This window comes from Hippoglossus hippoglossus, chromosome 19 (genome assembly GCF_009819705.1).
Source record: "Hippoglossus hippoglossus isolate fHipHip1 chromosome 19, fHipHip1.pri, whole genome shotgun sequence".
Classification (NCBI taxonomy): Eukaryota; Metazoa; Chordata; class Actinopteri; order Pleuronectiformes; family Pleuronectidae; genus Hippoglossus; species Hippoglossus hippoglossus.
This window is the reverse complement of record NC_047169.1, coordinates 13,108,422-13,392,308: the sequence shown is the minus strand read 5'-3', so window position 1 is coordinate 13,392,308 and position 283,887 is coordinate 13,108,422. Positions and strand designations below refer to the sequence as shown.

The following is a 283,887-nucleotide window of genomic DNA, read 5'->3' as shown; positions in this document are numbered from 1 at the left end:
GGATGTTTTTCGAATCAGAATAGATAGATAGTTTGACACTCTACACAAATACACACACACACACACACACACACTTTTTTCTTAACTTCAACCTCGCAATAAAAATGTCTTTTCCTTTAAATTTCATCAATGATTTAAAGATAATGAGCAAAATGTCCAAGCTGACAAAAGCTGTCATTTATAATTTTCACTATAAAACAAATCTCACACTATATGTACTTCCCTCCCTGTTTCATTTCTTTTCATAAAGCATTAATGTTTCATAGAATTTGTTTTCATGTGTTTGTGTGTCTCTGTGTGTTTTGTGTATTGCTGTAGTCATTTCACCGACTCTTTGTCTTCAATAGAATAGTTCATCTTTATACCCCCTATAATTCATGTCATGATAAGAAGATATTGCTGATCTTTTCAGTCATTCTCAATTTTCTTTTCATCTGTTCATTTTGTCCTGACGTCCATAGACCTCCGCAGCTTTTCATCGCTCTGACAGAAGGGAGAAATATGATAACAAAGGAGGAACAGGGAGGAATCAGACTCTTGTTTCCTCTATGAGGTTTTGGCAGAAAAGGTAAGTAGGATGATCCATTTGGCTGTTGTACCTTGAATGACCCAAATTAGATCCTGTCCTTGTCTCCTTCTTCCTGCCATTAGACATAACCAGACGGCAGCATGATTTAATCAGCAAAATGGTGTCCGTGTCCAGTCAGCACATTTACCTGCAGGCAACAATGAACTTGAGGATTAACGCATATACAAAGGATATGGTTTGTGGCTTGTGCTTAATATTAATGGACAAACATTAATTTCCCACTAGAGTTTGAAGATAAGAATCTCGGAGAGGAGAGAAAAAAAGCAGATATACTAGTGAAGATTTTCTCCAGGCTTTCATGCAATGAATTATTAAGAAGGTGGTAAAAAAAACACAGTCTGTGGCTTCATGCACTGGATTCAGTGGCTACTGGCTAGTTAGCGTTTTTATCAGAGATCTTTCATCATCCTCGGGGAGAGTGGTAGATTAGTGTGAGGCAATTTTAATGTTAGCTCTTGAGCAAAGCTATGTTACAAACATGGTTAGCAATGCTGAGATGATTACTGTCACGTGGGCTGACCTTTCATATCAAAATATACAACACTGTGGCATCATGGGCCACACATTTCAGAGCCTTAAAAATATTACCATATATTTTCATTTCGCCTCCCTTGCCCGTTAAATTGAGTGTAGTAAAGAACTACTTTTTATGCCCCCTAACTAGTTCTACTGACTCCAGTATCACATCCATTACAGGTCCTGTGAGGTTATTACAGCAGTTAAATATAGTCTAATCATGGGGATCGGAGCCACTTTCCAGCTGCAGCCACCACCAGCCCGCTTCTGTGCTGTCATGTCACCGAGATGAGAGGCCGAACTCACAATGAGGCATTGTCAAGGCTACGAAATAAACCTTCCCCTCCGAGCAACCCTAGTCTTGCCCCTGTGTAAAACAGTGTAGTTGGCCAAAGGTAACGCTGAAGGAGGCTCGTTTGAGGTTTGAAGATCGTATCTGCGTTATCTGGGGTTTGGCACTGCTCCAGTTGCTCTGTCAAGTCTGCAAATCATGCCGTCCTGATACATTTTAATGAAGAGCACTTTGGCAAAAGGAAATGTATCCTGGGATGAGCGACAAATGCGCAGCCATTTTTTGAGGTCAATCAAGTTGAGTCAAAAATAGCTTTTTGCTTTTCTGCCTTCTATTTCCTAATGTATCTGTTCAGTGGGAGCAAGATGTGAGGAAACTCTGAAGTGCTGCTCTTGGCTAAAACGATTTCTCCTATCACGCTAATGTAGGCTACGGCCTTTTAGTTTATTGTGGTGTGCGATGCGCTTCCTGTATAAGATATTTGATATATATTTCCGAGTCATCATGTGACCATCATATCATAGTTAGAATGCCAGCATGCAGTCAAAATATTGGTAAAGCAGAAGCATGTGTCATGCTCTATTTGAATCATATTTACCATTGTTATTGTTGTTGAGAAGACCTGTATGCCAGTTTCTTTTTTGACTTTATAATGTTGTCAAAAACAGCAACAAAAGAGTTTGTCATCTTGCTTTAGAGGTCAATAGCATAGCATAGCATAGCATAGCATAGCATAGTACATTTGTTAAGATAACTGAGGTTGTCTCCTTATCAAAAATATTATGTTACTACCATTGCTTGTAGCAGAGATCTGTTGAAACGATACATTTCAAAAGACAGAAAAGGGCTGTGGAGGCTTTTTCTATGGAGGGAGACCTCAATCAGTCAACACTCACAGTCACATAAATGGAACAGATGGATAAAAAGGTGTCAGTGCTGTTGTTCTCCAAAGAGAGGTGCCACTACGACAATTATGTCAAAGCTCAAGCAGGTATTTCACAGGCACCGCTTGAGTCCATTTGTAAATGTGCTTTTCGTGTTTAGACAAGATTAATACCACCAAGGTGTTAAAATACAAGCAGAGCCAAGGAAATAAATCACTACATTTTAAGTTACACACAAATATTACAGAACCCACACGTTCTCTATGGTACTCATGGAACTGAGCTAAATTGATGTCGTACTTCTCATGTTCATCTCAGTTTTTGGGGTATTCTGGGATGTGTACCATGGTATATTGGAAAACCTCTTTTGGCTTTAATGACAGTGCACTCAAGCAGGCATGGACTCCACAACTTGATAGAATACCTGCTGACCCATGTTATGTCAGCATGATCTGACAATCTTCCACAGAGCGTATTCAAGAACACTTGGCTTCATCAGTCTTTAAGTGCCTTTAATGTTCAATGGGGTTGAGGTCAGGTTGAGTAAAGACCAAAGTGGCTGAGGCTGTGGCTGAGGGATAGAGTGGTCGTCCTCCAACCTGAAGGTCAGCGGTTCCCAGTCTTCCCCCATCTGCATGCCGAAGTGTGCTGCTCATAGATGCACTGTATAAATGTGTGTGTGAATGGGTGAATGGCAAACTGTTCTGTAAAATACTTTGACTGGAAAATCTCTATATAAATACAGATACAATACATTTACCATTTAGCATGACATTCCGGACACGTTTGGTCTTTGGTCTTTAACAAGTTCTTGCAAATCTCTGCAATGTGTTTGAAGTCATTGCTCTGCTGTATGAGTCGTCCACGAATATGCAAACCAGAGGCATGTCTCTGAACAATGGATTGGTACGTTTCCTTGATCAGCATGTACTCAATTTGGTTTAGGTGTTGAACTCCTGAATTGGAGTACTAACACCCCCAGAGTTAAATCCCTTACCACCATGCTTCCCTATTGTTTCCGTTCTCTCACTAAATAGGGCTTAGTCGTCCAGTGTGAAATGCTGGTATCTTTTAGCCCAACCCATTTGGCCTGGTTTTACCATCCTGAGAAGTGGTTGAGAAACCGATACTCCTCTGACAAGACTTTTGCTGATTGGAGTCTTGTGTTCTATATTTAGAAAATTCTGTATCTGTCCTGAAGTTGCTACTCTATCGCTCAGGAAACTAAGCTTGATGTATTGATCTTCTGATGGTGTTTTCACTCTTGGTCTGCCTGATCGTGCTTTGAATAAAACTGATCCAATTTCAATGTTGTAGAGTTCCATGTGCTACTCCCTTAGAAACCTGTAGTCCAGCTATGACGCTTAGAAAGCCTCACTTTAGTTAGAGTAACAATTGACTTCTGACACTTCCCTCCCTCATAGAGCTACTTGCTAGCAAATGATCTGCTGCAAAACTGAGGCTCAGACTTTTTAGAACACATGCTCCAGAAATCTGACCTTTCATACAGAGCAGTTTAGTTGGTGAATGGTCAAATGTTTGGTTAATATTTCCGGGTTTATGTGAATATGCGACATAAGTGATTTTTCAATGACTTTTGGATTATATTACATTCTATTACATGAAATCAAGCTAGCGTTTTTCTTTGAACATCCTAACAAGCTTTTGATAGAACAAATAAAAACTCGATCTACAGCCTTTAGAGATACTTAGTTTTTGCCTTGAACGTGTGCAGTATCTTTCGCATCCACCTTTGAGCAGGATATCATGCATGCTGCCATCAAGTGCATATTGCAGGGCTATCTTTTTTAAAGCTATTTAACAAGAGATAGTTGATGGATAGAAAGAAGAAGCCTGCTTTTATCTATTGCTACCTCCACTCTGGAATGCATTGTTTCAAAAAAATGTGCATGTGGTAAACCTGCCACTGCTCTCTCTATCTGCTGTGACAGGTTCTTTATAACTGATATTGAGATTAGTGAGCAGTTATTCCCACTTCCTAGGCGATTCCTCAAAGTTTCCTCGAACTGTCTCAGGTCTGAGAATAGATTCTGTCATTTTAACTTTGAGATTCAAGCGACATGGTGTTTGATGGCCGTTGAGGCAGAAGTAGGATTGCTCCCGGTGGACTTTGTGGCCTGTGTTACAGAAATGTCACTTGTCACGCCACTGCAAAGCCAAACTGTCTCCACGGTGGCTTTCTTCAATGCACTGTGTCCCAGAAATTTCCACACACTCCAGGCTGTTACCGTGCAGTCTGAGAAACCTCCATCGCAGCATATCGCCTTGACTTTCTAAAAGCAGCCGTATCAGCATATTGCTTCAAATGCTAAACCTGTTGTTTTTATTGCACAGCAGTGGCAGGGTAATAATCTCTTTCTCCATACCGAGGCTTATAATACACTAGGCTTTGTGCCTGTGGTCACATTAGCATACCGGCGTGACCCCTGACCTCTCGACCATGTGGATCTGCGGCTCAGACTCGCTGCGGTGGGAATATCCAGGTGTCAAGGAGACAGAGGTTCAGCAACAATTGGAGATGACAGCTCATTCATCACGGCCGAGGTATCCGTTCCACAGAATAAAGCACATTCTCCACCCTACACTGCATCTGGCTCGCTTAATTAAAAACGGGAACATAGTAAACAACTTCAATGATTTCTTCTCTTCGCAGCGCTACTTCATTAAAAAGCATATTTTGATGTTTGGCATCTTTTTTTCTGAATGAGAAATGGAAGTGGAAGTGAGGTGTTAATTTTGAGGACATGCTTTGATTATTCTCATTATTCTGCTGCTTTGTTTTGTAGATGCCACGCGGTTTGAAAGTGTGTTTGTGTGAAAGCGAGATAATGTCCCCTTGTCCACTACAGAGGAAAGCTAGAGAGCAAACACACACACACACACACACACACACACACACACACACACACACACACACACACACACACACACACACACATCTTATTTGTACAAAGCTGTCTGAAATTTGAATGTCTTAAGTAGAACAAGTTTATATGAGTTCTGGGTGTATTTTATTCCTACTGTGCAAGCTTGAAAGGTCACATAGGTCATTGAGTTAAGCATATGTTGACCCAAACTTTGTCTCAATCAAACACTGGGGTCAGATCTGGGACATATTTCCTCTTTCCTCCACAGATGTCTAATGCCAGAGCTCAGTAAGAGTGTTGTGACAGGAACCAGTAAAGTTTGGAGACCAAACTATTTAGCCACTTGAGTGGTGCAAGGTACGTGCACACTGGGTGTGGTATGAGACAGCCCCGAAGAATTGATATAGACTTATGTCTACATTCGTTGTAAAAAAAGTTATATTATTTTCCCAAGTTCTACATATTTGGTTGTATTTGTGTTTTTTTAATTTATTTGTAGTTATTTATAGTAGAGTTTATGGTTAAACTGTGAAACCATCAGCCCTCAATTACATGTTTTTGCCATGGTTTGATAGCAACATCATAGAATATTGTTGTGGCTGTACTAGAAATCTCTATATTCTCCCCATCCATTTGTTCCATGTCAAATTGCCTTGATAACCATGTGTTCATGCATTCCAGTATTTTTCCAAGAGTTACTTCCTCGTGTATGACATTAGTTTGTGTTTTAGAACGTTTGGACAGATTTCTTTTCTCCGGCCTTTTGTCTGTTTGTGTTACCTCATCTGAACGGAGTTTGTGTATCTGATCAGTTGAACTGTGAGTAAAGACTGAACCTCAGTCCCCCGGGTGATCTCTGCATTTGAGTTTGATTACAAGGTGCATTTTACTGCTGACAAGCTCAACTCTCCGTTTGTAAAATCAACATTGTGCTGATTCATCAAACAAAAGTTACGTAACCTCACTTTAAACTCCCTTCACTCCAGCCCGCTACAGCTCACACTTAAGAGGATGTTAGGTAAATGGAGATCAATGAGGCAATAGCGGGGAAAAAAATATTCATGTGATTGCTGCTTTCTCAAAAATCTCTATTTCTCACTTCTCACTGTTCCCAAACCACTGCTTAAGCTTTGTGTTTCTTTTAGACTGTGGTAAGGAGGTGACAATGTTTACTTGAATAGAAACAGCCTTCAGAGCAAACACTTGGTGGTGAATTGCAGGAGAAAAGATTTCTAAATGAAAGATTTAGTTGAAATCTGAAAGTCTACAGGGATCCACACCACATGTGCCGTTTTAACATGTATTTAATACCTGCTTGACCTTTTTTTTTTTTTACATAGTACCCTTATGCTGTATTTAATTGCAGACCAGTAGAAGGTTTGTCACAGCAGGTTAATAAAAGGCATTGATAATAAACTGAATCATGACCTGAATTCCTCTTTGCTACTTCAGTACCAGGGTCGTGGTGCTGTTCCTGCTGCCTCACTGCCACACTCATGGTTCACTGGGCCACTTGAATGGAGTTAAAATATCTGATGAGAAAAAAAAGATAATTAATTGCATGAATGCATCTTTTGACACAACTTGATTTCACTGAAATATCAGCGCTTAAGGCCACTCCACTTGAATTTGACATGTGAATACTTCTTCTAGTTTATTAAATTAATAAAAACGTTACATCCATTAATAACAGCAGAGTTGCCAGGAGGTGGTTTGGGTGAATTAGAGAACACAGCCATCACACCAGAGACCAGGGTCTGCATCCACAGTTTCCTCTGTGGTTTGTTTGAGGCAACAGAAGCTCTTTGGTTAAGGTTAGAGAAAGACACCTTGTGTCTGAAAGTCACTGTGAACTTTCTCTGTGTCAAACCACAACATGAAAAAGAGTTAGAATGCTGCAGTCACTACAAATAACATTTACAACCATTAATATCAATGTATTTGTGACTTTCCAATTAACTGCTCATTTGTAATATTAGATTATTAACAAGTCCGTATTTTGTTCTAATTTCTTTTATATTATTGTAATGTTATGTTGTAATATAGATTCTATTTATCTATATCAAACTGTTTTTACACATTTTAACTCTTTAAATAGTTTAATAGTTTTTCCTGGAGTTGCTTCCCCATGTATGACCTTAGATTGGATTATTGGATTATCAACATATCTTCATTGTAAAATTAAAGGTCATTTTACTTTGCTGTTTCTAATTTGTTTTATATAAATGAAATGTTCAAATAGACAAGGTTGTAATTTATATAATACAGATACAGTTTATATAAAATTGTAATGGAATGTTCAGGTGTGAAAGCATGTGGGGCCTATGTCATTCAAATTGTATTTATATAAGTTTTTTGTCACAATTCTGTCCCTCAATAAGAACCCTTGTGGACTAAGTTTTGTGTTTGGACTCTTTGGACTTTTCATTTACGTTGTAGACTCAAATTCTCCTCGTGTTTGGTCTTAGTTTTGTGCATTTGGATTTTGGGAAATATCTTTATTTTCCTGTTTTACTTTGAGACTTCTTTACTAGTGTGTCTTTCTTTACTTCCTGTCTTTGTCTGGTTTCCCTCCTTTATTGATGGCATGCCCCGCCCCAATTAGTCTCACATGTGTCTTGTTATCCTGTCCAATGTGAATGTCAGGGCTTACGCACGCGTTGATTACACGACACGAGCCGTAAGGAGTCATGTTGTCTTTTTTCTGTTGTTTTATTGCGTCTGAAGATAGGTCACTAATTACTTCAGTTGTATTGGATTCGGCTGCTACACTGTTTACCCCTGAAACTCCTGAAGTGTTTTGTGGACTCAAACACTTCACCCACCCCTCCATCGTAGTGGTGAGTAGATAATGAGTGGATTTTCATTTCTGGGTGAACTATTCCTTTAAGACTATCTCCTCACCTTGCTCTGCACATGACAAATTATGAACAACTCCACCAATGGTCCATAAACCGCAGGAGCATCTCCCCCCTGCGGTAAGCAACTCTTGACTGACATTATCAAGATCGAGTTAAAGCTTGTTAACTTTACCCTTGAGAGAGAGATTCCCCTACATATCGATTGTTGTCAATGGCTAAGTTAGAGACGCTACATAACCTCTACATAAGTATAAGGGCTTGAAGGCTACAGAACCCTGATATGCTCGAGTGTTGTGGCGCTCTATGGAAGTGATGACCCTCTCCATCATGAGGTCATACACAGAATAAGCAATTATCGAATTAAGAGATTTGGAGTATTCTGACCCTTGGTCGCATTATGTAGACGCGTATATAATCGTGTTGGAGTTTTCACAGCATTTCATGAACTCAGCATACGGCAGTTACCATCTGCTTGACAACGGATGCACAGGGTGTAAACAAGATGTTATTCAATTAGAAAGAAAACACCCAAAATGGTACATGCAGTGTACATTCGGCAGCCCGACATATTCTTCTTTGTCCCGCCACATTTTCATAATTGACCAAAACATTTCATACACTTCTCCTAATAACTTAAGAGATCTCTAACTTGATGTGTGCAGCGCTATATGCTGCGTGCTCGCACTGTGACCGCATGCTGGAATTATGGTCCAAAAAGTTTTTACCTTCCACGCAGTCAGACTTTATAGTTTCAGCTGCAGTTGTGGAATCAATGCAGTTCCCTCTCTCTCACACAAGAACTGTCCACTTGCACCCCTGTTACCACCATTGATTGAATTCATTCTGTGGGAAACGCTGGTAAACAGTAGCATCGTGTATTAAACTATTTGAAATTGGGGTTTTAAAACTGGTGGAATTACATTGGACATAATGCGGAAGTGGATGCAACGAGGATGTGAGTCATAGTAATACTACGCTCTGTAACATGTGAACAGGAATATTAATGGAATGTTCTATGGTAACTCATGTAAACACCACAATCGAAATTTGTTCTGAATAAGGTCCATAGTTGTAATATTGGTGTCCATGTAAACGTAGTCACTGTTTCCACAAGTACGCCCAAAACAGTTTTATCTTCTCTTCAAAAGTGGAAGTTTCTGCTCAACAGCTGTAGTTTGTCAAATTTTAGCAGACGTCATTTCCAACAACAACGCTGCATATCCTTCTCTTTGACCTATTAAAAGTCAAGACGCAGACCACAGAGCGGTGACGGAGAACAAACAATAAATGTTCCCTTTAAAACCCCAGCTGGAGGGGAGATGTTTTTGATTCATTGGTTTGGGTGGCTTAATTTATTGTCAGGCTGACGTCTTTCTTTCTTCTTTTTTTTTTGACTCCCTCAGAGACCCTGCACTTTTATGCTGCCTGTCTGTTCGGCGGCCCATCTGTATTGTGTCTGTCCTTGGACCTGAAATGAAGCCGAGAGAACCATCCCCGGCATCCTAATCTCAGGTAATGGAAGAAAATTGGTCTCATCCTCCTGTCCTCCTCCATCCTGAGCCTCCTGACCTCCAGGGACGCCTATCAACCATTTTAATGAAGGCAGAGTTTAAAATAAATGGCAGCATTACATGCTGTAATCCGGAGCATGAGCAGTCTGCTTGCCTGTCCATTTTTAACATCATAAAGTCCTGAGATGTATGTTTTTCCCTCATCAGATGGAAGGACTTTACTTAGTTAGACTAAAACAACTGTACATGCCATTATTTACTAAGCAGAATAATCAAATTGTATGGTTTCCTCAATTCGCCTGATTCCTGAGCAGATTCATGAAGAGGAGCAAGAAACTAAAGGAGTATGTGTCAGGGTTTTGTATTTGTCAATGTGTAGTTTCCACCGTTTCCAAAGTGTTTTCAGTTTATTAGTACCTCGTGTTTCATGTATATTCTTGTGCTTATGTTTGTATGTGTTTCTGTGTCTCTGGTTTTCCCACTCCATGTTCGGTTTCCTGTTTTATTTTGTAGTCTCTGTTCATAGTGTGTTTTTTCTCTTCACTTCCTGTTTTATTTTGTTGTCTGGGTTCTTGTGTCTAGTTTTACTTCCTGTCTGTGATTGTCTGCACCAGTCTTCATGTGTTACACCTGTGTCCAATTGCCCCTGCCTTCCCTGTGTGTGGATATAGGTCTCTGTGCTCCCCTTTGTGCTTGTCGGATCGTTGTCGTCTGTTAGTTGCGATCTCCTGTCCTGGTATCCTGTCCTGATCTCCGGTGTTTTTCGTATCCTGTGTCTCCTGGGCCTCTGCACCTCTGCACCTCCTGTGTGTTCTCCCGTGTGCTTTTGTTGTTTTGTCTGTTAAAGTCTCGTTTTTTGCATTAAACTACACTTTTTGTTAATACTCTGCGTCTGGGTCCTACTGCCTCACACACCCTGACAGTATGACTCACTTAGAAGAATAATTACAGCACAATGACCTTGAACCAAAGTTTCTCTCTTTTTAAATGCCAGTCATTCATGAAGCAGCAACAGACATATTTCTGATTCTTTTCATCTAAAATATTGGCTTTATTCAGGATGACTAAAACAGTGTTTGTATCAAACAATAACTATGTTTAATATTTAACATTTTTATATATTCTATTTTGAAATGCCGTAAAACAAAAAGTAGACAGTAGATCATCTGTTGTGTCTTTTCTAAACTTTGTGAGATTCTATAGCTGATATCTGTTGTTTTAGGCAACAGGAGTCAAAAGAATAAAATGGCCCCTAACCCTATGTCAGGTTGTGATTGGATGAAAGAGTGATGCGGTGGCGCCTATAGAGAGGGCAGGAGCTGATCATGTGACTCAGGATGCATTTGCAAAAAAGACCGTCTTCCTGACTGAACCATGGGTTATCTTCATTTGTATCCTGCATATATTAACTATCAACTAACGTTAACATAATTTAAACTAAAAATACCATCTGCTGTGTCAATGTTCCTTCATCTCACAAAACTACTCAGAGTTGTAGTGGTAAATCCTGAGGATAATCAAGTGAGATATACCCAACATCCCTTGATTCACTCCTTCACTATGCCTATGTTTACATGGACAATATTCTGATATGAATAAGACTCTGCCATATAAAGAGCATTTTTTGATTACTTTACTTAGAATAAGCAATAATCAAATTAAGACAGGTGGAGTATTCTGACCTTAGTCGCACTATGTAGACATGTATACGTCTTAATCACGTAATAATGTCCTATTGGGAGTTTTCACAGCAGTTTGTGACATCGACGTATGGAAGTTACAAACTGCTTCATGTCATAATCAGGCTGTGCTCTGCAACACGTAAAAATGGATATGAATGGTACATTCTATTAGCAAATCGTGTAAATATTATAACTGAAATGTCCCTTTCAGAATAAGGTCAATAGTTAATATTTTGCTGTCCATGTAAACATAGTCTATGCACCATAATAACCCAATTTTTAAAGTTAACACACGAACCTGGCTGCTCTGTTGAAGCCTCAGTGTTTATCCCTTATATTTGCCATTCCCCATTTCTTTGCATATCGTGATTTGAGATGATTAAAATCGTTGGTAGAACCTTGACATTGGTTTACCCAAATCTACGCCCACGACATAATCTTCAATCAGACTCAGGCAGCTGCCCCGACCAGTGAAAAGTGATACATAATTTTTTCATTAACTGGAGACAGTCTTCGAGATCTACCTGATGAAGTTTTCATGCAAAACGTTGTGGTGGTGACTTTCAGTTGCTAAATTAAACCACTGACGTCAGTTTGTGTCTGCAAGCGCTGTCAGGGCTGAAAATCCGTGTCGGTGCAAACACCCACACATACAGACAAATCGTGTGTGTGTGCAGGGTGTGGTGTGGCATTGCAGAAGAGGCAGAGCTGCTCTGTAATTGGCCGAGCCAGCTAGTTAAAGCAGGGTTCTAATCCAGCCCCTCTGGGTGTTGATGAGGCCCCTGGGTGACCTGCACACTACCACCCCCCCCGGTCTTCAGACACCAAACCCACGACTCTGCAGCAATTAGCACCCATCAGCCTGTAAACAAACTGACTCCATGGTAGACTGGGCTTAGTGTGTTTAAAACTGTGTAAGTAAGAAAAGAATATTGCGGTTTACGGTGGCCCGCCGTTGTGTCTCCTCAGTATTTCTAATTCAAATATAGCTCTATTACAGTGAACGAAACCATAATGAGTCCAACTGAGTCATTACGAAATAAATGAGTGGAACCGCAGCAGAAAATGGAGCCGCAAATGACTGAGAATCAATTTACCCTGTGTGTGTGTTACTGATAGAAGCGTGCTACGCCATGTTATCGAGTGGCGGTGTTTGAGACTGTGAGAGCGTGATGACAAAGCTTGACAATCGGCTGAGATTAAGTGGAGGAGTGTGACTACTTGTGTATCACAGCAGGGGGCCCCGCTGAGGGTTTACCGCCGCTGTCGGGTTTAACGGGGGAATCGGAGATCGATTGTTTGCTCTCAGGTCATTTGTCCAAATCCCTGGTCATTCACTCATCAAGCACCAAAGCAGATGCTAATCCGGAGGAATAAAGATACATGTCTGATTTGCTGCATTTTAGCAAGTTAGGATGTTTTGGATGTTGATAAACTACATTGACAGTATAAGGCCTACTTCAGACCTGTACTATGAAGTTCCTCATATATATAGATTTCTCATGTTGTCACGTTTTTGTTCACAACACATCTACACCGGCCCTTTAAACTCTTAAAATCTCGTTTTCTTTCTATGTCAGCATCCTCGTGATGTATTCTCACATGGACTCACTCTGAGATTATCTGGAGTTTGAATTTTTTATATCCTCAGCCGTGGACATTTGCGTTCTCACAGGCAGCCCCTCTGGATAATTTCAGGAGATTATCTGGAGTTTGAATTTTTTATATCCTCAGCCGTGGACATTTGCGTTCTCACATGCAGCCCCTCTGCATAATTTCAGGAGATTATCTGGAGTTCGGTGCAGGTCTGAAAGCAGCTTTAGTGTGGAGACCTCAGTCTTCTCATAAAACTCTGTACACAAAAGCAAATCAGCATTTTCCCCAAAATGTCGACTTTAAAACCCGACCACCAGACTTTATTTAAAATGAAATACTTGTATGCCTTTGTACACAAAGAAGACAGTACTCAATCTGCCATACAGTGACTATTGCTGTTGCCATTTTTAAGGCGTTACTTAAACATTTTTCAAGTGGATTTTAATGCTGAATATAATTCCTGTGCAACACCAGGGCAACTAGCATTTTCTGGCCTGACATGCTGTGGTCTGAAACGTGACTGCCTGTATAATGTGTATGGAAACACACATGAGAACAGCAGGCTGTAGGCTCTGATAGCAGCTTGAGGGGAGATGGGGACTGGCTCCGAGACTTAGAGAAAGTTTGAATTGTTTTTGTGTCAGACTGCTTCGTCAGCAGAGGATGTTTTTCAGGCAGAGGTTTCTCTTCCAGAACCCGCATCCCAGTACTCAGCACAAGAGCAAGAAAACTGTGAGAACAGCTCAGCAGATATACTACACTATACAATTAGGCCCTATCGGCTGAAAGTAACAGTAAGTAAAAGCAGTTCTTTTTTATGACATGGATGAAAGGGCCTCTTTTCATGTACCTGTGTGACATTCCAGACCAGTTGTCATTTGCACTTTGTGAATTCAAACATTGTCTAGTTATGATGAAAGTGTTTTCATAGTGGAGATTTATACATCAACTAGAAGCACATACCTCTGCTTACGCCCTATCTCGCGATGTGAAAGAAAATGGAAAAAATCTTTATAATATTACAAGAATAAAGTCATTATATTACGAGAATAAAGATTTTAGTTTTTTAGGACAGCAAGGGAAGCCCATGCTCGCCGAAGTTCCACTTCTTCTGGATCCAAAATCTTGATTAACAATCTTATGTTTTCTTGAAAGTTCCATAATAAAGATAACATTAACATCCAGCTCACCAAACATTTCCTGCTCCTCCAAAGAGTCAACTTCAGGGATTCACTCTTTGGAATAGCTGCAGTTTCTTGCTCAATCTTTTCTAAGTCCTGATATTGATACTGATAGATGATGATGTATTTTATTTGTGAAACTTATAATAATGAATAACATTTAGATCTTCCAATATTCCTGCTCTCACATGATGCGTTGCCTAAAATTATGACTTTACTCTCGTAAATATAAGACTTTATCTTTGTAGTATTACAACTTTATTCTCAAAATCATATTTTTCCTAATATTCCATTGTAGGTCTAACTCTCTGACATAATTACAAAATGGTGGTTGGTGAACTATTGGCTTGTTCCAGTCTGACCTACATTTAATTTTCAATAAATGAAATTTAGGTTGTGTGACTTTAGGCCCATGAGAGAACTTCTTTTTTTTTTGTATTTTTGAATGCTTTGTACTTTTTGGACTGGATTTTATATTTGGACTTTGAATATTTGTTGACAGCCCTATCCAGCACTCTTTTCTTCACCCCTTGGTCTGAGTGACACTTCTCCTCTCTTCCTTAGTCGGCACCTGACACACAGTGAAAGGGAGTTGCTGGGACAGTATTGAAGCATGATATGAATAATTGATCGGAGCATCTGGAGGCGTGTCCCTCATTCATCTCACCCTTATCTCTCTTTCACCCTTCACCCTTGCTGTCAAGAGGAGCTTTTCTTTTTTTGAACTGAACTATAACTGGGCAAAATTGTCTCTTTCATCCCTTAATATAACTCCTTTGATTTTGCTTTAATATTGTATGAGTTCTAAAAATAGCAAACTGGGGCACTTGATCACCCACCTGAGGAAGGCAGGGAATCCGCCAGAAATAAACAAGTTCGGTGATACAGCAGCGTGTAACACAGATGCTCTGCAATGCTCTAGTTTCTCAACGTGTTCAATTATTTGCATTACATTATTTATTTACAGTATGTATGAAAGAAAAACGAGTGCAACCAATTTATTCTGATCATCAAAGTAACATGATGCTTTTGCATTCAATTCCGACTGGCACAGTTTCGTACTGCGAGGCAAATGTATGTGTAAGGCATATTTTAACAGCTCGCCAATTCTTTCAAGTGCTTTACATGAATTTTAAAGGCATCATGACAAATTGTAAGAGCAACATAAGACGAGACAAAAAAGAAAAATGTAGTAAGAATTTCAAGAGTGACATAGCACATAAAAATAAATCAAATAAGATATAAAAGGGGAAAAGTAACAGTGTAAGAGTTGAGTCATTATTTGAATCAGTAAAAGGCAGTGGCAAACAGGAAAGTCTTCAGCATTGATTTAAAAAGAAGAATTACAGAGGATATTGAAAAACTTTCAATTGATGAAGGACACTTTCAAACACTAAGTCCTGATGGCATCAGAGCCATAACACCTAAAGCTTCACTCATCGATTATTCAATATGAACCATGGGTGTAAAGCCTCCACCGATCGGTCAAAGCATTTGGTTTAGATTACCGGGCTTTACGTTGTTTATCGCAGAGACACACCGTTGTATACATGTTATTATCGCAATACGTTTAATGTAGTCAAACCCCCTGTTGAATTCCACTATGATAAAATGTTGAGTTTTCAATAGAAACTCAGTGATGATGTAATATGGCTCAGCATTTCAATACGAATTGGTTCAACTCCATCTCTGTGTGATACCAAACGGCCGAGTTATGAAATGTAATTACAGCATTGTCACCTAGTGGCTATGGGTAGTTAGGTCAATGTGACTTTATTTTATTATATTGTTAGGAACCTAACCATTCGAAACCGTGTGGTTTAATCATGCATATTCTTTTGTTGAGAACCAGTATTGATTGACCTCAGTGAAATAAATCATCCTGGAACATGGACAGTTTCTAATTTATTTGTCCTTTCTTTCCTTGAAAAAACAAAGTGGATTCTCTTAGGTGGTGAGTTGCAGTATGGACACAATGGTCTGTTCTATGCCTATAATAAACATCTGGACCTGCCAGTTGATATACAGACCCGACTGCCCTGCAAACCTCAGCACTTTTGGCCCTTAAACTCTCTCTTTGCCTTTTTTTTCCCCAGTTCTTTTTTACTTTACTTTTCTCTCCTCTTTAGTTTTTTTCTTTTTACTTTGTGTCCGACAACATTTTCTTGTAACTACAAGTCCAGTGGAGACAATTTACTTCTGTCTGTGACAAGAGCTGATGTTGGATTTAAGTCTCTGGTCAATCTGGACCACATGCTTCTTGTCACTATCACCAAACTAAGGGATCATTCAAAGGTCAACTGCCTGTTTGATGATGAATTTTGTGTTGTTTCGTATTGAAGCATAATTTATTCAGCTGCTTATAGAAAGATATAAATAAATCCTCATTTATCACCAAGTCCATGTATTCCTTCAAAGCAGAGACATATCCCTGCATGAAGTTTACTTGATTACTTTGTGGTCTCCCAAATGTGATTGTTTTATGTAGCTTTTTATGTAAGGATAATGAAACTTATTCTTTTCCTGGCATATGATGTTGCTTTGCTCTGCACTCCTGTAGCTTGAAAACACATTTCCTATAATACAATTATTGATGTCTGCAGGGGAAAGTAACAAAGCAAAGTGAAACTCAAGCTGTGGAACTGCACTGCAGCCGGATAAGCTTCATTTAAAAAAATCGAATTTATCAAATTTTAACATTTGCTGGCTATTGTCAACCATTTTTATATTTTCATCTCTCTTGCCACGTGATTTTTCTCCAGTCATGAAAACAAAACATTACAAAAATGATCTTAATGAGTTTGATGGGCCGCAACATTTACGTGTGGGCATATGGCTATTGCTATATTGCTATATGACAATGGCTATTGTTTCCATATTGCAACTAAAGACGGTATTGTTCCTTTTATGTGCTGAGAAAGTCATCGGATGAAAGTCGAGTGATGAAAGTGCAAGTGGCGTATTTGACTTGAGTGCAGAAGATAAAAGTTTACATCCCTTTACAGACCTGCAATTAACTTTCATCTTTTGATTAACCTCTCCTCCATTTCACCCTCACTTCACCCTAACTAGTGCAGTGGCCATTCTAAAGTTGCCTGTTCTCTTGTCCTGTGTTAAAGCTCCAGAGCTAATTCAGAATTATTCCTTGTCATTAGTGAGTCCTCCTCAAAAAGTTCTACAAAAATAATGTCGCTTTTTATTGTTTGTGTGCTGGACGTTGTGTGAAGAGCTTTTTATAAACGGTCTATGGTGTTAAGCTAGAAAACTTTGTGTTCATCCTACCTGGTTTATCGCTTTAAGATTTTGAAGTCACCGTTTTTCATGAAGTGAATCTGAATGTGGTTTCTATATAAGTTTGCATGTTGTCCTTTAACATTTCCTATAATACAATTATTGTTGTCTACAGGGGGGAAAATAAAAACTGAAACTCCCGGCACTCATGGCATTGTTGTGCAATCCTGCAGGGAAAATAACTAAATATGGATACGATTGTTACTTGGAGAAACAAGGTCAACAAAAAACTATAAACTCTGCACAGAGAGCTTGGAGCAAAGTGAACCTCAAGCTGTGGAACTTCACTGAAGCCTGATAAGCTTCATTGAAAAACATTTTAACATTTACTCGCTGTTGTCAATCATTTTGATATTTTCACGCCGCATGATTTTTCTCCAGTCATGAAAACAAAACATTACATAAATAATCTTAGAGAGTGTGACGGGGCCACATCCTTATTAGAACGCAAATAAAATAAAAAACACACACGAAAATATTTCTCCCACGCTGCGTTTTCTCAGTCCGTGAAGAAAATTTACTCAACTGCGCTCCCGTAGCATCTCCCTGTCAGCCGGAGGGGTTAAAGAGCTCTGCGACCTTTCTGTCTGTGTGACACACTCTCTCGCTCCCTGTCCGCCCGTCTCTCTCAGAGTGAAGCATTCCATTAAGATCCCAGCGTGTTGCAGAATGGCAAAGAGCCGATGAGCTCGAGGCTGCCACATATCCTCCATGACGACCAGTGATCGATGACGAATGACGGCACGCAAGAAGAGGGATTAAAAACAACCCTCCATAACTTGCCAGGCTGTTAATACCTTCCCCAGTCGCCTTCCTCTCCACTCCTCTCCACTGCCTCACCCTTCAATTTCTGTTGTTTTATTTACTCAAGCTCCTGAAACTTTTTTATGAATACAGAATTTCACTATTTTTTTCCGGAGATGGCGAAACATCTACAGTTGCTAAATTAGCTCTCTACAAAGAAAACGTGAAATAAATCCATTATAGAAAAATGGAAAACATTTATTAGGTGTGAATGAAGCTCAGGAAGCGCAATTCTTAGATGTATCTGACAGAGTAGGTGAGCACAACTTAACACAAAGGCTAAGAGGGGATGCAAAAAGCACGCTAGGAATCAGAAGACCTCCCAGAAGTCAGGAAAAACCACCACTTTGCTCTTGCTGGATCAAACCAATGGCAGGCTGCATCCACACTCCTTTAACAAAACGTAATCTCGTCCAGTGCCAAAGTGACTAATCTCAAAACACTATTTTGATATGTTGAGTTATTAAGATTTACATATGTTCAGCGTTACATGTTCAGTACACAAATGCAGTTCAAAATAAAAAAGGTAATTGCAGAACCATTTTGTTGTGAATTAATTGAACAGTCCATAGTGTAAAGTTAGAAAGCTTTGTGTTCATCCTACCTGGTTTATATCGTCAAGATTTTAGAGTCAAGGTTTCTCATGAAATGAATCTGAATGTGGCACAACCTTAAGACCCAAGTTACCAACTTTTGAAAATAAAAGCTCTGTAATTCAAAGCATTGCATCAACCAAACGAAATGTGTGCTTTTACTTTTCAGCCGACCGTTTCAGCAAAGACTCCCATGAATGTCTGTGAGTCTGATATGGTGAAAATTAAAATCATCTTTCTTCAGGGGAGGGATGAGGAGCTTGTGATTTACATGCTGTGCACATAATTTGCATTCCATGGTACGTAATGAAGAAAAAACTGATTATTGACATAAAAAAAACAAGATATGATTACGATTTTTTTGAATGTTGGGTGATGCTTTTTAGTACCAATACTTAAGCAAAAAATCCAGCACCAGTATTTTAATGTTTTATTTGTTGGTTCAGGTTTTGTTTTCAATGCCAACTTTCATTTTCAATGTTCTAGTCCTGCAGGAAGATGGATACCACGCTAAAAATTGCCCAATCAATATGAAGTTACTGTAAAACTATACAATAAAACTCGAGAAAAAAAACATAACCTTCGATAAGTTTCATTTTCAATTCCAATATTTATTATCGCTGTTCCACCCCCAAATCTCCTCTAACTCTCAGCCAATGGGTCACACAGACCCTCAAACCATTTATCACTAAAGCAATCTTTCTCTAACTTTAATTGTACATTAAATGCCAATTATAAAAAGTGTTCCTGTGCTTGAATTTTAAAAGCATCGGAAATGGATGTAATGTCCTTAATTGGGGACGCCAGAATCTTCCTGGAAAGAACAGGTTTTTGCCCTGTCATCCAGTGGGTTGTCTTGTGTATCTACTCAGTCATTCAGTATGTGCCTCTTTCAGACAGTCAAGACTAATTATGTCTGTGTGTCGGTGTAAATAATTGGTATGTGTGGCATTCGTAATCTTTGGACATTTGAGGATTGTGCGTCCATTTCCCAGCTTCAGTCTGTCCTGATCAGTCTATTGACGTGACAGTGAAAGTCGTCCGATTCTCCCGGCTGCCTCCTCGCCTCGCTAATGATTGTCATTTGGACTGGACTGTCCAGCAGTGTGTGTTGATGTTCTCTCCAGGGAGACTTGGGCTGCCACTTAATATGAGCTCCGTGATGGCAGGCTGCTGTTTATATGCCTGACAGCCAGCCACAGCCTCTGATACTGAGATAATGGTGCGGCACTACTGTTCAGGAGCAACGGGATCGATGATCGCTCTTTCCTGACGCCCATAAAGAGAGCGGAGGGGCGCAATGAGAAAAAAGGCAGGAGGGTACGGGGGGGAAATGAAAACAAATGTAATAGGATCAAGAGAAATTATGATAGGAGGGTTTCAAACTTGCCTCCTACTCTCATCATACATCATTACTTAATATCAGACTGGCAGTGGAGATAAATAGCTTTGGTGTGTCAGCCAACGGGGGTTGACAAAGTAGAATCTCACCCGTCAACAACATGACAGAGATACATAACGCAGCATATCTAGCAAGAACCTCTTATTAATGTAAAGATATTTAGAGCTGTCACATCCTCAGTCCTACACCCACACTACTATGTTTTCTTTTGAAAACTTAGTAGTTTGCTTGATGCATGACGTCCACACAACTCAGCTAAAACAGAAGTATGGAGAAGCAGCTGGCCCCGTTTTAGTTTGAAAACTCCGAAGCTGCGTTTCTAGTCTGGATAGGAATAAACCAAGATGTTTGGAAAAAATGACGTAGACACTCACAACTGTTATTGACTGATGATAACAAGCTAACATATGCAAACTTGACTATGTTTGTATGGCAGCACCTTGTATTCAATCTTTTATGAAAAACTAACTTGAGAGTTTTTAATTTGGCACAGGAACTACATGATTATGTCATGATTCTTGCCCAGCTGACATTTGGCTACATTTGACAAGAAGTGGCATACTAAAACATGACTAACACCATTGGAGACTCCAGTTAACTTTACCTGCATGTCACTGGACTGTGGGAGCGAGCCACAGCACCCACAGGAAACCTGTAATGGCACAAGGACACGATCTCCTGAGTTTCTTTTTTCAGTTTGGAATAGCATATAAATCCAAATACAGGTATACCCATCCATCACTATATGGAGAATACGCTAGTAATTTAGGAATAAACATCATACATTACACTTTCCAACAATGATAATACAATTGCATCTGGTAGGACAACATAAATTGCTTAAAGGTAGCAGAATGTATTCCTCTACTTCTACTTATATATAAGTAAGTGTGAGTATTCAACTGGAATTACCAAATGAAAAATAGGACTTACCAGTTCCTGTCCCTCATATTCCTTATGAAAGCATTCAGTCAACAAGCACAGCATAGTATTAATAGCAAGTTTGCTCCAATAGCTTTCAAAACTATTGCTGTTCGTATTTGTTCTGAGCTCCTCTGTTGTGTGTCAGCTCTGCTAAGGAATCCACTCCGCTCTAAGGGGACAGTGAACAGAGAAAATGGTAGACTTCCCCACAAAGCGTACAACAGGGATACTATAAGAATGATTTTTTTATATATATTTATATACAAAAGGTAAAGGTAAAAGGTAAAAATACACAAAATAGAAAATAAAATACACAAGGTGCAGTGGAAGTCTGATACACACTTAAAATACGACAGAATGAGAATTGCACCATTAAAGGAAAGTCTGGTGTGTAAATAATGGGGGTGATAACATACTGATAAAATTATGATTATATTAATGTAATTATAATAATGTTATTATTATTAATAACAACAACAGCAATAATAAGAATAATAGGATGCCCAATTGTTAACTTTGACGAAATAAAAAAGTATCATTCCGCTTTGCTCCCTTGAACACATATCTAGAAAACATCCACACACAGAGATTGGACATAATTGTATAAAGAAATGCTTTGTTTGGACAATGTTTTAAGCTGACTGGTCCAATATGTGCAACTCTTACATTCAAAGTAAACTTGAACTTTATCTTTGAGAACATTTTAACTAAATTAGTGTCGCTACTTTGTGTGAGTCAGAGATATGAAGAAAAACCAACAAATCCAATCCATCTGAATTCAGCATAGTCATACATTAGTCGACTGGGTCCCGTGTAGAAAACTCCCAGAATTCAATTGTTAGCTGTAACACATCATAGGTATCATCCCAGCTCCCTGCGAACTGTATTTACCAGAACACTGCATCAGTGCAGCTGAGATTAACCACAGCTTCACAGCTGCTGAATTTACCCAGAATCAAAAAATAAATTGATTATCCACTGCTGAATGTTTTATCAGGTTTCAACAAAGTGTTGGTTGATAGAAAAACTGAAGTTGATGCCTACTGCTGAATGCTAAAGACCCGGAACAACCCAAAAAGAAATCTGTTACTTATTCCGTGTGTCATTTTGTTCCCATTTCTTCAAACCATACAGCTTAACAGATTTCTTTTTTTGAAAGCTGTGGCTATACCCTGAATTTCACATAAAGTTGTAGAGTAAAGAAAGAAGAATGCTCGTGCGCACAGCATGAATTCATCATGACAGACCCACTGGGGGCTCTGGTACAGCCCGAGAGGTTTAGATCAGAGTCCTGCACCAGGATGGGTTCCCTGAAAAAAGTTGTGTAACAGGTAAAAAATATATTCATAGATAAAGTCACTGGTTTCGAACACGGGTAAAAAGTGAGCAGCTACGTTTTTTTTTCTGGGGTAATCACAAATTCATATTGTAGAGTCCTGGCATTCAGTTGAGTTTATCGGCCTTTTATTACAAGGAAATACAGCAGTCATACCAACAGCCTCACCGAGCAGACAACAGACACCTGTGAGTTACAGGGTCAGGTTGCTGGTCAAATGTTAACATTTCTGGATTTGACTTGAGGGTAGCGGATTTGCAAAATGGAGCTGTGACGGTTTAGATCACAATAAACTCCATTATTTCCTCCCACAAAGAGGATGCTGCTCCTGCAAGCGCCACACAGTTTCACTCTCTAACTTTTGATCTGATAATCAAGAGAATGTGAAGAGAGGAGAGCAGGGATCAAGTGCAGCCGTGAATTAGTTGCCAAGTATAACAGGTTGGTATCTGTGCCAAGATTCATTTTCCTTGTGTCATAAAATAATTTGCCGTTTTAATGAAATGTGACCTTGAGGCACACAAATAACAGCGCTGCGGAGATGCTGGTAATTGGTACAATAAAACATGTAGCCCCTTTTTAATAAGCACTGTACCTCACTGTAAGCTATTGATGGAATCTATTCTTTAGGGGAAATACACAGGAGAAAACACAAGAGTTGGACAGAGAATGATTCAAGGCTGTGGATGAGATGATGCTCGGAGCCACGGTGCAGGGAAATTCAATCCCTCACAGTGAGACAAATTGTTCCATTAGCGACTCGCTGTCCTTTCAATTTCTCAGCCTGTTGATTAATGGCTAAAGAGCACTGTCTGTCACAACGGGAGTCTAACTTGGCATGTCTTCCCGGCTACTCCTCAGCCGAGGCGATGAGCCTGTGCTCTCGGCACCGGGCAGCAGATTGCTTTGATGCTCCTATTTACTCGCCTTCTTTTGGCTCACCATTCAAAAATGCCCAAATCCGCCCACTCACCTGCCCCTCTGCCTGAAAATTAGAACACAGCACGCTCATGGTAATGGAAAAAAAAATGAGATGGTACCATCGATACAAATGAAAATCAGCGCGGTATTGTCACTCACTTTAATGTAATGTGGTAAGACGTGCATTTCCAATTTCCATCACCTCTTGGTAAGAGTTCTGTTCCTTTGGCTTGACTGGGCTCATCAGTGGCGTATGCTTTGGAGACGGGCGAATACATAGTGCTGCATATTTTACCTGTAAGGGTGAAATAAGAGAATGGCAGCAAAAATCAATTGGCTTATTCAGTTATGCTTCAGTATCAGCATGGAATGCTAATGTTGTTCTAGCTCTTGATCAGTGCCCTATAGAGAGGGAGAGCCAGTTTTTCCCATTCTCTCCCCACCCCCAGCTTTTACTTCATTGTCTTTAAGGATGAGTTTGCTTTAATTTATTTCTTCCTGTGAGTAGATTGGAGATGTAAATCCAATTTTTGCATCCTGTACTCCGTGTGTGAGTATAGGTTTGGCTTCATAACACTGTGGTCATGAGGAAACTAGTTGTCCTCTCTTCTGAACGGCATCACCAAAATGACATGTTTACATTCAAGTGACAAATGCCTGGAGTGAATGAAGACATTTTGACTCTTGTCCATTGGGAGCGAATGAGGAAGTGGTGTGATGTTGTTATTGATTCACTAAATCCAGACAGTGAGGAGGCTGGACGGGTCAATAAGACAAGGGTACATGGCTGTTTGCTTCCCTTTTCTGACTGACGGCCATGGCTGCTGTAATCCATTACTCTGACCCTTAAAGGGATAGTTCACAGAAAAATACTGACCCCCGAAGGGTATGGAAATCTTTTGGGGGAGGATTACTTTTGCATTCACTCACATGCGTTTTACATGCGTCTTGCCTTAGATCACAATATTTTGCATTTCCTCACAATAACTTTTGTTGACTTTCAACACTTTTGCATAATTCCTGACGCGACTTGTAATTCAGGGCACAGTCAAACGATGCCTGTATGTTATTCTGGAGGGAGGTTAAACTGACCTTGTTTTGCTGGAGGACTTTTTGGCTTCCAGTCAAAGCAGATCTTACACAATATGAAACTAAGATGGATGGTGTTACACATTAATAGTTAGGAATGAGCATATTACATTGTTACTAAGTCATCTAATCATAACCATAAATATGCTAATCACCATAAATATGCTAATCATGTTTGAGGTACCACAATATTGTAAGTAAACAAAAATATTAAAAGTGAATACCTTGTAGATGCATTAAGTATTAAAATGTAGTGTTTTTAGCAATACAACTGTTTAAAATGAGGTAAATGTAGGAATTGAAAGGATAGATTCCTCATAATGTAACCAATAACTTTTTCCTTCCACAGGAAATGTCCACGTTTTTTAATATTCACCACTTTCCGTTCGTCACACAGGCTTTTTGTTTGTAGTCTCCGAGTCCAGCCTACATAGCCGCTGATGACATCATGTGGTTATTTTATCAGACATGATGAAGCTCCTCCAGAGCCACAGAGGACATCATGATGTATTGTGTTTTCCACGGCTCAGTAGTTCTCCTAATGACTAACCAAGCTGACCTTTATTTATAAAGCTAGCAAAGTGGCCCTTTAACACATCTATATATCACTAACATGAATTAGGTACCGTGATAATCAGAAGTGTCATTAGTGACGGAGACATGCAGATGAGTGCGTATAAGAATAGCTTTCAATTTCCTGTGTCCAGTCCTGTGATGAAGTGTAATGTGGGAAGACCCTGGGTCTAATTCACTGACGTTACTGCAGCGCCGTAGTGACCCACAGTGACGTCGTAATCCATCAGGAAGTTGAGATGTAATAAATGGGATGTGTATCTGAATTCTGCCTCACTCTGGAGTCTACCTGGTGATTGATACATTTGACGTTTGGAGGCAATATTCCACCGCGTGACGTGTTTCACGTTTCAGAGGAACGGCCGCCGCCTTTCGCATTGTGCTGACTCTGCTCGCCCTCGACAGAGTGATGGGATAGTGGCGGATTTTTTTTTAAACGATTGTTTTCCTGATTTCCCCCATGACAACTAAATGGGGATAAAAAGCCTCATTGATTGATTGCAGAGAAATCCAAGCACTTACAGGCCAGCACGAACTGTCACCCACAGATAAAACTGCTCCTACTCGCCTGAAATGAAAATCTACCTGACAGACATCGGCCACGTGTGAGGACATATCTGTGGGAAACAGCGTGCTGTGCAAAAGTCCTCTTTAAAAATAGGCAAAAAAAGAGGAAAACACAACAGTTAGGTTTAAGTGAAGTGCAGGTATGATCAGAGGAGATAAACTAATCTTCTTAGTAGGAGTCCTGAGCTGTTTTGCGGGAAAATGAATAATAAAAAAGCTCTGATAAAATATGGATAGAAAGTGAGGAGAGAGCTGGAAATGAAACGCATAACAAGACTCTTGGTGGATAAAACTGCTTTGGAGGAGGAGGCGGCTTGTGGGACTGACAGCTCGGGCCTGTGCTTCTGACGACATCAGCACTGGCGGGCGGCTCGCCTCTGGTGGGTGATGTTTGGGGAGAATTACTGTCACAACGTGATCCGCTTAGCAGCGTAATCCACTGAGCTGATCAAATACGCTCAAGTAATCCAATTTCTGTCAGTTAACTATGGAATAACTTCCTCCTATCTGTACAATCTCTTTAGCTTATTCACCTACATCGTAATCAACAATGACTTTAAAGCTGCAATAATTCATATTTCTCTATACACTTTGCTACAGAGGGTTTGTAGTAAGAGTAAAAAAATCACTCACCATCTCTGAAAACAATCACATGTCCACTGCATTTAAACAAGTAAGTGGCAAGTGAATCACTTTTTGCATTGAAGAAACACAATTACCAAACCATAACAAGTACATTTTACATAAGTTACACTTTGTCTTTATTGTAGGGACATTACAACTGTATAACAATGTCAATATGATCAAATTAATAATTCAACTGTTTAAATTAATATCATCATAAATATATATTTATAATTTGATTAAGAACGTGTATAAATAAGAGTGTGTGTGTGTTTGTGTGTGTGTGTGTGTGTGTACATGACTAGCCCTTTCAGAGAAGAACCTTGCTGACGTGAAAATACCCTTGAACTTCATTAAAGTTCATTTATCAAGTTGTGACATCTATGTCTGTGCTGGCTCCACCTGCTGAGCAAAACAAAAAAAAGGGAAGTTCTGAGATTTGTTGTTTGACTGTATTGACTCTTCGCAGATGGGGACAAGGTTTTTACTCAAACAACAGACTACAACTAAGTAGAATAGCAATGTGTCATAAATTCACCAGTGGTAAATTAGTTTTTCGCACAGACAGTTGTTTTTTGTTGTTGTGCTATATACATGTTGCACTGCACATATCTGCAATGTGAAAGCAATTTCATGTGACCAGTAATACAAAGCTGCGATAACCAATACATTTTGAGGAAGTAATGATGAAGCTTGTTAGCTTGGGAGGCTTTTTCTCCAAACATTGAATGTAAAATATATCAGTTAATGCCGGTTTAAGACATATACATTCAGTCAGCAATAATTTACAGTCATCATTCTGAATATAGACTGCAGTTTGTTCATCATCTCACTCTCTGCTGTGTCAGTTTGTGTGCTCAGGTTTAATTTGGCTGTTCTGAGGGTCCAAGGCGACGTCATTAATCCACCAGCAGACGGAGAGGTCATGTTTACCAGCTACAGCGAGATGTCTGTGTCACTCCCAGTGACGCATCAACCTCCGTGTTGCTCTGGAGTCACATACCAGGCAAACAGATTTAATGAGGAATGGCTTGCTATATACCATTTGTGACCAGGCGTCTGGTAATTCAGCGGACGGAGGAGGAGATGGGCCCTGCTGTTGGGAAGAGTAAGTTATTTAGCAGGATTAAGTGAGGGATCATGTTTCTGACCTGAATTTAATCATGCACACAGGAGATTATCTGTTTGTTTCTCAACAGGGAATCCTGTATTTAACTGTAGGTAGTGTTTGCTGTGCCAACAGTACCGGCTTTGTGTTTTAGTATTCTGCCATTGTTGACTGTTCCCATAAACCCTTCATCTTTTTTGAAACAATTGAATAGAAAGATACAGTTTGCGGGAGGTTGTTTTTGAATTGGGGCTCTGGATTAAGCTTATTTCTCGACATGTGGGCAATTTGCTACGGAGCACCCAGGAAGAAATTGACTGGATCAGAAGGATCTGAGAGGCCACACTGCCATATTAATTGCATGTGTAAACTCACCCTTAAAGCCACTGTGAACCAGAGCTTTATGGATTAGTTTACTGTCACTTTCTCTTTGGAAAGCCTTCCATCGTGTTTAAGGGGATTAGGGCTCGACTGGCCTTAAGAACACTTGTATATTAATAAGCAATTGTGCCAGCTGGGCTGCAGTCGGGGCCCAGCATACATACTGAATTATAACTACGTACATAAATCAAAGGAACTAGGTTACAGGCGAGACAGGGTGCTTTGTTTGGTCTTAATCCAACCTAGTACACCTTAGGAGTGTACTGTCTCGATGGTCACCATCCAGGCATCCTAATGAGCATCAGAATGTCCAAGACAGCAGAGCAGAGGATGGGAAAACACAAAAAGCCGCTGGTATGTTCACATTTGGTATGCATCAGAAGTTTCTCCATTTGTCTGGGGAGCCTTTGCCTTTTGGGAAAAGGTTAAGGGAAATGGACAACTTTTGGGGAATGACTGGAAGTTACTGGAGCAGTTTGGTTGGGCGAATGAAGCTGTGGTGCTGAGTTGATGAATGTTTGTTAATGCTCAGGGGCAATAAATTAGAATGCATCTCAAAGTAATGGTTGATGGGTCATTTTTTAGTCGTTGCTAATATGGGGCCTTTTCCTTCATTGCACTGTATAGGGTTAACATAACACTTGCAACAAGGAATTAACATAGTGACTGGCTTCAAGAGTCCAGAGTTTCCAACAGTTTACGGAGCCCATCAGGTCCACTTTAGATAAAGGGCTGACAGAGACAGACAGGGCAGGCGTCCAAACATTATCCACAAAGACTGACTGACTGTGGCAGGTGTAAGGCAGGTTGGTGATTCTAAGTTCAGGAAACAACAGAGGTCAATATTCAGGTGTACCAGCTCAGAAAATAGGAAAATGCTGAGGAGTTTGGTAAATTAAATATACTACAAAGGTGAATTAGATACTACAAAGGTGAACGGCATCCTGGCAGAGTCCTTGGCAGGAGACTGTGTGGATGGATTGGCGGGAGAATAGGAATCCAGGCCGCAGCGAACACGAGCTGTGTCCCAAGTCAGGGGTAGCCTCCTTCGGAAGCTGCACCTGAAGACGTTGCAGCTCCCCGACTAGTCCGTCCCATTTCGAAGGCTCATTCAAATGTGGCTGACAAATGCATCCCCCCATTCCCAAGTAAGGATCAGAGGGGTCCTTCTCTGGCCAACCTATCCCAGGATTCATTGCCTGCCAGTGACGAAGCTAATGAGCTAACTATGCGGGTGGCTGAGCTGGAGTAAGTGCTGCTGCTAGATAACGTTGCAACAGTAATGGGTGAGACAACCTGGTGACACAAATGGGAAATCCCCCGTAGACCAGGCCATGCAATATCGGTTTGACCTTCACAGACTTCGCTGTAAACAAAGCCTTTGCGGACTGGATCAGGGACCAAACAAGGTCAGGCCTCAATGCTAAGAAAATGCTGACAATGAGTCGTTAATGCTAACAGAAATTACATGCACTGACTGAAACCAAATCATGGATATGCAACACTTGTTATAATTAACAAAAACAGTGAAAACAAAAGTGATAAAATAAAGAATATATTTAAGTAAGAGGGATCAAATGTAACGCCTCTAAAGTTGTGTAAATTGCCTGTGCAAGCAGTTGCAAATAGAAGCATATTGCTGATAAAATGTCAACTCAACAGAACATTAATCGTGATTAAGCAACAAAACTACAGGAATATATCACTGCAGGAAAACATCATTAGACTTGTTAAGTATTGATTTGGTACAAGTTACTTCACCATTGTGCAATCTAACTCTAATCTCTTCATTGGAAAACAAAATAGCCATCAAGACGAACATTAGAGGAAGGGAAATGAGTCAATGCCAAAATTACAGCAACAAACTAAATTACAGCAACCAACAAAATACTTTGTAGAAACAAATTTAATTGGACGTTACAGTCAGTATCAATAAGACCTGACAAACTCACAGCTGGGTGAATGCCTTCGATTGAAGTTGGAGTATTTCTTGAGGTGGACTCGTCACTTTAGCACTGACCATATAGTAATTATCCCCCTGCCATAAGAAGGACATAGTACTGACTGCAGCTAATTACGTTTTTTTTTATTGTTAGCCATTAAAAACCTAAATAAATAATAAATTAGAAAAAATCTTACAAACTAGTGCATGAAATGTCTGCAGAATTGGACGGGTGGTTTTTCAAACGACGCACAACATCTAGAATGAGAAACACTGAAACAATCAGATTCACAACAACCACAAACAATCAGAAATCCGAATGAGAGCACATTCAAGTGGATGGGCATGTGAGTGGCTTTACACTGAAAGCTAAACGAAGCGACTAATTTTAAACATGATTGGTCCAAATATGGAATGCAATGCTCTGTGTGACTTGCAGAGCATTGTGATGAATCAGGGTGCGAATCAGTCCTGACGCGCTGCTTCAGCTCGCAGAGGACCACCATCCCGTTGTCAGAGTCTTCAGATGAGCAGCAGCAGAACACATCTGAGAAGTCGATAACGCGCGATATTTCTTCATGCTGCTCAATAGACCTTGAGTTCGCTGCTATTTGTGGAGCTTCTTCTGCTGTGATGCATCTTCGCTGGGAGCGGGGAGACATTGTGTGGCATCTCATCTGGAATCCGACAGGGGAGACAAAAGGCTCCTTCGCTCCACTCCATCCTGCCAATGCGACACGGCAGCAGATCCACAACACTCCGTCATGTTTGGAGACGTGCACTTCATGTCAGACCTTTAAACCTGGGCTGTAATTCACAACATGACAGAGTTATTGTGGTTCGTCACTGCCTCGGCTGTCACTACTGCTGGAGAAGTGTAAATTCTGAGGCTACCGAGTTCATGATTCCTTTTTATTCATGCCTTTGGACTAACTAGCAAACTAACAGAATACTTCATATCAATGATACTTTGAGTATCATTTTTGGGGTTAACACACTGCTAAATAATATTTTTGCTTGAATGTACCACGCAGAATGTGCGAAGGAAGAACAAATGTTTTCTATGGTGACTTTTGATACCATGTGATCAGCCCAGGGTGAATTCACACACTTTCAAGTGTTTTCTCTCCACTTTTCAAATGTATTAATTGCCCTCCGCTGGCTTAATATCTCGCAAATGTACTCTGCTAACACAAAAAAAAAAAAGTCCCCAATGAAACTAGCAAATGCTTTTCTGTTTTCTGGTTTGGACCATTAAAAGGCTTAGTGGTGGTTCTCTCTAGGCAACATGAAAGCCCTGTTTTCTAATTGTATTTTATGTGAATGTAAGGAAAGCCCTACGTGCCTCTTCAACACCCTGACCTTCACGCTCTTGCACTTTGGTACAAACATCAATGAACATTCAGTTTATTATTAATGCATACAGGCTCAGCTGGAATGTGTTTTATTTGTTATTCATTCAGGGCAGCACTCTGAGCATGATGGTCAGATGTTTTCTTCGGACCGTAACATAGATTTTCAATAGTTTGTGAAGGACTGAACAGACCTACTGGGCACTTTACCTCATACAAGGTTATTATATTATATTGTATTATCTGTACTGCTTATCCTTTGAGGATCGCAGGGGGGGGGGAGCTGTAGCCAACACAACATGGACAGGTCACCAGCGTATCACCACTTATAGTTTATTGTATTTTTAAAGGGTATTTTTGTGGAGCAAAAAAACAAGTACATGTTGGCTCCTCTGTGTCAGGCTGGCTCACAGAGTTAACAGTTAGCTTGCCATCTATTGCAGTTCACCAGCGCGGAGACTACATCACCAAGTGTCCACGTCTATTTTGTGTGTGCAGTAGGAATTAAAAAGTATGCAGCATCCCGACTCAAACAGTTCTTACCCAGAAACTTGGATCCCTCTCATCTCTGAGATTGATTTCTGTGGGACACAGATCTGCATCATAAGAGCATACTGTGCTTGATTTGGAGGAATCCCACACTGTAACACACAGGAGAAGTGTCCCACTCTGCATTTGACAGAAAAGTAAAATTTTTATATTGTTTGACGCCGAGGGCTAGAAGGCACTGCGCAGTGTGTTTAATTGGAATGGGAGCTTGTTATGTCCTCTCAAGCTGAACATGATGAAATGTCATTTGGCCTGCTTGTGCAACATCAATGAAAACACAATCTACTTCATGTCACACTCTCCTCAATCAAGGTTTAACAATAATTTATCTTTCCGATAATGTCTTTTATCAGAATTGTAAATAAGGTCAGGCAAATGCATTTATTTAAATTGACTCTGTTGGAGGATTTCTGAATTTTGGCTCCAGACAAAATCCACTGTGATTTTTCTCCTTTCACAAGTGTGTGAACTCCACTGTAGAGATGATGCTTTAAAGCCACTGAGGCCCTGTGGGTGTGTGGAGAATGACTTGTGCTGGTTCAAACAGCGTCACAGAAAGCCTCCACATTCCCAGCACAAAAGATCTTGTGTCCTTGTGCTTCTACTGTAATGAACACCATCCCTGCACAAAACTCTGAGCCGCTGCCGATTCTTCCATTGCAAATTCTCTTTCAACTTTACTTTCCTATTGAAAGGTGGATAGTTATGCTCATTTGGATCTATTAGTTACATGTTACCCACTCTGAGTCATATTTAACCTTAACCTTGATGAATGGTGGAGGTTTGGCAAAAGCACCAGGAGCAGCGATCTACAGCTGCAGAGATCTGTGTAGTGCAGTGTTTCACTGATTTAATTAAATGAATCTTAAATACTGAAGAGGGAACAAGGGACATATCAACGGGCTGTGACAAAGAGACCAGCCGACAGAGGGGAGAAGATGCTTAAGTGTACAGCACTGCATCACGGTCGACCTGACTCACAGCTTCTCCTTTTCAAGAAGTAGTTCAGCTCTTTGAAAACTCTGTTTATTCCCTTTTCTTCTGACGTGTTTGAAACCAACAGCCAGAGGGCAATTAGCTTAGCATAAAGAATGTTGACAGGGAAGAGAACGAATCTGGCTTTCTCCAAAGTTCAAAAATTCAGTTGTCATAACTTTGCAAGAAATGTGTTGCGTCTTGTTTTTTGTAAGTGCACGCAAACAAAATGTGACAAATGACATTTCCTGACAAACTGTAAGCCCAGCAATTTGGGCAACGTCTGTGCTGATTAACTTGCATGTTCAGTCAAGAGAGACTTTGATTCAACGGTTTAACAAACATTTATTCAACTCGCGATTCCAGATTTAAGAACCATTTATTTTTTACTGTGATGGATAACTGACCCAGACCTGACTGGCACGTGATAAGCTCCACCTGAAGCTATGTATGTTTCTATGTGCATGGAAAGGGGAATTTAAATTGTCATAATTGACATGTTGCCTTAAACGTAAGACTTAAGTGGCTTATTGGTGTTTGAACTTGAATTGATAAATTGATTCAGCGTCCATTTGGAAGTTCAACGTTGGCAGCCATGGATCCTAATTAGGACCCGTGAGAGGAGAAGAGGCCAAGCAGCCCCACTGACACCAGAACAACAAAGGTGTATAAATGCCTGTGTGTTGGGATATAGGGGGATTTATCATCTGAGGCCAACAGGGACTGAGCGCCTGAGCTGTTTAAGCTCTCCCCGAAGACCCCTTGTTCCGTGCCACTTCAGAGAATTGTAATCACTTGGATGTGGAGCCATGAAAATATTCATTCATTAGGCTACTGCACAAATTGATTTATATATTAACAACATAGAGAGTTTTACAAAAGCTCTGTGCGACAGACAGCTGAGGCTTCACCAGTGTGTCCGAACATGCCAAAATTGATTTTTGCACACATTGGTATCAGGTATTCAACAGTAGGCATGAAGAGCCGCAGATGTTGTCAACATCAAATCAAAATGACAAATCTCGGTGTCATTCAGTTTAGTTCTGCTTTCACTCTCTTGGTTTGAGATAAATAGTCTGGTTAATAATGGGTAGCAGGGTATCTTACTGTGAAACAAGATTAAGGCCTGGAACATTTTTCACATTATAATGTTGTAAAGTGAAAGAGTAAAAGGGAGCACGCACACACACACACACACACACACACACACACACACACACACACACACACACACACACACACACACACACACACACACACACACACACACACACACACACACACAACAGAAGCACAGAACAAATGTCGAGACGCAAGCCTCTGTCCATAAAACATCCAGACCAACCTTAATGCCTTTCATGCATCCAAACTCATTTTGCTTGTCTCGCATATAACAGTCTATCATTAATAAAGCTGAGAGGGACCTTCTTGTGCATCATTTTGAATTTTTTTAATGCAACAATTGCTTTAAGTTGCCAGTCATGACGTACAGCTAGCATTTAGCCACAGAAGTGAATTTATATAAAAGCTCCTTCAGTTTAACAGATGAGTTTATGGAGATCTTGCAAGGAGGAAGCATGACGTAATCTCTGTGTGGGCTGATGGGCTCTCTTCAGCTTCCCGTGGTACACTGGGCAGCTGGAGCAGGTTGTGGATCTGGTAAATGGCCTGATTTTGGAAGATGTTACTTTAAAGCCTATATATTTAAACAAATTTGAGTTTCTAATTATTTAAAAAAAACTATTGCTCAAGTTACATTGACTGAATGGCCATCCAGCCAATCACGGTCAAGAATTGCAGTTGAAGTACAGCAGAGACAGATCAGATAGAAGACAGCGCACCAAGACTTATTTCATTTATCTGTGTCACGTGGGTTTCACCACTGTCCAGCCCTTTTGGGAGACTAGTGGCTGTTCACTCAAATGGGAGAAGGGAGGTTGAGCACAGATTATTTTCCTCCATGGTGCAGAAGTAAATATTCACAGATTGTAAGAAGCTACATATCTCTTGATCATCCTGACACTAAAATGGCCTTTTTCAGACAAATCATGAGAAAATGTATTTTGTTCTCTATTGATTATCTGGGGTTACAAATGCTTAGTCGTCTCTCTAACCCTAAGGCTATATTGAGAACTCCCAGTGGAATACAGACCCCCAAAGATTGATTATGTGGATTTAGTGTTTCTGTAAGCTTTAACCGGGACACATCAGAGCGTAGCCGACAGTGGCACCTGTGAGAGGACCTCAAACTCAAAAGGCAAGTGATTCATTTAAGCTGCTTTCAGGCGTTTGCTGAACTCTGCTGCTTAGTTCATGTGTGACAGGCAAACTCAAGATAAAGTCTGGACCCGATTGTGCGGATATTCTCTGGGGCTCATGTCTGCAAACGGCTTTGGTTACAATTACTGTAGTTTATTTAGTGCAGTTATGGAATGCTCAGTAAGTTCAATGAGTTCTGAATGTCATTAACACTAAAAACTGACAGATTATATGTAAAAGGGCAAATCACCGACAACGTAAAAACTGCACAGAGCATAGCCTTTCTGCATTTTATTCAGGGGAGGATATTGACACACACACACACTTCATCTTGCACACAGGGAGACATACTGCATGCCTCCACACAATTCCCCACAGGACTACATACTCAAACCTCAAATGGGCTATACTCAGTGCATTCTTGCACACATTTGAACACACTCACCCATAAAATGAAAGAACTGGGAAGAAAAGCCCTCATGCATAATTTAAACACACCAAACAACAGACCCAAGGGAGCCAAACAAAGGGAAAGCTGTTCTCTAGCTAATCACAGTTCAGGGCTTGAGGTTATCAAAAGGGAGTGAAACGGAGGATGTAAAGGGAAAAGATGTCTGTGATTGTTGATTTGCAATTTCTAAGTTCCTGACTGGAGACGTTGGGGCTTATTAAGCCTTGGTTTGTTCTTAAGGTCTTTTGGTCAAAACAGATGAAAGAAAAAACTGACAAAACAGGGATAAAGTTTCTGTGGGAGAGAACTAATGCTCTGTGGGGGAGCATGGGTGCAAATCAATGATAACTCAATTTGCTCCTGCAGTCCTCCCTCTCTATCCAGCTCTTACCCACTCACTGGTTGAATTTGAGAAAGTTCTTGACTTTCTAACTTTTTCCATAAACAGAGACTTAATGTTTGGGTCGGGTCTGTGTGAACTTTCGTGATTTCATTCAAATGAACATTAGACGATAAAGCCAGATGGTCATATGTCCCTGAACAGCTTATTGTAGAAGCTTCTGTATGTCTGCAGTGCTGCCTCCATGTTATAATGCATGTGCCATATATATACATTTTAACTTAAAGAGTCAGTAAACCAAAAACTTTTGCGGTACCAAGTAAAGAACAACTTGCTCTTTCATAAGAAAGAAAACAACAGAGTTACAAAGCCTGGTGACATGAATCATGGGAAAAGGTGACATAAAAACCAGCAGCTACTCCAAAGTAAAAGATATTTTAATTAGAGCCTGACCGATTTTTGGGGCTAATGCCAATACAGATATTAGGGAGTAAAAATGTAATTGATATTTAAATGGTTATGGTTTAACCATAAACTTCATCATCAATGTAAATAAATAGAAAACTCAAATACAATCAAATATATAGAACCTGAATTAAGAAAATTTAAAAAAATGACATAAAATGTAAACATAAATTTGCATGTTTAATTTATTCTGTGAAATAAAAGTTTTCGCATGACATCAGCAAACATAAACACTGATACCAAAATTTCACATTACATTACATGTCATTTAGCTGATGCTTTTATCAAAGGCAACTTATAATTAGTGCGTTCAACATCTATGAGGGGTTGCTTTTTGGTGGGGGGGTTCAGCATCTTGCCCAAGGACACTTTGGCATGGGCTGAGATTCAAGCTCCTGACCTTCTGGTTGGAGGACAACTGCTCTACCCCCTCAGCCACAGCACAGATATGTCGGCTAGGCAGATATTTTTTGAGGCAACTGATATATTGGACGGACTGTCACAGAGTAACAGGTTTTAGTGGAACATTCAGAGTTACAGAAACATTCACATTGTAGAAAACCAGCAGAGTTATCCTTCAAAGCTAATGTGAGCTTACTATTCTATGGTTCGAGTTGTAGAATTGTCTAACAGACTATGTCTATGTGTTTAGATGACTCACCTTGGGCCTGGGTCTTGTTCTGCGTGTACCAGTCGCAGATATCTTCCCCAAGCAGACAGGATGACTTGACTTAGTGGAGTGATTAATTTACCCCCGGAGAGCAGCGTGAAAGGGAGGAAACAGTCCACTGCAGCTTCCCCTGGGGATGGAAATGTCTCCAGAAGTAGCTGCAAACTGTCTGACCAATGCTTGAATGTTTTAAACTGATGCTTCAAATCTACGACTTTCAGGGGGCAGCCACAGATACAACAGGGCTATAAGGTGCATGAATTCATTGTGGCCAGAAACCCTAGTTCCGGTGAATGCCTCTGTGTCTCTAATGACAGAGACTGCGAATCGGCTAGTCCTGATAACACATTTCTTGATTCTTATTCACAGCAGTGTCTCATTTTAATCTTATGATTTAGAGTCAATGAAGAGTTTAAGGTTAAAGACTAAGACAATTAAAACATGTGCCTACAATATAAATGAATATATGCTTAAATTACCCGGAGGATCCTGCATGTCTAGGCTGCGAGACAATGACATCATTAAAATGTAATTTTCTAAATGAACAGCTTCCTTCAACAACCCATGGGTTCCCTCTTACTTTATTAAGGAATTATAGTTATATGAGCGTCTGAATATTGGAAACTCAGTTTCTGTATCCAGCATACATAATTTAACAAAGCCTTTAATTTAAACCACTGGGATTCAAATACTTAATCTGTGACTAGGTAGCCATTATCGTTTTGAATAGAAGTTTCCCTTTTGAAGGAGACAAATCCCAGAACAAGGCACATTTGCTGTTATCAAGCAGCACCATGTTTCCCTCCACACAGTCAGACCTGGGAGATGCCTTGGACTAAATGTACCACATTGTGCTCAGTGCCTTCTTCACTGGCAACTCAATACCCTTGAGTTGCCTTCTTAACTGGCAACTTTATTCTTGCATATTTATGCAGCCTATCCAGCTAAACTAGCATTCCTCTTCTCAAATGCGCAATTTTCGACCTATTTGTTTTCTGCCACTCAACAAACTTTTGCAGTTACAGTATAATTTCCCCAAGACAATGTTAATATATTCCGAATCTAAGTAACTGATGTTTTTGGAATAGCAAACTATCCAGAGCTCTTACAAGAGAATAACAGAATAAAAAAAGGTCCATTAATCTTCCTGCAACAGGTAGAAGCAGAATACAGGCCTGCAGCCACATGTATCTGTATTCATCAAGGTCCACATGAGTGGATGGTTCCTGTCACAGTTGCCTTGAGTTCAGAGTCTCAGAGTAGGTTCCAGCTCGCACGGTTTATTCCGTGTCCTCGATGTGGGAGGATAATCAAACAGTCATCTCATCTGAAGAGTATAAATCTGGTGGCATCTGTCAGAGAGTAGAGTTCTGTGTGCTGCAGCTGGAGGGAAATATGTGTGGTGTGAGGGTGTAGCTGACATGTAGCACGGTGTCCTTTCATTACCTCCTGTGCAGCTACCATATGTTCTGTAGATCTTGTCATAAGTTTTAATGTCGTCGACGTAGAAGCGTAACATGTTCCGCCAAAATGTAATATCTTTTTTTATCTCATGCAAGAAGTTGGTTTTCGAAACCTAACGTCAAACTTCTCTAGAAATAATGAGACGAGCTTTATAGTGTTCAAGTATAAAACATTATGAGGCAGCATCTTAAAGTTCACACCTCAGGATCAGAGAGATGTCTGACATTATTCATTTCTAAAACACCAAAATTGCTGGTATACAATGGTGCGAATAAGATTCATAATGTGCGTGGGCTCACTGCAGGAATCAGGGGACACAATGAGGTTAAAGAACTGTTGGCCTGTGTTGTATCTTCGATGTTTCTCTGTTGGCTTCAGCCGGCGAGTAACCCACCTCCTCTGAGTCTCCTTGACACTGTGTGGGTGCACAGCTCAACCTCTTTCCCTCTGCCCCCCCCGAAAACAGACTCCCATCTTTATGCTAATCCTTCAGCCAGACACTCACAAGATCCCAGGAGAGGCTAATACACACCCAGCAGCAATGCACTGGAGAATAGCAACACACACACACGCACACACAACTCACACCATCTGTATTGGCTGCAGTTGTTCGTGTGACTATCTCAGAGGAAATTAAAATATAATTCAGAGGGTTTTAAACAACAATGTGAACCGACTGGTTGAAGATCAAAATGAAATGTTTCTTTCATGCATATCTTTAAGTTTAATTTCCCTTTTTCTTGGAAGCCCAAAAAAAAAAAAAAGAAACCTAGTATCTTTCTTTGATCTGAGACTGATTCAACTGAAAGTCATGTGACTCCTAAATAAAGCATGAGATAGGTGTAGGAGCATTTCCATCAGTTCCTGTGAAGCAGTGCTTCTTATCACCGAGGCTGCAGTTAGGTTTATCTCAAGCCCAAGATACACAGGCCTCAGTAAGTACAGCTGCTTACACTGCAAGAGGCTATCTGCTGAATGATGGGTGATGCTGGTGAAGAGGTTTTTATATAAAGCTTTTCACATGATCCACACTGTTGACTGCTACCAGTTCTCTTTAGTTTTTCTACTTTGCGTATCTTTCCTCGTCGCTTGTCTCATTTGCCTTCTCTAATTTTCTCCGAAATCATGATGAAATGAACGGTAAGATGTAAAATGCATATATTTATAGATTTTGCTAATTATCGTCATCTCATTTTTATACACTCTCTGACATTTCCAGTTAGGTTTTAACCCTAAAGATCACATCATAAACTGGTACAGAAATGTCCACTCAAACATCCCCATGGAACAAATGACTCTAGAAACTTGGGGACATAATAACTACTCAAAGGGCCAATTGGAAGTCAGCTAAATGTTACTAAATGAGCTGGCATTAACTATAGTAAACTACTGTTAGCTCCCTCACTACAGGGCAATCATAACATGGTTTACTCATGATTTAATCTAGTTGTATCATGAAAATCTGTCTCATAACTACATTTTCTTTCTCCTTTGTGTAATAAAGTTTTCTGCCTTGATCTCATTCCAAGGTCTAGAGGCCCAGTCTGCAAAGGTTCTGTCACCTTTGTTTAAAATCTTCTCGACCTTGGAAGAACCAGGATCGATGCTTCTGATCGCAGGAAGTCGGATGGCGCCTAGCGCAATAAAGCAGCTATAGGGGCAAGGTGTTTTAGGACTTTGTCGGTAATCAATAAAATCTTAAAATCAACAGAAACAACAGGTGGCCAATGAAGAGAGGTGAGGAACAGTCGAAAGTTTGCTCATCCAAGGTAAAATCCTGTTTTTGTCAATCTGAGTGAGCAGAGAGATTTATCTCCTGTTTCCAGAGCGCAAGGAATTACTGGAGCTCAATCCATTGGTTGAAGATGCTTCAATACAGTTTCTAGATTTTTTTGGCGGAGGGAAATGGTTTAATGATCCTGAGATGATAAAAACAGGATTTAACCATTGAGATTACTTTTTTTTTATATCTAGAGTGAAATTAGGATTAGGTTAGGTTTGGACCAAGATTTTTGTAATGGTGAGTCAAGGAAATGAGATATTTGACCGAGACTATTTTAAATTTGGTAGTCAGCATTATCTTGAGCTGTAAATAAATCTATGTTCTATCACAGCTGAGCAAGAATTGTGTGACATTCACTTATGGATAGTATGTTGACAAGTTGTCAGTGTTCTTGATCAAAAATAAGATAAATTTGAGTATGAGCATAAAAACGTAAACTGATATCCTGATATGAGTTGGCACTGAAGGAGCATGAAGCCTAAATGGAAAAGGGGTTGGAGCTAGCAATGAGAACCCTGTGGTGAAAGTCTGGTTTAGAAGATACAGTCAGAAGTTGCTCTTTCAGGTAGACCCTGAACCGCAGAGCTGTGCCACTGATAACAATCCATGTACTTACGTCTGCGCAAGAAGAAGTCATGATCCATTAACCTGGTACAAGATACGAGAGGCTACACAATGCTGTACTGTATCCCATTTGCTCAACTACATCTGAAGCTAAATGTTTCCTGTGGGTTAATCTGAGTGGTAGGCCACACAGTCAACTCAACGAAGAGAAGATAAACAAGGATGTCTGTTCTAAAGGCTTCGTATTGCCTCAGAATTAACTATAGTAATACATAATAACTTTATCTGTATAGCACTTGTCTAAACAAAGTTACAAAGTGCTTCACAAAATCCATGGTTAAAAGTGAATGAACTAAAATAAAAGGTGTTCAGTTCAATTTTAAGCACCAAATCATAACATAACAAGGTTAAGAACTTAAAATGTATAGAGAAAGATGGAGACAATGTTTAAAGAAAAATCCATAGAAATTTTATAGGGAGGAAAGGACAGGTTTAGGGGTTTAATTTTCTTTTTATTAAATACAATTTTGGATTAACTAATGACTAAGCCACATCCACACTACCACACTTTCATTTGTTGACTTTCATTTAAAACTCATTGATTTAGTTTTATTCTGAACAGGCAGAAACTGAGATGTTTGGAAACGCAACTACTTCCTGATTGGGTCTTTTTGGTCACAACGAAACATTCGCTGATTGGTCGGGGGTCCTTCCAGAAGGAAACAAAAACATATATTTTTTAAGTTGACTCTTTAACTTGTGTTATATAAGTTACCTTTTATTAAAGTGATTTTTTCCAACTCATTTATTATATTATTGTAAGTGTCCTTTAAGAGACATGAAACAGTTAAATAGAATAGAAGAAATAAGGTGGTATTTGCTTGGTTATTGGTCACAGTTGGTGCTTGTGTGATAATTACTTTAATGTGTTATACAGTTAAACTGCCTCCACACAGAGAAAATTAATATTTGATGATGCAATCTCGAGTTATACTCCTCATTGTTATGAAGAATTCTTCTTCTCTTATGAAGTTGCTTCATTACTGCCATCCTGGTGGTACGCCTACATCCAGCGCCACTGAACCTACAAAGTTACCACAATGCAAATGTAATAATATCAAATACAGAGGCAGGAATGTGGAACTCATTAAAACTGACAAATGTTGAAGTAGAGCCGCTGCTTCGTGATTCACTTTCTCTCTGTTAAATCTCATGAAGCAAACGCATCCACAAATGATGCAACATTAAGGGGAGTTTCACGAGAGGCATTAGCTCAGAGAATGTCATTTTCCATCTGCATAACATTCTATAATCTCTTATTCAAAGACCGCAGACGTCAAAGTATCTCGGAACATGTTGCGATTTTTCTGTTTCGAGTTTCAAAAGCAGACACGTTCACGAAGACACGGTTCAGTCTCATCTTGTCCTATTCGTAAACCTTCAGATGCCAGTGAGAAAGCTGGGGGAGGCAGTGCAGAAAGATTGCAAAGATAGTTATGGTTTTGTTTATGGAAAAGCTGTATGACGAATGAATGAATGACCCATTTTTTCAGTCCAACCTCAGTTCCCTGATTGTCTCTCTACCTCCAGCACAATGTGGTCTGATTTCATTTCCACCCTGTCTCACTGCGCACGATGATTGAAAGGATAATCGAGAGTGAGACACCTGTAATCAGGAATGATTTCAGAGACAGGAAATGAATTTGTGACAGGATTTATTCCTCTCATCTGCGTTTTGTATCTTTGACTCTCAGCTCAGGGAAACTATTGTTAAATGCTGATTTCACACTGACTTGTATTTAGTTTTTACATTCAGCTTTTCTGCATGCCAAACTATTACAAAAGGGTTTTAACTATTCACGTTAGCACAGATGTTTATCCTTGTCTGAGAAAAGGAAATACAAATATGTGGACTTTGGAATCCTAAAATCTTTCATTAAAAGAGTATTTCCACCTTCATTAGTGACACGGCATCAATGTTTTGCTGATGACACATGAACCAGCTCTATTCATTGATATACATCATGATGACGTTCTGTGGAGGATCTTCTCACAGCTCCTCCCGAGGTAAAGGTCAAATGACCTTTCATTTTTGTCCATGTATTTGGCAGATCTAGTACATTTCTAAGTCAGTGGCCATAAAGGGGTCACAATTTAAACTGAGGGGCCATCTGAGGAGCCAATGGTGCGAAGCTACCATCTGTTGGATTGTGACTGAACACCTCTAAGTCAGAATCCTGCCTAGACGTAACGTTGCCATAGCTCATCCATGCACAACTCCAAGCCTAGAATTTGAACCTTCAGGTAAACACACAACATAGATTTCCGCCCTGTGATGAAGCAGCCACCAGTGTTTCCATCACAGCAGTAACATGATTCGAGCGGATAAGAGTGGAGTCGAAATCAAACACAATTAGCTCAGCACCGTGTCATGCTGATACACTGGAAGAGCACCTTGGTTACACTCTCACAGCAAAGAACAACACCCACACGTATCCTCTTCACATCCTGCCCTGCTTTCTCTCAATCCGTCATCCTTTCATCCCTCGTTCATTATCCGTGCAGCCACCTAGAGATCACGTAATGGCACCGCCGGAGCAGCACGCGCACACCCCACTCCTCTACACCATATTTATTCCAGTGTCAACCTTTAACCTGTGGTCAGGTGCACGACTCTATCAAAGCCAGTGTGCTCACATGGGAGACATAATCGATAACTTGACACAAACAGACACACACACACACAAGCATGTTTCCTGTCATCCACTCTGTTTAATCAGCAGCCCTGTGTATCACTTATAGACCTACTGTGTTTACGGAGTCATCCTGTTTGTTAGAAGGAGTAGTTAAGATTGTAACGATCCAAATTAAAGTAAGGGGGCGTGAACTCACAGTCTGTGTGTGTGACTGATGAGATTGGCTTTGATAGATTTCTGAATCGATGGATAATTACTCTTGACGGTGGTTAATGGGGACATAATCAAATGTCTGTGATTTAAACATCAAAAATGAATGGGGAGCTGTGTATTTTTTCTGACAGTGACACTGAGCTGAAACCAAACTTCCTGTATGTTATAGTTACACACTCTGAAAACATGAGGTGCAACACTGCCCCCCTCAGATCATATCTCTGCTGTGGATTGTTCCCATCACTTTTATCTTTTCCTCTGCTTTCTGTAACGTTGAGTTGTTTGCCTTGCTTTTTAAATGGGGGGGGGGAAAACAGAGACACAGAGCGCACATTTCCATTTCCTCAAGAGATTTGGGGATACACACACACACACACACACACACACACACACACACACACACACACACACACACACACACACACATTTACATCCCTGAGAGTCTTTCTCATGACATACACACACTCTAAAGTTGTGAGGACACTCATTGTCATTATGCATTTCCTGACCCTTACCTTAACCCTAACCACACTAACTTACACAAGCAGTCTTGACTGCATGACTTTAAAGGACCTTAGATTGATTACATTCATTTCCTAGAGTCTTACTTTGACCCTAACCATTAATACTTGCCTACTATGTTCCCGCAAGTATAACCCTAACCCTAACCCCTCATTTTAACCCCAGCCTAACCTTAACCTAACCATATCCCTAACCTTACAACATGTCTTCACCTTAAAATATAATTGTTTACGTTATAGGGACTTGTTTTTTGTCCCCAAGGGGAAGACATGCCCCCGCACACACAATAAGGATTGCAGTAGCCATTTGTTCGTTTTGCCATACTTGTTATTCAAGGTCATTCTGATATGAGTAAGATTCCATTGAGATGTTCTTCAGTTATGTAGCTGTAACAATAACAGACTTCAAGGAAATTATATAATTGAAAAGAGAAAAGAAAAGAAAAAAATATCCTCAGACAAAAAACACATCATATATTTGAACTTTCTAAGATTTTTAATGATAGATGGACATAAGAGACGGTGTTACAGTACTGGAACAAAGCTTCCACACAGAAGACAAACCAGTGGAGTAAGGGTTGGGCGGGGGTTTACAGATATTACCTCAACAAATACATAAACCCCACCCCTTTTTTCTAAAGAAAGTAATTCCTTAACCTTACATGGTTATAAGGGACCAGGAGTGAAATGCTGAATCCAGCAAAAGCCTAATCATATTAGAGGAGAGAATGTCATGAGTCAAGGACTGACCGTATTGTTACCTATGTGCCATCACCACCAATGCACAAGCATGCACATAAAAAATGAATATAAATATTTTTAATATGTTTCAAATAGCCCTCATTTAATAAGAGGTTACAATAAATTATGTTTCATGTGAACCTTGAATAAGAAGTGGTGACAAGGCACACAGATTCATTACTGACACAGATATATTTTTATCAATAAACCATTATTATTCCAAAATAATAACAAAAACAATAAAAAAGCAGGGTCTGGAGCTACTGGGAATTTTCAGACACAAAATACTGCGAATAGCGTATAGCTTAAAAAAAAGATATTTTCAAAATGTATATACTGGATTTTACAAAGAGAGAAAAATATAAAAATATAAAATGGCATAAGGGTTGCATATGTAAAAGAGAACCCCAAGGAAAATGAAAAAAACCTCCACCATTTTGACTTCAATAACAACTTCATTGTACGCATGTTGGAACACAAATAAGTGGGGACACACAAAATAGTGGAACTGGCGTATTTTTGCAAAACATCAGAGCATGATTTAATGATAAAGGAATTTGTCCATCATGACACATTCTTTAGTCACAGTTAATCAGAAACTGTAGATGGCGCTGTGTCCCCTGATAACGCTTAGATGGACGTCATCACAGAGCGTTAGAGTAAACACGAGCCGTCTGCCTGACCTTTAACTTGTGCCATGGGAGAGTCCTCTGAAGCATTCACAGCCTCCTGCTCAGTTTTCTTGAACTTTTTCACCCGAGCGATGACAAGGAAAACAAGAAGACAGGGAACAAACAGGGCGACCTACCACACTGCGCTCAAATTGATAGGGTGGTGATGACAGCTGATGGAGTGCAGCACAGAGGGAAGGGTGACATTTGACACCAACACAGGTCTGCACATCGTCTCCGTTTGTGTGGGATCGTATCTTCTTAAGGAAAAATAAATACACCAGCCATTATGTAATGGGAAAAAGGTCCTTCACTTTATCCTCAGGCTGTAATCCTTCTACGACGAGGAATGTGGGCTCAGCTGGAGCTCGGCCCCACCTTCCAGCCTAAATGGAGGGATTCCTGCGAGTAGACACGTCCTTAGTCATGTCTGTTGTCAGGGTCGTGTTCTGGGACAAACCGAGGTTAGAGCGAGGGATGGAGAGGGAGGAAAAAAGAAAAAAGTCCGTCCTGTTTCTAAGTAGGAGACACTTGTGGCCAAATCTGGGCAGGATGGGAGAAAAGACACAAACAGATCTCGACTGCAGGGTTTGGACCCCGGCCCTAGAACAGAGAGAAAATTGATAGTGTTTATGTTGGGGAACTTGTTGCAGGGGAATTCTGAAGGGATGCAGGATGTGTGTTGATTTGTATCAACATTTTTCCAGCAGCGATTTTCACCGGACTATCTCCAGAGACAGAGCTGGAGAGCCAATCAAAGGAAAACGCTGGCAGTTAATATGACACAGAGGCCAAAAGTGCATCTTGATCACTACTAAATCTTAAATTAGAGCATGTATATGATGTTTTTATCGGAGAGTTTGGTTTTTGCCGTCACCCCAATGCAATGGATTGTGAATGCAATTCAGTTTTACAGCATTGAAAAATTACTTTTACAGAACTCATCTTCCTTTTGGCCACAAACCTCACTGTTAATCATTTTCATCGCAACTGCGTTCCCCTGAAATAGTCCCTATCAAACTGTTGACAGCAGAGTAACAAGATGACTGTCTGGAGAGAAACTGCTGTTGAGTTTGTCAGACGGCAAATCCTCCGGGAGCTTACGTTTTCATCATGTTTGTCTGTCTGTTTGGTGATTCGCAGCATTACACAAAAACTACTGGATGGATTATCATGACACTTTAGGCTGGATGCAGTGTGGGTAAGGGAGGAACCCAGGAAATGTTGGTGCGGATTCAGATCAGGGGGTGGATTCAGGATTTTTTTCCATTTTCTTTAACTGCGAGTTTTCATCATTTTCCCAGGGAAGAATTCATGGATCTTGAAAAAAACATGCATATTTAGGGGACTGATATTTATGAGTGTGCGCAATTTGTTGCGGCTTGACTGAATTCATGGTGGACTCTTGGGCCTAAAGCCCAATTCATGCTTCTTGTCAAAGCTACGCCGTACTCAAAAGTAGTTTTAAAAAATGGAACTACGCGTTGAGGCGACGCAGACTTCGAGAGCTATGATTGGTCCGCTTCGTAGCATCGTATCTCCGGCAGACTCGCCGCCATATTTGTATTGATTTAATGGAACAAACAGCGTCTTTCTTTTCTTTGTTGCAATTCTTTAAGATAAAGTAATTGCTCCATTGTTCTGAAGAAAACCGAGACGTTGTAAATAAACGGACCAGAAACCGGAAGATACTCAACACCAGCATAGAGACTCTACCGCCACTATTCTTTCGCAGGTGTTATTGCAGTGTGACTCACACACACCTACGCACAACTATGAATGCTCGGCCCTGTGCGTAGGCTACGTGCGCACCTATGGAGTAGCTTCAACGCAGAAGCATGAATCAGCCTTAAGTGGTGGTACCATTCTAGCTTTTAAAACATTTCATTATGCCGAGGTAAGAGCAGACGTGGATACTTACATTTTTTTAATTTATCAATTTGACCAGATGGATAGCACAGGATAAGTGAGAAAATACATATTTTTGGGCTAAACCCAGTAACAAGAGAGATGTGTCACAGATGTTGAATTTAATAGATGATGGTTTTATGCCTGTAGGGATTGAAATTGACCAGTGACTCAGATTGTGTGTCAGTGCCTTCCATTCACATTTTTTTAATACTTGTTCATGTGCAGGAACAACCTAAAGATGACGTGGAAATATTGCAAAAGCTTTTTTTATGCTTGGCTCAGGTGAAAAAGTTGGTGACTCAGCAAAAACAAAATGCGACGAAAAGCAGTGGAAACAGATTGAGCTAATAAATCATGTGACTTAAAAGTACATGGCAAAAAAAAAAACATAAACTTCATATTTACATCATGTTGTACATGATGATGGTCACTGTTTGAGGTTTAATAGATGTGCTTTTAACTTTGCACCATCCACTGTTTATCTCAATGCACCATCCCCTAAAAGTCATTTAAGTAGTGGAGGGAAATTCAGAGATTTAGTAAACCTGTCAGTTGTGTAATGTGTGACTCATAAAGAACTGAGCCGTGTGTTAATGTTTAGTGCACCAGCACCTAATAAAAGAGTCCATCTGATTAACTGACATGACAACTGTCATATATATATATATATATATATATATATATATATATATATATATATATATATATATATATATATATATATAGCTAAAATTAAATCTGCCATCATGGATTAATTCCCCATCAACATCTAGTATAAATTAATACTGTAAATCATAGTGTTGTAGTTCAGCAATGGGTGAAAGCACAGACTGTACATGAAGGTGGACGACATAACTGCTCCTCAAAAGTGAAGCCAAAGGGTCTTGATCGCCCTCTGGTGGCTGGGTGCTGTATAGGTCATAAATCCAGTCTCCTCCATGTTAGTGGATAGGATATGGACCAAATTATAAAGTAAATATTTTTTCCTCAAAGAATTACAAATTTTCAAGTAAGTTTGTTTTAAATTAGTCATTTGATGCTATAATAACAGGGTGAAACATTCGCTGAGACTGACTCATGATTGGTCGAACACGTGCATCGACGGAACCTGGACACAGCAGCTCCATCCCCTCATCGTTACTGTGCAGACTCTGGCTCCAAATGTGCAAGGTGTTGGCGTTCGTATCACTTCGTGTTGAATTTCTCCTTCATTTTTGGACAGTGGACAGATAAATTCCTGGTTGAAGCTTGTGGTCTTCGATGCAGAAGCAGGACACTGAGAACGTGCAGCCGGTTACTGCTTCAGTCATCGTAGAAACAGCTGTTAATCACTCTGGTTCTGTTTGAGCCGCCCAACTTAACTCTCAATGAGTCATACATGGACTCATGCTGGTCTTTGCATGAGTTGAGAATTGCTCAGTGTGTATTAGTGCGCCACTATTTAAAAAATCTGGATAAAAACTACAGAATACCTTCTCCAGTGTTACTTATCATAGCAGCATAATGCATCCATGTGTTTTGGTCTTAGTTAAAGCTGCTCTATTATTAATATTAATATTATTATTAGTAGTAGTAATAGTAATTACATTTTTTAATGATTATGATTGAGTTATTGTTTTAAAATAACAGATGATCAAATGAATGTGTAATATAAAAGGAGTTTTGCATCGTGACAAACTCACAGAGAATTATTATCCAACTCTGAATATCACCTTCACTCTGTGGAGCATCTTTGAATCTCTCACTTTATTATTTCTCTTCAACCTACAACCTGTATTTCACATTCTATTCTCATTGACAAGTTAAAAAAATATGTATGAATTGGAAGCTATACTGGTCTTGTTGATATGTTAGGTGGCCTCAAACACCAAATGAGTGATGATGTTTAGCCATAACAAACTTCCTTATATACTGAGTTATGATATATGAGACAAGAACATTTAAAAATGTCAGTGAGCAAAGTACAAAACTCTACATTCAGATATATTTGGATGAGCAACTGATGCTCAAAACACTTCCAATCTCAACAGCCAGTTTCAAAGACGATGTGTGGTTTATTGGTGTCCTGATCACTGGGCAGCGATTATCTTACTCTGCTGCCATTTGGCACCGTCAGTGTGAAACATCAGCTTTAATGTCTGAGCCTCTGTGAACCGAAAAGGTTAAAAGATAAAACCAGACTCCATAAACAAAACTGAACACACGCAACACCTTGTCTGTACAACAGCATCCAAACCTTCAATTCACCGTTCAGTAGATGTTGTGGTTAGTTCCTCTCTGGTCCCTGTGTGTGACAGAGCTTCTGGTCTCTCTCTCAGTGTGAAAAGCGACTCCAGGCAGAGCCTCCGCCATCGCTCTCTGCTCTTAACCTACCGCGGTTGATACCTTCCCTTGTCACTTGAGTTCATTGGCCGTGGAGATGGAGGGGCCTGGAAAGGTTTGAATCATTAGCATTGAAGCAGCCGCTGGGGCCCTGTGTGCATGCCACTGCCATGTGCAGAAACACTAGCGTGATTAATTTATGTTATAGGAGCACAAGAGTTTTATCTTCCTCTGGTTCTTCTTCTGTAGGCCAGAGAGTATTAAGTCTCTGATTCCTCAAGCAGTCATATTGTGACTCTGTAAGTCCACTTCCATCAGATACAATATTTTAACCGATCAAGGGAGACTTATCACAAGCTGCGATATTGTTAAACGTTATTTGCTCCTGTAGAAGCCACAAGTCTGTATGATGTATAAACTGCGTTTTAATTTATTCATGTTGTCAAAGACAGGCACTTCACTACCCACAATTCTCAGGTGTAATAACAACGTCTGTGATTGGTGGAGCTCGCTGTTACGATAGAAACAACCACGACAGTCATATTCAGCTATGATCAGCTATGAGCTACACAAGGTTACTACACAAAACACTACATGAAACTCTATAACCAATCGGACAAGACACAAACTACAATATATTGCATCGCTATATTAACGACAAAGTTAAATTCAAGACTAACCGTGCTGGTAGCTGTTGGAAATGGATCATTTAAAATGGTTTATGGGATGCGTAGTTCCTTCACTCTTAATTATGTTCACAGTCTTTTTTCCCTTTTCCAATATTTTCTTGCTCCGAATGCTTGTCATCTGATATTGTCTGAAACGTCAATGGAGAAAATGAATGGTAAATTAACTTTCAGAACGAGAGCTTCTCCGAAATGACCTGTCACTCTTACGCTCTATTACCAAACACATACACACATCAGTAGGATAAGAAATGTTCTGAACCTATTTCACATAGACTGTTTGTCTGTTTGTTTGTTTTTAACCTTAATAATTCCATGTTTATTGATCATTTTATTGCTTCATAATATAAAGGCTAATAATCGTTATTTTTAATTATATATTGCTAATATGTCCCTATTGCCCTTGCACCGGCATAATCAATTATGACTTAATGTCTTGTTTGCTCCGTGTGTGTTTGACTGTCTTGTCCTGCAGCAGTGCCATGTTGTGTAATCTCGCTCTCGCATGAGTGTTGTTATCTCTCAATTTAAATAACAAACAAAACGGAGCAACTTTCTGTGCTGAAACCGCGGCCAAAAACTGTCCAGCACTGTTGCCTGTGAGTATATACAGAGCTGTCAGGGGAGATAACTGTTTCAGATAACTGTTTGAAATATTGTGATCGTTATCTGTCGGCCAGAGCAAAACAATCTCAGGCTAAAAGTGCAAAAAAGGCACGCGAATGGATGGGAGACATATTTCAGCAGAACTGGAGACATATTTCAGCAGAGGTGGAAATACACAAAGCAACGGCTCAGAAAATGTAGCACAAAAATGATTAAAGATGGCGTTTGATTTGCAATTTTCAGTATCAAAGTATGTCGAATATTTGAATTGCTTAATATTTCAACAAACCTCATTGGAATATGTTTTTGTAAAAATCCAAACTAAACCTTTCACCATGTCCTAGTTATCTTTTGTCTACATTACGATGTCAGCAACCTTCCGTGACCCCTCTCCTAACTATAAACCACCCAGATGAATAAACATGTTTGGTTACAGTTGTTGTCAATGCTAATAAATTATCATTAATGTTTTTTTCTAAATCTCTTTAACTTGCCCTTAAAAAAAAAACTAAATATAAGTCCCCACTTTATGCTCAGATGTCGTCATACGTGTCTATGTGCTGATCAAAAGTTATAGTGGAAAAGTTCTGCTGTGAATGTGACCATGTGAAGTCATCTTTGCCCTGTGTTTAGACTGCGGTGCTGAGTGTGTGTTTGGGAGAATATAAATGGATGATAAATCTTTGGAGGGCTGGGCTGACATACCTCCCCTCCTCCCACCCCCCCACACCCCCCCCCCCCCCCCTTTTTTGTTTTCCTGCAAGCTTAATCCTCTCTCTAAACCACGTAGACCTCCCATCAAAACATATGTTACTAACATGAATTTGTATCACTTATGCAGTGCTTGTCCTAAACGTGCATTTTTGGAATGGGCTGCTTGATGTTAGTCTTGTGTTATTGCTCTGGAGCGACTTCAGAATTACTCCCCGTCATTAGTGAGTCCTCCTCAAACACGTCTACAATGTACTGTCATTTGTTATCGTTTGTGTGCTGGACGTTGTGTGCAGGTCTTTTTATAAACAGTCTATGGTGCAGTGTGAAGGTAAAAAAAAAACGTTGTGACCATCCCGCCTGGTTTATCTGCAGTGAAGATTTTAGAGTCATTTTTTCACAAATTATTATTATTACTTTTGGTTACTTAAGTTTGAATGATTTACTTAACTGCTGTTATTTTTTTCCATGCATGTCGGCTTTTTTTTTTACCCTCGGTTTGACCCAGACTGACCACTGTAGTGTATTCAAGGACGTAGAAGAAGACATGTTCACAGAATGACTGATAGCACACTGCCCCACCCCCACTGACTGCTACAGAGCGCTGGTCGCCTGTGTATTAAATTTGATTAATATTGAAGGTATCACGTGTCTAAACCAAACTCTGCACTGCACTTCCCTGGGACACATACACATGCCAAGTGCTTTCAAAATATTACTTCCACAGACATTTGGGGACTCAGTAAAAAAATATGAAGAGCATTTTATTTGAAAAGTAACATAGTTTAAAAAAAATGATAATGTCTAATAAAATATCTGACAGAGAAAGAGAGAGCAGAAGAAAAGATGGTTGATGAACGGGATTGGAAACATCTTTCATTTTGCTTCATCCATTGCCCGAGGACGTGTGTAGCTGTTGAAAGGGAATTAGAGAGTTGAGTCCTGTGTCACAGCCCTGTTAACCTCCTCAATGGCCGATGTAATCTCTCACCACAGGAGCCCGGCTACGATTCAAATGCGCCTTCAGCTACTTTGGTTTGTCTATAAGTTAGAAAAAAAGGGCCAGACAAATTGGTTAAACCAGACATTTCGACGACTGTATGAGACTGAAACGTGACACAAGTGTGGGAAAAGTACAGACCAGCGTGTGGTGTATATTTAGATCTTCTTTGTTCCTCCTTCAGTATCCTCAGCTTTATATTTACTCATCCTGTTGTTGGTAATGAGCCAGACCAGTAAATGTGGTGTCATGACTACCGCAGCCAAGGATTTCTCTGTTTGCTTAGCCTCTCATCTCCATCAGCTCCGTCCAATGAAAACCCACAGTCTGTGTGCGTGCTGTTGCCATCATGTTTATATATTAGGTTTTATACATAACCATGCAAAGGTCATAAATGAGGGGATTCTCATGCTCCTGTTGTATTCCTGCCACAGCATCGCTAAAAGTCGCGATGGTTCGCCATGACCTCAGTATTTTCCTGTCCACTCCTTTGTTTTTGCCCTCACTTGCCATCCGAAATCACCCACTTACTCACTAACCGAGTAGTGTCCGAGAGCATTTTTTTTTTTTTTTTCCCCGATGAGCTCACTAAATAGTGCTCTAAGTGGAACTCACTCCATAGTGCATTTTTCTCCGCGTCGGTAATAATGTCATTGTTGCAGGATTATGATGTACAACAATGTCGGCCAGTGGAAAATCTTAAATGTTTGTTTTACACTTTGCATTAATACTTTAATGTAAAAAACATGTTGAATGACCATCTTTAAATGTAGAAATACACTTGTTTCCCACACTTTGTGCTGTGACGGGCTGCTCTGCTCATATTTACATTTGTACAACAGGTCGGGCTGCTCCTGCTGCCCTCGCACCTTTTGTCTCTCCACCATGAGTGCAATGCATGATGGTAAATATTGCTCGATTAGTGACCATCGGTTGTACACTATTTTTTAATGGTGGGAAACAATGAGTGCACTATATAGGGTATAAAAACCTTTACTAAACATTCGGACACCACTACAAAAAGGTGACCTCACTATATTGTAACCTGTGTCTTTTCTCGTCTGCTCTCCACCTGCCCACTCCACAGTCTTCACTCCTTCAGGAACACGGACCAAGCTTCACCAAATGCTCTTTTGTTAAAAAATAAACTGTTGTTGTTTTTTTTCACTAAAAACAACTTTTGTATCATATATCAATATCAAACATGATGCTTTAAATTGCATCAAAACAAAACTAACTTTTAAAGAAGAAAAAAATATTTGTTTTACAATAATATAAAACAGTTATATTAATATAATTATTAATAATAATAATCAGCAACTATAATGTCACTCAGTAGAGTGCATACTTTCGCAAAGGCGAAACAGTGGGGCCTGGGTACTTTGTAGGCTATCAACAGTTTCTGCTTGGGGCTGAGATTAGTCCAACAGGTAATGTATAAAGTTGATAGGTCAGAGCACAGTGCTATTGTGTTAGCATGATATATTTTTAGAGCAGGATGAAAGAGTCATAGCAATATTTCCACAAGTTTATGCAAAATCCTGCTAACAAACAAACAAACAATGAAATTGACAGGGTTGAAAACCACCAGATTTGTCACTGCAGGTGATAAGTGGTGCGCTCAAGATAATAACATGCTCCCACATGATAAATATACGTATAAGAAATTAACTTGTTCACCCAAGACAATAACCTTGTGGGAACAAGTTATCGATGTGCATGACAAATGATTCAGCAAGAATTTCATGATATATGACATTTCAAGGTGAGAATAAAACTTGATTAGCTGAGTGCTCTCCATCACGGTGGTTATGTTCATCTGCAGCCGTCAGACCACATTTATCTTAAGTAAATTTATCTTGATAATCGGGACTTTAGGCTCTCCTTACATTTTAGAAAAAAAAACTCAGTTCATGTTCAGACCAGAGAGTGGCTCAGCAAAATGAATTCACAGGTAATGCTGGAAGCTTGGTGACATTATGTTTACTTGTAGGGTCTGTTACACAGCAGACTTCTGACAGCTGCTGCTACTAACATTAACTATAGCTCCACTCTATTCATGAGCAGGCTACATCATTTTTATGTTGCCAGAATGACCACGCCCCCATTGGGGTGAAAGCAAACGCTGAGAAAGTGCCAGCGTCCAATTGAAAAGCCTTCTGCGAGACAAAGAGCTGCTGCGTCACATTTTGTGAATCACATAATAAAAGCACAGTTTGCAATTTCCCTTTCGTCCACAAAGACAATGGGACAACAAAAGAAGAGATCTGTGGGACCTGGCCAGTCTTTACCTGTTCATCTGTGGAAAACACTTCATCACAGGTTAGTTGAAAGAGAATTTAGTGATGAGAAAAAGTAGCAGATGCCAGATTACCAGCAGATTCAAGAAGTACATTTTCAGGATAGGACACCTCCGGCAACTGAGTGGGGGTCGGTTGTGATAGAGGCATCGACTAAAAAGACACTCAGTGACTCCTTTTTTTGAAAAATGTTGCCAATTATACCTGAAAATAAAAACTGTTTTCTTATTTTATGCTGTTGAATTAGCAAAGACCTCAGAATTTGAGTTTGCCGCCTGTCAAATCAGTATTCAAAAATGGGCGGGGATATGAAGCAAATGCAAAGTACCCTCGTCTATTGAAGGGAGCCATGACAGTGTGACACTGAACCGCCATGTACAACACCTGGACCTGAAGCAGCTAAATGGAATTCAGTCGTGATTCATGTAACTGTTCTTTGTGAAAAAAGCCCATTCATTCCACTTCTAGAATGTGTCACATTTGAAGTTGTCCATACATGTCCTGTTTAAGCTTGTAAAACCAAAACCCTACGGAGAAAAAAAGGCGTCTTACCCTCCAAAATTGTATTTAATCTATTCACTTTTTGACGTTAAGAAAGAATGAATTGTTTTGTACTTCATTTGTTATTGGCAAAGTCTTAACATTTGGACCTGACAAAGTGTGGAACAAGATTTAAAGAAATAAATACAAAGCCTTGATTAACTATTTCCTGTGTTCCTTCTTTCCTTGGAACCAGTAAGAACACAGTGATTTCCTCCTTGCACAACCTTGGCCCCCGGGGTCGTTCACCACCTCTACGTGGGTTCTGATGCTGTTATTTGGCTACGAGATGATGCAGTGCCTGGAGCTGCATCTGGTGTTGACCCAGGCACACCGGTGGACAGGATGTTCCTGAGCGTCCCTGGGCTCCGGGGCTCTCTCCACGGCCCTCAGCCTGTTTGTTTTTCCGGCTGAGAGCTGCCATTCGCCATCCCACCCCCCCCCTACCATCACTGTGCCTCAGCAAGAATGTAAACACACGTGGAGGATATGTGCACATGTTCTGTACGTGTGCTGTACGGAATTGATCATGTTAAAGCAAACGCACGGGGAAAAGTTTGCACAACACATGAGTGCAAATGTTTAAAAAAAGGATGTCTTGGGATCCTTCTGCACCTGGATGAACATATGGTCCATAAAAGCTGCAATATTCTTCTATTATTGATTATTACAATAACTATGTGAATGTAATATTATAGTGATTCTATGAACCTGTAACTTAATACAACCCAAATCTAGTTTTGCGCTTATATATAGGCTCTAATATCTGCCCCTTCTTGGCCCCTGGCTATAAAATAACGAGGCTGTCTAATGCCTTTACAGCATCTTCACACCAGGCGGCCTCTTTACCAAGAAATGTTTGTACTCTTCACGTGAGAAATGGTCAAAGCTCCGACTCCGACTCCCAAACACAGCGAGGCAGGCCCCGCAGGCCTCAGAGACCCAAACAGTTTACGCACCGGCACCGCAACCTGTTTAACCTTCCACATAGCACCTGTCCTGTCCGCTAAACACTTCCGAACCCAATTTGTAGGAGGTCGTAAACATTCGCAGCGCTGTGTTTACGTAATGCGTCTAAGAACACTGCCCCCCCCCTACGTTAGCTGAGGACGGACCGGCACCGAGGCAGGGTGCAGCGAGCAGACCCAGGCAGGCATGTTAAGTGTGGCTGATCACTTTCATCTGTCACTTCACTCCTTGAATTTATGGCTATTTGTGTTGGGGGGAATTTATATAACGTGTTGATAACACACGGTCAAATTGATTGGTGGGAAAACAGAAGTGATTACATAATCACGTTTCAGCTTTAAAACCTATCCCCTAACATTTTCACCTGTGCCCCCAATAGACCAGAGCAGAAGATAAACAGCATTTCATATGAATTCAGAGACTTGCTCAATAACTAGCTTTATTTATGAGCCTATATGTCAGACTGTCCTATTTCTAACTGTCCTCTAGGGGTTGGCAAAACACGTTCTAGGAATTGCCATGAATCATTGTAGATGAGGTAACACTTCATGTAACAGTGATCCCTGGAATGCGGTGAATGTCTTAAACCAAGATGATATATAATCAGGTGAAAGTATCTGAAAGTGGAATTCAAGTGCATCCTCCATAGGGCCCATCATTTATCGTGTGGCATATGGAGGGATCACGGCAAGTTTAGCGTCTTGTAGCTGACTTTTTTCAGCTATAAAAACTAAAAAAGTTTAAAAACTCACTCTTCACAACCACTCAACACAACATAGACTCTATAGAAAGATGGACGACATGGCTGCTCCCACAAAAGTGAAGGCAAAGTGTCTCCATTGCCACCAGTGTTAGTGGATGGGACACGGACCTATACAGTCAAAGTGTAGATCAAATGTTTCTCTGCTGGTGGACTTTTAGGCTTAAAACACGGTGTAAATGACCTCGTTTCGAGTCTAATATGAATTATAGTTAATTCAATTATATCGGATTTGTTTTTCCAGAAGTGTTCTGTGGCCTCAAACACACCCCCCCCCCCCCCATCGGCATATTGGTGAGTAAATAATGAGTGACTCTTCATTTTTCAGTGAACTGTCCCTTTAATGAAAGGAGCACCATTTAATATAATAATAATAATAATTATGAGCCGTAAACGCTTGACAGTTTTTTTGCTATTCACCCATTAACGCACACATTTATACAGTGCATCTATGGGCAGCACTTTATTTTTCTATGAGAAAATGGTCCAATTTGGGGTTCAGGACCCTGGATGCCCAAGGACACAATATCATATCAAATATATTATTTTTAACATGAATGAAGTAACATGAAAATCATCCAGGACTAGGGTCCTCTCCTCACATGAAGGACACACAAGGAAATGGGATTACCGGGGGGGCTTTTTCAAATGTGTTCTGTTGTCTGATTTATGTGTTAATCTCTTGCGACGATCATGAACCTCTTAATCCAAGAGGTGAATGAAATTTGTCTCTGTTAGTATGAAACAAATGCAGTGGGATTAGATTCCCCGCTTGTGCCTGTCCAGTAGCCCACATTTATACTGTATAAGGTAAATACCAGGATCACTATCTCTATGGATTTATGTAGCACAAGTTGTATGAGACTTCACATTTCAAGCTTCATATAACTCACATATATTCTACTCTGAATTTTGACAGTTTGTTTTGACTATGACAAAAGGGAGGTACTTTTTCCACAGGGTGAGTGAATGGGACTTTACACAGTAACTTGTATTGAAACTCTTCAGCTGGTTAAACATTTTGCCGCCTCTCTTCATTCTTTAATCCAAAACAGATGTTCTTTTCACTGCATGATCACTAATGAGGTCTATTAATATGAGATGATTTTTCGCCTGAGTGGGACATTAGCACTGAGGGCCTCTACATACTGAATAAAGTAGAGGCTCAGGTTGCTGCTGATAAGTGTACTTAAAAACATAGTCAATTAAAAAAAAAGTGTAACAGAGCAGCTTAAAGTCCCTCTTATGATAAACGTAATTTAATAATCGTGCGAGAAACAACCCTCAAAATGCTCCTTTGTGTGATTCTCTCGCAGAAATAACTTGTTTTAACCAGTTTTAATATTTAAATTGCATTAAACTTTGCAAGTTGGGAAATACAGTGAAGGCACATGTAAGATTGAAATGGACTTTAATTCAGTTATAGACGTAAAAATACGATCTGCTCATCATGTCTTACATTATCATTGTACAGTGGCATTATTGTCACAAAGCCAATGCATTGTACTGCATGCATCCCTTTAATAATATTAATTGTATAATTTTGTCTATCAATAAACTTCACCTGTGCTTAAAAGTTAAAGGTCCAGTGTGTAAGATTTAAACATAAAATAATCCTAGTGATGTTTTCAATAGTGTGTCATCATCTAAATTGTAGGAAGTGTTGTCTTCTTTACCCTAGAATGGGCCATTTATATTTAAATACTTTATATTTACATCGGGAGGGGGTCCTCTCTACGGAGGCCGCCATGTTTTTTTGAGTTTTTATGACGACTGAAGGCTACCACAGGTTCTCTTTCATGTTTGGAAGTGGAGAGTGAGGTGAGGGGTATTAAGCTGCAACATGCAACTTCACCACTAGATGTCACTAAATTCTACACACTGAACCTTTAAAACTTGTGATATTTTAACAATGTAGCACATATTGATTGATAATAAATACTTGCAGATTTTGGTCTACAGAATTGATAGCTATACCTCAAAATATATACAAAATGCTCATATGGTTTTACAATCTCTTTACAGCGGTATTAATATGGTATTATTATTTTTCTGACATACATCCCTCTTATAATTGTTGTTATAAGTTTATAATTTTTTCTATCAGTAAAATTCACCTGTGCTTAAACATTAAAACATTTGATACTTTTAATGGTGTAGCACAAATTGACTGATAATGAATATTTACAAAAATTCTTAATCGACACCCTTGATATTAATAGCTACACCACAAATAAGTACCTTCTGCTAGCATCCCTCTTATTATTGTCAACTTACAATAATATCATGATTGTGTCAATCAATAAAATTCACCTGTGCTTAAAAGATAAAAAAGTTTCATATTTGAACATGTAGCACATATTGAATATTTAATCCTGCATGCAGTGCGGGTGGAGCATCTCTCTGATTGTATTTCTAGTTTTCTGTGGTAGCGAACCCTTTCACTTTACTTATTTGTAAATATGAAAAAAATAATCCCTGAAGCTTCAACAATGATGGTTGAAATACTTGGTCTTCTTATCCACAACAACTGAGCTATAGACTGTTGTGTTTGGATCTAATCGAATTAAGCTCTGTTGGTTTCAAAATATGAACACTTGAACTTAGCTTTACCTCATCGACAGCCTCTTCACTTTTCTCCAGCTTTAAATGAGAACCCCACAGTGCCAGCGCCCTGCGGCCGTGTCTGCCTCAAACTGCCTTAGTGCCGTAAAAATCTTTTTTGAATTACAGTGATATATGTATTTTCCCTCTGCTCTAAATACAGTATCATCCCGACTGTCAGTTTGTTAGACACAAAATGTGGATGTATGGCCCTGACACAGCTGTATACAATCGTGCTCATGGAGCCGGGAAAATTAGATTTCACTGCCTCTTTCGTACATCACACTCACAAATAACGGCATGGCTCGTGAACTATGAGGTCCTGAAACGTAATAATGTTTCATATATTGTCTCCGTGATGGATTCTGTCACATCCACACCACAGAGATATTTTAAAGCTACATCACCATGTAACACAATTAGAACTCGACACAATGCATCTCTGGGGATTGTTTCTTCCCTTGATAGGATAAGTGTGTCTTTTCACCTTTCTCTTTGTGTTGGCAAACCTAAAGAGTAATGTGGGGTTGAAGTTTATTGTTCATTTGTGCTTATGTTTGTTTTTTACCTCCGACAAGGAAGTTAAGTTTTCATCTGTTTGTTTGTTTGAAGGATTGAACAAAAACTAGTGGATGTGTGTCCCTGAAACTTGGTGGAAGGACGCAGTGGGGGTCAGACAAGAATCCATGAACTTTTGGTGGATCTGGACCTTTTCACTCTTTGAGACAAAATGCCTTTTAAAAATATGTTTGCACTTCAATGTACAGATATTTATGAAAATATTACTAATAAATAACACAAACGACAAAAATTGAAGGGTATATTGTAAAGCTGTTTGAGGAGGACTCACTTATGACAAGGAATAATTCTGAATCACAAGTGGTGATCCTGAAAAGACAGTGCAGCTCTATTTACCTTTTAAAGGCAATTACACCCTGTTCATTTTTCTGGACAGCTAATTCCTCTAGTTTCCTGCAAGTTTTAGTGACAGCTAACTCAACCCTGATCTGTATGGTTTAACACAAAGTGTAGTTTGGTCATAAGCATCTTAACAGGTGGAATGAACATTTAACAGCTGATCAGAGACATAGCTCCAATGGTATTGACATCGTGGATAATAAATGTGTAAAAGGGTTGGCTAACGCACTTACAACAACAAGGAAAAAAAACACTTCCCAAGATCATTTTAAATTGAATTATTTAACTTATTTTGTAATGATATGGAATCCACGCAGGGCGCGGGGCTTGTGCAGGTAACGTCTGCTCTCCGCTCTCCCATTTGCTTGCCTGTGTTTGGCTTCAGTGCTTTTAGTTTACACTAGATTCCCATTAGTGTCAGAGATGCTGGGTGATGTCCAGTTACTGTGTGAGAGAGATAAACAGGGAGAGGGGGGAGGTCAGCGTCTTCCCTCTCTGTGGACAGTACAGGTGGTATTTGCTGGTGTGTGTATGTGTTATGATTATTTAAATATTTGTGATTTTGTTTAAGTGTGTGTATGTGCTCACAAGGGCTGTTTGTACATTTGTGTAATTTTCCTGCACAACAAAGTTAGTCCAGTTATGTAGCCAGCTCTCCCCGGGCCTTATCTTGATTGGTTAGGGGAGGACGGGGTGGGAGAGGCGATCTGTCGTTGACGATCCACATGCGCTCTCAGTTGCACTGTGTCTATAGGGAGCGCACACACCTCCTTCACAGCCTCAAAGGTCCTACTGGACAGGAGGACTGGTGCTGCAGATGACTGGTGGACTTCTTCAACTAGGATAACCCCTTGAAATCCAACCTGTCATCAGGAAGTAACTTTTTTGTCAAATCTCCGTTAATTGACAGAGAACCCTTAAGTAGCTCGGAATCCTGGGAGATTGTTGGGACCGATCCAAGAGGATTTTCAGGACCCGCAAAGGAAAGTTGGGGAAACTGAAGTGTCCCAGCTACATCAAGCATCACAAGCGGGAGAAGAACTTCTTATGGTCTCGAGAATCATCCATTAAGTTCTGACGAAGCCTTTCTGGAGCTGACTGAGAAGAGGTCAGGTTCAAGTCATCTAATCCTGGCGTGGCGAGTGGATGAGAGGAGCTAAAGAGAGGATGAGGCCTGGTGAGCCCATGCTGGGGTGAGGAATGAGGGAGGAAACCAGCTGAGAATTGCTTTCAATGTAAACACGTAGCACCATGCCAACCCTGCTGCCAAGCTGGCACAAGAGGACCTGGACCACACTGCTGCTGTCACTCCTCCTTGTTATCTTCAGCCACCAGGTAAATTAATACTTAACACAAATGTAAGACCTTTTAGTTTGCCAGCATTTAGTCTTTGCATTACATAACATTGCATGTTAAAGCTGGGTCAATGTAAAAATCCCTTTAATCTTTGGATTTTTATTGTGAATATTGTGAAGAAAATATTCTTTATTTGATTTGTTGTATGAGGCACGACTTAATGCGGAATATCTCATGAAACACAGCAAAACCCCCTGCTCTAATTGACTGTGGAGAAATATAAATACATGTTGAAGATGTTTTAATATCTGAGGTCTTTTTTATAGATCTTCCTATAGAGTTTGGTGTACAGCAGGTCCCACTGCTCATATCCCTTTTCCTACTCTACTTCTGATATCTCTGCCTTAAAATACCAGTTTAGTGACATATTGAAAAACAACTTGGTATCTGTTTAGGAAATCAGGTGAGGAGGCATGTTATTTCTTCTCACGGGATAGGCAAAAAAAGCAGAGAAAAACTTAAATTATGAAATAAATATGTTCAGAGAGCCCTTAGTAGTTTTTTGTGCAAATTCACTTTCATCTTCAACATTATAATCCATGCAAATATTCAGGGAGTTAAGATCCTGCTGCTGGATTTAAGGCAGGTATATTCCCTCGGCACACAACAAAGAGAGAGAAGGTTGACAGCGACTCTTGTCTTCCCTTCACCGGTGATACCCCTCTGGACGGGGTCGGGCCTCGCTGAATTGAAACGTCGTCTGTCAGACAGCTCACATGAGATATCTGTGCGGCTCAGGTGGCAGGCGAACCATCAGGCGGACGAAACAACAAATACTGTAGAGGTTGCAGAATTCAGCTGCTTTTCCCGCTGTGGCGTGAAGATGGGAAATCTACTGTCCTCGCCCCTGACACGGAAAGATAAATGGGCAAAGTGGCAGCTGTGGTCTGCAGCTTCCTTCTCAAATTAAGGAAATGCAAATGTGTCTCACTAATGACGGCAAATTAGAGTAAAATCATAATTTATAACCGAGCACTAATAGGATGGCTGTCAAATACAATAACCTCGAGTTCAGGGCACAAACACGCATAATGTTTATGTGAATAAACAGAGAGTGGTGTGTTTGCATTGCTGCAGGCAGGACACTAATGCAGAAAGCCCGGCTGATAAACGACCTGCATCAATTACAGATTACACACAGGTGATCATGTTTCCACAGTAACACAACATGGTCCTTATTAAATACTCCCACCAAGTGGGTAAATACAAACACTGCAGCAGCCACCGCACAATTCTTCACAGGCTGCACATACAGGGAAATGTGCTGCTGAGCAAACACACTGTTCTCTACAAGCAGCGTGATTAAATATATATTTTTTTTATATCATTGACTTAATTTTATATAGATGAGATGGTCCTTCTTGAGTCATACGTTGTGATATCACAGTGATCGCTTATCTGAATGCACCACATGCAATTAAGTTTGTTTAATTTTTGTTTAAATTAACTCATTCAATTCAATTCAGTTTTATTTGTAAAGCACCAACATATACTTTACACAGAAATGTCGATACCTTGTAATATTATAGAGAAACTCAGTGGTTCCCATGATGAGAAGAATTGGCGGTGGAGAGAAAAAAACAGCTTCCTATTAACAGGAAGAGATTTCCAACAGAAGACTCGTGGGGTTGTGGGCTGGGGGGCATGTTAATATAAAGATGGACGATGCCTCTCCACTTCCTCTACAAAAGTAAAATGAAGCCAAAATATTCTGGATACGAGTGATGCCATCTTGAGCCAGCGACGTCATTTGGAGCTAAAACTGTGTCCTAATTCAGGTGCTGTCTCATTTGTAAAAATATATATATATATAAACTGTTGATACGGCCCATGTACACTGACCACAAAGGATGAACCGAAAGGAGACGATCTAGTCTAAAGAGGATCCTTCATTATCCTTTATTTGTGACTCGAGGTTGCCCCGCCCTTCCTGCTGTCGCTTAGCAACAGAGCTTCTTTTTTAATGCCCGTTGTTTTTATCGTAGCTGCTCGGTTGAGTTGTAGGATGATAATCAATGTTTGGAAGTCTTGTCGCTTGGTGGCATCTTTTCCTTTTTGAAAATGGTTTGTCACTGAAGTGCAAGGAATCCTGGGATAGGTTGGCCCAAGAAGGATCAATCCATATGAGCCTTTGCTTCTCTGGGATGGAAGGACACATTTGTTTGCCGCATTTGGAGGAGCCTTCAAAATGGGCTAAATGATCCCCTAAATGGAGAAACAGCAAATGTCTGAGCAGTATTAATCACCACAAAAGATAAATCAATCATGATCAGCTGTCGATTATGTTTGTTTTTATTTATTTTTCTTGCTTTGCTGTCAAAGCACTTTGTTTTTAAAAAGTGCTACAAAATTAAGTTAATTATTATTTCAACCCGTTTTTATGTATTCAAATTACTAAGTAAAACCAAATTCATCAGAACCCCTTGCAGGGGCGGCATCCTCTGGAGGACCCGGCATAAACAGCCGATGTCGGCTGTGTCCATCATCATCCGTGTAGACCTCAGCAAATCAGCCAAATGAAATTAGACGGTCTGGTCTGCTTATTGCATCACCAGCCTGTCCCGCCCTTACAGCCGTCTCCAATGGAATGGACAAACAATGTCTTTGGTTGATTAAAAACATTGAAAAGATGTTTTGATTAAGCTGTTCGGTTAAATACTTACATTTGAAAATAAATTCTGCGGATGTTTTCGTCTTGTTATTTGAAAAACAGTTCATCACAGAAGCACAATGAATCATGGGATATGTTGGGCTGGGAAGGATCCACCTTGCCTCTGAGGCTTGGGGGGTGAAAGAACATATTTGTCTTGGGATTGGGACAGTCAGTCGAGCTGCTGTGATGCAATCGGTCTGTACACCGTACACAGTGCCCACTCTAATAAGCCACCACATTGCCATTTAAGTGTAGGCGAAACAAAACTAAGGCTGACCCTTCCTGACAGGTGCACTGAGGGGTACAATCAGTAAACATCCCATCATGCTCTTGGCATGTCGGGAGTGGTCTCCTAAGATGCCCCCACACCCCAGACAATGTGATGATATTTTTGACCAATGTGAAAAGGCTGTGGGAGTCACACCTGTGTTCATCTTCTATTTCATGTCAAATGGCTGCTGTGTCCATTGAACACTCATGGGAGACAAGAATGTCCAGCACTGTCATCAAAACAGTGCGTGTGTGTGTGTACTCGTTTTTGTTGCCTCTTTAGGACCTCATAGGGGCCTCATAGGGACCAAAACCTGGTCCTAATCAGGCAAAACAAAATTTTTGAGGTCCTGCACAAACCTATGTGTGTGTATGTGTGTGTGTGCACCAATGGAAAGGTTGAGAAAACTCAAAATCTCCAAAAAATGTACTGCACTTAATTTTTGAATTCACCTATAGCTGTGTCAATAATTATAATATTACTGTATTATTATTTTGAGCTCTAAATACTGAGAACTGTATTGTCATTGCTCACCACGGTCCAGGGGATTCAACCAGTATATTCTCATGAAATTTGTCACTGACCAATAACTTAAATTTCTTACTTACTACTCTACTTGATATTTAATGTGTGTGTGCATGTGTGTACATGTTTTCAATATGAAAATAGCTTAATATGTTTTACAGCACCAAAGTGCTAACCATGAATTTTAGAAAGGGAACTAAATGTATGAATCAAACGACGACTTGATAGATGGATGGATAGATTAATTTATTTAGTATTTACTAATAATTCCTCATCATATCTCCTTCTTTTGGAATCCACATGGAAGGTGACAGGCTCGGTGCTTGAAAGTCTCATAGCTAAACGGACTGAGTACTGGGAGAACTGCAACAGAACTCTGGTGCACTCACCCCCGAAAACAGGTGAGTTATTATTATCTCTTATTTACGTCTGCCTAGCTCTACCTGTACAGACCTTCATGAGATCCTCTGACTTTTCTCTTTATTACAGGAAACTACTGTAAAGGAACGTTTGACACGTTTGTGTGTTGGCCTCATTCATCTCCGGGGAATGTGTCGGTCCCCTGTCCATCTTACCTGCCATGGATCAGTGAGGGTAATGTTAGCAGCTAATGAATTAAGTCACAAATTCAAGATTTCACCGTAGCTTTGACCTTATTACATGAATGGCCCCTTTGTGCTCCTCAACCTTCCTTTGTCACTGCATTCATTTATATACATCACAAGACAGACTGCTGTAGTGGCTTTCGTCACAGGATGATGCAAATTTAGTTTGCACGCTCATGGTCCCCTGAGGATAGAGTCTATTGACGATTGATTCCCTCACTTTTTGTCTTGTGACACCACAAGCTTGACATTAAATTAACTTATGACATTTTTGACTTTCATATTCTCCTCTTACGAACTGTGGTGAAACTGCAAATCATGAGATATCAACATTTTGATTTGTGCAACACTTTATGGTCAAATATCCGCCTCAGCTGTGGCTTGTGTTTAAGTTGCAAAATTAGGAAGGAAACAGAAAAAAATGGTACAGTAGCATCGTACCTAATTTCAGGTTGGGGTCTCAAAACTGGTGGAATTAGAGTTAACGGAAATAATGACGTATAAACACCATAATCAGTATATTGTTTGATTCTAAATAATGTCAATACATATATATATTAATAACATTATCTGTATAGCACTTATCTAATCAAGGCTTCACAAAATCATGCATTAAAATAAAAGGTATTCAATTGAGTTCAATTCATATATTCAACTGGTATCCTGTGGTGGTTTTATTTAGTATTTGATTCATTAATCTGCACTGCAACAGTTCTTTGCGACCAGCTGATACTACGGAACAATTCTACTTTATCCTCTTGAAGCGGTTTCACAAATTCTTGTTCTGAATCAGGTTTCAGCTTCTTAAGAAGCATTTCACTCATCACAAAATCTACCATGTAACATTGTCTCTGTCAGAATGTCGTCTTGTGAAATCAGCTTTTCCTGCACTGAACCCTCTCAGAAGTAATGGTACGGACAGCGCTACGATATGCTACGCTTTTCCTGTCAAACACCATTCACACAAAGTCATCAAGGGCAATTTGGGGTTCAGTATCTTACCCAAGGACACTTCAGATTGCAGACTGGAGTAGCCGGGGATCGAACCACCGATCTCAGTGGACGACCCTGTCTATCTCCTGAGCTACAGCCAATTTTAGTTTTAACAGTGTAATATAAAAATAAAAACCTATCACAGGTGAAAATGATTTCCTCCCCAGCCACAGTCAGTCAGCTTATCCTCTGCATATGCATATAAATGTGTCTTTCAATTACCTGCAGATGTCTCCAGGAGGGCACACAGAGAGTGTTTAGAAAATGGAAAATGGCGACAGAGGGAGAATTCCTCTGAGCCCTGGAGAGATGACGCAGAGTGTCAGGAGGACCAGTTCTTTAAGGACAAGGTGAGGAGGAAGGTGTGGAATTCAGTTCTCTCTAAATCCACTAACATCTTTTTTTGTCTACAATGGGATTGGATACAAAGGATTTTTCTAGTCATCTGTCCCATAACGTGTGTGTGTGTGTGTGTGTGTGTGTGTGTGTGTGTGTGTGTGTGTGTGTCCAGGAGGATGAAATGCTTCGCCAGACAGCCCTCAGGCTCATCTCTGTTATTGGCTATTCCCTGTCCCTGACCTCCCTCACACTGGCCACTCTCCTGATGGGCATGCTGAGGTCAGTAGTCAAATGGCGGTGAAAGAGTTTCCTTATTACAAATTTGGTCTCATTTTCATTGCTTTGAATTGTAACGGTTAGGATCTGGGACGACTGAAGGCGTCAGTCCAGACAAGTCGGGGCAAGAAACTCAAGCAGTAAAATGATTATACATTTATGAAGGAAAGTTTGTGTCACTTGTGAAGTTGCAGCTTCAATCTTATAGTCAATCACTGAAGTATGAGACAATATACTAGCTTTCAAAACACAGTGCCTGAGGAGCAAAAGGCCGCACAGAGGGATAGTTACAAATCAATGGAGAAGATCAATGATAATAAATGACTTTTTAAAACCTAAGAGACATTTCCATGTAGATGCATATAGAGTTTCCCGATCATTCGTCAATCCGCTTCATGTCATGACACATGGCCTCAGTAATGCTTTTAAAGTTGACCAGGATCAATTTTTTTCCTCCATCTGTTCCCGTATCTTCGTTAACAGGAAGCTCCACTGCACCAGGAACTACATCCACATGAATCTGTTTGTGTCGTTCATCCTGAGAGCCGTGGCTGTCATTTCTAAGGAAATCGTATTATACATCATGTATTCCAACCTGCCCAAGGACGACCCCGGATGGAGGTCCTACTCAAGCTCTGCAGTAAAAACAAACTAAAACACTACTTATTATTATTAGTAGACACTTAAAACAGTGCTTTCGTAAGAGTCGTAGTATTATATCAAATACTGCCTATGAATTTCAAGCAGTTTGAATCAGCCGAATGATTTGCAGGACTGATTAATCCCTGTGTGTTCCCCAACAGACAGCGTTTATGTGCAAATTCTCCAAAGTGTGCATGGAATACTTTGTGGCCTGTAACTACTTCTGGCTCCTGGTGGAGGCTGTCTTCCTCCACACGCTCCTCTTCACCGCCGTGCTGACGAAGAGACGACTGCTGAAGAAGTACATGCTGCTGGGATGGGGTACGCTGTGAATGGATATTGATATGTATGTGTATGTGCTTGTGTTTGTGCATTCGTGTCTAAATGTACATTTTAATTGTTTTCTCATCTTTCTAATATATATTTTCTTTGCAGTCTAGAAATTGAAAATCTGATTAAAATAGTATTTACAAGTAAGAGGCAGAATTTCTATGTACATTCAACTGAAATTGAAGAATATGCATATAGATTAAATTACATATGTAGAATGTATGTAGAGACTTAGAAAACATGACTATCCAGCACATTTTGAAGACTATGAAGACCCCTAGTGGTAGTAAGCAAAAAGCTGCAGAGGCAATGCACACCATCCACCAGGCCAACCCTGGAATAGCAAAGTGATATGACATAAATTACAGCTAATTTCAATATAATTAACTCAGTTTTCTAGGAACATGAATCAGTCAAATTGTTAAAATCCTACAAAAAGTCTACACACATATTGTGGCTTTAAGAAGAACCAGCTCAACATGTTACATTTATGCTTTTATTACATTTCAGGAACTCCAGTCTTATTCGTGACACCATGGACAGTCGTCAAGATTATATATGAAAACACAGAGTGAGTGGATCATTACATGTTTCACAATAAATTCATGAATTAATTTGAATGTTCTGATCAGTGCTTGACTGTGGAAACTTCTTTTATTCTCAAGATGCTGGTCAATCGTGAACCGATGGTTCTGGTGGATAATAAGGGGCCCGATTACTTTGTCAGTGCTCGTAAGTGAAGTCTCTGAGTCAATCCTTGAAAGCCTTTCCAAGAAGTTGCAGCTCATTTGTTACAGATACATTATGTTGCTCCCAGGAGTTTGTTCTCCTCATGGTACCAGACCTCACGTGAATGTTACTTCGGTTTCACACTCTGTTAACGGCTCCGGTCTTGTGAGGGCATGTGATGGTGAATGGTGAAGCAGTCACAAGCATAACTGACTGCTAATTTCTCGGTAAACAAAAACACTGATCCTTCTCGGATGCAGGTTTTTATCATCATTTAAACTCATTGGCCTTTAAAGGGATAGTTCACAGAAAAATGAAAATTCACTCATTATCTGCTCCCCACTGTGCCGATGGATTGGTGGGTAAAGTGTTTGAGTCCACAAAACACCCCTGGAGTCTCACGGGTAAACAGTGTTGCAGCCATATCCAAAAATCCAAGTGAATCCGTAAGACTTTCGGACACCCCATCGTGTTGCTACGTCCACTAGCTTAGCCACTTCCAGCGGACATTTAGTCTTAAAACCTGGTTAAAACGACCTCGTTTCGAATGTCGGGACTTACGGACACTTGGATGACAACACACGAGCAGTATGGAGGCATGTTATATTTTTTCTGTTGTTTTATTACGTCTGAAGAAGGAGTCGCCATTGACTTCAATTGTATCGGATTTGGCTGCAACAAAGTTTTCCTGTTAAACTCCAGAAGTGTTTTGTGGACTCAAACACTTCACCCACCCCTCCATCGGCATAGTGGTGAGTAGATGATGAGTTCAGTTTCATTTTTCAGTGAACTACCCTTTAAGTCGTTTTTGGATACATTTCCTTTAATATTCCCTCGATGTTTGTTGCAGGTGATCTTCTTCATATTCATCAAGATCCTGATGCTGCTGCTGTCCAAGCTGAAGGCAGATCAGGTGAAATTTACAGACTACAGATACAGGTACTTCCCCTGTGTTCCCTTGACTCACTCATGTAACTTTGTCCAAGTCCAAATGTCAGGAAACAAGTGCCGAGAGCTATTCCCTAAGTGGTGTATTTTAACGGTACTGTAAGTTTCAGTTTTAACATTTAAATGTTAATAACTCCAACGTACAGCAGAATTTAAAATGTCAGCGCTATAAGCTCGGGCCTCTTCACCATAAATGTCACCACGGGAGGGAAGGTCATGCATGCATTTACAAAACCCTGCGCTCCCTCATTTGTCCTTTTCTCTGCAAATACTGTGCAAGATTTACAGCCTCTGCTGGCTTCTTGGCTTCTCCATTAAGAAAAGCAACTGCAATCATGGCAAATTTTTGTTTATGCCCCTCAGCTTGGCAAGAGCAACACTGGTCCTGATCCCTCTGCTGGGAGTCCATGAAGTGGTCTTTACAGTGCTGATAGATGAATGTGTGGAGGGCAACAGTCGCTACGCCAGGAACTTCCTCAACCTCACCCTCAGCTCTTTCCAGGTTACAGCTGTAAAGTCAATAACATACCTGAAAAGAGTTTGTTTGTGGTCTAGATTCACATCAAACTCTCATTTGTAATGTTTGTTTTTAGGGTTTCTTGGTTGCTGTGCTGTACTGTTTTGCTAACGGAGAGGTAAGTGTCTTCTTTTGTATGATCCGGGATTTTTAATGGATGAACCTTGTTGTGTCAGAATTGTGTATATGAAGTTTAGAAACAAGCTGAAGAAGTCTTGTGTTTTCACAAGACTTCGAAGCTGCACTAATCAATATGTGTGACCATGGGTAAAAGCTTCACAGTGACAAACCCATAGAGAATTACCAACCATTACTGACAATAGCCTTAGTTCTAAACAGGCCCTGCTACCTCATTGTTTTGGTTTCAGCTCACAAACTCCACTCACATTAACTTGTTACCAGCAGCAGCAGCAAGATGTTGTTTTATGTTCACATAATCTTCTTACACAGCTCATTCTGCACTAAATCGCAGACAGAGATAGCCACATCCTAGTGAACCCATTGGAGCTTTTAGCCACTAAAGAACAGTCGGTGAAAATCCAAAAAAGAGCAAAAGGAGAGTGAATGTTGGACTTATATTCATCAGATTGCTTGAAACACTTAAAATTCACTGTGATGATGCTTAATTTCCGTGTGAAGAGATATTTGTTTGCTGATGTGTTCAGCATTATAACTTTTTAAGGTATGCCAGAAGAGGCTTCTTCCTTTGCCAAAAGAAAATAAATAAAAATCTGAAATTCATGAATCTGTGTAGTACACCAAAAAACTGCAGAAAAACACATGTAAAGTTAAGGAACATGTTGTCCAGGAGACCATAGTGTGATTCCTGACTTGTGAATAGCAGCACACATCTCCAGTTTGTACAGCAACTTAAAGGTTCAGGGTGTATGATTTAGTGACATCTAGTGGAGAAGTTACATGTTGCAGCTGAACACCCCTCATCTCACCCTCCCCTTCCAACCATGAAAGAGAACCTGTGGTAGTCTTCAGTTGTCATACAAGCTCAAAAGCTGTTTAGTTTGTCCAGTTTGGACGACTGTAAAAAACATGGCTGCCTCCGTGGAGAGGACCCACTCCTAATGTAAATATAACCTATTTAAATATAAAGAAGCCCATTCTAGAGTACAGAAAAACAACAAATAGTACAATGTAGATGATTACACATGAGTGAATACATCACTATGATTATTTTTTATAAAATTTCTCCCAATAGATCCCTTTCACCTAAATCTTACACACTGCACCTTAAAGTGTTCTGGTGTGGTGCTCACTGGTGGCCACTTGAAGAAACAATCTGCAAACCAGAGCTTTGCTGATTAAGATTGGTGACATCATTTTTCCTGATGGCCAGCTTGCTCCCTTTGAAATTGGAACTTAATACAATTGTCATCTCTTATTCGTATTTAGGTCCAAGCTGAGCTGAAGAAGCGCTGGCAGCTTTTCCTGTTCACCAACCACTTCCAGGTCAGGGGCTGTTTTAGGGGCGCGCCTCTAAAGCACCTGTGGAAGTGCACTCGAGGGCGCCGCCCCCCCTGCGCCAGGCAGAATGACTCTTGCAATGAGAGTGGCACTTACACAACTCGCCCGCACCTGCATCAGGTGGCTGTACATGGAGGATGTGGAGTGCTTGGATTAGGAGAGGTGAAAGGTCAGGGACTGAAGGACTGTGACGTGACAGGGCTTGACCTTCTCACCAGGAAGAGCCTGTCCAGTAGTGATGGGGAGATGACGCTCGGAGAGACCTTGGAGGAAATTCTGGAGGAGAGTGAGTTCTGATCCCTGTTAGCCACCTGGTACTTAAATTACCTGGATCGTTGGGTACTTGCAGACGTAACTCAGTGACGTCGTACGTACCTAAGACGATTTTGAGGGTCAACCAATCACTTTAGATAAAAAAATCAATACCTATTGGATGTAAATAATAGTGAGAGTGTCTGGGGCACAGAAAATCTGCAACAACCAATTAAAATGCAGCCTCAGGTCCCGTGGTTGACAAAACCTTCAGGACCCACATTTACATCCATTTGGCCGGCGCCCCACACCGGGAAGTATTATGTATTTGGACAGAAATCAACCAAATACAATTTGAAAACAACTTCTATTGAATGCTCACAGGCAGGAGCATTGTACGAGTAAAACATTTGTATGTAATTAAATTATGTTTAACATTTTTATACAGGCTTTTTTGCCACAGGATGTTGGAGGGGGCGGTGCCCCAGCGCCCCGTATTAACCAGCCACCACTGGTCATACCAGAAACCTCATGTAGCACAGCAGGCGAACTCCCTGTGTTATCAACAAATGTGACGCAACTGTCACATGCTGCACACACACCGGGTGTGATCCAGGCGTTACAGTAGTTTACTCATCATAGCTGGTTTGATATTATATGTTAGTGCAGATTTACTCACTTCAAGTGATTGACTGAGATACATTTGGACTGAAATAATTTTTGTTTGAAATGCTGATGTGACCAAGCCTCAAGGCCTCTGGGTCTGGCTGCTAATGCAAAATCAGCCATGTGTAGTCCATCGGGACTACTGGTCGGATAAATGTGAACGATATCATTGCTTCTTCAATGTGATGTATTTCTAGTTTGTTGATTAGATGGGACTGTTTTAGTTTGACCTTTAGATGACCTCTGTTAATAGACCATTTTCCTCCAGCTATACTTGGCCATTTCATGTGTAGATACACACTGCACAGTGGGACTGGAGGTGGAAGAGGGGAGGAGGCCTCTGGCGAGGGGGTCAACAGGGGCCCAAAAACAACATTTTGCCCTGGGGCCCCCTTTCAGGTTAATCTGGCCATACATTCTTCCCTCATGAGATGGAATTCTCTGAAACATCGTGTAATTTAGTGAGGTACTCAGAGCTGGGAATTTAATTATTCCATGGGAATTTGAGGGAGTGTGAGACAATATGGCGAGTGAGTCTCTTTATAAATTATATTTGATCAGATAACAGACTGATGATTCAGACGAAAAGAAAGTTCAGGCATTTACCACTATAAATAATGTGATCATATATTTTCGCTACCATCCAGGCCAATCATCTACAGAAGCTTTATTCATAGGTTATAAACCAATATCCTTGATTACTCTACAGTTACAGCATAACATACAATAATTCTCATTTCAGGTAAATCATGTTCACTTTTGATATCTGTATGTGCACAGTGAATCTCCTACTATACAAATGCTATTGCAGTTTCAGTATTTTCATAGATTTGTGTTTTATTTATACTGTGAAAATGAACATCTGATGTCAGGCCAGTTATAAGTATCCATATGAGGAACGTCTGGATTGAAATGTGCATATAAATACAATGTATTTGTTGTCTGAATGTAAATAATGATGCTCTATGTGCAGCAAGTTTAAAAAAGGCTTTACATGATTTTATGAAGCTTTAAATGTATCAAAGAGATTATTGTACTATCACGTGATTTGCACATGTAGTCTCACGGCAATGGATGTGCACAAATAAAACTATGGTTCAACTGTTAGGATCATCTCCTTATTCTGCTTCTTCATCATATGGCAAGTGTTGAATTTGAATAAAAAAGGTGAAGAGAACCCTGAAGCAGCGGTGGTGCAGCTTCAGGGTTCTTTCAATGAGTCCTGCTGGTCTTAACATGATCAATTACTACCAGTCACTTTTACGGTTTCTAAAAGAAAGCTCCAACCAGCATAAAGCAAACAGCCCATTCCAAACAGGTATAGGTAAAACACTGCACGAATAGGAAACGTAACAAGAGAGCAACTTGGCTCTCTTCGTTCTATTTTTGAGATAAAGTGAATCATCTGTACCCATGAATCTGTAGTGAAGAATCCTCTCTCTAAGAGGCAGGGACAAGATGTGAAGGAGGCATCTCTTCCTTGTGCAGGATTTGGAACTGGGATACAGGGTCTAACCACCAAGACGTATTGTTAATATGTCTGCAAACTAAAGCCAGCTCCTAATTGCATTGCTCTGAGCACAAAATCCAATTTCCACCATGTTTTATATGGTGACGCTCCAATGCTTCAACAGCCGCCGGAGCCCACAGCTCTCTGCCCTCCACACCCCAGTAACTCCAGATTGCGCCTTGTAGCCATATTTTCCCATGTTTTCAATCATGACGATTGATTGTGCCCCATGACCAACGACCACCGTGTTTGCTATAAATTCTGACGCATCTTCAGCGCGCCGGGAGCATCGCTCTCCTAAGCACATGATACAGTTCTTCCAGAACCACGTTGAACATGGTTTGTTACATGATAAAATAGCAGCGGAATTACATCTAATAAAATGGCCTCCTGTTCATTCAAGCAGGGATGTGTGTGAGCGGGGAAGAGATAAAAACAGAGAAGACTGGTGCTACGATGTACAGAAGGTGTTCTGACTTTATAACAGAGCTCATGAATAATATGTCACAAGCAGCCTTTTGGAGAGCAGCCATATTTACCTGCACCAAGGAGGCCCCCTGGCTGATTTATTTGTTGTAAGAAAGCATTTTCTTGATGAAAAAAATCGGGCATATTTCAGGACTGACAACTTTGCGCAGCTTGGTTGAATTAAAGGGGACTATTAAGCCTTGGTGGAGGTTATGTGCTTTACTGAATGCCATTCAAAACTAGAGCAATCTCACAATGTTAAAGGAAGTGACAAGAAAATTCCTGGATCCGCCCCCTGATCCCAATCCAGAGCAATATTGCAAGGTTTTTTCCCTGACGCATCCCTGACACATCCCGACACCAAGTTTTGAGGTAATCCGTCCAGCAGTTTGTTTCGTTTAATTTTGCTCACAAACAAACAAATCAACCAACAAACAAACTGACAAACTGGGTGAAAACATAACCTCTTTGGCCAAGCTAATGAAATACATCGTACTTAGTAACACATGTATCAGGCTTGATTCCAGATGTGGCGAGAATACAACATTTTCTGATGTTGGGTGTTGTACAGATTACAGTTTTACAAACAAAACGTATGGTGATATTGTACAACATGTTGCATTATTCTAGAGTAAACCGAAAAAAAAGCCTAATAAAAACTTTAGCTCCACCTTAACCAACAAACTGTTAAAATGCTTCTCACACATTCATGCATCACTGATGATAAATCAAGACAATGTTGTCACAGGCCCATGCTCTATCTCACAATGTTAAAGAAGGTGAAAAAAACCATTCTGGCTCCGCTCGTTTGATCGATTCCGCTCTAATAGTTAATGGGTTCTTTCTTGGCCCAAACCCCACCCTTCTACAAAGTTATAAATAAAATCAGTTCAGTGGTATTTGCATAATCCTGTCACACAAACCTTCAATACCACCAGACTATCTTTAAACTATGTAAAATGCTCTATGCACACACTGTATGTTTCAGAATAGTTGTATCACCATCAGGGGCAGGCCAGGGGTCTCAGCTGAAATCTGATTGGCCCCTGAAGTGCCTCTGTACTGTCACTAGTGTTTTTTATTTTAATAAACTAGTCTCTAAACTAGTCACAGAAATATAATTTGTTAAGACGTTTTATTTTTCCAAGCTTTTTTGAAGTACACAATGTGCTTGAACAAGGAACACGTTTCAAAAATATATTCAGTGATGCGTGGCTTTGAATCAAAGCGAGCAGTCAACAAGCTTGGATCGCGTGTGGCCAGGACATGCATATCAGTAACATGGAGGTCTGACTGCCGTCTCCTAATCGATAGATGGTCTCTGAAATAAATGGTTGTTTTGCTCATGGCCGTGAAGGGGTTGTCCCATTTCTCTATGTGATGTAGGGGTAGTGCCCATCTAGCCCTTCGAACACCCCAACCGTATATTCAGGACTCCCCTACAAATGAAGGGGTAGACGGAAATCCCTGAATGCTTTACGAACGGACAATCGTTAGTTGATGTTGTAATAACATTTGATGGCTGCTGGTGACGTAGGGAGTGGTGTGAAGATTTTCCAGCCCTCTACCTTGTTTCTCTGTTTGTAGAGGGACACTTTCAGCAAAGGTCACTTCATATCTAGGGGTAGGGCCAAGGGAGAGGCCCCTGTGTAAATCGTGGCCCCTTTATAGCCCCTGATGTCGAAATATCCTAGATTCGCCCCTGATAATCCCTTAATAAATCTGGTGTTCAGGCTTTTTATATGAATGAAAAGACAGCTGCATGTGCTTCCACTATTTTGCACTTATAAGTGAGAATAAACAACGGACATTTTTACATCATTAATGCAAAGATCATGTTCCTAAGGGCGTAGTATTTTAGTAATTTGTCTAAATAAATGAAACCCCTTCCTCCTGTGCTGTGTTCTACACATAGACTGTATATATATATTTTGGACGAAATACAAAACTGTGTTTTTAGGTGCTTTCTAGCGACTATTTGACGTTTTTAACCTATTTTGGACGTCATTCCAAAGTATGACTTTTTTTCATTTTTTTTTCTCATATTTTGGACGAAATACAAAACTGTGTTTTTAGGTGCTTTCTAGCGACTATTTGACGTTTTTAACCTATTTTGGACGTCATTCCAAAGTATGACTTTTTTTCATTTTTTTTTTCTCATATTTTGGACGAAATATAAAACTGTGTTTTTAGGTGCTTTCTAGCGACTATTTGACGTTTTTAACCTACTTTGGAGGTCATTCCAAAGTATGACTTTTTTTCATTTTTTTTTTCTCATATTTTGGACGAAATACAAAACTGTGTTTTTAGGTGCTTTCTAGCGACTATTTGACGTTTTTAACCTATTTTGGACGTCATTCCAAAGTATGACTTTTTTTCATTTTTTTTTCTCATATTTTGGACGAAATACAAAACTGTGTTTTTAGGTGCTTTCTAGCGACTTTTTGACGTTTTTAACCTATTTTGGACGTCATTCCAAAGTATGACTTTTTTTCATTTTTTTTTCTCATATTTTGGACGAAATACAAAACTGTGTTTTTAGGTGCTTTCTAGCGACTATTTGACGTTTTTAACCTATTTTGGAGGTCATTCCAAAGTATGACTTTTTTCATTTTTTTACAAAATACAAAACTGTGTTTTTAGGTGCTTTCTAGCGACTTTTTGACGTTTTTAACCTATTTTGGAGGTCATTCCAAAGTATGACTTTTTTTCATTTTTTTTTCTCATATTTTGGACGAAATACAAAACTGTGTTTTTAGGTGCTTTCTAGCGACTTTTTGACGTTTTTAACCTATTTTGCAGGTCATTCCAAAGTGTTTTTTGCTGTATTCACTCTATTCTACGTACTACGGTAAGCGAGTCGCGTCATTTCCTGTTTTCCTGCCGCTGGTGGTGGTCGCTGTCTCTGAACTAGCTCCTCTGCTAACACAGATATTTCTCTATATCACTACGGCTAAGTCTATAGTTAAACATCAACACATACCAACTCCTACTCTTTGGTGCTTAGTGATTCTGTGTCCTTACATCAGCGTGTCACCGGATTCTTCTGTTTGAGCTCACCCTCGTAGTCTAATATAGAAGCGATGGCATCTCTCTCTCCCTCTCGCTCCCCTGCTCTCTCTTGCTCCGAGTGTCTCATGTTTACTTACTCCTCTGCCTCCTTTAACAGTAGTGGTACATGTAATAAATGTAGTGTATTGGTAGCGATGGAGGCGAGGCTTAGCGACTTAGAAGCTCGGCTCCGCTGCTTAGAACCTCCGTTAGCTGTAGTTAGCCAGCCCCCGCTAGCCGCCGCGGAGCCACTTAGCTTAGCTTCCGCTATCAGTCCCTCGACTTGTCCCGTGCAGCCGGGAGCCCAGGGCGGCTGGGTGACTGTCCGGAGGGGGCATAGTGCTACCCTTAAAAAGCCCACGATTAAAGACCCACCAGCTCACATTTCAAATAGATTTTCTCCACTCAGCGACGCACCCGTTGAGAAGCAAACTCTGGTCATTGGTGACTCGGTTCTGAGAAACGTGAGCTTAGCGACACCAGCGACCATAGTCAATTGTATTCCAGGGGCCAGCCGGCGACATCGAATCCAAACTGAAGCTGCTGGCTAAAACTAAACGTAAATACAGTAAGATCGTAATTCACGTCGGCAGCAACGACTCCCGGCTTCGTATGTCGGAGGTCACTAAAGTTAATGTGGAGTCGGTGTGTGCTTTCGCAAAAACGATGTCGGACACAGTAATTTTCTCTGGCCCTCTCCCTAACACAACAGGTGATGACATGTTTAGCCGCATGTTGTCTTTTAACCGCTGGCTGTCGAGGTGGTGTCCTGTAAATGGTGTGGGCTTTGTAGATAATTGGCAAACTTTTTGGAGGAAACCTGGTCTTGTTAGGAGAGACGGCGTTCATCCCACTTGGGATGGAGCATCTCTCTTATCTAGGAATATTACCCAGTCTATTAAATGACAACCCAGAGTTGGGACCAGGACGCAGAGCTGCAGTGCTAAACACGTCTCTGCGCTCCCTCTGGATCAGTCACACAACCACAAACCCATAGAGATTGTGTCTGTCCACCGTCCCGTTACATTATTTAAATCAAACAATAATAGAGGGAGAATTCCACACAAAAATCTAATACAAATTAACACAACCTCTGCAACAACTCAGGAAATAAAGACTTTTAAATGTGGTCTGTTAAACATAAGATCATTGTCATCAAAGGCTATTTTAGTTAATGAACTAGTCTCAGATCATAAAATAGATTTATTGTCCCTCACTGAGACGTGGCTGCATCCTGATGAATATGTCAGTCTAAATGAATCTACTCCCCCAAGTCATGTAAATACACACGTCCCCAGAGAATTTGGTCGAGGAGGTGGAGTTGCTGCTATTTTTAACTCCAGTCTATTAATTAATCCTAAACCTAAACTAAGCTACAACTCATTTGAATGTCTTGTTCTTAGTCTTCCACGCCAATCCAAGAAACACCAACAGCCAATCATATTTGCTGTAGTTTACCGTGCCCCTGGGGCTTATACTGAATTTTTAACAGAATTCCCTGAGTTTTTATCAAACCTAGTCCTAAAGACCGATAAAATGATTATTGTTGGTGACTTTAATATTCATGTTGACAATAATAAAGATAGCCTTAGCGTAGCATTTATTTCGCAATTAGACTCAATTGGTTTCAGTCAGTGTGTACACCAACCTACTCATTGTTGTAACCACACACTTGACCTTATATTATCATACGGTGTCAAAATTGAAAATCTAACAGTACTTCCGCGCAATCCAATTCTATCAGACCATAATTTAATAACCTTCGATTTTTCACTATCAGAATATATGCCACTAATAATGAACTCATTTTCAAGATGTTTACCTGATAGTGCTGTAGCTAAATTTAAGGAAATAATTCCGATTACATTTAAACCCGTACTATCCGTCGATATAAACAACAAATTCATTAAAAACCCTAGCTCCACTGAGATTGACCATCTCGTCGATAGCTCTGTAAGGTCATTACGATTAACATTAGACTCAATAGCGCCTCTAAAAAAGAAACATATAAAACATAGTAAATTAGCTCCGTGGTATAATTCCAAGACACATGAGTTAAAACAAGTATCAAGAAAACTAGAAAGGAAGTGGCGCTCCAGCAACCGTGTTGAAAATCTCCTAGACTGGAAGAATAGTGTTAAAGCATATAAGAAGGCCCTCCACAAAGCAAGAGCTGCCTACTATTCAAAACTAATAGAAGAGAATAAAAACAACCCCAGGTTTCTCTTCAGCACTGTAGCCAGGCTGACGGAGAGTCACACCTCCACCGAACCCAGTATTCCTCGATCCCTAAATAGCAATATCTTTATGAATTTCTTTAATGATAAAATTCTAACCATTAGAAATCAAATCAACCATCTCCTGCCCTCAATTGGCACTAATACCCCATCAAGAATAGAAAACTCAGAAACGGCCAAGAATCTTACCAATTATTTAGACAGCTTCTCTCTGATCAGCCTCGATCAGCTGACCAAAATAATCTCATCTTCTAAACCAACAACTTGTATCTCAGACCCCATTCCTACAAAATTACTTAAAGAAATTCTGCCCCTAATTGACAGTTCATTACTGAACACAATACATCTGTCATTATCATCAGGATATGTACCACAGTCTTTTAAAATAGCTGTAATCAAACCCCTCCTCAAAAAACCCACCTTAGACCCAGAGGTTTTAGCCAATTATCGTCCGATATCTAATCTCCCCTTCCTGTCTAAAATCCTAGAAAAAGTTGTAGCCAATCAGCTGTGTGAGTTTCTCCAGGAAAATAATATATATGAAGACTTTCAGTCAGGGTTTAGAGCCAATCACAGCACAGAGACAGCCTTGGCAAAAGTCACTAATGATCTTCTAATAGCTTCAGATCAGGGGTTTGTGTCTGTCCTCGTTCTGTTAGATCTTAGTGCAGCATTTGACACAATTGACCATAATATTTTATTACAGAGACTAGAACAGTTAATTAGCATTAAAGGAACCGCCCTAAAATGGTTTAAATCCTATTTTTCAGACCGCTCCCAATTCGTGCAAGTTAATGATGAGTCATCTGTGCGCACCAAAGTTAACCATGGTGTTCCACAAGGCTCTGTGCTCGGCCCAATTTTATTCTCATTATATATGCTTCCACTTGGAAACATTATCAGGACACACTCGGTAAATTTCCACTGCTATGCGGATGACACCCAGTTATACTTGTCAATAAAACCTGAACAAAGTAATCAAATAACTAAACTCCAAGCATGTCTCAAGGACATAAAAACCTGGATGACCCGCAATTTTCTCTTATTAAACTCAGATAAAACAGAGGTTCTAATACTTGGCCCTAAACACCTTAGAGATACATTATCTAACGATATAGCTGCGCTAGACGACATTGCCCTTGCTTCCAATGAAACAGTCAGGAACTTGGGAGTGATCTTCGATCCTGATTTATCCTTTAATTCTCACTTAAAACAAATTTCTAGGACAGCCTTTTTTCACTTGCGTAATATCTCCAAAATCAGACATGTCCTTTCTCAAAAGGATGCAGAAAAACTAATCCACGCCTTTGTTACATCCAGACTGGATTATTGTAATTCCTTATTATCAGGCTCCAGCAGTAAGTCGTTAAAGACTCTGCAGCTTGTCCAAAATGCCGCAGCACGTGTCCTGACAAGAACCAAGAAAAGAGAGCACATTTCTCCAGTATTAGCTTCGCTACACTGGCTTCCGGTTAAATCTAGAATAGAATTTAAAATTCTCCTCCTCACCTTCAAGGCCCTTAACAATATGGCACCATTATATCTTAAAGAGCTGTTAGTACCTTATCAACCCACTAGAGCACTGCGCTCCCAGAATTCAGGCTTACTTGTCGTCCCTAAAGTCTCTAAAAGTAGAGTAGGAGCCAGAGCTTTCAGCTATCAAGCTCCTCTCCTGTGGAATCATCTCCCGCTTTCAGTTCGGGAGGCAGACACCATCTGTACGTTTAAGAGTAGGCTTAAAACCTTCCTTTTTGATAAAGCTTATAGTTAGAGCTGGTCCAGGCTTGTCCTAGACCTGCTCTTAGTTAGGCTGCTATAGGTTTAGAAGGTCGGGGGACACATGACACACGGAGCTTCTCTTTCCAGCTTCTCCTTCCTCTTCTCAATCTTTATCACATCAAAGTAATTCATATCCCATCAATACATGTTACTGACTTGACTTCTTCCCCGGAGTCCCTTTGCCTTATCGTCCGCAGATCCAGGGCCGCGGCTGTGGCCACATCATGGATTAGGATCTGGGGATCACGTATCAGAGATCGTAATGGTGGATCCAGTATGGCGGATTCTGCATCGTGCTGGCTGATCGTGATAACAAAGGCAGATCCTTTATCGTGTTGCCATCAGATACTGGTAGTGGACCACGACCGAGGTGGCAGCTGATGATGGATCCTAATGGCGGCAGTGGACAATAACTGTGGACTATAGTGGCATCCGATCTTGATGGTGGATCATGATCTTGCTGGCTGCTGACCATGGACTATGATTGCAGCAGGACTGCTCGATACATAGTATTTCTCCTCAGACACTTGACCATTAATGACATTAATCCACCAATTCACTGACCTTCAGTTATACTTCAAAATGTTTACCCTAATCAATGCTGCTAAAACCTTTATCTTGATGTTCTCCTTTACACTTGACATCCATTGCACTTCTGTCCGTCCTGGGAGAGGGATCCCTCACATGTGGCTCTCTCTGAGGTTTCTACGTTCTTTTTTTCCCTGTTAAAAGGGTTTTTAAGTAGTTTTTCCTTACTCTTGTTGAGGGTTAAGGGCAGAGGATGTCACACCATGTTAAAGCCCTATGAGACAAATTGTGATTTGTGAATATGGGCTATACAAATACAATTTGATTGATTGATTGAGATCTGCTCCCAGTAGAACCACACGTACCCATCATGGACTACACTCTGGTTTGACACTCTTCACCGTGCAATATTGATTCGGTCTGTGCAATATCAATGGTTCATGTGCAATCCATTCACTGAACATATTCTCACACTGCACGTATGTTTCCTGTCTCTATATGTTAGTTTAATTCCATTCATATTTTTCTATATGTTTTATATTCCTTACACTTATTATCTTTACACTAAAGTATTGCATTATTACTTATTACTTACTGATGCCTATTTTGACTCTTGCTGCTGTAATACTGCAAATTTGCCCATTGTCGGACTAATAAAGGACTAATATTCAAATTCAATTCTATTGCCTATTATTACATTTGCCAAGCAGGTTATGTTTTCATCTGTGTTTGTCTGTTGTTTAGCAGGATTACGCCGAAGCTACGGGACGGTTACCACGGTTTGGGACGGGAAAGATGACATTAAAGTTTGGTGCGGATTTCTTTCACTTTCTTTAATATTGCAAGAAAGTTGTTTTTTCATTTCCGTTGAATTCTCAGAGACAAATATCTGACAGGTTTAGGAGACTAATATGTATTGGTGCAGGTACAAATAAAAATCTGTGGTTTACCATTTAAATCTACACAAGTTGCAGTAGTTGCAGTAGCTCGTACAGTTTTGTTTTGATGGTGACACTGTACCTCCGCTCTGTAAGGCAGGAAGCTGATGCCAAGTTCCAAGTGATGCCACTGAGCATATAGATGATGGAGATTCTCAGCCAGCCAGCCATTTTCTCTATGTCCCTCAGCACTGGTTCATAGCACGGTCACCAGGCAGTGCAGGATCCTACACACACACACACACACACACACACACACAAGGTCAAGGTAGTTACTGGCGTCTTCACAAATTGTGTCTTGTGATCAGTCACTTCTCCATGTAAAACCATTCTGCTCCAGGTGAGGGTCGAACTCACAACCTCAGCATAGCTCTGCAGGTCACTGTCTTATAAGTACTGCGCGCTGACCGATTGCGCCACTGGAGCCTTGAAAGTCAAAAACATGAATTCTATTTTTTTCCATCCAGTTACACCTGTCTGCTATGAAAGATGTAATCTTGGTCTAGAGATTGACATGTAAAACCTTCAAGAGGCCTGTTGTGAAGATTCTACACTAAACTGTTCACGTAAATACATTCATAAATATACTTTGTCTTCAAAGCATCAAAGGGATAGTTCACAGAAAAATGTAAATTCACTCATTATCTACTCACCTCTATGCCGATGGAGGGTGGGTGAAGTGTTTGAGTCCAAAAAACACTTTTGGAGTTTCAGGTAAACAGTGTTGCAGCCAAATCCACCAACATTTGACCAAGGTAGGTGCCATAGTCTTTGTTGCTGTGGGCATAGTTCACAGATTTGCTTCTTGTGAACAGTCACTCTTCCACAACCACGGACTGTGCTGCTCCAGGTGAGGGTTGAACTCACAACCTCGGCATAGCTCTGCAGATTACTGTCTTATAAGTACCGCGCGCTGACCGATTGCGCCACTGGAGCCTGTTCAACTGCTGAAAATTAAATAAATTCCAACGACACCAAACTAATGAACTGACTCGTTTTGTTTTGGTTCTTTAATATCGATTTTAACAATATATATTTTTTATACGAAATAGCTATTAAAAAAGTGATTCACAGTCACTGTTCAGACCTCCTTGTGTCTGTCACTGTAAAAATGGTTATCCCAAGTTGAATACTTGAATACAATGTACCACTGCAATCAGTTCATATACTTTCTCTACCCATCATAACTGTCTGCAGTAAATCTGTATATTAATTATATGTAGATATGTCACGGTGGCCGAGAGGTTAAGGCGTTGGACTCGAAATCCAATGGGGTTTCCCCGCACAGGTTCGAATCCTGTTCGTGACGCACTTGTTTAGACCTTAATGACTCTTTAGTGCCCCTGCAGGACACCATCACAGAGGTATTGCTGGTCGTTCCTTCCTGCAGCTGTAAGACTTTACAACCAGATCTGCTCCCAGTAGAACCACACGCACCCATCATGGACTACACTCTGGTTTGACCCTCTTTACTGTGCAATATTGATTCTGTCTGTGCAATATCAATGGTTCATGTGCAATCAGTTCACGGAACATATTCTCACACTGCACATATGTTTCCCGTCTCTATATGTTAGTTTAATTCCATTCAAATTTTTGTATATGTTTTATATTCCTTACAGTATTATTATATTTACACTAAAGTATTGCATTATTACTTATTACTTACTGATGCCTATTCTGACTCTTGCTGCTGTAATACTGCAAATTTGCCCATCATAGGACTAATAAAGGACTAATATTCAAATTCAATTCTATTGCCTATTATTACATTTGCCAAGCAGGTTATGTTTTCATCTGTGTTTGTCTGTTGTTTAGCAGGATTACGCCGAAGCTACGGGACGGTTACCACGGTTTGGGTCGGGAAAGATGACATTAAAGTTTGGTGCGGATTTCTTTCACTTTCTTTTATATTGCAAGAAAGTTGTTTTTTCATTTCCGTTGAATTCTCAGAGACAAATATGTGACAAGTTTAGGAAACTAATATTTATGGTGCAGGTACAAATAAAAATCTGGATCCAGCTAATTTTAATGTGGTTTTGACTGGCACTCACCATTTAAATCTACACAAGTTGCAGTAGCTCGTACAGTTTTGTTTTGATGGTGACACTGTACCACTGCTCTGTAAGACAGGAAGATGGCTGAAGCCAAGTTTCCAGTGATGCCATGATGGAGATTCTCAACCAGCTCTATGTCCCTCAGCACGGTCATCTGGAACAACACCGACACCAGGCACTGGAGGATCCTACCTACACACACACAAGGTCAAGGTAGTTACTGAGTGAAACCGACGTCTTCACAGGTTGTGTCTCGTGATCAGTCTCTTCTCCCACCAACAACCAAGGTAAAACCATTGTGCTCCAGGTGAGGGTTGAACTCACAACCTCAGCATCGCTCTGCAGGTCACTGTCTTATAAATACTGCGCGCTGACCAATTGCGCCACTGGAGCCTCGAAAGTGAAAAATATGAATTCTATTTTTTTCCATCCAGTCACACCTGTCTGCTATGAAAGATGTTATCTTCAACCTTCAAGAGGCCTGTTGTGAAGATTCTACACTAAACTGTTCAAAGCAGAAATATTACTGGTATTAACTAACATAGCCATTTTATTTCACATAAATATACTTGTCTCCAAAGCATTAAAGGGATACTTCACAGAAAAATGTAACTAACTCTACTCACCCCTGTGCCGATGGAGGGTGGGTGAAGTGTTTCAGTCCACAAAAGACTTTTGGAGTCTCCGGGGTAAACAGCGTTGCAGCCAAATCCAATACAATTGAAGCAACTGGGGATCAGGTCCTCAGCCATGGGCCTCTGTGTAAAAATATCCTCTTGGAAACCCACACACGGTATCAAACAGGAAGTAGGTTGTGCAGACCCACACACTAACATCCATTTTTATGGATGTGCGATCATCCTGCACCACTGCAATCAGTTCATATACTTCCTCTACCCATCATAACTGTCTGCAGTAAATTCTGTATATTAAATAATTGCTTACATGTCACGGTGGCCGAGAGGTTAAGGCGTTGCACTCGAAATCCAATGGGGTTTCCCCGCACAGGTTCGAACCCTGTTCGTGACGACTTCTTTAGAACTAAATGACTCTTTGGAAATCTTCTTTGGACTGCTGCTGACTGGGTAGACTGGGACACCTGCCTGACCCAGTGGAGGTGGTGGGACAGAGGAGGACAGTCTTTGTGGGCATAGCTCAAAGATTTGAGTCTTGTGAACAGTCACTTCTCCACAACCACAGACTGTGCTGCTCCAGGTGAGGATCGAACTCACAACCTCGGCATAGCTCTGCAGATTACTGTCTTATAAGTACCACACGCTGACCGATTGCGCCACTGGAGCCTGTTCAACTGCTGAAAATTAAATAAATTCCAACGACACCAAACTAATGAACTGACTCGTTTTGTTTTGGTTCTTTATTATGGATTTTAACAATATATATTCTTTATACTAAATAGCTATTAAAAAAGTGATCCACAGTCACTGTCCACTGTTCCGACCTCCTTGTGTCTGTCACTGTAAAAATGGTTATCCCAAGTTGAATACTTGAATACAATGTACCACTGCAATCAGTTCATATACTTTCTTACCCCATCATAACTGTCTGCACTAAATCTGTATATTAATTAAACGTAGATATGTCACGGTGGCCGAGAGGTTAAGGCGTTGGACTCGAAATCCAATGGGGTTTCCCCCGCACAGGTTCGAACCCTGTTCGTGACGCACTTCTTTAGACCTTAATGACTCTTTGGTGTCCTCTATGTCCCTCACCCCGGTCATCTGGAACTACACCCTACACACACACTCAAGGTAGTTACTGAGTGAAACTGAAGGACTGAAGTCTTAATAAGGTGAGTCTCGTGATCAGTCATTTCTCCATGTAAAACCATTGTGCTCCAGGTGAGGGTCGAACTCACAACCTCAGCCGAACTCACAACCTCAGCATCGCTCTGCAGGTCACTGTCTTATAAGAAGATGGCTGAAGCCAAGTTTCCAGTGATGCCATGATGGAGATTCTCAACCAGCTCTATGTCCCTCAGCACGGTCATCTGGAACAACACTGACATCAGGCACTGGAGGATCCTACACACACACAAGGTCAAGGTAGTTACTGAGTGAAACTGAAGTCTTCACAGGTTGTGTCTCGTGATCAGTCTCTTCTCCCACCAACAACCAAGGTAAAACCATTCTGCTCCAGGTGAGAGTCGAACTCACAACCTCAGCATCGCTCTGCAGGTCACTGTCTTATAAGTACCGCAGTACTTATAAGACCGATTGCGCCACTGGAGCCTTGAAAATCAAAAACATGAATTCTATTTTTTTCCATCCAGTCACACCTGTCTGCTATGAAAGATGTTATCTTCAACCTTCAAGAGGCCTGTTGTGAAGATTCTACACTAAACTGTTCAAAGCAGAAATATTACTGGTATTAACTAACATAGCCATTTTATTTCACATAAATATACTTGTCTCCAAAGCATTAAAGGGATACTTCACAGAAAAATGTAACTAACTCTACTCACCACTGTGCCGATGGAGGGTGGGTGAAGTGTTTCAGTCCACAAAAGACTTTTGGAGTCTCCGGGGTAAACAGCGTTGCAGCCAAATCCAATACAATTGAAGCAACTGGGGATCAGGTCCTCAGCCATGGGCCTCTGTGTAAAAATATCCTCTTGCAAACCCACACAAGGTATCAAACAGGAAGTAGGTTGTGCAGTTACTGAGAAGTTAATGTTGTTATAGTTTGAAGATAAACATCATTAGTTTGGTTAAATATACAAACTTTTAACCAGGGAAGGTGCAGAGTGAAACCCCAAAACAGACCATAGTCTTCGTTGTAGTTAACAGATTTGCTACTCAATAACCACAGACAGTGCTGCTCCAGGTGAGGGTCGAACTCACAACCTCGGCATAGCTTTGCAGATTACTGTCTTATAAGTACTGCGCGCTGACCGATTGCGCCACTGGAGCCTGTTCATTTGGTGAAAATGAAATATAGTCCAACGACACCAAACTAATGAACTAACTCGTTTTGTTTTGGTTCTTTATTATGGATTTTAAAAATATATATTCTTTACACTAAATAGCTATTAAAAAAGTGATCCACAGACACTGTTCAGACCTCCTTGTGTCTGTGTCACTGTAAAGTTGAATACTTGAATACAATGTACCACTGCAATCAGTTCATATACTTTCTCTGCCCATCATAACTGCATAACTGCAGTACATCTGTATATTAATTGAACGTAGATAGGTCACGGTGGCCGAGAGGTTAAGGCGTTGGACTCGAAATCCAAAGGGGTTTCCCCGCACAGGTTCGAATCCTGTTCGTGGTGCACTTCTTTAGACCTTAATGACTCTTTGGTGGCCTCTATGTCCCTCAGCCCAGTCACCTGGAACAACACCTACACACACTCTTCACAAGTTGTGTCTCGTGATCAGTCTCTTCTCCCACCAACCACCAAGGTAAAACCATTCTGCTCCAGGTGAGGGTCGAACTCACAACCTCAGCATCGCTCTGCAGGTCACTGTCTTATAAGTACTGCGCGCTGACTGATTGCACCACTGGAGCCTTGAAAGTCAAAAACATGAATTCTATTTTTTTCCATCCAGTTACACCTGTCTGCTATGAAAGATGCTAAATAAATAAATAAATACATTCATAAATATACTTTGTCTCCAAAGCATTAAAGGGATAGTTCACAGAAACATTTTAATTCACTCATTATCTGGAGGGATGGAGGGTGGGTGAAGTGTTTGAGTCCAAAAAACACTATTGGAGTCTCAGGGGTAAATAGCTTTGCAGCCAAATCCACCAACATTTGACCAAGGCAGGTGCCATAGTCTTTGTTGTTGTGGGCATAGTTCACAGATTTGCTTCTTGTGAACAGCCACTTTTCCACAAACACAGAAAGTGATGCTCCAGGTGAGGGTCGAACTCACAACCTCGGCATAGCTCTGCAGATTACTGTCTTATAAGTACCGCGCGCTGACCGATTGCGCCACTGGAGCCTGTTCAAGTGGGGAAAATGAAATATAGTTCAACGACACCAAACTAATGAATGAACTAGTTTCGTTTTAGTTCTTTATTTCGGATTTCAACGATATGTATTCTTTAAACTGAATAGCTATTAAAGAAGTGATCCACAGTCACTGCTCAGACCTTCTTGTGTCTGTGTCAGTGTAAAACTGGTTATCCCAAATGAGTTGAATACTGGTACCACATCATATTCATTTATCCCTCTAGAACTCCACAAGGTGGAGATTAACCAAATAGATGAATGGAAAATTGTACCTTTCTTGCAATATTCTGGTGTAGTGAGTGGTTTACAAATTTTGCTACTTTACATTGTTGTAATGCCAGCAACCCAGTTAGTTTGTTGTCTAGAGGCTGATGTAAATGAACCCACAGACCCACACACTAACATCCATTTTTATGGATGTGCGATCATCCTGCACCACTGCAATCAGTTCATATACTTTCTCTACCCATCATAACTGTCTGCAGTAAATTCTGTATATTAAATAATTGCTTACATGTCACGGTGGCCGAGAGGTTAAGGCATTGGACTCGAAATCCAATGGGGTTTCCCCACACAGGTTCGAACCCTGTTCGTGACGACTTCTTTAGAACTAAATGACTCTTTGGAAATCTTCTTTGGACTGCTGCTGACTGGATAGACTGGGACACCTGCCTGACCCAGTGGAGGTGGTGGGACAGAGGAGGATGATGGACAGTCTTTGTGGGCATAGCTCAAAGATTTGAGTCTTGTGAACAGTCACTTCTCCACAACCACAGACTGTGCTGCTCCAGGTGAGGATCGAACTCACAACCTCGGCATAGCTCTGCAGATTACTGTCTTATAAGTACCGCGCGCTGACCGATTGCGCCACTGGAGCCTGTTCAACTGCTGAAAATTAAATAAATTCCAACGACACCAAACTAATGAACTGACTCGTTTTGTTTTGGTTCTTTAATATCGATTTTAACAATATATATTTTTTATACGAAATAGCTATTAAAAAAGTGATTCACAGTCACTGTTCAGACCTCCTTGTGTCTGTCACTGTAAAAATGGTTATCCCAAGTTGAATACTTGAATACAATGTACCACTGCAATCAGTTCATATACTTTCTCTACCCATCATAACTGTCTGCAGTAAATCTGTATATTAATTATATGTAGATATGTCACGGTGGCCGAGAGGTTAAGGCGTTGGACTCGAAATCCAATGGGGTTTCCCCGCACAGGTTCGAATCCTGTTCGTGACGCACTTGTTTAGACCTTAATGACTCTTTAGTGCCCCTGCAGGACACCATCACAGAGGTATTGCTGGTCGTTCCTTCCTGCAGCTGTAAGACTTTACAACCAGATCTGCTCCCAGTAGAACCACACGCACCCATCATGGACTACACTCTGGTTTGACCCTCTTTACTGTGCAATATTGATTCTGTCTGTGCAATATCAATGGTTCATGTGCAATCAGTTCACGGAACATATTCTCACACTGCACATATGTTTCCCGTCTCTATATGTTAGTTTAATTCCATTCAAATTTTTGTATATGTTTTATATTCCTTACAGTATTATTATATTTACACTAAAGTATTGCATTATTACTTATTACTTACTGATGCCTATTCTGACTCTTGCTGCTGTAATACTGCAAATTTGCCCATCATAGGACTAATAAAGGACTAATATTCAAATTCAATTCTATTGCCTATTATTACATTTGCCAAGCAGGTTATGTTTTCATCTGTGTTTGTCTGTTGTTTAGCAGGATTACGCCGAAGCTACGGGACGGTTACCACGGTTTGGGTCGGGAAAGATGACATTAAAGTTTGGTGCGGATTTCTTTCACTTTCTTTTATATTGCAAGAAAGTTGTTTTTTCATTTCCGTTGAATTCTCAGAGACAAATATCTGACAAGTTTAGGAGACTAATATTTATGGTGCAGGTACAAATAAAAATCTGGATCCAGCTAATTTTAATGTGGTTTTGACTGGCACTCACCATTTAAATCTACACAAGTTGCAGTAGCTCGTACAGTTTTGTTTTGATGGTGACACTGTACCACTGCTCTGTAAGACAGGAAGATGGCTGAAGCCAAGTTTCCAGTGATGCCATGATGGAGATTCTCAACCAGCTCTATGTCCCTCAGCACGGTCATCTGGAACAACACCGACATCAGGCACTGGAGGATCCTACCTACACACACACAAGGTCAAGGTAGTTACTGAGTGAAACCGACGTCTTCACAGGTTGTGTCTCGTGATCAGTCTCTTCTCCCACCAACCACCAAGGTAAAACCATTGTGCTCCAGGTGAGGGTTGGACTCACAACCTCAGCATCGCTCTGCAGGTCACTGTCTTATAAATACTGCGCGCTGACCAATTGCGCCACTGGAGCCTCGAAAGTGAAAAACATGAATTCTATTTTTTTCCATCCAGTCACACCTGTCTGCTATGAAAGATGTTATCTTCAACCTTCAAGAGGCCTGTTGTGAAGATTCTACACTAAACTGTTCAAAGCAGAAATATTACTGGTATTAACTAACATAGCCATTTTATTTCACATAAATATACTTGTCTCCAAAGCATTAAAGGGATACTTCACAGAAAAATGTAACTAACTCTACTCACCCCTGTGCCGATGGAGGGTGGGTGAAGTGTTTCAGTCCACAAAAGACTTTTGGAGTCTCCGGGGTAAACAGCGTTGCAGCCAAATCCAATACAATTGAAGCAACTGGGGATCAGGTCCTCAGCCATGGGCCTCTGTGTAAAAATATCCTCTTGGAAACCCACACACGGTATCAAACAGGAAGTAGGTTGTGCAGTTACTGAGAAGTTAATGTTGTTATAGTTTGAAGATAAACATCATTAGTTTGGTTAAATACACAATCTTTTAACCAGGGAAGGTGCAGAGTGAAACCCCAAAACAGCCCATAGTCTTCGTTGTAGTTAACAGATTTGCTAATCAATAACCACAGACAGTGCTGCTCCAGGTGAGGGTCGAACTCACAACCTCGGCATAGCTTTGCAGATTACTGTCTTATAAGTACCGCGCGCTGACCGATTGCGCCACTGGAGCCTGTTCATTTAGTGAAAATGAAATATAGTCCAACGACACCAAACTAATGAACTAACTCGTTTTGTTTTGGTTCTTTATTATGGATTTTAAAAATATATATTCTTTACACTAAATAGCTATTAAAAAAGTGATCCACAGACACTGTTCAGACCTCCTTGTGTCTGTGTCACTGTAAAGTTGAATACTTGAATACAATGTACCACTGCAATCAGTTCATATACTTTCTCTGCCCATCATAACTGCATTACTGCAGTACATCTGTATATTAATTGAACCTAGATAGGTCACGGTGGCCGAGAGGTTAAGGCGTTGGAATCGAAATCCAATGGGGTTTCCCCGCACAGGTTCGAATCCTGTTCGTGGTGCACTTCTTTAGACCTTAATGACTCTTTGGTGGCCTCTATGTCCCTCAGCCCAGTCACCTGGAACAACACCTACACACACTCTTCACAAGTTGTGTCTCGTGATCAGTCTCTTCTCCCACCAACCACCAAGGTAAAACCATTCTGCTCCAGGTGAGGGTCGAACTCACAACCTCAGCATCGCTCTGCAGGTCACTGTCTTATAAGTACTGCGCGCTGACCGATTGCACCACTGGAGCCTTGAAAGTCAAAAACATGAATTCTATTTTTTTCCATCCAGTTACACCTGTCTGCTATGAAAGATGCTAAATAAATAAATAAATACATTCATAAATATACTTTGTCTCCAAAGCATTAAAGGGATAGTTCACAGAAACATTTTAATTCACTCATTATCTGGAGGGATGGAGGGTGGGTGAAGTGTTTGAGTCCAAAAAACACTATTGGAGTCTCAGGGGTAAACAGCTTTGCAGCCAAATCCACCAACATTTGACCAAGGCAGGTGCCATAGTCTTTGTTGTTGTGGGCATAGTTCACAGATTTGCTTCTTGTGAACAGCCACTTTTCCACAAACACAGAAAGTGATGCTCCAGGTGAGGGTCGAACTCACAAACTCAGCATAGCTCTGCAGATTACTGTCTTATAAGTACCGCGCGCTGACCGATTGCGCCACTGGAGCCTGTTCAAGTGGGGAAAATGAAATATAGTTCAACGACACCAAACTAATGAATGAACTAGTTTCGTTTTAGTTCTTTATTTTGGATTTCAACGATATGTATTCTTTAAACTGAATAGCTATTAAAGAAGTGATCCACAGTCACTGCTCAGACCTTCTTGTGTCTGTGTCAGTGTAAAACTGGTTATCCCAAATGAGTTGAATACTGGTACCACATCATATTCATTTATCACATCTAACCTAATCCCATTTAAAATAGTTTTCTGAATTATAATCCCTCTAGAACTCCACAAGGTGGAGATTAACCAAATAGATGAATGGAAAATTGTACCTTTCTTGCAATATTCTGGTGTAGTGAGTGGTTTACAAATTTTGCTACTTTACATTGTTGTAATGCCAGCAACCCAGTTAGTTTGTTGTCTAGAGGCTGATGTAAATGAACCCACAGACCCACACACTAACATCCATTTTTATGGATGTGCGATCATCCTGCACCACTGCAATCAGTTCATATACTTCCTCTACCCATCATAACTGTCTGCAGTAAATTCTGTATATTAAATAATTGCTTACATGTCACGGTGGCCGAGAGGTTAAGGCGTTGCACTCGAAATCCAATGGGGTTTCCCCGCACAGGTTCGAACTAAATGACTCTTTGGAAATCTTCTTTGGACTGCTGCTGACTGGATAGACTGGGACACCTGCCTGACCCAGTGGAGGTGGTGGGACAGAGGAGGATGATGGACAGTCTTTGTGGGCATAGCTCAAAGATTTGAGTCTTGTGAACAGTCACTTCTCCACAACCACAGACTGTGCTGCTCCAGGTGAGGATCGAACTCACAACCTCGGCATAGCTCTGCAGATTACTGTCTTATAAGTACCGCGCGCTGACCGATTGCGCCACTGGAGCCTGTTCAACTGCTGAAAATTAAATAAATTCCAACGACACCAAACTAATGAACTGACTCGTTTTGTTTTGGTTCTTTATTATGTCCACTGTCCACTGTTCCGACCTCCTTGTGTCTGTCACTGTAAAAATGGTTATCCCAAGTTGAATACTTGAATACAATGTACCACTGCAATCAGTTCATATACTTTCTTACCCCATCATAACTGTCTGCACTAAATCTGTATATTAATTAAACGTAGATATGTCACGGTGGCCGAGAGGTTAAGGCGTTGGACTCGAAATCCAATGGGGTTTCCCCCGCACAGGTTCGAACCCTGTTCGTGACGCACTTCTTTAGACCTTAATGGCTCTTTGGTGTCCTCTATGTCCCTCACCCCGGTCATCTGGAACTACACCCTACACACACACTCAAGGTAGTTACTGAGTGAAACTGAAGGACTGAAGTCTTAATAAGGTGAGTCTCGTGATCATTTAAAACCATTGTCCTCCAGGTGAGGGTCGAACTCACAACCTCAGCATCGCTCTGCAGGTCACTGTCTTATAAGTACTGCGCGCTGACCGATTGCACCACTTGAGCAATGAATTCAATTTTTTTCCATCCAGTTACACCTGTCTGCTATGAAAGATGCTAAATAAATAAATACATTCATAAATGTACTTGTGTCTCCAAAGCATTAAAGGGATAGTTCACAGAAAAAAATGTATTCACTCATTATCTACTCACCTCTATGCCGATGGAGGGTGGGTGAAGTGTTTGAGTCCACAAAACAGATTACTGTCTTATAAGATCCACAGTCACTGCTCAGACCTCCTTGAGTCTGTCACTGTAAAACTGGTAATCCCAAATGAGTTGAATACTGGTACCACATCATATTCATTCATCACATCTAACCTAATCCCATTTAAAATAGTTTTCTGAATTATAATCCCTCGAGAACTCCACAAAGTGGAGATTAACCAAATAGACAACTGGAAAATTGTACCTTTCTTGCAATATTCTGGTGTAGTGAGTGGTTTACAGGCTCCAGTGACACAGTCAGGCAGTGTGTTGTACTGATAATATACAGTCACCTGCAGAGTCAGTTCATATACTTTCTCTGCCCATCATAACTGTCTGCAGTGAAATTTGTATATTAAATAAATGCATATATGTCACGGTGGCTGAGAGGTTAAGGCGTTGGACTTGAAATCCAATGGGGTTTCCCCGCACAGGTTCGAATCCTGTTCGTGACGCACTTGTTTAGAACTTAAGTCTTCTTTGAAGACAAGCAGGACACAATCACAGCACTGGGCAGAGGTATAGCTTGTCGATCCTTCCTACAGCGGTAAGACTGTACAACCAGTAGAACTACATGCACTCATCACGAACTACACTCTGGTTTGATTCTGTCTGTGCAATATCAATGGTTCATGTGCAATCAGTTCACGGAACATATTCTCACACTGCACATATGTTTCCTGTCTCTATATGTTGGTTTTATTCCATTCAAATTTTTGTATATGTTTTATATTCCTTACAGTATTATTATCTTTACACTAAAGTATTGCATTATTACTTATTACTTACTGATGCCTATTCTGACTCTTGCTGCTGTAATACTGCAAATTTGCCCATTGTCGGACTAATAAAGGACTAATATTCAAATTCAATTCTATTGCCTATTATTACATTTGCCAAGCAGGTTATGTTTTCATCTGTGTTTGTCTGTTGTTTAGCAGGATTACGCCGAAGCTACGGGACGGTTACCACGGTTTGGGTCGGGAAAGATGACATTAAAGTTTGGTGCGGATTTCTTTCTCTTTCTTTAATATTGCAAGAAAGTTGTTTTTTCATTTCCGTTGAATTCTCAGAGACAAATATCTGACAAGTTAGAGAGACTAATATTTATGGTGCAGGTACAAATCAAAATCTGGATCCAGCTAATTTTAATGTGGTTTTGACTGGTACTCACCATTTATATCTACACCACAAGTTGCAGTAGCTCGTACAGTTTTGTTTTGATGGTGACACTGTACCACTGCTCTGTAAGACAGGAAGATGGCTGAAGCCAAGTTTCCAGTGATGCCATGATGGAGATTCTCAACCAGCTCTATGTCCCTCAGCACGGTCATCTGGAACAACACCGACATCAGGCACTGGAGGATCCTACACACACAGGTAGTTACTGAGTGAAACTGAAGTCTTCACAGGTTGTGTCTCGTGATCAGTCTCTTCTCCCACCAACAACCAAGGTAAAACCATTCTGCTCCAGGTGAGAGTCGAACTCACAACCTCAGCATCGCTCTGCAGGTCACTGTCTTATAAGTACTGCGCGCTGACCGATTGCGCCACTGGAGCCTTGAAAATCAAAAACATGAATTCTATTTTTTTCCATCCAGTCACACCTGTCTGCTATGAAAGATGTTATCTTCAACCTTCAAGAGGCCTGTTGTGAAGATTCTACACTAAACTGTTCAAAGCAGAAATATTACTGGTATTAACTAACATAGCCATTTTATTTCACATAAATATACTTGTCTCCAAAGCATTAAAGGGATACTTCACAGAAAAATGTAACTAACTCTACTCACCCCTGTGCCGATGGAGGGTGGGTGAAGTGTTTCAGTCCACAAAACACTTTTGGAGTCTCCGGGGTAAACAGCGTTGCAGCCAAATCCAATACAATTGAAGCAACTGGGGATCAGGTCCTCAGCCATGGGCCTCTGTGTAAAAATATCCTCTTGCAAACCCACACAAGGTATCAAACAGGAAGTAGGTTGTGCAGTTACTGAGAAGTTAATGTTGTTATAGTTTGAAGATAAACATCATTAGTTTGGTTAAATACACAAACTTTTAACCAGGGAAGGTGCAGAGTGAAACCCCAAAACAGCCCATAGTCTTCGTTGTATTTAACAGATTTGCTACTCAACAACCATGGACAGTGCTGCTCCAGGTGAGGGTCGAACTCACAACCTCGGCATAGCTCTGCAGATTACTGTCTTATAAGTACCGCGCGCTGACCGATTGCGCCACTGGAGCCTGTTCAAGTGGGGAAAATGAAATATAGTTCAACGACACCAAACTAATGAATGAACTAGTTTCGTTTTAGTTCTTTATTTTGGATTTCAACGATATGTATTCTTTAAACTGAATAGCTATTAAAGAAGTGATCCACAGTCACTGCTCAGACCTCCTTGTGTCTGTGTCAGTGTAAAACTGGTAATCCCAAATTAGTTGAATACTGGTACCACGTCATATTCATTCATCACATCTAACCTAATCCCATTTAAAATAGTTTTCTGAATTATAATCCCTCTAGAACTCCACAAGGTGGAGATTAACCAAATAGATGGAAAATTGTACCTTTCTTGCAATATTCTGGTGTAGTGAGTGGGTTACAAATTTTGCTACTTTACATTTTTGTAATGCCAGCAACCCAGTTAGTTTGTTGTCTAGAGGCTGATGTAAATGAACCCACAGACCCACACACTAACATCCATTTTTATGGATGTGCGATCATCCTGCACCACTGCAATCAGTTCATATACTTTCTCTACCCATCATAACTGTCTGCAGTAAATTCTGTATATTAAATAATTGCTTACATGTCACGGTGGCCGAGAGGTTAAGGCGTTGGACTCGAAATCCAATGGGGTTTCCCCGCACAGGTTCGAACCCTGTTCGTGACGACTTCTTTAGAACTAAATGACTCTTTGGAAATCTTCTTTGGACTGCTGCTGACTGGATAGACTGGGACACCTGCCTGACCCAGTGGAGGTGGTGGGACAGAGGAGGATGATGGACAAGCAGGACACCATCACAGCACTGGTTCCTTCCTGCAGCAGTAAGACTGTACAACCACTAGCACTACTAGACCCATCATGGACTACACTCTGGTTTGACACTCTTCACTGTGCAATATTCATTCTGTCTGTGAAATATCAATAGTTCATGTGCAATCCATTCACAGAACATATTCTCACACTGCACATGTTTCCTGTCCCTACACTGTATATATTAGTTTAATGCCATTCATATTTTTCTATATGTTTTATATTCCTTACACTTTAGTATTATTATCTTTACACTAAAGTATTGCATGTTACTTATTACTTACTGATGCTTATTTTGACTCTTGCTGCTGTAATACTGCAAAGGACGGTTACCACGGTTTGGGTCGGGCAAGATGACATTAAATCTTGGTGCGGATTTCCTAAAAACACCCCATAGTCTTTGTGGACATAGCTCAAAGATTTGAGTCTTGTGAACAGTCATTTCTCCACAACCATGGACATAGAGTGCTGCTCCAGGTGAGGATCGAACTGACAGCCTCGGCATAGCTCTGCAGATTACTGTCTTATAAGTACCACGCGCTGACCGATTGCGCCACTGGAGCCTGTTCAAGTGGGGAAAATAAAATATAGTACAACGAGACCAAACTATTGAACTTACTCGTTTCGTTTTGGTTCTTTATTTTGGATTTTAACGATATATATTCTTTAAACCGAATAGGTATTAAAGAAGTGATTCACAGTCACTGCTCAGACCTCCTTGAGTCTGTGTCACTGTAAAACTGGTAATCCCAAATGAGTTGAATACTGGTACCACATCATATTCATTCATCACATCTAACCTAATCCCATTTAAAATAGTTTTCTGAATTATAATCCCTCTAGAATTTCACAAGGTGGAGATTAACCAAATAGACAACTGGAAAATTGTACCTTTCTTGCAATATTCTGGTGTAGTGAGTGGTTTACAGGCTCCAGTGACACAGTCAGGCAGTGTGTTGTACTGATAATATACAGTCACCTGCAGAGTGATGCTGAGGCTCAAGCATCACCTGGAGCAGTGATGACATATAGGTAACACACTCTCAAACAGAAATGAGCCGCAGTCTGTGTCTTGTTGTCTTTATTGTCAGGTAGCTAAAACGCAACCACTTTCAATTTAAAAAACAAACAACATAAATTCCCCTCTGCACTGGCTATTGAGACACAGGGTGAATATAAAAAAACAATCCGTCTGTGACAGAAGTGCATTAAAGGCTGTGTCAACACATATTTTAAATGATTTTGTCAGATACGGAAAAACTGTTTAGACAAAGCTAAATTAATAACGACCTGTAATGCCAGAAACCGCTGACACAAACTGACACATGGCACAAAACAATGTGTGTGTGTGTGTGTGTGTGTGTGGTTGTGTGTCAATAAGGCACAGTTAGAGTCACATTTCCTGGCGAGTTTTAACTCTAAGAATTAAACTGTTAAACAGTAAAACAAAGTACAAAACAAATCTCCTCAGCTCCTCCTCTGCAGAAGACGGCAGGGTGTGAGGTTCCTTTTGGCCACTGAGGGGTGCTGTTGAGTCCCGTAGAGAGGTAAATCATTTGGCAACCCCCCCTCCCCTCTCCATGTGTGACTGGTCAGTGATTAGCCCAGCTAGAGATCAGTCACACATTAATAAACCGTTAGTCCTTTTCAGTCCTGTTTTTCTCCCATGTACATGAATATTTCTACTCAGGCTTTCATGCACAGGTTTTATTATTGGTGGATCTGTTGTATCTTTCGAAACTGTAAAACAAATACGTTTAGAATTGATACCTCCACATATAATCCTGAACTGATGGTCGTTATTCCAGGAGAAATGTTCCTGCTCAGTCACTTGCAAACCACACGTGTGGTTCAGAGGAGGTGGGCGTTCAGGTCGTACTTCTCGCAGAACTTGTCAGTGATGGGGATGCAGGTGAGGTACTCGCACCAGTCGCACTTGACGGGGTAGACGTAGAAGAGAACGGCCAAGGCGGCGAGCAGGGCGAAGAAGACCAGCAGGAAGATGCAGATCTGGACCCGTTTGCGGTACATGTCAGAAGGCCCAAAACTGGAGGGAAAAAAAACCAGAGAGCAATATTCATCACATAATGAAGGTAAAAGAGCAAGTTAAAGAAGTTCTTCCCTTTCCTTCACCTACCTGATGTACGGCAGGAAGGCGAAGGACAGGAAGAATCCCGATATGAAGCCGCAGATGTGCGCAAAGTTGTCGATCCACGGCAGCAAACCGAAGGAGAAGAAGAAGACTGAGATGGCCACCAGCTTGGCAAACGCCCACCAGGGTCGCTCGAGGATCTGCCAGCTCTGAAACAGCTCCACGAACAGACAGGCCAGGATACCGAACTGGCTGCCGGCCGGACCCACCTGAGGTGAACACAGGGGAGACGGAGATGTTACACACATCCACTAAATGAAATCTGTGTTTCTCAGGTCATCAGATAAACTAGTCCCTGAACCCAGACCTCTGGTGTTCAGGGACTAGTTTATCTGATCTGATTTTCTTGTCTGCTTTTGTCTTCTGTGCAACTTTTGAATGTTCAACAGGAAACTAAAATGTCTAATTAAATCTAGATTAGATAACCTACCTCTACCCATCATAACAGTCTGCAGTAAAAACTGTATATTAAATAAATACATATATGTCACGGTGGCCGAGAGGTTAAGGCGTTGGACTCGAAATCCAATGGGGTTTCCCCGCACAGACCACAATGGCTCTTCTTTGGTGGTCTGCTGGGGCAGCAGCATTTCAACTGCTGACAGGGATAGACTGGGACACCCGCCTGACCCAGTGGAGGTGGTTGGACAGAGGAGGATGGTGGACAAGCAGTCCCACCCCCCCGCAGGACACAATCACAGCACTGGGCAGAGGTATCGCTGGTCGTACCTTCCTGCAGCTGTAAGACTGTACAACCAGATCTGCTCCCAGTAGAACTACACTCACCCATCATGGACTACACTCTGGTTTGACCCTCTTCACTGTGCAATATTCATTCTGTCTGTGCAATATCAATGGTTCATGTGCAATCCATTCACTACACATATTCTCACAATGCACATAATTTCCTGTCTCTACACTGTGTATATACCGAGGTATATATGTACCTCCGCTCTGTAAGGCAGGAAGATGGCTGAGGCCAAGTTTCCAGTGATGCCACTGAGCATGTAGATGATGGAGATTCTCAGCCAGCCAGCCAGCTTCTCTATGTCCCTCAGGAGGGTCATCTGGAACAACACTGACACCAGGCAGTGCAGGATCCTACACACACACACACACAGCCAGCAAGTTATTTTTAAAGTTGACAATGCAATTGATATTTCTTATTCTATTATTTTGGGGGCTTTTTGCCTTTATCAAGAGGACAGCTAGCATAAAAGGGACAGAGACATTGGCAGGTGCCCCCAGTATTTCACATTTTCAACAAATCATATCATCATATAAACTGGGGTTTATTCTGAGATGAACAATAAAGGGAGGGATTAAGTCACCCTGCGTGAAGAAAGAGAGACAGCCAGAGTCGGGAAAACTGGTCTGGGATCTCTGGGTTGAGAAAAGGCAGCAAACCACACACATCATCCATACACGCCACCTGGAGGAGAAAGAGAGAGTCAGGAGAAACACAGTCAGAGGTGGAGATCCACTGCCACCCTGTGGAGGAAAATGAAAGTGTTGAATTAAGTCCAAAGTCCTTTAATTCACTACAAACTAAATGCAGTGGTGCAATCAGTCTGCACATAAGTCAATGACCTGCAGAGCAATACGTAGGTCGTGAGTCCACGCTTCAGCTGCATTGTTTTACATGGATCTATACATCAAAGATACCCTCTGCAAAACTGACTGGAATTAGCAAAAAATATAAATTTTGTTAGAGGAAAATAAATGGTTATAAATATATTTATAAATTCTACTGTAATCTGTTTGTCCCACCTGTGAGCAGAGAGTAGCCTCTCCATGGAAGTAGCCGTGCATAAAGTCACAATACTCTCTGGAAGTGATTTCACACCTACAACACAACACTTCATTAGCTTCATCAGTGACAGTTCATAGAGAAAAGAAAATTCAGATATCATAAAGAGGTGAGAACACATGGTGCGAAAATTAATCATGAAAGTAGCCAAAATAGAGGGAGATGATTGTGGTGCACATGCGAAACAGATCAATGATAAAGGCTCAGAGCCACAGTGACATTGCTCCGTACCGTCCTTTGGTTCCGATGCAGCAGGGCCGGCCTGTGATGGTGCAGTCTATGTGGGGGAGGTTGGTGTGATTCCCAGAGTTGTACGTTGTGCAAACCTACAGATCGTAAACAAAGGAAAAGTTCAATTCCTTATATAAATATAATATCAAAATTAGATTCAGGGACAGGACATGGATTGACTGGATTACTGGACATTAGCCTGTGATCCCTTATCCCTTATCCCTTATCACCACACCACACACATTCTCTTATTTATGAATGTAATTGCACTCACTGGCCACTTGGTGATGTCATCAGGCCACTCATGAGGTGAAACTGAGGCTGGCTCCAGACAAATTCTATCAAATAACAGTAAAACAGTTACAAGAAAGAGTGAATATTTCTGTTATTTAATAGATCGACTGAGTCCAAACACTAAGTAGTAATGAAAACCTGTTGTATAATATCAATATATGATCATCCAAACAGAGAGTATTTATTTAATCACCTGGGGTCCTGGTGGCAGACTGCACCATGCTGGCGAAGCTCACCCTTCAGATAGGGAGCACTCGGGTGCTGAGGCCACTTCACCCACACTGCCAGGGTGCTCTGCAGTAGAGCACGGACAGAGGCATGTTAAAAAAGATTATAAACAGTAAACTGCACACGTTACTTTGGGCAGTGGCTCATTCAGGTAAATGCTGCAACAAGAACTGATTCTGTGCTGATTCAGTGCTCTACGAGGCATTTTAACCTGCTACTGTACTGTTAAATGTTAAATGCATCTTTTATGATGGGCTGTAACACAATTTCCTCCCAGACAGATTTAAGACAGCTTGAGTTCTACCCAACGTAAAGGGCTTGAAACAGTCAGTCAAGTCTTTTGACTTTAAAAATCGTGTTTTGCTGACCGAACACTCCTCCTGTAACGTCTGCAGGCAGCCGGAGCGGTCGTTCCTCACGCAGCAGCCAGACTCTCTCTCTCTCGCTCTCTTTTCCTGCATCAGTATCTGGATCTCTTGGTCCCGACGCATGCACGGGGAAAACTTGGCTCCCAGGTGGATCAGCGCCTCCTGCAGGCAGCAGGGGGAGACATTACAGTACTCAGCAGAGTTCAGACCAATTAAGTTGGCAAATACAAGAATACAAAATAGAAAATACTCACTGAGCTCGGTCCCACCCAGAAGTTTTCTTGTTGCACAAACTTCACACTTTCATAAACTCCTTTGTTCCTCAACACCTGAAAAAAGTTACTTATGTTACACAGTCGTCCATTTCTAGAGGAAATTCAACACAAACTCACAGAGAAATGATTCTAAAGCTAATCTGTTAGCTGCACTTACAGAATCAACAGTTTCATGTTGTGAGAAGCCCACAGGGGCGATGCCGTAGATAGTCACAGCCAGAATGGTGATGAGCAAGTGGACGAATGTGATCCAGTAGGTAAAGAAAGGCCTGGAGAGGATGGAAAGAGTTTGTCAGGCTCCATTTCCTGGACTAAGTAGAAGTAGAACCAGCAGCTACATCACCTGTGATCATCCATGTCTTCAATCTGCCTCTTGATAAAGCTGTCAATGCGCTTGCGGTACGTCCGGTTTGTGAGACGGCCCACCATGCCGAGCCCGTACGGCCTCTTCTCTCGGGCAAACAGCTTCTTAACCGGAACCACGATCCGTTGTCCGCGCGGCTGTTGGCTGTTGACACTTACCACCTCCTGTTTCAGACGCATTTTGGGCTGGACCAGAGAGACGTCTTTCGCTTTGCGCCATCCTCGCTCCAAAGGCCTGGATCCAGGAAGAGGGATGCAGAGGAAACAATTTTTCAATGCTGGAAAATGTTTGGCATACAAGAGGCTCATGTGTGCATATGAAGAACTTTGTAAAGACATATAAACTCACAGCATGAGGTGACTCCTCTCCAGCTCATTCTTATCCAGGGCACTTCCTGTGAGCTCGCTCTCATCCAGATATTTGAGGTCAGCCTCTGACGGTGATTCGAAAACCTCATCTGCATAACTGGACAGCTCATCATGCAGACCGTCCTGCAAAGATCGGAACTGAGTGAGAGGGTCTTCAAAGCTGGCACAGCAAGAGCCAATAGAAATGGTCTTTTAACTGTATGTGCACACTGGTCCTGAGAAACACAATTTCCTTCCACTCTATGTTTTACAGACATGGCTGGAATGACATAAATTAACTGGGAACTTGAACTTGATAAATCCACAGCACAAATAGCAACATATGCTCAGACCATAAGAGAGTGCATGGAATCAAAACATCAAGTGGTTGGATGTGAATGTTTCTCTTTCTTTTAGCTGAAGAAACAACTTTGATGTGAGTTTAAAAAAAATTGTATGCACATTTTATCACAGATCAAATGACAGAAGATGATGATGAGATTTACAGGCAAGACGAATGCACAAGCAAATATTCTTCTACACAGGTTTGGTGAGTGTACAGATGGAGAGAAGACATCAGAGAACATTGCACATCACTCTATACTGCCCACTTGTGGTCAAACTACAAAAAAGCAAGCTTTAAAAAACTTGCAGGTGCTTATAATGATGTCTTTTGACGGTAAAAACCACATAAGAGACGAAAGCCTCTTCTACAACAAAGCTACAGCCGAGCTACTCCCGGCTGTAGGACATGAAGACCAGCTACTGATAGTGTGTGGATGTGTGTGGACTGCTCACTCTGGTGAAGAAGGAAGTGTCCAGATCATCAGAAAGGTCCACAGTGTCTTCTTCATAGAAACTAGGAGGCATGAAACTCCGTCGTCGTTGTCGCCCGGCGGTGCCGTCTCCTAACGTCCGGCCCTGATGAACAGAAAAGAAGCTAAGCTACAATTCTCTCTCACTCTTCTCGTCACTTCTAATCAGGTTTCAGTGATCCAATAGGATTTTGACAAAATCTCAATTAGACAATTATGTTGTTTCTGTATAAACTCAAATCTGTTCTTGTTCCTCTCATTGTCAGCTGTCATTTCAGTGATTCGCTGTGACCCTCCTCCTGCGTGATCACCTTCACTCTACATATCCAGACATCATCTCATTTAGATCTGCAGCATCTCTACATCCCATCACAACCACCATCAGGGTCTGGACCAGGGTCTCAAACCCCTTGTAACCAAGACTACATGGGAGTCTAAGCACCTTAAGGCATCACTCTTGTTGTGCACAGCAGTAAAATTCTGTTCATTTTTCAAATGAAGTCTCTCCTGGTTGAAATACACACACAAACATCATCATCTACTGACATCAGACTGATGTATAGTGATATTCTCTGTACTGGACTGAAAATATGTAAAAAGGTGACACGTGTTGCATTTTCACACGAGTATTTCGCTGTGACAGCAATTTACACGGGGATTTTACTGCTGTTAGCACATGAGACCAAAGTCAATAGGATTTTAGCCAGTGCTCTCAGCAGTGGTATTGAAGAGGATAGTGTTCCCTGATCCTGACAGTTTATCTGGAGGAATCCCCGGTGGTGTGTGGCTCTTAGTTAATGACTAAGCAGCAGTGACCGCCCGTGTGTCGCTGGATTAGCTCTGCACTTCTGGAATATTCTGACCACAATCCAGCAGATATCTGAGCATTCGCTGTGTATCCCCATGGACCATCTGCTAGTGAGCCCCCCCCCTCCTCCTCTCTGCGCTCAACACACCCTTTATGAGTGTAGATCTGCAGCCAGGGAGCCACAGAGCGTCATCTGCACATTACTGTAAAGAGTTTAATCCACAACACGGCAGTGGATCTCTGGTTTTACATAACATGCCGACACACACGCTTAAATACACACACGCATAAATACACAGATTATCTCAGAGATGAATCCCGTCCATTCATGTGCGGGAGACCAGGATGAGTCGAAAATATAATAGAGGGAGTTTTTCCAAGAATCGCTTCACAAAAACATAAAATGATGGAGATTAAATGTGTGAGTATGTGTGTGTGCATGGAAGCTCTGTGTATTGTACTGTGTAACTGTGTAAACTACAGTTGTACTATCGTATTGGTCTTTTAAAGATGTGTCACAAAGAACTGAAAAATTATAATTTTGGCACAGATCAGGAGGCGAATCCAGGATTTCCTATGTGAGATAAGGTTTTTTTTTGTCAAGAAATAATTCAGAGATCTTTATTAAAAAATAATATATATTGTTAATATATATGAACGGGGGAAATTTGGTGTCGATCCAGATAATGATCCAAATTTTTGCTCCTATTTTTAGGAGTTGATCTTTACTCAAGTTGCTGTACGGTAACAAATATTCCTTTCAGCTGTGTCACAAATGTGTTAAATGTGAACAGTTTACATTTCTGTGTACATGTACTATGTAACTCAATAAGTAATACGGTGATGAATTGGCCAATCATCCTTGGTGGAGGTACAGCATGTGCTCTCTGAGTGCCCTTCTAGTTAATGTGTGAATGTTTTCATATATTCTGAGCCCAGTCTCCTTTGATAGACTGGATGTACTGCTGTGAGCCAATAATGGAAGTAATACCTGTTCCTATGCATTAACAGGTAGTTTGGATTTCAGGTAAACTGGGGGTTGACAGCAGCTTGGATGAGTCTGAAGCACAGATTTGGCAAAGCAAAGAACATTGAGCGATATAGTTTTTTTTTTTTCAAAATAAATTCTTTAGTAAGAAAAAAAAAAGAAAACACCTTCATAAGTGCTGCAGCAGCTTTGAGACTCATGACAGCAACAGAGTCCCGTTTGCGTCTTCGCGGCAGCCGGTTGAGGGCGGAGCGGGAGCTCGAGAAGGAGCAGAGGGAGGCGGTGCCAGGTGTGAGGGGAGTTTGTGGGACACTGAAGCCGTCCACCTCCTCCACCATGCGGAAGGCACGACCCCGGGCCAGGGGGTCTACGATCTGCACACACACAGGCGAGCCACATATACAACAGTAAACGTATAGCGTAAGAACAGTGGACAGTAGGAATGATGCACATAACACACACATCTAAACTAGGGTTAGATCGATGTATTGGGTGAAGCAGCTTTTTCAGTCAGGTTATTTGGCCTTTCAACACTTGGTAATAGCATTAATGTTTGTTGATTAAATTATTGACAATAGCATGTCGCATTAAAACAGGCAAAATTGGGGGTTGTTAAGTATTTAGCGGCCTGTGTTGGCATGATATCATCTTAAACAGAAGTAATAGTTAAAACCTGAGCTTTGAGAGACTCATGTCAACACAACTCACTTAGGGTTGGGGTTCGGGTTCGAGACTTTACAAACTATTTCTAAAATTAGGTTATCAAATTTGAGGCTTTTTAAGACCCCTTGCAAACCTTGTAATATTAAGATTACATTCAAAGGTATGTTCACAAAAACAATAACTTCACATACTAGTCACTAAAGATCCATCAATCGAACCCTAGGCAAGATGACAGAGCGAAGAGGTAAAGCGAGCGCCATAAATCTCGAGAGTGAAAGAAGCGAAGTGAAAGAAGTGAATTGTCCCATTTATTCCCCCAAGGCGCTGGCCTACCCTCTGCATGCCATAGTGGTGGTGACTGGGGTGGAGGGGAGGGAGGTAGAGGGGAGGAGGGGTCTCAGTGCTGGCCAGGGAGAGGTTGTCCTGGCTGTGGAGCTCCATTTCCCTCATCACCTGAGGCTTCAGGCCTCCGTACAGATGGCTGCAGTGTTGCAGGCTCTTCCTCCTCCATCGCTGGGTGCTGTCGCTGTCTTTGCTCACGCCAAACCAGTCGGCCGTACCCCTGCGGAGAGGATGGAATCCTGTTAGTAAATATGTGAAATCTGCAGGGGTCAGAATAATGAGAAAGTGGACATGTGGCAGAACGCAATCAACAGGTAGAGTTATCAATTAAAACTGTCATTTCATATTTGTGTAGAAGACTATTATTTGATTTAATCGAGTCAAATGCTGAATAGTCTTTGATGGATTGAATCCCATTAGCAGAAAAAAATGCTCCTTATTTGACTGACTGCAGCTGGTTGTTGAATAATAATAATAGAAATACAGTGATCACATTTGTCCTGGCCAAATTGATCACTATAAGCAGTTGATTACTATAACCCAGAGCTTGAAGGAAAGGTAACACACACACACAAACACACGCACGCACGCACGCACGCACGCACGCACGCACACACGCACGCACACACACACACAAACACACACACGCTGCACATTCCGAATTCAGCTCTTCCTGACTCGGCTCCCTCTCTTTCCCGCTCTTTCGCACTGACACACACTGACACACTCACTCGTCATCGGACACGTGTAAACTCAGACTGGGTAAAAACAACATGGAAGAGCAGAGGAGATGGTGGGACGCGCTCGGTTTGGCTCAACTCGGTTGGCAGTGTGCAGCACAACAGATAGAGACACCAAACATGTATGAAAAGACCCTAAATGAACACTGTAAGCGGACTACTTGATTACTATAACCAAAATTTCCAAACTGCATTTGTATAGATTCTGTCCCAAGCTTTTTGATCCATATAAACGGTTAATCACTATAGCCGTGATCCCTATATCCTTGTTTCCACTGCAATTGAAGCAGCACAAAGAAGAAAAAAACTATTTCAAAAGCACAAATCAGCTTAAACTTTGCAGATGCAGAGATTATAATGAGGAGTCGGGACGCGATATGGGTCAGGATTAGATCGGTCGATTAGAGAACGGTCTCTCACGTAACATCGTCTACATCTCAGACAAGGAAATCCCCGTGAGTTTAGCTCCCTTCTCGTATTGTCTCTCTCTTGAACACCGTCATGTTTCGTAACACAACCTACTGCCCTCTGCTCGTTCAGCAGTAAAGAAGCAGATGCTGCAGTAGTTGACCTGTCATGGCTGTCTCTGTGTATGTTGTGTGTTTCTCATTGAAATTCTCATTCATTGTTTGCATCCTGGTCCCTTTTTTTCCCCTGGACCAGGCAGCGTGGAAGTGGAGGAGGAGGCCACGGCAGGGAAACTGTTTGGAGAGCAGGACACTCTAATAAACACTCAGTGCTCATCGTGAAGACAGAGGCCAGCTGGAGAAGCCTTTTAAGGCTGTGCCGGGGCAGGGAGGGGGCGGCGTGGCCATGACTGTCGTCCTTCCAGAGAAAAATGTCCCAGAAAGAAGACAGGTTTGGGAAAAAGGGCATATGCACCCACAAGCATGCACGTCATATTTATCCACACAAAACCCCAAATGAAATATTCACAGCCACTTCACAACCACACGAATCCTCTGCAGATTAAAGCGACATTAGCCCACTTGAATTAGCTATATCCTCCAGGTAAGGCTGTAGAAATCTACCGTAATTAGAGGTTTGAAATTCATCAGGGAGAAAAGTCAAGGGGCAACTCTTGTAAACAAATGGTACCACTGAACAAACAGAACAAGAGTGGCACTCAGTAGAGCGCATGCCTCCGCCACAGTCCCCCGAAGAAACCACACTTAAAATTCACTGGCTCCAGATTTAATCACAGACACATTCATGAATATCAATCCCCTAGACATGTCTGATTGTTTTTTTATAGAGATCAATTAATTTTTCTCTGAGAAAGCAAGGAACATGTTGAAAAATGCCCGATCTCCCCATGTTAGTGAAAGAAATCCCTGGATGTGCCAGCGGATCTGGATCCGCACCAAAACACAGGCGAAAACATGACCTCCTTGAGGGAAGTAAATAAAGGCTTGGATAATAAAGTGTATTTGTGAATGGATAAATCAATTTTTCCTTCACTACTTAAAGATCAGATCTATTCAAAATTTGCCATTCAATGAAAGTAAATCAACTATAATCTGTTACCTGTCCATTATTGAAGAAACAGTAATTTATCTTTACAAAAAACTTGTGGGGACATTTTCCAACTTTTTTTATTATTCATACACTACTTCACTACTCACTTTCCAGTTTTTAAGTACAATTTTGCTGCTAATACTGATATCTACTTTTACTTGAGTAAAATTTAAAACTTTCACTTAAAAGAATAGTTAGAGAATAGGGCGATAAAATCATAATAATTATCACATCATTATCTTTATATCAATGTAATGCTTATGCATTGTGTGAGCACACAGAGGTGGTAAAACATGTTGTCATTCTCTGCTCATAGAGAAGAGTTTGAAACCTAAGGAGAAAGATATCTGTCTTTATACATAAAGAAAATAATAATAAAACATTTTCTCGTGTCAACTGATATGAACATTTTGAATTTTTGGCCTTATCACCCAACCCTATTAGACATTTTGGGAAATTCACTCTCCTGCTGAGAGTTCAGTGAGAAGACTGATACCACTCTCATATCAGTGTGTTAAACACAGCCAGCAGCTGGTCAACCTGTCTCACTGTTACCTCATTATCTTCCTCTCTGGTTGAACAAAAGTAGAGCACACCCACCTGTCCAGAGAGCTCCAGGAGGGGGTCAGGGTCTGGGTCATACCTGAGGGGAGCTGGGACTGTGGAGCTGTGTCGCCTCCATCACCAGGATCCCTGACATACTGTCCCCGCTTACCCCCTGACCTGAGGTAAACCCTGATCCTCTGGACGCCAATTGATCCTCCGCAGATCACACATCAAATGTTCCATAAGGGGATTTCCTCATATCCAGGCCAGCGGTACCTTGTTACACTTGCTGTTACGCAAAGACAGGATGATTACCACATGTCCAGACTCGGCATAGACTCTCCTGTCCTGCTCAGTGAGCGGCCGAGTAATGAAAAGTTTGATGAAGGCTGGCGCTGATCTCCTTGGTCGAGGCAGTGAGAGTCCTGATGTGAAGGAGATCCGCAGAGGACTTCCACCAGCAGCTGGAGCCGCTCATTTGGCGCACAATGAGAGGGAGGATCTTAAATTCTGTGACCCCGTGTCACCAGCGCACAACAGAAGTTTCCATAAGACTGTGTATGTGAGAGCGAGTGTGTAAATGTGTCAGAATCTGGCCGACCTTCCAGCATCCATCCTCGAGAGCTTGCGTAAAAAGGATGTGACCCACTGGGCGAAGAAGACAGCGGCTCTGCTCCTTGTCAAACTGAATATCCTCCCATCCAGATCCTCCAGTGAGGTCCTTCTCTCTCTCTCTCTCTCTCTCTTTCTGCCTTGCTTTACTGTATGTGTGAGGGTGTGTGTGTGTGAGTGTAAACACCAGTTCTCCCTCTAACATACCAGCACTCCACAGGAAATGGGAGATTAAAGGGAGGGAGAGAAGAAAGATGGAACATACACACATGCACATTAGTAGGAAGGAGGGATGGAGGAGGAAGGGCAATGGGACATGCCCGAACATGACCCACACGCACACACACGCACACAAACACACACACACACGATGGAGCAGGGATACTACAAAGAGTTAGCTCCTCCAAGACACAGCCCACAGTGAGAACCACAGCTTCTCTGCAGCGCAGATATTTGTGGGGCGGGAGTCAACAGAATTTCCAGTTAACTGTGTGAACTTTATCTAACATAACGAGTATCACTGTGACTGAGATTAATTACTGTGAGTCCAACTCTGTCAGATTTAATGGCTCCTTAGCATGACTCATAAAAAGATTTCCTGTTGTCCTCAGCATGAACAAGGACCCCAGCGCCCTCCCTGTCACACTACAAGTCAGCAGTTTGTAGCAAATCACACACTGACTAACACTTTGTTTGAACAGTCTAAGATTTATCCTGTATTTACAAACTCCTCCTCTGAGGAGGTATCGCAGCTAACCTCCGGGAACACAAAACCTCCCCTCGATCCTATTAATTCTGCCACAAACATCAAACGCATTCAGTCTCCCGCTCTCTCACATACAAGGATAATAAACCTCCGCATGATAAAGTTTAAGACGTGAAAGCGCTCCTTTGAGGACAGTGTCTCCAGGTTTTAGTCTTGGCCCCGCGTTCAAACATCTACAATTAAACGTGGAGCGAGGTGCCGCTTTGATGTGGCCCACATGCTCTGTGAGGTACATAAACGGTCTGTGTGAGTAATTGTGTTATTTTGTCCGCCTCAGAGCATGTGGTGCTGTGTGTCACCTGGACTGACACTGATATGCCGCTTGTGTGCATTCTTCATGTGACTCTTTTCAAAGCGTTCAGAGCTGGTGCACAAAGACAGGAGAGAGCGACAGGGTGTATTCTGAGTGCAAAAAACTCACTCAATACAAAAGGGGGAAAAATGTAAACACAACATTAATATGTTAAAGTTAATTCGGCGAACTTGTTTGCTCAGAGTTGCCCCTTTGCCAACATAAAGGCTCATTTATGCTCAATGTAAGCTATGGGTATGGAAATGGACGGAGCCTTCTGTCCGTACTCTGCATTAATTTCATCCGTATTTGTGCACGTCTTCTGAAAGTTTGGGACATTGCCGAAACAGACAAAGTAGTACCACCGGAAATAGTGGGGGGCAGCTTAGCCTCAAGAGTGACAAAAATAAGACACGAGTGAGAAATTTTAGTGATGACGGAACTTTTTGAGGAGAGACCTTGTGAGCTGGTAAGAAACTACAGGCATCTTTAATGTGTTGCTTTGCACATTTACATGGCCTTTTTTGTCTCTTTCTTAAGATGTTTATTGTCGTGAGAAACTCTCAACTCTGCGCTGCCCTCTAGTGGATGTATTACTAATCAACACATGTAAGTATGTGAAACAGTCGTATCTCTTTTCTCTACGTAATGGCAGCATAAATGAGCCTTAAGAGTTAAAGGAGCCACATTAGCCTACATTTCATGATGTGTTTCTGGCCACCTGGTGATTTTCAGTCCAACATTCTATACTTTGGCTCAGTTTTGGTCTCCACCTACTCCCGAGGTATGTGGCTATTTAATACCTGAATTCATGCATCAATATGTTCACCAGCTAGTCTCTAACTTTGGTGCTAAACTTTTTGATCTTTGGTGCTAAACAAATATCACTTTAATTTAATGAATTTAATTTAATTTTCAGTCAAGTACTCCAAATAACGCAGATAACGGTTTTATAGTTAACATTCTTTCTGTTTACATTTTTAGATGCTCAGTGCTTTTCTTAATATATTGTTCTGTCATTGTAAAAGCTGGAATATATCAAATTTGATGTGTTTTCCTCCCCTGAAGTACCTTTAAGGTTGGAAATGTTTACACAGAAATTAAATTGTGGACAGTTTCATTCAGAGCGTTGAATTAAAGGAGAACACACTTTTTAAGATAGAAATTTCAGCGCAGAAGCAAACCCCCCTCAACCTCCTCCACCTCTCCTGTACCTGATGATCTGTTTGGGTATAGATGAACGCCGTCGGGTCAGTATTTTGGGGATGCAGGACCGCCTTCGATCGGTTGACTCCCTCCTGGGGCTCCTCTGGCCCTTTGGGGGCACCGTGTTGACGCGCTCAAAGCGCACCCTTTTCCCACTTAACACACATCGCAGCAAGAAGAGGAGGAGACAGGGAGGCAGTGGAAATACAGACAGTGAAAATAAAAGAAAAGGGAGGAAAAAGAGATAGTGAAAGATTAATTTGTGTTAAATCAGAAAGGAAACCACAGATTAAATTAGTTAAAGATTGAATGCAGACAATTATTGAATAGATAGGACATGCAGAAATCATAGGAAATTGGCAGATGTACAAAAGCAGCAGAGAGGAAAGAAGAGAAAGCCTTGTGTATGTGTCTCTCTTTGTGTGTGTGTGTGTGTGTGTGTGTGTGTGTGTGTGTGTGTGTGTGTGTGTGTGTGTGTGTGTGTGTGTGTGTGTGTGTGTGTGTGTGTGTGTGTGTGTGTGTGTGTGTGTGTGTGTGTGTGTCTCCTAACCTCTTGATAGACTGTGTGATGGAGGGCTTTCTCTGCAGAGGAGGTCTGAGGTAGTTGTTTGAAGTCTCCAGGGCAGCGATGCAGGTCTGAGGGTTTTCCCCTGGCATGCTGACACTGCGCAGGCGCTTGACTGGCTGCAACACCTACCACAGATAATGACACAGACCGCCGCACTTACATTTCTGATGTCGGTGGTAATTCTCCTCTTCTAAACCACAGATTTGTTGTTGTTTTTACCTGTGGTTGGGGGGACGAGTCATCTGGTGTGAGCTGGATGGTGGGGATGTCCAGTTTGAGCCATGGTGGCTTCTTCCTCTGCAGGCTGCTGTTCCTGCTTCCCGGCTCATCCATGCTCGCTGCCTCTACCTACGCCTGCCAGCTGCAAAACATACACAAACAAAGCAACAGGTTTGTCAGACAATTCCCAGACATGTGGTGGTAAAAAAAATCCTGACTGTGAAAAGCCAGAAACCAAAACTGAGCAGCTCTGTTGAGAAATTCCAGACACTGGGCAAAATGACATTAATTAAATAATCCATTTCTCTCAATGGTGCAGAGGCGAGACCGATAAAGAGGGAGCAGACACACGCCTGCATATATTAAAGTCCCTCTCCAGTAGCTTATCACAGCCCGTAAAACTCTTCATTGCTCCTAAAAATTACATATCCAAAAGGTTGGTCATAAAAAATTAACCTCACGGCTTTAAAAAAAGGCTTAAATATAACTCTACACCTTCCTTCCTCATTTCGTACCTGGGATCTATGAATATGCTAATATGGGCACCGCCTCTGCCCCCATCCTCAACCCACAGTCAAAGTCCACCTGCAGTGGAGGAGCAAGAGTGAGGAAGCCAGACCCGAACAAGACAGGCGGGGCTCGGGTCAGGTATATGTGGTTATATGTTGGAAATACTCAGGCATGGCACTGACTCTTTCTCTCAAAATGTTATTTTATCATATAAAAGGCACAAGGTGGACTTGTTAATATGTTTAAAAACCTGATTTTCAATGGAGGGGGACTTGAACTGCTTGAGGCCACGTGTTATGGATAATCAGAGATAATGGGTAAATTCAATTGAAAGAATATGTCTAGAATGGCTTGTTTTTTTCATTTAACACATCCTAATGCCACGTCTACACAAAGATACTTTTACAATACTTCTAATTGTAAATATCGTATCGTCCAAATTGCAAAATCCTTTCCTTGAGTTTACAACGTATTGCACAATCCCTTTTCTAGAGTTTTTTTTTTTTTTAAATATATATTTGTTCTTGCACAAAACACAGCACAGCAAATTCCCTGTTGTTGTAAACCTACCTGCAAACCCCGGTTCTGATTCTGATTCTGATTCTATCTGGAAAACTCTCCAACCACACAAGGAAATTCAGATAAATAGGAATATAAAACCATTTTATACATGAATTGTGCTCAGTAGTGTACAACAAGGCCCAAAAGTCCCCTTACGAAAGTACATGTCTGAGTTTTGCTGTGATTCTTATGGATGAATGGTTTAAACAGCTCCAGTCTTTCATTCGTCTGCATAACAGTTTGCTCTACGATTCACAGCCATGTTTAAAACTTCACTGCTCCAGGTGAGGCTCGAACTCACAACCTCGGCATCACTCTGCAGGTTACTGTCTATAAGTACCGCGCGCTGACCGATTGCGCCACTGGAGCCTGTGTATCTGACACAATGCAGCAGTGTCTAGTCAGGAGGAGGAATGCAATATTGTTTTAACACCACAAGATGGTGCTGTGAACCTCAGAGGTAAAGTGGTACTCAAAACCCTCGGTTTCCCTTCATGAACACAGACGGACACAACCCAAAGGGATGCTATTACTAGCTGTTGAGAACGAGTACATTGTTTTAGTCACACTTCTCAAAGAGGAATAAGAGGTCTGAGAACAGCAAGGTCTGTCTATTAAGAGACAGAGAGCGCGGACAACTGAGATACACACAAAGAAACAGAACAGAAACCCACAGCCGCCACACATCCTATGTTTGCTGTTTAACGGGTTCAGGAAGAAACCCAGAGAGTGAAAGGGGTTTTCCATGCCTCACCATGTCACTGCAAGTTGTAATAAATAAGATATACTTTCACTTCTGTTAGATTCAGACTGATCACAGGCGAGTTTCATGTGAAAAAATATCTGCCGAGTTTGAGAACATACGATAAGCTGGTCAGGTTGTAGTGTATATGTTGTGTTGGCCAAGGGGAAGTCGATGAGCAGGAGTGAAGCGACTATTACTGGATAATAGGACATCTGCCTGTGGCTCTGCCGAGATGTACTGAGCGACCACAAGCGAGGAGCTCCCTGTCGTTCTCAGCTGTGACTCACTCTGTGATTCATGGCTTCAAATAAAATTACAGGCTTCCCTCTCCTGCCATAAAGCCATTAGCAGAACAATAATCCGTTCCATCACAGGTGGGCCTGGAGCCGATACTCAGACTTCTGGCCAACGCCGCGTCTAACAAGCTGAGAGACATTCAACACTGGCAGCTGGCAGTCTTGAGTTCCCCCCCCCCCCCAACACACACACACACACACACACACACACACACACACACACACACACACACACACACACACACACACACACACACACACACACACACACCAACACTGTACCACATCCTCCTTTAGATTATCTCACTTGTCCAAAGGGAATGAGTCTTTCAAATTATAGTAGTTTTGTTTCAAGTACCTCCACTCTCACACATACTGACTTGTCTATTTAAAAGCGATGTCCTACATTTCCCGCAAGGCAGCGCCTACAGAGCAGGTGCGGACTTGTGGATCTTTGTCAAAGGTGGGTGTAAGGCAAATAAAGAGTGAGACTACTCAGCTACTGAAGTTACATGTGTTTCAATGTAGTTTAACAAAGCTGACACATATGACATGACACATACTTACATGTTGTGGGGGGGGGGGGATCCTCTGCAATAGATTTAGTAATGCATGATGCATGTCTGAGCAAAACTTAAAATTAGATTTATAGTTTCACTCTGGATCACTTTAATCTTATCATTTTAGATTTCTGGTTTTGATCAGTTTTCTTCAGGATGGATTAGTTATAGCATTAATTAATAAAGGTTGACAACGTAACAGCCCCTCAAAAGTGATCCAAAGTGTATTGATCGCCACCTGGTGGCTGGCTGCAGTTCAAGCCCTAAACCCTGCCTCCTCCATGCTGGTGGATTGGACATGGGCCACACTAAAAGTGTACACGTCAAATAGGGCTGAGCAATTAACTGAAGATGTATCAAAAGCGACATTTATGACCTCTCACCAACCTAATTTTGCTCATGTCAGTTAATTTGGTTAATACTTTCTGTCAGGTTTCCACTACGTTCCCTAATGTGTTACCCTGCCGCATGTCCTCCCTCCTCACTCCCCCACTGACCTGCGCTCAGCTGTGAGACTCCTGATTGGTGAAGTAATTATAGTAATTATATATTAAACGTTTGTCTATTTAATTCTTTAAAAACTTACAGCTAAAGACTCACAGATTCACATAGAGTATTTACACAGATGTTCATGTCCACCAGAGATTGAAGCTTCTACCTTTGGTAATCTACTGAGTTTCACACTACTGCTCTGATGTGGGTAAATGTTTTTGTCCTGAAATGACTTGGTTCTTCACTGGATTCAACGGAGTTTTTCATGGTGCCAAGAGGATGAATTGTATGACTTTGGGTAGCCCCTTGACTTGTCCTTTAGCTCCACCTTGTGTGTGACATGCACATCTTAAATTTGATAAATTTGAAACAACTATAGTAACTTCAGTTTTTCTTTAGTTTCGAAATTTCAGTTTGTCAAATTATTTTGTTATTGACCAGACATTAGCAAAATGTCAACAAATGACATCCTCACCAGCATCGGCTCCACTTCTTCACACACTAGCCACGGCTGTTGGATGAAATAAACACTAAACCTGTTTAACAACCACATGTCAACATTGTCATTGGGAGCATGGCAATACAAGTACAGTCTAACACAGCTGCAACGAAAGCTGTAAAACTGTAGACACTTATTCTTTCTTCTTCTAAGAAAAACATTATAATATCTGTAAGATTGCATATAAATTCCATAAAAATATTACACACGGCAGCTTCAAACTCTGAGTCACAGCTAAGAAAACTGTAACTGGCACTTGAGTGTCCATGTCAGTGTTTCGGTCTCTCTGTGGTCACATGTGGAGAAGCCTGCATGATCTCCTATGGGCACAGAGGATAAACACACCCCTGCAAATAGAAACCAGAGCAAGAACAATCTTCAACCACATCCTTTGCTTATTCTGCAGAGCCGGTACACGTTGCAAGTTTGTGTGCACGCCAACACGTACACAGCCACTCTGAGATGTAACAACAAAGCTTGAATATGGACATTAAAGCCTGTACACACACACACACACTCAGTTTATAAAAACTCACTTGACAATATTTCATCAGTCTCCCACATCAGGTTTTTAAAATCCTCCATACGGCTGAAGCGATGCCGTGCGGTCCAAAAAACAATCTCCTCTTTTATTTCCATCATGTTTCCCGCATCCCTCTATCAGTGCATGATCATGATCTCTCGTTTGCTTTTTCTCGAGTTGAGTTGGCAGGCAGATTAGGGGCTGTAATCCCTGTGCCGTACACCACATGACATCGTCCTGCTGTCAGGCCCCAGAGGCTCAACCCGACCACTGACCAGGCGGCGATACGGCTGCGATCGTGTCATCAGCACCCATCAGGAAGTGGTGTCTCACGTATGACTTCTCAGAGCAGAAGAAGTGAAAGCTACAGTCATCTCAGAATCATCGGATTGGGAGTGATGGGCTTTAACATCGAAGCAATGTCATTTTTTATTCAAAAATTGCCAGAGCCCTCGTAAAATGTCCGGAAAATGCCCAAGTGAGTCCATGTGAGAATACAGCGGGAGAAAGTCTGAAAATTTCACAGCTAGTGAGTGAGGGTGTTGGTGACGTCTCTAACACGTGACGGAGGCAGAAGTGAAAAAAAGTAAAAGAATACAAATACATGTATCTCAGAATGAAAAAGAGGAGACATACACGTAGAGGATGCAGACAAAGATGCCAATTGGCGAAAAGTGCCAACGCTGGTGTCAATATGCTGAAAACCTTAGTATTCCAGACATTTTCCTGTAGTTGTGAACGTGTCTGACCCGGACAATCTCCTGCTGCTTTCTTCATGTGTAAAATGCAAAGTCCGGCAAATATCCAGCCCCTTTTCAGCACATTTTCTGGAATTTGTGTCTGAAAACTGCTTTAGAATTACATCTACTGTGCAAGAAAATGTCAGTAAAAGTTGAGAACGTCAAACGGTGTTTTAGAAACTTGAACTCCCAACAATGAAAGCATTCTATAAAAACCGTTGTCTCCTTCTCACCCCTGTCACCGTTTGACAAGTATCACAGGAAATGCGAACCTCTGGTGCAGCGCTGCAGCCTGTTGTTTCTATAGGGGCCTGTGGCAGAGCAGCAGAGGAAATGGATCCTCTTTACATATGGGTGACATCTCCTGACATGCCGAGGCGGAATTAAACAAAGGCCTTGGCACAGACGCCCGACTTGTACTGACACTGCTCCTCGACTCGTTGCTCTTTGAGGCACGAAGTCGCTGTGGCATGGAAACTCACTGTGACTGCGCGTCAGCGAGCTTTAATATTCAATGGATCTTTATGTGAAGCAGTCCAAATCCTAATCTCTGCTCTGTGTCTTTTTACTTTCGGAACCTGTCACCATCGCCCACTCGCTTTTTCCCTTCCCGTTTTCACATTTTCACTCCCCTTATTACTTTTTTCTGAAACTATTTTTTTAGTTTTGATGACCACTCATCTAACAGTAGAGTTTTGCCATCCACCCATACAAACACGCATTCATATAGTGCATCTATGTGCCAGCTATCACACAGATGCACATGTTTTGCCCAAGGACACTTTGCCGTGCAGAATGGGAAAGGCTGGGATCGAACTGCCGAACAGCCTTGGTTACTCTGACTTCATTTGTTGAATGTGGTTGCTCTGCTCTAATAGTCCGTACAACCCGCCTCGGGCAAGAAGCTGAAACCCAAATTGCCCCTGACAGTGTGCCAACAGTGTATGAATGTTGTGTCATAGAAAAAAATGAATGAGTGGGTGAATGCGACTTCTACTGAAAAGCACTATGAGTGATCGATAGGACTAGAAAAGTGCTGTATAAATACAGTCTATTACCTCTGGGTGCATTTTAACACTGTTTTTAACTGTTGTCAGGACAATGAGAAGTGCGCGACTGAAGCCTCTACACTGGTAAACACACTACACACATTTGTTTCTTTTAAATTACCACATGTCTTGGCTAACAATCGTAAATCAGGAATGGAGGCTACAGGCTATTATAACTAAAAAGAAGAGAAATGCAAGTATATTATGTAAATATATTATACATAATGAGAATTATAATTCTTAAAAGAATGAAACAATGGTTAGAGATTTGACGAGGCTTTACATGAGAAACTCATTTGGGACACAAAGAAATAAACCTTTAAATAATTCTTCTGATTTGGGGAAAATGTTGCATTCGTCTGATCTAATCCTTCCTTCGCATTAAAATCCTGCCTGCTGAATCTCTTTATCTCAGGTTTTTCTCCACATACATTAAAAGGGAGTTATGCTTTGTGCTTTTACTCTTATATCCTCCACCCCCCACCACTGGAATATGTCCATTCTGTGCTCTCAGCTGTGCCAGATGTTACAGTACAGTCATAACACAGTGGGTCATTTCCTTTCTGCTTGAAGAGTTCTGTTTTACTATAAATGTGTGTGTGTGTGTGTGTGTGTGTGTGTGTGTGTGTGTGTGTGTGTGTGTGTGTGTGTGTGTGTGTGTGTGTGTGTGTGTGTGTGTGTGTGTGTAATCTGCTGCTACCCATACAAACACAAATAACTGATCAAACATCTGCCACAACAGAAGCAGTTATGTCGGTTGTGGAAATCATCAGCTCTGAGAGAACAAACACAACATGGTAACTGGAGAGAAACAGCATCAGCAGAGAAAACCTCAGAGCATTCATCGTTTCCTCGCCAACACTTCATCTGAATTGTACGTTAAGGGTTAAGGGTGAAACCAAAATCTCAGATTCTTTTTTCTTCAATGTGGCCCTAAGGCTCCATCAAAATACACAGATGGATTTATGCAGAAATCAATGTTTTATTCTATCAGGCGTTTAATGGTTTTGGAGCAGACTGAAGCTTATCACTGCAGAGGACAAAATGTTGTCATGTGGCTCTGTTGATTCTCTATTCTCTCATGTAGACTTATCCCTCAACACTGGATGGAGGATGGATGATGGATGGATGATGGGAGGATTGATGATGGATGGATAAATGGATGGAAAACAAACCAGCTGCGGGCTGTACTTGATCAAACATTGATTTCTAACTCTGTTATCTAATGATAACATCAGTCTATAGTTTATTCTCTATGTGTTTTGTTATCCTCCATAACCCAACAACAGACACACACTAGGTCTTAATGAGTTAAAGCCATCTGTCTAAACATTTGCTTCGATTGTCTTGTGGTGTGTGTATTTACTCGACAGTGAGCAGATCATTAGTCTATCAGCCACTGTGCTGCTACACTTCTATTTTAATCAGAATGCTGGGAGGCTGGAACGTGTCCCACCCTGTTAGACAAACACAAAAAAAACACACAAAGGATGTGTGATACTGCACGTGTAGAATTTTATGTGACACCTTGGAATAATTAATGCTAAAAAAAAAAGAAGAGTACACACAGGCTGATTTGTACAATCCTGAAACCTTAATGCCTGTGTGTCTTCAAATGAAGAACACATTTCCTAAAACCCTCTTACCTCCTGTCACAGAATACCTCTGAAGCCTTTGACGGCTTGTTTCCTCTATTCTCACTCCCTGGTGACGCTCCGTTTTCTCGGATTCTACTGAGGAGGAGGAAGCATTTTTTTTTTCTTCCTCTACACATGTGGGAAATCAAAAGCTTCACGTCCACTTCAGTAGAAAACCAGTGTTCTTCTCACCAGGTGCCGTAAAGCTATCTCTTTCTCTGCCATTAAACAGTAACTAGAGATCTTCCGATACTGATACCAGCATCTGAAATGTGTCTGACACTGCTGATAATACAGGTTTGGGTCAGGTCGAGGAAGCAAAAAGTTGATATGAGTATATATTAGTTTCAACCAGGTAAAACTGCAATTATTCTTTCCCGGGAATCACTTCTTCGCCGCTTCAAAACAACAAGTCATTTCCAGTAGTGTAGAGCTGTGGAAAGTAGCACAAGTAAAACAGCGACATGTACCGTATGCAAAACTTCAGTATTGAAATGCACTGGAATTGGACGGGTACTCGGTATCGGCCAATACGCAAAGTCCAGGTATCAGAATTGGTATCTGGAAGGGAAAAAATGGTAGTAAATGTGGATGTAATGGTTTATGGATGTTTAAATAATGAATAAGGGTTACCAACTACGATACATTGACATCTTTTGGTCAGTGTGTTGTACTGAGGTTGAGGGAGTTTGTGGAATCATTAGAAATCATCCTGCGGCACTACACAGGGGTCGCTAACTCTTTCCAAAGAAGTAAAATGCACATTGATTAGCTCCATGCTCGATCGCCGAGTCCTCATGTGCCGCAACGTGTGTCCAACCTGCCCGACTGTGTAGGAAATACCTCACATTCCTGTAAAGATCCCAAGTACCTTACAGCCCATTTCCCCCAACTCAATTCTGCCTGCTACAGACATGAGAAATATGGCCATGGAGGTTAGGCTGGTTGTGTGGCCACGAGTGTGTTGTTAACATGGTTTATGAATCCATGCTGTGCTGCAGTATAAAGGGTCCCTCTGCAACCATTACCCGTGAATAATGAATCACACAGCATGTCGGAAATATTTACTCTACGAGGAGCAAATCTCGTAAAAAAAACTGTAAACTGCTCTCAGTGAGTTAACAAGGCAAGATAATTATTTTACTGAACAATGATGGCAAAGCTTTTTCATGCACCTTCCTTAAGAATGTACAGCATAGAATTCCCATGTACACTATGAAGGGATTTGTTAAAGCCATTTTTTTGTGTTTATTGCAAATTATATTTCACAAATTTGATAATTTTGTGAGCTGATGATTCATATAACTCCCCAGACTGTTTGTTGTTGGTTGGCTTGTTTATTTGTGAGCAAGATTACACAAAAATGATGAAAGAGAATCAGGCACATTTAAAGAACTGATATGTATGGGTGTGTGAAATGTTGTGCAGCTGATTTAAGGAGACTGTTGGGCCCTGGTGTAGGTATGCGCTCTACTGGGTGTCATTCTAGTTTATGATTTGATTTTAAAAAATGTCAATATTAATCTGCAAAGGCAGCTCAACTGTTAGCAAAAATAATTTAGTTACATCCCTGCGTTTTCAGATGTATATTCGGAGCTGCGTGTGCTTAAGAAAGATGCTCTCATGTCCTTTGGCCTTAATAGACAAGGGAACAGCAACAGAAAGCTGCTTAAATATACAGAGATAAACATAAGCACAGACAATCAGAGGGGGGCAGAGGTCAGGCGCACTCGCTTTGTCTGCTCCTCTGCGCAGTAATCTTTCTCCACTACTCAACCAGGGGACCCGGGGAGATTTAATTGGCAACGTGAAACCAGGACAAGAGCAGAGAAAGTTAAAAATCCACGGCTACACTCCCCCCCCCACCCCCCACCCCACCCCGACTCTTGGCTTTGCATAATAAAAAAGGTCTCAGATCTTTGTTAGTCAGAAAAATCTCGAGTGAAAGTTGTAAAGGGATGATTAAAGGTTTGGCAAAGGCTCGTGCTATCAGGTGTTTCCTGCAGTAGATTGATATGTGGCCTGTGGGGAAGCTGCTTTTAAATACCACAAGCAGTAGACGCACGTAGTCACACCTCGACCTACTGCACCTCACCTCGCACCTACACACCTCTGACGGAGCCGTCTGCACAGGAAGGCAGGAAGGCGTTTATAATGATCTCAGCACATGACATGATCAAAGTCAACGCAGAAAATATTGTAAAATTCTACATTTTCAAAGGTTCTTTGTGAATTAATGGCAATGGTCTACCTCACATACAACAACAAAAGTTCACCATGACCATTGACCTTTGAACAGTGTAATCTAATTACTTAATCTTTGAAAACATTTCAAGGAAATTCCCTCAATGCAGACTTGAGAAAAACATGTTTTTGAGGGCACTGTGCCCGTGAACTATGATCTTCGACCACTAAACTCTGATCAGTTTGTACGTGAGTATATACAGAAATTAAAGAAATTCCCCGAAGCGGTTACTGAGATATCGCGTTCACCAGGGGAATAAATGTGATTTGTGAGGTCACAGTGACCTTGACCTTAGGCCTTCCACCACCAAAATCGTATCAGTTCATCTTTGAGTCCAACTGAATGTTTGTACCCAATTTGAAGAAATTCCCTCAAGGTGTTCTAAGAATATCGTGTTCATGAGAAAGAGATGGACGGACGGATAGACAACCAGAAAACATAATGATACCGAACACAACCACAGGCTATAAAAGTCAATAAAACTTCACACTGCCTCTTGTCTGCAGATGACCTGGTGTGTCTGAAGGCACAGAGGAGAGGAAAACACATGCAAAAGATGGAAAGAGATGAAAAACAGCAGAAATAGGACTGTATGTCATTCTAGGAGAAGATGAAAGCAGCGAAGGGAGCAGAAACAAAAAGCAAGACATGCAAGTAAAAAAAAACACAGGAAACCACTGCAGCAAAGCAGAGAATACACAGCATGAGACTGTGCCGAGGGAGAATACAGATGGACGAGAAAGAGACAAACTTTCTCTCTTAATCCAAAACATTTGTCTACCTCGCACATGCGTGTCTAAACAACATGTGACAGCTATTTGCATAGTTTCAGTGCGTGGGCTTGCGGCGCGGTTCAAAGATGCAGGACTGTGCGTGCATGAGTGCGTACACACATGCATGTTTCTGCCTGTTAATTCATACCTCAGTTAATCCGTGGGCATGTCCATCTGTCTTTCTGTGCCAAGCATCTGCATCAGTTTACCTGTTTCTGCCACTGAGACATAGTGTTTAAGTTCAGTTTTGGTGAAGCTGCAGAGATAACAGTAAATGAATCCTGCACCACACTAACCAGAGATCTTATCTGAAACTGGTTTACACTCACTTTTGAAGACACAATACCACAAAATGCTGTTACTTCCCCTCCAGTGCAGAATGTTAAATGCAGAATGTTATGGCGCCAATGCTTCTGAGCTGCATGCTTATGGTTGGTGGAGTCGATTTATCATTTGGCCAATTAAAATCGTCCGATTTGAGCATTTCCCAGACTGATTGGTATCTGCGTTTTTTATGTTTGCTGATTTGAACACTTTTATTTTACAGAATAAACTATGCTGAAAAGATGTTTTATTATCTATATTATTTAGTTGTATTTATTTAGTCTTTTTTTTTTTCATTGTTATTTATAATAAGGTTTATGGTTAAACTGTAAAATATCAGAACTCAATTAAATGTATTTGTCATAAAGGCTTGATAATGACATCTTATGAATCATTGCCAAATTTTAATGTCGGCCGATATATCAGTATTATATATACGAGCTATTTTTATTGAAAACAACACTATGAGAGCGGTGAGTGTAAATCAAAACATTAAATTCAAAATAATGATCCATTTACACTTTTCATTTCATTTGATCCATTGTTACATTGATAATACTAATCATAGCAGCTGTGATTCCTCAAAAAAACATCATTGGCATCATTGAATAGGTTTTATAGTACTTGATAACTTGAAGGACACTCAGAGAGCGATTACCTCCACCAAGGCTAACCCCCGACCTCACAGTGGGTCCTGGAGCCGCCGAATTTACTCCAGAAGTTGATGAGTTCTTTGTTGGCCCCATAACCACCTTTCCACTAAGTTTCCAGAAAATCATTCAATAGTTTTTGAATAATCCAGGTAACAAATATTAATGAAAACATAACCTCCTTGAAGGTAATGACGTGATCAGATCAGAATTACAAGGAAAACATGTCTATCTGCAAATCTAGTTTGATTAATGGATAAACAGCAACACAGTGGCAGCTGCAGTGAAAGCAGCAGAAAAGGCTTGATGGAAAAACTCTCAGAACAAAAAAAGGCAGCATTGTCATTCATCACTTCAACTGTTCCAACGACTCACAGAGCTGGCGACTGCCAAAACCGCCACTGGAGGAGAGAGCATAATGGTCTCTCAGCTCCTGTGCCAGGTATCAGTTCTGAGCAGAGAGGACATGTGAAGACAACAAGCGCGAGAGACTGCAGGAGGAAGTGACAGAAGATGAACGGATGAAAGACAAAAAGAGAGGAAAGGGAGGAAGACAAAGCAGAAAGAAGCAGACTAATGAATAGAGAAGGAGCTGGACTGAGGGTGTCTGTTCTACACTGCTTCACAGCCAATGAATAGATCCTGAATGAAAAGTGCAAGTGGAAGACGAAAAACACAGAATAAAGTAAATTGATCTCACCTTCTGTACACTTAAAGCATATTATCTACAATAATTCTTTAAATATGTATGATATGGATTGCTTGAATATGTCCAAATGTAAAATGGACGTCAACATTTGACATGAACTAACGCCAAACAAGAAACAGACATGGAGACGCAGACAGTCAAAGGTTGACGGGCAGGACGGGACACAAAGAGCTCAGCTGAGTCGCATATGGAGCGGTTTTGTGTTTGCCGTGTGGTGACAGGAAGGTCACCGTCACAATAAGTGTCTAGTCAAGTATGGCCTCGCCTGGAGACATGAAAGGGCCTCCTCAGCGGCCATTCATCCCTCCTTCCTGCCGTCCCTCTACGCAGCCAGCAAAGCCCCATGCTGTGAGCTCCAATACAACAGCTTCCTCTGTTGGCTGGCCTTCTATGAAAAGTTAATCGTAATTGCCCACAGATGCCACATTAGAGTACGATCGCGGGGGGAGAGAGATTTGGCTCTGAAAGGAATACTTAAAGAGGGAAGGGAAAAAATGGAAGTCATATCATCGTGGCTTCACAGAAACACAGAGACGTTATTCAGGATCATCATGGAGAAGTCTGGGGTCCCTCAGGAGACCTCTGGCCTCTGACGGCACTGTCGTCAAACACACACCGAGGAAGAGCTTGGAGAAGTGTCACATAATAAGCAGATTAAAATTCCTTCATGACAAGACGTGAGCTATTCATCCAGAGATGTTGTTACAGTTCAAAATAAAGATCAACTATTTATTTTTAAGAAATTGGAGTGGACCAGACTGACAGTATTTCAAATTTTCATTTGTAAACCCCCCATCTCCTCCATGTAAGTGGATAGGACATGGACTAAACTAAAAAGTCAAAGTACACATGAAATAAGGTTCTCTCAACTTGGTTTCTATCATTTTAATTAGGGTTAGGGTTAGCTGGCTCTAAATAACGTCATCAGTGCAAGATAGCCGTGTTCAGATATTTTGGCTTCATGTCTGGATGGTGGGAGGAAGCAGAAACTCTGTGTCCAACTTTATATACAGTCTGTGGTTCAGACAACTAAAAGTAATAGATAGTTATTATACATATATATATATATATATATTGACAAACTGTTTTGACAATCAATAATTTGTTATACAAGGAAAATACTAAATAGTTGCTGGTTGTATGTTCATGTGTCTGTATTTGACACAGTTTTAGTCGCCTATGATAAACATTTTTGTGTTGTGAATTGCTTGTCTAATAAAACAAGGTATCAAAATAGTAGACGATCTTATTGGTCTGAGAGAAAAATTTACTGATAGATTTAAGGATTCAACAATTAATTTATCAATCAAGAAAATAATCAGCAGATTAACTCATAATGAAAGGACATAAAATAAACAGATTAACGCTTAATTTAGATAGGTAATGGGCTGAAATTGCTAAAAGCATTGGACAAATATCCATGGTGTGTAGTATCATATTATATCATATTGTTATCATATAATACCTCCTGCATCAGAAGACACATTCAGAAGCAGCTTTGCTAATGTTAACTCTTCATTAATTCTTCTAATATGAAACATGTTTTCGCAGCTTCAACCGATCAGACTGAAACCTGGTGCTTTTTATTGAAAACCTTCATAAGAGGGACGTTTCAAAGTCACTGCACATCTGCCCATAATGCATCACTGCATACCCTCATGTAAATGATCCAGTCGTGACCGCTCAGTGACCTCTGTGACACTCAGTGATCATACAGTCGCATTTCAACCTGCAACAATCTGTCTGATGTTCAGTACCTCTTCTGTTCATGGACTCACAATCCCTGCAGCTGTCCTACTTCTGTCTCCGTGCTGGGAGAGGGAAATTAAACCAGCAACACTGTAATGAGACTTTAAAGAAAAAAGAAGGATTCAATAATACTGGGAGGAGGAAAAGAGGGTGAGTCAACGTTTCTGTCCCTGAAATGTAGTGATTGGTTTTCCTTCTGTAAAGTGGAAATAACACACGTGTATGAAATTGTGTTTTGTGATTAATGTGCTCTGGCAGCACAGGTGCATCTGCCATCGCTGACACGGCCGTTCTGGTTTCAATTGAGCATGATGACGAAAAACGAAAAGCATGACATACACAAACTGAAAGAGACATGATGGAGAGGCGGAGAGGATTAGAGAAATCTTTTTCCAGATCGCTGGGGATCAGGTCAAATCTTTCATCAAATCATTTTGTCTTTTACCAAGGGTGAAGCAAACCGCACGATACGATTACTCCTGCCAACACCTGCTCAGACTGAAAGGGACTGGGGAATCGAGGCAGAGCACGGTCATGACCCTGACAAACGAGAATGACTCTCAGTGGGGCGCAAACCTACACCAAGGCCCAACTGTCCCCTTCAATAATTCATCATGAATTATTCCCAGGGAAATCACAATCCGCGAACTTGTCTAAAGAAAGAGATAATACAATTCTGAATCATTCCCTTTGTTTGGATCTGTTTCAACATTTACAGAGTTCTTTCTTGGCCCATGTCCCATCCTTCCACCAGGTTTCATGGAAATCTGTTCAGCAGTTTTTACGTAATCCTGCTGAAAAACTAATAAACAAATGAACTTACAACCTCCTTAGTGGAGGCAACCAGAGCTGAAAATTTGTGTTTAACTCAGATGCTGTGCAGATGTCTGCAGCCATCTCTTCCTTTGTGGGGATGTCACTGTCAAATCACACACTGCCGATCTACTGGTAACATTTAGTGCAACAAGTAACCACAGAGCACACGTCAATCTTTTTTTTTGCTGTGATTAATCATTTTGTACAGTTTGAGCAGGAAATAAACCAACGTGTGCACACTGAGTTGCATCATGCACCATGAGGCTGTACTGTACCAACTATAGCCTGTGTTGAGGCGTCACTAGTGGACATTGCTTTGTTTTAAGGGGCTACGTGCCAAACAGTAAGAAAACACTGCCAAAATGTACAGGTTTCAGCTCACAGAATATTTTTGATATTTTTGTAAATTGAAGATCTTTGAGTTCCACGCCTCTGATTGATTTAAGAAATCAAACAAGCTGGAGACAAGTCCCTTGAGTTGTTGAGGGGATCTTTGTGACGGGTCTCTGACGCCATGTGAGACAACAGTGACTGATAGCAAGGAAATGAAAGATAAGAAGTCATCTGATCGCCTCCGTTATTTTAAAACACGAACTCACATAACAACATAATTAAAATAGCACCAGTGCCTAGATACTGCTGTCAAATGGACATGCTTCATGAATTATGAACATAAAACATTGTGAATTATGTATACACAAACAGAAGCAGAGGAAAATCTTATCTAAGCAGCAATTTAAAAGAATGTAGTAATGCAGTTTCCTGACTGGTGAATCTTAGATGACAGATCAAGATCAACTTGTGCAGTGACACAAAACAGCAGAAAGATAAACAGAGCGACTTGTAGGCACATGAAGGTGCGTTTCTCCTCTGGGAGCAGCAGCTCGGAAATAAACCCGCTATTGTCGGTGCTAGTGCTCTATCTGACCTGTTCAAACCTGCTGTTCAAACATGGTAACAGAGAGACAAAACACACTCACGTGTGTGTGTGTGTGTGTGTGTGTGTGTGTGTGTGTGTGTGTGTGTGTGTGTGTGTGTGTGTGTGTGTGTGTTCTTTTGCTTTCAGTTGTAATTTAGGCCACATCCATACTAATGTTATTATTATTATTATTATTATTCATGCACACTTGATCATGTGTGTGCTAGTGTAAACAGGAAGCAGTTTGTCTAATGTGCTGCCAGTTGCTTATTTACTGAAAATACTACGTACAAGAAATAACAATGAAAAGTAAGAGCAGGGATTTCTTTTCTTGGACCAATGACAAGTTGGATCTGTTTCTATCAGTAAAGGTTTACCAGGTTTTGCCTTCGCCGCTCATAGTGGAGTCATAACTGATCAGAACCAATCAGGAATTGATTTTTGCCCATCCAGACTACAACGCAGCCCCGGAGTTTTCAAACTAAAATTTGTCCAACAGCGTTTCCAAACATCTCAGTTTTAGGCATTAGAGTTCTAGTTTTCAGGTAAGATTAAAATTAAGATTATTTTTGGCTTCGGGAAAAGGGGGTTAAAGCATCATTTCACTTCAAAAAATATATTTTTCAAATTTCATTTTATATTATTTTATAGACTTGAGGATTTGTACATGTGCATATTTGGACTAGCGGGTGTTTCTTGAGGACGTTTAACTTCTCATCTAAGAGGCACATTCAATTATGTCTTCACGTCAAGTTTGCCATCCACACATGTACAACTCCTGTAGATACCAATTCAAATTCTGTGGATTTTCATTTATCCTAATGTAACCCATAAAATCTGGAGGCATAGTTTGTAAAAAGAAAAATAAATAATCCATGGCTGTGAATGGGAAGCCAGTGGTTTCCAACATTCTCTGAGAATGTTTTAAAGTCAAATGTTTTTATGTTCACGAAGTATTCCAGTGGGATGCTTTAAATATTAATGTGCAAGTTAACCTTCATTTTCCTTCCAAAGTAAAACAAACACACAGCTGCTATTAGTTTCAATAATTTCGGTTGATAAAAGCAATGGAAAATAATCTACAATCGCTGCTAATGAACATTTAAATAAAGGGCTGCGTCTTGAAGGTCCTTGCAGCTACTAAGAGGCTATATAAGTGTGTGTGTGTGTGTGCGTGTTTGTGTGTGTTGTGCGCTCCTGCCATCTGGCCCAGAAGTCTACTTCCTACCCTCTTTCCAAACAGGAAGCCAAAACAAATCCTTGATGGCACGGGTCAGTGCTTTAATTGTCTCCTAAGGATTTCTGTGCAGACAGCAACCGTAACGTCTCCTACATCACACCAGCACCAGAACCTGCAGCACTAAGAGATCCATTCATCATACAGTACCAACCTGTCCAGCTGCCGGTGTGTGTGTGTGTGTGTGTGTGTGTGTGTGTGTGTGTGTGTGTGTGTGTGTGTGTGTGTGTGTGTGTCTGTGTGTGTGTGTGTGTGTGTGTGTGGGCGTGTGGGTGTGTGCTTTATGTATTGTATGTGCATGCACCTTTAATGTGATTACTGCAGCAAACATATAGAGGGGATTCTAAGGGTTACAAGATATTGAAATCCTTTTGTTCTTCTCTTTTCTCTGTCACACACACACACACGCACGCACGCACACACACACACACACACACACACACACACACACACACACACACACACACACACACACACACAGTTGCGTCTCCGTGTCTTCTGAGGACTAACATCGATTTCCTGGAGAGTTGCTTTAAACTTAACCATAGTTACTATTTGCCTTACCCTAACCTTAACCGAAAACCAACCTAAACCTATCTTAACCTAACCCTAATATAAGATAGACCTAACCCTAACCTAAACGTAACCTTAAGCTAACATAAACCTGACCAAACCTAAACTTACCTGAACCTAAATCTAACCTTAACCTAAGCCTAAACTTAACCTTACCTTAACCTGAGTAATACCTGGACCTAACCCAAACCCCAACCCTGACCCTAGCACAAACACACACACACACACACACACACACACACACACACACACACACACACACACGACATTTTACTTTGAAAGTCAATCCAGATGTTGGGAGGCCTGGCACATCCCAGAGTGTGTGTGTGTGTGTGTGTGTGTGTGTGTGTGTGTGTGTGTGTGTGTGTGTGTGTGTGTGTGTGTGTGTAGGATGCTGACAGTCTCCCGCCCTTCCAACAGCACCAAGGTGTACAGAGAATGACAGCCGGCGTGAGCGGCGACACATCCCGGTCATGACCCACGCTCTCCCTCCGCTTACCTTCAGCGCCGGGTCCGGTTCCCTGCGGCCCAGCTCGGCACGGAACGGCTCCTCCGCTGCGGCCGGTGTCACTTCATAAGTTATCCGCCGTCACACTTCACGCGCGCACGAGTACTTTCACGACGAAGCGCGCGCTCCAGCTGTTACAGGGGGCGGTGTTCACGTGCCATGCAGGTGTGGAATGCCCGGTTAGTTTCGGTGGTGGGTCACACAGCGGCTCCTCCGTGTGTCCTCTCGCCGGTCCACGGTGCTTCTGCTGCCGCCTGCCGCTGCTGCTGCTGCCGCTGTCATCACCCGAGCGAGCCACCGACTCCAGCCGGCCTCGCACTGACGCCTAGCGGTGATACCGAGCAACGACAGGCTGCGGTTCACTACAACCTGCGGCCGTTCTGTCCATATCAGATATCCATTTCACATAATTATGTGGAATTAATGAGAAGTTATTCTATCTGGATAAACTGTTACGAACGGTTTTATATTCACACTTATTAAGAAGCTAATGGCATGGATGCTTTAGTACAGTATGTCAGATTATTAATCTGAGGGCTGCAATGTTGTTTTTTATCCATTTCTATGTTTATCAATGTTTTAGGACTTCAGAATATCAGGTCAAATACACCAAATGCACATGTTATGCATACATTACAACATTACAAATAAATCTTTGGTTAAACTGCTAAATCAGTAAAGTATTTCATGAACTATGCATGGAAATTATATGTTTTTATTCAACAATCTGCACATATGTTGAAACAGTGTTACAGATTGACAGATTCTAAGGCAGTAATAACTCTTCATCACCCCCCATTAGCCCCTCCCAAATACATACTCTTTATTTTTTTTTCTTTAACCAAAAAGTTATTTAGAAACAATAAAAATGAACAATGTGTTTTCCTACCTGGTGACATCACTCCTGTTTGGGGTCAAGTGGACTCCAGAGTCGACTCCCTCCATGTCAGACGGTCACAGAACAAGTTATAAAACTCCAATAACATGTTTGAGATTCTTTTAGGGGTTGTGCTGTGTAAAATCCACTGCCAACCAGCCACAGATATACGTAGAGTAGCCCATTGTATTTAAGTAGAAGAGGCCCAACACTCTCCTTATGAAACCACATTTAAATTCACTAGATCAGGATTTTAATTTCAATAAATATCAGTCCCCTAAACATGGGAAAGTGTTACATGCACTTACATCTTTTAAATGTTCTGTGTGTAGAATTTAGTGACATCTAGTGGTGGAGTTGCATGTTGCAGCTGAATACCCCCACCTCACCCTCCCCTTCCCAACACTAAAGAGAACCTGTGGTAGACTTCAGTTGTCATAAAAACTCAAAAGGTGTTTAGTTTGTCCAGTCTGGGCTACTGTAAAAAAAAGAGAGGACCCGCTCCCTGTATAAAGTATTTAAACATAAAGGGCCCATTCTAGGGTAAAGAAAACAACAAATCGTACAATTTAGATGAAACACACTAGTGAAAACACCAATAGGATTATTTTATATTCAATTTCTGCCAATACATCCCTTTCACCTAAATCTTAAACACTGGACCTTTAAAAAAAACTCTTTCAGTAATTTGGGCGGTGCTGCAGTTGTGGTTTATTCCCTCTCACATGTTCTCCCCCCTGCAGGCTCGGTGTCCTGTTCCTCCGACCCCCTCTCTATCTTCTCACTGCCCTCACCTTTGATGGCTTCATCTGACCACCATCTCTCTCATCAACCCTTTACTGCTAACCACAGCATTCAGTCCATGCACCAATGTGGACGTCTGGTGTGAAAATATGCAGCACACAGGATACAGCTCAGAATGACAGATCATTATCAAGCCCTGGCCAGGTGTCTCTGGGTGTGGTTGGGATGAAATCTCACATTTCATGTCATTTTTCATTTTTGGGTGTGGTGGTGAATAGCTGAAAAATATAGAGGATGCAGTTCCTGCCTCAAAGGAATAGGAACAAAAATACAGACAGTGTTTGAGGCTGTAGCTCAAAGTAATTCAAAAGTTCTAGCATGAGATGCAAACATATGCAAAGTCGAGAGTCGCCAATTGAAATTGAAAATTGAATTATAAAATGATAAATGAAATAAGAAATCATTTTTCACATTTGCAAATTATTATCACAAACTTCCAGGCACGCATTTAGCTCTTTCTATCCTCAAATTTGACGCATGTGTGTGAATCTGCTTCATCTCACGCACTCTACACTTAACATACTGTACATTATTTCAAGACACTTGCCAGGGACAACCTACTGTATGAAAGACAGAAAATAATTATCTAAATGGGTATATATACCCATTTATGAAAATGATTTTAAGCTATGAACCTGGAAGCTATTTATGAACCCCCTGGCAGTGCGCCACTGACCCCCCGGGGTCTGCGGGGCCCCATTCGATAACCACCACTTTACATAGTAAGGTTAAGACGTGACTATATTACTGTAATAACAGACATCTGCCTCGACGGTTTGGGAGACAGACGTGTGTGTGTTGAAAGTACAGTATATATGTATTTGTGTATTTGGGAAGCAGCAAAAGTGTAAATAGGCACATGTGTGTTTTCTGAGTATCTGAGTCCACATTTGCTCCCTCTGCAGGTTTAGTTCCAGGCTGCTTGGTTACATGCAGCACTGCGTCACTTGAACCGGCCTCCTCCTGTGGCTGGAGGCCAGGACAGGAAGCAGCGCTGGTGAGGTTTCTGATAAATGGGCCCACGTCGGGGTGGGGGGGAAGGGGCTTGAGCTATTATACATGTGAGATAGCAGCAAAGACTGGAGGAGGGAGGCTCTGCTAACACACTTTTTTTATCTATTTTCAGACACAAATATTTCCGGAGGTGTATTTTTGTTTCACTTTTTCTACTCAGTTCAATTACAGCTCTCGGCACACAAACGTCTCTCCACATTAAACCCTGTACAATCAATTCTCTTCTGTGAACTCTCTTTGCTCTTTGTTGTGCTGAGTGAGAGTCACACAACGTGCCGCACATACAGAGAGCTGCTCTCCTCCTGTTGGAGCTGTGGTTCTTAAACATCGCTTTGAGAACCCCTGTTTCAAACACACATTTGTTTATAGGCTATTTGTTTGAATATGATCCACTACAGTCATGTCTTGATGTCACGTTAACTTCACAGTTGTGATAATGTTACCTTTGCAATATCATAATAAAAGATTTAAACTTTTAGTTGACCTCCTTACCTACACAAGAAATGAATCTGAAAACAGCCCCGATGTGTATATATGGCCCCAGTGGTGCAATCGGTCAGCACACAGTACTTATAAGACAGTAACCTGCAGAGTGCGAATGAAGCATTATAATAACTCGTCTTATCATTTCATAAATTACGTCATACCTTTTTCCTCAACCTTTTTCTATAAATACTGGATGTCTTGCATTATTCAGGTTAATTACTGTAGTTAAATGTTATGTGTGTGGTGTGAGTGAATAGTTCAGTGAACCTATTTGACAGTAACTTGCAGAGTGATGCTGATGCAGTGATGCACGTATCATCCAATAATCACTCAAACAAATCTCTAATAAATCTATATTGTATATATGTATATTTACTTGTAAAAGTTGAGACGGACCTTTGTGTGTTTTCTTTATGAAATTCCAAGTAGAAATGAACTGATCACATCAGTGTGTTGAATATGGACATGAATGAATTTAGTCAAGTCAGATCAACTGGTACAGGAATACAGTTTCTTCACTTTCACTCTGAAAAGTCACATCACTTCCACCTGCTGGACAACACGCTACTCTCTATTTACATTCATATTAGATCAAGATCTACAGGTGCACATTTTAAATCCTCAGAACAACAAGTTCCTGCAAATAGATTTTGTTCCACAAAAATAAAACATGTGTATCATATAAATAATTTCAAAATAAAACCCCTGGTAGAAAGAAAAAGGAAACTAAGAGAATAATAAAGTATGAAATAATCAAGTTGAAGTAATGCTATAGAGTGTTATAGAGTACTGAGTGTTTGCTATGCAGTAGATATGACCACATTGAACTAAAAGCATGACTGTTCATTTTTGTGAAACACACCTCATGAGGTCCCCTTCTTGTGCTTAGTCAGCATCCATCATTTCCCTCGTCTGGCGATTCTTCAAATCTAAATATAAACTGATCAAAACTCAATCAAAGCCACTTTTAAAACAAAAACGCTGGATTTTTGTTGGATCCAAAAGAGGAGCCACATGATTTTTAATGATTCTAAATTGATGAAGTGAGAATGACCATGATGCTGGACCTGTGCCCACTGTGGCGTGTCCAGCAGCTTATGGAGCAGCAGATAGGAGAGGGTGAAGGAGTTTATCTGCAAAAACCTGCACCAAACTGTAACATATCAGCTGGATTGAAAAGCCTGACTCATGCTTTCATGTATGTCTTGGGTGGTCAATGTGTAGACCCCCCCCAAAAAAAGAGAAAGAAAAGAAGAAGTCCTCACTATGTCAAAGTATTTAAATAAGTGCCTTAATGTCTGAGATTAGAAAGAAATGCTTTTTTTTTACTTTTCAGTGGGTCTATGTTATTATTTGGTGGCTGAGAGAAATCTGAACCTGTTGAATTCTGATATAAAAACAATGGTGGCAGCTTAACTGACCATCACAGGAAACCCCTCATGATACTGACAGAGCAGCAGCGTGACGCACGTAGAGCAGCAGATAGCGCGGGGGTGCGCAGCCCCCACCCTGCTACATGGCCCTGGCTGCTGTCCGATAACACACAGGAGGAAAACAACAACAAGGCTGCAGCCTGAGACCTGTTCCACCGTGTTTTTATCCACACAGGGGATTATTACTTCTCACCGATCCTGTCTGCCTGCGTTTTTCGGATCAACCGTGTCAATGTGGCGATAAAATGGTTGATGGTTGCCCTTTTACGCACACCTATTTTTGAATCTACCTGTGACCAATCAGCTCTCTGGATATTCAGCCACAGGCCATTGTTGGTCAGTAAAACAGGCTGCGATGCTCTCAACGAGGGAGAAGGAGCTGATTGCACAAATATGGGAAAGGCTGACTCCTGTGGCAGAAGACATTGGCTCAGATGCGCTTCTTAGGTAGGTTCATTTAGACATTTCATAAAATACGAACCTGCTGTCGTTGGAATAAACTATTCAGTTTCTCAGAAGAGTGTGTGTAGCATTTAAATCTGATGAGATATTGGAATTATAAATGGTTAAAGTCAAACAGGTGTAACTTACCTCTCCTGTAGAGAGCTTTTGTTAATGTTTGGTTCAAAAGACTAAAACTCATCACCCTTTATTTATTATTTCATTGACATTTGTTAGTGATGATGTCTATAACAAGTTATTCATATTCATAACTTCAAAGTAAACTACAAATAATTGATAAGTGATTTATTAGCCACTGTTAAAGTAATTATTTACATGATATAAACCCCATATGGGATTTTGGAAAGCATAAATTAAAATTAAATATATAATAATCATAATCTATAATATAATATATGATATATGATAATTATTGATAATGCTGCTGCTGATGATGATGATGATGATGATGATGATGATGATGATGATGATGGATGTGGTGGTGGGGGTCAGTCTCCATGTGTCACCTCTACTCAGATGTTTGTGGTATTCCACTCATTAAACTGAGCAACAAACACAGAGCTCCAAATTAATGCACTGTTCCTTTTCCTCCACAGGATGTTCGCCTCTTACCCAGGCACCAAGACGTACTTCTCCCACCTCGACATCAGCACCCGCTCCGCTCACCTGCTCTCCCACGGGAAGAAGATCGTCCTGGCCATCGCAGAGGGAGCCAGAGACATCAGCCAGCTGACCGTCACTCTGGCTCCTCTGCAAACGCTGCACGCCTACCAGCTCCGGATAGACCCGACCAACTTCAAGGTGCAGGTCCCGAGACATATCTGAAATATATACTAATGTTAGTTCCAAGAGGAAAACTGTAGCCAAACAAATACTAAGTGTCTAAAGATAAAGTTTGTAGAGGAAATCTAACAGCAGACATAAAAAGGATGTGAAATGGCTACAGGAAGTGTTCCGGGTTTCCTGATTAAAATGACTCGGACTAGTAAAGACACAAACTGAGAGCAGCACCATGGTTAACTCAAACATACATACATTTTAAATACCAGTCCTCTCTGAAGTTGAGCTCCTTTGGAAAATGAAACAATTGCTGCCTAGTGTTCAGATGACCCACTGCACATTCCAGTTTATTTATCCACGTCTCCTTTCAAAAGTTAATCAGGTAGGTTTTCATGATGTTTTCTCACGCTGCAATCAAAGTATAACTGGCGTCACTTGGTTTTCCCTTCACCTCTGCACCTCTCCCCCTCTCCTGCAGCTCTTCTCACACTGTATGCTCGTCACCCTGGCCTGTCACATGGGCGACGACTTCACGCCAGTCGCACACGCGGCGATCGACAAGTACCTGTCAGCGTTCGCAGCCGTGCTCGCCGAGAAATACAGATGAGACCCAGCCACGTGTTTCTAAGAAGTATATGAGACATTTGTGATGCTATACAGGATATGAAACATGTATGTAAGTTTAGTTGTTGTTATGTAATGTTGTGTAATAATAAAAATGTCCACTTAACATGCAAAAATGTATGTTGTATAACAATAGAAACTCTTAATTATGCATTAAATGAATTTCCTCATGCAGGCACTGACGTAAAATGAAGACTGTGTCATTTAGTGCAGTGTATGGCCAAGTCTCAGATGTTACATGTTTATTTAAGTATGTTTCTACATGTAAAAACATGTGTTCAGTGTGTGAGGGACATACATGACTGTGTTACGTGTGACGTGTGGTGGAAAAATGAATACAACCCTCATGCTTCCTGACTTTTCTAATCTATGGAAGTCAGAGGCCTAAGTGAACAATGAACCTTATACTCATAAGAGAGGGAGATCAAGCATATGTACGGGTCCTGTTGGTTGGATCCATTCAAATTCCTCTTTCCTTTCACTTCAAAGAGACTCTGACGGACGACAAGGTGAATATATAAATTCACAATCTCTTACTCCAAAGCCCCAAATCCTGTTTTCTTCTTCCGTATCAGAAACAAATGAAGGACTCACAGTTGAATGTTACAGTGGTGAACAGGGAGTTGCTGAAGTAACATCTTGGGACTGTCTTTGCTGTTGAAATAAAAATGATATGAATTCTTCAGAACATAATCCTATCCAATATTTGCAAATACCATACTTTAGAAATTTTTTAGCTGCTGAGTGGACTTTGTGGTGATGGGTTTTTATAATCTTCTTGGTCAAAGGTCAAGAATGACATTTCAACCTCAAGCCAATATTTGCCCTTAAACTGTTAAAAACTACTATTTAACAAGATTCCATTTGCTTCAAACAGCTTTTATGACTTTAAACACTTGGTGTCACATTCACACGATTGAAAACAGTGTATCTTATCTATTTTTACTGACCATATACTGCTTCACACTCTGTAATGCACAGATAAGTCTTCCCACAGCCAATAAATGCGACAAGGAGCTAATATCTAATCAACTCATTGGTCTTATTGATAAACACTTCTCTTGCTGTACATATCATAACAAGTTTTGGTGATTGCAAAAGTTGTAGTGTTGTTAGCGTGTAACTGGGTCACTCTCTTCCTGCGACACGACAGATAAGAAAAAAATGATTGCCTCTGAAATTCACATCTACAACACATTTACCCAATTTATACCAAGCAAGAAAGGTTTGAGTAATTATTAACGGTATATATTGTTATCCGGATAGGAAATAACCTGTATTACGAAGTGAGATTTGGTTTTTATGACGCCTCTAGACTTCTGTGTTCTCTCTTTATCTGGGTCAAAGTGGTTTACTGCTGTGTTGCGTGATGGAAATGCTCCTATCAAGAATGTCTGTTTCCCTAAACATGGTGAGCAGGATTTTTGCATTGGTGAAGTCTTACTGTATTGTACACAGTTAACTGCCTATTTTAATGCCACTCATAAAAAAGTTGTGACTTTCTGTTTTCCTATATAATGAAGAGACCTGAGGTATAGAGAGACACTTCAGACTTCATACACCTTCATAACATAACAATGAAATATTATAATCATTTATTAGGGCCCGAGCACCGAACAGTAGGAGACAGTGGGAGGCCCTATTGAAATTGTAAGGATTATTATTATTTTTTTTTTTCAGGCAAATGAATTGGCTTTTTGAGGGCTTTAACATGCTCAAATAGTTACCAAAGTTTGCAGAAAATTAGAAAGTGGTGAAAATTTACGTATTCTGGAGTAATTTTAAATGGGCGTGGCAAAATTCAACAACAAACTAAAGCCCTCAAATTCTCACCAAAGCATGTGCTCACTGAGTGTCAGGCCAAGTCCAAGAGTATGGAGGCAAGTCTGCACCAGGAGCCACCTCAGCCTGAGACAAGCTGGAGCAGAATGGTGGAGGTGGAGAAGGAGAAGGAGAAGGAGATCCAGGCTCTGAAGGAGCAGGTGGAGCAGCTGGAACACCAGCTAAAAGACAAAGATGGTCTCATAAAGAAGGAGACCAAGAAACGGCTTGCTCGACTCAGGGCCTACATTGACTGCATGGCCGAGCTCACTGAGTGTCAGGCCAAGGCTAGGAGTATGGAGGCAAGTCTGCACCAGGAGCCACCTCAGCCTGAGACAAGCTGGAGCAGAATGGTGGAGGTCGACAAGGAAAACCAGGCTCTGAAGGGGCCGGTCAACCTGCTGGAGGTCGGACAGAGGAGGCCGATGGTTAAGCTCATTAACAAGAACCAGCTCATCACATGCGAAACCAAAAAAAGGAGAACTCCCTAAATCAGCTGCCCGGGCTTGCGCACTACAAAAGAAAAGGAGCATAGGAAGAGTCGGGGCTGGAGGTGAAGCAGGAGGAGACGACTCCAACTATGGGACTGAGCTGCAGAAAGGTGGAGGCCGAGATGAGCTGGAGCAGAGAGAAGAGGTGGAGAAGGAGAAAAAGGCGAATCAGTGCTCAAAGAAGAGAGGGATGATTAGACGTTTCCCTTCACCCATTCTTACCTCACCCACTCCTTCCCTCCTTTCCCTCCTTTCCCCCACCCCCCTCCCCCGTTCCCCCTTTGTACAATATTATAAATATTTTAATGATGTGAATGTTGTAAATATGTTAAATTTTGTGAATAAATATAACTAGTACAGTAACATCTACCTCTGTCTTTCTGAATATAGATACAGGATTCATGGCCCTGATCAATTAACACAGTGTTGGAGTGAAACAAATCAGTGTGGTTCATTTAGCGTGCCACTATTCATAGCAACACAGCACAGCAACAGAAGACAAACAATGTTTCTTTACTTTTTTACATTTGGTCTAATCTATACATTAATTATGAAAACAATACAATAATAATAATAATAATAATTAATAACCTTGTCATCAGTTAGTTTTCAAATTTAATTTAACTGTTTGCTGATGATAAATGTAAAAATCACAACATTAGGCAAACATCTGTTGTGTAAATCTGAAGATTTCACAGCATCTTTTGTGTAACAATGTCTATTTTAAGTTGTTCTCTTGTTTACAAATGATACAAAGATTTGTTGGAACCATTTTGAAACAAATGAATAAGTGGAGCTGTAATCATTATGATGGAATGACCAGAGGTAATAGAATCAAACTGCTCAGCTTTTTTGAGTGGACTTCAATCTGACAAACAGCTGGAAACCGCTGCAGGTGTCAAGAGGGACATCCTTAGCAGTGGTCTCAGGTAAATCTGTGCATCCAGGATTTCAGATCATTTCATGATCTGCTCCATCTTTTAACAGGTGGAATCAGAGGACGAGCCAGAAAAACGATTTTTCTTCGTTCTGGTTTTTTGGGCTAGTGATCACTTTCATAACGTATTCAAGTGGTGCCCCCTGCTGGATGGATTATGAAGTTGCACACTTTGTGAACGACGGCTCCATTAGGTGTGTTGATGATTTAAAAAATAAATTGACCTCTAGTGGGATCTGTGGTGACTGGGTTCAGTGTGATGGGTCATGTTATGGTTGAGGTCAAGACCTCAGTGCTCACTCTGTCAGCTAGAGTAAATAGCAACATCTTTCATGAGCTATTTTTCTAAATGAAAATTAGTTTAAAAATGTATTCTAATATCCATGAAAGTTAAAGTTTGTCAGTTTATTTACATAATTTTACAGTTTTGATAAAGAATAGAGACTTAAGAAAAAAAGAATCAATAAAAACAGAGACTGAGGAAACACGATCTCACCAATTTGCAATGAGGAAACAGGAGAGACAGAATATAAAAAAGCAAAAGAGCTTAATAAAAAGTCAATTGAATATAAATAAATAGACAGATGAATAAAAATAGAATTAGATGATAAAATCCCATAGCCTATATGTCCTATATGTATCCTACATGTATTAAATTGAGTAAAATCCTCTATGTGTTCAAGTAAGAAGTTAAGTACAATAATATATGTGTATTAAAAGGTAAATAATCAGAAAATAGTCAAACAAGTGAATTTAAAATGGGATATACCAAATAGTAAAACCACAGTGAAATATAAACAAATGGAGAAATAAATGTTTTTTTTTCAAAGCCAGACTAAAAATGTAGCTCTTAAGTTTTCTTTTAAAACATTATTAACACTTTGTGCTGAGACCATGGACTGTTTTATTTCTTTTTTTGATATCTTATATATATATATATATATATATATATAGCTAGCCATTTGCTACACAGCAAAACCAAGGGCCTAAACAGTAATTCAGTAATGTCAACGTTTGTTCATGTCTTTTTAGAAACCCTTAAATTAAAGTTTCCATCTGAGAACTCACCCAATCTCCAGAGACTTTTAAATGTGTGTCATGCGCCATACAGGTCACTGTATTTGTCTCTCTGTCAGTTGTCAGTTGTCCTCATGTGGCTTTCAGCATCACGGCACACTGACGCATCGGGAGGGTTGTGGCTCTTATCTGTTACGAGCTATGGGGCTTACGTTAGGAAAATATGTAAAGATTTTTACGCATTAAACTCGGAATAAAATAACAGCAATGAGGTTGGTAAAGTCTCTAGAAGTTCAGTGATGCCATAGGAACAAGTTTCATCAGTTTGTATGCAATTAATATATTTTAAGGTATCATCATCCCAGTTTATTATAGATTTCCTCTATACAAATATAATGTTTTTATTATTGAATGTATTTTTCGTATATATTTTTCTTTTTCGGGTCTGTAATGGAGCCTTTGCGCGCCCCCTCAAGCGTGCGATGGCTGTGCGTAATTGCGCACTCGAACAAGAAAATAGAAAACAGATGAATAGTTGATGTGTAGTTGAATTTTATTTATTTATGGAAGAGACGCATAGGCCTGACACATGTGAGCAGACGTTATGGAGGTCTCCTCCGGGTGTCCAGGTGCGGGGGCGGCGGGGCTTAGTGGTACTGCCTTCCCAGAGCGGACACCACCACGGCCAGGAACTTCTGAAACGCGGACTGGATGTCGGGAGTGAAGCCGTTTCCCATTTTGGCGGCGATGACGATGGTCAGGCAGTCAGCCAGGAGCTGTAGAAGGAAGGGAACGAGTTAAATTAATCGTGAAGATTAATGGTTGGGAATGTTACGCGCTTTTGGCATCATGGAGAATCTTTTCTAAATGTGTTTCCTTGGATTTTGGCACGACTTTGGCACAAACCCTTGAGTACAAACAACAGCAAAAGTGTAGGATCTTTGCATGATTAAAAACAAAGTTGTGGATTGGCGAGGCTTTACCCTGAAGTTGTCGGGGTCGACGTGCAGCTTCTCGGAGTGCAGGACGCTCAGCTCGGCGTACGTGCCTCTGATGTCGTCCATGTTCTTGACGGCGCGGTCCAGGCCGTGCAGCACCTTGATCCCGTGGGCCGCGATGGCCGGGTTGGTCTTGATGGCCTCGGCGTTGTAGAGGTTGCCGAAGGAGCCGAAGTACCTCTGGGTCCAGGGGTAGACGATCAGACACCTGGGGGGGGGGGGGGAGGAGAGTGCAGGTGTTGGCACCAGAGGAGGACGCAAGCATTTAGAAAACATAAAGCACTAATTGCATTTGTGTTTGAAGAGCGATGCCCCTCCATACCTGCTCAGGGCTTTGGGTCCGATATCGTCATAGTCCAGGCTGGAGAAGATGCTGGTGATGATGGCGCGCTCCTGCTCAGTCCACTCAACCATGGCTGCTCTTGATTTTTTTTTTTTCTCAGGCTTCAGAGAACGAATAAAAAGCTGAATAGTGCCTCGGTTGGACCTCTAGGTCTATTTAAATGTCCCAGCGTGGCCTCCACCCTGCAGGAGAGGGCAGCTGTGATAGGCTGGAGATGATGCGTCTCAGATAAACCACTTCTCTCCAGACTTCTCCAGAAGCTTCTTTGATATTTCGCTGGTGCATTAGTGTTGCAGATTTACGGAGATGCCAAAGATGCACGACACCACTTTGGTGTGCATGGCGATCAATTTGTTCAGCAGGGCAAATTTGAGAAATCATTAGATCATTATTGTTTGCAAGATGCACCTTTATTTGGATAATTTAAGCTGTTAAATTAAAATAAAAAAGATTAAATAATATTTGTGCACGTGGGAAAACAATGCAAACTTAATTTAGTGAGGTTTTCTGGTTTGAAATGAAACAACTATTCTCCTTATTTGCACATCAAACTATTTTTAAGAGGTTGCCATAGTTACAGTCCTTCCACTCTTCCCTCAGCTCATTTAACCTTAATTAACCTGCAGGACAGGAACCTTTTAACCGAAGCCCTTTGACTCCACTGCCCAGAAAACATCGTTTATCAGTTAATTTCTTCATTCATTCTTAAATAATGATCTGAGAACCACATTAATGCAGCTATTATTCATTAGTTATTGCTTGCTTTTTAACTGCCTTCAATATTTGCAATTTTAACACGTAAAGCACCTTGTAACGGTGTTTTGAAAGGTGCTATATAAATAAAGTTTTTATTATTAGTAGTAGTAGCAGTAATGTTGTAGTAGTAGTATGTGTTGAAATCGAAATATAAATGTGTTTGAAGTTTCAGAAGCAGCTTGAGAAATCTAAATTACAAGCACAATAAATCAAATGTACAAATTTATTTTAATGTAATTCGATTATTTCTCAAATATTATAAGATCTTATATCTCAAATTAATTTAATATCGATTTTAGACATTGCCGAACTTGTTTCTTCTTTTTTTAGAAAACGTTATTGATTGATTGATTGATTTAATTAAATATCAGGGAAAAATCATAGTTAATAATCAATCAAATAATTTCACTTGATGTAATTCGATTATTTCTCAAACATGATTACAATATTTTGTGATTTGTTTAAGCTCTTAATAATTTGATATCAACATTAAACATTGCTGAAATTGAGAAATACAACTTTTTTTCTTCTTTTTCTCCACAAGTTGAAACTTCCTTGAGACCATTTCATTCTTCTTATTAAACATCAGATGTTCGCCAGACACTGGGATGGTGCGTCATGCCGTGAGTCTTGTTATCTGTCAAACCACACTGGCGTTTATCTGCAGCAGCGCCGCCTCCGCCCAAACACCCGCTGCGCACACTCACGTATGTTTTGATCAAGAAAATACTTGAGCGAGGCGATAAAGAGGACGAGCGCAGTTCCCTCCCTTTGATAGGAAATAAAATTATGACCTGAGCCAAAAAAATAAATCTAATTAAAAAAAACGAATCACTGATAAGTCACACTGCTTTAAATGATAGGGGCAGATTTTTATATTTATACGGTAGGTAGTGATTCATACAGTCTGCTGCAGGAAGTTTAAGAATGAAATAGAAAAGGATTATTTTATTATTTAAACGTGTTGTTTTCTTTTGAGCAAATTGCTGAATGTGCATTGATTCACTTGATTTTTTTGAAATGACATTAAATGACCCGTGACATTTTTCTGTCTTCTTACATTAAACCTTTTTGCTTAAAATGTGGGAATCAAACAAATCGACCAAAGGCGATTTGTGGGTTAAAGGTGTCGATTTAGTCTTTTTTAAAAGATGAATTCAAAAATAGTTATTGTGTTGGAATAACCTCAGAAAACTTCATATCTGATGAACACACACACTTGGGTCGTGTAACAAGTTTTCAGACATTTAATAGAGAGGCTCCTTTTTCAGTTTTATTTCCTTATTTTATGTTTTATAAACTCACCTATCGCTCTTAGTGCTGCACATTTCAACAACAAGGAAAGGTACTTTATATAAAATAATAAAGGCATCATGACAAACGGTAAAATCAACATGAGAACAAAATAAAACAAAGTAGAAAGATGACGTATTGCATCGTGCACTTTACCTTCGTCGTGTAACTTTAAAGATGTTTTGTGGTATTTGTACTGTGCATTTTGTGGTATTTGAATCTAAATGTTAACAGTGCAACAGCGCAGTTACTTTTTAGTAATTGTAATTAATTGATTTCATAAAAGGCAGTGGGAAACAGGAAAGAAAAATAACTCTCAAGTTGCATAAATGGAAAACATGTTAAGTATAAATCCTGAACACTGCTTCTCACGTGTAGTTTTGACTCTTGAGTAGTTTCTGCACCTGACACTCTCTCCTGTGACCTGACATGTCCTCCTAACGTCAGACATCCCCCTGAGGCCCAGCATGCACCTCAAACCCAAATCATCATGTTTGTGTCAACTGTCGCCCTGATACCGACCTCTCCACCTGGCACCCGGCCACGGACGCTTATATCAGGGGCCGGAGGAAGGGGCCGATCTGCATCAGGGGAGGCAGCTTGGCATCTGTTCCCGTGGGTGTGACTGCGGAGCCAACTGCATTTAAATAGAAGTCCGGAGGAACCGGACAACACCGTCCCACTCAGATACAGAGGAAGAGAGAACCAAGAGAACCATGAGTCTGACCGAGAAAGACAAGGCCACCGTCAAGGCCATGTGGGCCAAGATCGGCAAGTCTGTGGACGTGGTTGGGGCTGATGCTCTGGGCAGGTAAGTGACAGGTTGGACCACATGTTGTTGTTTTTATTATCTTTCCTTTTTTTTCTTGGCTGAAGAAAGGTCTCTCATCACATCAGTGCAACAAAATCTCATGTGACCTATCTGTGATATTGATTCAGTATTGATCTATCGTTACCTCGTTACTTTAGTTTAATCTTTGCTTAAACTGTCTTGTAACAAAGTGAATAATTAGTTTTAAGTAAATAAGAAAAAAAATATATATATATTATTCGTATTCTTATTATAGAGGTTCCGAGAACAGTACGTTTAGATTTATAAGGGGCAAGTTTCTGGAGACCACAACCAAACGTGGTGCGGACAATTAGGAAAGTGAGTGATTTAACATTATTCCACTTTACATTGATTAGTAGCCGAAACTAAACCGTATGCTCCAGGTGAGGCTCGAACTCACAACCTCGGCATTACTACGCAAGTTACTGTCTATAAGTACCGCGCGCTGACCGATTGCGCCACTGGAGCCCGACACACCTATTTCTATCACACACAAAAAAGGATTCAGTCATTCTACTACGATGGTTTATATTCTGCTCAGTTCGTCCAAAGTATCAAACTTTCTCGCCCATCTCACTTCATCTCCGCAGGATGCTCGTCATCTACCCGCAAACCAAGACCTACTTCTCCCACTGGCCAGACATGAAGCCCGGCTCTAAACCAGTGAAGGAGCACGGCAAGAGGATTATTACCGCAATCGGTCAGGGTGTGACCAAGATCGACAACCTCACCAGCGGCATGCTGGAGCTCAGCGAGCTGCACGCCTTCCAGCTGAGAGTCGACCCGGCGAACTTCAAGGTGAGTCGTGCGTCACTGACACCACGCGCACCAAGATATCAAGTGTGCTAAATGCAAGCTCTATAGTTACTGTCATAATGTGGAAAAGTTGGAATCTCCTCTCACTGACTTGACCTGTGCATACTTTTACGCACGGGAGGAGCTTGATTTATGCACAAATTACACCCGTGTGCTGGAAAAATAAAACATCCTAAGCAAGACATTGAAGCTCAGTTACAGTTTTAAAAACTTACTTTTTTCAGTTTTTAGATTTTATTGGATCAGATTTCGGGGTCAAGGGTGTGAGAGGATAGGGAAGTGCAACATTTATTTTCCTGTTGGAATGAACCAACTTATTCAGGTGGGTGTTGGCAGTGCAGACCATATATCTAGTGGTTAATGGTTCTCCCCTTGTCCACAGCTCCTGAGCCACTGCATCCTCGTGGTGATGGCCATCATGTTCCCCAAGGACTTCAGCCCCGAGGTCCACGTCTCTATGGACAAATACCTGGCTTGCCTGTCCCTGGCCATCTCTGAGAGATACCGCTGAGCTGCCCTCAGTGCCACACACGGCCATGTCACCCATGCACGGTTGAAAATGAAAAAATAAACCGCATGTCGCCAAAAAAACTCATGCAACTGTGTGTTTTATGTCTCCTGAAATGTTTTGTGACATTTTTGAATGTGTTGAAGGTGAAATGAAGAGACCAAATGTGTTTTATTCTTTTTATTTCACACTGACTCCTCCTCACAGTGGTCTTACAGCTTCACATGGATAACAACATTTTGGCATGACGAAAAAAAAAAACTATACAGGCAGACGTCATTTATGGGTTTATTATCGCCAGGGCGATAAACGCACAATAAAAGCTGTTATGATTTCATAACCACTCGTAACTTTTCATCCCCGAGGACGAGCCTGAGAAAAACGAGAGAGAATCATTGTGAGTCAGGTGTTATCTCTCATTTTATTTTATTTTATTGCACTATCCAACTTTCTCTTACCTCAGCAGAGCAGCTGCCACCAGCCCTCCTCCTATGGGTCCCACCCAGTAGACCCAGTGGTAGGTCCAGTAGTTGGTCATCACTGCGGGGCCGAAAGCCCTGGCTGGGTTCAGACACGTCCCTGACACATCACCTCTGCACCAACAAGAAAACAACAACAGCTTTAAAACATACATTTTAATCATTGATGCATTTTAAACTTATTTTTAGTTTAAAAAAAATTTAAAATACTGCAACCTCAAACATTTCACAGTACACATCTCACACATTATAATGTGATGTGATATAATGCATTTAAATATTAAAGTTTACCATTAAACATTTAATACACCCACTCTGAGGCATTTGATTTGAAGTAAGATTTAAAAAAGAACTTTAGAAATAATGATAAAAAAATACTTTAATTCAATATAATTTAATTCATCAAAATTAAGATATTTGAATAAAATAAAATAAAATGTCATAATTTTCACCATCATATATACTTTTGGCTGCCCCACCTACTTTTTTCTCTGAGTGGTTAAATTTTAACAAATTAAAACAACAAACATTTTAAATGTAATAAACAACATGACTCTTGGCCAAATAGATTTAAAAGTAGCATGGAACTTTTTAATTACTCTTAAATCTAATATGTTTAAATGTTTAACACAATAAACTGCTCACGCAGACTTCATTGAGATCTTGGGCCTTTCGTCTTACCCTGCCAAGACGTTGATGATGACAGTGCAGCCCACCAGGAAGGGAGCCAGCGGGGTCTTGGTCTTGTGGTTGACGGCCACCAGCAGCACCACCATGGTGATCAGGCAGGTCATGGCCACCTCCCCGAAGATGGCCCCGGACAGCTGGCTCTCTGACTTGAGGATATCAAACGCTGCTCCTGTGGCGTTGAAGTATCGATCTGCAGGGCACATCATCTGTAAGACATATGGTCAATGATGAGCATCGTTGTCTTCTGAAGGAATGTATGGTCACATTTAATTACATTTCATATGTTCAAGTGTATATAGAAGAGGAAAGATATGCAGCCTCTCAGAATATTCTGCACTGTGACTTTTATTATGTCAGATTATAGTAAAATTACCTTGGACATTCCAGCTCCGATCACTCCTCCAATCAGCTGGCAGACAAGATAAGGTCCCACCATCATCAGCTCCATACCTCCGCACAGGTAGATGGCAATTGTGAAGGGAGGGTTGAAGTGGGAGCCACTGGACAGAGGGAAAGAAACAGTCAAGAAAAGGTGGAGGAGCAAATTGGAGGAAAGTTGAGATCAAGCAAACTGCGAGAGACCCAAATATATGAATCTGCTAAACCCACAGCAAAGACACTCTATTCAAACTGGAAATGTTATTTTACCCTGTGCATTGAACAAAGGGCCTTTACCTGATGTTGTCCATGACCGCCACCATCACAGCCACAGCCAGTCCGTGCACCAGAGCCGGCTGCAGGCGTCCAGCTGCAGGCACGTTCTCGATGACGGACACACAGCCGACGAAAACGAAGAACATGGTCCCAATTATCTCGGCCAGGCAGGGCTGGAACAGTTTCTCATACTTGTTGGGAGGAGGGGGCGCCGGCGACTTCTGGCCCTTCTCCATGAGAGTGGAGTCGATGTCTTCCATTTCCATTTTCTCGACTCCCATGTTTGCTCTTCTCTTGTTTGATTCCTGTTACTTCTGTTTCAGACGATGATCTATGGCACAGAGATGTTGCCGCTGCAGCCTGCCCGTGTGTCCTCCAACAGGTAGACCCGACCCAGTCTGCAGACTAAGTCGAGGGAACTGCAAGGTGTTGTACTTATTTATACTCATCACCGGCCGCTGACACGCTGTGCAGTGGAATTGCGTCATGGGTCATAAAAAAGAAAAAAAGAAAAACCCGAAGTTGTCAGGGGAGACGAGGTCATGGCTGGTGCAGGAGCTCGGCCTTCGAAGGAGTAGGTGATTAGGTTCAATGAGAAGCGAGCTGGTCAAGGTTGCCCCCAGTCTGACCTGACTTTTATTCATCATCATCATTGTTTTATTTGGATGCACAAGGCATACCTGGAGAGACAGGTAGCGGCCTACATAGATAAGACCTGACCTTGACCATAGACTTTACACAGACTCTCACTCTGCAGACTTGTGTTACACTACAACTACTACAATACTACACATAATCAGATTGAATGTTTTTAGATTTGATGCTCAAGTACCTAAGCACATTTTACAATATTATACTGAAGTATGATTTTGAGATACTGGTACTTTACTTGCATATTTGTATTTTATGCTGCTCTACATTTGTCCTCTAGTATTCAGAGGGAAATATTGTAATACTCCACATTTATTTAGTTATTTCTTACTGTGTAGATTACAATTTTACATTAAAGATGGTATAAGATACAACACATTGCTTAATATTTCACCAGTGGTCCCCAGTTTATATTCTATTTGGTTTGTGGCCCCTTATGGTAAAAGTAAGGAGCCTGACAGGGGCCCCCTGTCGAGTTTTAGATGTAAAATATGTCACAAAACCAAAAAAATACCTATTAATATTATCACATTCTCCTTAAAAAAAAAAGATCAGTTCAAGGTAAGTGTCTTTGGACAGAAATAGCTTTATGAGATCAGAGCTTTTGTAGATTTAACTGCTCTCCTCAAATAACTCCTACAGCAAAAGCCCACTTCCATACAAATGAATAAATTGTAAATAATACTCCCATTATATATACACTACTGTATATAGCATGCAAGTCCATCTAAAGAACCATCTCTTTACTTTGTGGTCCTTTTTGAAGTATCTGATTACTTTGTTTTAGAATCGAAGTTTCTTTTAATTACTAATAAGGCACTTATTAATCTTACTCCTCAGTATATCCCTGATCTCTTATCCTCACACAACCTTGCTCACCCTTTGAGATTCTCTGGCAGGTCCCTTTTAACTGCTTCAGCCGCCAAAGACAGAACATTAGAAATTAGAACTCTGAGGCCCAGGAAAGAGAGCAAGCCTGAGTCAGTAGCTAGTTTAAAAACGTACTTCTGTCCGTCCCAGATTTGATCTAGTTCTAGTTTTTATTTATTGTAAAGGCGTGCTCATTTTTAAAGTTCTGTCACCCAGAGTGGTCAGTTGGAGGAAGCCTGAGACTGGGAAATGTTGATGGACGTGGGCCTTATAGTCCCATCACATCACATATTGTCACTATACGACCCTGAGGCCAGAGCTGATACAGGGTCCAACGCCCTGCGCGCTGTCTACTTTGTAGAATTGACTTGATTGTACCCTGGGAGGATAATGTTGATAAGGTGAATGAGAGGAAAAGGCTGCGGTATGCAGACATGGCATTATATGACAAGGCAGAGCAACGTGGCTGGGAAGCAATAGTTTGCTCTGTGGAGGTCGGCTGTGGGGTTTCCTTGCAACATCCACCATCAGGTTGCTCAAAGACCTGGGGATCCACGGACAAGCCCTGCACCAGACTGAAGACTCCAGTGGTATATTGGACGAGCTGGACGAACTGAGCAGAATATAAACCAAGACAATAGAACTCAGTAAGCCGTCTCGTAGATTGAGGACTGAATTTTAGTTAGTGTGATGGCAACTAGCGTACAAGGCTCCAGTGGCGCAATCGGTCAGCGCGCGGTACTTATAGACAGTAATTTGCGTAGTAATGCCGAGGTTGTGAGTTCGAGCCTCACCTGGAGCATAAGGTTTAGTTTCGGCTACTAATCAAAGTAAAGTAGCTAATGTTAAATCACCAAATTTCCTAATTGCCTGCTGCACGTTTAATTGTGAACTCCAAAGAAACTTGACTTAAGGACTCCTCTTACAGATCTAAACTATACATTCACATCTCTTCCTACTATACCTTCGATAAAAACAAAATACTGTATATATATATATTTAGCAGCACTTTGTAGTTTGGCTTTCTTGAAGCAAAGTGTACAGACTTGATTTTTGTTGTTCTGGTTTGTACCCTAATGGTTGAATAAACGTATTGTAAGTCGCTTTGGATAAAAGCGTCAGCTAAATTAAATTACCTTTAGCCTCCGCGTACCCTCAAGTTCGACCTGTATCGTTGGTTAAAAGGCCAAAACACTTGATGACGCCAAGGCTGAACAACAAGGCTGAACAACAACTGAAGTAATGTCCCCAACTGGTGGCCGCTAACATCTACTGTGGGTTGGTAGCTTAAATTGTGCAATTTAGGACAATATAGGACATTCACCATCTTGTCCTATATTCTAAAGTGATTGTATATATGTTTTTATTTATATTCATCTTAATTTCTTATGTATTTTACGGGACTAACTTTTATTTAATTTGTGACACACTATGTGACTGCTTTGAGAAGTTTTATATAAATATAGATATTATCATTGTTATTATTATTATTATTGTTGTTAAATTATGAGGGACTATCTTTTGTAAGACTGGCGTTCGTCCCTCTGGAGGCGTGGAGGGACCAAACATATTGTTTTATTGCTAGTCTGTTAATTAGTCATCCATCTGTTTTTAAATGTGTAGTAGTTGCAATAGTTTTATAAGCTGGTATCTGATTTTATCCACTGCTGCACGGCCTTCATCATACGTGCATCAAAACCATGTAACATGCACTTTCTCTGCACCAGATGGATAAGTGTGCATGGCCGGACAATGCTGATGATTCATCAATATTAAATACTTCAGCATGCATACTGTAGTATTGAAACACCTCCGTTTTCCAGCGTCTAACTTCATTTCATTGCTGTGTTTCAGTTGATTTAAGGACACTGCTTTATGATTCTAATCTAACTTTATATTATAGGTCAGTGCCCTGTCCTTGATCCACCTCAGATGTACCACAGCTATCAAAGCACAGTTTTCCATCCAGGACTTTGAGCCAAACAATGAGTACAAGACGACTGTAAATAGATAACACAAAAGTGTGATCGTTGTGTTTAATTCTATATATGGGCATTATTATCATCTGGACTTTTTCCAATCGCCACACATGCGCAAGTCCAAGTCAGGTGGAGCGATATCAGGACACTGTCGCATCATCAAACACTTTATTGAATCTTCAAATACAGACATGAGATTGTGTAAGAGCCGACATTTAGAGCTACTCCTAGTTTAAATACAATATTTTTACAGAATTTAAATATTACAGTCTAATGGTTACAGAAATGTGTTGGAGAAGTCACTGGGGAATCGGGTCATCCTCTTTGCCTGAGACGTTCACTTCAGCAAAACACGAGTCCTCTGGTCACCAAAGAACAACCTGCAGAAAGAGGGATACTTCTATTACTGTGCTTGATTCAACATCCTGTTAAGAACACGATGGTTGAACTAATGGGGGCCAGACACAGGCCCGAGGAACCAAGAGGACGTTATCAGCTTGAACAGCAATCTGATACCATCAGGCAATGGGAAATACAGTTTAATATTTTAATACTACCCCATAACCACTCAACTTTAATGACTAAACCTGACCGTCTTGGTCTGCAACCTAGAGCTCAGAAGGTAAATCCTGATTTCAACCTATAAGGTGAGTGAGGACTGCGCTTCGAATACAGATGTACAAGTCAGAGATCGAACTCAAATCCAAACAACAAACTTGGACAACTCACTGTGGCTCCGACCTGAAAGACTGAGGTGGAAAGTTCGCTTATGATTTGGCATGTAGCTGATGGCCTTTGGCTCCCCAGTTCAACTGCCCAGTCGACGGACGAGGGAGGAGGAGTCAGCGAGACAACTCAACACTCCCACACCACAACTCTAACTCTATCACTGAAGTAACTGTCTTCTGCATATTTTTGCAAATCCAACTTAAAATTTCAGATCCTGCATTGTTTCCATCTATGTTTGCTTGACAGTGATCTGCCTCTTTATATTATATTTTAATATATTAATGAAAATGACAATCTTTTCATCTGCAGCAGTCTTTATTAATATGACAGAGTCTGTAGTATTCTTTTATTAAACTAAATATAGCGGACACAATTAGAGATGTATTAGACTGTTGCATTAGGGAATAAGCTACACTCTGCAAATACTTTTACTTTTAATAGATTATATAATCAAGAACCTACTTGCTTTTGGTCAAGTAGAAAAGTTAACCTGGTACTCGACTATATTTTTGTCTAATTAGTTGTGCTTTTACTTTATTAAACTTTAAGTAAAATATTTGAATACTTCCTAACCACTGGCGTTTTGAAAACAATACGGGAACCAGCTCTTATTCTATAGCGATGGGTCCAAATCTGCACTTGGTACCTTTTTCAACAATGGTTCTTTCTTTCTTCAGGTTTTATTGTGCACATTTTTATTTTTTTAGAAAGCCTGTTAAATATTAACAGTGGGAAATAAATGGGCTGTGGACAAGAATAATGAATATGACTCGTAATCTCTCAGTGTGTTGTAAAGTATAGAGCTACAGCACCTGACGAAGGTGACAGTGAGCAGTGCACCACATATGGGTCCGACCCAGTAGAGCCAGTGGTGGGCCCACTGATTGGCAACCACTGCAGGTCCGAAGGCTCGGGCGGGGTTCATGCAGGCGCCGGACAGCATCCCTCTGAAACAACAGACAGTGACGACAACGCTGAAACACAGCTCAACACTGGGCTCCTCATTTCACATGGAGAAGTTACAGTCTCACTAACAGACAGCACTAAAAACAAAATTTCATTCAGGAGTTTGACCCAGGGACTAAACTTAAGAATAGCTCAACCTCTGCTGCTTCAAATTGGACCATTCTGTCTTAAATCTGTGTCTCATTAGAGAAATACTTTAATTCACATGTATTGCATAAAGGTAACTTTTACATGTGATGGCAATGCACCAGAAAAATCTAAAATTCGGTCCACAGTTTGGTCAGATCTCATTTTAATCAGACAAATATAAAGAATACAAATAAACGTACCTCTTATCTAAGTTAATTATTCCGGGCTGATGAAACAGATATTAATGAAGAAAAAAGAAGAGAAGAAGAGAAGACAAGACATAAGAAAGGAAATGAAAGGAAAAGAAGAGAAAAGAAAATGAGTGATGTTTTCACTTGTGTGTCTCATCTAAATTGTATGAATTGTTGTTGTTTTTTTACTCTAGAATGGGCCTTTTATATTTAAATACTTTATATTTACATCTGGAGCGGGTCCTCTCTATGGAGGCCGCCATGTTTTTTACAGTAGCTCAAACTGGACAAACTAAACAACTTTTGAGTTTTTATGACAACTGAAGGCTGCCACAGGTTCTCTGTCATGTTTGGAAGGGGAGGGTGAGGTGAGGGGTGTTCAGCTGCAACATGCAACTTCACCACTAGATGTCACTAAATTCTACACACACGACCTTTAACACATTAATACATAACTAATCTAATAATCAAAATACGTTAATATTTCACTTGATGGATCCAGTGGGAACACAATCAAGCTTTGCTGTTATATTACATATACAGATATTAAACAATAAACTGGCTGTCAAGGTAATTACAGTGAATAAAATAAGCAATAATTAACCTTGGTATCCACCTGATAACGAGTGCTAATAAATACATGTGTCCAGGTGGGTTGTGGTCAGGGCTGCAGCTCTCACTCGGAGGACGGTGTGGTTAGGACGTCAGTGTTCTCTTTGGGAAATGTAGTTTTTACCTCCTGGGGGAATTGAAATGTCTCACTAAAGTTTTTGGTGTTTAATCCGAATTTGCCGATTTTCACCCTGGTAGCACGGAGTAGCTAGGTCCTTTTGTCCTTAATTAAAAAGACAATAATAATAGTTTTCGGGAGAGAAATTATTCACTTTTGTTAAAAGTGACAAGGAACTTGAAAAATAATGTAAATTTGAAAGTAGTTTTCATTGGGATTTCAGTTGTGAAGAATTTCCTCATAAGAAAGTGCAGAAAATCAGCAACTAACAACTAAATTAATCAAATATATATAAAAAAAAAACATCTTGACTAGTGTGGAAGACTAAAAGACATAAATGGAATAATGGCAACACTGTGAATGACCCTCTGGACCCAAACGTCTCCACCCCTGTCTCCCGCCACAGCTCTTACCCTGCTATTATGTTGGCCGTCACCGTGAGGCCGATGCAGAACGGAGCTGACGGCGAGCGGGTCTGATTGTTGACGGCGCCCAGACACACCACCGTGGTGAGGATGAGGGTCAGCATCGTCTCTGCCATCATGGCTTTACCCAGGTCGCTGGTGCCGGGTTGAATGACTCCTCCGAGGGCGAAGTCGTACAACTCGGCCGGGTACATGACCTGAAAGAACAGCAAACGTCAGTCAACAGCTTTCATTTGTCTTCTAATATTCAACTTACAATCCCATAAAACAACGTTTTGACTGTAAAGATCAACATGCAAAGTTCTAAACTTTTAAGCGTTCTTTCTGCCAGAATAAGCTTCCATACATTTTCGCACCTTTGTCAAAGCAGCACCGATCATCCCTCCTAGAATCTGAGCTGCGAGGTAAGGCACCGTCAGGAGCAGCTCCATCCCTCCACACATGTAGACGCTCAGAGACACTGCAGGGTTAAAGTGGCCCCCACTACGATACACACAGTGAACTTTAATATGTGACTCTGTCAGGTTGATAATAACAACAACTATAACACTCATATTCCAACGACAAAATTGTTCTCTTTTAAATAACTTTGTATCAAATTTAGTGCTTCAGTGAAAGGACCTTTTAGAAACTTCTGCTCAGCGCTGGCTGCCAGTTTGCACGATGCTGTCCACATCCCAGTATGTGAACATGTTGAGGCTAATTCACTTTAGATTTAAATCCATCAAATTTATGTCACCTTTAAATCTACATATATCATGAAGACATTTCCCATATTTTAAAAAAGGAGAACACAGGACATGACCTGTAAAAACACTAGATAATTATTTTACCTTATTTGCCCAAACACCATGATGAGCACCCCCAGTGTCAGTCCGTGGGCCAGAGCAGGCTGGAGGACGCCGTTGGATCCATTGTTCCCAATGACAGACGCACATCCCACGAACACAAACAGGCTGGTCCCGAACAGCTCGGCCAGGCAGGGCTGAACATACATCTCATACATGCACCTGTTGCTGTCGTTCCTGGCTCCCTCCACCTCCTCCACCTCCTCTCCCACCTCACCCACTGTGAACACCTCTGTGTTGCTTTTGGACCCTGACATGATCACTTGTTCCTCTCGCTGGACCCTCTGTGGCGTCTGATGCAGGTTATATATGTATATGAGCTATTGTAGGGATGATGCACACATACGCACATCCATAGTTCCCCCCCCCCCCCCCACCTTCCTGCAATTGTTTATACACCCAGGACTGTTGGCCCTCAGTCAAGAAAAGCTCATAAAATTATTAACACTTATGTCAGAGATAGTGAGATAACGGACGACTGGTGTCAACACATTGTTTTATTTAGCTGACACCACAGATGTGTGTTTTCTATCAGGAATTAGGACTCCTGAAGAGTGTGTAAAGGTGAGTCATAGAAGCTCTCGCCCCCGTATCTATCTATCTGTGTGTGTGTAAAATAACTAAACAGTGCTCACTGAACTAGGTCGTATTATTACTGGGATGGAGGGAGGTTATCTCCAGGAGATTAAAGTGGGGAGCTGATGGGTCAAAGGTCGAGATCAAGGTCCAGGGAAATATGGTCTGAAAAGAATACCCACAAATAACAGAGAGACAATCTAAAGCTTTAATGGATCGGAAAATGATTTCCCCTCATATGATTTCATTTGATCAGTGAAGACGTGATGTAATGTTCAAAAAATGCATTTTCAAAGGTATATCTACATCTTATAGGACTATAGACGTGATCTATGGATCAGAAAAATCATTTTAGATTCAAGATTCAAAAAATCATTTTATAATCATATGGTAGGATCAGCCTGAGGTCGCTATGAAGTCTTAAGTGATGTCAAATATTTTTGTTATGCATTAACTTTTGCAACCAATAACAGGGCCACACGAAGGGTAAAAACAATAGAGAGAAAAAGTCGTAAATTTAGTCAACACGTCATTTTAGAGGAATACCAGAAGAGAATCCTGTTGTCTGCATTCAATTGAGGAATGTGGAGCATCTTGTTAATTTTACTTCAGGTTTCACAAATAACAAAATACTTCTTTTGGCAAATCAGCACATTATCATGTCTCATAAAGGTTGTGTAAGAAACTGAGTCTATTCTGAAGGAAGAACCACACAGACTTGGAGGCAGCTGAGGAGGGAATGTTCGGCAGAGGTCGACCGTATATCGTTGGTTTCATTTGCGTGATATTCAAAGGGGTTTCGTATTTTCTCAAGAAACAGTGACATTGGTCATCAAGGAGAAAAGGTAGAACTCTGGCGAGCACGGGTTGTCCTTGCTGCCTATTTCCTTTTCCTCGAAAAATAACCAGTTGTATGATATGACATTATTTTAGGAATGCATGACCCCTCCGATCATTTGATATGACGTGCATCAAGTACATAAATGAACAGCGCAACGCAGTCTTACACAAATGAAACTTTTATTGAACTGCACTTGAACAGCTTTCGTCAAATATACTCTGTTACAAACTCCTGTGTCATGTCCTCTTTGCCGTTTGAAAACCATTGGGGCGAGAATAGAAAAGATTTGACAGACAAATGCAATCTAACCGGTGGTTGCATGTAATGCATTTCTCGAGCTCTACTTATTGCATGCATCTAAGTCAATGAGTCTGGAAGTGCAATCGATCAATAAATAAAAATAAAATGGCACATACACAAGATCCAGACGAGGACAAACACATGACGTGTGAAATCCTCAATGTTCCTTACATTCTTTAATATCGAACACAGGAGAGCGTGTATGATTGATGATTTAGAAACAATGCTTTTGTGAGCAAAGAAATCCCACATGACTCATACTACGCTTCAGTTCCAGTGCAGTGACAAACGCTTCTTCACAGTTCTTCACCTCTCACCCTCAACACGGACCTGGTCACAAATGGCGCTCATGCAATCACATTCCGCTGATGCCGGGACTTTTTCCGAACCAGCTCCCAGTCGACAGAGAATACGGGTTTCCTCTTTCCCATCGTCTTCTTTTTACGCATCTTCTCCTGTTGTTGCTTTTGGCAAACGCGCACGTCCGAACAATGGAGCAGTTTCACTCTCAGAACGCCAACTGCGACAGACCTGAGGAAACAGAACACGACGCCCATTATTGTAAATGACCACGCCAGAACATTCAAACTGGGCACATGGGTGGAACTATGAAAAAATATGAACGCTTGTGAGTAACGCAAAGTAAATAAAATGACTGCGAGCGTGGCGCCACAGTGGTGACTGAAAGGATCCTGGAAGTGAGCGTCAGAGATCAGATTTATTACAGCAGCGTACAGTTCACATTCACAACTGTTTGTGGTCCTGAAATGTATAAGAAACATAACTGTGCTCAGCGCAAAGCTAAGAAAGAGGAACTCAACATGACTTTAAATACAATATCAACTTTTTATTCTTATTTTGACTCTCTATAATGTAATGTTTTAAAATATCCTGCATGTATAATGAAAGTTAGGGAAGGATCCATGGTGTTGGACCAGGCTGGGAAGCTGTGACTATGTAACTTTGGCTGCTTGGAGTCTCTCAATCAAAACAATAACGGAAAAGACCTTGTTTTATCACGTTGTGTAGCAGTGTGGGATCATGGGAGTTGTTGTCTTTAGCACCATTGCAGATGAAAGTCTACCTGACGTGACTCAGGCACAAATCGTGTTCACGTAACGGCGATGAATAACTGGGAACCATTATGAGTGACCAGTACAAAAAGTGGAAGAAAAAAACAGCCGACTCATCATACGTTGTTTGACCCGGAAGTTATTGCAGAGACGGACAAAGCCGTGGGTAAAGCCAATAAAGCTAAGCTAACAAGTTAAAAAATAATATAAGATAGGTCTAGTTGTTTTTAGACATTTCAATGAAGAATTGTTAAGTGTATCTTTAAGAGAACAGAGGAAAAGATATACCTATCAAGTTTATTATTCTCCATTTATGTTATACACCTGGCTTTACAATTATGATGTATATATTACTTATGTTGTTGGAAGAAACTTTTTTTCCTGCAATTCCAAAAAGAGAAAGATACTTGTTCCTTACCCAGGTTGAGTTTGTCCTTGAAGGCCCAGCAGATGCTGTAGTGTTGAAGAAGCTGTTGCAGCAGCTCCTTTTCATCCAGGAACTCCAGTCGCTCAATTCTGCAGGAAAAGAAAAAAAGATATTATTCAGTATTTCACCTTATGTTGACCGTATGTTGACTTTGATGCAGTACCTCGCCACGTCCTCCTGAGGGAGTATACTGTAGACGGTCATCATGTCCAGAGCTTCCGCCTGCTCCCAGCCCGTCTTCAGAAAGCGCTCCTTCTGCAAACAGCACACATCAACATTACAATATCTGAATATTCTGAGAAGCTAAAAAAGTAAATGAGACACCGAGCAACTGATATATTTACCTGATCCAAAGAATCCCTCAAATCCCCCTTGTATTTCAGACTTGACTTTAGACTAGACTTCCCCAATAAACTGTTGCCTTGGTCATGAATATATTTATGCAGAAAAGTGTGTGGGTCCTACGGATCCACCGGGTTTTCTACAATTAAAATGTTTGTACAAAATCACAGGTAATTCCAGCGGGTTTTTACGGTTTACCTGAGAGTCCAGCGATTGACAGGCCTCCACTCCTGCGAGGGTGCACTGGCGGCGCTGCAGGTTCTCGATCATCACCTGACCGAATCGATCACTCATGTTCACCTGGATACACAGAAAATAGTGAGCGCTGAAGTCTTATGTGGTTTTCTTTGAGAAACGCTACAACATTAAATCTCATCTCAAGCACACATGCTTTTATCTATAAAAATTGCACATTGGTACAAATGTTGAAGCCATTTCTTGTCTCTACCTGCACATCTGATGAGGAATATTTATATATATTCATTTTAAAATTGTACCTGAACACTTCTTTTTCACTACATGATCATTCTCCAAGTTGTGTAATGGATAACAAAAGTCTTCCCCTGCTGTATTGGGATTATGAGGTGGTTGTTTTGTTTACCTGTTCATAGCTGATAAACATGGCCGTGTGGAATGTCTCTGCTGCCCAGTGAAGTAGGTTGGAGGACTGGGAGGGCCTCATGTAAACCAGCACACACTCTGACAGGAACAATGTAGGTAGTCTGGAGATGGAAATGTCACATATGATAATATATAAGCACAACATAACCATTGCTACAAGAAAGCACCAAGAGACCAAACCTCTACCAAGGAAAAACCCTACTCTGATACATGAGATCGATCAGCAGTGATTCCAACATCATCTTAAAACAGGTTCTTGCAAGGGGCAGTTTGGGAGCGGCGAAGAAAAGTACAGTTGTATCTTTTGAAACTAATATACTTTAACGACGTGGACGCCTATCTGATCGGTGCATAGATACACATACTCGCCAATGCCTGATCTGGCGTTTTTGGCAGTAACAGAGGCATTTCTGATGCTGGTATTGGTATCTGACCATTTCTAACACTGACATTTTCCAAGTTTTTAGTATACAGCACACTAACGATCCACAGACAAACATAACCTCTTTGGTGATGGTGGTTATTACACCAACAAACAATGGTTACACTTGGGATTTGAATGACAACCTTTCAGACACGCTGCCTTCAAACCAAGTTCAACTCTGAAGTTTCTTTCATACTCTATTATCTTAAAACTACAAAATATTCTAATTTAAAATAGAAAAGTTCACACTCGACAGTTGCCTGAAATAGAGAAACCTGCCTGGAAAAGCACCAGTTAGAGAAAATTAAGTTACGACCTGAGAGTCTCAGTGTGAGCCGTCCTCTCCATAGAAAACTGCCCGTCATAGAAAGAAAGAATGCTCTAATCATCCAATTTACTATTACAAAATTAAAATGTATCTTTGCCAACCACTTCTGGTCAAAATGATTCTACCTGAAGGATTAAAACGTGGCTGTAAAAAGCTGTTTGTCATTCACAAATAACTCAATTGACATAAGTTACAATGGATTCCAATAGTGACAAGTTAAGTACAAATTCTGCAAAAATCACATTGACCTTATATTAACTTCTTCAAAGCCGACTCATTTGTTTAGCTGTATTTTATATTGAGAGGAAACGACGTCGGTCACGTACTCTGGGTTAAGCTGGAACTTCTTCAGTTTTTCATCCATGGTGGAGATGTCCCTGAGGTCCGCTCCGATGATGCAGTACCGGTCGGAGTCGAGGCTGTGGGAATCTGAACAAACAAACACAAAACCTTAGAGAGATTCTCTAGCATGGAAAGAAGACTATTCAGAGCCAAACCACGTGGGTATGTAAAGTCTATGTGGGACTGTTACTGTTGTTGTACCTAGTAGTAAGGAGTCTGTTGAGTGGGTTTCGATGATGGGTTTGGACAGGGGTGGTTTTGTCCTAATCAAACAAAACAACATAATATTTCATAAAATTCACATTTAACACTGTATATCATCAATAAACCTAGAGCTACACTACAGTCAGGCCTTTGACATGCAAACCAGTAAACATCTTCTGTCCTCCATTTAAAAACCTCCAGAAAAATATTCTGATAAAGAGATTATATACACTTTGGGGTCATTTCTTACATTTTATTGTGAGTTGTTTTTAATGTTTTCTCCATCACATATATATTAAGGACGGTAGAAAGACCTCTCAGTATAACACAATACAATTCATCAGCACTTCAACCTACAGCATACCAAACAACTGTACCTAATAATCTGGCATCTAAGGATACAATCTTTCAGGCTGAAAGCTAATACACACTCAGCTCACGGAAAACCTAAATAAATGTAATAACATGTTTAGATTTGATTGCATTTTTTTGCTTCTGTTCTATAATAATAATTTGAATAAATCTACTTACTGCCGTATATAAAACATCTGTGTGTGAACTATGCAGCTGCTTATATAGAACTTATAAATATATAATAGACATAACAACATACAATGTTATACAGGACACATGTGGGCTGCTAGAATTCTCTTTGTCTCCCCCTGCTGATCTCTACCCAACATTACAATGCCAAAGCCAGAGATGGCTGAGAAGACACTGGTACAACAATGTCCTGCTTTATGACAATAGTTAAATATTAATCATGCAGCATAAATAGTTCTTGTTAAATGCAGTAAGCCATATATGGCTACATTCATACTACTACTAAAATGGCCTCTATCCACACAAGCATTTGGATTTTAATCCCCATCCATACTAACAGGCCTGAAAAGGAATATCTCGTGTCATCACATACACTTGGCATGCGTGTGGCGATGTACAGAGGAAGCCTGTAGTTGTGAGTTGCTGCTTGCTCAAATAATAACTTCTTCGTCTCCAATGCAGAATTTAACGGCACAAACACCTTGATTATCCATGTTACCCTCTGCACTGGTAGCCGAGGCTAATGCTTGTTGTTTTATTACTGAGGGGGGTCATGTGACAGGAGCCTGACGAAGCAACGAAAGGCTCCATAAGCCGAAAAGACCCAATCGATGTCTATGTCAACACTTCCAAACATTTACGTTTTTGCCGGTCAAGACTAAAACACAACCCTGGAGTCTCTCAGTTTTAGAGACTAAATACTGCAGAGTGGTGTAGACGTCACGCGTATCTGTAGCGGAGTTAAAAGCATTTTCAAATGAAAAGGTAGTAGTGAGGATGTAGCCTGAGACTTTCTAAAGTGAGGGGGGAATCTGTGGCTGTTTTGGATCATGCGTGTCACAGAGTAAGGACATTATTAAAAAGACAGCTTGTCTTACTTTATATTGTGTATTTTCCTGGCCACGATCGTAGGAAAGTCAACTTCAAAGAACTTCCGTGGCAGGAGGTTTTCATCCTATAAACACACACACACACACACACAATTTGTGATATTTTTAAGGATATATAAATTGTATTTTTGATGCAGTCGATTCAAACCAGACTCTGCGTCCAAGAGGCAGAGCTGCGATGCTGCAAACCTTTAGTCTCCAAAAAGTGGTGTCCAGTCCGGCTCCCAGGTTGACTACCTGACAGTCACACTCTGCTTTCCTTATGAACGCATCGAGGAGGTGGTTCACCCCTTGAACTCGGGCATAGTAACCTGCCAGATCAGATAAGTGGAGGGTAAGATAAACTAATTAAAAACAAAAATGTGTCCCTCAAGCAAGTTGTGCAACGTAGCTATTAAAATGAGCAAGATCACAAATATGGATAACTTACTGCTGACAACTTCTCAGTAAAAGCCAGTTATAATGTATATTACACAGAAAGCACGTGAGTCATAAATGCTCCACAACACACATTTGTTTAAGAGGCTTTTTTTTAAAGCTCTTGTTACAGACCAGCTTCATAATCACCTGGGCTGTGGCCAGGTTAAATTACAACAGATCCTGTGACTTAAACTCTGGCTTTACACTATTATCGAATGAAGCAGATACGAGAAGTTTGTATAACTCACCTCTGTTGATTTCAGGGGCCTTTCTCTCTCCGACAGATCTCACAAAGTATTGAATGTATGGATCCTTCCAGTAGCTTTTACTGGTAGCGAACCTGGAAGACAGATTATACAGTTATTTTCATATCATCACACTTTTGGGGCCACACCGGCAAAGATTTTTCAAGCCGATTTGCGAAACCCATGGAGCTTTATATTTTACATGACGGGGTCTGGCCCATAGCTACATCACAGAACCCCTTATGTACCTGTTTGTAGCCTTAGATCCTCAGGTGGAGCCCTGCTGGCTGTTTCAAAGTCAAGGCTGAAAAGTCTGTGACTTCTTTTAAATCTCTTCTTAAAACACTTTTTGTTTTAAGACTTGCTTTCATGTGATGTCGTCTTTTTATTGTCTTTTTTATCACCTTGTATTTTATTAATTTATTTATTTTATTGTCCTTTTACTGCTTCATTGCTCCTTTTACTGCTTCTCCAGTTTTTAGGTGACAGTGTTATATTTATCTATTTGAACAATCTTCGTTCCATTTACTCCACCTCAACGTTGTTGTTTGGCTTTAATGTCTCATTGCGTTCATGCCGACTGTTATATCTCTCTTTTTTTGCTTTTTTGCTTTTCTGTCAAAGCATTTTGTAAACTTTCAATAAAGTTTATTACTGTTATATTATTATATCATTAGTTTAAAATTGACAAACGTTTCCATTATGTTATAAACTGTTTCTTCTTATCAATGTTGTAAATACTGTTTTTTTGTTGATGTTCTCAGTTACACGCGGCATCTATTGCGCCTCTGTCCGTCCTGGGAGAGGATCCCTCACATGAGGCTCTCTCTGAGGTTTCTACATTTTTTTACCCCTGTTAAAAGGGTTTTTGGGAAGTTTTTCCTGACTCTTGTTGAGGGTTATGAACAGAGGATATTGCAACTTGTTAAACCCTATGAGGCAAATTGTGATTTGTGAATATGTGCTATAACAATTTTATTTAATTAATTTATAGTTGACCTACAGCTTAAATATATAAGTAAAGTTGCCAGATTTGTGTTTCTCCTGTCACTTCAGACAATTGCATACTGGACCAAGTTTGAAAAGTTCATGCAATGTTTTCACTTAATATGGGCAATCAAGATGTCCTGGGTAAACGAGCCCATTAACAGTTTACAGAGGGAACACTCATGACAGATTATGACGATGTATGACACAAGCAGCAGGAGGTGTTTTTCCATCTGAAAGGTGGTATTTGAAATTTAGGAAGGTCAGCTGTCAAATTCACAATTTAAAGGTATTTGCAGATAAAATGGTCAATAATCAAGGTCAGTGATGAATAGGTACGGGTGATCAGCACACATGTCAACCAACTACATGATTACACAGGGGCTGATTCAATCATAGCAATGGAAATAACAAATGATTGACTGTAACGACTGCACACACGTGTTACCGTTTGCATATGGTTGCATCGTCGCACGTCGCCCTCACTGCTTCATCCGCAGTGTCCGAGTCCGTGAAGGGTCGTCGAGCTGCCATCACTGAGTCCCAGGTCCTCAGCGCTGTGTGGTCAACATCCAAACCGTCGCACGACCTCGTCCGCCTGTCTCACTTTCCCCCCGGGGCGCTAAGCTAACCGGCTAGCGGGGTTTGATCTAACAGTTTATTTGAGACAGAGAGAGTAAAACCCAGAGCGTTGAAGAACGGGGGAGAAGTTCACCTCCGTGTGAACAGCAAACCAAGCAGGAGTCGGGTGAAAGAAAACAGGAGATACACAAAGAGCTGATTATAATATTCTGGCTAAAAACAAGACGATCGTTGCTGGGATTGTGTTGACAACTCTGCACCGGAAGTGTCCACTCAGTACTTCCGGGTGGTTTTATTTCCAGATTAATAATTCCTGTTCGTTTTACTCATGAGTAACGAGTGAGTGAAACATAAATTTGGATTAAAAAAATATACTACAAATAAATTAAAATAAAATCAAACAGTTTTCAAATACACAGACACTTAGATCCAGATACCGTGTACAATTAGGGGAACATGTGAAGGTACATAGGTACATGATAAGCAAGTGACAAAACAGACATGCAACTAACATGTTAAAAGGGAATATAATCTGAATTCAAATAAATAAAATAAAAATAAGGTTAATAATTAAAAGGGCGAGGGCTTGTTTGCTAAACCACATTCTCCTATAATGTCGAATAAATCCATTGCATTTTTCTTTTTCGTTGGTTTAAGAGTTTTTTCTGAGGTTTTAATGAGGCTTAATTCATTGTATTTACATTGATGATGTCCAGAAGTGAGTAGTAGTGCATCACATTTACTCTTTTAAATGTACTTGAGTAGTTTTGTATGAGATACTTTTTTACTCTTACTCAAGTTCTTATTTTTACGAGTACTTTTACTTCTATTTGTGTAATTATTCTAACGTTTACTTGAGTACTGTTTCTGTTTACTCACCTAACCCACCACTGGTAATATCTACATAAATGATCAACTTTTAGTACACTGACAAATGACTCTCATGCACAGATTGAATTTTTTCCTAAACTAGACAAATACTTTCATTAAACTTGTAAGTAAGTTTATGTTTTACTTGCTGGAAACACAATTTTTCTCACTTTTGAGGGTTTAGAAGGAAAAACAAATACTTTTAAAGGTGCAGACATCCATCAAGACTCACATGAAATAAGGAATAAAAAAAACAAGAATTTCTTTGTGGCATCCGTAGAGTGTGTTTGAATTCCTCAGAGAACTGAAAGCAGAACATAGACAGTCACAAAGAGAAAGACTTGTCCAACTTGTGAAAGAAACTTCAACGTCTTTATTAAAAATCCATTTGAGGGCCGCTCATGGTGTAAACTGCACAGCTGCAAAGCCTGCGGCAGGAAGTTTATAAGACTTAGACGCTCGATACAGATGAGAAGCCCAAATTCCACATATGCTTCATCCAATTTACTCACAGAACAACCTGCATGATGTGACAAGACGTACAGTACAGCTGCAGGGAACGGTGGCAGAGATCAGTGACATCAGCATAAAACATGGAGGATTTGTGTCAGTGATCTTTTCCAACAGAATGTTAAAGCACATATTGATATTAAGTGATCCAAATAATTGAGTTGGGAACTTACTAAAAAGTACACAGATGTATAGCTTAGGTCCTACAACTCCTTGAGTTTCATGGCACTATGAGCCATTATGTAGCCCATTCTTTTGCCTGAGGTTATCTGGAGGGGCTCTATGTGAGAATGCAAATCACAGATTTAGAGGCTCCAGACTTTCTACTGCCAAGTACAAACTATGGATAATTTCCGAGTGAGCCCATACAGCAGGAGATTCTCCAGAGGATTCATTGCAAGCAAGATGGCACTTTGTAAACATTTTTAACATGCAACAGACTCTGAACTGAAAATAAAACAACAAAAATAATATAAACATCTCAGGATGAAAAAGAGGAGCCATACCCATAGAAGAAAAACAATGAAGATATCAAGGGAGTTTTTGGTCATAAGGGCCAATGGTGGTGTCGATGTGCTGTAAACAAAAACATGTGATAGGGCGCTTTTGCTCAGTACAAGTTACACAGTGTTGCTTTAATACAGTCAATGTCATTGCAAAAATGTGTTATAGTCTGCTCATGATCTGACTGTTGTAGATGTTCATGTACGTTTGATATAAAAAACTTCATCTACAAATGATGGAAGCTATATTTATAGTTTGAGTATTTTATGGCACCAACAGAATTAATCACCACGTGTGGCTGCAGAGGGCGCTGTTGCTCAGTAAAAGTTACATAGTGTTGCTTTAATACTCAATGTGCTTTAAAGGGATAGTTCACCCCAAAATGAAAATGCACTCATCTACTCACCACTATGCAGAGGGAGGGGTGGGTGAAGGGTTTGAGTCCACAAAACACTTTTGGGAAACAGTATTGCAGCCAAATCCAATATGACTGAAGTAACTGGTGACCACATCTTCAAAAGTAAACAAAACAACAGAAAATAAAACATGACATGCCTCCATAGTTCTCCTGTGGTGTCATCCAAGTGTCCGTAAGCCCAGACATTCAAATTTGACTCGAAACAGCATCATTTACACCAAGTTCTTAGCCTTAATGTCCACGTTTGCACTTGGATCACAGCAGACGTTTAGATTAAAAACATGGTGTAAATGACGCTACACCACAGGAGCAGTATGGAGGCATTTTACATTACATTACATTACATTTCATTTAGCTGACGCTTTTATCCAAAGCGACTTACAATAAGTGCATCAACCATGAGGGTACAAACCCAGAACAACAAGAATCAAGAAAGTACAATTTCTTCAAAAAAGCAAAACTACAAAGTGCTACAAGTAAGTGCCATTTTATGTTTTTTTCTATTGTTTTTTTTACGTTTGAAGAATTGGTCAGCTTTTACTTCAACTGTATTGGATTTGGCTGCAACACTGTTTACCCCTGATATTCCAAAAGTGTTTTTTGGACTCAAACACTTCACCCACCCCTCCATCGGAATAGTGGTGAGTAGATAATGAGTGACTTTTCATTATTGGGTGAACTATCCCTTTAATCTGCTCATGAACTGACTGCTCTTATCATAGGTTTTGATGGAAAACACTTTTTTTTTTACAAATGATGAGAGCAGTGATTTTAGTTTAAGTATTTTATTGCAGTTTTCAAACAGTTGTAACGTCCGATTCCCTGCAGCACAGAGCTCCATGTGTCGGTGGGTTCCTCCGGGCAGTGTCCAGGGGGAGGTGGTGCTCCGTGGCGGACATGCAGCGGTGCTCTAACGCTATTTCCTGCCCCCTCCCTCCCCCTGTGTGCTGGCAGAGGCGGAGGTGAGTCGCCGCTGTTCGCTCGGCTCCCTGCTCCGCGCTGGGGAGACAGAAAAAGCGGCCGACGGGATTAAACGCAGCGTTAGCTCGCCGGCTAACGGTCAGCGCAGCAGCCGAGAAAGCGCCATGAGAAGCCGCCCGGAGGTGGTGAAAGTTACTCCGGGACTTTAGCGGCGTGGAAGAACGAGGTTCGCGGGGGTCATGCCGTCTCCACCAGCGGGGACTTTGAACTAGTGTTTCCACTTGTGTGGAGGAGGGGGGGGTGGGGGTTTAAGCTTAGCTCCAGTGGCTAGCGAGGCTGCTACGAACTATTTTTAATTGGCTCCGGGGCTGCTCCATGGCTCTCGCTGCTTTCTCCCTGTCATAGCGGCGGCGGCGGCGAGGAAGGGAGGGAGGGGGGTAAAGTGAACACGGGGAAGAGGCGACCCACCCCGGGGAACTTCATGAGCCGGGCTTCGACGCGTTTCTTCGGGGAGAAGACGAGGCTGGCCACGGAGCGAAGATGAAGAAGCAGTTCAATCGGATGAAGCAGCTCGCGAATCAAACAGTTGGCAGGCGAGTATTTACGTTGTCCGCTGGTCAAACCCACTTCTCTCTGCGTGGTTCTTTACTACTCAGCATTTAATTCACAATATTCACAACATTCTCCCCTTTAACTTGTTTTCTTGCTGTTGAAGCTGCTTTTTTAAAAACACCAGTAACACCACACAACCCCAGCAGCAGACAGTGTTGACATGGGAAAGAGTCATTTGCTTTCTCAATATGACGTGACGCTGTTAGTATAGCTGGGGGGGACAGTGTTAAATACTGTCTATCGGTGTGTGCAAGCCTCCCCGCTGCTGTCTCCCCCCCATAGACGGAACACACACGGGTCTAACCCCAACCAGATGTCCCCGTGTGAAGAATGAATCAGCTTAACACTGTCTGATGGAAACACCAGCCAGGAGTCCGATGATGGTGCAGTTGTCCAGACATTCTTGAACTGGATATACTGCAGATCAGTGGTTCCCAGTTTTCTCCCATCCCTACAAGTTTGTGGGCACCCCTCATTTATGTCCCTTGGAATAATTTGACATGGCCTATTTTTTTTTACTCTTCTAGTTATGTGAAAGACGACAACACAAAAAAAATCTGTATTCATGTAGCACTTTTCTACTCTTGATGACCACTAACACACACATTCATACAGTGCGTCATTGTGCAGCATCTCTATCACTCGCACACTGCCGACACAGACATCAGGGGACTGGAGTAAAAACTAACCGGAGACTAGAATCGAACCACCGTCCTTCTTGCAAGTGGACGACCCACTCTTCCTCCTGAGCCACGGTCGCGTCAAATGAGAAATGTCTTGGCAAGATATTAGATATTTTTCACCACGTCAACACAGAACACCCATTTATCATGATAATGTTACTGAATGAAGCTGGAAGCTTTTCACGGACCCTCTGTCAGTGTTGATGATTTACATTTCCCCCACAATAATCCACAAATCATGCTTTTTGTTGTTGTTGCAAGAGTCTTGTATAAATGCAGATGCAGAAGAGTTTAGGATTTCAGATGTCCCAAATGTTGTCTATTAGAGCTATTGTTCAAGTTTCAAATGGGCATTTGCGCTTATTTCTTGGCATTTGGCACAAAAGGTAGAATTATTTCCCCTGAGAACAGCTCAAAGCACAGCTTGACAGAGTCACCCAGTTAGTCCTTCAACAGGTAATAATTTCAGAGGACTATGAAGGTTTGAAAACTTATATCATCAGCTACTAAATGTATGACAATATGGGGCCCGGCCTTTGTTTCTGTGCAGCAGAGTGAAGTCATCCTATTTAGAGGAAAGATGAGGGCTAATATGGTGAAGCAGTGGATAAGTTGTTATATACCCTGGGATGCTGCAAGATTCACTTTCACTCTGTGGCGATAAAGTGGCAGAAACAGCTTCTCCATTAGTGAAACACTAGACGCCCCAGCTTCAACCAGACATAAAACTTAAAGCATAAAAAGTAGATTAATGTTTAAGTGATGGAAGTATCTGACTGCCTCCACTTAAAGCATCTCTCCCTCTGAACATGAAGCATTAAGCAGCGTATGAGTTATGTGGAGATAACGGACATACTTCTCTACAATGAGGATGTGTTCTGCTGCGTTCATGCCTGTTATCTCCAGCCAATTTGCTGTTGTGCAAACATACGGTGTCCCTGTGTTACTGGATATTGAAAGTAGCCGTGGCTGCAGCCCCAGCCTTGTGAGGACAAGAGGCTGCGACACGTCAGAGGATGTTTTCATCATGGGAGGTCGGCTCTTGTGGTGTCTGGCATTGTGTGTGTTTGTGTTGGTTGTGAACATGTGGGAGTCAACATTGTTGGGCACCTAGGTGGACGGTGGGTGCACACAGGACTGGATGGTTCCAGATGACATCACAGACAGGCTGGGAACAATAATGTGTCATTTTCAAATAACCTCGGGTCTGCAGGGCTGCCTTAATAACATTTGAATCATAGTTCCAGTTTCCCAGCATGCTCCTCTTAAGGGGTGTCACGAGTGTGCTGGGAGAACGCCTGCAATGGGTTGACAAGAAAGATTATCCACAACATTTTATGTACACATGTTAAACATTGGTATAGCCTCGTGCTCGGAAGACGTTATTGAGCATGTGCAGGGCGACAATAGCAGCGCTGTCTTATGTAAATATATTATAATTCCCACATTTACATTGAAATATATATATATATTTTTTATAGTGGTGCATTAACCGAGTATTATCTTAATTAAATTTGTTATTATTTTGTTTCTAAAATGTCAAAAACTAGTAAAAATGTCTTTCACACTTTGCCAAAGCCAAAAAATGACAATCAGATGTCTTGTATTAACATTTTAAGACATACTACAGCTGGTGCTCAGTGTCTTTGCTCGTTTCCCACGATGCAGTTGTTATTTTCCCATCCGGCGCCCATTGTTGAAATAGCAAATGCCCTCGCACCTATATGAGCACCCATGGGCGTGTTGGTCTTAAAATTAGGCGTGGTCAGGCACATTGTTGGCGCATCGCTGTCTTCAGACTGCTGATTGCGCGATTTACCAACAAAAATGTGGTCTGAAGTCAATGACGCAGTATTTCAATGTTGTTTTAAGGGCACATCATTGAAGTAAACATAGGCGGGTGCACCATGAACGTATACACTGTCTCTCCACGCCCCCTTCACCTCAAGGAGCATTGGTGGGATCCTGCTGTTGTGCAGACGGTTTGCTCCCAGCAATGACTGTGTATGTGAATGACATGGCAGACAAAACATCTTAATCACCCCCTGGTGGTTGGCTGCAGGATTTAAGCCCCTCCCCTAATTTGGGGGGGGGGGGGGGGTCATTAAAAAAAAATAAAAAAGATTAATTGTTTATTAAATTAGTCTGTTGATCAACTATTCAATTGATCAACAAATTATTTATTATTTGCTGCCCTATTTACTTAATGATCAGTGTTTTTTGTTGGTCAATCCAGACACAAGTATTTTGTATTTTATTGCGTCCTAATGCAAAAATATTCCTCTTTCATGCCCTTTATGTTGTCATAAAGGGACTACATGAAAAAAGAACAATATAGCTCTGATATTATGTTCAGCCATTATAAATAACATTTGTCCATAGAGCTTAATCACAAATATACATGTTTATAAGAAATGTTGGTCTGTGATAACTTTTAAAGAACAGTAACTGCCATCTCCCCATCATAGTGTTTATTGGATGGAAACATTAATCTACAAAGAGATTCTGCTGATAATATTGTTCCTATTGGCAGGAATCACGGCCAAGAGAAGCAGGGCAGCTGGAATACTCATAATTTCCTCACAGCACTGTACCAGCAGTAAATTATGACTGGAGAGAGTGTAATGCAGAAAACAGACATTTGTGTGTGTGCGCGCGCTGTAATTTCCTGCATGTTTGTATGCACGTGTGGGGTTAATCCCTCAAGCTCTCGTATACATGCCCTCCTGAATGAGTGACCGCTTGGATCAGAGCAAGCAAGCACACTCTGCTTTGTCCATTAAGGTTGTGCCTGCCTGCGTATCCACGTCTGCAAAAAGTTTGTTGTGCGAAAGGCCCTCTCCGCTGCCCCCTGGGTTCCTGCAATTGTATGAAGGTAGAACACTGTGTCCAGCAGGCGACCGCTCTGAGGAAATCTCTCCTTCTTCTTCTGCAAACAGGAAACTGCCTGTCACAGACGTGCTACTGCTTTCTAGAGAGTAAGAGAGAGGGAGAGCTGGGAAAATTGATGTAGGGGCAGAGTGTGAAACTGAGGTGCAAAGAAAAACAGCATGCGATTCATGCCAGGGAACATGGTTAGGATATTTATCTCTTTGTGGAAGATAATTTCCATGAGCTATCGGCTCCATAAATGCGTGTTTGATAGTGATAGTAACACCTTTTAAATGAGAAAATACAGGAATTCAGTTTTATAGACTATAACCACCAGCTGTATTAAGATAAGCTAAAACAACAATGCTCCACAGACACAGGGCAGAATTTGGCACCGCACAAGTGGTTTTTCTCAGTTTTTCTTGGGATATTGACATCACCTGTGACTGTTTAGATAAGTGTTTCAGTCACTGAGTCACATGATCAAGGAATGTGCACAGAAGCTGCTAATAAAGGACGGTTCAAAGGTAAAAGATACTGTAGAGTGAAGGAATGGGCCGTAAACCCGTGTGACCTAAGGCATGAAACTGAACCAGTAAAACAGTATAATCTGAGTCTATTTGGGGCACTGGAGCAGTAACTTGGCTCATTCTCTCTTCTACTAGCTTCACCAACAGCTCGTAGAAATCACTGTTGTTTGGTTGCAAACATTTCAAAAATATTTCAGTGCGACACTTTTGTCACAGTGCGGTGCTTTATAGTGGAGGGGAGAGTCCAGCTGCTAACATCAGAAAAATTGTTTTTTTTAAAATATGATATTATTCTTATTAATGAATGAATGAATACTTTTGTGTTATGGTTATGTTCCAGGTTAATTATTAGCTGTGAGTATTAACTTCCTGGTTGGAAAAAGAACAAAGTAAAATATGCAGCCTGGCCCTTTTCACCTCAAGTAACCAATTTCCTTTGGGCAACCCTAATATGTCACACCCCACATTTGTGTAATTGCTGCATTACTTTGAGTTTATCTGGGTCAGTAAGGTGGTTGTTAAGCAACACCAGCGTTACTTCAGTCAGTCAATGATGAGCTCATCACAACTGACTGACTCTCTAAACTACATGAGCCCTGTCCTGTAGCTCAGCAGTGTCAACAAAATCACAAATGGTTACAAATTCACCCCCTGCAATGCAAGTGTAGTAATGAAGTAACAGAGCACATGAGCTTTTCTCCTTTCTCACAGTTAATCATTCACTGGCATTATAAACAGCTGTATTATATAATCCTTTCTCATATTATATTATATTATATACAACAACAATGGCGCTATTGGCTCGGCGTTATGCAATCTGATGCAGATCTATTGTACTTGGAAGTCATGGATTAATTTGAAAGGGAGTCGAGCTGAAAAGACACAAAGAACAAAATGTCACTGTTGAGGAGGATAGGTGACTCTGGGTGTTTCCCGTGCGTCTGACCAGGCCAGTGCCGCAGGGACAATGAGGCGCGTTGCGGTGCTGCTAGGGATAAACTAGTTCGGCGTGTTTGTTTAAGTAATTTCTGCTGGTATATAATTATGATTTGGGAAGACTGACAAATGTAAATAGACTTATTAGGCATGATTAAGTTTTAAAACAAAAGTGTCAAACATTGAGTAATGCTGGACTTAAAAGGAGCAGTGACCACACTTGAGCAAAAGAGATTAGTTGTTTAATCAATAAGCTGATAAGAAGGAAATTAACCTGCCACAATTTTGATAATTGACAAAATTATTTGAATCGGTTTTCAAGTAAATATGTTCAATATTTTTTGGCTCCAGCAATGAAAATGTTAAGATGCCATTTCTCTTTCTAACTATTTTCTAACATTTTATAGACAAAATGATCAATTCATTAATTAAAATTAACCATCATTTCAGCACTAAACAATGCTGAATGCTTAAATATTGCCTAATTACTTAAGAGTCACAATATTGGGATATAAATATCTGCCAGGAAGGAAGCAATGGTACAGGTTAGCATCAATCTATAAAAGTCTGTCTTGCCCAGGTCTAACGTTAACATAACAAGTCATATAATCAGCCACATAAGCGAGGTTGTATGGGCCGAGTCACTCAGTTATCCTCCCGGCTCTCTTTTATCTGGCTCCAGTATCCATTACTTTATGCCTTAAGCTGCCAACTGTTGCAGCGAGAGGAGGCCGACCCTCCCTCCTCCCCAGCCCCGCTGATTGTGTCGAGTGGCCTGTAACAGCCGCTCTTTTGTGCGTATGGCTGCAGTATTCGCTTACTGCCCCCCTTCCGCTTTGATAGTAGATCGTCATGGTTACCCTTCTGAACTAGTGGTCACGGCTGTGCGGGGAGGATCTCTCCTAGTTAAGAAATCACATGCGGCGAACAGTGACACACTTTCCTCCAAAGGCTCCTGCTTCATTGAGGCTCGGTGGGGTTAGCTCTATTCACTCCTAGGTCAGCTGATGCAGGCAAAACAATTGTTGTTTTGTTGTTGTTTCTCCTCTGCGCAGCCTGTGCACAGCCTTTTTCTTTCTCCTCTGTGACACTGTGCTTGTTCGGGTTGGTTTGCACAAGTGTTGCTTTTATGGAGGCCAACAACCCTTAGTGTTCACATGCCCTCTGATCATGCACTTACTGCCAGGTTAGGGCTGTATTTGCAGATATCTCCCCTTCCAAGGTTTTCTTGCTCACATCAGCTGCAGCAAGCAGAGTCAATAAATAGAGCTGGATCCCCTGTCGAGCTTTTGTATTTGTACTCTTTGCATGTATACAGTTTAGTCTGGTTTCCTTTGCTGTTTTGAATAGATTCAGCTCATGAGAGGTCATTAAGTGGAGCAGATGTAAAGTGGTGGTGGGAAAAAATGTGAGTAAATGTTTTGGGGTTTTTTTGTGTCACACTGCAGCATAAGCTGCATTAAGTATTACATCAGTTTTCTTGGCATATTCCTGTATGCATGTATCCTGTAGTATATTACAATCCCTCTGGACATTAGGTAAAGTTGCAAACCGAACTTGTGGGGGAGGTTAAGTCATATGTGCGCACACAAACTTAATGAGCAATGTGCACAGGCGTGTGTGTGATCTCTAGGCCTGTTTTCATGAAAGTCTAATTGACGAACACACTGGTTAAGTTCACCTCTACAGGACCACATGAAGAGCTCTTCAGCTTGTAGACTTACACCAGAACATGGATTCCATACTGCAGCTTTATAATCACGTTGTGCATGTGTGTATCACAATGTGTGTGTGTGCCTCACTTTTGTTCATAGCTTCCAAGCTGGGAGCCTTGTCTGTAGGTTTCTGTGGCCTGTTGCATGTGTGACCTCACCATCTTGGCTGTGGCTCTCCTCCAGAGAAACTCTTTCCGTTCATCTCCAGCCTCTAGATTATTCTGGCTTGGCACTTTTAGGAGTCTCCGATCCCCCCCACCCCCAAAATGTCTATTTGTATTTCTTTCCTTCTAACCCCCATACGATCATCGGCTGTCTGTCAGTCTCTGTTTCTCCCTGCTCCCTGCCTCTGTGTTATAATTGAAAGCAGCTGTGACAAGGTTACTATAGTGCATAGAAAGCAGCTTTTGGAGGAGGGCCCAGCGAGTCACTGTCTACAGGTTCCTTCAGTTGAGATTTTACATTGGCTAGACACGCATCACAAGCAATATTACCATCATCATCCTCCTATTGGGTGTAACTAAAGAAAGTGTTTGACAAGTTTTAGTCACATGAAAGTGAAAACATGGAAAAATAGTGTGAACGAAGGCATAAATCCTCTGTACATATAAGGTTTCAGGCGCTGAAGTGTTGCAGGACTGTATCTGTAAGGGACTTGCTCACTTCAAGTTCATTTAACCAAATCTTAACCTCATATTTTTAGATGAATTTATAGTCATTTTGGCTTAAAGATAAAAGGCCTGTTAGACATTCATAAAGCCAAGAGGATCTCTGTAAATTCAGACATGACCTGCTGGAGAATTGGGTCTGGAGGTTACCTAGAGTTTACCTTTCACACATGCACAACGCAGCGAGAGGTGGATGCAGGAAGTATTAACTCCGCTGCAGAGCTCACCTGATCATGTTTACAGCACCCGACATCGTCGTCAGCTCTTATCACCACAAACTCGACATCTTGACATCTTTGTTGTTGTCTTCCACGTGTGTGTAACCGCTTTTTCACCAGGAGATATTTGTTTTCTCTTTGTTTTTCATTTTTGCGTCCCTTGATTTCAATGCATGTTTAAACCAAGAATCCTGTTTGAGATATTATTCTTTTAGCTAAGCTTTAAATGTCTAAATTTTTAGCTTTACAGCAGTCCAGGAAATAATTTTACCCAAAAAATGATTTAAAATTTTGGCACAATAGCACTGGTATCATATCAGTAATGCAAACGTTTCAGAGATTATATTATGGATAAACAAACCAATAAAATATTTGAACTGTCTCTTACAACTAATTTGCATGAAAGTATTTGCATAACTTGATGGATTTGCGTCATAATATAACCTCTGTACCTGCTAAATCAACAAAGAGCACGTGTTTAAGTGTCTTTCTGCAAGTAAAGTACAACCCAGTCATTGCATCTTTGCTAAATGAGTCTATCTCTTAAGTCGGCGCACCCCAGCTGACTGCAGTCATTGACCTTCTGCCTGTAGTGTTGCCTGCTCTTCCCTGTAGCCACAGAAGCCACCAACCTGTGATGGTGTTGATAAGCAGCAAGAGCTGAGTCTGTGTTTCCCAGCCTTCTCCCTTTAAGTGAATCTAATCTGTCTGACCTCCTCAAATCCAACTATTAGATCACTATTAATAGGCTCAGGCAGAGCAGGGCTGTGTGGCTACGCACGACATGGTGAGCCTGGCTAGCTACGGCTTAAGGAAATCAAAGCATGTTTATGCAGCAGAAACACGGCTCCTGTGTGACTCTGTCTCATTTAGCTGAATCTGTTTATTGTCCGATTTAGCTTCATGCAGACTGACTGCTGCTGTGGCCTGAAGAGAGTCATGTTTGGCCTTGGCCTCCAGCACTGGATACCAGCCTTGTTGTGCCATGGCAGCAAAACAAATAGACCCACCCTCTCCTCAAGCATTCCCACGGACGCACAAGTCAATACCTGGCACTGTTAAAGAGTTAAATGTCAGTGTGGAAACCAGTCTTTCAGGAGCATTGGCAGATATTTTCACATTGACAGAGCATTAGTAATCTGCTTATCTTGTATTGTTGTGTGTCACTGCTAATCTGTATGCTCTCTGTTGTTTTTTCTCACCCACAGAGCGGAGAAAACAGAAGTCCTCAGTGATGACCTCCTACAGGTAACTCATAAACCTGACTGTAGAGCTGTGACCAGCCCTGATCACTGTTAAGCGTCTGTTTGGCAGTGGCTGCACTCTACATCCCTTTGCAGTCAAAACAGCTCATTTGACAGAGTTTGAAGTAGTCTGACATGGGCAAACTTTGGAAGAAAGAGGGACGTGCATGAAGCACAATTCAGTATTATAGTTTTTCATCCACAGTGCACAAATGCAGGTAGTAAATAGAAAGTGCCTGTGCCCATGCCTGTGCAGAATTAAATGAACCAACTCATGTGGCTTTACACAGAAGAACCTGGAGAACATCCAGGATCAGTATTTGTGAGTCTGGTTGGATCTCTTCATGATTGTGTAATCACGGTACAAAGATTTTGAATTCAATTCCAGTAACAGCTCTGGTTTCAGTCATTTCTACAAAGTAGAATGCAAAAAAAGTATGTTTTAAATCATGTTTAATTTTTTAAGATGCATATTCCAACTGGTGTTATTAAGTTTTCACATTTATGCAGGCACTGATCCTCTTTGGTGCATGGCTTCAGTTAATTTACTCTCACATGCTGGCATCATATATCATTGAGGGCTCATGTTTTCTTTCTCACTTGACATTTCCAGACAATTCAGGCCATTTCACTTATTAGTCCCCACCCCTTGGCTTGTTGGTGTATTAATCATCGAGGAGCCTTGATGCAGTTGGAATGAAAAGCTTGTAAAATGTCACTCTTCATTTCACACTGAGAGTTACATGTCTTCCCTCAATAATAATCTGCAGCTTCAGACATATAATTAACAGCCATCTTGGTTAGTGATTCATACATTCATGGTGATTCAGTCCATATTTGGCTCTGAAGTTTTCTCTTCTTCGAACCTGTTCTTCTTTCCCTTGAAACTAATCTTTAAGTCTACATGATCTTGTCTTTAATATTATAGTGTGACTGGTCAGGGTTGGACACAGAAAACAAAAACAATGAGGACATGCAGAATTTAGTTTTGGTTTCATATTGACTTGAACATTTAATGGTCTGATTGAAGCTTGAAGAGCTGCCGGACCATATGCTGACAAAGTACAATAGAACCCAACAGATTTATCTATATCAGTGTTTATGTTTGCTGACATGCACTGATATGAAAACTTTAAGATTATTGGTATCAGAAATGTTTCTCTTCCTAATATGGAAATCCGCACCTCCCCTAAAAAACATATCAGTCTGACTCTACCAACCAAGCAGCAGCTGATGTCACTGTTTATTTCTCCCTCTCTGGTTGAAGATTGCTATAGAGTGAATTCACCTGGAGTGGCACTTGTGTTGTAAACTCTCAGGTCTGCTGCTGACACGCTGTGGAGAAGCTCTATGTGTGAAAGCTGCTGGTGCAAGTATTTCCCCAGCGGAAATATGTCAGGCGCAGACAGCAGGTGGGGTTGAGACGAAACGCTGGCTGCTCAGCAAAGACATTCCTGTCACGATTGTCTTTGCGTGTGAATGCGAGGGATCATCGGTGTTCAAACAAACTCAGCTGGCTTAACGTCACCCGCTGAAAACACCCTCTATTCTTCTTATTCCTGTCCCCACCTTCTTTTGTAGCCAGTGCATAAAACACATGTGAGTGACAGCTAGAACACACACACTGGTGTTAAATTTAGAGCCAGCATGAGTTGGTGTAACACAAGTGCCCAAGCAGACAGCAGTGACTAACCTCTCGGGGTGATTTTTCAGTGAAGAGAGGATGTTATATTCTGTCTGACAGTTGACTTTCACTGTTCCTCAAAGACGCGATTGTTTTCGGCCCCTGTCTGGAAATCGTCCGTCATGACTCTGTGAGCTCTCTCACTTCACAGGGACACTGCTGTCTGATAAAGGAAAAGGGAGTGAGCGATCACTTGACCCCTTCATTCCAGAGATGGCTGTGTCACTTAAGACAGAAAAGCTCTTTTCATCCCTTAATTATTGAGAAGCCCATCTTTGAATATTTTATAAACTTTGATGCTAAAATATATTTTTTTAATTCAATGCATTCACTTTCAATCAGCCTCCAACTTCCTATTTCTTCTGTAGCAGTTAAAGTTGTGGTTGGATGAGCCTGGGAAAGCTAGCAAGAGCAGGCTACACTTTGAAAAAAATGCAACTGATACATCCCACCCCCTTCCCATCTGCCCTCTCGTCGAAGCTTCACCCCTATGAACGCGCTTTGCCTGACAACTGCTCGAAGCTGGCATGTTTTCGTGATTCACTCGCTAACTTCTGGCTATTGTCTCTGCGTCAGCGGTGTATGCCTTGGCTTGTGAAGAATGGTCATCCGCAGTGAGAGTATGGCCAGGGTACACGCAGGCAGGCACTTCCTGCGAGGGCCACATGCACCAGCTTTTCCTTTTTAGACAACTTTATTTATTGATGGCTATTGGTCAGATTACACTCTGGACAGGGCCAACATATACAGACATCCATTCACACTCACATTCACACCTTCAGTCAATTTAGAATCTCGCATCAACCTTATCCTCAATCTGCATGTCTTTGGACTGACCAACACCTCTTTGTGACCAGTGAGTTATAAATTTTGTTCCCTCACCCTTGATTCTGTCATGTTCACGACGCCAATGCGCTACTCAGCATTCTTGTGCCAGCTGTCCTATCCTTGCCTCTCCTCTACATAGCAGCCACAGAAATACTCCGCTGTAATAGTTGAGGACATTTTACAAGGTAGCAACCAGGCGCTTTAAACACTAATGTGTTATATTCCTAATGGAAACAAAGAATATTTTGTTCATTGATGGCTCACTAAAATAACTTGCCCCTTACTGCGTCATGTGCTGTTATTTCTGTTCATTCTGGACTTGTCCAGACATGTTAACATCCTTTCTCTTAGGAACCAGTAAACAAACACTGGGGCACAGACACACCTTCTCTGTCTTTATTCCACTTCTGTCCTACTTAGCACTGGGATTCCCTGCTCTATGACGCGTCATGGGATTGACCAGCTGTTGACCTCATCACATAGCGAGTGGAAAACCACACCCATCTTTTGGTTCTGCTCAGGTTCTTCCACTCCTCCGTGTATTTTATTTTTTTAGTGCAACGCATTGTGTATCCAAGCCAAATTAGTTACAATGAAAGGAAGAACACTGCAGTTTCCCTGGTGCCATGCAACCAAAACACTTCCAATACACCCACACAGGAAGTACGTCCCTGTTAGAGTGCAAGGAGGGGAATCCCTGCTTGTTTTGTGCCTGGTACTCACTGGACTGAGTCTAAGCAGTTTTCACAGGCCTATAGCCTGTGTAAGCAGAGTGTGTGCGTTTCTTTTTTTGGTAAGTTTGTATTTAACCCAGCTGTTTTTGGAATGCCGGGGGCCACCATGGGTCAGGAATGACGTAAGAGCGCGAGAACAGTGGGAGGGAAAACAGAGGCGGATATCTGCTCTGGAATTCCTGAGTTCCGACTCCTTTCTGTTTTTGGAACACAATTGTCTGGTATTCGGTTGATCCTCCCTCTGTATTTTTCTGACTCCGTTCCTGCCCGCTTTGCCCTCCAGACCTCAGTGTACCCATTTGTTTTTGCACCCTTGTTTGTCCCAGCTCCTGCGTACATGTTTGTGTCTTTGAGACACTTCCAGGCTCGTGATTTAGTTTGTCAGATCACATTTTTCTATTTTCAAAAAAGCACAAGACACACCTGTTCTGTTACATGCAGCCCACTGCTGATTTTCCCACGAGACTAAACCAGTTCTTAACATCATCGGGCTCCAGACTACTAAGTAGACGAACAGTAACTTGCAATCATCAGCTCTTTTCATAGGTTGGTGACAGTCAGCCTAATGTTTACACTGACTGTCAGGCACCTGGCATGACTAGGACAGTGAATAGTCATCCTGCAAAGCTTCAGTTGGCCTCTGTCCTTAAGCCAGAATAGCTGCGCCCCCCATCAATGACAGTATTATATGTTGTCACCCGTAAAGCACAGAGTGGATCTGTGTAGTCCGGCTAGCGGACAGGAGAAAGCCTGTGTAATCAAGAAGGCCTTTTTTAAGACCAAAGAGCCCGTCGCTCTCTGTCACAACCCAGTGGCTGTTGCTATAGAGACACTTCCGATGAGTCATCTGTTTGAAAGATAACAAATCAGCATTGTTCTGAAGGGACAAGCCTTATCAATCATGTTTATACTTTGACCCGTGATGCCTCCAAGGCAGCTGAAAATGAAATCTCAAGGGTGTAGTTTCACTGTTGTAGGATGGAGACAAGTTAATGGTGTTGATGAGATTACAGACAGTGTGTAAGATTTGGGATCTGTTAACAGAACTTGAATATAATATTCAGAGCTATGTTTTCACCATGTTTTCATTAGCGTAGAACAGGGATGTCCAACTCAATGTAGTTCATGGGCCACATACAGACTATTTTGATCTGAAGACAGCTTGACTAGTAAATCCAACCGTCTTTATCTGTACCGCTTATCCTTTTTTTGAGGGGGAGCTGGAGCCAATCTCGACTAGCAAAGCTATGACCTAATAACCTCTAACACTTCCAAAGGCCTGTCGATTGTTGGGGCGCACAATTTCTGCAGTCTTCACCACGTCTTCACAAACTCCCCCTCAGAGTATGGCTTTTAATTTGATGTTTCTTTGTTGGCAGTAATTTAGCTAGCCTTCACAGCTCCATCTCTGAACTCTCTGTTAAGACCAAACAGAGGCTATTCTTACCAACCTACAATTCAGTTACCCTGTTCTTGTTTATCCTTACAAGTTACTGTGTTTTTCACATTTCTTCAACCAAATGCAACTTAGAAAGATTTCAATCTAAATGGGGGATGACTTGAGTTCTGACATTCAGAAGATATTTATGCTCTCACATCTTTGGTTATGTGCAGATCGAACGGCGCATGGAGTTGGTGCGGGTGGTGTCCCACAACACGCACAAGAGGATGGTGTCGTGTCTACAGGGACACATCGGTGCAGACGCAGAGAAGAGACATGTAAGACATAAAATAATTTTCCAATAAAACATTTTTATTGCTGCAGGTTATGAGCTGTTGTGGATGTGATGTGTAATAACACAATCTTTTAACACCACCCTCCACATGAATTTTGAGTTTTCACTGTTTACAGTAAAAATGACGACAAAGTATCCACAGTAGGCCCTCAGTGATTTCTTTTTTGTGTTTTCTACCCCACATCAATCAAAAATGCACTACAGTCCGTACCACGCCTCTATACAGGAAATGGTCAGGTAAAGGACTGATTACTTATTCCACTCTCTGGTCCTCGGCACCACTCGCTCCATTTCCCATTCAGACATCTGTCATCTTTATTCACAATGCATGACACTTTTTCCTTTGGGGTTTTCTGGTATAAAAAACAGGATGTTGAAGAGTCATAAATGTTTTTGCACAAATATAAACTGTCTAATTTTAAAAGGGAAAAAAAAAAAGAGGTGTGAGTGCTGTCATTTGATAGATGTCTTCCTTCCCTAGTTTGCACCTTAAGTACCATTTAACATCCGTATTTTCCTCCTTTTGCTCTGAAAGCTCTCTTCCTCTTCCTGACTCTGTGAATTTACTGTTGTGCTCCTCAATGGAATGTCCTTGGTGGGTTTTCCATTGCACACTGAAGTTACTGTATAGAAATGGGTAGCTTTGTGTCTATGTCTCAATATAAGTCTTATCTCTGGCTTCCTCTATCCCTCTGCCACACACGTACACACACACACAGAAAAAGCTTCCTCTGACAGCTCTGTCCCAAGCGATGGTGGAAGGTGGAAACCAACTGGGAGAAGACTCCTTGATAGGGTGAGTAGGTGATTGATTGACGTACAGCACATCCAGTTCCTTGTCCATGGCAACTGTTGCTAAAAGGAGCAGATGCACCCCAGAGAGTGTGAATTTCAAGGCCGAGTATTCAGGCCGTGCAATCTGCCCAGTTTTGTTTTGAGTTGACGGGACTTTCAGCAGTTCCCTTTGGTGATGGTCAAATCATTCATTGTGACAGAGAGGCAGTTTCTAGTTGAGGTTCTAGAAATTGACACGGCAGACATGTGTCTGTCTGGAAGTTAAGAGGAAGAGAAAGTAAGTCAGTCTGTCTGCTGTCATACTGTATGGTTTTATTTTAAGGCTCAGAGGTTTTATTGCTTGAAAAACCTAAGCCTAAATCTCATCACTATGTGCTCCTGGACGTGCGCAGCAAGAAATGATAAGATTACAGTGACTTGGTTTTGCTTTCAGTTATTGATTGAGAACAGAGATAGAACTAGTGGCCCAGACTGAGCTCCTTCTGTGTTGTAAAGATGAGGTGACGTGTCATTGCACTGTTTCCAGAGAACCTCACATCCTAACCTCATAGTGCTGATACGATAGTGAGGCATGAATATGAGTATGTTGTGATTTTAACACTCTTCTCTCTCTTTGTTCGGGTGTGTGCATTAACAGGAAGATGATGGAAGTGTGCGGGGAGGCAGAGAATCGTCTGGCATCAGAATTGATGCAACACGAGCTGCAGATAGAGAAGGACGTTCTGGATCCACTCAGCCAGCTAGCAGAGGTCAGGAAACCTCACTACTTGTGGACACAACCACAGCGGAACACAAGTTTAAATATTTAATAACACATTTACAGCTTGTTTGCTTGTTTAAATAGCCGTTACATCCGTTTTTGGTCTAAATCGTACTAAAAGAGATGAGTTGGGTCTCTTTCGGGTATTAACCGTCCACTTGCAGAAGAAATGGAGATTTGGGCAAAAGTCACATGTTTCCCATATTGGTTAGATTTAGTAACATGAGCCCGTGAGGTAGGAGTAAAAGTAAAAGTCAAAACAAAACTAACTCATTCCGTCGCAATATTAGCTTAACACAATAACTTAAAGACTACGAAGTTTCCCGAAACATTACACAACTGCTGGCTTATAGACATTGATTTCTTTGTACCTAAAAACTGTTTTGTTTGGAAAGAGCCAGGAACGAGATTCACAGGTATGCTGTGATTGATGTGATTCTTTTGTGCCATTTTAGTATAAATTACATTGTTGTCACCTGCTAAACAAACCAAAATAAATTTGATATTTATGATTTAACTGGCTAATCAGCAGAAAAATCTTAGTCACTCAGGAAGAGAAAAAACATTGTTTGCCAGGTCTTTATCACCCAAATTACTTTTTAGGCCTGCTCAACATGTTTCGGGTCTAATTTTCTTAGGTGGACATCCCCAACATCCTGAAGCAGAGGAAACAGCTGGCCAAGTTAGTGCTGGACTACGATTCTGCCAGAGCAAGGTCCGTCTCATCACCGCTTACCTTTTAACACAAGTCCACATAATTTCACATTGTGGTTCTGTCACACAGAAATAGTCTCAATTTTCCTTTGTCTCTCCAACTTCAGATGGTTGCAGGCAACCAAGTCAATAATCTCAGGAACAAATACACAAGCACTGACGACCAAGGCTGACCTACTCAAGGAGGAGGTGGATGAGGCCATGAACAAAGTGGAGCTTTGCAAGGTAACAAGCATGTAGATGATTCATACGTCTTTATAGTCGCGTTTATCAAGTTCAAAGCCGGCCATATGTATTTGATCCTGAATGAATGGGAAGGCTAAAGGTCATTTATGGTCTTGGGGCACTGAGTAACAGAAATCCTGGTTAGAACATTAAACCAGTAAGAAAATCATCACCTCATTTGCTTGACAGTCCAAGACCCTCTGGCTCTCAGCTTGCTGACGCACACAAATGACTGAAAATGCCCCGTCAGCTCCGTGCATGTGTGTTTGCATCTGTTCAGTTGAGTCACTTGTGACTTTTTGTATTGGCTGCGTGATGTGTCAGGGTTTTCTGTCCAGGAAGCGCAGAGCCTTGTGTTTCCTTTCCCCCCATTCTCCCTCCCAGTCTCACTGAGGCCTGCCAGGAGCCTGGAGGGTTTATGACTCACGTGGTGCTTAGCTGACCACTGATGTCCGTCCGTGTGCCACCTAAAACAATCCATTCTCTTGATGGATGACACTGCGGAGTGGAGATGGAGATCATTGATTTATTAATGACAGTTAATGCAGCAATACTGCTCTTTCCCTTTCTTGGCTTGGATTTTTATGCACTGCTGTAACCAATATTAGAGAGTAAAATGTTCTGGTACAGATCTATTGGCCTATGTAACAATGTGTATGTGTGTTTACACATTTGAAAAATTGCCAATGACTCGTATTGTTTTCAAAACCTTAAAGACGAATAAATGTAATTTACAGTGTATCTATAATACGCTATTATAAATATAGAAAAAAATAAGACGAAACAAATACAACCAAATATAGTGATATAACTTGTATTAAAAAAATAATGATGAAGGCACATCTTTTCTGCTTTGTTTATTCTGTAAATACAAGTTTTCATATCTATAAACATAAACACAGATACCGACATGTCTGTAAAAGGCTCTTATTGGCTGATACTGTCGGCCATCTGATATATTGGTCCTGCTCTAATATAAATAACGTTTTGTTATCATTCAGTGCTCCTCCTGTTTAACTTCCCGTATTTCCTCCACAGGATCAACTTGCTGCCGACATGTACAGTTTTTTCTCAAAGGAAGGCGACTATGCCTGTTACTTTGTAATGGTAAGCTCAGCGTGTCAGCAAGTCCAACATGTGTTTGCATGAGTTCCTGTGGGAATATTCACAGCTGCAGAGTAACCGGGGGGGGGGGTTGAACACAGACTTTTATTTACTTTGCTGTCATGTACTTCACTGCTTGTCTGATTCTACTGACTCTCTATCTCTCTCTGTTTCTGTAGCTCTTAGAAGCTCAAGCTGATTACCACAGAAAGTCTCTCACTCTTCTGGAGAGCGTCTTGCCCACCATCCAGGCTCAACAAGGTATACTACACGTAAACAAGCCTTTTCACTCACACCCAGTAAACACGAAACAGAGCAGCGGTGTTATAGAACAATCACACACGAGTGTGTGCGGCTCGTAGTACTCTTTTATATGTGTTCTGGAGAATGTGTGTTTTTCTTTGGTGCCTCTGTTGCGTGTTGTCCCTTTCAAACAAACCTTTTGCTGATGGACAGAAGTTTGTGTTTCTTATTCACTTCAAGAAATGAACCAGCTACTGCACCATTCAGTTACATCACTCTGGTCTGTTTTTCCAAAATTCGGAACTACACTTACCCCATTTAAGGTAGAAGGCCATCACTGAGGCGCCGATATTAAAGAACACTCCTGTGTTTTCCAAAAATAATCTGTTTTCCACTTTACCCACATAATGTCTCCCATTTAAGCTCTCCCTGTTTTTTGTCTTTACCCTCTTAAGCTGTTAAAGGAGGTTGTTGTTTCCTGCACTAAACACATGTATCTAAACCACACAAGCCTGGTCTCCCAGCATGTGGTGATGACTCACGAAGTACACACACACACACACACACCACACACACCTGGGTTTGGCTGCTCCCCCAACCCATTGCCATTTCAGTCTTCTGCCTCCCCATTCTCTCACATTAGCTCACACACGCACATAAATAGAGAAGGAAGGTCGAACAGTCACTCCTGCTGGCTGGGAGCATGTGGTTATTATTATTTATTTATTGGGGGGGGAGGTTAGCAACTGGCCCTGGGGAGAGTTGTTGACCCAGAAATCTGCCATAGAGACCAGCAACAGACTGGTTCGCACTGAGTCCTGTGCAACATGAATAAAGTTACAGTATCTAGTCTCACTGCCTCCCTCTCATTATTTATCTTCTCTCTGGTGATCAGACTCGTGGACAGAGAAGCCTGCGTTTGGCACAGGGCTGGATGAACACCTGAAGAGATCTGGAAGGGAGATCGCTCTGCCATTAGAGGCCTGCGTCATGATGCTTCTGGAGACTGGCATGAAGGAAGAGGTGAGGAGGTTAAGATAGAGACAGAGGGAGAGATCAGACAGAGACTTGTATAGACATTTCCTCTTTGTTTGATCAATAAGAAGTGTAGGTGGCAAGCTGGGAGTGGGGAGTATGGATCACCCTCTCCTAATGTACATTGGCTGTGCTATCTACTTGATTTGTTCATGCTGCATGTGCCTGTAATTGGAGAAAACGGTTAAATGGGTTCAAGTTAGGACACACACAAAAAAAGGATGCCTGTCAGGTTCGGGTGGGCCTGGCTACCTTTCGCTTTGTGGCCCGAGCTGCACTTTAGTCTCCAACAAGACACTGTCATAAGAAATGAGAAGAATTGAGTGTCATGTGGGGCAGCAAGACCTCTAAGAGGTGACTCTCAGGCTCAAGAGTAACTCAACTGACAAAATATCATCTGAAATGAGAAGTTCCTCCTATGGTCTTGTGGACTTCTCTTCAATCATCAAGCCCATTGTTAGCAGCCACTGTTTGTTATAAATGTTATGTCAACGCAAAACAATGTCAGCAACCACCTGATTGAAAAAAAGTGTTTAAATAGCTCAATCACACTCTGATTGTGCTATTGTATCTTAAGAACTAGATATTGCCCTTAGTAAGCGATGGAGACCAAAACAGAGCTACAGGACTGAAAATTGTCCTTGAGTCACAACTACCGATTTTTTTTTAATGTGAATTTTAAAAAGGCAGTTGTTTGCCAGCATGTTGTATAGCATGTCATCTTTAAATGGTGATAGTATGTCAGGGCTGTCAGCTTGTTTTTGACTTTTTCTACCTGCTAATTGCCAAAAGACGATAAATTCAACTTCAAATAATAGTGACCAGCAACAGTCAGTACTGATTCAGAGGTAACTAAACATCGTACTCCAAGTTAATTCCCTCTACAGTATTTTATACCATGGATTATGATTTTGTTTGTTCATCTTAATTGCTCTTATGTTCTCCTTGTGTTACCATGTGTGAATTAAAGGAGCTGTCGCAGCTCATTAACATTCACACGAAGCTGTGGCTGCGATTAGCGGCTCTACTGGACATTAACGACAGCGAGCTTTAAATCGTTTGCACGTATAAACATCTTAAGGCTTGAGGAGATTGGCGCACAGACAAACTGTAAACAGGGGAAACTCTGTAAAGTTGTTCCAGAGACACTGTCGCCCTGATGATTTATGAAATGCGATGTCCCTTTCCCGAAAACAAATTTAGAATACAATAGAATCCACTTTTCCCCCGTCCATAAATCAGAGCGTTTCGTATGTGTACGTGTTTGTGCAAAAAATTTTAAGAAAAAAAAAGAAGTAGAGAGAGTGCAAGGGTTAACTGCAAAGGGCGTTATTTGTGGCCCTATTCATTCCCTGGTGAGCCCAGTGTGTGTCATTGTGGTGTGAAGACGGCCTTTGTTTATGTGTCAAAGTAAAGAGCTTGCTGTGCTGTGAGTGGAGGGTGTATTTGTTTGCCTGCTTTAAGGCTTCATTATGTGCAGCTGGCTGGGGGAGTGTATGTAGTGGATTTATATACACACTATGTATAATTGACTGTTCAGAAAGTGTGTGTGTTTGAGTGAAAGCAAAGGGTGGTGCGTGCACATTAAATGCCTGCAAGTATCGCTGCTGTTGTTCGTTTGCTAGCAAAGTTACTGTGGGTTATTTATCTTTTTGTGTGTGTGTGTGTCAGGGTCTATTCAGAATCGCAGCAGGAGCGTCCAAGCTAAAGAAGCTAAAGGCGGCACTGGACTGTTCCACTTCACAACTGGAGGAGTTCTACTCCGACCCCCACGCTGTTGCTGGTACGTCCGAAAAAACCAAGGCTATTTTTGAATTACTGTATTTTTTTTGGTATAAAACTTCTAAACAGTTGGTATTTGTGTCTTCTTGACTTCTCTGTGACATCCTCCAAGGCTGGGCTCAGACTACCGGAGTTTTAAAGACCGAAACGATTTCAAAAATCAGGTTCCATCACAAACATAAAGAGAAACGTCACAGATATTCTCTATAATCTTCTTAAACACACCCACACTGCAAGATTAGAAAATATTATAGGATATTAAAATGATTGCTCCAGAGGCAGCGACGCACCACTTCACGTCTTATATGTTATGTGTTCATGGGGAAGCAGATGTTTAAAAAAAAGAATGTGGAGTGAAGCGTCAAGTGGCTCTAATATTAATTAACAAAAGCAAAAAAGGAGTCTGGTTCAGAAAATGGTCAGAGAGACCCGGGCAATACAGATGACCTATTTTTCAGGTGAGATTTTCTCTGTCAGTTATGATATGTGTCAACAGTGGCACGCTAGCTGACAATAGCCCCAGAATCTTAATCGTTGCTTTGCAGCACAGCTGCTCTGATGTCTTTCTCTCCCCCATTGCCTCTGTAATACTGTTAATACAATACTTCTATTAATATTAATTATATGAACTATTATTAATAGTACAATAATGTACTATTAATATTGTAATCATCCTGATTTTAAATCCTAAATATTGAACATGTTTGATAATTATCGGGGCGGTGCTAATGTTTCTCTGGGCAGTTTGGGAGGTTTAAGAAAGGCTCCGTAAGCCCTCAGAATACCAGATACCTGGGCTGAACATCTGTACTGACCAAGAGTCTCTGGGGCCTGAATCGGGTTTAAATCGGCCCGAAACGTCCTGAAGTCTCAGCCCAGTTTAAATGATGTGTTATGTTCTGAAAAGTGGATTCAAAACTGAAAGTACAAATGGACATTTTGTTTCAGGAGCACTGAAGTCCTACCTGAGGGAGCTCCCAGAACCTCTGATGAACTACCAGCTTTATGATGAATGGATCCAGGCATCCAGGCAAGCATCACAACATTATCACTGGAAATAAGACAAATCACTGTACTGCAATTAGGAATGTATATTTGGACCAAGTACTATATGTCCCTGCTTTCAATCGTACGTTTTGTTTTCTATATATCTAGTGTGACGGACCCAGACAAGAGGCTCCAGGCACTCTGGGTTGTATGTGATAAGCTACCAAAGAACAACAAATCCAACCTGAGGTTTGTTGTTTTATTGTTATACAAGTCATGACCGTAATGCTTTAGTTTTCCTGTGGTATGACATGTTTACATCTGTGCTCCCATGCAGGTATCTGGTCAAGTTTTTAGCCAAACTGGCTCAGGACAGCGAGACGAACAAAATGACGGCGAGCAACATCGCTATTGTCCTGGGACCCAATCTGCTCTGGGCCAAAACTGAGGGGTGAGAGGGGATTGAGAGGGAGGGGACAAAATTGATGATGGACATTAAAAAAAGAAAAGGGTAGATGTATGTGACAGTCTTTGAAATGCATGATCCTGGTGATGGTTGAATGGATTTCAAGAAACAATAGTCTTTTATTTTAGCCTATTTCATTCTGGTGAAAGAATCTAATTTTTGCTCATCTATTTGTGTCCACCCAGGAGTCTGGCTGAAATGGCTGCAGCTACCTCTGTGCACGTGGTGGCCATCATGGAGCCCATTATCCAGCATGCAGACTGGTTCTTTCCTGAGGGTAGGTTCTGGAGCCCTCTCCACCTGTTGTTTCTCTTTATTCATTGTAGCCAGTCACAGGCTATCGTACATCAGGGACACACGGCGAAGGATATTGATGTCAACTGCCTCGTAAGATAGACAGTCAGCATTGATCAAGCTTCCAAGCACCAAGATAAAAATCACTCTCGTGTCTGTCTCTTGTTCCTGCTAGACCTCTCTGCAAGATGTACTTTATTTTATCTGGGTAAATCTTATCTGTCCCTGCAGAGGTGGACTTCAACGTGTCCGGCATGTTTGCAATGCCCATACCTGCATCAAACCACAACCACAATCACCTGGACTATGACTGCAGTACCATTGAGAGGAAGAGGCCTGGCAGTTCGATGGGACCAGAGAACGACTCAATGCGCAAAGACAAGTAATCAGCCACGATTTTCTCTGTTGCTCCTGCTGTACCACACCGTTGATCGCTTAATCCAGTGAATTAATTCTTTGGAAATAATTTCACCAGTTGCTTTTCCGGGTCCTTTTCTTTTGCTTCTAGTACATTTTGGGCTAATTTGGATTCTTATAATATGACCCTTAACACTGTTTTTACTGACTTCTCTCTGTGTGCTCTGGGGTTTTGGTGATTTCTCCCTCCTTTAATGTTTCTCTCTCACCGTCTCCCCGCCCTCCCTGTGTAGCACCCCTAACAAGCACTCGGACCACACCCTCCGTAGAGGCAGTAACACCTTAGGTAGAAAGCAGCACACTTCACCTGCCTTCCAGCCTCCTTTACCCCCTGTGGAGGCTCCAGGGCAGGGGCACGGGGCTGGGCAGGTCCCCCAGCCCTCAGCCGAGCCCCAGCCACAAGCTCCTCCAGGGGGGGCTGGGCCTGACGCTGGCCAGCATAGCTTGGCGCAGAGTTTGGCTGCTCTTGCAGCCGCTCAGCAGCTTCTAGCCCAGCACACAGAAGAGCTCAGGTAAGGGCTGCTCTCCTGCATCTCTGCTGCTGGTGGGGAATGACACTGCATGCCATACAGACAGACAGACTGACAGATGGACAGTTGTCATGTAGTGTGAAGACATATCTGCCAACTCTTTGAACTCAGTCATAAAGTGCAGTTGATGCATGCTTCACTGGTAGATTCTAGACACCTCCTCATGTCACGGTCACTTTGGTTCAACTTGTTTCTCCCGCAAAAACCACAAGTTTTCTTACACCACCACCAGATCCAGCTATGCAGACTTGTCTGAAGTCAGCCCACAGACACGCTACAACAATGGCTGCTGTCATTCCGCTAACAGTCGCTTTCAGGGCCTCTGGACTTCCCATCCTTCTGCTTTTTCTCCCCGAATCACTGGAATCAGCACTAACTGGCTCAAACTGCTTTGGGAGGCCTGGACGTTAGTGTCCGTTGTGCAGCGGCTGAAGGGTTTCTTTGATTTAGTTGCTGAAAGGACAACATTCACGTCCACACAGATAAGACTATTCAGCTCAGCGTTCTTTTGCTCCCACACACTGTTGGGAAGGTGAATTTAGATGAGACACCCAGATAAGAATTGTTAAGTTTATTATCACAACACCTGACGCCGCAGATGAGTTTCATCTTTATTTTTAAATCACTGAGCTTTATTAAATACCACTCAGTAGTGGATGCTCTCGTAGAAGCAGTGCTCCAGAATTTCAGATTTCAAATTAGTAGGTTTTAAAACCCTCTTTTTCTCTTCATCCTCTCTAAAGCAACCCAAGGCTACGTGACTCCACATACGGCCTGACCCCTCTGCTTCAGAGGAACGGCTCTGGAGGAGGGGGCCCGGCTGTAGGACACATGGGCACTGGGACCTCTGGGGCTGGATCCATGGGGCCCAGCCCTCACACGTTGCGCAGAGGTGAGACTCTGCACTCTGGTACAAAAAGACATATTTCTATAAAGGTCGTGACTCATCCAGGTCAAATTATGTGTAAAGTTTGAATGAAAATATATTAATCCAATATCTTTTCTTCAATTAATCACATCTTCAACATCTTCCAGGTACCAAGAAACAGGCTCCTCCCCCTCCTAAACCGACAAACCCCCCTCCCAGCCAGCCCTTTAATTCAGTAAACCACGCCTCCTTATCAGGCTCCTCCCAGTCCCTCAGCCCGACCCCCAGACCTCTCTCCAGCCACTCCCCCACCTCGCCCACCTCTCCGACCTCCCAGCCATGTGCCACGCCCAGACGCCACTCCAGCAACCAGCCACCGATCCAGGCGCCCAGCCATCCGCCCCCGGAGCCTCCGACACAGACCAGTCCCCTGATGCCGCTCGCATCACTCGGCCAGTCCGGCGGGGACCAGCAGAGCTCGGACCCCTCGCCTCCGGGCACCCCGACCCCTCCGGACACCCCTCCGCCCTCCACCGCCACCCAGGATGCAGTCGCTCCTCCGTCCCCGTCTCCCTACCAGTCGGGCTCTCTTCCCCGGCCGCGACCCGTCCCCAAGCCCCGGAACAGACCCAACGTCCCACCGCCGCCTCAACCCAGCCCACTGACCGGAGACACTAATGGGATCTGTGCCACTGCATACAAGATGATGGGTGAGTCTTAACTCTCAAACAACAACTGCATGTCAGTCTGCAGATGAATGTCACTGCTCAACACTGATGTACTCTCTCTCTAATAGTCTTGCATTGTAACACCTCTGCAGGTTAAAGAAGCACTTGTGAGAGGTTTGTTGTTAATTGACCTTTTCACTTGCACTTTTTGTTTGTGTCTAGAACTCTCACTCTTCATCATTGCCATTTTGTTCTGCCTGCTGCCACCACCAGATCTCATTTACTGTAGCCCTGATGCACGACTCTCATCCTGCGTATTAAAGTCCATCTATTAAGAAACCCATTTCTGATTTTGTTAATAAAAATATTCATGTTACACAAAACGACGAGAATATAAACCCTCGGGAGGGAAGGTGAGTTGATAATAGTCCAAACCAGTTCTATATAATACACCTAGTTCACTTCATAGACTGTATATAAAGATGGACGACATGACAGCTTCACAAAAATGAAGCCTAATCATCTGACTCGTCCCCTGTGGGCTGGCTGAAGTGTACGTCATGGATCCTGCCTCCTCTATGTTAGTGGTTGGGACATGGACCCAAACTAACAAGTCAAAGTACACGTTGAATGAGTGAAAAGTCATGATTGACTTGTGATTGGTGGAGAGCTTGTATCAAAGGGACCCTGTTACCACGGCTCCACTACACGATCACAATCGCGCAGATACGCAGCATCCATCTTTATTTACAGTCAGGATGATCATTTATCATGAGTCACTCGTCTTTATTTGCTGTCACTATAATGTAACATCACCAGTGAGGGTTTGAAAGTGACGTGTTCTTACTGAGGCTGAAAAACTGTGATCATTTTCAAACCCTCAGCTGTCAGTGGGCTGTTTGCTATTTTTTATTGTTAAGTATTGTTTGACTGTAAATTATTGTATATAATGTTTCATTTGTGTCATCGTAGTTGTTGTTAATGAGTTTTAAAAGCAGCATCCCTTCATCCAGCATGTGTACTGCTACTAATACTGCTACTACTGACGTGCATGTTTTTAACTAGACTGTTCTTGTCTTGTCACTAATGTCTCATCTGAAGATGCTGCTCATGTTCAGAACAGACAATCATAATCCTAATCCTGAAAACATATATATATATATTTATATATATTAATTTAGCAATAAGCTGAAGAACAACAGCTAATCAGTTCAACTCTGCTTCCTTGACATCAGATTTTTCCATCTGCTCTCTGTGCCTGTTGCCCTGCTGCTCTTAGTCTCTGACCAAACAGCGCCTCCTGCTGTTCAGCCACAGAGCCTTTGCAGCTGCTCACACTATGGAAAATATTACACAGCCTCACTGGATGGCACCCTTGGCACCAGCTTGAACGGTTTTCATGCTGCAGGATGAGGCTGCACGTGTTTGTGATTAGGGCCAATGTTCTTATAATGTGGGCATGAATAGTGTGTTTATCCTGTGAAGGATGTTTATGTTTTGTTGTGTGTGTGTGAGAAACGTCTGCATGTGTGGAAACTTCCAAGCACTATCAAAACAGGAGGAGTCTGTTCTAGCTGATGATCTCCTTTAAGTTTCTGCTCTTCCTCGCTCTCTCACTCTGATTTATTTCTCCCTCATCTTGTGTCTACAGACCCGGCCATGTCTTTCAAAGGGCTGAGTCGAGCGTTGGTCCCTGAGTTTGCTGTAGAGCAGCAGCCAGCGATGAGCCCTTCATCCTCCTCCTCCTCCTCCTCCTGCTCCTCCTCCTCCTCCTCCATGCTGCCTCCTCCCAAAGACTGTGACCTGGACTCTGAGAGCACCATCCTATAAGGAGGAGACATTGACACGCTCTGGTCCAGAAACGCCCCTCACACACCTCCGCTCATCATACACACACCTCAGTTAGTCTCCTTCTGTTTTCTGCAGCCCTCCTCACACTGAGACCAACCTCTGCTGCTGTCCAGCGCCAATGATCCACTCTTAACGTGACATAATGCACCTTCTGGCAGTGATGGACGTCACAGTGCTTCAGTGAATAATAGCTGGGCTAGATGATTGTTTGAATGGCTGCCGCAGCCATAGACTTAACTTCCTCTCAATGTACACAAACGATTCACATCATTTGGAGTCAGAGTCACAGCAGGGATCGTGGTGCGGAGCCGCTGTATCGAGGCTCAGCTGATACACACACTCGGCCAATCCTGAGTCGGCCTCAGCTGTCAATCATGACGTTTCACCCCCTTTTTATAGCATTAAATAACTAATTAAACCCCGTACCAGAAAAAATTACACCTGAACAAGAACTACCTAAAATGATAAAAAATCTATTGACCTGACTTTATTTTGCTCCATATCTCATCCACTAAACAGGCAGGGATTATGACCTATACTTCAGCAAGCCACCAGGGGGCGATTAAGACGATTTTTCTTCAACCGTGCTGATTTTTGATGGTTAATGTCATTGTGTGTTCAATACACAACACTTTCTAACCATCTCAACTTAGTCAGCACGTTGTTGTCGGTATGTTTGATTTACCTGCAAGTTAACTAGTGTAGCTAAAGCGTAGTAACATCACTTACTGTTAAAATTACAGACGCAGATTAGCAGTAGGTTTTTATTTTCTACATTAATTATCTTACAAATACTATACAGTTAAGAGCTGAAAGTCAATTAAAGGGCAAACATTTTCATAATAGATCAGGTTTTAAGCAAAATCCCAAAATGAACGGGTTCCAGCTTTTTTTCAGTCTTCCATGATAATTAATAAGATCTTTGTCTCAAGGCACATCACCAGATTGTACAATTCACCTTCACTCAGTGTAATTGAACTGACGTGGATTCAGTTTCTTTCTGCTTCGCTCGTTTCATCTCAAGCTGTCGGGCCATTATTCACTCACTGAGTCCTTTTGACTACCATGACGGTGCCACGTGTGTTTGTGAGGAGACACACACACACACACACACACACACACACACACACACTGCCACCTCCATCTTCATACCGCGCTCCCTGCAGAATGACCTCCAGACAGCAGAGCGCGAGGACAGAAGATTCACCAGTGACGCTGTCAGACATTGATGCGTAGCAATATGAAGCACGGCCGCTGACTGTGAACAGAAAAGAATGGGTTGTGAGGTGAGGGGTTTGGGTGGGGGGGGGGCCTCGGTGAAAGCCACAATATGGACTGAAGAGACCCCTGTTTGGAATTTTGGTGTGAGGTGTTTTTTTGCATTTTGTACTGTTGAAAAAATGGCCTTAGAAGAAGATTTAAAAAAAAGAAGAAGATGAAGAAGAAGAGGGGGGTATTTCTACAGCATGAGGGAGGGGTGGTCGGGGGATCAGCAGGTGAAGTAGAAACCAAAACTGTTGCGTAACATGTAGCTGGTGACTGCAGGTTTCCAGTCGTCGATTTCCCCTCCTTTTTTATTTTTTTTTATTTTAAAGGAAACCCTCCCTCCCCTCAATCCTCTGTCACTCATGTATTTATTTACCAAGTTCTGAAAACACACACATTCCCTGTGGCTTGACTTAATTAATTCAGTCTTTAAAATGTAAATCATGCCTTATGGGTTCCTCCCAGAACCCCCTAATAAGCATTATATGATATTATCTATTTACTGTACGGAGGATGTACTTGGCTCCCAGTACTTACAGTATTTTCCAAGAAGCTGTCTTGGCAACAGTTGTGTTTCAGGGATGTGAAGACGGTGACTCAGCAGCAGCAGCAGTCGTGTGTATGTGTGAGTGTGTGAGAGAGAGTGTGTGTGTGTGTGTGGGTGGTTGGTTCTGTGTCGTTCCTCGGGAGATGTGTATTTAAATGTGTTGACTTGTTTGGGTTGTTTTCTTTTTACGAAGCAGAAGTAGCAGGGTGAAGCCTGAACACAATCAGTATTTTAGCCTTCCATCCGTCTCTTTGTTTTCTCTGGTTGTTTGTCGGGACGTTACACACAACAGACTGCGTGAGTGTGTGTGTGAGAGTGAATGTAGTGAAAGGAGAGTTTTGAAACCAGCTTCTTGATCCTGAAGAGAAAGACACGTCATAAAAACAGCTGATATTGCACTTGAGCGCAGGCCAATGAGTGGTTTCCTAGTTTAGAGGTATTTCTTATTTCCAGTCTTTCCCACTGAGCTGAGGGCACACGCCGCTGTGATCCCTCAGTAGTGACGTGGCGTCAGATTGATGTATTTTTTTTTTCCGCCAGGTCAAACGATGAAGAAAAAATGGCTTTATTGTATTTTCTGTGTAAGCTTTGGCATTATTTTTTTTCTTTTCTGGCCTCAAACATAATGCAGAGTCCCGTTCCCAGAGAACCGACTCGACATGGTACATATGGAGAGAGTCTCGGATGCTGCGGTTGGAGCGTCGTCGTCCCCCCCCCCCCCCCTCTGCTCCCGTACCTCGCTGCCTTATCCCTGCGCATCAAGCTCGAAGCTTCTTTAACGACAGAAAGCTGCCACGAAACTAGAGACGATGATGATGATGCTGCGTTTTGCAGCTCCATAGTTTTGTATGTTTGCTGTTTGGCCAGCTTAAATGTGGAATAAAGACATGTAATAGGAATGCTTGGTTATACCCCCTTTCCAAAGAAATAAAGTATATGAAGAAACTATTTCAATGTGCTCATGATTTATACGTTTGTGCGCTATCATGACAGGAAACATGTGACTGACACGTTCCTTGTTATTAAAGCTGAACATTTAGTTTCAAAGCAAAACATTAAATATTCATGATTAAACCAGAAATGATGTTATGAGTAACAGGTCAGTTTGGTGTGTACTTGTTAAAAACCCTAAACTAATTGTAAAGGTAATCTGAAAATTTATAATTTGTCAAAACATTAATATATCAATCCCAAAAATTGTTATATGCTTTGGAATGTTAATACAATTTACTTTTTGTATTTGACCGGATGATGAACACAATTATTTTCGGACACTAAACTTACTTTCATATCTCAAGGTGGAAAAAAAGAATGCATCCATTATCCAGAGATGACGGTGAAATATCCCAGAGGTGAATGATGCGTCTCAGCTGTCGATCCTGGCGTTTAACCCGGTTTTTAAAGAATCAAATAACTAAAACCAAATGTAACAGATGTCGGTGTGTGAAGGACTAAATAACATTTTTGAGAAATATTTATTTGAAGGTCATTTGACTTTTTACCATCACCAGGGAGCTATAGAGACGGTTTGGCTTTAGAGGAGCAGTTGGGTGTTTAGGATATAAACTAACAAAACAATGTATAAAAACATGTCAGATTAAAAGTGCATGTATCAACAGACTGTTTTAAACAGGGATCTGGGAGATATCATGAAAAATATATACAAAATATAACCTCTCATAGATGAATCTTTCAAACCCTGACCTAAAATAATCTATGTATGTACATTATAAAATGAATATGTGATCTCTGTGGATTATATAAGTTGAATGCAGTAACTATAGCTACTGTACATCCTGTAAGTCTCTATAGGATTTCCTTTCCAGGCACAGAGGACACGTCAGGCGGGTTTTTACTTTCAAGCATGATATTTTTATAGATCAAAAACAGAATATTCTTCATTGCTGAAAGCACTGAACCAAACATGGAGGTAAAACAACCACGGAACATAGAAAACAGATATAAAAAGGAACCGATGCATAAAACCTAAATAAACTGGACCGGACTCAACAGAGATGTAACTTATTTCAAACCTAAATATCCAGGGAGGGTGAATGCTACCAGCTGCACGTCTGAACACACTAACTGCACCGACATGCAATCGACTGGGACGAGGAAACACGGTCACTACACTCAGAGCAGCTAGAGTTGCATTTTTCTACGAGCCCGGCTGAAGCTGTGCGTAAAGAAGAAGGGAGACGGCAACTTCCCGAGGACGCTCGGAAAAAGAAAATAAGAAAACAAATCGGGACTCAGGACGAACGAGCACACGGTAGAAAATGAAGATGACGAGCAGTGCATAGCAAATACAGTCCAATTTACAATCTCAACAATAGTCATCAACATAAATACAACACAGCTACAGGTACACTGTACTGTAGATGAGTCATGAGATCACCATGACGACCACAGAAGCAGGAAATAGTCATTTACAGTGGGGTGGGTGGTGTTTTCTTTTCTTCTCCCACACGTTTGACATTCATTGGTTCGACAGCCGTGAAGCCATGAGGCCACGAGGCTGCGTTCACGACACTCGACGTTCACAAGTGCAGAACTGTGAGTGAATCTGGGTCTGAATAAAGGAGAGGATCAGAATAGTAGCAGCCTGGCTAAAGGTTTTTTTATTTTTGCCGTAGAATTTAATCACTGTCATCTAAAATCACACGGAGCTGAAATCTATGGAAGCCAGGCCAAAATAATAAAATAATTAAAATGTTATAAGTAGCTTAATATGTGAAATGTAGTCAAAACGGAATTTTTAATGGTTGAAATAGAATATTTTGTTGATTTATAAATAAAGTTAATATATTTTGTTTACATTCCAATCTTGAGCTTTTCAGATTTTTAAGACTTTTTTTTCAAGGTTCCAGTTTCCACCAATCAAGTTTGAGCAAATCAAGTTTTGAACTTGGAATTTCAAAGAGGGGAATCTAATCCCCTGTATGTTGTGATTTGGCATTATACAAATTAAGTTGAATCAAACTGAATCAAAATTGAACTAAAACCTTTTTAAATTCACCTCAACAGGAATATTTCAATTTCGTAAAATTCCATTTCAACATTATGAATTCAGAGGTGGTTTCTCCTTTTGGCCGCGTTTGACTTCCAAAGAAAACGATCGGCTGATCCTCATCAGCAACTTAAAAAGTAACAGGTGGAAATGGATGATTTTTCAATTTAAGTTGAATTAATTTTGAAATTCTAGCAAAAGATGCATCCGAGATGGACAGTTTTTAAATCTTTGAATTGAGTCCTGCAGTACGGGAGGCAGTGAACGCACCGCTGTTTGTACTGTCTGATCAAACCCTCCTCCTGTGGAGACTCTGCACATAATCAATACAACGCACTTCTGAATCCTCTTGATTCCAGAGAACTGTCTTTTACAATTTCCAAACAGGACCCGATAGAAAATATAAACTTTATATCATCATAGAATAAACACGGCGATTAATCCTTTTCATTACTTACATTTCATTGTAAAGCAGCTTCGAGATGAAGTGAAGGGATCGAATGTACACGGACGTTCCTCTGTTGTTCTCTAACATGTGATGAGCTTTAGAATGTGAAGATGTGAGCGTGCGCTGAGTTCCTGAATGTTCCTGCTCTGCCCAGCACCTGAAATAACAGCACTGCTGCACACGGGGCACTCGTTCGCCGTTATCCGACAGATTGGCCGTGGATGACGTGCTCTCTGTTCCCCGTTGGTTGGAGTGTCTCTGTGTGTGTGTGTGTGTGTGTGATCTTGGCACTTTGGTTGTGGAGAGCAGAGTGAAAATGGAGCCGAGCGGCCTCGTCGGTTTGGCCCGACGTCCGCCCGCCTTCCGTGCTTCTACCAGGCCAGAGGGGAAGACAGTCTGGGGCTTCTGGGGTTCTCTGGAGTCTGGGTCTCACTGAGCGCCCTCTGCCAAACAAAACCCATAATCTCATCGGATTCATACTTATTTTTATATATACTTATGTATGATTTTCAGATTTAAAGCACATTTGTTTGTTCCACACACTTCGCTGCATGACCCCTTTCTGGCTGCAGGCTGTGTGAGAAAAGTGACTGAAGGCCTGAACTGTTTTAGAGGTTTGATATATCACATTATGAGCCACTCGACCCAAACTGGTTCTATCGACACAGACAAAAAGAAGAGTGCGGGCGGCAACTCACCTCAAACTTGGAGATGAACGCTGCGAAGATGGCGAAGAAGGTTTCCGTGCTGCAGGACTTGCCGTCCTCTCCGAAGTAGGAGGCCACCTTGGAGAACTCCTCCATCGCTCGTGTCTGCAGAGACTCCAGGGACTGGATCGCGGGGTGGCTGTTCTCCAGGAAACTCTGCGGGTGCAAATGGTCAAACGTTCATGGGTGCTCGTCGCGAAGAGTGAAGTTCTGTGTGTGTGTATATGTGTGTGTGTGTGTGTGTGTGTGTGTAAACTCTTAAATAATGTCTCCTGTGGCTCTGGAGCAGTTTTCTGAAGTCTGAGAATAAAATAATCCACATGATGTCACCTAGATGTCAGAGAAATAGATGTCACATGATAAATGTTGTCGCTGTGGATCAGCAGTTCATGATACCTCAGCCTCTGTTACTTTGATTCTTCATTTCTAAAATCGTCTTTTTAATATTCATTTGGTCCATGTCCCATCTACTAACATGGAGGAGGAGAGGTGTGTGACCTATACTGCGGCCAGACACCAACTGGCGATTGAAGCGCTTTGGCTTCACTTTTGGAGAGCAGTCATGTCGTCCATCTTTATTTACCGTCTGTGGTACAAACACGAGAACAGCATCAATCTTATTATCTAAGTATTATCTAAGCAACTTAACATACTTCCCAAACTGTTGAGCTGTTCCTCAGTAGCTTCCACGAAATAAAGGTTTTTAAATGCGCTCAAATTCCCATGTGTTTTATGTGTGTAATAAAATGGACCTACGCTCATGACGGAGGCAAAGTGGTCCTCAGAGGTGGGGGGGATCTTCAGACAGGCCGTCCTGATGTCCTGGATGGTGGTGTGAAGGTCACTCAGCTCCGTTGTGACCGTCCTCTGGTTCACTGCATGAATGACAGGGACTCATGAGGGGAGTTGTTACCACAGCAGAGAGCCACCAGGCCAGGGGCAGATCCAGGGGGGGGGCCAGGGGGGGGCACAATCTGATTAGCCCCTGAAGTGGCCCTGACCTGCCAGTAGTCACTTACTAAGAGTACGAACAATGCATCTGACAATTTAAATCTATAGAACTAACAGTAAACAAGGAATGACTTAAATATGAACCTTACTAAATCAGGAATTGTACATGGATATTGGACATATAATTGGCCCCTCTGTGTAAATTGTGGCCCCTTTATGGCCCCCGATTTAGAGCAGTTTTAAAATATGAACTATGCATGAAGTTAAAAGTCTTTGGTCAAGTCTGATAACTCTGCAGGGACACAGTTAGAGTTTAACAGGATGGAACAATCCCATTCATGAATGATTTTCAGGGAGGAGAGCAGAGTTTTAAAGAGCTCTGCTGCTGCAGCATCGTCGTACCCTTGGCTGCCAGAGGCACCGTTGTGAGGTCTCTGGAAAAGTTGAGCAGCTCGGGGAAGTGTTGGCACAGCGACTTGGCCAGAATGTGGAGAAAGGTGGATTTTCCGTCCACGGTTTTGGTCGTGCTTAGCTGCGAGACACGAAGGGGAAAGTATGAGACTTCCAGAGGACCGAAAAAACCCAGAAATTCAGATAAACACGATGTGGTTGGAGGTGACCGCGCTGTACCTCGGTCAGGAAGTTGATCTTAAAACTGGTCGTTCTGTTGCTCTTCGGCTGCCCGTTGTTCAGGTAGTTCCCCATGGCGAGGACAAACTGTGGGAGGAGAGGAGCACTTAATGACCACTGTTACCGTGCAGGCTGACCTCACTGGGATCCTCTCTGCTCTGGATGTTTACCTCCAGGATTTTGGCCAGTTTCTTGCTGCTCCTCAGCTCCACCGAAGCCTTGTAGATGCAATCGTACGCGACCTTCATCTCCTCCGTCCTCTCCTGCAGCGTGGTCTTGAAGTGGAGGCTCCGCAGGCGAGTCTTGTACTCAGGCACCATCAGCATCTGACACACGAACAAAAATCCCTCATCATTTACTTTCCTTGTCCTACACTTTGTGGATTCGTTGGGTTTCAGATTTTTGTGTGGTACCTGGAAAATGAACTGGTCGGGATCGCTCAGTTTGGCCGGGTCCTGCTCGAACTGCTCGTACTGCTTCACCTCGTCGTCGTCGGGGGCGTAGAGCAGCAGCTGCTTGATGTGGGCCGGCTCCAGCCTGTTGGTGGTCATGTTCATCAACACCTGACGCAGCTCGCCGGGGGAGAGCTTCAAATGGGCGATGAGGATGGCTGCAGAGACGAGGAGGAGGAGGAGGAGGAGGAGGAGGAAGAGTGGGAGGAGGAAGAGGAGGATTTGTTTTTTTTCCCACATGACAAAGAAGATCACAACATTGCAAAGAAGAACTTTTATCCCGTTGTGATGATTTGTAATTTCCCACAGTGTATTTTTCATATTTCATCCAAATTTTATTTTATATTCATAAAGGAATAACTGTATATCTTATCTTACCTGAACTTATTTCCTGTTTCCCATGTTCTACTTTTATTATATTTACTATTTTTACCATTATTATTATTATTACTGTCGTTGTTATTGTCAATCATAGGACGGTGATGTATTTTCACTGCAGTCTCAGTCTTGAGTCTCGACCTTTCAAGTGTGTGTGTGTGTGTGTGTGTGCGCGTGCGTGTGTGTGTGTGTGTTACTCACAGGCGTTGTAGGCTTTCTTATGAGACAGAATCTCCACCACGTCTTTCTTTTTAAAGTTCTCAGGAGGGAAGGCTGGCTCTGGAGGAGAGACTGATAATTTTAACAACAGTGTGAGGATGTGTTCTCCAGGCACCGGGGGGGTCAAAACACACACACACAAACACACACGGACACACACACACACAAGCAAAGCAGGTTGATGGGTTAATAACACAGCTCTGCCTTCTAGGACAGTTTGAATAAATACAGGTCTGCTGTGTGTTTCCTCATGCAGAGCTGTGTTAGTACAGAAAAGAAAAAGAGTGGGGGGGGGGGGGGGGGGGGGGGATGTATGGTGCCTTATGGAGAACGTATATGATGAGCAGGTGAATGCAGCAGCTCCAAAGCAGGTAATGGGGAACATCCTATAGCTGCGAAGGTATAAACAAAACAGACGGTGTGAGTAAAGACACAGATGTCTTCTGTCAACTAGACGACTGATAAATAAAAATTCACAGAACATTATAACTTAATGACATTTAAAGATGATGCAAATAAAGATGTGACGTGCTGCGGACGATGAGGACGTGTGACCAGACAGGACAGGGCAACTTACTGGATCTGCGCTGAGTCCCAAAGTGCAGATCAAGGTCCAAGAACTTCACCATGTCAGTGAGCTTGTCATAGTCTGAGTCCTCGCCGAGCTAAATATAGACAAGGACACACTCTGTACTCTCCCAAGGCACAGTCAAGGTTGTGTAGAGGAATCTGTCTAAAACACTCTTTTTATACACACACACACACACACATCAGATCGTATCCAAAGAAGAAGCAGAGAGTCTAACATGGTGCGGGGAATATAAAGACGCAGCATGAATTCTGGTTACAAAAACAAGACTTTTGCTTTGATGCCACCATGACTCATCAGAGACACAGAGTAGATCAGTAGGTTTTTTTTCCAAATATGGGAGGAATGATGTGGGAGGAGTGAAGAAACTCGCAGCTCAACGTGGGAGGATTCACAGGTAGGGTTATTGTTTATTGTTTTCAAAGTTTTTCTCACAGAGCCGCGGTATCCACTGAAACTGAACCGACGGACTAAATGCTCACCTGACCCCAAATGGTTCCCTCCGAGTTCTCCACCTGCTCCCAGCGCAGCCTCTTCACGCTCATGTGGTTCGCGTCCGAGGCACGTTGGCCCGACTTGGGCAGCGGGGGTGGGTCACAGGGTGGGGGCAGGGGCGGAGGCGGCGGCGGTGCAGCCTTCGAAACAAAAGAAAAATCATTTAGAAGATATTTTTAAATCATTACAAAAGGTCACAGCTGATGTTTTCAACGAGCAAAGCATCACTGAATTGTCTCCAAACCGCAGTTCAGAGCCGCAGTGGTTGCCATGTAAACATGAGTTCTTTATATATTCTCCTTCAGCTGCAGCAAACAAACGTCAAGTCCAATTAGAAGACTAACAACTTCTGTTCAACACAAACCGAGGATCACTTTAGATTTCTCTCTGTCGCACATGTCCTTTAAATAAAGACCCATTTTGTTTCGCTGCTTCTTTGTTTTTCTTATGTCGTCTTAAAACGTGCGATGGGATCAGAGGATGAGCCAAAAGACTCAGCTTCTGTCTGTTCTTTTATTCCTGCGTGGCCGCCTGCATGATTCCAGCTCTGGTCTGTTTGATTCTGTCTGTTGCTAGGTGTTCAATGCAGTGGCCCTGCTGCACTGCACCACCCTGTGTTTTTATGGATTCAAATCTCTCATGTCTCTTGAGTGTTGGAATAAGTGCACAGTCAAGTGAATGACTGTGGGTCAAAGTTCACCAAAGTTAAACTCCACGTAAAGCCACGCTGTGATTTGCCGCTCCGCAGGAAGCAGATGTTTTATTTATCTCATCGCTCGCACAGATTGGACGTTAACAGAAGGCGGTGTCTGTAACTGAGCCCCGAGGTATTGTAGCGAATGCTGAACCGGTCGCTCTGATTGGACAGTGTGAGCACAAAGGCTCATGGGACTGTTAAGTGTCCCAGTTTAATGTTGCTCGTTTACTCATTATTTTAATAATGTTCTTAATTGGTTTATGTGGGGTTTTTTTTATTTATGTTTTCAGGATAGTTTTATGTTTACTGTTAAGGTAGCCACAATATTGGGTATGGTGTGTTTGATAGAGTATGGTCATTATTTATATTACAGGTAGAACCTGAAGTATCCCTGCTACCTGTCATTGTATCATGTGTGAGGTGCAGGAATAGAGGAGAAGTCAAACTCTTATATCAGAGTGGTTACATCCACACAAATTCATCTCAGTCTCAAATAGTGGAAGGACCCAGACACACATGTGAAAATATTTTAATAGTAAACCTCCTGAATCTTCTGTGCGAGCGAGGAGGCAAATCAAACATTAGCTTCCAGTGAAGAGGCAAAAGTGCAGCGTGGCTTTGTGTGAGTTCACCTTTTATGAGAACTACCACTGGGAATTCTGCTTTGCATTCAAAGCAAAAGTCAAAGTTCTGTATCCAAAATCCCACTTGAGTAGAAGTACAGTATCAACAGAATACCACTATCAGAAGTACAAGTTGTTGTCACTGATACATTATTGTACATTGCTTTATTAGACATTTAATAATGATAATGATCATGAATTTGTAAGCTGACTTTATGAGTTGCAGCTGATCGAGGTTTTTAAAAAGAAATTTGATTCTTTATTCACTTAATTCAGACTTAATTTGGTCAAGTAGTTTCAAAACTGGGGGTCGCGTGCCTCCACAGGGTCACAGGATTCATCTGTGGGGTCTTGAGATGATCAATGAGGAAGGAAAGAAGAAAAAACAAAGTTCGGATTTTGGACTTTTCTTGACTCTTTGCTTTTATTGTGAAATATGTTTGAAAAGTTATTTAAATAAAGACACCTAATTGAAAATAACTGCTTTAATCTTTAACTGTGTATCTTAGAAGTACACCACATGATCCCGTATGTTTTTATATATAAAACACGAATCAAGCAGGTCACATTAAGTACAATTTGTCCCTTCAAAAAGCCCAGATACAACAAAAAAAGTGTTACGTTTAGAGCATGCGATTATATTTCAATACTGCCATGATTGGTACTTTTACATCATTTGGATGCACACACATTAGGCATCTTTTATTTAAAGTGGGTTCCTGACCGCCCACTGTAAAGACCAGTTACCTGCTGTGACTTGTGTTCCTGTCGACTTTCATAAACCTTATTGTGAGTGGGGAGGCTGGAGTGAGACCCTGGAGGCTGGGAGAGAAGCGCCGAGGCTCCGGGGCCTTGGCTCATGCACGGCGAGGGGCCGTCCTCCTGGAGGGATGGCGGCAGGGGGCCCTGGTAACTGTGTTGGTGGTGGAGCTGGTGGTGCCTCTGCAGGACGAGCTGGCTCGGCCTCAGCAGCTGAGGGGAGGGCTGGGGGGACGTCTGGCGAATGGGCTGGGGCTGGCTGAGCTGGCGCGGGAGGTAGCAGGGGCGGGACGGCTGCGAGGAGCGCAGGGTGCTGGAGCCCACGGTGGTGTGGCTGTGCGTGAGGCGGCCGGGGGTGGCCTGGAAGCACTGGTGAGGTTTCTCCAAGTCCTCTCTGGTGGGGAGCACTTTGTGTCGAGGGGAGCGGCTGGACATGAGGGTCCTCGGAGGCGGAGGGGGCGGGGGGATGATGGGGTGGTGCGGCTGGAAGGGCATGCGGCTGCGGGGGGTGCGCTCGGGGGAGAAGCGGATGGGTGGGAGGGGGTCAGTAAACTGGATGGGAGGGGGTATCAGGGCCTGGAAGGGCGGTGGGGGTGGCGGGCTCTGGGTGGGAGGAGGTGGGATCGGCTCGGATCCGGAGGAGTAGGAGGCCTCACTGCTGCTGCTGTGATCCTCACTGCTGCCGCTGCTGAGCTGCCGCGGCATGAAGCCCAGGTCCTGGTCGTCCTGGAAACTCATCTACAGGGAGGAGAGGATCAACGTCAGGCCCGACAGTCAGACAGCCATCTTTTAATAAAAAACTGAAAATGTAGCTTAGCTTTATTTAGTTTATACTCTCTATCATCCCCTATGTGATTCTGAGGTCACGCTCATTACCTCCACCAAGGAGCTTATGTTTTCAGTGGGTGGTTTTTCTGGATTCATTTCAATTTGCAGCATAATCAAAGAAAAACTCTTTCACCCCAATTTTATTGTAGTTACTTTTTGCCACTAACTATTTGGTATCATCTGGCAAATATGAATTATAAATTAATTCTGAGCAATTATTAATTGGTAAGAAATAATAATTTAGGTTTTATCGAAAGTATTTGACCTCAACCCTCCCAACGTTCAACCCAAACTTACACCCATGTGAGCAGGATTACGCTCACACTACTCAACGGATTACCATGAAACTGGGTTGAAGGATGTGTTATGGATCAGAGAACAACCCATCAAATTTGGGCGTGGATGCGGATCAAGGGGCAGATCCAGGAATTTTTTTCCCCCTTACATTGCGAGAGAGAGTGTTTTCAAACATTTTCCTGGATTTCTCACTGAATATTTGATGAATCTCAATTTTAAAAAACAGGCAGATTTAAGGGATGATTGAATTTAAGGAGACTGTTGGGTCTGCGCGGAGGTACGAGCTCTACTGAGGGCCCTTCTAGTTTTTGACTATTTGTTGTTTACACTGTTCTATATCCAGTAACAAAAACTTCAACCACTGTTGTACCTACAGCCTAAAAACTGTCAACTACCTATCTTAAAACATATATTTGATTTATAAATGTTATATTAACTTATGCATTAAAATTAAATAAGTACAAAGCTGCTGTTGTACATGATTTGAAGGCAAAAACTCCAATGCAATAACACAAAGTTTGCTCTAAAACATTTAAAACAAACAAAAATGTTTAAAATCAGCCAAAACAGCTCTAATGTTTGTGTTTGTAACATCAGCCAATAACTTATTATAACCTTAGACTTCTATAATTAGGTATTAACTGAGTATCATGTTTTACTTACAGTCACAGCTCTTCTTCTGAAACCATGACAATCACCGTGATAAATCTGTTCATGTGACACAAGTGTTCATTGTAGCGCACATTAGACTTGCTCTAATGTAAAACATGCAATTAATCAAGCACCACAACGTAACATTGAAATCAGTCACGTGTGAATTTGCTCAGTTTCTGACACCGAGCAAACACACACACACACTGAGATCGTCTGCTAATGAGGCTGCATGTGACATTTTAGCTTAAAAAAGTTGCATCACAGTAACTGTGAGACTTAAGTGTAATTACCACAAACAAAAAGCAGCACACAACAGGAGATTGATGATCTGATCACTCCTTGAAACAAAGTTAGAGAATCTTAAAGTTTGTAGCAAAAGGTGCAAATAGATTTAATTCAAATCATTTCATTCACAATCTCAAATGTTTACAGTAATTACACTAAGCTCACATTTAATAAAGATAATACTGATTTGTATTTAACAACGATGCATGGGACTGTTACTCCCTGCCAAAGGATACCTCCTGGTTATTCCTTTCACTGAACCAGCATCTTGTGTTAGAGCTAGAGTTAGTGTAGGAGCCGTGTCTAAGTTTATTTATACTCAAATTATCTATTGTTGTTGATACAGCCATTGACCTCATCCTCAGTCTCATCCTCATCCTCATCCTCATCCTAAAACTCAGTCTCATCCTCGGCCTCATCCTAATTCTCATCCTCATCCTCATCCTCATCCTCAGCCTCATCCTAATTCTCAGCCTCATTCTAATCCTCAGCCTCAGCCTCATCATCATTCTCATCCTCATCCTCATCCTAATTATCATCCTCATCATCATCATCCTCATTCTCATCCTAATTCTCATCCTCAGCCTCATTATCATCATCATCATCAATATCCTCATTCTCATTCCCATTCTACATTTTGAAACTTGAATCCTAGTTTGTTCAGGTGATCCTCTCCTCCCTCAGTAGTTGAGGCATAAATATAAAAACATTATTAAGTGTAAAAAGAGAATCTTCTAGCATACTGCTAATGCTAAGAGTTGTCAGTTTAGTGAAAGGAATAATGAAAAGTTGTGGCCATAAATCATGAAAGTTACCATGGAGCTAAGAAGAACAAGATACTGAAATACTCCTCAATACAAACAAGGTATGCTTGATAAAAACAAAGCATGTACTGTATTTGAAGTGCATGACTACAGCTGATGTTGTGCTTGACTTCCTCACCTCCTCATAGTCGTTCTCGCCGGGTACGAAGTCATCCACCAAAGTGATCCGGTGCCCGAGCTGCTCGCTCAGGGCGTCCAAGAACTTGTCGGTGTCCCGGCTGCGGGGCGGGCGGGAGAAGGTGAACAGCTTCTTGCGGCGGGTCAGTGTGTTCGGGCCGCTGTCCAAGGGCTGCGGGGAGGCGGGGGGGCTCTCCAGGCTGACGTAGGGGTTGGAGTCCACGCTGCTCTGGTGGTGGATCTCATACACAGGAGTGGGGAGAGGCTCCTTCCACGACAGCGACAGGCCGGACTTACGGTTTCCTGTGAAAAGGGAAATCAAAGATGGCTGCTGCTGGCTCTGGGGATGTTTGACCCTCACTGTTCTCCCCTGCTGAGAAATGTTTACATTGGCTTATATGACGTATGGTGCTACTTATAAAACCCTCTAGAAATAATCTGTGACATTCTTGGTCCTGTTGTCACCTTGGTGACCATCTCCTCTGAGAGGGAACCATGGCAACAAAAGGATAGCAGGCTTATATACACATGTAGACTGAAGGATTTGAATGAATGAAAAATCAGTGGCTCTCGTGCCATGTTTACATCAAAGTTGATATAAGCTGCTGGTTTCCTTGCTGATTACATTTTCAAATTAAAAACTTGAATTTGCAACACAACTAACAAGACATGGACGTGGCATCATTCATGCACCAAGCACATGTAACAAGGGTAGGGTACCTGTGAGAGGGGGGAGTGTGAGGGGGGAGAGAGAGCGCCCGTAGGCCTCAGTCTGTCCCGGCCTCTCGGGCTCCGCTGAGGAGCCCCCCTGCAGCGGAGACACACTCTTCCCTGCGTACACGTTCTCCAGCTCCGTGTACACACCTGTCATCTATGGATGGAGGCATGATCAGCTGGTTAACACACAATCGTTGCAGTACATTTGGATTTGGAAGTCTGCTGCTTTGAGGTGTTTTTCTTTCTTTTTTAAACTTGCCAATCAGAAGTCAACTGCAGCCTGAAATCAAATAACGCTGCAGACTTTACGAGCAGACCTTCAAATGACCAGAGCTCACACGTGACATAACTAGCGATAGTTATGTCAGCTGCTGAGTAGCTGCAGGTATACCTACATGATTGAGGTCAGGGGACTCGGGGAAGGAGGTTCCATCTCCTGACTGCCTCTCCTCCGGGCTCCCGGATTCATCGACATGAATTCCTAAAGCACAATAAAGCATGAACAGTGACACATAAGCCTCCTCATTCCATCCATCCATCCATCCACCTCCAGCCAAGAGAGAGGAGAGAGGATGAAGATGCAGAGCGGACGAGCACAAGGCGAAAGCTGGGCCTCAGCAATGGGAATGGAAACTATGAATGATGCCTAAAACAGCTTTTGGATGAATAGTTTGAAGAGCTCATCAAAAGCAGAGACAGCTGAGACACGGAGGTTAATGTATGAACGGCTGATGACAGTTTTCTCTCTTTTAGGCTGAGTATCCAGAGGATTTGCTGAGAACATGGTTTCCACCAATTTGTGCTGCATGTTCTGTTACACACAGTCCCACCTGGGAGCTGACCTGTGCACACACAGCTCATATCACTGAGCTCTGAGCTGTTCAGCTGGTGCAGGTTCTACTGAACGTCTTGCTCAAGGGAACATTAACAGTACTGAGACTGCTGAGGAAAAGTTGAGTGCTACTTATTATCTCTACCTTATACGATTCTACTTGTACCATATTTTACTTGTCCTGTATACTGAAATAATAATGAGGTGGAGATTTTAATAATAATAATTTAATTTAATTTTGAATGACATTGTTTTAATTTGCTTGTTGTCTTTGATGTCTTGTGTTCTTGTTTTTTGTCCTCTTATATAATTTTTCTTTTCAGTCTTCTACATGTTATTATTATCATTATAAAAAAAACAAATTCACCCAAATGACACAGATAATCAATTTCATAAATAATAGTATTCGTTTCAATTTTTAATATATGTATACATGTTAAACACTACTGTAATATTACTGTGTCGTGTGTATAGTGCATATATTGCACTCACATTATATATAATACTAGATATACTTATAGATGTCCAAAATGCAGCAGCCAGACTCCTCACCAAAACAAAGTATAGAGAGGACATTACCCCAAGTTTAGTGTCACTTCACTGGCCTTCGGTAAACTTCAGAACTGATTTTGAGATATTGTTCATCCCTGGGATGAATAACGAATAACAATCGCCAGGGAGAGTGTGGTTCGTAGCAGATTCTGTATTAATTGGCAAATTCTGTTATGTCTAAAAGTCTAAAAGTTTGAGACATCACATTCTAAAAGTTTGAGGCTCAGTGGTGTTAGTCAGCGAAGTTTGAAAGGAAACAGTAATAAGAGTGTCTTAAATTGACATTTGGCTGAGAAGTTTTTAAGGGGACCCAGAGAGAAGCTGGAAACTCTGGTATAAATCCAAGGAACCCCCTGGAGATGGATGATAATAATTTGATGCTGTGGAAGGAAACACCCTCGCTTCGGATGTTGTTACTAAGTGCAGCGTACCCATTCCCAGGTGAGTCCCGATGATGCAGTCGTCAGAGCTCCTCTCTCGGACGATGCCGCGATACGACGTCCCCGTCACGCGCATGGAGCTGCTCCGCCGGTGGTGCTCCGGGCCGACGTCAGGCTCTAACACTGCTGCAAATCACACACATTCAGCACCATGTTTGTATCTATATACTGTACATACTTATATATACTGTATGTGTGCAGATAATCTCCACATTGCGTTTCTTTGCTGTCTCACCACTGCTCTTGAAACCCAGGAAGCGGGACAGTTTGCCCTGACAGCGCTCCTGCTCGTCATAGGTCAGCAGCTGGTAGATGAACTGCCAGATCAGCTGTTTGGCTGGAGTATCCAGCACCGGGAACACGTCTACTATGAGTGTATCCACGTTCCTGCAAACACACACGTAATCTTTATATAAGACACCCATGTCTACAGGCGGACATCTGACAACCACTTGATAAAAGGATTTAGCTTTGATGTGTATTCTTTGCATCTGTAATGCCACATATAGCAGCAAACAGAATATAAAGAGGTGGGAGGATAACAGGGATGCCACTAATGCCAGGATTCATTCCTTGAGGTGTTGAGCATGTACAGTAGAATTTAATTGTTTTCCCCCTGTTTTTCTATGATCTGCAGAGCTAATTCACCATCCATCCCTTCCCTTCATCCCTTCATCCTCCAGGAGAAATCATCACGGCCTAATGGGAGGAATAAATATCCTGCTTAGCTACATGCATCTGTTTCTTTGCTGCTTTTCCGCTCATCATCCATCATACGTTTTCTCCATCTCTGTCTTGAGCCTGTATAAAGAACGCCCTTAACAGCCTGATATATTGAATATGCTAAAAACTGTTTCCCAGGCAACAGCTAATTTTCCCCCCAGTATTTGTCAATTTGACGTGACTATAGTAAACAGAGTCTCGGTTAGTTTAACAGATGCTGAAAACTGGACTTAAAGCTTAATTCTGTTTTTACAGCTGTTTCTTGCTGCTCGAGCTGCCAATCTCCGCAAGCTGATGTTCCCAGGTACAAGATGAAGATTATAATGATTATCAAACATGCTCTAACACTCCCATCGCTCTGCTCTCATCTATTTGTTTAACAATCTGCCTCCCTTCACCCTTTGTGCCATTTCCATTTATAGATACCACCCTACCCCGCTCAGTCCAACCGACCTGTGCTGGAAGAAAGTCTCCAGGGACTTGCAGACGGTGTATCTCTCCTGGATGGTCAGCAGGTGCTCCAGCTGCTGGCTGAAGGTTCGCCCGTGGACTTTGATGCTCGGTGGAAGGATCTCTGCCACCCACTGCAAAGAGCTGAGTGCTGGAGACCTGGAGAGTCACCACAGTAGTTTGTTGTTTCAATAAACAATGACATGTGGAAATACCAGTTCAAGATGCCAGGTCTGTACGTACCTAGAGCGTGGCAACGTGGTTGGGGCCAGGCAAGGAGAGTCCTCTGGGTCGATCTGGTCTGAAGAGAAGTCCGAGGATCCCTCCTCCACCACCAGAGTGGGCATCGCCCCACTGCCCTGCAGCATGGACACCACCTTCTCATGGGAGCAGTTCCTACACAGAGAGAATATAAAATAGTGAACTTTGAGAGGCCCAGAAATAAATAACAGAGAATTGAGCATGACCGCAACCCATAAAAAGTCGACCCATTTAGATTTTTCCAGCCTTGTTATACAGTATCTATATAATTGTTAAAAGATTAACGTACCTGCTTTTTATCAAGGAAAAAAAAGAAAAGAAAAAATTGTACAATGGTTACCCCTAGATCTATTGTGTGGCTTATTGAGGGGGGAGGGGGTTCCAATTATGACGATGGAAAAAAAATTATATAGGTCACAACCTCCCACACAAAGATTTGATGCAGCCCCCATGCCTCATAATAATACACTATTGTTATACAAAGATGAGAAAACTAAGACGTTGTGATGTATAATGCATTGACAAGGTAAACCCAAGTAGGAGCCATAACTCTGTTATATATCAAATTGTGCACATTATAGTAGATGTCGTAAAACATATGCTCACTTTGTAAACAAATCACTAAAAGCTCCCACATATCTTTTACTTTATTGTCTCTCTCTCTCTCTCTCTCTCTCTCTCTCTCTCTCTCTCTCTCTCTCTCCCTCTCTCTCTCTCCGCTGAACAGCTCCCACTGTTTTCTAGTTCACCTCCCACTGCTGCAGCACTGTGTTATCAGCGAGAGCAGCAAAATTATACAGCGCCAATCAAATCCGTACATCAGGCAGCCATGGGAACGGCTCTGCGATGCTCCTTGCACATGGCTATCAAGGTGGCAGCGTGAGTAATACTGTTTCCTCTCACAGGGCTGGATACGCTGGCTGATAGATCGGCTGACATACTGTATTTGCTGAACTCGAACGTGTACAATTCAATTTAGTGCGAGATGAATTTCTTATCTGCACTCCCACACTGGCTCAGGGAAAATCAACAGGCAGAAGGTCGAGAAGTCGCAAAGTCCAAGAGAGAACTAGTTCAACTCCTACAAGGAGAGCGGTTTACATAAAAGCACGTGCAGGGCCCCATGCAGACACGCTGCACGGTACATCTGTAACGCTGATGTGCTCTGTGATGGCTGAACTGCCACCGGGAGCGATGTTGATTTAATACTAGCAGCAGCCCTGACATCCTAAGTTCAAGACCTGGGACAGCAGGCAAAGACCACAATAATAATAATAATCATAATAATCATAATGCTATGTATTCATAGCCGTGCTGCGAACAGATCGGGCCCAGTCTACATCCAGGACATGGTCAAACCTTACACCCCAGCCCGTTCCCTCCGCTCTGCATCTGCCAATCGACTGGCTGCTCCCTCACTGCGAGCTAACCACTCATCAAAATCACGACTGTTTGCTGTCCTGGCTCCTAAATGGTGGAACGAGCTCCCCATTGACATCAGGGGAGCAGAAGGTCGACACATCTTCTGCCGCAGACTAAAGACACATCTCTTCCGACTACACCTTGGTTAAGAAGATGATGTCTAATAGCCATTGTCAACTCTGGTGTTTGTAATAATAAAAAAAAGAAATTAAGTTTAGTTGCACTTATTTACATGTAGAACTTGTGGTTTTTGGAAGCAAACTGTACTTACATGATTCTTGCTGTCCTGGGTTTGTACCCTCATGGTACAAAAACGTCAGCTAAATGTAATGTGATGTAATGCAATTCAAGACAAACCTCATGTCCAGTCCATTGAGGAAGAGAATGCGGTCGCCTGTTTTCAGTCCACATTCCTCAGCAGGACTGTCTGAGAGAGGGAGACAAACATGTCAGAAAACCAGGCATCAATCAGAAGGGACCCTGGCACAGCATCAGCAGCTAACAAGGTGCGCTGAACGTACGGGAGCAGCAGGACGACGCCGTGCCTAATGCGATGCTGTCAGTCTGTGAGGGACAACAAACAAAGGCCCTGAACGAACCAGATGATCTCCACGTTAAATCTTATTACGTGAGGAAGAAGTGCTGTCAAAACAATCCCTGGTGGAAATCTTGCCGACTGCACTGTACCCGTCCACCATTGCCTCCTCATCTGTCAACTCGCTGCTGAGTTTACCTTGCAGTGAATGTCCTGTCAGCATTTTTTTGCCTTCAAGTTTGGATATAATAAACTCATCATGCCAGGGTTTGGGATTTTGATGCGTGTGCAGGTTTGAGCACATTCACAGGCCACGAGACAGACTTCGCATTGGCGGAACTCGTGGCGTCCAGGTTATCGATAACAGATCTGTGTTCAGATCACGATGAGAGACATGCCATCCACCCCCACTATCTCCATACCAACCTCCATAAGGCCCACTGAGTCAGTCCGCTCTGGCCGCTTCAGCACATGATGGTGGGGGATGATGGTAGGCGGGAACAGTGCCGTCATCACCATCACACGCACTCACGCACTCACACACACCTCCCTCCCCACCAAGGCACCACATTCCCTCCGCAGGAGCTTCAGAGCCACTCTTGTCTGATGCCTTCATTTCACAAAGCAATAACAGATGATTTAATAACCTTTCACTGCTGGAAATTTAAAATAACAAAAAGTAATTAAAATGTTCGCCAAAAGGCTCTGAGTCAAAATGACTCTCACAAATATTTAACTGAGAGTTTGGTTTTCATGGTGATTATCTCTTTGGTATAAAGCAGCAATAATCTACCCGGGAATTCATTCAGCTGTGGAAAAAGCCCAATTTACATCAAACTGAGCCTAGCGCTTATAAATTTAAGCAATAAAGAGTTCTGCATTTCAGAGCTGAGGGAGCAAATAAACAAGGCTTTGTAGTTACGCACAGATTAAACGAACAAATAATAGCATATTTATTATTGAGCTTTAATGGTGCCGGTGGATTAATTCACCTTTGGTCAAAGCTTTCTGTTTCCACCAGTTCCCAGTCTTTATGCTAAGATAGCACCAAGCATGTAGCTTCATATCAATAATACAGATATGAGAGCAGTATCAATCTTATGTAGCTCTAGGCAAGAAAGTGAATGAGTGTATTTCCCAAAACGACAAACTGTTTCCTGAGGAAATCATTTTGACACATCTATCTTTATATAATCGGTTGTTGGTTGTGAATTAAAGTGTGTAGAACACTAATAATAAATTCTCCCCTGTGGGCGTCCATGAGAAATGAAGCTTTTCTGAGATTCTGTGAAGAAAACCACAGGAGATTCAAGATTTCAACTTGGCACCGTTTATGAGCATGAAGGTAAATTAAGTCAGGGGCAGATCGAGGGGCGTGGCCAAAGGGGCACTGGCCCTATAGCTGAAATCTGATTGGCCCCTGAAGTGCCTCTGGCAATAGTTTTTCTTTTTTTTCTTTTTTAAAAATAAACTTGTCTCTTACTAACGATACCAACAATAAATATAACAATTTGTTAAGAATTTTTCAAGCATTTTTTAAGTTCACAATCAATAGATCCGCCACTGAGGTACTTAATGAGATTAAAGTTCATAACATGATGATACAGTGTGTGAAATGCATGGTAACAAAAAGTATTAAAGTATAATAATTACTCTAATTATGTTTCAAGGAATTTGTGACTTGTCTTTTGATACCTGATACTGTGAATGAGAAACCTTAAAGAACTGTGATAGATTAGATAAGGGTGCTTTAACTTTTGTGCCAGGAGTCACCAGCTGTCTCTGGCATTGGGATAAAATGGACCTTGTCTCAGTTCTTTAGAACATAATAACAATCCTGACATTACAGCTGGTGACTTGCTATCAGCTCATTTCCATATGTTTTAATACAGATCTATGTTTTGATAAACTCATATATTCAAGTCAGAACAACTGAGGCTCATAAAGTGAATTCTTTAATCCGCCACCGTGAACGCCGATTAGAAACTCAGCCATCTATCATCAAACATCTGTGCTGAAGATTTATGTGATTTTATGTTATTAGACTTCATTTGTAACAGGTTAGAATGTATATTAGCTTTTTCAGATTTGACAAAACAGTTAAAACAGTTACCTCGACATGATTTGATGTGATTGAACATACATTTGCTGTCGGCAAACGCTGCTGTACCGCAAAACATCACATCGCTTTCTGTCCTCAGGCTGTGAGACAACTGAAATCATCCTCCACACTCTGCCACGAAAAGACTTTTATTATGATGACTTTATTACTTATTCATTCATTTATATAACGTTTGTTTTGTGAGTAGCATACAGAGATCTGTAATATCATTACACAGACTGAAATTAAACAACTCATTTACTCCCAAACTCTGGGTTCTCGTGATTGAATTACCGCTGCCTACACTGAGAGAAAAGAAAACATAAAACAGGATCAGTGGAAATCTGTGTAAAATCCCTGAACGTATCTTTTGAGTGTCTGAGCACAGTACAGCCTGTTCTGAGGGTTTTCCTCTCCACATTGTATTGGTGAGTCAGACGAGTCCACTTCCTGGTACACTCACACACACACAGTAACACCTCCTGATCACCTTCGACCCCCAGCGGCTGGCACCACAGCAGACTCACCCACCTAAAATGCACCCGCACCCCCCCCCCCCCCTCCCTCGCCAGCCAACACAGAGCAATGGGAGGATCAACCAGCCGCACACAGTGAGGAGGCGTCTATCAGGTGCCCATATTGTTCTGGTTTTTAATATCGGAGCGGTACCTGGGATGACAGAGTCGAGGCAGACGGGAGCGTGACCTCGCAGCGTGAAGCCAAAGTTCTTCTTCCCCCTGTAGACACGAACGATCCTGAGGACACAAAAAAGGGTTAAAAGTCACAACATGTCGTAGTGCTGATTCAAGAGGTTCTTTCAAACTGGATTAGAACGTATTTAATCCCACTTTTTGGCATCACTAAAGGAAAAAAGCCTTTTGTTCTTTTATGTTAAAATAAAATAACTTTTTAGCAGAGAACGCATTTATTTAAAACCTCTCTCATATGAGTCCTGCAGTTTCTTTTTGAAGGTGGTATAAAAGACAGCAAGGTTCAGTGCACTGCTGAAACTATTAAAGTAATGTTGATAAACATCAGGAATTACAATCTTAGTTTTGAATTGAAATCATTTGAGTTTTGGATTGTTGATCAGACAAAAACAACAGCATGAAAATGTCATTTGTGACTTTGTGGTGACTTACACTATTTATCTATTATTATTCAAGAGTGTGGTATTTCAGTCTGAGAGCAAGACTTTAGTTCCTCATGCTGCTTCTCTGGGGCAATGTCTGCTTTCAGACTTCTCCTCGGCTCTACATCACTGTGTCCTAGATCCAACACCAATTATTGTTGTAATGTCATATATTTTAGATGCATTGTTTAATGGTTGTGTCCATTACACTTCAGAAACCCGTGAAAATGCCCCTTTCCAGAACCACATTGCTGTTTTTTGTCAAAGCAACAGTCCAAACATTGATGTACACAAGGATAATAAAAGTGAAGAGGTGGCAAATTCCCACATCTGAGAAGCTGGAACCACAGTGTTTGAAATTTAATTGAATAAATTATTAATTAGTTATTATAATTGTTTTCTAGCGACTGTTGCTATAGCCAACAACCTGTGCGTGAAAGGTCGGGCGGCCTAGCTGTCTCTGGAGCGATGGCTCACTCGCTGCTCTTTGTTACGAGGCTGTTTGTGCTTCACTTTTGTTTTTGTGACTTCCTGTTGGTGGGAGTCTGAACAAGTGCAGATATGACTCTCTGTCTTTTTTTTCCCCCTGGAATCCAACTTTGTGATTTAGTGCAGGCTCAACTCCACGTAACTTCTCACGTCTGTGTATTTTATTCAATCAGCTTCAGGCTTAAATAAAAATATTACAGTACGCGTTGACATTTGGCTGACGGTGGCTCTTCACCCTCATTCCCCCCCCCCCCAGTGGTGGAATACACGCTGGGCCCTCCCATTACATCAAAGATGAGACACTTTCGCTGTCGTCGATCCACAGCGTGTCGCCATGGAAACCATTCAGGGCAACACTGGTTTGGTATGTAAACGGAGGAAAGACAAAAAAAGGCGAAGGTGGGGGGGGGGGGAGTGAAAACAGACAAATCTATCCTTTGGTTAACGGCTGTTATGTAAGACGAGCTAAATGCAGATGGGTGCATTCTCTGCTGTCTGTGTGTATCGTGTGCATTGCGTGCATTGTGTGTGTGACTGTTTGCGAGTGTGTAAGAATGTGTTTGTGTGTGCGTGGGGAGGGTGTTGGGCTGCACAGAGCCGCGCAGCATCGACCTCTATAGCTAACTCCAACACTGAGTCCATCGAGGCCTCCTCTACTTGTCATCAGTCAACATCAGCTGCACTTTATACTTCCACATGGGAATCTATCAGTCACTACTGAGCCAGCAGCTGATCACATTGTACTGCAGCTACAACAACTGGCCTAAAAAGACCATTAACAATCAATGGTGATGGATTTAGAGGATCTTCACCAATAGGCTGTTTTATAGTAGTAGTAGCAGTACACAGTCTATCTATCTATCTATCTATCTATCTATCTATCTATCTATCTATCTATCTATCTATCTATCTATCTATCTATCTATCTATCTATCTATCCCTCTGTGTGTCTATCTCTCTCTATCAGTTTATCTCACTCTCTCTATCCATCTATCTCTCTCTCTCTCTCAATTTATGTTTCTTTCTATCAATCTCTCCATATTAATTTACCTCTCTATCAATCTCTCTCTCTCTCTCTCTCTCTCTCTCTCTCTCTCTCTCTCTCTCTCTCTCTCTCTGCTGCTGTTGTGCGACCTGTCGACACATTCGACCCCCTGTTCTCACTGTCACGTGGACCAGACCTCAGGGTGTATTAAATTAGATTGGTGTGGGCAGGGTCCTGGCACTCGTGTAATCCTGCATTCAACCCACTGTGCAGTTGTTAATTGTTGTGATCAGTGTGTCAGTGGGTGGGGAGGGGGGGGGGGGGGGGGGGGGGTGAGCCGGACGAGTCGAATGGTCAGGGTCTCCCTCAGCAGTGAGCAATTAAGATGTTGAATAGGTGAAGATGGATAATGACGTTATCAGACAAAATGGAAAATACTGATTAACCTATATTGTAGGCTATCATTTAAATATGTAAATATAAATATATTTTTATTTAAATTATTTTGTTTCCCTCTTTGTGAAGCACTTTGTAATGGCTGTTTTGAAAGATGCTATCTAAATAAGATTGTTATTAATATTATTATTTCAATGTTTCTTCTCATATACAAAGATTTGTTTTTTCTTAAGTGTGGTTTCCTTGTCAAAACTGTGATAGTATCTGAATCAGACAGTCAATTGTGGATTTACAACATTAAGCAACACCTGCAAAGAGCCAAATGAACTCATACAGCACCACATCAAAAACAACAGTTCAGGAGTCTGCTCACCTCTGATTGGGTCCGATGGGGGGATGTGCTGGAATCCCAGAGACAGACTTCCTCATACCCCTGTCCCTCTCGTTGTCACCCCTCCCTCCGGGTTCCCCTCCATCCCTGGGCACGGAGCTGGCCCGTTTGGATCCGTGGTGGCGCTCGGAGTGATCCTCGCTCCGGCTGCGTCGGACTCTGCCCTGCGGCTCGCTGATGCTCTTGCTGCGGCGGAGCCGGTTGATCACGTTCTGGGAGACGGCGTCGTCGAAGCGCTGCCGGTGTTTCTTCGGGATGAAGATTCTGGCAAACATGGTGGCATGTGAGGAAAATAATGAGGGGTGATAAGTTTTTTTTTTGGTCCACAAGAGTTGCCTTCGAAAAAAAAGAGAAAGAGGTTGAATCTATATCACAGATCCACCTCGATCCATTCTGAAAGCCAACAGCCCATAATCAATCATCTCAGATTTCCAGTGACATAACAGGAGCAAGTCTGACATCCAGTATGACCATCGACTCGACTGCTAAGAAATAATCTTCACAATCCAAGTCCACGCTTATTCAAATCAACAGGCTTCCTCCTTCAACACTCAGATTCTAAAGATAAGAGAAGAAAAAAGCCTCTGATGGACAGATGATGTGTCTTTCCCGCTGGAGGTGACTGTTTTCCCAAGAGGGGAGAAAAAAGAAGAGAAGTTGAATGAGAGGCAAGGGAGAAAAGGTCTTTCTCTGAGGATAAAGAGACAGTGAGAGAAGCCTGGCGTCACTCGCTGCTTGCTGAAGTGTCTCTGCTGCAGCGTGAGGTACCAGAGCCGGAAGACAGCAAGAGAAAAAAGGTGTGGGAGTGAGCGAGCATGGGATTTCTCCTCTCTCTCTCTCTCTCTCTCTCTCCCTCCGCATCTACAGAATCTCACTCTCTCTCTCTCTCTCTCTCTCTCTCTCTCTCTCTCTCTCTCTCCCACACTTCCGTCCACGCCTCACCTCTGTGTCACTTTGTCAGTGTGAGCACAGAGCAGGAAACTGGCATCATCATGTTGACCTCAGACCTCAGTGAACAGCAACACGCAGTAGGAGGAGAGGTTGTTTAAACTGAATGAATCCTGCTCATTTCAGAGAACAATTAACAGTCTTTCTCTGAAAGCTTTATCCTGCTCGGCTGATGACATTTTTACTTTCATTCAAACTGTAAGTGTGTACTCTGTCATATGGAGAGCTGGACGCTGACTATACACAGCAGCGCCCACTATACGAGAGCAAAAGAAAATGAGTTGTCAACAGAACACAAGCTGTCAACAGAACACAAGGTTTCATTCAAGTGATCAGAATGGCTGCCAAGAGACACACACACACACACACACACACACACACACACACACACACACACACACACACACACACACACACACACACACACACACACACTTAACCATCCAAACTAAATGCCTAACCCCAACCCTTACTCAACCCTAAACCTAATTCTAACCCTAAAACCAAGTCTTAACCTTAAAAAGTGAAGACCTGTCAAAATGTCCTCACTTTCCAAAAATGTCCTCACTCTGTAGGGTCTATGCTTAAAATGGTCCTCGCAAAGATTTAAGTACAGGAACACACACACACACACACACACACAAACACACACCAGTTTTCATGGCGGGCACATAGTGTCGTCACTGCACTCATGGGTAATTTCTTTTGTCGTCAATAGCCTCAACACACAACACAGCAATGCTCACAAATATGACTCTTAAGCTTCAAAGTAGCTCAGGGAAATTAACTAATTAATCTCCAGCTGAAAAACCAACAGTTTCATAACATGTGGAATTAATTCATTGTCACAACCTGATAATAGAGAATTGCGCCCACGTTGGGCACATCATTAATTTTGCTAATTTCCCTGTAGTGGGACTAAGAAATTATTATTTTATGTTATCTCATTGAGTGGGAGCGCTGCTATTTGTCATCGACCTGAACACTGAGTTTTTTCATATCATATATATGTAATAGTTTGACATTTTTTTGGCAAATACATTTGATACACTTGCTTTATCACTTACTAAATGGGGATGTTCATATCATTACCTGTAAATATGAAACCACAATCATTAACTTTGCATAGGGGAAACAGCAAAACAGTTAATTTAGCTCTGTCAAAAAAGAGTTGCAGTCAGGTGGTTTTTGTTACCTTCAGACGTCAGACTTTACTAAACTAGACCCATAAAGATGTGAGAACTAGAAGTGTAGAAAATCCAGACTGCACTGTTTCTTAAAGAGCCGATGTAACGAGTCAGAAGTTAATTATTTGAATCATGTGTTTATTGAATCACAGAATTATCGAGATCCAACTGAGATCAGAGCTCGAACACACACAACAACTGTTTTGATTCCCACCTACACCAGTCTGTTGAGCTCTGACTCGCTGATTTGGCGCTGATCAGATGAATCAGCCACCAGCAGACACGGTCTGTGAAAAACAGCACCAGTCGAGTAATTAGCAACAAACGTGCTGATGATGACAAGGGGGGGGGGGGGGGGGGGGGCAACAGCCACCACTGAACGTGTCCACAAGAAGCTAATTAAACTGCATGAAAACAACTTTGACAGCTAAGTAAAGCAATTAGGACACGTTTATTGTACAGAGAGAAGGAGAGCGAGACAAACATGAGGCCTGACTCCGGTTGTTTTCATTATCCAGTGTTGTTTAAGCATTTTTCATAAAAGGTATTCAGGTAAATATAGAGCACCTTCAGCCCCTATCTGTTCTTGTTGTGTAGCACACAATAGTCAAAGTCAGAATCATGCATAGAATCTAAAAAGGCCACGTCTTCTGATAACATATAAGTCATATGTACAAAGAGCTCACTTAACTAACTTGGAAAGAGCATCCCTCTGCCAAGGCTGATTGGCCATCTACCTGTTCAGAGACATAAGCACTCTACATATAAAAATCCTGGAGGGGCCCCTTAAATTGAATTTACTCCAAAAGTGAATGTCTTCTTCCTTGGCCCATACCCCACCCCTCCACCACGTTTTAATACAAGTGGTTTGGTAGTTTTTGCATAATCCTGCTACAGACCGACAAACAACAATATAAATATAACCTCCTTGAAAACTCCCACATCAATTACCATAATGGAATACATTCACATTCACCTTGCAGTTAAAAAGTCCCAAAAATTTGAAATACTCCAGAAATAAAAAGTAAATATGCTACAGACAGAATAAATATTTTTAAACAACCTACATATGTGATTCCCCCCTAGTGGTTGTTTAAATGAACAACACCACTTGCTGCACTTCACAGGAGCTCTCCGTTCAGCACCACAACAATACAAGACTAACTACCAGCAACACAGCTTCTTTCTTTCTTTCTTTCTTTCTTTCTTTCTTTCGATGTCACATTGACTTCATCAAGGTTATCTCTACTCCTATTGAGACAACCTTTTCCAGAAAGCGTGTCACAAACTGGTGGTGTACTGTACAGTAAGAAAGGTGTGTGTTGCATTATGGGAAGTGTAGGATTTGGGGGAGTGTGACTTAGTGCGATTTAGAATTGTGTCACCCATACTTGAGGCCCAAAATCAGGATTTTCTCACTTCTGCCGCATCAGTTTTGACGGCCTTTTTTTAATTCAGCGTCCAACAGTGATGTCACAGTGCACTGACACACTTAAGAGTATACTTCTACATCACTGCAACAACCTGGGGAATTTAGCGACTGGAGATTAGGAAGGCCGGGGTGGCTTTTCAAGTGCTGCATTTAGATTTTTTTTCTTTACATTTACTTCACCCATATTATCTTGTCTTCATCCATCCATTATCTATACCAGTCATGAGTCATGGGGGAGCTGGAGCCAATCCCAGCTGACATAGTGTAAGAGTTGGCTTACACCCCAGACAGGTCGCCAGCATCGCATCGTGCCAACATACAGAGACAAACACTAATTCGGGAGGAAGCCGGAGAAAACCCATGCGAACACGCAGAGAACAGAAAGACCTGGGATTCTAACAGGGAAACCTCTTGCTGTGAGGCCTAATTACAAACATTATCCAACATATTGCCTTCCTCTTATGATGCACAATTGCTGTTCAAAATGTGTTATAAGCCATAATGACATAAAAATCAATGAACAACAGATTCCTACAATCTTAAAAACATTAAACATTGATTTCGATTATTTTGCCATGATTTGTTTCAGAGAAGCTGCCACGTTATGTCATTTTTGGGACAAATCACTTCAGTAAAAGATATAGGCCACGTATTCTTAGACTGCTGTCACAGTCTCTGCAGATTCTGAAAGGGTGTGAGGTGCACTTGTACGTGACTGCAGTCTGAGACAGTGTTGCTGGAGTAAAGACTACGGGTGACAATGAGCATATTCCTGAGATATAAATAAATGTTCTGTAGTGGTGTGGGAGCAGCAGCCCACACGGTCCCTGTCTGTTTGCTATTTGTGCTTCCCTGCTATTTGTCATCTATTCAAACCACAATAATAATACGTCTCTGTCTCTCACATGGATAGAGTACCTGTCTGTTGCTTGCTCTTTTAAATGAAGATGTTTATCCACCTCAGCATGCACAGCCACGTGTTCAAATAACAGCCGCCTCATCACAAAAAAAGTTTTCCGCATTAACTCTGAGCGAGTGCTCTGATTTGACCTCGTTTACGGAGAACAGAGATCTATAATTATCTGAAAGGAGGGTTGTGGAGGAGGAAGCAAGCGGGGACAAGGGATGTATTTCTCAGAAGGGAGGAATGACAAGCAGGAAACGACAAAAAAAAACTAGACCTCGTTTCGGTTCAAGTGTCCTGATGTGGCTCAAATGCCACAGGGAGTCTTAACTGTGTGATTGTCATTACGTCTAAATACATGTAGAGATGACGTTATAATGTGTGTGTCCTCAAAAATAATGGAAGCTGTGGTGGAGACCTCACAGTGGTGGGTCACTTTATTTCACTTAAGACAGTGGAATTATAACAATTACATGAGCAATGAGCTGGTCTATGTCCAGGAACTTGTCAAAAGTAGATGTAGTTGTGTAAGTGGTCGGCCATTTCTGATCCATTGTGCAGATACAGTATACACACACCGTAGACTAGTCTGTGGCACACACTGGAAAAATAATTACATGTGATCAAAGTATGAACATGGTCATTAAAGGCAGGCTGATATATGGAAATGGAAAATATAGAAAAGGAAAAGAAAAAGAAGAGAAATATATAATAATGTGTTATGTAACACACACTATACAGAATTCTAGGTCATGGCTGATCGTATATACATATACATATACATGTATATATACATACTCTACACATAGAGCTACATAAAGCTGTCTCCAATGCATCCATTCTAAAGATAAAAAGAAAGTGTTTGTATTAATGGATATAGCAGTTATAAAGGCCAAGTGTCTGTAAATGGTCTTTATTTATGTGAAGCTTTTCTAAACATGATGATGACTCAAAGCGCTTTACAGTACAGTTCTGCCATTCACCCATTCACACAGTGCATCTATGTGCAGCAAGTTCTCTATCACACATCAACCACACAGCAGGAAGGGTTTGGGGTTTATTATCTTGGCACACGAAAAGGTATCGAACCACAGACCCTCTGGTTAGTGGTCACGCTCTACCCCTGAGCCACAGCCATCCCATTGTGTTCCAGCTGCTCTGGCAGCTGACTCTTGCAGTTAAGATTAAACACCATCATTAACAACACTATTGAAAACGACAATAGTGCACAAAATGTAGTGAATTTCAGGACAAGCTGGTAACTGCAGTGCTGTGACTTATTAGAAGAAACATTATCGAGTTCTGATCACTCTTATTCTGATATTAGGCACAATGCTCACTGCAGTCATAAATAGTGAAATGGTTTGGTTCTCTGGTTTTAGCTGTTAATGCATTTGTCCATCTGCTTTTAAACACATTTAATGCCACTTGTGCAAAAAACAAACATTCCTGCAGTTTTCAGAGCTGATACAGACTCAGTATAATACAGGCAGATAAAGTTTAAAAGGAATATTTATGTAATCCTGAAGTCATCATGTCCTCAAACGCATGCAAAACACACACACACACACACACACACACACGCACACACACACACACACACACACACACGCACACACACACGCACGCACGCACGCACGCACGCACGCACGCACGCACGCACGCACACACACACTGGTCCAAACACGTGGCATGAGATTACATCCTAAAAGCAAAACATCACTCATCCTAATGACTTCAGTCGTTATTGTACTACACATGCATTGTTAACTGTTACAACAAGCTGTATGCATCCCCTCAAGTGTGGTCACTTCACATTAAACTGCATGAACACGCTGGTACGGGTTCACTCAAATTAATAAATTATACATTTATAGCTCCGGCAGTAAGAGATCTTAGAAAACAACCAGGGAACAGATGAAATCAAAGCCACAAACAGCCTCTACAACACAACAGCAGCTGCTATCGTCACGTACTGAATCAGATCTCATTAAATATTCACACACCTCCTACTTTGCATACATTATCACACTGATGGCACTTGGCAAAATACTGCAGGTGTCAGACTTTAAAAAGCTGACAAAAATTTAAATTTCCCCCAAAGGCTAAAAGAATAAAAAGATGTACTCACCCCAGACAATTCATGGTCTCAGCTGTCACCCATGGCTCGAAAGTAATACAAAAAAATCTAAACACAACTTGCACAATCTACTACACACATCTAGGGATCACAGCTGTAGAGGCATCTACTGCTACACTGTGCTCCTTGTCTGAGGAGGACGAAAGATATGATGGGACCTCGGCGCAAGCAGGAGGCTGCCTTAACCAAGTGTCAAGGGAGAACTGTCACCGCATGGAGAGAGAGAGAGAGAGCGGGGACCAGCCCTGAGCCTCTGAGCACAATAATAATAAGATCCATCAGAACAAAACATAGAAAAAACTAAAACGTCCAGGAGAGAGGGAGAGAGGATAGAGAGGCATAAGAGTTGTGAGATGGGTGGGGGATGAGAAATAAAAACGCAGAGAGATGTGTTATTATCGGTGCTCGCCCTTAGTTATACAAAACACCCAATGACGCGAGAAAGTGTTTGAATTATTCATGACCAATTAAAGGCAGAAAAACGTTGTTGCCTCGTGTCTCTTCAGGTAGGGAGACGATGCAACTACCTCATCACTGACCCCATCCTGCTGGAAAGCCTTCTTACAGTGTATTAATACCACTGAAATGAGCTGTAGTAGTAGTAGTAGTGGAGGACGCCAGGGTAGTAAGAGAATAAAAAGGGTTGATTGGCTCAGTTTGTGGAAGAGTGCAATCTGTTGACAAACTGTCTGGGGAGTTAGAGAGAGGCAGGCGTGCTGGTCATGCTGGCGCACGGAAAACCAGGTAATTCTGGCCGTCCGACTGGTTTGTCACATTTAATTACCTGGCGCTGCTCCATCTCATAGACACATGGAAACACCATCAAAAAACCTGTTGGGTGCAGCTTAAGCTTTGTGGATACAGAGCAGCACGGCCGCCCGTACTGAAAGATGTTTTCATGAAGCGAGCACTCAACTAAATCTGCCTGTGGCTCGTCATCACACACACTACTCCATGCTGCGAGTTCAGTTCACCCTGCCAATCCTCATTTTCGTCTAAAAAAAACCTCTAAGCTCAGGTCCCACCCGAGTCAGCTCAGTCACTCGGTTTCACTAACACGGATGATGACACTTTCAGGGACTTGGAGGGTCACGGTGGATTTACGGCGGGTGGCAGATGGGGCCCCACCTAAACCTCAAGCGAAGCTTTATAATGCCTGGCAGTGGACGAGACCCCACCCTAATCCATCCTGCGACAGAATGAGCAACAGGAAAAGCCTGTTTATGTGATTATTATGAGTGAAATCCAGGCACATTATTTTACTTTTCACTGGGACCACAGAGAAAGGGGACACTGGGATGCAAAACCAGGTGCTGGTTCTTATGTTCTTGTATCACAGCCTGTAGTGGCGAGATTAAGCATCTTTTTAGGGTTTTGTTGGGCATATATATCGGGGGTTTAATGGACCTGCACAGACTTAGAGATGTTCCGCTACCAGCATTGGAAAAGTCTCCAATACTGCTGAAAATGCCAGGCCAGGCATCGGCGAGTATGTGAATCTATGTACCAATCCGATAGCTCATCTTTAGAGTATAGTAGTTTAACCCAGATAAAACTGCAACGTTCTTTTCCCCGGAAAATCACTCCACTGCTCTAAAACAGCAGTTGCACTGTACTGCCACTGGCAAGTACTTTAGAGCAGCTTTAGCCAAAATGTCAGCAGAAGTAAAATACCGACATGTACCGTATGCAACATTCCAGACTTAGGGGAGGAAGTAGTGTTGCCAAATACAACACTAGCAATCTCATGATGCACTTGAGCATTGTCTGTGTGTATTTCCCTGCATTTCAAAGGGTGCAGCCTGAGCCAGGCCATACAACAATGATCGGTATCAGGAAGGGAAAAATCTCCAGAATGACAGGAAACATGGGGAGAAACAGAAGGATGTAACATGTGATGAGGTTCTGCCAATAACAAACAGACCTGGCTCCACAATATGTGTCTCAGGCTGTCATAGATGACTCAGGATGATACACTTAGTCGGAAGTAATTGACCACTCTTCCTCAGTCTGACCTTGCAGCCCACTGTGAAATACCATCAGTTTATTCTACACCATGTTATGTGATACATTGTAAATGGAAGTGAGACCTCCGGCTTGTACCTGATGCTGGAGATGAGCTGTCGATGTTCGTCAGTGGTGAGTATCTCTGGCAGAACGGAGGCCAACCACTCCACGCTCTTCTCGGCTGCGTACTGCTTCAGCACACTGAAGAGTTTCTCTTTCACTTCAGGTTCATCACCCAGAATCTGGTCGACCTGAAGGAGACATTTGAGGACAATACGCTGCCTGGTCATATGTTCAACACCAGTTCAAAACAATAAAGAGTCTAAATCAGGTAACTAATATTTAATCTTCTGTCAAATCTGGTAGCTTAGCCAGTTTAGTTGTTTAATTTCCTTTCCATCAAAATCCTCAGAAAGTGAGGGCCGGCCATAATATCCTCACCCTGTAGGTTGTAGGCTCAAACTGGTCCTCATAAAGACATCTGTACCAGTACACACACACACACACACACACACACACACACACACACACACACACACACACACACACACACACACACACACACACACACACACACACACACACACACACACACACACACACACACACACACACACACACAAAAAGACAACTGTACTTCATCAGGACTGTGTGTGTCGGCATGGTTTGATCAATATTTTCTCCTTGGCAACGCGGGTAAGCAAGCAACCCACAACTCTCTCAACAAACACAACATAGCTGAATTCTGATTGGTGCACAGAAATGCACAACATCCCCTATTTCCAAAAGATTCTCACGAAAAAAACACGAACACACACAAAAATGTTTGAACCCTGGCAGAAAGTTTGGGGTTCAAGTAGAACCTCATTACTCACAGTAAGAAAAATCCCATTCCCTTTAAACTCCCCAACTCAAGTGGACCAGGTGAAGGAATCAACCTTCACCTTATTATTAGTATTTTTCGACGTACCTTCCTGTTGAACTCCAGAGCTTTATGTTTACGGTCCAGCCTTGCCCCGTCTCCCCCCATCTGACTGTCGTCTATGCTGATGCTGTGTTTCTGCCTCACGCCGAGGCACAGCACCCCCAGACGGAGCGTCCTTCCCTGGGACGCCTTGATCAGCGCCGCGGCCGTCTCATGCTGCCTAACGGGGATGCCGTTGACCTCCATGACATAATCCCCGGCCCTTAGACCTGCGCGGCCGGCCGGCGAGCAAGGCGAGCAGTCCTCCACTAGCAGGGGGCAGTCCCCAACGATGGTGAACCCAAAGCGACCATCCGGACCTGGTATGATGTCCATCTGTAATACAAGAAAAAAAGCCCAAGCCCATCAAAACCACCATATGTGGTTACTATACCATTACCTGTAATTCCACAGGCATTAACCTACACATGCAGTATTGCTGTGATATATTCAAGAGCTGTAAGACCTGCTGTATACGGGACACCACTCCGATACTGGGAGGGATGTTCTTCTGAGTCTGGGCGATGGCCACGACGGCCTGCGGACCATGTGTCGACACATTGTGGCCCTCGATCTCCAGGACCTGGTCCCCCGCTTGCAACCCGGCCAGGTGGGCGCTGCTGCCTTCCTCCACAGACAGGATGTAGCTGGGTCCATTCCCACCGAGCTGGAAGCCGAAATCCTCCGGCCAGCCCTGATTGGACGTCGGCATGCCGAGGACTAAAAAGAAGGGGAGGAAAAGATCGAAAAGGTGGAGGTAGAATAGAAAGAGGATGTCAGATTTGAGAAATGAACACACACGTATTCAAATACAATCACTTACCCACAGCAGCCAATGCATTCATATCTACTGGCATTGCAAAAACACACTCAGATGTAACGATCCTTTGCATATTTCAACAGAGATCCAAACTGACGCTGCTGTTCCCTGTCTCCATCCTCCTGCGTCTCGAGTCGTACTATCTCTGTAACCTTCTACCCTGAACCGTGACACACTCAGCCGTCCCTGACCTGGTTCACAAACCCCACGGCAGCCAATCAAATGAAGGCGTCGCAGAGATCGTGACTCTAATTATCTTGAGAGACACAAGTAAAAGTCTTGCCTGTTGAACAGTAATTAGGCAGCAAAGCGAGAGCGAGCACACCACCGGCTGCACTGGTGAGTTTTAAGCAAGTTAAGAGACAGAAAACAGCATTAAAGACCAAGCAAATCAGGCAATATACAGAATATACAAATCCTCTGGCTCAGCTGGAGGCTAATGATGCTCCCCAGCCTCTAAACGCCGCAGCACAGCAGGATTCACACAGTTGACAAAACCGGCAAGAGACTTACAGAAATCTTTAGATGGATACCGATTGCCTCGTTTGTTCTGCCGAAAAGAGTATCTGCCTTTTTTGTTTTGCAAAAACTTCTTCATCTTGATTTTTTCGAAAACAGCAGGTGGCCTGCTAGGACAAAAAATATGCAATAAAAAAAAAAAATCCCCTCCCCTCTGATCACCCCAAAACCCCAAAGTCAAACAGAGAGCGTGACAAGGTCAACACACAGCCCCATTCTAGCTCCCCTGAAACCACAGCAGCCTCCTCACGAGCAATGGGTGAGTGTGCATGAAAAGCCAGTGCAGCCTCTGTGACACCGTCAAGGAGTTGGTCCTGCGTCTCATCCCTGATTCATCCTGGGGCCAGCCTGCTTGCACACAGTGTTAATCAGAAAACTGGGACACGTGCACCCGCGCACCTCGGCTCCTTAATAATTCTCTCTCCAAAAAGGGCTATTGTGAGGCCTCATTTTTCTATAAATACACCAAATGTGTCTTTTTTTCCCTCTCCTCCTCTCTCGGCTAGGTGGCTCTCCGAGGGACTGCTCCTGGCCCAGAATCGCTCTGCGTCGATGCGAGGAAGCCTGATGAGTACTAATTGGAGCGTCCGCTCGCCTGGAATTCTGTGGGTCCATGTGTGTGTGAGCACATTGAAATGCTCAGTCCATTGAGAAGGAGCAGGAGCAATTTAAGATCTCAGCCTGCAGGATTAGTAGGATTACGAGATGAATCTTGAGCGCTCCCCCACCCCCTCTCCATTAATACTGAAGGAACACATGCTCCCCTTCCTTGATGACTACATCCACGGACTATAGGACATGTATTGTTAGGTGGTGACAAAACACTGCAGTGTCAAGATACAGTCCGATTGTTCAGAACCAGTGAAAAAGTCAGATTAATCTTAAATCCACTATGTGTAGACCTGTCTTTATTGATTATATCATCTTTCTAATTACCCTGATGTCATCGGTTTATTTGTAGAATAATGACACCACTGCAGAGAAAACTGGTGCATTGTCACTTTCAGCCCATTCATTATGTGTCTCCTGGGCTGGACTGTGATGGATATGCACTGCTGTCTGCCACAGTAGTTTTTTATTTGCCCTTGCATACAAATAACTGCTTTAATTATAGGTATTATCGTTAGTATTAATATTATACATTAATATTAATGGTAAAACAGATTTTACTGACAATTTGCCAATCATCAATTAATTTGTGGACAAAAGATGCACATTCATTTTAATAAACAAGCATTTTATTTGAGTCTTTTTTTTTTTTTTAAGTAAAACATTTAAAACATGTCTTTATTATTTCAGAATTTTTTCCTCTATTTTCTGATATGTTATATCCCACCAGAAAGATGGATTGAGACAATAATCAGCCTACCTAAATTATTTTAGTTTCAGCCGTAATTTTACAGGCAACAGGTCGTAAGGATTGAAAAGGTCATGTTATCCCTGTGACCACAGAATGACAGTGTTTTGATGCAGAGGGGGGGTTTGTGCTGAAACAGTCAGTTAATGAATATGGTGACTGACAGGAAATTAAGGTCGGATCAGTTTATGGTCGTGTATTTTTTAGATATTTAGATATTTAAATATTTTTAGAGCATAGGAAAAGATGGGGAACATCCCACAAGTCAAAAGCAGTGAATGAAAAGTAAATGGTAAATGGTCTGTGTTTATATAGAGCTTTTAAATTTAAAAAGAGGTTATTATATTATTGAATATTATTGTGAGGGCACCTCAGATACAATAACACAATATGAAGTCCGTAGAGTGGCCTGCAGGTGAGTCTGTCGTAGTGTGAACTGTCACTAGTGGCTCAGCGCAGAGTAAGGAACAGGCAGTGCGGTACAAACTGAATAATTCAACACAAATGGCTTATATGTGCAAACAAACACTGTTCACTTCAATCAAACTCTCCTCTTACTCTACAGCCAGGACAGTTAACTCGTGTTTGACTACAAACATCCCAAAGGTAACTGAGTCTGATCCAACTGCTCCTGTCTTTTCACTCTGTTAGTAACCCTGCATACATTTGAGCATATATACATTATTACCTACTTACAATATGTTTTATACCCGATTTACCTTTGAGACTAGCAACACTAGTTCTTCATTAATCATAAAGGGCTTGAAACGTATTAAGAAACACTTTCCAACCCCAAACTGTAGCCTCACATTCTTTCAGTGCATTGTGACTGATCACCTATTTATTTTAAGAAACATTTAAAAGGACCAAACGCACCGGCACAGCACAACGCAGCTCCAGCACAACCCCCCCACGCCTGTTACCTTTTCAAACAGCATCCACAGACGTGCACACACGGCTCCTGAGTGACGCTCCCCTCTCCGGCACTGGGAGCTGTAATATGAGTGTTTGGCCATGTCGGCAACCAGATCCATCAGGTGTCTTGTGATGCCTTGTTGCATTGAGCGGCAAAGCGCTGGATGGCAGAGAAAACAGTTCTCTGAGTCAGTTATTCATGTCGATACTGGAGTCAAACATCTTCACATCTGCCATCTTCTTACAAGGTGGGAGACTGTGAGGAAGGAATCTGCCTTTGCCAGTTTGGGGAATTTAATAAGTACATTTACTCAAGTACTGTACAAATACAAACAGTTACTTATCTTATAATATTGTAATAATATTAGATATAATTGTGTAACAGTAGTTTTACTTTTCATTCTTTAAGTGTGTTTTCCTGACTTTGGTCACATGCTTTTCCTCAAATAATAGTTATTATTATATATAATTTAAGATAGTACAAGATAAGAACCACTTTATTGAAAGAAAATACACCACTGCTTTTATTTTCTTAACATGAAATAATACATTGAATCCATGTGAAAGCTTATGTGCATTTGTGCTTCCTCTACAAACTTTTTTCACTATTTTCTGATATTGAATAGACCAACAGGTGAAAGCTAACGTGCACATCTTCCTCTAGCTCCTCTTCTTTCACAAAAACGAAACACAACTTTTAGGAGACTGGAAAAAATCCTATTTAAAGATGAATACCGCTGAATAGAGCTCAACATGTTATAATATTAAAACTTTCAAACATACAATAACAACATGGAGACTGTAAAGTATCGATATCGATATTAAAGTCCATGTTTCTTCCTACCTGCACACACCTTCCTCCTCCTCCCTGCAGTAGCAGCAGGTTAGCTCTTAGCTTGGAGGTTAGCTCTGTGGGTTAGCTACATGGATGCTAAGGAAATGGGATTGTTTACAGAGGCTGAGTTGAGAACTGAAGCTGGAGCGACAAACCTCAGCAGCAGTTAACATGAGATAAAACCAAGAGAGGCGGACATGTGTGACTAGACCAGAAGGTGAGAGAGAGAGTAGTTTGTGTTAGTGGCTTTTACAGAGTCCATGTTTAGGTTTGCTAGATCTGGGTGTGCACTTACTGTACTGTAGCTTAGCATGCTAACGCAGACTGCCCGTGTGGTTTAGGAGACGATCGCTGTCTGATTCCCTTTATATGTGTGAAGGGAATTAAAGAGGAAACTTGACAGTAGCGTCTCGTTGAGTTTCCACCCTTTTTATAGAGAGATCTGAGTTTAAACACCTGTTGTTGTTGTTGTTGTTGTTGTGAAGCTGACAGCTGAAGCATGGATTTCCTCAGCCTGTTCGCTGCCTACGTGCTGCTGATGCTCACGTGCATCGTCCTGCTGTGTAAATACTCAGGTCGACAGCAAAGTCCGTTTCTCATATTCTTCAACTTTATCGTGAAGGTAAGAAACTAATTTTTAACACCAAAACCTGACACTAGGTGGCGCTGTTGCACTGTTAATCTCCAAGTGCAACGCTCCATGAAGCACTGCGTTTTAATAAAATATAATTAGTATATACTGTAATATTGTACATACTGTATTTTTACATTATTCTTATTCAGCTCTCGTATTTTATGTATTGTATTATATCACACACATTCTATTATAATCCTTCCTATATTTTGTATTTCAATTAGTCACATATTTCTGTTCTTGGCTGGAGCAACTGTATCACACAAATATAATAATGAATTGTCCAAATAAAACATAATAAATCTCAATAAATATGAATAAAAGTACATATAGTAGCGTTACAAATTGTTAATGCATTGAATAGACTATGAATGTATCTTGAAATAAATTCTAAAAGATTCTAAAAAGAACTTGACAACCTGGCTTTATGGATGTGGAATGAAGTTGTTGATATTTTTCTTCACAGTTGGTCGCACCCATTACACCAAAATGGCTCCAGACGTTTTCACAGCGGACCTTACACAGGCTGTTCCATCAAAGGTCGGAAGTTAAGAATGTTAAGAAATCTTTGTTCGTAATCTATTTCATTACGTATTACCTGGATAATATAGCCTTTTGATTTTAGTGTTGAACAATTTTGCAGCCTTCAGTCTGTGTCATCTTAACCACACTTTGTTGTAATTTGATTTATTTTATTCTATTTATAACACTATTATACTTACACACCCATTTATCAAAGTATGGGCCCAGTGCTGTTGATATATATGCTGTCATGTTCTACAACTTGTATGTCCGACAAGGGTTTCTGATTTCAATTTCTACTCTTTTCTTTTCACTCTGAATATACTTTTTTGCTTAAGTTTAAAAAGTGCTATATCAATAACATGTATTATTTTCTTGTAACTGCAGGAGCAACATGTTCATCTATCTGCATATCCTCCTGGAGTGCGCTGTGTACACAGAGTTCACCTATGAGGTGCTTGGCTTCTGCAGGGAGATGGACACCACTCTGACCAGCCTGTCAGTGCCTTACATCCTGCTGGCCGTCAAGACCTTCTTCTTCTACCTCTGCATCAGGAGAGATCCAGGTTCATTTCACAGTAGCTGCAGTAAATTCAAACATGTGTGTGGGGCAGGGGAAGTACACATGACACGCAAACCGGAACCCTACCCAACATGAAAGATGCCAAATAAGGACACTTTATGCGTAATATTTAGGAGATTCGTCATGACATATCACCCAAATCCCAAATACTCCCCAAAAATAAAACCATTTTGTTAGGGAGTCAAGGGATTCAAAGCACCGGTGACGTAGATCGCCTTTTATTAAGTAGTAGTAAAATCATACACTGTAAATAAATATGGACGACGAATCTCGACTTCCTCTCACGATCCATAAAAGGAAACCAAAATAACCTGGATACGAATGCTCTGATGTCCCCATGACGTCATTTGGAGCCAGATTCTGGGCAGCAGCGATTGGGGATGGAGCTGCTGTATCAAGGTCACACCGATACACACGCTCGACCAATCATGAGTCAGTCTCAGCTGTCAATCAGTATGTTTCACCCTGTTTTTATAGCATCACACAACTCATTGAAACCAAAGTTACTGGAAAAATTAACACTTAAAAATACATCAGTGTGATAAGAACTACCTAAAATGTCATGTCGTCCAACTTTATATACAGTCTATGAGCAGAACTGCAGCGACCCAATTTCTGCAATCCCACTCTGACAACGAGGAACGAGACACAATTCTCTTACAGTATTGTCACACTTTAATGCTCAGAGCAAGACAAAGGTTAGTTTGTAATATGCACACCGATGGGAAGCTGCTCTTTGTCTTTGTACATTTGGCTCATCCCTGACACTCTGGTTGGGGTTGTTACAAAGTCAAAGGTCAGGATCTTCTGATGACATCAAGGCAACAATGCCTTAGTTAAAGCAATCAGGCCAAGATTCATTCAGTTGTACAGGATACAGCATGATCAAGGTTACATTGTATGAGATTCAATCACGATCAATCAAAGGGGAAATTAACATGATTACATTTTGATCAAAATGTTACATTTCCCTAACAATCCTCATGTCGGTCCATGTTTTGGGAAACACAAATGCAGCTGCTGTATTAATTTTCACTCCTAAATTCAGTTCTTTTAACCAATTCAGCGAAAATGCACTATTTTTTTTTCATCTTTATTATTAAAAAAATACCGGTTTGTGTGCTTGAATTCATGTTCACCTGCTCCCTTCACTGAAACAGATCTCTGGTAACACTTTACAAGGAAAACCAGACGATCACTGAAAAGTCAGTTCTGGACAGGATTTATTAGGCTGCACTATTTTTTACTTAACCTTCTCTTGACTCACCTTCTTCTTCTATTCAACAGGCACAGTTACAGAGAAGAAAGTCGCTGGTCAGCAGCACGTCTATCCATATGACAGGAGATTATTTCACCCGGGGGTGTCCTGTCCGACCTGCCAGCTCATCAAACCGGCTCGCTCCAAACACTGCAGTGAGTAATCTGATACCTGTTGTACCTGCTCTCCTTTTCCCTCAGGGTTCAGATGTTTTAATAAATACTCCCAATGTGGTTGCTTTCCCTGCCTTTACCAAACATTTGACCTCAATGTTGACACAACATGTCATGCTGGTATTGTCCATTGTGTTCATTTCGGAAATTAACTTGGATGTGAAGGTCAAAAGGAAAAAGAAGGCTTGCTTTTTGCTGCCTGTAAACACCCGTCTGTATTTCAGGGGTCTGCGACAGGTGTGTCCAGCGTTTCGACCACCACTGTGTCTGGGTGAACAACTGCATCGGGGCTCAGAACACACGTTACTTCCTGCTCTACCTCTTCAGCGTTTGTGCCATGGCAGGCGACATCGCCTTACTGACGGCAGACATGCTGCTCCACGCCGTTTTGCGCTCAGGACTTCTGAGGGCCAGTTACATCGATGAATTTGGTGAGCAGCAGACGGCCGGGCCTCTGTTTGTCGTGCAGGTGAGACTAAGTACTGCTGAAATACTGAGTGTTCTATATATATGCTGCAGCCATGTTTTGTACTTCAGCCAAGGAGGTTATGTTTACACCCATGTCTGTTTTGTGTATGTTCGTTTGTTTGAATTGTCAGCAGTGTTGAGGAGGGCTGTGGCGTTGGCCAGGGAAGAAATCACTTTCCTTAACATTGATATTTTGGTCAATTTCTTAAAGAATAATGGGAAGATCTTTGATGTTAAAAAATCTTTTTTAACAATTATGGTGTTGAAATCTGAGTTTTTACAATTTGGTGCAAATGGGGGGAGGGAACAAGCTGTTACATTATGGTGCAGATCCAGACCCAGGATTTCTTTTTTATTTCTTTCCAGGGACGCTGGAAGTGAGTCAGAGTTGGGGGTGCAGGAAGAAAGTCTATGCAATGATAATATGATATAATTTAATATAATATAATCACAATAAATGCACTGCAGAAGTGCAACATTAATGGTTTTTTGAACGGCCAAAAACATGTTATACCTGTTTTAGAACATTTTAATAACATGACATAATCAACTCACTACTACTACATCAGATAGACTTAAATTTACATGAAAAAACATTAAAAATGTAATCATAAATGTTAGGCCTACTCTCAAAATGTTATTCTTATTTAATTCAACCTTTTTACCGCAGCTACAGCCCCTTTGTCACTTTCGAGGCAGGACTGTTTGACCTTGGTGGACTAATTTGTTCTACTTATGACCATTATAGTCTCTGAGTGAAACAATGCTCTTGTTCTTTTTCCCTCTGTCCCTCCAGCATCTGTTCCTGACCTTTCCCCGAATCGTTTTCATGCTGGGCTTTCTGGTCTTTGTCTTCTTCCTGCTGGCGGGTTATGCCCTGTTCCATTCCTACTTGGCTCTTGTCAACCAAACGTCCAACGAGTGGTACAAAAGTCGAGGTTCCGTTTGTCAGCACTGCCACCCGACATCTACGTCAGACCACCTCTGTCAGCCAGCGCCAGACCACTCGAAAAGATACTTCTACAGCCGAGGGCTTCTCGGAAACCTGGTGGAGATTTTCTACCCACCGCAACCTGTTCAGAAAAAACACAACTGAAAAGAGACACTGCCCCTTGTTTTGTTATGCTGCATTTACTGTACGCCCCCTTGGGGTTTACTGTCTGACTGGAGTAATAAAGTTTACATTTGTGATATCTGTATGAGCTCTGGTGTCTATCTCCCATGAAATGTAGTGAATTGAAAAGCTGTGCTCCAGACAAAAAAGTTATCCTCGTCATGTCAGATCATTGTCTTTGAATATAATGTTCCAGCTGCAGATTTAAGACACCTTATTGAATCCCTTTTTTATTCTTATGGCTGCTATCATTCAAAGCATAAGTGCTTCTTAAGCTGGAGCAAGTAACATTACATGTTATTAGTTCTCTGTGAATGTCATACTTTAGATACAGTTGTATTTTTTTTGTTGGGTGATTAGGGATTTGAAAAATATGATTATTTAATGAAAACATTTAATTAAAACCCTTGATGACTTATGAATTTAAGTTATGTTAAATGGAATCATAATCATCATTTATTGATCTTGTGCACTTTATTATAACAACCATTTTTATATCTGTTTTATAAATCAATATAAGTGGAGAAAATCATGTTTTGTGGATTCCTCAATTGGGAGATTAAAATGACTTTTATATATGTATGTAGTTGTGATGATGATGTTGTGAATGAGTTCAGTGAGCTTCAGTTGACTCGACAGATGTGACAGAGAAGAAATCAGGAGCTCAGACAATCATACGTCAATTCAGGTCTGTGTCAAGATAATAAAACAGCTGTTAGCTCTGTCCAGGTGCTACTACGATGTTGACTCGCTTAAATATTGCAATTAATTCTTGGACGGTATTTTCTCAGTTACGACACAACGCCTCAAGTTTTGCTTGTACCGACGTTTCAGGTCTAAAACCTCACTGTCCCTCGATTGACTACCTCCGTTGTAGCTACCTCCATGTCTCCCACCCGCCCCTTCGCCTGCACAAAATTATGAGGAATGTCGATGTACAGTAGAGTGACGTAACTGAAGTCACATAAAAAAAAAAAATCCAATCTGTATCTGATTTATAACCATGTGGCCCAAAGCTGATTTGAAAAGATCAGATTCCCTGTCATTAAACAATCAGATCTGGGTCACATGATCTGAAATCACAAATCTGATTCCCCGTCCCCCCGTCCCTTTTGTCTGAGGCCCCTGCAATTCGATACTAAGGTTCCTGAAGATCCTAGCTGCAGCCCTGTCACATGACTGACACTGGGATCCTGTCCCTTTAAGCCGGTGCGGAAGTGAACACAGATCTGATGTAAGTTGTGTGTAGAAGGTCAGAGCTCCAATCCGGTTCATGTCAGCTCCCCTCCTCAAACCAAACCGGTGTCCTGGGTTTGTAGTTCACCTCCTCAAAGACGAACCTCGACGTGTCCACACGCGCTGCCGCTGAACTGCCTGACAGCCGCTAACTCCCGTGACTTCGCACGGTAGTTGGAGGAAGTTGACATTTGTTCTTTTTCATTGATTCCACCGCCGTCCTTCCTCCGTCATGTCTGCGGCCAAATGCACTCGGCTGACCGGGTCGCTGGGGAAGCAGCTGCTGGACTCGGTGGACAGCGTCCTGTTCGACTGCGACGGGGTGATCTGGCGCGGGGAGCAGGCCGTCCCCGGAGCCGCCGAGGTCATCCACCTGCTGAAGGAGCGCGGCAAGACGGTCGTCTTCGTCACCAACAACAGCAGCAAGACCCGCAGGATGTACGCGGACAAGATGTCCAAGCTGGGCTTCGAAGTGCGGGAGGAGGAGGTGTTCGGCACCGCGTACTGCTCCGCCGTGTACCTGCGGACGGTGTGCGAGCTCCGGGGGAAGGTCTACCTGATCGGCAGCCGGGCCATGGAGCAGGAGCTGGAGGCCGTGGGGATCCAGCAGACCGGGGTGGGACCGGACCACGTCGCCGGGAAGCCGGCCGACTGGGCCAGCGTGCCCCTGGACCCCGAGGTGAGGGCGGTGGTGGTCGGCTTCGACGAGCACTTCAGCTACATGAAGCTGAACCGAGCCCTGCAGTACCTGAGCCAGAAGGACTGTCTGTTCGTGGGGACCAACAGGGACTCCAGGCTGCCCCTGGAGGGAGGCAAGGCAGTCCCAGGTAGGATTCGAACTCACACACAACTTCTCTTCTGTCAAATATGAGAGATCCATTTAGTTTAGTTCAGGGAAGAGGTAGGTTAGATACACGACTCACAATAACGATAATATCCCAATACAGCGGTTCTGTGATCGATAGAAGTCTATCTATCTATCTAACATATAATATAATATTTAGATTTACTTACTTTTACTAGTTAAAGGTTCAGTGTGTATATTTTAGTGACATCTAGTGGTGAAGTTGCTTGTTGCAGCTGAATACCTCTCACCTCACCCTCCCCTCCCAAACATGACAGAGAACCTGTGGTAACCTTCAGTTGTCATAGAAACTCAAAAGGTGTTTAGTTTGTTCAGTTTGGACCACTGTAAAAAAAACATGGCGGCGTCCGTAGAGAGGACCTGCTCCTGATGTGAATATAATGTATTTAAATGTAAAGGGCCGGTTCTAGGGTAAAGAAAACCACAATTCGTACAATTTAGATTATTACACACTAGTGAAAACATAGCTAGGATTATTTTATGTTCAATATCTGCCAATAGATAAATTTCACCTAAATCGTACACTAGGCTGGCCAAGCACATGCAAACACATGCAAATAGAAAAAACAACGCGTGCAAATTAAGAAAAGTTTGCTGACGCATGGTCGGCAAAAAGTGACAACACATGCAAATATAGAAATGTGCTGCAAATTGAAAAAAAAGGCCCCGGAAATGTTTCCACGGGACTCGTGCAGAAAACTGCTGACGTATAAATGTTATGTCATCAGTTCCTACATTGCAACATTGCACAGTTTTTTATTGCAGATGTGGATGCAACCATCATGTTGAGGACATGGGCTGCATTTGGCCAAATTTATGTGTGTATTTGAAAGAGAAAACCAAATAGCAGGGACTAAATGTCGTCATATCGTAGTTTTTGTTGTGTTGGCTTTTGCAGTAGTTGCATGAAGCAAAAGGTCACATCACCTCCTGACCCTCGCTCCTCCCCCTCAGGTACAGGCTGCCTGCTCCAGGCCGTCGAGACCGCCGCCCAGCGCCAGGCCCAGACTGTGGGCAAACCCAACCACTTCATGTTCGACTGTGTGGCCTCCCAGTTCAGCGTGGACCGCGACCGCTGCCTGATGGTGGGCGACCGCCTAGACACGGATATCATGCTGGGCTCCAACTGCGGCCTGAAGACCCTCCTCACCCTCACGGGGGTCAGCACGGTGGCTGAGGCCGAGGTCCACCAGAAGAGCGGTTGTGCGGAGAGGCAGGGGATGGTGCCGGATTATTACGTGGAGAGCATCGCAGATCTCCTCCCAGCTCTGCAGGGATGAGAGCTCCGCTGGTCGGTCGAGACTGAAGAGTAGCTACGTGATGGCCTAGCTGCTGCAAACCTGGGTAGCCTGTCACACACCAGGATCCATTGTCACTAAAGCTGCTTTCAGACTGGTGCTGAAGTCTGGATATTTTCCTGGGATTTTGCGCAGAGGCTGTACGTGAGAACGCAAACGTCAGAGTCTATTTGAGAATGCAGCAGGAAAATATCCAGTAAAATTCCCAGCGAGCAAGTGTGCATGTTGAAGATGTGGAAGATGAGAGTGAAGAGCTTTTAACAGGATATTCTACGCCCACGCCCCTCCCCCTTCGTCTGAATGTTCCGGACATTTCATTTTGTTGTTGTTTTCCTGCTGCGTTCTTCGTAGGTGAACGGCAAAACCTTGATAAATATGCAGACTTAATATTCCGAACATCTCCTGAGTTCATGTTTAAAAGTGGCTTAAGATTCAGAAAATCGCTATAACAAAGTCACGACTGTTGTGTGACAGAGGAGACCAAAAAAAAGACTCTAGAGCGGCTACCCAGATTTCGTCAGCAGTTTTGTCGTTTACTAAACCGTTTTACATTATATACGTAAAGGATATATATAACATGAAAACATGACTTCCAGTATTGTTTCAATGCAATTTTTAAGTGTTAAATAGAAGAGTATATAGTGTTGGTTCCTTTATTTTTGGTAAGAAGAGAGGCGAGTGTACTTTAACAGCCCTGATCCTGTGTGTGGTGCAATCTCGCCTTAAGCAACACCATGTCAATCTTAAGAAGGGAAATAAGCCAACCCACAGTTTCAGTAGTTCGGTGACACGTGTGCAGGCAGAGAATGGGACTAAAACGCACTGACCCTTTATGACTTGAGCTTTGTGTATTTCAACACCTCAACAGATTGTGCTAATATCTGCTTTTACACTCATGGAATAGTGAAATGACATCCAGTCCTGTTATTTTTGTCTGTCAAGTTATTGTTGAAATATTTAAGATCATCCGTCTTCCTTTATTTTTTCCATCCACTCTCTGTTCCTCCTGCCTTCACTGAAACCTTTGCTCAAGTCTGTAATAAAACATAATCTGTCCTCACTGCATCAATCTCTGCTCTCTGTTCAAAGTGAGCACGGCTCACTTGCCTCTAAACCCTGTGCTTAAAGTCACCTTGGGGCTTGTCATCGGCTGGATTGCAGCAGCAGCATATCAACTCTCACCTGATGAGAGAGACTTTCCCCTTTGTCCATTGTGCGGCCCCGGGGGGCGGGCGGCCAACTCCTTTCATGTAAGTGCATGTTAAGAATAAGAGTCAATGAAAGGATGGATGATGTTAAAGAGGCACATTAAGTCATATCGGGCAGGAAAGACGGAGGAAAAAAAATATGAGGAAATTGCAGGAAGACAAAAGTGGATTCAGAGTTTTTTTGTGTGAAGGGACTGTTTGGAGAGGTAGAGGAGGAGGTGGAGGAAGAGGAGGTGGTGGTGGTGGTGGGGGAAGAAAAAGGTGGGAGGTCTGACAAAGAGGAGCTGACCAGGTGAACGGAGTCTCAGTCGGCGCTGGTCATGACCGCAGCTCCATGTCGATAGCCGCAAGAAGGGAGTGAGGAGCCGTCAAGGGACACAGGATGGTGACGTGTTGGAAACGATCGGAAAACCGTTTGGAGGAAGCACAGTGCACGGTAGGAACACGGCTCTGAATTCAACTGCATGTGAGGGGGTCAAGGAGTCCGTTTGGGACACAATTTGGCTGCAAGACCGTAGCTTTCAAAAGAATATTGTTCAATTTTCCTGTTACAGTTGAATGTTTACATCCTGTGAACTCTCTTTTAAAGAGCTTGGCTTTAGTTCTTATGTGTGCTCCCGTCTCTTCAGGATGGGGCTCCACCTGCAGCCCCCCAGTCCCATTTCCCACACAAGGCATTCTGGGTCAGCCTCTCAGCCTCTCTGCTCTTGCTGGTCATCGCCCTTGGTTTGACGGGGCACCTCGGGCTGTCGCAACCCCGCTCTCAGGTTTGATCCCCCCCCTCACCGTAACTCGCACATTGTCCCACACTTGGCTGCCTGCAATAATCCCAGAGTGTTTTTCATGCAGCCTCCACAGATTGTGAGGATCTCGGTTCAAGATCCGACTGGACTTGTGATCAAACAGTCGGCGGTGGTGGACCAGCAGAACGACCTGGTGACCTTTTCGGTGACCTCGCCGGCAAATCAGACGTCCACCGTGCTGTTTGATGTCAAACACGTGCGTACAGATGATTTACAATGTGATTTACATGCTATCTACATGAGAAGTAACGCTATTGGACTGTGTCTGCGTTGCAGGGTTTGATATGTTACAAACCGGTGGGCCAGGACACCTGCTTCCTGCAGAAGATGGAGGAGTCCGATTATGACAACGTGCGCGCCCTCCTTCATGAGCAAACCCACCAGGTAACGTGCACGTGAGAACTCAACACTTGAGGAGTTACATAACGGGGTCCCCCCCCCCATCCCCATCACTGTGGTCAGGATATGTGAGTCTATATTAAGAGGCTGGGGTTGTCCTTTCAGCTCTGCCAGCAGCCTCTAAAGTCACAGCCTCACTAATGTGCGAACTGGCATTTCTGACTCCCAGCTTTATTATGCACTGAGCCAGGACCTGCTGGGTTTCATTCGTTTTGCATCACTTCCCACTCTGTACAAAAGAGACAGGTGAGGCACACAGGGCTTGGAAGAGCTGTATAGTCCCCCCCCCCCCCCCCCCCCCCCCCCATCTCTCTCCCGCCTCCACTGCTGAATTCTTCAGCACATCTGATCCCGCCAGCCCCCACGGCGTGCCCAGGATCTCCTTACAGGAGGCTTCACGGCGGCGAGCCTGAGCCCTCGAGCGGGGCACAATGGCTGCTCTGTGTGAGGCCTTTAAGACGCCTCTGTTGGAATAAAATGCAGCCTGAAGCGCTGGCTAGTCAGGAAGTATGTGTTTGTCTGCCTGGTGAAAAATACCTGGATCGTCCATATCTAATCATTCTAATCAGTCCTGTTGCCTTCAGATGTGATTTGAATGGGAGCATCTGACCCTCACCTGTAATCTGACAAAATGAGCAGGTGAATGGACATGTCGTTCAGAGTCGTGATGTGGGACCTTGCAGGGATTCAGTTTCTCTGCCTTATCATAGTTTTTGTTGCACAATAGCCCATTTCCACGCATCAAAAGCCGCTGAGCAGTTTTGCGAGCCCGTCCGGTGGTGTCACGTATCTCAACCGAGCTGCAAATCGCAGACATTTAATCTACGATAGGTGGAATAGAGAGAGGATGGAGAATAGATGAAGTTTGAGGCACAATGGTCTTCTTGGTCACTCAGAGCGGAGGAATACTGGCGGTTATGTGACCCACTCGAGCATGACAGCGCTCTAAGTGGCTCTGTATCGAAGCCAATCAGCGGCGTAAGTGGCACAATTATTTGCCGCCTTTGTCATGAGCAAGAGCGTAAAATGTGCGACCGCGTTGACCCCATCAGAGGAGACATCAGCCTAATAGCAGCTCCAGTTTCAATCTTTTTCTTTATCCTTGTTCATATCTCCATTGCATTCACTCAAATATATTCCCGTCACTTTGAAACTGATTACACGTGATTTCTCACACTTATTTAATGACGCTATTTTCTGCTGAGGACAAAACTCTGGTTTGTGGTATATTTTTGTGCTGAGATGCTGTAATATTTTTTGTCCCCTCAGCAGAATCACTTCCAGCTGTCTGGGAACGAGACACAGAGGCAGACCGAGTTCATGGGGGTGCTGGCAGCCAGTCAGGTGGATGTGTCCACTCTCGAGGAGCCTATGCAGGCGCTGTGTCGTGACAGCTCCGTCCACTGGACCAGGAGGGCAAACGGTGAGGACGGTCAGAGGTTTAGAGAATCATTTAAAGAGGGTTGTTGTGGCACAAATATGAAGAAAAAAAACGAGCCACAGTCTTTCACTGGTGATGTACTTCTGTATTAAGATGAGTCAGTCCCCTCACACAAATGTGAACCAAATGTGCAGAAACTTGCTGCACATGCTGGCATTTTTGCTAAATTAAAGCCAAACTATTGGCTTCAAAATAAAGAATGAATGGAAGGTGAAAGCCTTCATTTGTCAGCACCCACAGAGGCTCTGCATGTATGATTTTTAAACTTGCTCAGCTTACGACTCTGTAACGCTGCTGAAACTTAACCCTCATCTATGACGGACATTGACCTTTCCACTGTGGCAGGCTGAAATAAAAAACACCCATCACTAAACTGTATACTCACTCAACAACCTAATGCATGTGGTGCTCAATGTGTAAATAATGTGGAAAAACTGCTCATTCATTCTTTTGTGACTGGTTCAATCCCTTAAATGGGAGTTCTGGTTCTGGGTGCATAAATGACTGGTACTTACGAAAACCTTTGGGATGGGTCCAGTAGATCCTCTTTGCTGGGAGCTGTGGCTACAATGTAATCCTATGAGGCAACAAAACCTCTTTTGTTCTACCAATAAACGGCTCATAATGTTATTCTGGCTCTTTTAACATTACATATGCCACATGCCATGTTGCGCCTACCGGTGGAGACTGTCTACTGAACCCTCACCCACATTTATTAAGGTTGTAAAATACTGGGATTCCGCTCCGTCTCGTGTAATGACTCATTGCATGTTTTCAACAACTTCCTCACGTTTCTTGAAGAGTCATCATAGTCTCCCTCCCTCTCTCTCTCCGTCTCTCAGGCCCGGGCAAACAGAGGCTGGTCTACTTCTGCATCGACATCTGTTTCCCCAGCAACATCTGCGTGTCTGTGTGTTTCTACTACCTGCCAGAGTGACTGTGCATGTTCAGTTCTTCTCCTCCCCAGCAAAAAACATCAGGGAAAAGGCAAAATGGTCTTTTTAGGTTTCCCTCTACAAGGCCGAAAGAAAAAAAAAGAAAAGAACAGAACAAAAGCCAGCTTTGACTGTTTCCTTTGTGCCATGCAGCTGCCGGTGAACCAGTTTCTACCCTTCCGAGAGAGCGAAAGACATGAAGACAGGCTGTCACTGTTATCACCAGAGCCCCATCGTCACCCCCTTCATGTGTAATACCCTCTCTGGTCGCACGCTTCACAGATTACAGAAGAATGAAACCCCTTTTTTTTTGGTACATGCCTCCGATTGTATTTCCTGTAACCCACTACTGCCGTGTGATTATGTGTAGCCATTCCTGTTGCAGTTCTGATCTGCCTAATAAAAGGTTCATTTTTCTTCAGTTTTTCTATGATAGAGTGAAATAAAATGAAAGGACATTGGAGACACTCTCCATCACCATTTATTCTCAATCCACATGGGATCATTAAGAGTAGTACACCTTTAAATATAGAGCATTAAATGAATTATCATACATGAGATTAATCAATTCCATGACAACACAAGCGTGAAGGTGAAGAATAACGTGGTCCTTTTTGATTCAATAAATACAGTGTACTATAAAAACAAAGACTTGAAATTGGTTGTGTTTCTGCCCAGAGAAATGAAGTTAAAACCTGTGGGGAAGTCGATAAACACGGTCGTGTATTTTCATCAGACTCCAACCTCAAGTCCATAATTGAATACTTACAGGCGTCTGGCAGGAAGAACCGTCATTACGTTCAAACAAGCCCCTGCTTTTTTCCAAGATAATTTCAAAGGGAACTTTTTTTTTAAAATTCCCATTGATGCCAACAGACATACATGGTCTGGGATTTGAGTCACATCTTCCAAAGAGTCTTTATGCCACCCCCGCAGGGACCGTCTGCCACATCTCTTCAGTTCACCTCCTTCCTCTTCAGCCCAGCACGCTGTCATTGAAGGCCAGACACACCACAGCCTTCTGGTGGCCGCTGTATTCCCTCTTGATCTCACCGGTCTCCACACACCACAGGCGAGCCAGGTTGTCGGAGGACGCTGCAGAGAGAGAGGACAAATTTAAATTCACTTCATGGCAACGTTTTTCACCAACGAGATGCGATGAAAATCTTCCCTCTCTTCTAAAAAAGTTTAAATCGCTTCATCAGCGATCTATTGGCAGAAATTGATCATAAAATAATCCTAGTTGATGTTTTCACTTGTGTGATTCATCTGTACGAGTTATTTTCTTTACCCTAGAATGGGCCCTTTATATCTAAATACTTTCTATTTACATCAAAAGCAGCTCCTCTCTACGGAGGCCACCATGTTTCTTTTACAGTAGCTCAAACTGGACAAACTAAACACCTTTTGAGTTTTTATGACAACTGAAGGCTACCACAGGTTCTCTGTCATGTTTGGAAGGGGAGGGCGAGGTGAGGGGGATTCAGCTGCAACATGCAACTTCACCACTAGATGCCACTAAATCCTACACACTGAACCTTTAACTTTATAATGACTGTAGGCTAAGTCTGAGTTGAAGATTATTCTTACAGAGCTTCAGACACAGGTCGAACCTCAACCGTATATAAAGATGGACGATATGACTGCTCTATAAAATCGTATCATCTCACAATGGAATGGTTTTGCTATTAGTGTGTTGACGTCGCATTGTTGACAGGGCGTGTGTACTGACCAGTCACAATATACTGGGAGTCTCCAGAGAAGGCGCAGTCCCACATCCAGCCTCTCGACGTCTCTCCAGGATTGTTGCTCTTGATGCTCAGTTCAGTCATGAGTGAGAAATTGGACGTTCTCCAGATCTTACAGGTCTGATCTGCTGAGCAGGTGGCGAGTAGCCTGGAGGTGATGACAAACACAGACAGTTAATATCATTAACATCAGAGCAGTCAACTTGAAAAAGCATCTCACTGAAGTATGTAATGGGGCCAATATGGTAAACATCTGCTGTTACTAGACAGCTAGTGTGTAAAGGAGAGGGCCACTCACGTTGAATCAGGGCTGAACTTGCAGCGGAGCGAGTAGCGTTTGTGTGCTGGGATCTTAGTCTTGGGAATGAGCTGAGTCACCTCATCGCCGATGCCTCCAGCGAGGTTCCACACGTAACAGTTTCCCTGTTCAGGACGACAAAGGAGGTTGTTTCAGTTGTAGGATTTACCTTGACCCTCCAGACTGTCGGCCCCTTTCTCTCGACTGTTTGTGCACTGACCGAGCTGTTGACTGCCGCCATGTAACTGGCATCTGGGTCAATGTGGACTGAGTTGATCGAGACCTCGGGCTCAGGAATCAGCTGTTCGTTGTGGTCAGTCTTGAGATCCCAGATATGAATCACTCCACTCTGGTCTCCAACAATCAGCTCGGCCTGAAAGACACAACATCAACAGTTTCCTGATCAGGCAGTAAGCACATGCTCTGAGTGACTTAAAGTAACATCATAATAAACACACATTTATCATAGACTATTAAAATAACAAGTAACATATCAGTGGCTCACCTGGTTAGGATGCAGGCACACACAGTTGATTGGAGCGTTGACTTGAAAAATCCTCTGACACTGAAGATTTCTTGACCTATAGAGGGAGCAGGAGTTAAAGTGAGAATATATAAAGATTATCATATCACATATATTGTATGACGTGAGCACGCGTTGCCATACCTCAGGTCCCAGATGCGAGCCATGCAGTCCTCTCCCCCCGTGTACATCCAGCGGCCGTCTTCATGAAAGCCCACGGACGTGATGTTCTTAGTTACTCCATCGTAGTTGATCACAGGGTTGGGGTTGTTGGAGTTCAGGTCATACATGCGGATGTGCTGATATCCTAAAAAAGAAAGCATGGTGCAAAGAGCCTGTGACATAAAAGCAGCCATGACTTTAATAATGCCTTGCAAGTATTAAAGGAGTGAGAAAAAAATCGGAACCAACCTGCAGCTGCAATCATACTCCTGTCTGGTGTCACCTCAAGTGAATTTACTTGCTGGAAGGAAATGTTAAGGAAGTGGTTCGCTTATTATTTATTATAACATTTAACAGCTAGGTTCTAATCATGGACGCATTATAAGACCACAGATGTATTATAGTGCATCCACAGTTCTACTTTTAGATAGATAGATCTACAGATAGAACTTGAACAAGTTTCTCTAAAGCAGAGGGACACGCTGAAATGTTTATGCCACCTAAACACACTAGAAAGACTTGTCCTGCTCATGAAAGACACCTCAGTCTCTTTAATAAAAACCTAATAGACGCACATATTGTTATTATCCAAACTGGACTATACTGCTAATGCTACGGGACTTCACAAGAGTTGTTGGAGCAGACTGTATCTGCTAAGGAGACTGGGGTTATTTTGGAGTGCAGGGGGCCTCTCTGGTGGTATAATCTCTGGAGTGGTCTGCTGACAGCAAGAGACTGGGCAGACTGATCGGGAGGGCCAGCTGGGTCCTGGGACACCCCCTTGACCCAGTGGAGGTGGTGGGAGAGGAGGATGATAGTGCAGCTGTCATTTCTGATGGACAACCAGTCCCCCCCCTGCAGGACACCATCACAGTGCTGGGCGGCTCGTTCAGTGTCTGAAGCAAAACTCTCACACTGTTCTATTTACAGGTGTATATTTCTTTGTGTTTATGTTGCATATTCACTTATTATTATGTTTTCATATTCGGGGGCATTTCCAGCATCAGGAGACAAGATAAAGTCCCCGATCATCAAACCGCTTCTACCCTCGGGTCTAGCACCGTGTGAGTGTGGAGGATACGGAGTCCTGGTGCTGGACGGTCCTGGTGCAGATGCCGCTGTGGGCCTGCCAGAAGCGGACGGTGTGGTCGTAACCAGCCGTGGCCAGAATGACCGGGTCGCTGCCCACCGTGCCCTGGTTCACATTCATGCTCGACCGCTGCTCGATACCGCGGGGAGGGAGGAAGGTAAGACACTGCGGAGGAGACAGGCAGCTGGTTACTGTGGTTGTAGTGCTGTGGTCACATGTCAACATCAAACAGCAGCGGGGTGCATTTATTATCATGCTGTGTAAATAAAACACACATCTTAAAAGGCACAGGCTAACGTTAGCAAAGTAGCTTAGCTCCGCCTGTCAGGCAATCCATACAATTATCTGACACACAGTGTCTGTGTTTCACTGTAGGAAATTACTTATAACAGCTTCTGCCTCTAAATGAAGAAAAAAAAAGAAATGTGACAAATTGTTTTTACCTTCAGTTGATGTTGACGGTGAAGTTTAGTACGTCCCTGTAATGTGTCCCCTGGCAACATGCAATAGTTTAAAAGTTCCGGAGTTCTTAATCGGTACACTCGCGCCACCTACCGGCTCATACTAAACATTGCAACATAAATGGATGACGTGAAGGTAAAACCCCTGGATCAATATAGGTATGGTGCAAACAACATTTACATTTTAGTTTAAATATACAAAAAAACACAAAACTTCAAGTCATACATTTTATTTGTAATGTTTTTAAAGTCTGTTTTTTAATTAAATCACATTTAATGGAACAATGGAACAATGACATTTGCTTGAGACACTTGACAAACATATAAATAAATATAAATTATATAAATAAAAATAAATAGATATATTGGAATGAATATAAATGAATAGGTTAATTTATTTAACAAAAAGCAGTTAAACCAACAGAACATTCTTAAATGTATAAATTAAATAGGTTAAATAAATAATGCACAAGATGCATTTATCCACAAAATACAAATGACTATTTCCCTTGTCAACATCTTCATCAGAACAGCAGCTAACAGCAGGTAAAACAGACAACTATGATAATATAACGTTTTCGTGCTCGGCTGGTGGTGTGTGTGTGTGTGTGTGTGTGTGTTGATCAGAGGCTCAACAGGGCAGACATGTGCTGTTTCACCTCCCCGGGGTCGGACAGAGAGCAGGCGATCACCTCTCCCCTGATCCCGCTCCTCGTCTTAGTGGAAGGCAGGATCTACAACACAGTGTAGGGATTTGGACATGTGATTTGCTTTGAACGCTGACGTGGCACGGCAGAGGATCAGAGGCTTCTGTACCTTCACGTATACTTTGCATCTCTCCAAAAGAAATTTCCACTTCTTTCCCGTTCGCTCATCGTCGGTCAGACTGGTGAACTCTTTTGCCTGCAACAGATGAAACGGAGACGTTTATCTACAGTGAAGTAGATGCAGAACCTTTCAAGGGTTTGAAATAAAAAAAACTTAGTTGAACATATTTCCAACATGTATCAGGATGCATCTTTCTTCTCATGTTTTATTCCTGAACGTTCCTACTACATTAAGAGCTCATCTGAATAACCATCCTTCTGTAAATTGGTACTAACTGTGCAGCCAAGTGTCTTCTCTGCCACTGGACCTCTGAGGGTGCAGGCGTGCAGGGTGCCGGTGTGATCCGTGAGGTCCACCAGCAGATCGAAGCCTGTGGTGGCTGACAGCCCCTGATCCGTCCCTGTGCACAGCTGGTTGGTACAACTCTGTGCATCCTCAGTCACCTGGAACTTACACCTGGAGCTGAGACAGGAGACAAAAGTAATGGAGGGATTTGTTCATGGACCAAAGAAAAAAAGGATCTTTATTTTGATAAAGTATCCACACTCTCAGCTTGTGTGAGCTCACCACCGTGTCTTGATGACTTTGGAAACAGAGGAGTCGAGGTCGAGTTTGGAGATGAAGCTGTACGTGATTCCAAAGAAAACCTCAGCACTCTCGTGGGCCTTCTGCTTCAGCTGGGTCACCGTGTACACGTCGACGATGGAATCCACTGCAGGGACAAAAGCAGCAACACGTCCATGTCTGCAGCCACTTTCTTTATAACTAAGGCGGTAACACAGTCTGCAGTCGCCACTTCGTCATCTGTTAATTTAATGTGTTACCTCCGGTTTAACATTTTTTAACAAGGCGCTTGAAAAAACGTATAGCGTTGAGTCCTATTTGGACCTATAAAAGATAAATCTTAAAAATAAAGCCTGACAAATATATAGTAACATTTTCAAAAAGCTTATGAATTAACAAAAATGTATGGGTGGAGAGGGTTAGGGTTAGGAGCTAAAACTACTTGGGTTCTTTTCGAGAAGAAACATGTTAGTGGCTGTGAAAGTGTGGCTCAATATTGGGTTTGTACGAGTTTTTAGATTAGTGTGTAGGCCCATGGCTCAGAGGAATACGCTACACAGGCCACACAGCCAGTGCTTGTTGTATCAATGGATTGTTAGTTTTGGTCGTTTCACAGGATCTGCAGACAATCGGAGAATTACACAGTAGAATATCACAAGGAAAAAAAAACATGATTTCAGCCACACTGGCCTCAGAACTTGAGAGTAACCCACCGGGAACGTCCTCTGGCTTCTCATCTTGATCCAGAGCTCCAGACTCCGACACTTGTTTGGCGTAGCTGAACAGCAGGCTGGCCTCCCTGGTGTCTGAGAGCAAATGATGATTGACCGTGACACATATTCCTCGCTGAAAAGATTCTTCTCGCACAGCGGGGAGAGGATATTCTTTTTCCTACACTGCACAACCACATCCCGGTGGTTTGATTCACACTACAGTATTTGACATTTGTATTTGATTAATTGCACAATAAACAGTCGTATCAGATCCCTCGTTTTTGTAAATGTTGCTGTAATATCTTACCGGGGTTCACAGTGATAATGGTTTTCGAGTTAACGCTCGCTGTCATGCCACTGCGGAAGCTGTCAAAGCTGATCTTTGCGTCGGCGATGAAGAGAACTTCGAATGAGGAGTCAAAGTTAAAACAACAGTAAGTTACCTCAAACACAAACAGAAAATCACATCTCAAATATCCACTCCCATGTCTCTCGTCAGTGCCGTATGCTAATGGGACATGACAGGCTGGAAAAACAGCTCAATACAGATTCCCTCTGTGGCTGTGAGTGAGCGGCAGCCGCTAACCTACCCGTCTCCTTGGGTATCCAGGTTTGAGCAAACTGAATGGCTTCTCTGTCCCAGCTGTGAGTGAAGCAGAGGTCAGGGAGTCACTCAGGGGAGGGCACAGTGAAAATCAAACACACATGCAGCTCAGATTCATGTCACCAAAGTCCATTTATAGTAACCTAAAGAAGCACGGTGGCGATCCGAGTCGCCCAATAAGATGGAATATGGCACAGAGGCAACAAAAGCAATAAATATTTATTCATTTTCCAATCGACTAAACTGCCGTGACGCACCAGACGACGGGGAAGGATGAGACGGAGTCGTCGAAGAGCTTCACTTCCAGCCTCTGGCCTTTGCGTCCATCTGAAGTGGTGAACAGCCTTGGCTCCCCGGTCTGAAAACGTAAACACAATCATGTCATATCGCAGGATCGTCTTTTCATGAAGGATCTAACCTCTCTGTGAACTTACAGACACATCTTCAGGGGCTTTATGGTGAGTTTGGTATGTTCCAGGCAAACAACACGCATACCCTCACGTTACCGCACAGACCAAACACTCAATGTCGTCTATTAGGCAATTTACAAGATATGAATTCAGCAAATTTAGAAAAGTCTGACATGTTTGATTTTTAACATTTGCTCTGCATATGTGCTCATGGTCAAAAAACGTCTCGTATCAAGGCTTCCCACCGCGACTTCAGTGGCAACTTCCATGACTTTTCCACGACCGACTTTCAAAATGTTACATTGGAACCCTTCCCCCCTTTTTAATGTTGTTTTTCAGCTCGGGAAACTTTTACAGCCGATTTTCCACCATAGTTGAACTGAGTGTGGAGAGAAAGACAGCTGAGAAACCGCTATCTAATGCAATCAGTGTGTGAGAAAAGCTGGAAAATACGTCCTGGTTCATTCCTGTAGAGTGAACATTAGTAAAACGTTGTGATATTTGAGTTTAATATGGAGATTGTCAATATTCTGCATATTTCCTGGAAAACACTGAAAACATTGCAATAATTAATCACGTCCCAAAAATGTAATGGCCGTGTTTGAGTCAACAACGAGGACTTATTTTGAGTTCACACTGTGACCACAGTTCTCATTAAAATTCTTCCTGCAGGATTTAAACTCACAACCCTCAGCTTATATGGTTTAACGGAAACATTCACCCTAAAGCAGTAATAATATTTTCATTTCACTTCTGGTAATCAGGCAAATAACCGCATTTCTTAAAGTGTAGAACTATCCTGTAAGGTCCTTTTTACTGTTAGGTACAGCACACTATAGTGTTTTTCTCAAACATTTACATTTCACTGCACTGGAAAAAAACCCATCGGTTAACATCACAATTGCTCCACTCTTTCAATGTAACATAGAAAAGCCTTTTGGGAAATGTGGGGAAGTGTAGGGAACTGTTGAGGCAGATTGATGAAAACTTAAGCCGTTTTCAGACATGAACGCTGGAAAATGTCTGGACCCAATTTTGTGGACAGTTTCTGGAGTTCATATATGAGGAATGCAACAGGAGATTGTCATTGACATCTTCATCAGGTGTCTTCTACGGGTATGGCACCATCAGCATAATTTTTATCCTGAGGTATTAGTGTTCTTCCAGATTTGTGTCTGTCGCATGTTAAAAGTTTCATCAGCGAGCCGACTCACTCGCTGTGAAAGCTGCGGAGATTTTCCTGCTTCAGATATTTTACAGGAACATCCCTTGAGTTAAGTGCATGTCTGAAAACAGCTTAAATGTGAACATCTTAAGTCCTATTTATACTGAAGGACTGCAGCTTTACCATGCCCTTACCGATTTCACTGCAGCCAGTATATTGACCACTGTGCCATCCAGCTGCTGCCCGTTGGCCACTATGTCTCCCAGTGTGTAAAAGTCTCTGGAGTCCTTCGCTGGCAGGTGGATGAGTGGCAGCAGTCTGTCGATGGTGTCCATGTCGGCACACAGGGACACCTGGGAGTGAGCCTCCGTCAACAGGAGCCTGTAGAGACTGAGAACAGACGCAGGCCTCTGAACCACCGGGTCCTTTGACACAATCATCAGACATTACACACGGTTACATCATATTTTAAACAGCATTGCATCCTGGTACCCTTGTTTCCCTCCAGCTTCCTGAAAGCACCACAGGATGAACGTGATGACGAGTGAGGTTTTTAATTACCTTGGCGTTGTGGGATAGAATCGCTCATCTTTCTCTGGGTCTTTGTTGGCGACCAACGGATTTTCAACGATGACTTGAAAGAATAATAAGAAACAATTTTGTGTTAAGACATTTCAATGTGTATATGTTCTAATTTTCATTGCATCATTGCTAAATTTATTTGTTTAAGTATTTAACTTTTTCTAATTGATAAAGTTACTATATTGCTTTTGAGTAGCTTGATTTTCATTGCAAATAAAGAATCACCTCATATAATGTCAATTTATCATCATTTTTGTCTAATCAATAATTCAAAAATCAACAGATATCATTATCTGGGCTTAATCGATTAATATTTAATACTCAAAATCAGTAGGTTTTGAAGTAAACAAGAAAGGTGGTCAAAGATGAACATGAGCGAAGATTCCTTTTGTTCTTTTTTGATAAACTAGAACCTATATGTGAATCTAAAACACATCTAAGGCATCTACTGTGAATGACTGAATAACTAGATTAATATTTTTGCCAGAATCTTAAGTGTCTTCGAAGCTCATGGGGGCTTTCACAGTAACTTCCTCACCACAGTCTCCAATGCTGAAGCTGTTGGAGAGGCCGTTGATGTAGCCATCGCTTCCCCAGGCTGCCACATTAATGAAAAAGTCAGGCGAGTCCTTGATAGTGAAGCCAAAAGTGAATCTGTCCGCACCAACATCTGGAATCCAGACACACAGGTTCAGTGAGCGCTCCATTAAATTGATAAAAAAAAAAAAGGAAAAGAGAAAAGCTGGCAGAGATGTATTGTGGATATGTAACCGTCCAGAAGAGGGTGCTGGTGTTCAGGACACCGAGGTGCAGAGGTGTTTAAGAGGAATAAGAAGATCTGAGGTGCACTGATACATATTTAACAGATACCAACTTTTCCTGTCAGGGAAGCTTTTCACGTCGGTTTTCCAGATGATCATGCCGGACACTTTCTGGTGAAGATAAAACATTAACAGGGGGATGACAGTGAGAACAGACGTGTTTATTTTAAATAGTTCAACACAAGTTACAGAACAAAGTCAGAAGAGCAGATCCACCAACGTAGATCAATTATTATTGAAAAACATATTCAGGCCCATTAAAAACTGGTTTTAATTTAAGGGCTGTAGCTGATCAGATATCAAATCATCATCACTCACCGGATGAGAGAAGTTGGGATGAAGCTCAGAGATGGCGATGTAGCTCTGATAAGCAGCCATTTTGGTTCTTTTTAACAGATGGTCCCTGTTCAGTTTTGGTCACATTTACAGATTCTGCATTAAATGAAACAAATGAAATAAAACAACAAGAGTTAACATGTTAATAAAACCATTCAAACATTTTCCTTTTTCTAAAGCTAGCTTAAACCTAAGACATTAGCTCAGAACGAATAACCAAGTGTTAGCTTGTTGGCTAACATTAGCTAGGAGTAGAACAAAGCTAATGTGACTTGTTTAGTGTTATAAAACTTAGAATTGACAACTAGGAGTGATGATATTATACATGTTATAACTCTTTACTTTACAGTTTCAGTTATGTTTATATATTATGTATTTACCTGGGTTTGTTAATGAAGCGTTTGTCGCGGCAAAGCTGTTGTCTCGCGATAACATCTGCGAGACTCCGGTGTTGCCTTCAAATGCAGTCTGAATTATCACAACTAAATAATAAACGTTTTCAGAATTAACAACAAATAAACTTCTAACAAATGAAGCATTTTCTTTCTTTCAAAAATCCTATACATACGCAGCTATTGAACTAATTCAAATTTAATTGATTAAATGTAATTTTTCACAGCCCAATTCTTCATATTCTAAAATATTTGGATATTACTCGTTGGAAAGGTCTAAAAATCGTATTTATTTACCTATTGTGCTGGTAGAGCTGACGTAATGTTCCCCAGGATGAAACCTGCAAAGTCTACAATTTATTTTACCACGGTAAAAATCTACAGCTCCAGGAAAAAATTAAGAGCTTTCTAAAATCTGCATCTTTAAATGTGTGGCAGACATTACATTCCAGCATCTGGTTACTTTGGAATTTGACATACATGTTGTCAGTAGTTTAAAGAATAGAACTAAAATGTGCATTATAGGCTAAATACATAGTCAAACCAGAGAAACTGATAACTCTGCAGTGGTCTCTAAATTCCCCCCCCCCCCCAGAGCTCTATATACGCAGAATGGGACTGCACAATACACACTCAGTAATACACACGCACTGACACACTCATACACATCATACTGTATTTGTACACCACACGGGTCATTTCTCCACTGTGAAACATATCCCTGCATCTCAGGCTTGATAATCTTTCCCAGTCGTCACCCACAGCAGGGGATGCGCTCTCAGACAGGTTTGCTCAGATGACTTTGACAGTTTCCTGGTTTGGTTTTGATTGCACAAAGCTGGATTTGACACGTGATACTGTCTCAAAGACTTGAGTGGGGGTGGTGAAAAGGTGTAGCAGTAAACCCCCACGCGGCCTCGTTCCTCTTCCGCAGTGACTAATCCTCATGGTCGGGGTGTTTGGATCGGATAACTCTTCCCCGTGACTGATGTTGATTTTCTGGCAGTAATATGTCTGCTGACGCGACTCTGTGGTTTCTAATCTCCAATAAAACAATGTAGTAGCAGACATTTTACAACATAATAACACAAAGTCAACACGGTGAGATTATCTCTCAGCCGACAGCCTCATGTGTAATGTTCCATGAGAGTATTGATGGACTTTGTGTAATGTTGTATAATGTGGAACTGGACTGATTAAACACTGAACATTTACCTACGCAGGAGGAATCGATTTGCAATTCGCAGCCGCGGCTGCTTATTCAAATGAAATGAAATTTCAAATTCTAATTTCATTAGGTTTTTCACACCGCAGTTTGTGAGTCCATCAATCACAGCGGCACAGTAAAACACCATCAGATAAATCAAGTGAAATTTACTTTGGGTTCAATGATTTATTCAGAATGAATCCATAGTCTGTGTTAATCTGTCATCAATCATACTTCGAGCCAATGTTCAGCTGGCTCCTCCGAAGTGATTTTAACTTCATGAGCAGTCACCTAAGGTCCTGATCGTCGCTTCTGCTGGCTGGACTTTATTCACCGACAAAATATGGAAGTACCTACAGGGCACAGACGCTGCAGGAATGTGCTTTGATTGGATGGCCCCTCTGCCTCAGGTCAGCTCCCTGGAGGGTCTGCAGCCGTCTGACCACTCCTCCAGTAATAATCTATCATTTAATCTATCATTTCACTGTGTGTGTGTGTGTTTAGTCCAGGTATTACCATGTTGTGGGGACCTAAATCTGTTTACTGGCTGAGACATGTTTTAGGTTAAGTAAAGGTTAAATGTAGGTTAAGGTTAGGCTAAAGTTAAGGTTAGGTTGATGTTTGGTTAAAGTTAAGGTTAGTTTCGTGTTAGGTTTAGGCTAAGGTTAAGGTTAAGGTTTTTATTAAGATTAAGTCAGGTTAAGGTTAGGGGTAGGCAAGTAGTAACTATGGTTGAGGTTAGAGTAAGTCTTCGGTAAATCACTGTAAGTCAAAGTAATGTCCTCTGAAGTCATGGAGACACGACTGTGTGTGTGTGTGTGTGTGTCAGAGTGTTGTGTTATTTCATCTATATGTGGCCATGCATGATTCCATACTGTTAGGTGTGTGTACTGTTACTGTATTCATTGTCTCAAAGGCAAATATATGGGGTCAACATTGTAGCAATACCATTTGTGTGGGTGTGTGGAGAGTTGTGTGTCTGTATCTTAATCTGTGTGTGCGTGATAAGATTTACACATGTGCAAAAGCATCCACAAACGTGTGCTGAGATGTGCAAATGCATTGAGATTCATACATGTGTTCAAATCACCAAATAGGCGCATAGAGCTGTGAATGTTTAGATACATGTGTAAATGCATTTGCAGATTCTTTTACAAATCTAAAAATCAGTATTAAAAATAGTGGTCCCATACAAATGCTTCCTCAAAGACTGTTTTAATTCAGCAGCTGTCCACTGGACCTCCATGATGGCACCAGATGGGCGTTTTGTGGTTAAGCTGCTCCCCCTGTTTAAAACCTGAGAGGAGAAGAGGAAGTAAAGACACCGGTAACTGCGGAGAGGCATGGCAACACAAACACAACACAAACACACCAAGACAACTCCTATTAGAGCCGGGGGAATCGAAAGGATGTGACAGATACATATTTCCTCATCGTTCTCTGTGTTCTTCGTCCAACAGCAGAGCAGCACAAACTCATAGTTTGATCTTAAATGACCATTTTGTCTTTAGGAAGTCTAAGAAACCATATCTGCATGTAATGCTCCCAAACTACTAGTGCACAGTGTGGGTTTACAGTGTTGTAATTTGCTGCACAGGAAGTGGGTAGACAAGTTGTAGCGTTTAGGTTGGTAAACCAAAGCACAAGCAAGTATGCACGCATATGAGCGCACGCATGGAAACACAATGATGCTATTGTTAAAAGTGAAATAATCTGCACCAGTTCCAAACAGGGAAATTCTACGAGGATCCTTTAGTACCTATCATCATTATTTTATTGAATCAGACCATTAAAACACATTGTACTGTATGACCGTGCAAAGTGAGCAATATCTTGGCACGGCCCGAGCTTCTACATCCAAGTATAGCTTTCGCAGTCGCTGGCAGCTGCCTGTGCAGTCTTTATTGGCTTCCAGAAATGGAAGACGTCCAAACTACAAGTATGCGCACTCTGTAATTTCCCTGCCACCTGTGTGACTGGCTGCGCTGTCGCTGCTGCACCGCCACCGCTGCTGCCGCTCACAGCCGCAGCCATCCGACTGGGCTCTGCTCGAACAATGCGCTCCGTCTCTTTGTCGTCATGTCCAGAGGAGACGGGGGTTACACGGCTGCAGGGGAAACCTTAAGAGATGTTAATAACGTGCTGTTGAAAAGCAGCACGGATGAGGCATGCATGATGTCAGCTCCCGCCATTATGCCACCATGTTGAGGTAATGGGAGGAACGTTGTCACCGTGGTCATGTAATGGCTACGACAGCCTGTTTGATGTTCTAATAACTGACTTTTGCAGAGGAAACATCACATTACATGACATTTAAAACTCAAAAAGAGAGGAAACTTAAAATGAAATGGGTTAAATGACACAAAAGCTCTTTTCAGTTGCAGTGGGTCTGCAGCGAACATGTTCACGCTGTTACTGGATGTTACAGAATATAAAAGTGCTGTTGTTTTGATTCACCTTTGGTCTAGATGCTGCTTTCATTTCACAAAACAGACACCTCCACCTACGCATGTTCCCTGTCTCCCTGCTGTCTGGCTCGCACAGTTCTGGCTTTCATCCAGATTAGTGGAGGGGAATCAGCAGAGGATGGATCATGGGTGGAGAAATTATTGTTTGGTGCCATCATTGTAAGTCAGGTTGTGAAGTGGCTATGCAATGATAATATATAAATTAATTCATATTTAATCAGAATCAGAAAAACTCTATTGATATCCTGAGGAAATTGGGTTTTGCTACAGTTGCTCCAACCAAGAATATTAATACATACAGAAAAACTCGATAATAAAGAATTACAATAAATGATAATAGAAATATAAAATATAAAATATACATAAAAAGTATGTTCAAATATGTGCAAAATATGCATTATAACACAGTACATTTGTACTATAATACATAATTAATTCCATAAAACTTAAATTGTGTTTACATGGAAACATATTTTAAAAGTAATATAATGAATCATGACAATAATAATATTAATATTTACTCAAAATGTACTAGAATTGTCACTAGAAAAGAACATCATCAGTAGGCATGGTGTTTTTTTTGTTGCTGTTTTTGTTTTTAGGAAGTGTCTAAGTTTTGTTTGCATTTTGTTTTAAATACAGTTGCATAATTGTATCTTTATTTCTCTAGAGTCCTCTTTGGATTCTTTTGATTAAAACAGCACCCACTAATCCTGTTTCCATTTTTATTCATCTCACTTGCGTGTAACTACTTCTCCAACCTTCTTTAATAAACTCAGTGAATATGAACTAAATAGTATTAAAGACAAAGTGCAGCTAATGCTGGTATGGGTTCATTTGTTTTATGTATTTGATCATAAACTGAAACATGGGACAAACTCAACAAGATGATGGCACAAGATCAACAATCAAGGGATTACCAAGGGGAAGATGAATGTATGCACCAGATGACTTGGTATCATCCAATAGTTGTTTAAAGTATTTCAATCTGGACCAGTGGACCATACCCACGCAAGCACACGCAAGCACACGAACACACACACACACAAATGTCTGGTATGAGGTATATTAGTATGAACGACACTGGATTGTACTTCTGCTCGTCCTGAATTTAATATTTTATGTATAAATTGTAAGATTTGCAGTGTGTGTGTGTTCAGTCATCCACACTGTGTGTTTAAATCGGAGTATGTGTGTGTGTATATATATGTGGTTTTTACTATCGATTCACCGTGCGTCCCTCAGTTCAAACTTTTTATCCACTAGGCCCAAAATCCCTCCTGATATACAGCCACTGTCAATTTAATGCTACCCAGAGACATTTTCATCCATTCATCACTTTAACTGTGGAAAGACCTGGAGCTGTAATTCAGCGACATCAAAGTCTGTCCTGCTGTCCCGCTCTATCACAACCATCCTCACAACATCCACTGTTTAGGCAGTTCCCCTCTGACAAGCCCTGACAAAAAATATCTCGCTCCAGATTTGACCTCAAGTGCTCACGTTGAAAAAAAATCCTTCAAAACTTTTTTCCTCAAATGAGGAGAGAAACACGTTTTTTCAATTATTGCCGAGTGATATATGCAACAGAAGCTTTCATTTCTTTGCCACATGTGTTTCATCGAACAATGAAATCACTATATTCTGCAGCGTCGCCCCCCCCTTAAAAATCGTACAAAGCAGGACACTGTTTCACGCTGTGTGACAATAAGGACATTTATAGGTTGATTGTTAAATTATTTCCGCGTCGCTTTGTTAAGGTGCTGGTTTTATGGCGTGTGGGACGGATTTTCTGTATAAAACATCATCTGTGCGGCTTCGACACATGGACACAAATTCTCTCTGTTGTTCATAAAAGAATATAGAAATTTGGGAAAGTTCCATCGGTGAATTAGATAGACAATGACTTTTTATATGGACATCAACAATATGATTATTGGTGTCACAATTCTGCTCGAGTTGAAGAACTTTTTTTTATTAAGTTCTACAATAATAATGCCATCAATAAATCACACATGGTTTGTGCACCTCCCTCTTTCTCTAATACCGTACCAGCTGCAGAGGGGAAATTCACGCAGAAACATGAAATGGGCTCAAATCCGACTCTGTTAATTTACCTGTTAGTTATCCCTCATTTCCTGTTTTAGTTTGACCCTCACTTCCTGTCCCACCTGAGTCACGTTATCGGTGACTCAACTTCCTCTTGACCACCTGCACCTGATTACATGCCCCGCCCTGATTCCTCTCACCTGCGTCCTCGTCACTCTCTTGTCTTTCCACTTGATCTTCTTACTCCATCAGTGAGAATTCACCATTTTCCTCGTGAGGTTTTCTGTCCAGTTTCGTCTGTTTGACCTCGCCGTCTCTTCTGTGGATCCCTGCTCCTGATTCCACCGCCTGTACCTTTACCCGTGAAGGTAAGACTTAATTTGATCCAGCCCTCGTGCGCATCTGCATCTGGATCCTCCCTTGTTTTCCGAATGTGATCGTTGACCTCAGTCTGATTAAGAAAAGATGTTTCTATGATGTTTACATGATTTGCTGTTGGCGTATTCCATTAATATTCCTGTTACAGAGCATAGTCTGATAGTGACTTGTGTCAACTTCACCTCATACGTCCAACCTTCCTGCCAAAGTTTTAAAACCACCTGCAATAGTTCAATGCACGATGCTACTATCCTTTTAAAGTCTTTTCAATCTTTTGTTACTTTTCCATTTAGTTTACAGTATAAGTCAGGCTCCAGTCCCCTTGTGTGATGAATAAACAGTATCGCTAATGGATGGAAAAGTCAAATGAACATTGGAAGTTGAGGTCCAAGAAAATCAGTAACAAAATATGATCAGGTTTATGTTCCCTGTGCAGTTTGAGGTGTCTCTCTCCTTTTCACCTATCACAGTTATGATCTGTTGACTAAAGGATTTAATATGCTGAGACTAACCAGAGCTGTTGTTCCTTTTCTCATGATCTCAAAGTTATTCAGGCCGTTAACAATTCATCTCTGCTGTTTGTGTTGGATTTTAAAGAGTCATTAATTTTCTCTGTCTGAAAGCTCATTAATCTACCAGACTATCACAGTCTGTACATAATCTCATTCATATTTCTTAATATTATTCACTCCAGTGTTGCGTGACCCTCGATGATGCACTGAGAATGAAATATGAAATGAATAGTGGATTTGAGAAATAGATTTTTTTTCACTGAGAACTTTTCCATAACTCTGACTACGAAGCTATAGTCAGAGGCTGGTTAGCAAGCTTCCCTCATGATGTCCCATAAAACCAACTTGTTGATTCATCCCTTTGGTTTTGCGAATTGGACAAATTAAATATAAACTGTTAAGTGACTTTAAAAGTTGAGATTTATAAGTGTATTGGTTTTATTCAGTATTTATGCTTTTTAGTTGTATTTATGCATGGCACTAAAAAGATAACCGAAAACGTTTTTTACTGCAAGTTTGATTTATTTCTGCAGTGGAGGTATGCGAGTACATTTTCGTGTTTCCGTACTAAGGTAGATTTATTTTAAGTTCTATTAACTTTTACTCCACTACATATATCAGCAAATAAGTACTTTTACCACTACATTTTTGTTAAAGCTTTGCCTGTCTGTATTATTCTTGTATTAAACTAAATATATAGTACACACAGTTAATGACGTAGTGGAACGTTGCATTAGGTAATGGGTTTCAGTACATTTAAAAGCAAGTACCTTCTTTCTTTTACTGAAGTAGAAAAGTTGTTAATAATAAATAAATATTTGTACATTTTCTCCAGAGGTTGTGAAGATTAATGCCATGAAAATGTAAAGTATTTTTGCAGAACAGAAAATGATCAAAGTCGGTAAAGCATAAATGACCATAATACGTCCTGCATCTCTGTTCTGCACTGAAACATTAGATGCCTGCATACGAGCGAGCCCCTCCACTCTAAACCCTGGATGTCACAAAGGCCTTCTTCAAACCGAACTGCCATTACAGAGGGGAAAATGCTCCGTCTCATCTGTGTCTCCCAGTCATCTCTCCTTGGGATGGTTGTAACATCACATATGGAAGACATCATGCTTTTACAGAGCAGCTCCACACACCGAGCACTAATAACAGTGTGGCTATGGGTTTAATAAAAAGGAATGGAATGAATTATGGCCCCATCCCAGCCAGGGCCATCATGTACTGAAGCACATTAGTGGAACCTCGGCAGCCGGTCCAGACCAGCAGAGACTGGGAGGGATGAATGTGACTGGGAAGGGCCGTGTTCCCCCAGTAATAACCAGTCAGGCTCCTGGGGCTCGATGCTGTGGTACAGAGGAGGGAGATGTATGGAGAGTCAGTGTGTGGGTGGCTCTGCCAGGGTTAATAGGATGTCAACAGCAGTTTGACAAAAGAAGTTAATAACAGTCTCGATCAAAGGGGGAGTAAGAATATGTCACGCTCGGCTAAATAAGTGAATAAATGGAAATACTGAGTATCTGGATTTAACAGAGGAAGCCGCTAAGAGGAGACCAGACAGATGGAGCGATTTAAGAATGTAACAGTGGAGACAAGAAATTATACTGCGAGCAAGCAACTGAGTTACTGAATACTGATCAAGTTAAATACTTAAAACAAGAGGTTGATTTTATACAAAGTATTTCCTGTACAGGACTCAAAAAGGTCACAAGCAAAATTAAAGGGTTATAAGAGAATAATATTTTTCACAACTTTCTATAATATTTTCTAAAAAAAACTGCATGATTTTAACTTTTTGAATCTTTCAAATCCTGTTTACTTGTTTGCAGTTGTCTTCCTTGCGTATGATGACGCATTGCTGTATTAATGAAAGTAGACTTATTAGGGTAATGTTTTGAAGTCAATGACAATATGAAAAATAAACATGCACACACTTCAAATACACATACAATAAAAGCAAAATGGACTGTGCACATTCAATATACATATACTTCAATATACATTATATATATTATACACAAGCCTAATAAGTTGGGAAACATAGCTTTATGACGCTAAAAAAATAGGATTGTTCTTTTTATTAAATGAATTACAGCAGTCAACTTACACACACACATGTTTCTCCTTCAGTGTGTGTAACTGTCTCATCTGTATGTTTGAGAGAATTTCTGCAAATTGCTTTGATTAAAAACAAAAATGCATTAGAAAAATTTGAGTGATTGCCCTATTTATATAATTAAAATAATACAGATTTCTGGATAGGGCATCTTGGCAACTTTAAAATAAAACACACTTTATTATAAAAATACTGTAAATTGAATTTCAGTTGATGAAAGTCTGTAACCAGTTTTTCAGTTATTTGCCACATTGTGTTCGAATGCTCTCCTAAACCCTAGCTCTTATAAGACAAGCTCCAGTAGTTGGCAGAATTAACTGCAATGAAGATTTTTCATTTCTTTGTAATTCTTTGTCTTATCATACCTTGAAAACTCTTATTAAAAAGGCGATTATCAGATTATTATTTATTAAAGCTGACATTCAACATAATATGGGTCACAGACCTACTTTTTGTACCTGTTGTATAATGTCAGGTCCTCCTGGATGGGAATTTTGAACTTATTTTATTTGACATAGTTGTCTTTGACACTTAGCGGCAGCCTCACCCTGACATTTCACCCCTCACGGGGGTCTCAAACCCCACCGAGACCACCTTGGCGTTCAACTCGTCTTGATGAGTGTACTGCCTCTTGTCTATTTATGTAAATGTGAAAATTCAATCAAGGCTTGATTAAGAGACAGACGGAGCAGATGAAGACATGAGCGGAGCAGTTGGCAGTGAGAGTAGGTGCTGGTGCTTCCTGGGTGGGCAGACCTGGCCCTAACCTTCAGCTCTGTATGCAGTGACATGTCTGTCCTTAGATCAGATGCCAGAACTGGGGATGACAGGTTAGTTCAGACCTACAGCACGGAGGGAATCCTAATGGCTCCATCAGGACAACTTCACTGTCTTTTATTTTATATCTCCTCCCCTGAGTTTGACCCGTGTGTCACTCTATCAGCCTCAGCCCATGATTAAGTCTGTGAAGGCGGCAGACTTGCATTCGGGCGGTGGCTCTTTGGGCTTAAAGAGCTTAAATACAACAATTTTACCTCTGTGTGTGTGTCTCCTTTACCCTCTGGCTGTGTTTGGTCACTTGATACTGACCTCCATGCCGGCTCACCGTCTCTGTCTGTCTTTAAAAACGGGTCTGTTTTATTGAAGCTACACAGATGTCTGTTATATTTGGATTAGAAGACTCCAGCTCGCCTGATTTGGGACATTTATTTTGACCCCGCAGTCGTTTTCCCCTCCACTGTCACTGACGTTACACTCCGGACCACCAGAGTTGGACTTCTGGTGTTTCACTCTGGCCTTGAGATTACATACCTTTGTGTAGGAATAATCACGTCTACGGATTTTCATTGTAAGAGCTGGTTACGGCTCAGTTCTGTCAACAGAGCTTACATCACAGATTGTCATACGCAATATAGGCATTTCTCCACATTAGAGACTTGAAAGCAAATTCATCTTCAGAAGATCATTTCCCTGCTTGTTTGATGTAATATATGAGGAATAAGTGCCAGTGCAGTCCTGATATTAACCAAATGGTCACTGTGTAATTGATTTCCTTTAGGCCTCAGGACCACTCCACTGTGTCCGACTGATCAGGTGAGCTGCAGCCGGGAGAGTGGCTGTTACGAATGCAAAGGCATGTCAAGTCGGCCAGAGATACATTTGTGTTGTAAAAAGATATATTAATTCAGCCGCGCATGCATGCACGGGCGGTTGCGGGGACACGACGGACACACGCGTACACGCAGACATAAAAAGCACATGCATCTGCTCTGCCATCCTTGTAATTGTGGGTCCGTCAATATCATATTACCTGTTCCTTTAGCTGCCTATTGATCCTGCCTGCGGCGGCTGTTCATGTTCTGGTTACGATGTGCTCTATTACCTGTGCGTTAGTGTCAGCCTCTCAGATCAGGGTGGGGGGATTGACTGTGCATCATGGGAGTGTTGGGGGTGGGGGGATTACGGTTGTCCAGGCTGCCTATTGATCTCTGGGAATGTGAAGTGTCTCAGCCTTATGGCATATGGAGCATGTTGTGGTGGCCTGGACAGAATGTATGGATTAGATTTTGAACAGTATGGATTTCTGAAGGCTACTAAAATAGTGATGGTCTGTATTAAAGGTGGCGTTCAATTCTAACATTTTATATATTAAGATTACAACATTATTCAGTAGCACTTCCCAATGTGTTATCTTGAATTGTTATAATGAATACTCAATAGTTTACCAGTGAGAAGTAAATTCTGATTATCGACTTTTGACTGTTTAAAAGCAATATATTTCACTAATATACCTTATTGGTTTACTAGAGACATCAGTGTTTGCTTGCTTTTGGAGGCATTTTGGAAAATTTGTGCCCTTAAGTTGGATCAATATCATAGCTTTCAGAAAAATTCTGATGATGTTATGAACACAGCATTAGGCAGAGAGGAGCTCTGCACTTAATGTAAATGTTAGCATGCATTTTCTCTGCGCTGGTAATGATGCCATTGTCGCAGGATTACAACGTACAGCAATAAATTCTAAATGTTTATTCTAAACTTGGTATTAATACTTTAATGTAAAAAAAAATCATGTTGAATAACCATTTGTAAATTTAGAAACAAACCTCATCTCTTAGCCGCGAGTGCAATGCATGATGGGAGATATTGCGCTGTAAGTGACCATCAGTTGCACGCTATTTGTCACGATGCATTATGGGAAACAATAAGTGCGCTATATAGGGTATAAAAACTTCACGAAACATTCGGACATCACCACAAACTGAGAAAAAACTAAATGTTAAACTCAACAACTTACCGATGAGGAATAACACTGGCTCATGCCGATGATGGATTTTATCAAAAGGTCTAATACTGTTGTGGTATTTCAGTCCAATCTTAAAGCCTATTGTTTGTTTCCAAGAAGTGAAGTTCACCTCAGGACAATGCCTGAGTTTTACATCTATTATTCATCTCCAAGTATGAAAAAGAACCTTCATTGTGGAACATGTTCACATATCAGTGCTTTATATTCCTTTTATTTGAAAATTCGAGACAGTGCTTATGAGCCAACTGAAGATTTAAATGCCTATTATTGGAACATCAGTAACATCAGAGCAGTCGTTTCATATGATTAAAAAGTAAGGACGTCAGTGGTCATGTTTGTCTTTCCAGCATTTCCTCATCCACGGAGCACTACTTATATTAATTTGGGTTAATGGCAAAAACATTTTATTTGCATTAATTTCTGGTTTGTCTTATCCCCCAAACCAAAGGATGTCAGTCTGATGTCTGCACCAACCTCAATGACAGAAAAAAGCAAAGCTGCAGTGCACGGCCATTATGGTCAGAAAAAACGTGATATTTTTGCAGCAGATGAGGAGTAATTGTGACTTTATTGTCAGTGCAATCATACTGTATCATATTCTTTATTAATGATTTAAATTGTGACTGATATGCACATCTGTTTGTCGTCATAGCTGGCGATCTTCTAGCTCTGCTTTTCAGGAAAGAAAGAGAGGGATGGAAAATGTGTGTGGCCGACGATTTCTATTTTTCTTGGGACCTTTCGTTTTATTTCTCTCCGCTGCATTGAACGCCAGACCTGGACTCATTCCTCCTCGCCCTCATCTCGTTCTTTTACTCTACCGCTCTTTCTCCATCACCTTTTACCCACGTGTCCTGTGTGAATCTGCACCGATCCGTCTCTTTATCTCTGTATCTCCTTCCAGCCTCTCTGCAGCAGAAACCTGTGTCCGTAAATCCTGGGTCGGTGTGTCTCTGCCTTCGCGTTTCCTCGTGCGTGTGACTTGCTTCTTATTGAACAGCGACCATAAATCTCTGACCTCCTCGCAGCCTCTGAGTAAAGCGCCCTGATATTAAATAATGAGACTCCGGGAGGCGATCTGGTCCTCTGTCAGGCCCACCCGAGGGATGAGAAGTGATATTGTTCCCATCTCTGGCTCCAAAGTGGGAATTAACTGTAGCCTGGCTCCCAGCAGTACACAGGAAGAGGACACTGCCTCCGATGGGTCCGGGTAATCAGTGGAGATAATAAAGCTTGATCTTTTTTTCTTTTTTTTCAGACTGACTCTGTTTCTGGACCGAGCGACTGACATTCAGAGAGAAGAAAGAGTGTCAGCATGAGAAGCTACACTTTAACAAAAAGGCGAAACAGCACTAGTTTTAGACAAATTTTCATGGTGGTCCTTGACTGAGACAAATATTAAGTAAGCAGATTGAACAATCAACTAAAAAGATTTCCATGAAACTTGGTGGAAGGATGTGGTGTGGGTTAGATGGGAACAACTTTGGTGCAGATCCAGGATTCTTTGTGTGTGTCACATTTCACCATTTTCTCAGAGAATATTTCACGTATCTTGAGAAAAAAGGTTGAGCAAATGTAAGGAACTGTAACTATAGATGTGTGAACTTTGGTGCAGTTTGATTGATTTTAAAGGGACTGTTGGTGTTTTGGCGAAGGCATGCACTCTACATCATTCTAGTTTATTTGATCTGTAAGCAGGATTACAGAAAAACTGATGAACAGATTTCCACAAAACTTGGTCGAAGGATGGGAAAAGGATAAAGATCCCATTAAACTTTGTTGCGGACCGGCCCATAAGGGTGGATCAATGAATTTTATTTCACTTTGTGTGATAGGGTGTTTTTTACTGATTACACTAAAAGATTTTTTGCATATTTAGGCGGCTGATATCTAAAATTATGTGAAATTTTATGAACCTATATTGAATGTAGGGCACTGTTGGGCCTTGGTGGAGGTATGCTTTCTTCTGAGTATCACTCTAAGTAATGTATTGCTTTTTTAATATATTTTTGAATTGTCTGGGAACCCTTTGATAGATTTTTGTTAGTTTTTGGAGCTTGTCAGAATTTAAAATGGATATCTGTGCACCAAAAAAATAAAATTGAAATGCTGCTCTTTTATGTAACACATATATTTAGTAAAATAATTGATAGATTCAATAAAAAGACCAAACCGAAGAAGAAACACAAATGTCAAAAAATGACCAGTATCGACAAACTATGTATTCAGTCTCAGCTGTCTGCAGCATACTGCAAACTGCCAGGACAAACATGTTGTATAGATTACGTCTCACTCTTCTACATAACACGAAGAAAAAGTAACAAATCACGGATCACTTGTCCAATAAACCGAAAAGAGCTTAACAGCGGCAGCAGCAGCAATAACATTGATGAGTGGGTGTAATAAAGAAAATCTCTTTTTTTTTTCTTTCCATACAACCATATACTTTTCTGCTTTTCTTCCCTGCAACGTACCCATTGCTGCTGAAACGAGATCAGGTCCCTTAAGACGATCTCCTTCACCTCAGCAGAGGAAACCCCATCTGACCTAAGAGAGCGTTCAGAGGGAGACTCTAGTACTCAGGACATCTGTTATGTGGAATGGCATCTAATTTACCTTCGGGTGCAGAGGGAAAAACAAAGGGAGGGAGGGAGGAAGGGAAGTACAGAGTGAGGGTTGGAGATGGGAAATACTGGTGTGTGTGTGTGTGTGTGTGTGTGTGTGTGTGTGTGTGTGTGTGTGTGTGTGTGTGTGTGTGTGTGTGTGTGTGTGTGTGTGTGTGTGTGTGTGTGTGTGTGTGTGTGTGTGTGTGTGAGAGAGTGTGAGAGAGAGAGTCTATTTCTGCAACTGCCTATGACATTTTCATATAAGTTTAAGCCCCATATATAATAAATCAACCTACGCAGGAAGTGATGCACTTAATAAATCCCATTTGACAAGGAGGAATGATGGCGCTAATATTATGAGAGAAAGTGAAGAAACCTCAGCAGCAGACGATGCATCCAAAATAACATCACATTGTGGCCCGCACAGTTTGAGTCGCAGTGCAGGAATACAGACGGAACTAAGTTGCCACTCAGAATAGAGCACATATCCCACCAAGGCTCCAACAGTTCCCTGATGAAACCACATTTCAAATTCACCAGACCCAGATTTTTATTTGGATCTGCGACAAAGTTCACACACTCACGAATACCAGTCCTCTAAACAGGCCTAATTTTTTTTTCATCAAGATCAATGGACTATTCTCTGAGAAAAATCAACGAAAAATGTTTAACGCCCCTTCTCGCAATGTTATAGAAAGTTGGAAAAAACAAACAACCATGAATCTGCCTCTGATCCAGAGCCGCACCAAAATTTATTGGGTCCTTCCCTGACCCAAACCACATCCTACCATCAAGTTTTGTTGAAATCTGTTCAGCGCTTCTCGTGTAGTCCTGCTAACAAACAGGAAAAACAAACAAATGAAAACAGAACGTGCTTGCCGGAGGTAAAAAGCACTTGGCAGCAAGGAAACTATGAAAGTGATAAAATACCACAAATAAAACATCACAGATTATACTCTGAATACATTTGTGTACAGACTTAAAAGTCTCCCATGCTGTCTGTGAAGTGAGCCGGGTGTTGAATTGTGAGAGAGCACAGGATCCAGGAACAGCTGTGTAATGGCAGGTCCCTAACACGGAGTTGTGCTCCGGCACAGCAGGCTAATGAACACTGTGGAAACTATAATGAAGGAGAGGAAGAGTGAGCAGGCGAGGTGGGGGGTCGATCAGGTTTCTTATCTTAACTCCAGAAGTCTCCAAGAAGTCTCTGTAATAACGTTTTTAAAATTGTATGGAACAAAACATAAAGGATTCAAAATATTAATCCTTACCAATGAATTCTAAATAAATGAGGTAATTATCTTTTTTGTTTCGGTCAAGCTGAACATATGAAATATTTTGTTTTATTTAAATATAATTTTCTTATTTTTCTATTAACTATTTTTTATATTAGTGTTTTATGCTCCAGTTAAAGTTCGGCTTTTGGTAAGACAACAACCACTGAGATTCATTCACACGTAGATAAAGTTGTGTTGTGTAAAATTATTTAGCATTTCTATGCAATTACTCTATAGCATTCCAAGTAATAATGAAGCGATGACTCATTAATGATTGGTAGCCACGGTTCATTATCAAAAATAACTACATAACCCCAGTATGACCACTTGCCTGTCTCTAAGAATTTATCCCTTCCATGGGCTTGACATGCACTTTAAGGGTCAAAGGTCGTCCATAGATACCCACTGAGGGGTCAGCTTCATTAGGTGTTAATGACCCTCCCTCAGGGCAGGTTGATGGCTCTGCTGTCCACCCGTATTTTTTCCTTAACTCAGCACTTTTTTACATTGAAAGACAACTTGTTCTCTAACATCATTAACACAGCTAATCAAATCAATCTTTTTTAAAATTGGTTCTGTTTCTCTACTCTCTCTGTCTCCTCCATTATTCTGACTGTGGAACGACTGAACCGCCATCCAGTACAAAATGAACCTTTTGGCTAGAACTGACTCTAGCTGAACATATGGTGGAATCAATGAGAGCAACCATTCATTAAACAAACTGTCACGAGGAGGCTGCTCAAATGGAAAAAGGCACATACGAGCATGCAGCGCAGGAACTTGAGTTTAGTCTCGGTGATTTGTAATTAATGCATGCTACACATCTTTGTTCCCCCCCATTGATCTGCTAATTAGAGAGGAAACACGGGTGCAAATCCTCTTTGCTTCGCTGCAGGAATGCGCCTCTCGAAGCCATAACCCAGCAGCTTCTTCTAATTTGAAGCTTGCCCGTTAAAGCGGAGGAGGCCTCATATTAAACCAATCACAGGCTGTATGATTTGGCATCCATTCAGGCGGTTACAATAAACAGACCGAGAACACTTTTCTGATGTGCGAGGCTTTGATTACAGGTTCACCTCTTTTTTGAGTTCCACTTAACAGCGTTGGAGTGAGATTCACCAGTCGTCTCACTCTGAACAACTGGTCTCAATAGTTCAATCACCACATTTAAAGGGTCGTCCCTCCAGGGGTGTGAATGGGATGTTATGGATCAAATTTTCAGCCCTGCTTCTCTGTGTACAGCGACATTTTTTATGGGTGCAATAAACAACGTTAAATATTCCAATTAGAAAATGTATGAATAAACATTTAGTCTTTAAAAAATCCAAAAAGTCTTCAGACATGGGCAGATAATGAAACTATCAACCTGTGGCCACCTACTGTACATAGGAGCAAGACAGAATGAGTGAAAGAGATGCAGTTATTTATGAAAATCCTTTTTCAGATATTTTGTGGTCATTTTTTGTCTTTATGTGGTTGATTCACATCTGATACATTATTCTTATCATGCAGATGTTTGTTCAAGAGTTCATTATTTTCAGCAAGTTCGGTTTTTATTAGTTGTTTGATGCTAAAGAAACGGGCTGAAATGTCTTGATTTTTGGATAGTGGGAGGAAGTGGACACGTGTTGTCATCTTTATATACAGCCCATGATCTTTGTATTCCTTTTTGTCGTTTTGTGGTCACGTCGGGCTTATTTGTGGTTTTGCGATTGTTTGTTGTCATTTTGTATCTCCCTGTGGTTTGTGTCTTTGTGGTTGTTTTGCTTCCCCACTTGTTTTCCGACGTGAAAATGTCCAGACCCAATTGTCCGGAACTCTGTCTTTCACGTATTAAGAACGCAGTAGGAGCTTGGCCAAGACGGACACATTTCCAACAACAGGAAAATGTTTTCAACAATCAGGTGAGGGGTGGCACTTAAACAGAACAGGACATATACATTTCGCTGTGGAGATCATATATTTTTGTTTATAGCTCATCAACACCTGCATCTGCCATTATCAACAAAAGCACTCGAATATTGTTGTCTTTCAAAGTTGACATCTTCGTTGGTGTCTTCTACGTGTATCATCCTAGGATGGTTTTTTTTTTTTTTTTTTAAGTTTTGCATCGATCACGTACTGGAAACATCATCAACACACCCACCCACTCAGTCGCTGTGAATCAGAATTTTCCTGCTGGCTTACTTGGACATTCTCTAGACATTTTACTTGGGGGCTGGCAGGTAAAAGTCCAGAAAATTTCCGTAGCACCTGACTCAGACATTGCATTCTTACACACCAGTCCCCTATTCATTCCTATTTTTTTGAAAAATTATCCTGAAAGCCTGCATGTGTCTCTGTGGTCAGTCTTTGTAACTCTCTGGTCATTTTGCATCGTTTGCAGTTGTCTCTGTCTCTCTGTGGTTGTTTTGCATCTCCGGGGAGATTTCATTGACTTTCCAACATGAAATATCAACACTCTACATGACTTCTGGTCTCGAGGCCTGTGGCCCTGCAGATCTAATCAGTAATCTGCGAGTGGTGTTTTACACTTGATTAGTAGCAACTCTGCTTGATCTTTCATTTTACGATGCCTCTCTTGAAGTGGTTTCCACAGCAGCGGTGCCTGTTTTCATGTTGCCTTGTTAGCCAAGAAGCTGTCAACTTGTGGCACAGTGTTAACGTGATAGTTATGTGAAAATAATTTCAGAATGTGGCCAGTATTGAGCTTTTATTATCTAGGCAACGAGGAATAAATACAAGAACGTAGAGCTGACGATTTTACCGAAATTAGAAAAATTTGGTAAATGTAAATAAAGGATCACGGTGTTGAGAGTGATGGAGTTAAGGTGTCTGACTCAGGTATGTGTGTCTGACAGCAGCGCTCTCCCTCTTCCTGACATTTTCATACTCGGAGGTCAAAGGGCAACAGATGACTCTTCTATTAAGTGACCACCAGGACACACCCCACCCGCGAAGGAATCACTCTGTCGGGCAGTTGTTTCATTAAACCTACGCTTCATTTCAGCTCGTGTTACACCGAGCGATCTACATGTCACACTGATGTATCATTTGGTTGCTGATTGAAATCCCGCCACATTCACACTCGGCTGCAATCCAGCAAGACATGAGGGACCATGCATAATTATGTCACACAAAAGGTTACTCCCTAAGCAATTCGCTCTATAATGACCAATTTAGCTCTATCATTCAAAGTAAATGAGTCCATTACAGACGTGCAGTAGCAGATTAATCATTTTCTTCTCTGTACTGAGAATAACCCTCTGCATATGATGGCCGAGTGACCTTAAGTGACTCTGGTGGCGGAATGCACTTTGAACTCTGACCCCTGGGCAGGCCGGAGGGCTGATCCTGACCTCCACAGAGAGGGGAGCGAGTGGCGGAGCAGAGCGGTGACCAGTTGCTCCAGTCACTTCAGGAGCGAGAGAGGATGTTGCGTTGGTCATTAAAAGGGAACGTGGACAGTAGATGGGGCCGTGTGTGGCTGTTGGTCTGTAGGAACAGAAAAGGCTTGTGTTCAGTTCGGTCACTGAAAACAGGGCCGAGCATTTTAGTGCTTATTCAGAGGGTTTCCATGAGTGCATCAGTGGCAGGAGTTCAGTAACGACTGAGGAGCATGGAGCCTAAACTTTAAACAAAATTATACCGTATTATACCCTTTTTTTTTTATTTACATAAGTCTGCACTCATTAATCCACCTCAACATTCATATTATTTAACTATGCTCCCAGAGTGGCTCCAGTCTGAACTATCCCAACTAGGGGGTGCTTTTCCTATTTTCATTCAAGAGATTTGAATTTCAGTTTGAGCGCAGGACTTAATTATTTCACATTCAGATTTTGTAATGCTTTCACTCAAAACCCTGCACTCACACTCAAATAGCCCCTGCTTCTGCTTAGATTCGCTCTGCTTGTGTGCTTGCACTCACATATTTTGTCGGTAGCACAGATTTCCTGCTCTCCAGCTTCAGCTCCTCTGCTTTTGGAATTTTTTTCTTCTGCGGTTGGATACTTTTGTGCAACAAGTCTGTCAAAATTCCCCAACCACTTGAGTGCCATATGTAGTGATGACTACGACTACTTTAACAGAGTTCATGCACTCCCGCCCTGACCAGTTTAATTTAAACACCAGCTTCCAATTGGTGCGCGTACAGGAAAAACGACACTACACCTGGTATTCTATCGGTTGGGCAATTTTGACAGACTTGCACAGTTTGACCACAGGCAAAGCAAATCTAAGCTCAAGCAGGGTACAGCAGAGTGTGAGCGCAGGGGTTTGAGTGTAAGTATCACAAAATCTGAACGTGAAATCAAAGAAGTCCAGCTCTCAAACTGAAATACCACGCTCTGGAAAAAACCTAACGTCTACTGCGATGGATTGGCATGAAATTTTGTATTCAATGATTTTTTTCTACGAATGGCACCATGAGGTTGACATTTGTGGTTATGACTGAACTATACTGACGACAAAAAGAATGGATTACCACATTATTTGAAACAGACATGTCCCACCAACCATTACATGTGAAACATTTTTAGAGACCCCCTGATTTCTTAATCTATCATAAGGTCAAGATTCAATTTGTTACTGTGTTTTATGACCTGGAAAATGAATGACAATCCCACCAGCTTCAACATCACCATTGGTTCTAATTATCCAATGTTAACACACATTTTACTTTTCTTTGTTTTGGTCATGTGATGGCAGGATTTATCTTTGCTGATTCTAGAGAAAGACATTCCAAATGTATGAATGTAATAAAAGGGGTCAAACATTTAGAGCTTGAAAAATCACTGTTGCGAGAGTTTAAAACTATAATCAAAAATAACCAATAAAAGGAATTAAACAGTTAAGTAGAGCATTTCTATGTATTTTCTTTCTTCCAGAATGGACAGTGAAATTTCAGACTTGAACCTGCAGCAGTGGCCTGTACGCAGGCTGGCAAACTAGCGGTCAGTCCACAAGCAGCCATTTCCCTCCCGCTTGAGTGAGACCACTTGACCTCCTCAGCAAGGGTCACCAGTTTCTTTCATTAGGAGTGTAAAGATCTGAAGGGGTGACATTCGCCCATCCATCTCGATATCCGGGTTGGGCCTAATCCATGCGTATTTGAAACCTATGCACCCTCAGTGGAGCCAGACGCTCACATGGACCATTGACAGGGGGGTCATTGTGTAAGTGACACAGAAATGTATCAGGAATGGAGCCAGGGCTTTTTTGGATAAAGGCCTGTTCTGCGGACCTGCGCTGAACCGTCCTGTTTGCATATCAATGCCTTCAGGCCTGAATAACTTCAGTCAGCTGATGAATGAGAGATTTGCTCCTATCTCAGGTCTCAGGGCTCTCTGGTGCAGAGAGAGACATAAAGAAAACTTTTCATCGGCGGGGAAACGCGACGACATAGCCGGCTGGTTCCCTTTACACACTCCTCACCCATGCAGGGGGGTTGTGTGACTTGAGGACATTCTATAACTGAAGAGTGCGCAGGGTGCAAAATGAACACCACTCACTCCTCAAATGCAAAACCTAGGTCAAACTTTTCTGAGGTAACTGATTGTCATCTTAAGTCTTTTCTGAAAGTGCAGTTGGCTGTGAAAATGGCTATTTTCCACAGCCGGGGTTATAGCTGCTAGCAGTGCCTACTGTCCGTTGATGGACATCTATTGTACAATGAGTCCATTAGTTTTTTTTTTCTTTTTTAATGAGATAATTGTGAGAATTAATGAAAATGGTGAAGTTGTAGGTTGGAAATCCAGAATAATGAGCTGAAAGTTGTTATATGGGTCTGTAGCATTAAGAGAAATTGCTGTCGGGTGACAATTTTCGGTAGATTTGCTGCTATGAGCCCTTTTGAAATTGCAATGTGATGTTCTCTTCCAATTTAAAAAAAAAAAAAAAAAAAAAAAAGGTTTTTCTATTTTGCTGGATCTCCTCATTCTTCATGAAATGTATCTGTTGACGAATGGAAACCCTGGTATTGAATCAAACTGGTACCATCACTGATTTGTAATGAAATATGAACTTTTACAACCACATAAATAAGAATCGTAGAGGGATGTCACAGACACCGCATTGTGACCCTGTAGCTCTGGAAAGATTAAACTCGTACCCTGGTCTGGGGTTCCACGTTAGTGCCCACGTGTATTTGTATTAGGTCCTCATCGATTACAGATGTGTGGAAGATATCATGTGTTAAATAATATTTTATAAATGTATGATAGCGACCCGTGTTCGACCCCTGAGTTAAATCAAAGTGACAGTGGGACATGCTACGTAAAAGCACATATCCCTGCTGCCTATAAACTAAACAGGCGGTTATTGATCCGCGCCATCTCCCTTCAGTGGAGGTCCCAGGGGTTGAGAATGCAATATTAATGGATCGGGGAGGAGTTGTTGTATGCCTGCGTATGTGTTTATCTGTGTGCGAGTGTGTGCTTTGTGTGTGTGTGTGTGAGAGCCGAGCACGCGTCCGCGCTTATAGCTCACACAGGAGCGACTCCATTAACCAGCCCAGTGGTGGTAGCGGTCAGCAGTTTATGACAACCAGGCTCACAGGTCAAGGGGGAGCG

At 41.7% G+C, this 283,887-nt stretch overlaps 15 protein-coding genes and 26 non-coding genes across 61 annotated transcripts; 18 read left to right on the top strand and 23 right to left on the bottom strand.

The window, feature by feature from the left end:
• The first annotated feature begins 61,788 nt into the window (after nucleotides 1–61,788).
• Nucleotides 61,789–72,645, top strand: LOC117753387 (glucagon-like peptide 2 receptor). The gene is made up of 13 exons (XM_034571464.1): nucleotides 61,789–61,931; nucleotides 65,709–65,802; nucleotides 65,891–65,995; nucleotides 67,228–67,349; nucleotides 67,511–67,617; nucleotides 68,098–68,254; nucleotides 68,418–68,577; nucleotides 69,097–69,157; nucleotides 69,252–69,318; nucleotides 70,166–70,254; nucleotides 70,627–70,765; nucleotides 70,857–70,898; nucleotides 72,188–72,645. Exons 1-13 carry the CDS (start codon nucleotides 61,848–61,850, stop codon nucleotides 72,554–72,556), a joined length of 1,596 nt encoding a protein of 531 aa, XP_034427355.1. The 5' UTR covers nucleotides 61,789–61,847; the 3' UTR covers nucleotides 72,557–72,645.
• An 11,375-nt stretch (nucleotides 72,646–84,020) lies between these two features.
• trnai-uau lies at nucleotides 84,021–84,114 on the bottom strand. The gene is made up of 2 exons: nucleotides 84,077–84,114; nucleotides 84,021–84,056 (listed from the first exon to the last, which is right to left on the bottom strand). It is a non-coding gene; the product is annotated as a tRNA-Ile (tRNA).
• A 416-nt stretch (nucleotides 84,115–84,530) lies between these two features.
• Nucleotides 84,531–84,624, bottom strand: trnai-uau. The gene is made up of 2 exons: nucleotides 84,587–84,624; nucleotides 84,531–84,566 (listed from the first exon to the last, which is right to left on the bottom strand). It is a non-coding gene; the product is annotated as a tRNA-Ile (tRNA).
• Nucleotides 84,625–84,915: 291 nt separating this feature from the next.
• On the top strand, nucleotides 84,916–84,997 carry trnas-cga. The gene has a single exon. It is a non-coding gene; the product is annotated as a tRNA-Ser (tRNA).
• A 1,047-nt stretch (nucleotides 84,998–86,044) lies between these two features.
• On the bottom strand, nucleotides 86,045–86,138 carry trnai-uau. Its single transcript has 2 exons — nucleotides 86,101–86,138; nucleotides 86,045–86,080 (listed from the first exon to the last, which is right to left on the bottom strand). It is a non-coding gene; the product is annotated as a tRNA-Ile (tRNA).
• Nucleotides 86,139–86,692: 554 nt separating this feature from the next.
• On the top strand, nucleotides 86,693–86,774 carry trnas-cga. The gene has a single exon. It is a non-coding gene; the product is annotated as a tRNA-Ser (tRNA).
• Nucleotides 86,775–86,952: 178 nt separating this feature from the next.
• Nucleotides 86,953–87,046, bottom strand: trnai-uau. The gene is made up of 2 exons: nucleotides 87,009–87,046; nucleotides 86,953–86,988 (listed from the first exon to the last, which is right to left on the bottom strand). It is a non-coding gene; the product is annotated as a tRNA-Ile (tRNA).
• Nucleotides 87,047–87,344: 298 nt separating this feature from the next.
• trnas-cga lies at nucleotides 87,345–87,427 on the top strand. The gene has a single exon. It is a non-coding gene; the product is annotated as a tRNA-Ser (tRNA).
• Nucleotides 87,428–88,581: 1,154 nt separating this feature from the next.
• On the bottom strand, nucleotides 88,582–88,675 carry trnai-uau. The gene is made up of 2 exons: nucleotides 88,638–88,675; nucleotides 88,582–88,617 (listed from the first exon to the last, which is right to left on the bottom strand). It is a non-coding gene; the product is annotated as a tRNA-Ile (tRNA).
• Nucleotides 88,676–88,958: 283 nt separating this feature from the next.
• trnas-cga lies at nucleotides 88,959–89,040 on the top strand. The gene has a single exon. It is a non-coding gene; the product is annotated as a tRNA-Ser (tRNA).
• A 582-nt stretch (nucleotides 89,041–89,622) lies between these two features.
• On the bottom strand, nucleotides 89,623–89,716 carry trnai-uau. Its single transcript has 2 exons — nucleotides 89,679–89,716; nucleotides 89,623–89,658 (listed from the first exon to the last, which is right to left on the bottom strand). It is a non-coding gene; the product is annotated as a tRNA-Ile (tRNA).
• Nucleotides 89,717–90,243: 527 nt separating this feature from the next.
• Nucleotides 90,244–90,325, top strand: trnas-cga. The gene has a single exon. It is a non-coding gene; the product is annotated as a tRNA-Ser (tRNA).
• Nucleotides 90,326–90,510: 185 nt separating this feature from the next.
• Nucleotides 90,511–90,604, bottom strand: trnai-uau. Its single transcript has 2 exons — nucleotides 90,567–90,604; nucleotides 90,511–90,546 (listed from the first exon to the last, which is right to left on the bottom strand). It is a non-coding gene; the product is annotated as a tRNA-Ile (tRNA).
• Nucleotides 90,605–90,895: 291 nt separating this feature from the next.
• Nucleotides 90,896–90,977, top strand: trnas-cga. The gene has a single exon. It is a non-coding gene; the product is annotated as a tRNA-Ser (tRNA).
• A 1,728-nt stretch (nucleotides 90,978–92,705) lies between these two features.
• Nucleotides 92,706–92,799, bottom strand: trnai-uau. Its single transcript has 2 exons — nucleotides 92,762–92,799; nucleotides 92,706–92,741 (listed from the first exon to the last, which is right to left on the bottom strand). It is a non-coding gene; the product is annotated as a tRNA-Ile (tRNA).
• A 283-nt stretch (nucleotides 92,800–93,082) lies between these two features.
• Nucleotides 93,083–93,164, top strand: trnas-cga. The gene has a single exon. It is a non-coding gene; the product is annotated as a tRNA-Ser (tRNA).
• Nucleotides 93,165–93,306: 142 nt separating this feature from the next.
• trnai-uau lies at nucleotides 93,307–93,400 on the bottom strand. Its single transcript has 2 exons — nucleotides 93,363–93,400; nucleotides 93,307–93,342 (listed from the first exon to the last, which is right to left on the bottom strand). It is a non-coding gene; the product is annotated as a tRNA-Ile (tRNA).
• A 346-nt stretch (nucleotides 93,401–93,746) lies between these two features.
• trnai-uau lies at nucleotides 93,747–93,840 on the bottom strand. Its single transcript has 2 exons — nucleotides 93,803–93,840; nucleotides 93,747–93,782 (listed from the first exon to the last, which is right to left on the bottom strand). It is a non-coding gene; the product is annotated as a tRNA-Ile (tRNA).
• Nucleotides 93,841–94,653: 813 nt separating this feature from the next.
• Nucleotides 94,654–94,747, bottom strand: trnai-uau. The gene is made up of 2 exons: nucleotides 94,710–94,747; nucleotides 94,654–94,689 (listed from the first exon to the last, which is right to left on the bottom strand). It is a non-coding gene; the product is annotated as a tRNA-Ile (tRNA).
• Nucleotides 94,748–94,990: 243 nt separating this feature from the next.
• Nucleotides 94,991–95,073, top strand: trnas-cga. The gene has a single exon. It is a non-coding gene; the product is annotated as a tRNA-Ser (tRNA).
• An 825-nt stretch (nucleotides 95,074–95,898) lies between these two features.
• On the top strand, nucleotides 95,899–95,980 carry trnas-uga. The gene has a single exon. It is a non-coding gene; the product is annotated as a tRNA-Ser (tRNA).
• Nucleotides 95,981–96,991: 1,011 nt separating this feature from the next.
• Nucleotides 96,992–97,085, bottom strand: trnai-uau. Its single transcript has 2 exons — nucleotides 97,048–97,085; nucleotides 96,992–97,027 (listed from the first exon to the last, which is right to left on the bottom strand). It is a non-coding gene; the product is annotated as a tRNA-Ile (tRNA).
• Nucleotides 97,086–97,672: 587 nt separating this feature from the next.
• Nucleotides 97,673–97,766, bottom strand: trnai-uau. The gene is made up of 2 exons: nucleotides 97,729–97,766; nucleotides 97,673–97,708 (listed from the first exon to the last, which is right to left on the bottom strand). It is a non-coding gene; the product is annotated as a tRNA-Ile (tRNA).
• A 568-nt stretch (nucleotides 97,767–98,334) lies between these two features.
• Nucleotides 98,335–98,416, top strand: trnas-cga. The gene has a single exon. It is a non-coding gene; the product is annotated as a tRNA-Ser (tRNA).
• A 1,212-nt stretch (nucleotides 98,417–99,628) lies between these two features.
• Nucleotides 99,629–133,173, bottom strand: rhbdf1b (rhomboid 5 homolog 1b (Drosophila)). Of its 5 annotated transcripts, none has more exons than XM_034570592.1 (21): nucleotides 132,819–133,173; nucleotides 114,713–114,854; nucleotides 114,476–114,618; nucleotides 113,934–114,080; nucleotides 108,237–108,465; nucleotides 107,408–107,614; nucleotides 105,428–105,550; nucleotides 104,631–104,773; nucleotides 104,262–104,516; nucleotides 104,076–104,187; nucleotides 103,898–103,972; nucleotides 103,644–103,805; nucleotides 103,241–103,341; nucleotides 103,028–103,091; nucleotides 102,754–102,848; nucleotides 102,483–102,558; nucleotides 102,044–102,144; nucleotides 101,660–101,813; nucleotides 100,698–100,921; nucleotides 100,423–100,607; nucleotides 99,629–100,260 (listed from the first exon to the last, which is right to left on the bottom strand). In XM_034570592.1, the coding sequence occupies exons 2-21, from the start codon at nucleotides 114,824–114,826 to the stop codon at nucleotides 100,247–100,249; spliced, it is 2,724 nt and encodes a 907-aa protein (XP_034426483.1). In that variant the 5' UTR covers nucleotides 114,827–114,854; nucleotides 132,819–133,173; the 3' UTR covers nucleotides 99,629–100,246. The 5 variants fall into 5 exon arrangements, with proteins under 5 accessions (XP_034426483.1, XP_034426484.1, XP_034426485.1 ...); XM_034570593.1 differs by having other exon boundaries at nucleotides 114,476–114,609; nucleotides 132,819–133,170; XM_034570594.1 differs by having other exon boundaries at nucleotides 99,629–100,273; nucleotides 100,365–100,607; nucleotides 114,476–114,609; nucleotides 132,819–133,168.
• trnai-uau lies at nucleotides 116,060–116,152 on the bottom strand. The gene is given in 2 exon segments: nucleotides 116,060–116,095; nucleotides 116,115–116,152. It is a non-coding gene; the product is annotated as a tRNA-Ile (tRNA).
• A 4,365-nt stretch (nucleotides 133,174–137,538) lies between the features above and the next one.
• Nucleotides 137,539–139,325, top strand: zgc:163057 (uncharacterized protein LOC563335 homolog). Its single transcript, XM_034570597.1, has 3 exons — nucleotides 137,539–137,888; nucleotides 138,500–138,704; nucleotides 139,162–139,325. Exons 1-3 carry the CDS (start codon nucleotides 137,797–137,799, stop codon nucleotides 139,288–139,290), a joined length of 426 nt encoding a protein of 141 aa, XP_034426488.1. The 5' UTR covers nucleotides 137,539–137,796; the 3' UTR covers nucleotides 139,291–139,325.
• Nucleotides 139,326–144,108: 4,783 nt separating this feature from the next.
• Nucleotides 144,109–145,056, bottom strand: hbbe2 (hemoglobin beta embryonic-2). The gene is made up of 3 exons (XM_034571247.1): nucleotides 144,894–145,056; nucleotides 144,557–144,779; nucleotides 144,109–144,349 (listed from the first exon to the last, which is right to left on the bottom strand). Exons 1-3 carry the CDS (start codon nucleotides 144,983–144,985, stop codon nucleotides 144,221–144,223), a joined length of 444 nt encoding a protein of 147 aa, XP_034427138.1. The 5' UTR covers nucleotides 144,986–145,056; the 3' UTR covers nucleotides 144,109–144,220.
• A 2,568-nt stretch (nucleotides 145,057–147,624) lies between these two features.
• On the top strand, nucleotides 147,625–149,202 carry hbae5 (hemoglobin, alpha embryonic 5). The gene is made up of 3 exons (XM_034571104.1): nucleotides 147,625–147,774; nucleotides 148,386–148,593; nucleotides 148,994–149,202. The coding sequence occupies exons 1-3, from the start codon at nucleotides 147,680–147,682 to the stop codon at nucleotides 149,120–149,122; spliced, it is 432 nt and encodes a 143-aa protein (XP_034426995.1). The 5' UTR covers nucleotides 147,625–147,679; the 3' UTR covers nucleotides 149,123–149,202.
• On the bottom strand, nucleotides 148,171–148,263 carry trnai-uau. Its single transcript is given in 2 exon segments — nucleotides 148,171–148,206; nucleotides 148,226–148,263. It is a non-coding gene; the product is annotated as a tRNA-Ile (tRNA).
• Nucleotides 149,203–149,285: 83 nt separating the features above from the next.
• Nucleotides 149,286–151,475, bottom strand: aqp8a.2 (aquaporin 8a, tandem duplicate 2). The gene is made up of 5 exons (XM_034571103.1): nucleotides 150,964–151,475; nucleotides 150,662–150,788; nucleotides 150,280–150,494; nucleotides 149,578–149,712; nucleotides 149,286–149,491 (listed from the first exon to the last, which is right to left on the bottom strand). Exons 1-5 carry the CDS (start codon nucleotides 151,221–151,223, stop codon nucleotides 149,446–149,448), a joined length of 783 nt encoding a protein of 260 aa, XP_034426994.1. The 5' UTR covers nucleotides 151,224–151,475; the 3' UTR covers nucleotides 149,286–149,445.
• Nucleotides 151,476–153,172: 1,697 nt separating this feature from the next.
• trnai-uau lies at nucleotides 153,173–153,265 on the top strand. The gene is given in 2 exon segments: nucleotides 153,173–153,210; nucleotides 153,230–153,265. It is a non-coding gene; the product is annotated as a tRNA-Ile (tRNA).
• Nucleotides 153,266–154,534: 1,269 nt separating this feature from the next.
• aqp8a.1 (aquaporin 8a, tandem duplicate 1) lies at nucleotides 154,535–158,750 on the bottom strand. Its single transcript, XM_034570233.1, has 5 exons — nucleotides 158,446–158,750; nucleotides 157,969–158,095; nucleotides 157,601–157,809; nucleotides 155,984–156,118; nucleotides 154,535–154,822 (listed from the first exon to the last, which is right to left on the bottom strand). Exons 1-5 carry the CDS (start codon nucleotides 158,715–158,717, stop codon nucleotides 154,780–154,782), a joined length of 786 nt encoding a protein of 261 aa, XP_034426124.1. The 5' UTR covers nucleotides 158,718–158,750; the 3' UTR covers nucleotides 154,535–154,779.
• A 1,287-nt stretch (nucleotides 158,751–160,037) lies between these two features.
• On the bottom strand, nucleotides 160,038–167,886 carry lcmt1 (leucine carboxyl methyltransferase 1). The gene is made up of 11 exons (XM_034570876.1): nucleotides 167,472–167,886; nucleotides 166,040–166,131; nucleotides 165,561–165,682; nucleotides 165,360–165,436; nucleotides 163,936–163,997; nucleotides 163,719–163,821; nucleotides 162,621–162,741; nucleotides 162,218–162,319; nucleotides 161,841–161,932; nucleotides 161,669–161,766; nucleotides 160,038–160,708 (listed from the first exon to the last, which is right to left on the bottom strand). Exons 1-11 carry the CDS (start codon nucleotides 167,555–167,557, stop codon nucleotides 160,686–160,688), a joined length of 978 nt encoding a protein of 325 aa, XP_034426767.1. The 5' UTR covers nucleotides 167,558–167,886; the 3' UTR covers nucleotides 160,038–160,685.
• Nucleotides 167,887–170,721: 2,835 nt separating this feature from the next.
• arhgap17a (Rho GTPase activating protein 17a) lies at nucleotides 170,722–200,787 on the top strand. 6 transcript variants are annotated; one of them, XM_034569798.1, is made up of 22 exons: nucleotides 170,722–171,421; nucleotides 180,270–180,309; nucleotides 185,166–185,270; nucleotides 185,492–185,524; nucleotides 186,007–186,083; nucleotides 186,720–186,831; nucleotides 187,481–187,557; nucleotides 187,664–187,781; nucleotides 188,820–188,888; nucleotides 189,065–189,146; nucleotides 190,024–190,151; nucleotides 191,835–191,946; nucleotides 192,894–192,975; nucleotides 193,101–193,181; nucleotides 193,270–193,383; nucleotides 193,584–193,675; nucleotides 193,924–194,074; nucleotides 194,343–194,621; nucleotides 195,383–195,531; nucleotides 195,675–196,217; nucleotides 196,328–196,349; nucleotides 197,827–197,972. In XM_034569798.1, the coding sequence occupies exons 1-21, from the start codon at nucleotides 171,369–171,371 to the stop codon at nucleotides 196,330–196,332; spliced, it is 2,502 nt and encodes an 833-aa protein (XP_034425689.1). In that variant the 5' UTR covers nucleotides 170,722–171,368; the 3' UTR covers nucleotides 196,333–196,349; nucleotides 197,827–197,972. The 6 variants fall into 6 exon arrangements, 4 of the variants coding, with proteins under 4 accessions (XP_034425689.1, XP_034425688.1, XP_034425687.1 ...); XR_004612089.1 differs by lacking the exon at nucleotides 196,328–196,349 and adding an exon at nucleotides 200,154–200,787 and having other exon boundaries at nucleotides 170,724–171,421; nucleotides 197,827–199,956; XR_004612088.1 differs by lacking the exon at nucleotides 196,328–196,349 and adding an exon at nucleotides 200,154–200,787 and having other exon boundaries at nucleotides 170,724–171,421; nucleotides 197,827–199,960.
• Nucleotides 200,788–201,688: 901 nt separating this feature from the next.
• On the bottom strand, nucleotides 201,689–238,289 carry grid2ipb (glutamate receptor, ionotropic, delta 2 (Grid2) interacting protein, b). 9 transcript variants are annotated; one of them, XM_034569790.1, is made up of 27 exons: nucleotides 238,266–238,289; nucleotides 237,430–237,499; nucleotides 234,277–234,530; nucleotides 233,817–234,146; nucleotides 232,943–233,097; nucleotides 224,211–224,492; nucleotides 221,505–221,590; nucleotides 218,557–218,626; nucleotides 216,760–216,912; nucleotides 216,520–216,675; nucleotides 215,579–215,730; nucleotides 215,335–215,469; nucleotides 213,915–214,000; nucleotides 213,523–213,673; nucleotides 212,804–213,105; nucleotides 211,586–211,630; nucleotides 209,786–210,535; nucleotides 207,706–207,858; nucleotides 207,212–207,299; nucleotides 206,617–206,706; nucleotides 205,999–206,195; nucleotides 205,756–205,911; nucleotides 205,586–205,672; nucleotides 205,358–205,487; nucleotides 204,761–204,879; nucleotides 203,996–204,160; nucleotides 201,689–203,740 (listed from the first exon to the last, which is right to left on the bottom strand). In XM_034569790.1, exons 3-27 carry the CDS (start codon nucleotides 234,520–234,522, stop codon nucleotides 203,669–203,671), a joined length of 4,356 nt encoding a protein of 1,451 aa, XP_034425681.1. In that variant the 5' UTR covers nucleotides 234,523–234,530; nucleotides 237,430–237,499; nucleotides 238,266–238,289; the 3' UTR covers nucleotides 201,689–203,668. The 9 variants fall into 9 exon arrangements, with proteins under 9 accessions (XP_034425681.1, XP_034425682.1, XP_034425683.1 ...); XM_034569791.1 differs by lacking the exon at nucleotides 237,430–237,499 and having other exon boundaries at nucleotides 238,266–238,283; XM_034569792.1 differs by lacking the exon at nucleotides 238,266–238,289 and having other exon boundaries at nucleotides 237,430–237,637.
• A 36-nt stretch (nucleotides 238,290–238,325) lies between these two features.
• Nucleotides 238,326–243,091, top strand: zdhhc4 (zinc finger DHHC-type palmitoyltransferase 4). Of its 2 annotated transcripts, none has more exons than XM_034571065.1 (7): nucleotides 238,326–238,473; nucleotides 238,742–238,878; nucleotides 239,357–239,430; nucleotides 239,800–239,978; nucleotides 241,283–241,408; nucleotides 241,651–241,895; nucleotides 242,691–243,091. In XM_034571065.1, the coding sequence occupies exons 2-7, from the start codon at nucleotides 238,756–238,758 to the stop codon at nucleotides 242,988–242,990; spliced, it is 1,047 nt and encodes a 348-aa protein (XP_034426956.1). In that variant the 5' UTR covers nucleotides 238,326–238,473; nucleotides 238,742–238,755; the 3' UTR covers nucleotides 242,991–243,091. The 2 variants fall into 2 exon arrangements, with proteins under 2 accessions (XP_034426956.1, XP_034426957.1); XM_034571066.1 differs by having other exon boundaries at nucleotides 238,337–238,473; nucleotides 238,745–238,878.
• Nucleotides 243,092–244,216: 1,125 nt separating this feature from the next.
• Nucleotides 244,217–247,467, top strand: pgp (phosphoglycolate phosphatase). Its single transcript, XM_034570607.1, has 2 exons — nucleotides 244,217–245,071; nucleotides 246,064–247,467. The coding sequence occupies exons 1-2, from the start codon at nucleotides 244,477–244,479 to the stop codon at nucleotides 246,387–246,389; spliced, it is 921 nt and encodes a 306-aa protein (XP_034426498.1). The 5' UTR covers nucleotides 244,217–244,476; the 3' UTR covers nucleotides 246,390–247,467.
• Nucleotides 247,468–247,600: 133 nt separating this feature from the next.
• bricd5 (BRICHOS domain containing 5) lies at nucleotides 247,601–252,033 on the top strand. Of its 2 annotated transcripts, none has more exons than XM_034570609.1 (6): nucleotides 247,601–248,051; nucleotides 248,245–248,382; nucleotides 248,465–248,614; nucleotides 248,695–248,802; nucleotides 250,090–250,240; nucleotides 251,101–252,033. In XM_034570609.1, exons 1-6 carry the CDS (start codon nucleotides 247,998–248,000, stop codon nucleotides 251,193–251,195), a joined length of 696 nt encoding a protein of 231 aa, XP_034426500.1. In that variant the 5' UTR covers nucleotides 247,601–247,997; the 3' UTR covers nucleotides 251,196–252,033. The 2 variants fall into 2 exon arrangements, with proteins under 2 accessions (XP_034426500.1, XP_034426499.1); XM_034570608.1 differs by having other exon boundaries at nucleotides 250,087–250,240.
• On the bottom strand, nucleotides 251,657–255,584 carry mlst8 (MTOR associated protein, LST8 homolog (S. cerevisiae)). The gene is made up of 9 exons (XM_034570605.1): nucleotides 255,458–255,584; nucleotides 255,006–255,179; nucleotides 254,174–254,225; nucleotides 253,907–254,069; nucleotides 253,745–253,820; nucleotides 253,460–253,612; nucleotides 253,240–253,364; nucleotides 252,926–253,089; nucleotides 251,657–252,288 (listed from the first exon to the last, which is right to left on the bottom strand). The coding sequence occupies exons 1-9, from the start codon at nucleotides 255,515–255,517 to the stop codon at nucleotides 252,170–252,172; spliced, it is 1,086 nt and encodes a 361-aa protein (XP_034426496.1). The 5' UTR covers nucleotides 255,518–255,584; the 3' UTR covers nucleotides 251,657–252,169.
• Nucleotides 255,585–255,764: 180 nt separating this feature from the next.
• Nucleotides 255,765–261,941, bottom strand: meiob (meiosis specific with OB-fold). 2 transcript variants are annotated; one of them, XM_034570219.1, is made up of 14 exons: nucleotides 261,879–261,941; nucleotides 261,481–261,547; nucleotides 261,216–261,273; nucleotides 260,880–261,011; nucleotides 260,321–260,393; nucleotides 259,954–260,149; nucleotides 258,442–258,542; nucleotides 258,171–258,223; nucleotides 257,888–257,983; nucleotides 257,581–257,673; nucleotides 256,871–257,015; nucleotides 256,579–256,765; nucleotides 256,292–256,378; nucleotides 255,765–256,209 (listed from the first exon to the last, which is right to left on the bottom strand). In XM_034570219.1, the coding sequence occupies exons 2-14, from the start codon at nucleotides 261,538–261,540 to the stop codon at nucleotides 256,099–256,101; spliced, it is 1,392 nt and encodes a 463-aa protein (XP_034426110.1). In that variant the 5' UTR covers nucleotides 261,541–261,547; nucleotides 261,879–261,941; the 3' UTR covers nucleotides 255,765–256,098. The 2 variants fall into 2 exon arrangements, with proteins under 2 accessions (XP_034426110.1, XP_034426109.1); XM_034570218.1 differs by having other exon boundaries at nucleotides 261,481–261,594; nucleotides 261,879–261,938.
• Between the last annotated feature and the right edge of the window lie 21,946 nt (nucleotides 261,942–283,887).

Coding starts and splice junctions, on each gene's coding strand:
- LOC117753387 (XM_034571464.1), top strand. CDS start 61,848: ATGCCAACCCTGCTGCCAAGCTGGCACAAGAGGACCTGGACCACACTG. Junction 69,319..70,165: donor CGATTACTTTGTCAGTGCTC/GTAAGTGAAGTC, acceptor TGTTTGTTGCAG/GTGATCTTCTTCATATTCAT. Junction 70,255..70,626: donor TTTACAGACTACAGATACAG/GTACTTCCCCTG, acceptor TATGCCCCTCAG/CTTGGCAAGAGCAACACTGG.
- rhbdf1b (XM_034570592.1), bottom strand. CDS start 114,826: ATGGATGAGCCGGGAAGCAGGAACAGCAGCCTGCAGAGGAAGAAGCCA. Junction 107,615..108,236: donor ACCACTATGGCATGCAGAGG/GTAGGCCAGCGC, acceptor GTGTGTGTGCAG/ATCGTAGACCCCCTGGCCCG. Junction 103,973..104,075: donor AACATGAAACTGTTGATTCT/GTAAGTGCAGCT, acceptor AACTTTTTTCAG/GTGTTGAGGAACAAAGGAGT.
- zgc:163057 (XM_034570597.1), top strand. CDS start 137,797: ATGCTCTCAACGAGGGAGAAGGAGCTGATTGCACAAATATGGGAAAGG. Junction 137,889..138,499: donor GGCTCAGATGCGCTTCTTAG/GTAGGTTCATTT, acceptor TTTCCTCCACAG/GATGTTCGCCTCTTACCCAG. Junction 138,705..139,161: donor TAGACCCGACCAACTTCAAG/GTGCAGGTCCCG, acceptor CCTCTCCTGCAG/CTCTTCTCACACTGTATGCT.
- hbbe2 (XM_034571247.1), bottom strand. CDS start 144,985: ATGGTTGAGTGGACTGAGCAGGAGCGCGCCATCATCACCAGCATCTTC. Junction 144,780..144,893: donor GGACCCAAAGCCCTGAGCAG/GTATGGAGGGGC, acceptor CCCCCCCCCCAG/GTGTCTGATCGTCTACCCCT. Junction 144,350..144,556: donor TCGACCCCGACAACTTCAGG/GTAAAGCCTCGC, acceptor TTCCTTCTACAG/CTCCTGGCTGACTGCCTGAC.
- hbae5 (XM_034571104.1), top strand. CDS start 147,680: ATGAGTCTGACCGAGAAAGACAAGGCCACCGTCAAGGCCATGTGGGCC. Junction 147,775..148,385: donor GGGGCTGATGCTCTGGGCAG/GTAAGTGACAGG, acceptor TCATCTCCGCAG/GATGCTCGTCATCTACCCGC. Junction 148,594..148,993: donor TCGACCCGGCGAACTTCAAG/GTGAGTCGTGCG, acceptor CCTTGTCCACAG/CTCCTGAGCCACTGCATCCT.
- aqp8a.2 (XM_034571103.1), bottom strand. CDS start 151,223: ATGGGAGTCGAGAAAATGGAAATGGAAGACATCGACTCCACTCTCATG. Junction 150,789..150,963: donor GCGGTCATGGACAACATCAG/GTAAAGGCCCTT, acceptor CCCTCTGTCCAG/TGGCTCCCACTTCAACCCTC. Junction 149,713..150,279: donor ATCATCAACGTCTTGGCAGG/GTAAGACGAAAG, acceptor TTGTTGGTGCAG/AGGTGATGTGTCAGGGACGT.
- aqp8a.1 (XM_034570233.1), bottom strand. CDS start 158,717: ATGTCAGGGTCCAAAAGCAACACAGAGGTGTTCACAGTGGGTGAGGTG. Junction 158,096..158,445: donor ATGGTGTTTGGGCAAATAAG/GTAAAATAATTA, acceptor TGTGTATCGTAG/TGGGGGCCACTTTAACCCTG. Junction 156,119..157,600: donor ACGGCCAACATAATAGCAGG/GTAAGAGCTGTG, acceptor CTGTTGTTTCAG/AGGGATGCTGTCCGGCGCCT.
- lcmt1 (XM_034570876.1), bottom strand. CDS start 167,557: ATGGCAGCTCGACGACCCTTCACGGACTCGGACACTGCGGATGAAGCA. Junction 162,742..163,718: donor AAGTTCCAGCTTAACCCAGA/GTACGTGACCGA, acceptor TTCCATCTCCAG/ACTACCTACATTGTTCCTGT. Junction 161,933..162,217: donor GTCAATCGCTGGACTCTCAG/GTAAACCGTAAA, acceptor TGCTGTTTGCAG/AAGGAGCGCTTTCTGAAGAC.
- arhgap17a (XM_034569796.1), top strand. CDS start 171,369: ATGAAGAAGCAGTTCAATCGGATGAAGCAGCTCGCGAATCAAACAGTT. Junction 188,889..189,064: donor ATGCCTGTTACTTTGTAATG/GTAAGCTCAGCG, acceptor CTGTTTCTGTAG/CTCTTAGAAGCTCAAGCTGA. Junction 196,218..197,826: donor CACTGCATACAAGATGATGG/GTGAGTCTTAAC, acceptor TTGTGTCTACAG/ACCCGGCCATGTCTTTCAAA.
- grid2ipb (XM_034569786.1), bottom strand. CDS start 235,228: ATGAAGAAGTTTTTGCAAAACAAAAAAGGCAGATACTCTTTTCGGCAG. Junction 213,106..213,522: donor CACACTCCCCCCTCTCACAG/GTACCCTACCCT, acceptor CCCTTTTCACAG/GAAACCGTAAGTCCGGCCTG. Junction 205,673..205,755: donor AACTGGCCAAAATCCTGGAG/GTAAACATCCAG, acceptor CTCCTCCCACAG/TTTGTCCTCGCCATGGGGAA.
- zdhhc4 (XM_034571065.1), top strand. CDS start 238,756: ATGGATTTCCTCAGCCTGTTCGCTGCCTACGTGCTGCTGATGCTCACG. Junction 241,409..241,650: donor GGCTCGCTCCAAACACTGCA/GTGAGTAATCTG, acceptor TCTGTATTTCAG/GGGTCTGCGACAGGTGTGTC. Junction 241,896..242,690: donor GGCCTCTGTTTGTCGTGCAG/GTGAGACTAAGT, acceptor CTGTCCCTCCAG/CATCTGTTCCTGACCTTTCC.
- pgp (XM_034570607.1), top strand. CDS start 244,477: ATGTCTGCGGCCAAATGCACTCGGCTGACCGGGTCGCTGGGGAAGCAG. Junction 245,072..246,063: donor GGGAGGCAAGGCAGTCCCAG/GTAGGATTCGAA, acceptor CCTCCCCCTCAG/GTACAGGCTGCCTGCTCCAG.
- bricd5 (XM_034570608.1), top strand. CDS start 247,998: ATGGTGACGTGTTGGAAACGATCGGAAAACCGTTTGGAGGAAGCACAG. Junction 248,052..248,244: donor TGGAGGAAGCACAGTGCACG/GTAGGAACACGG, acceptor CCGTCTCTTCAG/GATGGGGCTCCACCTGCAGC. Junction 248,803..250,086: donor TTCATGAGCAAACCCACCAG/GTAACGTGCACG, acceptor TTGTCCCCTCAG/CAGAATCACTTCCAGCTGTC.
- mlst8 (XM_034570605.1), bottom strand. CDS start 255,517: ATGTTGCCAGGGGACACATTACAGGGACGTACTAAACTTCACCGTCAA. Junction 253,613..253,744: donor TGTGCCTGCATCCTAACCAG/GTGAGCCACTGA, acceptor TGTGTCTTTCAG/GCCGAGCTGATTGTTGGAGA. Junction 252,289..252,925: donor CTCCCAGTATATTGTGACTG/GTCAGTACACAC, acceptor CTCTCTCTGCAG/CGTCCTCCGACAACCTGGCT.
- meiob (XM_034570219.1), bottom strand. CDS start 261,540: ATGGCTGCTTATCAGAGCTACATCGCCATCTCTGAGCTTCATCCCAAC. Junction 256,379..256,578: donor AGAAGACACTTGGCTGCACA/GTTAGTACCAAT, acceptor CATCTGTTGCAG/GCAAAAGAGTTCACCAGTCT. Junction 256,210..256,291: donor GATGCAAAGTATACGTGAAG/GTACAGAAGCCT, acceptor ACTGTGTTGTAG/ATCCTGCCTTCCACTAAGAC.